The sequence below is a fragment of the Pristiophorus japonicus genome, chromosome 7, assembly GCF_044704955.1.
Source record: "Pristiophorus japonicus isolate sPriJap1 chromosome 7, sPriJap1.hap1, whole genome shotgun sequence".
Taxonomy (NCBI): domain Eukaryota; kingdom Metazoa; phylum Chordata; class Chondrichthyes; family Pristiophoridae; genus Pristiophorus; species Pristiophorus japonicus.
Window position 1 is genome coordinate 110,063,981 of NC_091983.1, and position 288,358 is coordinate 110,352,338.

Below are 288,358 nucleotides of genomic sequence, written 5' to 3' on the forward strand. Positions count from 1 at the left end.
TGGCAGACAGTGTGCATACCGCTCAGTGGTATGTCAATGATGAATATTCCGCCGAGCGGTATGTCAGCGGGTTGAGGGTGTTTTTTTTATAAACAAAATCGCATTTTTGGGCGGTACACTGGCGATACACATGCGGTACAGGGAGGTATGTCGTCCAATTTCGGCCCCAGTGTACCTTGTATTTTTATTGAGTGCATAAGAAAAAGTTGATGGATCCAATGCATTTAAAAGCACATTGGTAGTTTTTAGTATACTGTCAATCAGCATGATGTGCTTTGGATGGTGTGGAATAATAGAATGTTTTTAAAAATTGAAAATTTAGAGAAAACACAGTAAATACCTAATGAAATTCTACTGATGAGGTCTGATGGAGCAAATGTTTAATAAGTAAATGATTTGTCCCCCAGAGCTGTCTTGTCGATCACAATTAAATTCTTCACAGTAATAGATCTTTGCAAGCCTTGCATTGGACCTTGGGGATGAATGTTTTCTTGAGTTTTAGTGATTTGCACAAAAAAAACATTTTTATTGTTTTTCTCTCAATTTACTCTTTTTCTCTCAATTTACTCTTTTTTGCCACCAATCGCTTCACCACCCAACCCACCACTTCTCAACACCATCTAATTCTCTCCTGGTTTTTGAGTTAAAAAGCAAAACCTGAAATGTTCTGGAAAAAGACCTGGGTTTAAAATCGGCTTTAATGATCTTGTGCAAATAGTATTGGTTCTACTTAATGGAGCGTTGTCATCATAACAAAGGGCTAGTTTACATTTATATCCAATGTGCAGTAATATTGTCAGTGATATGATGATATTGTGTCTATAATTCTTCTCTTCTATTTTAGTGAAGGTTTAAAATAAATACGAGTCATTTTGCAGGGTAAAGGTCCCAGTGAGTATCCTCATTATGCACGAGCAAAGATTTCAGAAGTGACCGTATAGTAATATAGCCCCATCTCCAACTTGCATTGCCAACTAGCAAAACACCAAGCCTCACAAAACTAACCCTAATGTGTTAGCCAAGAGAAGAATTTTTGATTAAGTTGATAAGTGTTTGTTGGGAGCACATGTTGTAGTGCCAGAGCCCATCGCTTTCTGTATTGACGTTGTCTCAGGCTGCCGCTTGTGTCCTACTGCTTGTTCAACATCAAATCAGCAAGATTTTCAGCAAGGCCTTGCTGTTCAACTACATTAAAAAAAAGTCTGCCCCCTAGTGCTAGATTCTGTCCCCCTCCTTTTGTCTATTCGGAAGGATAGACAGAAAGGAAAAGGAGATGAGATAGCTCTGTTAATAAAGGATGAGATCAATGTGGTAGTGAGAAATGATATTGGCTCAGAAGATCAAGATATAGAATCAGTTTGAGTGGAGATCAGGAATAATAATGGGAAAAAGTCACTGGTGGGTGTAGTCTATAGGCCCCCTAACAGTAGCTAAACTGTTGGACAGAGTATAAATCAAGAAATAATGACTTGTATAAAAGGAACGACAATAATCATGGGCGACTTTAATCTTCATTTTGATTGGACAAATCAAACTGGCCAAGGTAGCCTTGAGCAAGAGTTCATACAGTGTATCCGGGATAGTTTCCTTGAACAGTACATTGCGGAACCAACCAGGGAGCAAGCTATCTTAGATCTGGTACCGTGTAATGAGACAGGATTAATAAATGAGCTCCTAGTAAAGGATCCTCTAGGAAAGAGTGATCATAGCATGGTTGAATTTCAAATTCAGTTGGAGGGTGAGAAATTTGGATCTCAAATCAATGTCTTAAGCTTAAACAAAGGAGACTACAAAGGTATATTGGCAAAGTTGGATAAAGTGGACTGGAAAAATAGATTAAAGTGTGGGACGGTTGATGAGCAGTAGCGGACATTCAAGGAGATATTTCAAAACTCTCAACAAAAATATCTTCCAATGAGAAGGAACGGCTTTAAGAGAATGGATAACCATCTGTGGCTAACTAAGGAAATAAAGGACGGTATCAAATTGAAAACAATGGCATACAAAGTGGCCAAGATTAGTGGGAGGCCAGAGGATTGGGAAATGTTTAAAAACCAGCAAAGAATGATTAAAAAAAAATAAAGAGAGGGAAGATAGATTATGAAAGTAAACTAGCAAAAAATATAAAAACAGATAGTAAGAGTTCCAAAAAGGAAACGGTAAATGTTGGTTCCTTAGAGGATGAAACTGGGGAATTAATAATGGGGAACAGGCAGAGACTTTGAACAAATATCTTGTATCGGTCTTCACGGTAGAAGACACTAAAAACATCCCAATAATGAATAAGCAAGGGACTATAGGGAGGGAGGAACTTACAACTATCATTATCACTAAAGAAGTAGTACTCAGTAAAATATTGGAACTAAAGGTGGACAAGTCCCCTGGACCTGATGGCGTGCATCCTTGGGTCTTAAAAGAAGTGGCTGCAGAGATAGTGGATGTCTTGGTTGTAATCTGCCAAAATTCCCTGGATTCTGGGGAGGTCCCAGCGGATTGGAAAACTGCAAACGTAACGCCTCTATTTAAAAAAAGGAGGCAGACAAAAAGCAGGAAACTATAGACCAATTAGCCTAACATCTGTTGCAAGGAAAATGCTGGAGTCCATTATTAAGGAAGCAGTAGCAGGACATTTGGAAAAACATAATTCAGTCAAGCAGAGTCAGCATGGTTTTATGAAAGGGAATTCATGTTTGACAAATTTGCTGAAGTTCTTTGAGTTTGTAACGAGCAGGGTGAATAAGGGGGAACAAGTGGATGTGGTGTATTTGAATTTCCAGAAGACATTCGATAAGGTACCACATAAATGTTTACTGCACAAGATAAAAGTTCACGGGGTTGGGGGTAATATATTAGCATGGATAGAGGATTGGCTAACTAACAGAAAACAGAGTCGGGATAAACGGGTCATTTTCCGGTTGGCAAACAGTAACTAGTGGGATCGGTGCTGGGGCCTCAACTATTTACAATCTATATTAATGACTTGGATGAAGGGACCACGTGTAATATAGCCAAGTTTTCTGATGATGCAAAGGTGGGTGGGAAAGCAGGTTGTGAGGAGGACTCAAAAAATCTGCAAAGGGATATAGACAGGTTAAGTGAGTGGGCAAAAATTTGGCAGATGGAGTCTAATGTGGGAAAGTGAGAGGTTATCTGCTTTGGCAGAAAAAATAAAAAAGCAAATTATTATTTAAATGGTGAAAAATTACAAAATGCTACAGTACAGACGGACCTGGGGTTCCTTGTGCATGAAACACACAAAGTTAGTATGCAGGTATAGCAAATAATCACAAAGGCAAATGGAATGTTGGCCTTTATTGCAAGGGGGATGGAATATAAAAGCAGAGAAGTCCTGCTACAACTGTACAGGGTATTGGTGAGGCCTCCTTATTTAAGAAAGGATATAGTTGCATTGGAGGCAGTTCAGAGAAGGTTCACTAGGTTGATTCCAGAGATGAGGGGGTTGAGTTATGAAGATAGGCGGAGTAGGTTAGGCCTATACTCATTGGAGTTCAGAAGAATAAGAGGTGATCTTATTGAAACATATAAGATAATGAGGGGGCTCGACAAGGTGGATGCAGAGAGGATATTTCCACTCATAGGGGAATCTAGAACTCGGGGGCGTAGTTTCAGAATAAGGGGTCACCCATTCAAAACTGAGATGTGGAGGAATTTCTTCTCTCAGAGGGTTGTAAATCCATGGAATTCTCTGTCCCAGAGAGCTGTGGAAGCTGGATCATTGAATATATTTAAGGCAGAGATAGACAGATTTTTGAGCGAATAGGGGAATAAAGGGTTATGGGGAGTGGGCAGGGAAATGGAGCTGATTCCAGGATCAGATCAGCTATGATCTTATTAAATGGCAGAGCAGGCTTGAAGAGCCAAATGGTCTACTCCTGCTCCTATTTCTTATGTTCTTATGTTCCCTGGCAGATTGCTCAGGCTGAGCCAGTGTGTTCACATCTTCAGTGTTCTGTTTGACCTTGACTTGTGTTTCAAACCCCATATCCAATCCAACACTATCACTGCCTATTTGCACCTCAGCAGTATTTGCTGATTCCACTCTTGCCTCTCTCTCTCGACTGCTGAAAACTTTATTCAAGACTTGCTCATTTCCAAGCTTGATTACTCCAATGCTCTCTTATCAACCACCCAAATTTCAACCTATGTAAACTGAAACACGATCAAAACTCTGCACCTATCCTGCATCAAATATCCTGCTCCCTTACCACCCTTGATGTTATCAACATTAATTAGATCCTCAATACATTGAATTCAAAATATTTGCCCTGCCCTGCCTTACCCCTTCCTCCTTCTGCCATCTCCTCCAGCCCTATATGTACTTTCTGCTCTTCAAACTGGCCTCCTTTTCACTCACCATTAGGTGACAGCCTCCAGCTTTCAAAGCTACACATTTTCAGCACTCTCAACAAACCCCTCTGCCTTGTTACCTCTCACTCTTTGCAAAGTTCCTCATAATCGACTTCTATGACTACATCTTCAGTCACCTTACCTTGCCTTTCTCCCATCACCGCTCAGTGTCCAGTTGTCAAACTTCTATTACATCTAATTTAGGCAGGGAGTTCCAAAGCTTGGGCCCTGGGTAACAGAAGGCACGGCCACCAACCGTTGAGCGATTATAATCAGGGATGCTCAAGAGGGCAGAATTAGAGGAGCGCAGACATCTCGGGGGTTTATGGGGATGAAAGAGATTACAGAGATAGGGATGGGCGAGACTGAAAATAAGGATAAGAATTTTGAAATCGAACCATTGCTCAACTGGAAGCCAATATATGTCAGCGAGCATAGGGGTGATGGGTGAGCGGGACTTGGTGTGAGTTAGGACATGGGCAGCTGAGTTTTGCTTCACCTCTAGTTTTCGTAGGTAGAATGTGGGAGGCTAGCCACCCACTGCGTTGAAATAGTCAAGTCTAGAGGTAACGACAGCATGTGTTGGGGTAAAAAGACTTTTCTTCTAGCTGGATTCCCTGAAAGAAGGAATCGACACCAGTCTTATAATGACCACGGAATCAATCAGATGAAACCTTGGATTCACTTCTCCAATATTTATTCAAGAATATGCAGGGGAAGCGTTCCAGTCCTAGCCGCCTCAGACGGAACCTTCAACATATGATGGTTTCACACAGTTATACAGTTTCCGAGGTGTGGTGGCCTCGTGCTCACTATTCCACAGCCACCAGTTGGCTTACAACTGATCAGCGGAGCTCACATTGATTCGTTAACGCTTATCAGACTGACTGCTGAATGGTCTTGCAGTATCTTTATCTCTCCATTGCAAGTGGAGCCGATCTCAGTCTATTGGAATGTGTTGTTCTGCAGTGTTAACGTTGCCCTGGTTTCATAGCTAGTTCTGCATTTTTTAAAGATAAGCACACAAGCAAAGCTACTCCCTTTAACCTGACTCCCTTTAAGCTGATTGCATGCTATTTGGGTCTTAAGTGTACTTTTTACTTAAGTAGTGTGCTTCTTACTCAAGTGTACTTTTTACCCCCTTACAATCCCCCCTTATGGCCCTTGGCTATATGCCCAGGATAGGCCATTTCCCAATTAATTCCTCATGGGTGAGCCTCTAGGGTTGTCCTTTCACGTGGATAGCGCTATTTCCCGAATTGCATGATCCACCTGTTGGCTTTCCCATCAAGGTTATACATCATAATTCTAAAAGGACAAAGGGTGTTAAAAAAACAAGCCTGAAGGCTTTGTGTCTTAATGCAAGGAGTATCCGTAATAAGGTGGATGAATTAACTGTGCAAATAGATGTTAACAAATATGATGTGATTGGGATTACAGAGACGTGGCTCCAGGATGATCAGGGCTGGGAACTCAACATACAAGGGTATTCAACATTCAGGAAGGATAGAATAAAAGGAGAAGGAGGTGGGGTACCATTGCTGGTTAAAGAGGAGATTAATGCAATAGTTAGGAAGGACATTAGCTTGGATGATGTGGAATCTATATGGGTAGAGCTGCAGAACACCAAAGGGCAAAAAACGTTAGTGGGAGTTGTGTACAGACCTCTAAACAGTAGTATTGATATTGGGGAAGGCATCAAACAGGAAATTAGGGGTGCATGCGATAAAGGTGCAGAAGTTATCATGGGCGACTTTAATATGCATATAGATTGGGCTCACCAAACTGGAAACAATACGGTGGAGGAGGATTTCCTGGAGTGCATAAGGGATGGTTTTCTAGACCAATATGTCGAGGAACCAACTAGAGGGGAGGCCATCTTAGACTGGGTGTTGTGTAATGGGAGAGGATTAATTAGCAATCTCGTTGTGCGAGGCCCCTGGGGAAGAGTGACCATAATATGGTGGAATTCTACATTAGGATGGAGAATGAAACAGTTAATTCAGAGACCATGGTCCAGAACTTAAAGAAGGGTAACTTTGAAGGTATGAGGCGTGAATTGGCTAGGATAGATTGGCGAATGATACTTAAGGGGTTGACAGTGGATGGGCAATGGCAGACATTTAGAGACCGCATGGGTGAACTACAACAATTGTACATCCCTGTCTGGCGTAAAAATAAAAAAGGGAAGGTGGCTCAACCGTGGCTATCAAGGGAAATCAGGGATAGTATTAAAGCCAAGGAAGTGGCATACAAATTGGCCAGAAATAGCAGCGAAGCCGGGAACTGGGAGAAATTTAGAACTCAGCAGAGGAGGACAAAGGGTTTGATTAGGGCAGGGAAAATAGAGTATGAGAGGAAGCTTGCAGGGAACATTCAAATGGACTGCAAAAGCTTCTATAGATATGTAAAGAGAAAAAGGTTAGTAAAGACAAACATAGGTCCCCTGCATTCAGAATCAGGGGAAGTTGTAACTGGGAAAAAAGAAATGGCAGACCAATTGAATAAGTACTTTGGTTCGGTATTCACTAAGGAGGACACAAACAACCTTCCGGATATAAAAGGGATCAGAGGGTCTAGTAAGAAGGAGGAACTGAGGGAAATCCTTATTAGTCGGGAAATTGATGGGATTGAAGGCCGATAAATCCCCAGTGCCTGATGGTCTGCATCCCAGAGTACTTAAGGAGGTGGCCTTGGAAATAGCGGAAGCATTGACAGTAAATTTCCAACATTCCATAGATTCTGGATCAGTTCCTATGCCTATCCAATAATCCCTGTAAGGTTCGGGTTAGGACGTCGACCCAATCATCTATCGTTTGCAGGGCTATGATGTTTACCGTCGCAACTCCCACTGCATATCCCACGCTTACCATTTCTAGTATCTATCTTTTTACCCGGTCCCGTTTTTTACCCGACCCTCTTTCCACGTTAAACTTCATGGTTTTTGATTCAGGGCCTTGAAGTGCTCGCAGGTCAGGTTTTTATACGGGCTTATAGTTTTTGGTCCGCAGAAGCTGGGGAGGGCTATGTCCGTCAAGTTTAGGAATACTGTAATTATTCGCTGACGTACATCGAAGTGTATCTTATCCTTGGTTTGCCTTATTACCAATCCCCTTTTTGCTCCAGCATTCATAGTTGGACACGTTGGTGGCGCTGGGGGTGTGGTGGTTGGTGCCCTGGTTGTGCTCACTGTTCTTAAAGTGGTTGGTGGGACAGTGGTGGTGGGTCTATTTTCCCACTCATCTGCACCCCTCTTTCCTTGGTGCAGGCTTTTTGTCCCCCCTTTAGTACAAAACACACCGCGGTCTTATTCACCCTAAGTATTATTCCCTCATTACTGGTTTATCCCCAATGTCGGTTCGACCCCTCGCTACTTTGTCTTATGCTCGTTAGTCCCACGCTGTAATTTACGTCCACTGTTGCTCTGACCGTCACAGTCAGCATTCCTAATTCTTTATCAAAACTAATGTCGCCCGAGTCCCTGTAATACAGGCTTTGCTGTCCCTCAGCTGGTTGTCCTTGGTATGAAGATGAGTTACCCCATGTTGTTCCCCCGAGTACCAGAATACTCCAAAAAATTATATTTCCCTGTTGTCACCGGTTAGTTAGAGACTTGGGACTCAATTTTCCCTCGTGATTTGTGCCCTTTTTTTGGAGCAGGCTGCGTTTTTTGGCCTAAGGTAAAAATCCACAGTTTCCCCAATCAATTTGCACCAGCGTAACTCAGTTAGTTACGATTTTTTTAGGTAAGTTTTTTTTTCAGTCAAAGGGGGCGTAACCTACGCCAATTCTGGCCATTTAGGCAACTTTGGCCAGCTGAGAGTTACTCCAGTTCTGTTTAGGCCAGTGTATGTGGCCTCTCCACAAAACCCTTGCCGAGAGTTAAAGAAATCGGTGCAGGTAAGTAAATCGGCCTGGGCTAGGGGCTAGGGGCGGGGAGCGTACCGGGAGTGCATTCGGGGCCAGGGTCGGCAGGAGCAGCAGATCGGTAAGCGGACCTTCATTATGAAAAAAGAATCAGAACTAAACTCGTTTTCATGGGAGAAAAGAAAGAGGCAAGGTATAATCCATGTTCATAAAAATGCAGAGAAGACAAATTACACAGATGGCAGTGGGCCGGTGCAGGGGCCTTTCGACCTGGGATAGGAACGGGCTGTTAGCGGGGCCTTTCGGCCCGGGATTGCAGCGGGCCGGTGGTGGGCTGGAGATGGGGCCTTTCGGCCCGGGATTGCAGCGGGCCGTTGATGGGGGTGCCGGCCTGTCGGCCTGGGATAGGAGCCGGCCGGAGGTGGGGGGCTGGGTCTTTCGGTCCAGAATTTCAGTGGGCTGGTGCGGGGGGGGGGCGAGGCCTTTCAGCCCAGGATTGCAGTGGAACTCAACCCTTCAGAGCGTCCCTCGTTACTCTGACAATCTCAGTTTATCGGCGCAGAACTTAAGCTCCACCCATAAAGCTTAAGGACAATCTGCGCCGCTCCAAAATGAAAGTGTTATGCCGGCAAAACTTGGAACTTTTTTTTTGGCGCAGTTGGGCCACTAAAAAATCAGATGTACCTCTTCAACTGCACCAAAAAAAGTCCATGTAGAATTTTGGGCCCTTGGTCTTTTCAACTGGGTCCAGTGTTTCCATTTACCAATATCCCTTATGACTACGCAGGCACACGTGTCACTTACCATTATTACCTGATGGGGTCCGGTACATTTTGGTGAGAACCTGGGTTTCTCTGAGTTAATCCTCACCATTACCTGACTGCCTACTTCAGGTATTTGGACCTTCTGTTCTTTAGTGTCATTCTCTAAGTCTTTGATTACTTGTTGATCTGTAGCCTGTGCTTTTAAGTCATGTAATTACACAGAGTTCCGTCACAAACCTCCGTATCCTGTCTTTATACGGTTCTATGTCCTCGCTTCCTGTAACCAAGACTCATGGCCCTTCCGGTCATTAATTCAAAGGGTGTCAGTCCTGTCATCCGACTAGGGGTTGCCCTTAGTTTTTCATCAGTATTTCGGGATAACATATCTATCCACTCCCTTCCAGTCTCCTCAATTGCTTTGGCTATTGCCGCTTTTAAGGTCCTATTCATTCGTTCCAATAATCTGTAAGATTCCGGATGTTATGGGATATAGAATTTTTGCCTGATCCCTAGTAAAGCTCAGGCCTGTTTCATCACCTTCCCTGTGAAGTGTGTACCCTGATCTGAGTCCAGCTGTCGTGGAATTCCCCGTCGGGGTATTATTTCCTCTGCTAGGATCCTGGCCACGGTTTCTGATGAGCAATTTTTAGTGGCGAAAGCTTCTACCCACTTCGTAAATTGATCTATTAGAACTAAACAGTATGTCTTCCCTTTGTTGCTGGGTAGCGATCCAGCAACACCTATCTGTAAGTTTTTCCGGAGTCTCTTTGGTCGGGGTTGATGTCCCATCCTAACCTTTACTTTCAACCCGGATTGTATTTCGCACACGTCACGCACTTTCTATAGTGGTTCTCTATATCTCTACCCATTCCCTTCCACCACCAGCATCTGGCTTATCATGTTCGTTCTACCTGTATGGACAAACCTGTGGTATAAATTCTCTGGATACATTCTGGGGCCACCACATTCCCATCTTTCCTCCATATCCCATCGGTCCCTTGTTGAGCTCCCCTCTTTTTCCACCCCTCCTTTTCCTATGGAGTGGCTTCCCCCTGTACCTTAAGCATGTTTACTTCCTCAGGCCCGATTGTACATGCTTCAACCTGGACTTCCCCGGCCAGATTACCTGAAGGAGCTTTACTATCCAAAATTTTTAAATATTAAAGATAGAAAACATAGATCAAACATTCGAGGTCCCAGTCATTGCACATTTTTTTTTTAAATTCTTTATAACCGTTACAATTTATTTTCCTTCTGGCACATGGGAAAACATTCACTTCCAATTAAAAAAACCTAAATTAATAATGTCCAATATTTTTTAAATTCCATGCAGCAATGTTGAAGTTGTTTGGTGAACTAACTATCAGTGGAAATGGTTTGCAGGTTTGTAAGAAGGCATTACATCATTACGTGACTTTGCGTAATTCTTTTTTTAAAAAACCTTTCCCGATACAAGAGACAAGTGCTCGCAATTCATCTTGATCATCAGAGGATATGGCATTTTAGATTGCCTCTAAACTTTCTCGCATTATTTCCAAACTGTCCAGTATCATCTATTTTAAGAGGGCTTCCAAACCCAAAATTTAAATCTCTTTTAATGAAGTGGAAACTTTCCCGTAATTTTAAATAAAATTTTCCAAACAACCAAACGGCAACTTTTATTTTTCCTAGCAAGAATCATTATCAACATAGTGTCTTTTATTATTTTTTCCAATGTGGTGAAAGTTTCATATCTGGAACTAGGGACATTCACACTTTGAAATAACCAGAATTTCACCGTTGCCACAATGAAAGTCCGGTTTTCAATGGCTGATTACCCTCAATAATTTCAATTAAATTGAGACCAATATCTTTTTTTCATAGCCAATATGTTATTAACTCCCTGCCCACCTTTTCCCTCAACGACTATCTGTCCCACCTGTCACAGAAACTGTGGTTCTCGTATTGGACTGTACAGCCACCTAAGAACTCATGCTAAGAGTGGAAGCAAGTCTTCCTCGATCCCGAGGGACTGCCTATGAATGAATAAATGAACTAACTAAACACAATACAGAGCAGACAAAATAAAATAGCACATAGTAAGTTGCATCAGTTTCTATATTCTTTCTTCAGATGCCTTTCCAATGAACTGTAAAAATACTGTGTTAGTTTTTGTGTTTTACGCAGAAGGCAAAAGAGGGGAAAGTTTCCCTTAACTTATAGCTCCGAGAAATTTAGGTAGGCTTTTTTAAAAAAGGGACACTAAAGAAAACGGTGCTTTTTAAATGTTTAAATTGATAACCAAATTGAAAAGACAGTGCTTTGTTACGATTCAAATTGATCTAAAACAAGACCACACATTTTTAATTTAAACTACATAAGACAATTTTTTGTAATCCAATTAAAACGTTCAATCATTTTTTTTAGCAACTGTAACATCAAGGCTGAAATTTTATCTTTTGTTAAACAATCCGTCTTTTGTGCATTTCATGACTCCGTGAATCAAAATAAATCCTTACTAACTTAAAATCTAATTCAGTTTTAGGTACACAATGAACATTTTAACACTCAATTTATTCATACTTTCCCAGATTCAATACATCGTTACAAAGAGTTGAAAAAGCTTTCAGTTCCATGTCCGAAAAGTGGGGGATCTAAAGCAAACATACAGACAACCATTTCTCTTTTAAAAGACAGACTTTCAGACAAATGAAAAATTCATTAACTCCCACCTCAAATATTCCACAGTCAAGAAAACTTCCACAAAAACACTTTCATACAAACTGAAACTTTTAAACAACATACCTTCACTTAATAAATGTTATGTCTTTTTACCTCGGCAGCTTATGGGTCATCACTTTCTATGCCTAAAGCCGAGACCCCTCTGTCCCCATTAGTTTCACATTCTTTTCTGCTAGTATATATACCAGAGACCCCTCTGGTCCCCATTACCATCCCACTGGCCATTTTTTAAAGATCGCTGGGGTCAGCACCCACTGCCCCAGTAGGTTGTATTCCTTCTTGTTTGTGTCACGCACGATCAGTACAGGTTCCTCCTTAGTATTACTGTGCCACCCGTCATGCTTCAGGACATACACCTACCCTCCCTCAGTTTCCGTCCTTCTATGATTCGCTACACCTTAGTTCTTTATACAGATTACCTCCTTCCCTGTCAATGTTACAGCTCTAACTTGTAGGTGGTAAAAAAAGGTTACTCACCCCAATAGCTGCCACATCGTCTGGGTCGGAGTATACGTACCCTGCTCACAGCGCCAAATGTTGAGGTAAAAAGAAGACTTCACTTCTTCAAGGTGGATTCCTTGAAATAAGGAATCAACACCAGCCCTTATAACGACCACGGAATCAATCAGATGAAACCTTGGATTCACTTCTCCGATCTTTATTCAAGCATATGCCGGGGAAGCGTTCCAGTCCTAGCCGCCTAAGACTGAACCTTCAACAAACGATGGTTTCACATACAGTTATATAGTTTCCAAGGCGTGGTGGCCCCATGTACACTATTCTACAGCCACCAATTGGCTTACAACTGATCAGCGGAGCTACATTGATTCGTTAACCCTTATCAGACTGGCTGCTGAGTGGTCTTGCAGCATCTTTATCTCTCCATTGCATGTGGAGCCGATTTCAGTGTATTGGAATGTGTTGCTCTACAATGTTAGCTTTGCCCTGGTTTTTCATAGCTAGTTCTGCATTTTTTAAAGATAATCACATAAGCAAAGCTACTCCCTTTAACCTGATTCCCTTTAACTGATTCCATGCCATTTGGGTCCTGTGGACATTTTACTTAAGTAGTATACTTCTTATTCAAGTGTACTTTTTACCCCCTGATAGCATGGATGAGGGCTTCAGCAGTGGATGAGTTGAGGCAAGGGCGGAGACGGGCAATGTTACAGATGTGGAAATAGGCGATCTTAGTTATGCTGCAGAAATGTGGTCGAAAGCTCATTTCAGGGTCAGATATGATACCAAGATTGTGAACAGTCTGATTGAGCCTCAGACAGAAGTTGGGGAGAGGGATACAAATTGTTATTGCTGTAGAAGCCTAAACCTATGTCGTAATTAAAAACAGTTGAACAGGTAAGTAAATGTGCATTGCTATGTGACTCCAACTCTTGCTAACTTTTTTCCTGCTCTGATCTTTCAGAAAGCTCCAATTTGGCTCGTGAGGATAACAACAAATCGTTGAGCTATTCTACTCTGAACTAACTGCTGGAGCTCAGTAGCTAAAACTGCCTTTCTTCAGATGCAGAAGAAATGGTAAAAAAAAATCAATTTGCACCAAGAAACCGTTTTAGAAGAGATTCAAGAAGAAATAATTACTTCTGTACAAGTATATAAAACTGTGTGGCACAGTGCGCATCTCATTAACATACATGACTTTATTTGATGGGGTAAGAAATAATTTTTATTGCACACTGGGGCAATAATTCATATCAATGAATAAAAACATTTTGGGTTAGTTGATAGTTGACGATTGCATGCAGTGTCCTCTAGCTCATTATAAGGTTGTGCTAATATTAGTGAAATTATTCACTGTCATAGATACCTCCCTTGTATAAGTAAACCAGATAACCTGGTTATGTAGACACTGTATTAGTTAATTTTACAGGGGTGTCTTTGTGTTCTGTTTAGTTTTAGTGTGTGAACATCCCTTCAAGCCCACCCCCACCCCCTTCCAGGGATATTCCCCCATTTCCTGTAATGGGTCTACTTAGAGTTTCATAACATCGTGGGCTTCGAACCTTCATAACAATATGAAATTTTGCTTGATTTTCTGTTGGAAATATGGAGAGCTTTGCAGAAACTTTCCTCAGGAAACTAATGTGCTGGGTTGCCTTCCTTCAATATCATCATCATAGGCGGTCCCTCGTATCGAGGATGACTTGCTTCCATGCCAAAAAGGAATGAGTTCGCAGATGTTTCAATGAAGGACCTAGGTCCCGAACTACATGCTGAAGAGTGGAAGATGCCTGTGCGTTGATTTTTTTAACGTGTGGTGGTCGTTGCACACCAGCCACCACACGGGCTTGACAGAGCCAGGTCTTGGTCCAGTGGCAAGAATTAACCAAGACGACTGGAGACCAGCTCTGCTGCACCGAACTAGTGCACACACATATCACTGTGTGGGCTGACCCATGCTGTTTGTGCCACAAATCCTTGTGCAATGCCAATTTTTACCGCTGCATAAATTAAAGGCTGAATATCCGGCCTACCAATGGTAGCGAAGCAAAAACAGTAATTTTGGTGAAAAAATATTGTTTACGCTGAAAACTGAATTTCTAGCCCATTGGTTGCTTTCAAGTATTTTTTATTTTCAGTGTTCTCTGTTTTGGGGTTTTTCCATGCCTCACACGGCTGTAAATTCTATGAGTTAGCTTGCTCAGTGTAGGGCCTCGTTTGGTAGGGGCGCAGGTCAGTCACACATGGAAGTCACCAGGCTGCTTCATGGACCTCCCAATTTTACGGTTATTAATTTTAATGGGCAATAAATCAGCAGGATTTTGAATCAGTCATACTGACTTTGGATCCTGACCGGACCTTCCTATTGAGTGAGGCACCACGATAGCACGATAGCCTCATTAAAGTTTATCCACGTTCTAGCTGAGGGTAAATAGGCCTATGGAAACTGACCTTAGGGATGAATAGGAGCAAGCTGTGGTCAATCTCCAACCACTTTTTTCTTCTCCCTATAGCGCTGAATTTTCAGTTTAGTGCTCCCATTCAGAGTGTCACGCAATGGGAGCACATCTTGGGATATCGGGCACCCTGATCAGCCGTCTTCATTCTGGGCTCTATGTGTCTCCATTGTTGAGTTTGGAAACATAGCGATAGATGGTTATTGATGCAAATCTGCTTCTGACACAACACATTGGGGTCCAAGGTACAGAGCTGCCCTTCAGGGATTTGACTGGGACTTGGTCATGTCAGAGCCCTGACCCTTTATCTGCCTGTTATAATTTCTGTCAGAAGTGAGGGAAGCTGCATAATATGACTGTTCACGTATGGCAGCACACAACGATGCCACACAAATAGGGGAAATCCATCATACAATGCATCTCCCATTATTCATGTACTAATGCTGCTGGTCACAAGGGAGCCTATCCCTGGCATCTAGTACTGCTAATGGCCTGGGGGAAATCTACATTTTAAAAAGTTGGATTTAAAACCTTTAAATCACACAATGATCCATTTATTGGCATTCAACATCTTGGGCTATGTCTAAAAGATGTGTTCAATGTTGGGCTGGCCTCAGTGCCGCTTACGCTTCATTCAGCAAGGTGTGATTTCCCTACCCCGATCCCCACCTCCCCCATCAGGCGTACGCCTCAAATGGTACCTGCACTGCCCAAAATATTTAAAAGGCCAAGCTCCAGAAACTAGGCGGATATTTGGAGCACAAACATGGTTGGAAGGAAGCCTTGCCCTGCCCCACTTCTGCTCTCAGAATACAACCACCACAAGAAATTTGACGCCTTTATATTTATCCCAGATTTTCAGTGTGAGCTCTGTGACTGTATGGAAAAAATGTATTAAATGCATATAAACTTCTGATCAGTTTGTGATAGCTGGATAAGAACAGTGATCATATATTTATGCATAAGTTTTGGTTCAAGATTTTTATTTTGTTTTCTCATTTACTGCAATATGATGTTTCATTAGCCCTTTGAACTTTATGGACACGTTATCATGTCCAGGTGCTGGAGATAACTCGTCCAACATTAATGCTTCTGTATTTAACAAGGGCAAATTGCATGAGTCACTGATGTATTGGCATCTGTAACATGATTGCGTCGGTCCGTAGAATTCTAGACTTAATTTGGCTAAAAAACATTTTTTTAGAGCAAAGAGCAATTTTTTCAGGGTCAGTACAAAACATGGAGGAAAGTTGAATAATATATTTTATGAAAGGAAACACAAAAGAAAGGAATTTAATATCTCTAAAGTTAACAATGTTTAAAATAATTCAAGTACAATTGTTAAAATGTAAGAAATAATTAATGTGATAAGGTTGCATCATCTGGTTTAAAAATCATCTTTTTGAATAATGTTAAAATCTTTTTATTATTTGTACATTTTAATTTTCTATTATAATATTTTAAACCTTAGAAAAAGGCTGAATCGTTAAGAAGTGGCTTTGGTTTTAAGACTGGGAATATGGACAACAATATATTATGAGTGGATTGTAAATTGTTTGTATATAATTGGCATTCAGCAGTCATCATCAAGGGCAGTTGTGAATCTACTTTATTCCTATTCTTGGCTTATTTTTAACATGATGTATTATTTTTTTCTCTATATGATATTTGTGAATGCTAGATATCAGCCTTTGTGACATGTGTGAATATAAATTGTTGATTATATGAGTGACATAAATAAATAAACACAAACTACATGCAGTTAATGCAGCAAATGTGATGACTGGCATTTCAGTGTTAATGTTCATGATCTTTTATGTGTGTGATTTGAGTTACACGGCTATGTAGTATATAGACTTGCACACATTTCTGTACTATTACAGACTTTTACTTCTATAATTATTGTATTGTGGTGGCAAATGTTTAAATGACAAGGGTAAGGCAATAAATTTCAATTTACCCAGCACTAAACTCAATAGGAGCAGGATTGGAATGGCAAGCCTCAAGTCAGGTGCAGTGAGCCAAGGGTGGTTTGGAAAACATGAAACAGATAAGAGGGAAATTCAGATGTAGGGATTATGTAGAAGAGGAGAATAAACTTACTTGATTATAAAACCAAGGCAATGATACTGAATTTGTACAAGACATCAGTTAGGTTACTGTTTGGGTATTACAGTTCTGGGCATCCATTTTGGGGAGGATATCTGAGCCACGGAAAGGGTATCATGAAGATTCGCTGGAACAATTCCAGAAAGAGTGGGTCTATTTGCTACACCAGATTTCTGATTGGTCTCCTTGGAAGACAAGACCAGATTTCTGATTGGTCCCGTAAGAGGGCAAGGCACACCCAACAGTTTGTCTGGAATGTGTAATTTGATCCTGTCTGCTGTAGGTAACACTGCAATGTGTAATTTGATCCAGTCTTGCCAGACTACTGAATGGGGAACATAAGAACATAAGAAATAGAAGCAGGAGTAGGCCATACAGTCCCTCAAGCCTGCTCCGCCATTTAATATCATGTCAGATCTGATCATGGACTCAGTTCCACTTCCCTGCCCACTCCCAATAACCCTTTATTCCCTTATCGCTCAAAAATGTATCTACGCTTAAATATATTCAATGACCCAGCCTCCACAGCTCTCTGGGGCAGAGAATTCCACGGATTTACAACCCTCTGAGAAGAAATTCCTCCTCATCTCAACTTTAACTGGGTGGCCCTTTATTCTGAGACTTTGCCCCCTAGTTCTAGTTTAATTTATGAATGGAAGTATCCTCTCTGCATCCACCTTGTCAAGCCCCCTCATTATCTTATATGTTTCGATAAGATCACCTCTCATCCTTCTGAAAGCCAATGAGTACAGGTCCAACCTACTCAACATATCTTCATAAGTCAATCCCCTCATCTCCGGAATCAACCTAGTGAACCTTCTCTGAATTGCCTCCAATGCAAGTATATCCTTCCTTAAATACGGTGACCAAAACTGTCCACAGTTACTCTAGGTGTGGCCTCACCAATACCCTATACAGTTGTAACAGGACTTATCTGCTTTTATGCTCCATTCGCCTTGCAATAAAGGCCAACATTCCATTTGACTTCCTGATTACTTGCTGTACCTGCATACCAATGTTTTGTGTTTCATGCACAAGGACCCCCAGGTCCCTCTGTACTGCAGCACTTTGCAATTTTTCTCCATTTAAATAATAATTTGTTTTCTATTACTTCTGCCAAAGTGGATAACCTCACATTTTCCAACATTATATTCCATCTGCCAAGTAAGTTTTTTACCATTTACTTAGCATGTCTAGATCCCTTTGCAGATTTTTTGTGTCCTCACAATTTGCTTTCCCACCCATCTTTGTATCATCAGCAAACTTGGCTACATTACACTCTGTCCCTTCATCCAAGTCATTAATATAGATTGTAAATAGTTCAGGACCCAGCACCGATCCCTGCGGCACCCCACTAATTACTGTTTGCCAACTGGAAAATGATCCATTTATCCCGACTCTCTGTTTTCTTTTAGTTAGCCAATTCTCTATCCATGCAATATAGTACCCCAACCCCGTGAACTTTTATCTTGTGAGTAACCTTTTATGTGGAACCTCATCGAATGCCTTCTGGAAATCCAAATACACCACATCCACTGGTTTCCCCCCCTTATCCACCATGCTGGTTACATCCTCAAAGAACTCCAGCAAATTTATCAATCATGAATTCCCTTTCATAAAACCATGCTGATCCTGTTTGACTGAATTATGCTTTTCCAAATGTCTTGCTGCTGCTTCCTTAATAATTGACTCCAGCATTTTACCAACAACAGATGTTAGGCTGATTGGTTTATAGTTTCCTGCTTTCTGTCTGCCTCCTTTTTTAAATAGGGGCATTACATTTGTGGTTTTCCAATCCGCTGGGGCCTCCCCAGAATCCAGGGAATTTTGGTAGATTACGACCAATGCATTCACTATCTCTGCAGCCACTTCTTTTAAGACCCTAGGATGCAAACCATCAGGTCCAGGGGACTTGTCCACCTTTGGTCCAGGGGACTTGTCCACCTTTAGTCCCATTATTTTACCAAGTACTTCTTTAGTGATCATGATTGTTTTTTGTTCCTCTGTCCGCATAGTCCCTTGATTATCCACTATTGGGATGTTTTTAGTGTCTTCTACCATGAAGACTGATGCAAAATATTTGTTCAATGTCTCTGCCATTTCCCTGTTCCCCATTATTAATTCCCCAGTTTCATCCTCTAAGGGACCAACATTTACTTTAGCCATTCATTTCCTTTTTATATACCTGTAGAATCTCTTACTATCTGTTTTCATATTTTGTGCTAGTTTACTTTCATAATCTATCTTATCCCTCTTTATTTTTTTAGTCCTTCTTTGCTGGCTTTTAAAAGTTTCCCAATTCTCTGGCCTCCCACTAGTCTTGGCCACTTGGTATACCCTTATTTTCAATTTGAAACCATCCTTTATTTCCTTAGTTAGCCACGGATGGTTATCCCTTCTCTTACAGTCTTTCTTTCTCATTGGGATATATTTTTGTTGAGAGTTGTGAAATATCTCCTTAAAAGTTTGCCACTGATCATCAACCGTCCCACACTTTAATCTATTTTCCCAAACCACTTTAGCCAACTCTGCCTTCATACCTTTGTAGTCTCATTTATTTAAGCTTAGGTCACTGGTTTGAGATCCAAATTTCTCGCCCTCCAACTGAACTTGAAATTCAACCATGCTATGATCACTCATTCCTAGAGGATCCTTTATTCAGAGATTTTTTATTAATCCTGTCTCATTACGCAGTACCAGATCTAAGATGGCCTGCTCCCTGGTTAGTTCCGCAACGTACTGCTCAAGGAAACAATCCCGGATACATCCTGTGAACTCTTCCTCAATGCTACCCTGGCCAATTTGCTTAGTCCAATCAATATGAAGGTTAAAATCGCCCATGATTATTACCGTTCCTTTATTACAAAACTCCATTATTTCTTGATTTATACTCTGTCCAACAGTGTAGCTACTGCTGGGGGCCCATAGACTACGCCCACCAGTGACTTTTTCCCCTTATTATTCCTTATCTCCACCCAAACTGATTGAACATCTTGATCTTCTGAGCCAATATCATTTCTCACTAACGCACTGATCTCATCCTTTATTAACAGTGCTACCCCAACTCCTTTTCCTTTCTGTCTGTCCTTCTGAATTGTCAAATACCCCTGAATATTTAGTTCCCAGCCTTGGTCGCCTTGCAACCACGTCTCTGTAATGGCTATCAGATCATACCCATTTGTATCTATTTGTGCCGTCAACTCATCTACTTTGTTGCAAATGCTGTGTGCATTCAGATTTTAAAATTGCTTTTAAATTTGTATTTTGCATTTATTCCTACTTTGACCCCACTTTCGTTTACACTTTTATGTTTATGCACTCTGTCCCTTCCTGTCATGCTCTGGTTATCATTTCCCCCAGTGCTATCCAGCTCTATTGCCACCTTCTTATTCTTTGACTTTTTAAATTTCCGTTCACTTGAACCCCCTTAAAGCCCTCTCTACAGCCCTAGTTATTTGATTCGCCAGGACCCTAGTCCCAGCACGGTCTAAGTGGAGTCTGTCCAAACGGAACAGCTCCCTCTTCCCCCAGTACTGGTGCCAGTGTCCCACGAACCTAAACCCATTTCTCCCACACCAGTCTTTGAGACATGTGTTTAACTCTCTGATCTTATTTACCCTATGTAAATTTGCTCATTACTCAGGTAGTAATCCAGAGATCATTACCTTTGTGGTTCTGCTTTTTAATTTGGCCCATAGCGGTTCAAACTCCCTCAGCAGAACCTCTTTGTTTTTCCTACCTATGTCGTTAGTACCCACATGGACCATGACAACTGGATCTTGCCCCTCCCACTTCAAGTTCATCTCCAGCTCTGAGGAGATGTCCTTAACCCTGGCACCAGGCAGGTAACAACAGCCTCCGTGACTCATGCTCTCGGCTGCAGAGAACAGTATCTATCCCCCTAATGATACTGTCCCCTACCACTACAACATTTCTTTTTGCTCCCCCCACTTGAATGGCCCCCTGTACCACGGTGCTTTGGTCAGTTTGCTCATCCTTCCTGCAGTCCCTGCTCTTGTCAACACAGGGAGTAAGAGCCTCAAACCTGTTGGACAAGAGCAAGGGCTGAGGCTCCTCCATCACTACCTCCTGAGTCCCCATACCTGCCTCACTCATAGTCACACCCTCCTGTCCCTGACCACGGACCAAATGAGTTAATTACTCTAATTGATGTGACTAGCTCCTGGATCATGGCGTCCAGGTAACACTCCCCCTCCCTGATGTATCGCAGTGTCTGCAGCTCGGACTCCAGCTCATTAACATGGAGCCGAAGTTCCTTGAGCTGCAGATGTGGTCACGGTGGACCTCAATGGGATCAACCAGTGTAAGGGGGCGGGGGGGGTTATTGGGGTGTGTTGTGGTCTCAATGAGGGGGTTCCCTTCTGACCAACTTGAGCGGTTTCGAATCGCTCCCCCTTCCTTGGGTTCTAGACTCTGGATTTATTCGGGGGGGGTGACAAAAGTGCAGAGGACACTGGTTTGATGCAAAGAACTTTGGTTTTATTACAGTCAAAGTAATACAGGCTTATTACTCTGTAAGTTTGGCTGTGTATTTATTTACTAATCACTCTAATAAAGAAGACAAGGAAAGGTACAAGGTCAAACTTATAATCACTCTAATAAAGTACCATACACTACACATTCAAAGGGGGTTGCAGTAAAATTATACCTCCCACCTTCCAATACCTAATTCTAGTTAGGTTAGACTCCAGGGCAGGGACCTATATTTACCAATCCTTTTGATAGTTAATGGTAGATGGTGATGTTCTTCCTTCCTTCAGGACTTCAAGACTTCGAGGCTGGAGAAGTTAGTTTTACAACTGTCACGTTGGTTTCTCACCTTGTCTTGATGAGGTAGTAGTGACCACCTCTCTCCCCCACTAACCTCTGCTGAAAACAGGGGTAGTTATATGATTTCAGTTTGCCGCCCAATCTGTTCACAATCCTTTGTATAATTTTGGCGGGCTTGATTCTTCTTTGTAATATTTTGTCGGGCTCGTTAAAGTTGATATATCTTGGGTGGGTTGATCTTCGAAAAACTGTTTCCTGATGGAAATATTAGTTTGGTAATTGCAATGTCCTTTTGTGCTTAGTCTTTCGCATACAGGCTGGATTGGGCCTCTTTGTGATGTATATGCTGAAAATGGTTTGTCCAGACCCATGTTGATGGGGAGCTATCGCTGGGTGATACTGTGATGGTAATGTCTCTTGTGAAGGAAGATTTCCAAATACTCATTCTTCCAGACAGGTTACCTCAGTCCTCACAACCAGACAGTCCCAATAATCAAGTGGGCTTCTTTTGTTCCCTAGATCCGCCCACAGGCTTGAATTTGTCTTGTAAAAGTTCATAACTCTATTAAAGTTTGTAGTTTCTTCCATAAGCACTTTAGAGTTCCAAACTTTTCAGTAGATAGTCCCAAATTAAATTTCCTTTCGAATGAGCCCAAGCACAGGGGGGGGTTCTGATGAATTTTGCTCTCTGCACCAGCTTCCACATGTTGCAGCAGTGACACATTGCCTGCCCTACCATCTCTAATGTATTTAGTTAATTAAGTTTTCAGGTTTTGTTTTGACTCCCAGCTCTTAATTCAAACCAGTGCCCCAGAAAAGAGAGAAAAACTCATGAACCAATCATTTCCCTTCTTTTCTGTGATGTCACACTTTGATTTTCGTTCTTTTTATTTCTTGTCTTCAGGTGAGTTGGTGTTTGGGCTGCTTTAACATCTGCCTGAGCTGCTCCCCTCGCACTGCTTGGTGGTGTGCCGCTTGGGTCGGGTCTCGCGCTGCTTTAAGGTCTGCCGCTGAGCAGCTCCTCTCGCGCTGCTTGGTGGGAGTCAAGTTAGCTTTAATAAATATAATAATATTCTGCAATTGTAATTATAGTTGTCCTTGGCTGGTAAAATAAAAAACTGTGGGGTGGAAATACGGACGTGCCTCAGTTAGGTGTCCCGAGCGGAGAGGTAAATTTTGCGCCGGCAAATGGTTTGCATTTGTCGCCACAAAGTTCATCAGCTGGGCCTGGAGTTTCGAATGGGGAGCTAAGGGAGGCGTTGCACACCTCTTTTAGGGCGCTAAGCCGGCTGAGCAAGGGAATATCCCGAGCTAAAGAGTCAGCCTCAGAGCACCATAACAGAGGCCTCGTTGGGGAAACAAAACCCTGAAAAAACCCCACCAAAAACATTCCCAATACATAGCTCATGCCATCACACCATAAATCACTAAAAACCAATCACACTTACCTTAGGTTGGCATTACTTACCTGACTGCGGCTGCTTTCACAGGTGTTCCCAGCAGGAGACTCTATGCAGCGCTACAGGTCGGGCGCGATCCAAATAACGATCCGGTGTCGCAACCAGGGCCGTTGCCCACCGGCTCGCCTCTCCCGCGTCGTACTGTTACACCCCCTGTCGATACCGACACCAAATGTCCCGGCGCTGACAGCTCGGGCGCAACTACTTTCCGCTGCTAAGAGGGGCGGCAGAAGACTGAACTTCCATCCCTTTCTACTCTAATTAGTGGACTTGTTAATTCTTTGGGGTTTTATGTTTTCCTTCTGCAAGTGATAATTCTTTAATTCTGAATGAAGGGACCGTGTGTGCGACGTGCGGGTATTTTGTTCGTAAGTGCTGTTCCGAAGATTTCCCTGGAGTCTGAAGCTCTGGATTGTTACAGATTAGACGGCAGTTTAAAGCTGGAGCCTTGCGTGGGAGCCGAATGTGGTATGGTCGGAACACTGAGCGGATGTGTTACTGAACACACGGTTGGAAATTGCGGCACCCAGGAACTGCACGTGAGCTCTGCGTCAGGTGGAGAGGGAGCAGGGCTGAGGCCCCAACACCACACCCCCCCCCCCCCGGGCTCAAACCCACTCCCCTCCCCCAGGCCCCCTAACCCCTCCTAAGGCCCCAAACTCCCCCCCGGGGCCCTTAACCGCCTCCCCACCCCTTCGGCCCTAACCCCCCCAGGGCCTCAACCCCCATCTCCTCCCAGGCCCCAACACCCCCCCCGGGCCCCAACACCCCCGGACCTCCAACACCCCGCACCCCCCGAGGTCCAACCCAGGTTTGGTTGAACTTACATTGATAAAGCTCCTTTCACATCCTCAGGATGTCGCATTGTGTTTCAGAGTCAATGAATTGCAAAATTACAGTCACGTTATGTGGGAAAATCTAGCAGTCAATTGGCATCTAGCAAGACCATGCGAAAAGTAAATGAGATAAATGGTCATTTAATCTGTTTAAGCAGAGTTAATTTGAGAAATAAATGTTGGCCAGGAATGCTCTTTGAATAGTGCCATGGGACCTTTGGTGTCGCTGATGGGACTTCAGGTCAACATCTCCAACAAAGCAGCTCTATCTCAGTACTGCACTGAAACCCTGGGGCTCGAGTCCATGACCTGCCAACTCAGAGGTCAGAGTGGCAGAGTGCCACCACTCTTACCTCTGCTACCTCCAGCCAAGCTAACACCTGGAATGATTGTGGAAGGAGCCAAAAGGCCTTTCCTTGTTCTTTGTTTTCTTAAATCCTTGGGGGAGAAATTGGCCTCTTTTGCGTCTCCAGTTAGCAGCTCCGGGGGAAATAACAGGGCACAAATGGGTTTGTGACCAGGTGCGGCGAATTGAGCGATGCCCGTGAAATTCCCTGCCGCTTTTGCGCTGGTGCTAAGACTTAGCGCCTCGATCCTTAGGTGATCGTGACATCATCCAGTGTGCAACACCCTGTTAGCGCCCTGGCTCAGAAATTCCCTCTCACCACCTGCCTGAGCACCTGCCGTTAACAACGGCAGGTAGAGGAGGCTGTATGCAGTTGGATGGCTGCTGGAGGAGCGATATTTAAAGGCGTTAACATCCAGTTTATTTTTAGTCCGTAAAGAATTTTACTTCATCAGTTTGACATAGGCAAGCAGGCATTTTGAACAATGTCACATTTTTCACTTTAAAATTATTCACTTTCATTTAGGTCAGATTTCAAAGTGCAACATTTCCAGGAGCTGAAATTGCCCCTCCCGATAAGGCCTCTGACCGTCAGAAAGTGGCGGCCAAGGGGCGGCACGAAATGGCTGCCCACACTCCATGGAGAGGCTGCCATTTTAGAAATTGCCCTTCCTTAGGCACGCGCTGACCCCTTACCATCTGGCGGGGACCCCCTCACGAAATTGCCTCACCGGAGCGACACTGTTGCAGCCCAGTGTCCCCAACAGCTCTTGCTGTCAGTGCACTCTGTGTGCAATGGTGGCATGGCCACCCTTAAAGGGAAGGGTGCACTGCCGCGGCCGCCATGTTATTTTTTTTGGCGGCCGATTGCCCCCAGGTTTGGCGGGGCCGCCAACAGGTTGCCACTGGCCCAGCCGAAACCCTCCCTGGTGGCCCAGTGGACCTAACTAAAATGAATGCAGAATTTTCAGCGGCTCTCGCCTTTTAACTGAAGGGGAGAGACCTTATGACACGCCAGCTTGATTATGTCATCAAGAAAAAAAGAATGTCTCAAAGCACTTTTCAGCCAATGAAGTACTTTTGGAGTGTAGTCACTGTTGCAATTAATAAAGGACTTACTGAAGGACATTAAGGAAGCAGTTTGTTTTTACGACAATCAATCAGCTTTGATGGTTATTCTTCCTGGTGCAGTCGCCACTGCTTATCGCGGGTGAAACCAGGAACCAGGTGTAACCAGGAAATGAACAATCTATTCTCTGCTAAAGCCATATATGATAAGTATCTGTAAATATGTTTTGAATGGCTTCCCATCTGTTTCAAGACATGAGGATGTAAAAAAATTTTGCAAAAACCTAAGCTGTCCGGTAGGTCAATGGAGACATGCTCTATTCATTCATATTCATATTCATATATATATAAAATATAAACAAAACAGGAAAAAAGAGCACAGGAAAGAATAAAGTAAAGGAGGACATTTATGACAAGGGAATAGAATTGTAGAACAGGGACCTAAAAAGATAGTTAAACATAAAGTGTGGGGAAATCCTTTTAAAAATGAGTTAAACTGTCTGTACAGCAATGCGCACAATGTCTGTAATGAAACAGGGGAGCTGGAGGCAATCATGCGTTGAGTGGACCCAAATATATTAGGGATTACTGAGACATGGCCACAGAAAAATCAGAACTGGGAATTAAACATTGCAAGGTATAACATATTTAGAAAAGATAGAAAGGGAAAAAGGGGATGTGGAGTAACTACTTATTTGGAATAACATAATGGCAGTAGAAAAATGTAATGCAGCTATCAGCAAGATAAAAATAGAATCCATACAGATAGAAATAAAAGATAATAAAGGATCAATCACACTAATCGGTGTAGTCTACAGACCACCTAATAGTGGAAGGGAGGCGGAGGAAGAAAAATGCAGACAAATTAGGGAAATGAGTAAAAAACATAGAATAATAATTATTGGGGATTTCAACTACCCAATATTAATTGGACAGAAGAGGAAGGTAAAGGCAATAAGGGAATGGAGTTCCTACAATGTGTACAGGACTCCTTTCTAAGCCAATATGTAAAAAGACCAACAAGGGAGGATTTGCTATAGAAACATAGAAAATAGGTGCAGGAGTAGGCCATTCGGCCCTTCGAGCCTGCACCACCATTCAATATGATCATGGCCAATCATGCAAATTCAGTACCCCATTCCTGCTTTCTCTCCATACCCCTTGATCCCTTTAGCCATAAGGGACACATCTTTTGAATATATCTAACGAACTGGCCTCAACAACTTTCTTTGGTAGAGAATTCCACAGGTTCACAATTCTCTGAGTGAAGAAGTTTCTCCTCATCTCGGTCCTAAATACCTTATCCTTAGGCTGTGACCTCTGGTTCTGGATTTCCCCAACATCAGGAACATTGTAGGGGGTGGTGTGTGGGGTCAGTTTGCCTTCCCTGACCCAGAGCGGTTGCGAGTCACTCCCACTCCCTGGTTCTCAAGCCTGGATTTATTAATCAGGGTGTGATAAAGTACAGCAGACAACTGTTTTGTACAAAGAAATGTATGGTTTTTATTCAAGAAGAATGAATACACCTTTTATTAAAACTGAGAAAACTTATCACTTGAGATGAGAGAAAACTTATCACTTTAAAGAGGAGAAAACTTATTACTCTAATGGGGAATGTTATCCAAACTGTTTATGGCGGACGCCCCGGTGTTAAACCCCGTAAAAATGTCATTTAAAGTGCCACGCCTCTGCCTGCCCGGTTCGGCCCTATCCCACTGTTTATACAAGTCTGTCACTTTGACATCCCCGAAGTCCAGTTCATAGAACTTCCAGAACATCTCCCGCAGCAAAGCCTGGTATAACAGCTCGGTTTCCCGGGGACTTTATAGGCTGCCTGTACGTCTTTTAATTTATTCTCCAGTTCCCAAATTTTCTGGGTGTACCGAGAGTTCTGTTCCCGGAGGGACCCCTCACTACCCTTGGCCTCAGTGACCTGACACTGAAGATAGTCCCGGCTATTTCGGAAGGTCTCCTCCAAATGCCGGTCCCTTTGCTGCTCCCCAGCTAATTCGGCCAGCAGGTTGTCCCCAACCACAGCCCGGATAGCAGAGAGCTCCTCTGATTTCTGAAGACTCTGTTCCAAGTCCTTCACCCGCTGGTCGAGCTTTCGGACTTGGCGGGTGAAGCAGATAAGCCAGATGGCCTTTTCCACCCTGTGGTTGTGGTCCTTCCCTGCTGTCCACTGAGCAGCAGCATCCACTGGGCGCTCTGCCCGAGTGAGGGCTTGTACCCAAGGTTTGGTGAGGTTCACCTTGCCAAAAATGTATGAGGAAATTCCTCCATTTTAGTTTCCTCTCTTATCACCTCATCTGTTATATTAACATCTCCTGTTTGCTTATGTCCCTTCGTGGTCGCCATGTTCTGTAAGGGGTTTTCACAGGGTTGTTGTGCCTTGGGTGTCTCTCTCTGGGCTTCTGCCTTCACAGCTTATGCCTGGCCTGTGAGGTGCCCTGAGTGCTGCAAGAGCACCTCTGGAGAGACTGTGTCCACAGCTTATGAAGGGGGTTTTGAGACTCGTGCGTCCCCACAGCTTATGCCTAGCCTGTGAGGCACCTGTGAGTGTCAAACACTCCTAACCCCTTCTTCCCTAGCCTGTGACACACAGTTGAGCGTTTTCGAGGCGCTCCTAGCTTCCCTTACACGGTTCTGACATAAGACTCACGATCAGGAGATGTAATACAATAGAACTGAGACAAGGTGATTCCAAGAGGAACTTTAGGCTTCCAATTTATTTGACAAGGTGTAACTCAACAAACAGCAATACACCAACAAAACAATCCCCCTAAATCCCACTAAAACGGACCCAACGGAAATCTCTACACCAGTTTAGCAGTACAATGCCCAACCTCCCACCTTTCCTGGCCTAACTGAGTTGGGAGTTCTGGGGACCAGAGGTTATACTCACTACTGTGCCTTCCGCAGTCTGGTGGTTTGTTTCTTCTATTTTCGGTGTCTTCGAACACTGGTTTTCCTTCAGTGTTGAGAGGCTTGCTGGTTGTGGTTGTTGGATGACGAGGGCAGGGAAAATCATCACTTCTTTTTCACTACGTCAGAAACCCCTTTTTTATAGCTAGATTATCCAGTCCGCCTCTCCTGCTGAAGTCGATTCTTCTCATTGGTGGACTTTTTGATTTTGAAAAATGCAGCAGTTTTAGATTGGGTTTTTTTTTCCACTGATGTTAACCTACTCAAGGTTTGAGTGGGTGTTGATTGCATTGGCCTCCTGTAGCCATTGTGCTAGTCTGGCCTGAGCCAAATATTTCTATGCCTGATGAAAAAGGTGTTAGAATATGTATGTGTCATTGTTTAAATGCTAATGTTTTGAAGGGGCAAGTTTCGAGGGTATACAGTTCCCAGACAATTTGATTAGTTCCAATATCCAAACTGGCCCTTTTGATATTGACCCCACCCCTTTTCTTGCAGACCCAACATACACCTTTAAAAAATCCCAAATGCGATTAAAGTTCGTAGTTTCTTCCATGTGCACTTTAGGATTTCAAACTTTCTGGTAGATAGTTCCAAATTAAATTCCCTTTCCTATGAGTCCAAACACTGGGGGGGGGGGGGGTCTCCATTCATTTGTGTCCCAAAGTTTTCCTTCCATCGGTTTCAATTCACAGCACAGACTGATCCCACAGCCCTTTTCCTTCTGGGTAAAATGAGGGGGTTTTCGTCCTCCCCTACATAGTATGCCATCGATAAAAAATAATCACAAGCTAGCAGATAACTAAAACATGGGAAGCTGTTCTGATCCCGGCTGGGACCTCTATATTCCTGAAAATATTCCACCAGGGTGGAACTGTGATCTCCGAAATCATGCCCCCTATCTCAACTGTTTTTTGTTCTAGAGCGTAGAAATGTTTGGATGGAGGGGGATTACTACGGCTTTTAGTAGAGCGGTAAAATGTTTGGATGGAGGGGGAATTTCGTAGCTGAAACGTGCAACATAATCCTGCAGGTTTGTGATGTTTTCACTTACAGTGAGGTGAACAGTGGAGGGTTCAGGAATGGAGACAATCTGTTCCTGGGCCACTTGAACTTCTACCTCGGGTTTAAAACAGAAACTGCTGTCACTCACCGGACACCAGGTGTGCTGTCCATGCTGGTAGTGGGGCGCACTTGCGGTGACACAATATGTCCCACCCCCTATATATGCTACCTGTGGAGGAACATGGTCTTGTGCCATCACTTCCATGGTGCAATTGATAGGATCCGCACTTGCAGAAGCAAACCCACATTCTGATTGAGCCAAACCATTCAAGTGCTGGGGACACAGTATTACGTGTGCACCCCGGCTCTGGCATCCGGAGAGGTCATAGCGTGCTCCCATTTTATGACATAAGGTGGGACTGCTGTGAAATGAACGTGTGCAGCCCCTTGAATGACCCCAATGTTCTCCACCCTGCATACTGGTGTGGGTCGGGCTGTCCCACCCATGACCGGCATCCTTAGTACTATCCCCATGATGGTGTGATTAGAACGCCTGCAATCCACTGAAACAAGGTCGGCTTCAGAGGCTAAACGAAATTGGCATGGGCTCAAAGAATTGCTATACGGGTGCAGCGCGGCGAGATGCTTGTTGCTTATCCATGAAGGGACACGACCTTGCCTCCAGGTTGCTGCAGCCCTCGCCCTGCAACCATGTTTCATACAACACACACACATCATTCCATGCAGCCCGCCCCAAGGCGTTCCTGTGCTCCCGTATCAAGTCATTAACAGTTTTAGCATGCCTCTCCAGCTCCGCCATGACCTCCTTTTCTTGAACGGTTATTGCCTGATCCTCATGAAGCTCTGAACCCACCACTGTGTTCTCTTCCCCTAGAATCTTATGCAGTTGGTTCTTTAACCCAGTGATCTGCATCTGGAGTGGTACATCATCCATGCTATTAACAATACCTGTTCCTGTACTGAACCCTGTGGCTACATTGTTCCAGGTCCCTCTTTACATCCCGGACCCCACACTATTCCCAAAATTCAGATCATAAAGCTGTTCTATATCTACATTTCCATAGTCCAGTTCATAAAATTCCTGAAACATCACTTTTAACAGAGCTTCATAAAGCTTCTCCGTCTTTTTCGGGCACCATACACTTCAGTCAGGTTCAGGATCACGGATGCCACGGAGTAGTGCACGTTCTGCAACAAAACTTTGTCAGTAGGGATTAACACCAACCCATTCCCTGGACCCCTGGTGGTGGTGGGACACCTATCTACAGTCATCTGTACCATTGGGGCTCTGGGCGGAGGCTTCCTGGTGTATGAGATGAGCTCTGTGGCGTTGATGGTATGCGGGGCATTTAGGATCACACAGACGCTGGGCTTCAAATCCACACAGACAAGACAGACAAGACAGACAAGACATGACATGGATCCCTTGTTTCTCCTTCCACCATCTTTCTCAACACAATCTCGTAGCTTTGGCTCGATTCGTTCCTATTAAAACAAAAAATGAAAGAAAAATCTTTTGCTCTGTTGAGGTTGCCCCCTCACAGGTCCTTCTCCAGTTATTCACATTTTTTCATCTTTATTTCAATTTAGCTAAGTCAAATATCCAGCCTTTGTGATCTAAATTACTGGAGTTTGTAAAGTCCTGTCCCTGCAGTACAGATTCACATGAGGCACATACTGAAGTCAAGGTCACTCAGGACCTGCACCTTTATTACACAGCTCTAGAATGTCACACTTGCCTGAAACCTGTCCTTATATACCTGTCTGGGACAGGTATCCAGTGTCTCCTGCAAGTGCACCCCTGGTGGTAAGGTAAGCTTGTGGTTACAGGTCATCTCTGGTTACAGTCATGTATAACATGGTAAGATACAGTTATGTACAGTAGTGTGAGATACATGACAGAGTTCGCACAGCATTGCCCCATCCAGTTCAGCTACACCTTGAGGTAATTCCCCATAAATCAATTACACCTCTCCAGTAATTGCCTGCTTGAAAGAAAAGAACATCCATTGTGGCTTTTCTGTCCGCCTAATGGGTTAATTCATCCAGCTATTTTCCCTTATTGTTACTGAGGGAAAACATCCACTCAAAATATAACTTAAAATATAATTTCAAAATTTTACAAATGCTCGGAATAATTATTTCACTCTTGACAAGGTGTTACTTTCTGCTTGTACTGAGTGTTACCTTTTTTTAAAAGTTCAACAAACACGCACATTAATGAATGTACCACGCATACCAACAGCTTACACATTACAATGGTTCTTTCTTTCATGCATAATAGCAGCACACAGCCTTTTCTCCACTGGTCACATTATTGAATTGGTCAGAAAACTTTTATTTTAAAAATACCAAATATATGTGATTTCCTCATGTCCGGAACCAGAGGTTTTTCACACAATTCAAACCAACCAAAATTCCACCATGGCCATAATGAAAGTTTGATTTTCCCAGGTTAATTAACCTCAATTCCAAATTAATTCAAACCAATTTCAAACTAACCAGTGCTAGTTGAAAAAAAACTATACAGACACACACACACTTAAAGACAAGTTACAAACCATCCACATGCTTTTAATTTTACCATTCACACTGAAACATCAGAGATTTTTAGTCCAGCATTTCTCCATTGTGCCCATAATCTGCTGTAATGCGGCCCCTAAAATTTGTACTGAGTCGTCGGCTGCCTTCCTGTGGCTCTGTTTTGCCTCAGCACCCTCGTATCCTGGCTTCCCGCCTTTCGGGAGCCTATATTTCCGGCTCCAGTGTCCCAAATTCCCATAGTTATAACGCTCTTGGATTGACCCGCATTACTTCCCTCTTGTCTCCCTGTGCCCATAGTGTTCCCAGTGTATAGGGTATATAAATCTGCTTTGTCTACATTGCCAAAATCTAACGTAAAATATCTTGAACCTTTCTCTGAGTAGGGCCTGGTATAGCTGCTCCATTCCCTTCGGGCACCATGCAGGTAAGTGTACTTCTGTAAGGTTTAAGATGACTGAAGCTACTGCATAGTGTACCCGCCGGTGTTCTTCGATGTCACCTCTGTGACCCGTACTAGCCCCCATTAAGACGAGCAGGAGCAAGGCCCCTCTCATCATTCGGTTCCTTTCCTGTAGGGACACAAAATAGATAGCCTTGCCCTTGAGAAAAACAGTTCTCTGGCTTGGCAAAGGTGATCCAGTTCTACAATCCAACTTGAACTTTAAAATTTTATCATTTCTAAAATCTAAACTTAACTCCCAAAAATATTTAAAACACCTTTAAAATCGTACAGTAACGCTATGTACATTCGCCACCCATCTCCGGGTGGCCAGGCTAAATCCTGTTCTGCTCCTTCCTTTTGCGGCCTCTGGGCAGCTTGTATGGCTGGATGTAAGGTGGTCTGTACCACAGGACCCAGAGAACTGGGGGTTTCCCTGAGTCCCAGATGATCAGGGGAATGGCCCCTCCGAGACTACAGCACACTACCCCCTTCTGTGTAGCTGCTGGGTCCATGTCGTTCCCTGTGGGTTCCGCGCAGCCTGGGGCTGCAGGGTGGGGATTCTCAGTTGGTAGCTGGTCCACCACTACCTCTCCCGTGAGTCCCTCACCGCCGAAGGCTGCTGGCTGGGTGTCCCTGTCCGTAGAATGATCCCTGATCTTGGGTATTCTTTTATGGATGGCAAACCTCCCGGGGCTGAACCATTGAAACTGGGGTGCTGGTGGCCACGGTGTCTTAGGCCGTGGTGTGCAGGGAGTCCTTCATAAGGCTCTGGCTACTGGGGGTGCGTCCGAGTCCCAAATGATTGGGGGGATAGCTCCTCCAGTAATTCAGCTCACAGCCGCCTCTATCGGTACAATCTGTGAGTCTGCAACGTCCCCTGTGGGCTTTCCACAGTCGGAGGCTGCTGGCTGATGATCCCTGTCCCTAGAACGGTAGCAGGCTGGAGAACAACCCATCCTGTTCTTTCCCTGTGAAACCCACTAGACTGTATGGGACCCCGTTAGATAGAGGTGAGGCGGCTGGGTTATCTGCGTATACAATGGTGCTTGATGCTCCAGTATCGAGCAGATAGGTCCCTGTCACCTTCTCCACCTCCATCTTAATGCACGATCCCTTATGTGCATTGTATTCTAGGGGACACAGGTTTGTACACAGGCGGCGCCGGTTCTAGTCATGGGTTGGGATTTGGCGGGGTGAATGGAGTTTCCCTCCCGATGGCCGTAGCTACCTTCCCTGGGTCACCCAATACGGACCGGAGCGTGGCCAAGAACTCCTCAAAGGAAGAGGGAGAGTTCTGCGCTCTGGATCCAGGTCCGGCCTTTTAGGCAGGTGCTGGGGTTTCCTTAGCTACGTTATCCCTCCAAGGGTTCTTACAATCCTTTCCCCACTGCCCACGCCTAATCACTGACTCCTCGGTGGCGTTGGGATCCCTAGGATCGAACCATAGCTCGGCTTTGGCCTTCACCTGTGGCAAACTGTTTGCCATCAGGCTCCGGAACCAGTGGGCCCTCTCATCCCGGGTCAAGTGATCCCGGTTGAGGTTCCCACTGCAGGCACTCTCGTAGATGGGCCACAGCCTGTCTGTGAAAGCTTGTGGGGTTTCCCCTGCCTGTTGCATCGTCTTCTCCACGCGGGAGAAGGGACTCCCATCATTGAGGCCCATAGCCTCCAGGATTTCTTCCTGGATGGCGGCAGATGTACTTTGCCCCGTCATGGTGTTTGTGGAGAGAGACTGGTACAATATGCTGTCTGGGGAGAATAGGAGCATTTTTGCCATTTCGGAGTCATCGCACCCATTGATGCCTGCCGCTTGGTCTACTTCCAGAAAGTGAACCGAAGGGTCCCCTTTATGGGTGAGCTTGTCCAGGTGAGGCTACCATGGTTCTAAGCTGCTGGGTGCTGTGGGGGACCACGAAGTTACTTTCGAGCGGACCTGCTGCCTCACCGAGAGTAGGCGCACCGTACTTCTGCTGCCATACTGGGCACATCGACCCCGGTCCCGGCCCTTGTTGTACTGGTGTCACTCCCACCTTTACCTGCTGCCAAGCCGAGTCACAACCCAATGCCACAGGTGGTGGTGCACCGTCCCCGTCTGCCCCGCAAACTGTTCGCACCGCCTGCTGCCAAACTGGGCTAAGCCCCGGCACCACAGGTACTGGTCGAACAGTTCCCCCTGCTCTTCAGGTCTGCCCGAGCCATATTCAGGTTTATTAGGCAGAACATGCCTTTGGCCTTGGAAAGAGCAAGGTTCAGACTCTCAATTTGCTTTTGGCAGGGACTGTGGTCTCCAATCTCAAACTCTCTGCTGCTTGCTACCTTATAAGCGGCCTGTACATCCCTTAACTTCTCCTCCTGCTCTTTAATTATCCTGGTGAGGCGGGTGTTTTCCTCCCGTAACACCAGTTCTTGACCCTTCGCTTCGGTGACCTGGCACTGAAGGTAATCCTGGCGGTTTCTATGTGTTTCCACTGATCGTAGTTTACCTTGCTTTTGCTTGCCTAACTCCTCAATAATCTCTCCCCCATGTTATGCTTTCAGATAATCAGCAAGCAGATGAGCAGCCTGTGCCTGAGCCCCCCAATAAGAGTGAGGAAGAAGAGTAGGACCAAAGCACCTCGTCACTGCATCTCTCAGCCACAGGCACCAGCTCAGAGACTGGCACTACGCGATCATTAGAGGCAAGCTTAGTATAGGGGTCTGCACTGGGTGATGCACCGGTGATGAGTAGGAAAAAGGGAAAGGATACCTTGGGAGCCAGCTGCCCGGAGCGAGAGTACGTGCGCGAGCACAGGACTCAGATAAGGACCTTGGTGGGGACACATTCACAACAAGAGAGACAGCATGCTCTCCGAGATGATAGGTGCAATGGCAAGCGTGCCGAGAGAGTCTCTCGGCAATGGTAAGGAGCATGGAGGAGTCCACTTCCAACATTGCACAGAGCCCTGCACACACCATGGAGCCTACCAATTCCAGTCTGCAGAAGATGGGGGACTCCCAGAGAGACCGTGGGGACCCAGACCTCATGACGCATGTCATGGGCAATGTCGCAACTTCCATTGCAGCACAGGCAGAAGCCACGCAATGTCTCAGTGCTATAATGCAGACAATGGTTGTTGGAATGGAAGCTTAGGCTGCTCTCATGCAGTCTCAGCTTGATACCACATGAGCTCTGATTGCTGCCTTTGTCGTTGGGTCCACCACAGTCCACCGGGGATCTCATGGTGTTGCAGCAGGCCAACAATCTGTGCTGCAGCAGATTGGTGGAGAAGCTGAGGTGCTGCCCTGGGGGAGTGGCAGTGGGTCAGTGTAACATGTATGTACATTCTGTTTGTGGCCACCAGATGGCGTCATTATTGGAAGCCATTGAGCAGCACGCACATGGTCAGCCATTTTGAGAGTCAGGCACTTTGGGCCTAAATAAAGCAGAGCCAAGGTTGTACTTTGCTTTGGTTAAACAGAACTCAGTTTGAACCTTTATTGCATACGTAACATTTGGCGACGTGAATAAAGAACCTTTGTTTGCAAAATGAGCACGATTGGATTTTTAGAGTGATTTGTGGAGGGAGAAGATTGGGCAGACTTTGTGAGCCATTTGAACCAGTACTTCATGACCAACAAAATGAAGGGGGTCGATGAATCAGATTGGCGTCGGGCCGTGTTCCTCACTGTGTGTGGTTCAAAGATCTACGGGCTGATAAAGAATCTACTCATGCCTAGTGATCCAACAGAGAAAACGTACATTGGTACGGGAGCACCTCAAGCCAGATGACGGCCTCTTCATCTCGAGGTACAGGTTTTATACACACCTTCGATCGGAGGGCCAGAGCGCGGCGGAATTCGTTGCCAACCTGAGACGTCTAGCGGGACCGTGCAAGTTCAGGACAGTGTTGGCAGACATGCTGCGGGACTTCTTTGTTATCGGTATCAACCACGAGGTGATCCTGCGCAAACTTCTGGTGGTGGAGGAGTTGGATTTAAAAAGGGCCATCCAGATCACTCAATCATGTATGACAACGGACAGGAGCCTAAAGTAAATAGCGGTGAAGAATCAAAACTTGGGAAGTACTGCAAATGCGATTGATTCGATGTTCGGCAGAGTGGCACATGTCAAGGCCTATCCGGCTGCGTTCGTGAAACCTGTGGATGTCCAAAGTCCGCCAGCAGGAATGTATCCGACTTCACTCAGAGAGTTGTTAACCTGTGAAATTCTCTACCGCAGAGAGTTGTTGATGCCAGTTCATTGGATATATTCAAGAGGGAGTTAGATATGGTCCTTACGGCTAAAGAGATCAAGGGGTATGGAGAGAAAGCCATGATCTTATTGAATGGTGGTGCAGGCTCGAAGGGGCCAAATGGCCTACTCCTGCACCTATTTTCTATGTTTCTCCGTGTTGGCATTGTGGGGGAAATCATCGGCACCAGCAGTACTGATTTAAGCAATATAGTTGCAAAGGCTGTCTGAGAGTGGGGCATCTTCAGCGCAAGTGTCCACAGATGAGCAAGCGAGCTGCGACACACCATGTGGAGGATGAGAGTTAGACTAGCGCGGATCCGGATACACAATTCGAGATGCCAGAGGAGGAAGTGTATGGGCTGTACTCCTACATAACCAAGAGTAAACCAATTTTGATTAACGTGAAGTTTAACGGGATACCAGTATCGATGGAACTGGACACGGGGGCGAGTCAATCGATCATGAATGAGAGGGCATTTAATAAGCTGTGGGATACTAAGACTGTGAGGCTCAGGCTGAGCCCTGTTAATGTCAAGCTGCGCATGTACACCAAATAACTGATAAAGGTTATTGGCAGTGCACAAATTAAAGTGTCATATAATGGTGTAGTTCACGACTTCGCGCTGTGGATTGTTCCAGGCATAGGTCCTAATGCGTTTGGATAGAGTGGGACTCAGACTGAAACTCACGAAGTGCGTCTTCATGGCACCAGAGGTCGAATTCCTCGGGAGGAAAATCGCCACTGATGGCATCAGACCTAGTGACATGAAAACCAAGGCCATCAAGAATGCACCCGAGCCGCAGAACATGACGGAGCTGCGTTCGATCCTGGGTCTACTCAACTACTTTGGTAATTTCCTAATTAAATTGAGCACCTTACTGAACCACTGCACATGCTATTGAGAAAAGGCGACAACTGGGTGTGGGGCGCATCGCAAGACAGAGCTTGCGAGAAAGCCACCAATCTGCTTTACTCGAATAAGCTGCTGGTACATTATGACCCATGTAAACATTTGGATTTGACCTGTGACGCATCATCATATGGAATTGGTTGCATACGCCAAAAAGCCAAAGAGTCGGGGAAACTTCAACCTGTCGTGTATGCATCCAAAAGTTTGTCTAAAGCAGAAAGAGCCTACAGCATGGTAGGAAAAGAAGCTTTAGCGTGTGTGTACGGTGTTAAAAAGATGCATCAATACCTGTTTGGCTTGAGGTTCAAATTAGAGACTGATTACAAGCCACTCATTTCATTGTTTTCTGAGAGCAAAGGTATCAATACCAATGCTTCATCCCACATCCAAAGGTGGGCGCTGACATTATCTGCCTATGATTATGTCATTTGCCACAGACCTGGCACAGAGAATTGTGCCGATGCTTTGAGCCGGTTGCCGTTGCCCACACCGGAGATGGAAACGCCACACCTGGCGGATCTAATGTTATTCATGGATGCTTTTGAAAGTGAAGGAACCCCTGTCACGGCTGAACTGTCCATTCAAGCAGAATTGCATATTGTGGGGCAATCACGTTATAATGCCCAAGAAAGGGAGAGAGAAGTTCGTGCGTGAGTTATACATCCAGGTATAGTGATGATGAAGGCCATCGCCAGGTCCCATGTATGGTGGCCTGGAATTGATTCTGAGCTGGAAGCATGCGTGCATCAGTGCAACACCTGAATGCAGCTCAGCAAAGAACCAGCGGAATCGCCGCTGAGTCTGTGGTCATGGCCATCCAAACCTTGGTCCAGGATCCATGTAGATTTTGCAGGTCTCTTCTTGGGCAAGATGTTTTTAGCGGTGGTGGACGCATATTCGAAGTGCATAGAATGCATAATCATGTCATCCAGCACGTCCACGGCAACCATAGAGAATCTCAATGTCATGTTCGCGACACATGGTCTGCCTGACATAGTGGTGAGCGACAATGGGTTGTGCTTCACCAGTCAGGAGTTTCAGGAATTTGTGAAACTTAATGGCATAAAACATGTAAGGTCAGCACCGTTCAAGCCTGCGTCCAACGGGCAAGCTGAACGTGCAGTACAAATTATCAAGCAAAGTATGAGGAGAGTAACCCAAGGGTCACTGCAGACCCGCTTGTCCTGCATACTGCTAAGTTACAGGACAAGACCCCACACACTCACAGGGGTCTCGCCTGCTGAACTCATGATTAAAAGAGATCTTAAGACCAAGCTATCATTGGTACACCCGGATTTAAATAATCATGTTCAATACAGAAGACAAAGTCAACAAGGGTACCATGATCGCGCAACTGTGTCACACAAGGTTTCTGTTAATGATCCTGTATATGTGTTGAACTATGGTCAGGGTCCCAACTGGATTGCTGGTACAGTCATGGCCAAGGAGGGCAATAGAGTATTCATTATTAAGCTCAAGAATGGGCAAACTTGCAGGAAACACATGGATCGGACAAAGCTGAGGCACACAGACGAGCTAGAACAGTCGGACGAAGAAACCATCGACGACCAACCAACCTACCAGCAGTCTTCAGAGGACTCAAAGGTCATCAGTGAACCCGGAATTTCCATCACGGACCCGTTCAATAAAAATGGACTTGCAATTCCTGACGTGGCCACTGCCACCCCCACAAGTCAGTCATCCAGCCACAATAAAGCTCGCACACTCACCCAAGGCTGGAATTGAACTGAGACGGTCAACCCAGGAGCATAAAGCACCGGACCGTCTCAACCTGTGAAAGACTGATAAGATCTCAGAGGGGGGTACTGTCACATAGTGCAGCTCAGGTACAAAAGGCCAGCCATTTTGAGAGTCAGGCACTTTGGGCCTAAATAAAGCAGAGCCAAGATTGTACCTTGCTTGGTTAAACAATACGCAGTTCAAATCTTTATTGTATACATAACACAGCATTTCTGATCTCACCACTGTCACTCCGCCAGTGCACTTATCATCCAGCCAGCCCAGACTGCCGCTGCCGAGCCTGAGCTGGTGCAGTGTACAGCCGGGCCTTCCAGGCCCAGAGCTGGTTGAAGGCATCCTGCAAAGCTATCTGTAGTCTCTGGCTCTGACACTCAGCAGCCTTCCATCAGCCCTGCTGCAGCCACTGGGAAGACACTGTGTAAAAGCAGTAGAATAGGAAAAGGAAGTATTAAGATGGGATGAAAAGTTTTGCACAAAGGCGAATAGTAAATTTAATAGTTGGATATATATGTGGTTAATTTTTACGGATAACATTTGTATTGGAATATTGCATATTTGGTGCTGTCTCTCCTTTCAGTTTTAGGGTGTGGTATGGAATGACAAATTGATGCAATGATGGGACAGCAGAGCAACTGGGAAAGGGCTTGGAATTCATTGAAACTGAAGTCTGATGAGGCAGTTATAGACTGCCTGCCAGAAGCCGATTGGATGCCTGCCTCCTATGTTGCTGCTGTTCCTGCTCATCTTCCTCCTCCTCGTCCTCCTCGTCCTCCTCGTCCTCGTCCTCGTCCTACTCCTCCTCCTCCTCGTCCTCATCTTCATCCTCCTCCTCCTCCTGAGGTGGTGGAGCTATGCCTGGTGGCAATGACTGCGCCTTCATGATGGCCAAATTGTGCAGCATGCAGCAGACGACGACGAATAGAGACACCCGCTCAGCCGAGGACTGGAAGACTCCGAACGAGTGATCAAGGCAATGGAACCATTGCTTGAGCACTCCCAAGGTCTGCTCAATTATGTTCCTGGTGGTGGCATAGCTCTCATTGTACGAGTGCTGGACAGGGGTGTTGGGGTTGCGGAGGGGAGTCATGAGCCAGGTGGTGAGCAGATAGCCCTTATCTCCGAGCAGCAGCCGTGAGCTTGATGTGGTGTCTAAAAGAGAGCTGGCGCACCGGTCTGGTGCAGGATGAAGGCATCGTGACTGCTGCCAGGATAGCGGGCATTGATGGAGAGGATTCGGCGTATGTGGTCGCAAAACAACAGCACATTCAGTGAGTGGTAGCCTTTGTGGTTACGGAGTACCTCAGGATTGTTATCCGGTACCCGCAAAGCGACGTGGGTGCAGCCGATGGCGCCCTACACCATGTGGAAGGTCGCTGTCCTGTCAAATCCACATGCACGCTCGTGCTGCTTCTCTCTGGTCATGGGGAAGGAAATGTGTTCCCTTCTCCTTCTGTACAGAGCATCTGTGACCTGGCGGATGGAGCGATGGACAGCAAAATGGGAGATGTTGGAGAATTCTCCTGTTGCACACTGGAAAGATCCACTGGTGTAGAAATTGAGCACAATGGTGACCTTGACTGCCACTGAGAGAGCCGTCCTCACCCTGGTCTGAGGCTTGAAGTCTGGTTGCAGGAGGTAGTAGAGCTTTGTTACCATATCCTTGCTGAAGCGCAGCCTTTGAACACACTGTTGCTCAGTGAAATTGATGTAGGAGAAATTCTGCCGGAATAGTCTGGGAGGGTAAGGCCTCCTGTTGAGAGCCCTGTTGGCCCTTCTACCTCTGGCCATGTTTTGCAAACTTTCTCTGCACCTCATTTGCCTCCAACAGTGACGCTGGAAGGCGAGGTCCAGTGCCAGCATAGCCCCCATGAAATGATTTAAATGTTGCACTTTCAAATCTGTTCTTAATGAAACTCACAAATCTTTATGAGCCGGAAAACCCCTTCAACTGCAAATCGCTCAAATCGGTCAAAACGTCTGTCTGCCTATGTGAAACTAACAGGGAACCACTATAATACATAATATATAAAAACAGAAAATACTGGAAATAATCAGCAGGCCAGGCAGCATCTGTGGAGAAAAAAACAGAGTTAAAGTTTCAGGTTGCTGACTCTTCGTCAGAACTGGAAAAAGTTAAAGATGTAACAGATTTTTAAGCAAGTGTAGGGGCAGGGAAAGGGGGGAGGGGACAAAAGAAGAAAAGGGAAGGTCTGTGAAAGGGCAGAAGGCCATAATTGCCCTGGAAAAGTGGCGGTGAACCATCTTCTTGAACTTTCTGGTGAAAGTGCAGCAGTTCAGTCGGGAGTTCCAGGATTTTGACCCAGTGTCGATGAAAGAATGGCAATATATCCAAGTCAGGATGTTATGTGACTTGGAGAGGAACTTGGAGGTGGTGTCGTTCCTACATGCCTGTTGTTCTTGCCCTTCTAGGTGGTAGAGGTCGCAGGTTTGGGAGGTACTGTCAAAGAATCCTTGGCGAGTTGCTGCAGTACATCTAGATGGTGACATTGCAGCCAGGGTGTGCACCAGTGCTGAATGGAGTGAATGTTTAAGGTGGTGGATGGGGTGCCAATCAAGTGGCCTGCTTTGTCCTGGATAGTGTCGAGCTTCTTGAGTGTTGTTGGAGTTGTACTCATCCAGGCAAGTGGGCAGTGTTCTATCACGCTCTTGACTTGTGCCTTGTAGATGGTGGACAGGTTTTGGGGAGACAGGTGATGAGTCACTCACTGGACCAGTCTCTGACCTGCTCTTGTTACCACATTATTTATGTGACTGGTCCAGTTAAGTTTCTGGTCAATGGTGACTCCCAGCTCATTGATGGTGGGGGATTCGGCGATGATAATGCTGTTGAATGTCAAGGGGCAGTGGTTAGACTCTCTCTTGTTGAAGATGGTCATTGCCTGACACTTGTGTGGCGCGAATATATCTGAGCACCAACACATGTATTCCCACACCATGAGATTTAGGTAATAAACAATAGGAGGATGCACCAAAATAGACAGAGCATGGGTGAAGCGGAGCAGTTGGTGATCACAGTGAATGAGCGGGGGATCAGACCAGCTCACACGTTTTCTCAGCTGCTGAGTTCTTGGAATCTGACCTCAGGGGTTCTGAATTTAAAAGAAGAATGCTACCAGAGCAACACCGTTTTCTGCAGCTATTAGATGGTGTGTTAAACACTCTGCAAAATCTGAGGGTAATTGCGGAGGAGTACACTATCAACATCTTTGCAGACATGACTGATAACATCTCATCACTGCATTCTACATAGGGCACATAATGGGCAGAACTTTCAACATCAGCGGGCGTGAAACTGGTGGTAGCGGATTGGCTGCCCGTTGTACATCCTGTCCAATTTTCCTTTCCATTGAAGTTGGAACTCCTGCCCAGTATTTCCCGGGATGTCTGCACCTGAGTCCCCTGTGCTCAAGGTCCTAAGTGTAAGTGGTTTTGCCCGTGGCGGTTTCGAATCATCCCTCTTACAATAGTTCTAGACTCCGGAATTATAGTCGTGAACAGTAATATACTGTCATAGACAGATCTTTTTGGTTTCAACCATCACAATGCTTTATTCAAGTGAAAACACATCTGCTCCCAGTAAAAAAGCACACCCTGGTGGTGTAATACAAACACAGTACAACACACAGTCTAGCCTGTCTAAACAGGCCCCTAACACTCACGTATAATACACCCCTGCTCGGATTCAAAATTGCACCACTGAATTTGTCCAACAGAAATGTGCATACGATTATGATCCTTGCAGAAACCTCCCCACTAAAACCTCTAAAGCTTGGTTGGGATGCACGACACCCTTTCACACCATGCGGTGGTCTTAAAGATACGTGGGCTGGGATAAATGCTCGCCAATTACCCCTCTGGCTTACTCGCTCCTTCTCCCGATGAGGCGTATCTTCTGGGTCTTCAAGTCCAGTCATAAGGTCAGCTTCCCAGTCGAAGTAGCGAGGCTCTCTGATGTTTCTTCTCTCCATCCCAGACGGAGTGCTCGGTCCTTGTGCGTTGGGCAACCAGCAGGAGTTCGAGGAGTGGCCCATAAAAGGGCGCGACCATCGGGGAGCGGCCACAGGAGCAGCCAGCGGGAGTTCGAGGAGTGGCCCATAAAAGGGCGCGACCATCGGGGAGCGGCCACAGGAGCAGCCAGCGGGAGTTTGAGGAGCCAGCTGGTGCAGGGGCAGAAGGTAAACAAAGAAGTAAAAAGAAATTGAAGTGTGACTTCACAGCCAAGCGGGTAAATGATTGGCTGGTAGATTGGTGAGTAATTGATCTTTTTCTTCTTTTTTTATCAGTAGGAACGCTTTGGCATTGTTGCCAAATTAAGTTAATCTAACGGTTAAGTCGTGGCAGGAGAGCCCAGACCCGTGTCATTCTCCTCCTGTGCTTTGTGGAAAATCAGGGACGCTTCCAGTGTCCCTGACTACTATGTGTGCAGGAAGTGTGTTCAGCTGCAGCTCCTGACAGACCACATTGCTACACTGGAGCTGCGCATGGATTCACTCTGGAGCATCTGCGATGCTAAGGATGTCGTGAATAGCACATTTATTGAGTTGGTCACACTACAGGCAAAGGTTACACAGCCAGATAGGGAATGGGTGACCATCAGGAAGAGCAAGGGAAGGAAGGTAGTGCAGCGGTCCCCTGCGGTCACCTCCTTCCATAGAAATAGAGAAACATAGAAAACAGGTGCAGGAGCAGGCCATTCAGCCCTTCGAGCCTGCACCGCCATTCAATAAGACCATGGCTGATCATTCCCTCAGTACCCCTTTCCTGCTTTCTCTCCATACCCCTTGATCCCTTTAGCCGTAAGGGCCATATCTAACTCCCTCTTGAATATATCCAATGAACTGGCATCAACAACGCTCTGTGGTAGAGAATTCCACAGATTAAAAACTCTCTGAGTGAAGATGTTTCTCCTCATCTCAGTCCTAAATGGCTTACCCCTTATCCTTAAACGGTGTCCCCTGGTTCTAGACTTCCCCAACATCGGGAATGTTCTTCCTGCATCTAACCTGTCCAGTCCCGTCAGAATCTTACATGTTTCTCTCATCCTTTTAACTCCTCCAGTGTATAAAGGCCCAGTTGATTGAGTCTCTCCTCATATGTCGGTCCAGCCATCTCGGGAATCAGTCTGGTGAACCTTCGCTGCACTCCCTCAAGAGCAAGAACGTCCTTCCTCAGATTAGGAGACCAAAACTGAACACAATATTCCAGGTGAGACCTCACCAAGGCCCTGTACAACTGCAGTGAGACCTCCCTGCTCCTATACTCAAATCCCCTAGCTATGAAGGCCAACATACCATTTGCCTTCTTCACCGCCTGCTGTACCTGCATGCCAACTTTCAATGACTGATGAACCATGACACCCAGGTCTCGTTGCACCTCCCCTTTTCCTAATCTGCCGCCATTCAGATAATATTCTGCCTTTGTGTTTTTGCCCCCAAAGTGGATAACCTCACATCTATCCACGTTATACTGCATCTGCCATGCATTTGCCCACTCACCTAACCTGTCCAAGTCAACCTGCAGCCTCTTAGCATCCTCTTCACAGCTCACACTGCCACCCAGTTTAGTGTCATCTGCAAACTTGCAGATATTACACTCAATTCCTTCATCTAAATCATTAATGTATACTGTAAAGAGCTGGGGTCCCAGCACTGAGTCCTGTGGCACTCCACTAGTCACTGTCTGCCATTCTGAAAAGGAGCCGTTTATCCCGCCTCTCTGCTTCCTGTCTGCCAACCAGTTCTCTATCCACTTCAGTACAATACCCCCAATACCATGTGATTTGATGTTGCACACCAATCTCTTGTGTGGGGGACCTTGTCAAAAGCCTTTTGAAAGTTCAAATGCACCACATCCACTGGTTCTCCCTTGTCCACTCTACTAGTTACATCCTCAAAAAATTCCAGAAGATTTGTCAAGCATGATTTCTCTTTCATAAACCCATGCTGACTTGGACCAATCCTGTCACTGCTTTCCAAGTGCACTGCTATTTCATTCTTACTAATTGATTCCAACATTTTCCCCACTACTGATGTCAGGCTAACAGGTCTATAATTAGCCGTTTTCTCCCTCCCTCCCTTTTTAAAAAATGGTGTTAATTTAGCTACCCTCCAGTCCATAGGAACTGACCCAGAGTCAATAGACTGTTGGAAAATGCTCACCAATGCATCCACTATTCCTAGGGCCACTTCCTTAAGTACACTGTGATGCAGACTATCAGGCCCCAGGGATTTATCGGCCTTCAATCCCATCAATTTCCCTAACACAATTTCCCGCCTGATAAGAATATAGAAACATAGAAACAAAGAAAATAGGTGCAGGAGTAGGCCATTCGGCCCTTCAAGCCTGCACCGCCATTCAATGAGTTCATGGCTGAACATGCAACTTCAGTACCCCACTCCTGCTTTCTCACCATACCCCTTGATCCCCCTAGGAGTAAGGACTACATCTAACTCCTTTTTGAATATATTTAGTGAATTGGCCTCAACAACTTTCTGTGGTAGAGAATTCCACAGGTTCACCACTCTCTGGGTGAAGAAGTTTCTCCTCATCTCGGTCCTAAATGGCTTACCCCTTATCCTTACACTGTGACCCCTGGTTCTGGACTTCCCCAACTTTGGGAACATTCTTCCTGCAGCTAACCTGTCTTACCCCGTCAGAATTTTAAACGTTTCTATGAGATCCCCTCTCATTCTTCTGAACTCCAGTGTATACAAGCCCAGTTGATCCAGTCTTTCTTGATATGTCAGTCCGGCCATCCCGGGAATCAGTCTGGTGAATCTTCGCTGCACTCCCTCAATATTAAGAATGTCCTTCCTCAAGTTAGGAGACCAAAACTGTACACAATACTCCAGGTGTGGCCTCACCAAGGCCCTGTTGAACTGTAGTAACACCTCCCTGCCCCTGTACTCAAATCCCCTCGCGATGAAGGCCAACATGCCATTTGCTTTCTTAACCGCCTGCTGTACCTGCATGCCAACCTTCAATGACTGATGTACCATGACACCCAGGTCTCTTTGCACCTCCCCTTTTCCTAATCTGTCACCATTCAGATAATAGTCTGTCTCTCTGTTTTTACCACCAAAGTGGATAACCTCACATTTATCCACATTGTACTTCATCTGCCACGCATTTGCCCACTCACCTAACCTATCCAAGTCACTCTGCAGCCTCATAGCATCCTCCTCGCAGCTCACACTGCCACCCAACTTAGTGTCATCCGCAAATTTGGAGATACTACATTTAATCCCCTCGTCCAAATCATTAATGTACAATGTAAACAGCTGGGGCCCCAGCACAGAACCTTGCGGTACCCCACTAGTCACTGCCTGCCATTCTGAAATGAACTCCTACTTTTTGCTTCCTGTCTGCCAACCAGTTCTCAATCCATGTCAGCACACTACCCCCAATCCCATGTGCTTTAACTTTGCACATTAACCTCTTGTGTGGGACCTTGTCGAAAGCCTTCTGAAATTCCAAATACACCATATCAACTGGATTTCCCTTGTCCACTCTACTGGAAACATCCTCAAAAAATTCCAGAAGATTTGTCAAGCATGATTTCCCTTTCACAAATCCATGCTGACTTGGACCTATCATGTCACCTCTTTCCAAATGCGCTGCTATAACATCCTTAATAACTGATTTCATCATTTTACCCACTACCGATGTCAGGCTGACCGGTCTATAATTCCCTGTTTTCTCTCTCCATCCTTTTATAAAAAGTGGGGTCACATTGGCTACCCTCCACTCCATAGGAACTAATCCAGAGTCTATAGAATGTTGGAAAATGACTGTCAATGCATCTGCTATTTCCAAGGCCACCTCCTTAAGTACTCTGGGATGCAGTCCATCAGGCCCTGGGGATTTATCGGCCTTCAATCCCATCAATTTCCCCAACACAATTTCCCGACTAATAAGGATTTCCCTCAGTTCCTTCTTCTTACTAGACCCTCTGACCCCTTTTATATCCGGAAGGTTGTTTGTGTTCTCCTTAGTGAATACCGAACCAAAGTACTTGTTCAATTGGTCTGCCATTTCTTTGTTCCCCGTTATGACTTCCCCTGATTCTGACTGCAGGGGACCTACGTTTGTCTTTATGAACATTTTTCTCTTTACATATCTATAGAAGCTTTTGCAGGCCGTCTTAATGTTCCCTGCAAGCTTCCTCTTGTACTCTATTTTCCCTGCCCTAATCAAACCCTTTGTCCTCCTCTGCTGAGTTCTAAATTTCTCCCAGTCCCCGGCTTCGCTGCTATTTCTGGCCAATTTGTATGCCACTTCCTTGGCTTTAATACTATTCCTGATTTCCCTTGATAGCCACGGTTGAGCCACCTTCCCTTTTTTATTTTTACGACAGACAGGGATGTACAATTGTTGTAATTCATCCATGCAGTCTCTAAATGTCTGCCATTGCCCATCCACTGTCAACCCCTTAAATATAATTCGGCAATCTATCCTAGCCAATTCATGCCTCATACCTTCAAAGTTACCCTTCTTTAAGTTCTGGACCATGGTCTCTGAATTAACTCCATCCTAACGTAGAATTCCACCATATTATGGTCACTCTTCCCCAAGGGGCCTCGCACAACGAGATTGCTAATTAATCCTCTCTCATTACACAACACCCAGTCTAAGATAGCCTCTCCCCTAGTTGGTTCCTCGACATATTGGTCTGGAAAACCATCCCTTATGCATTCCAGGAAATCCTCCTCCACTGTATTGCTTCCAGTTTGGTTAGCCCAATCTATGTGCATATTAAAGTCACCCATTATAACTGCTACACCTTTATTGCATGCACCCCTAATTTCCTGTTTGATGCCCTCCCCAACATCCCTATTACTGTGGTAATCAGCAGGAGGTTTCCTTGCCATGAGACTTCATGTGTCCAGAATCAATGTTGAGGATTCCCGACTGTTTATCACTGTGCCACCAACCCTGGTGGGTCTGTCCTGCCGGTGGGACAGAACATACCCAGGGATGGTGATGGAGGAGTCTGGTACATTGGCTGAAAGGTATGATTATGTGAGTATGACTATGTCAGGCTGCTGCTTGACTAGTCTGTGAGACAGCTCTCCCAATTTTGGCACATGTCCCCAGATGTTGGTGAGGAGGACTTTGCAGGGTTGACTGGGCGGGTGTGCCGTTGTCATGTTCGAAACTGGTGCCGAGGTTGATGCCGGTTAGTCCGTCCATTTTAAAATTTTTCTTATTGTTCCTCGTAGCAGTTTGTTATAACTGAGTTGGTTGCTAGGCTATTTCAGAGGGCAGTTAAAAGTGAACCACTTCGCTGTGGGTCTGGAGTCACATTTCGGCCAGACCAGGTAAGGATGATAGATTTTCTTCCATAACGGACAAACTGAGAGTTTCATGGACATCATTACTGATACTAGCTTTTGATTCCAGGTTTATTTAATTAACTGAATTTTAAATTCCCCAGCTGCCATGGTGGGATTTTAACACGTCTCGGGATTACTAATCCAGTAACGTTACCACTATGCTAACATTCCATCGAGGAAGGAGTGGGAGGCTTAAATGTTTTGAGCCAAGGTGACCTTCCCTGTCACAGTGCATGATCTGGTGTTTGGCTTCAATTCTCATTCCAACAGGTGGCACAGGTAAGGGATTGTCTCCTTGTGGAAAAGCAGTCACCGTATACACTGCTGCTCTGCCAGGTTCAGGTATGATCTGTTTCTGAAAGCCCACGTGCTGTAATGCCTCCTTTGCCCTGGTCTTGTTGCCTGTAGAGGTCTTTGCTCCCTTTCTTCTGCTGCTCTTCCTCCTGATTTGGGAGCCTCAAGGATAAATCCAGCTGCTAATTGTTCACTAATTGAAAGGAAGCAAATTTTGTGTTCAACTGCCTTGCTGAGAAATATTATTTTGCCTCTTTTGCGTCTTAAAACAGCACCTTTGTTTAACGTGAGTGTATGTGAAGGAATGGGAATTAGACGACATTTGAGAATACCTTCCTTTCAATCCGCCCTCACAGGCCTTCATGAAGGTTTAATGTTTTGCCATCAGCTACTAGATGCCCACACCGCCCCTCCACACACACCTCCTCCACTGCACCTCGGTTCACGGTGTCTGTTTCAGGGAATTGATTGATTTGCTCAGCAGCTCGTCCCGTGGGCGGCGCCTCCACCTGCTTGAAGCCACTCTCAGCGGCTCTGCAGCAGATGAGGAAGTGCTTGACCATATTTAACTGGGCTCGAATCTTTCATCAGTTTTCAAGCGATCTTCCCACGGGACAAAAGCTGATGACAGTCATTTAAACGGAATCAGTCTTTTTTTCGGATTACAGGTAGGAAAAAGTTCCCGGTTAAAAATGACAATTTCTCGAGGAAAATTCTTCCAAAGGGAGAACATAAATTACTGCTCACGCATATTTCCAGTCTGCGATATGCGGAAAATTTCCTTTGCATGTTATGTTTAATGAGATCGTAACTTGTTGTTTATGAACGAGTTTACCATTCCTTTAGTACGAAGCCCCTTCGAAACGTTCCGGCTCTTTGTACCAGGATACAAGGGAGGATTTTCAGGAATCATACCCCCTTTATTGTCAAATTCTTCAATTATTAAGTTGAAATTCTATTGCCACTCTCTTGTCGCTGCAAAAGCGAGTTACAGGTGTGTATCGATATAAAAGTAGCAGCGTATCTTTGGAGCCAGGTCCTGATGTGAATCTGGAAAGCACGAAAGCAAAGTGTTGGGTGTTGACACGATTGGAGTACAACTCCAGTCTGGCGTTGTTCGGTTTAAAGCTGCTGAAGTGGTCTGTTAAATGTCCTGGGCACTTTGAAAGCTTAGTATTGGGCCTCTTTAATGTTAGGGGAAAGTGGACATCACGCCATTACTCTGTCCCAATACTTAAAATATACTTTTCTATATCTGTGCCCAGACTGAGTCAACACCGGAGGTTCTAAACAGATGCATTCTGTCAACTATGGCTCAATGGTAGCACTCTGGCCTCTGAGTCAGAAGGTTGTGGGTTCAAGTCCCACAAAAAGAATCTAGGCTGATACCTCAATGGAGTGCTGAGGGAGTGCGGTAATGTCGGATGAGGCATTAAACCGCGGCCCTATCTGCCCTCTCAGGTGGACTCAAAATATCACATGGTGCTATTTCAAAGAATAGTTGGAGTCTTATCCTGTGGCCAATATTTATCCCTCAAATCAACCTCACAAAAAACAGATTACAGGTCATTATCACATTACTGTTGTGGGAGCTTGCTGTGTGCAATATGGCTGCCGCACGTCCTACATTCCAACAGTGACTACACTTCAGAAGTGCTTCATTGGCTGTAAAGCACTTTGGAATGTTGTGAAAGGCAATATATAAATGCAAGTCTTTTTTTTACTTATTCACCTCGCACAGATTCTCAGCCCCAATATGTTTGTTTGATTACACTCCTGTGAAGCACCTTGGGACATTTTACTACATTTAAGGTGCTATATAAATGTGCATTGTTGATAGAAATTGTTTCTTTAAACATTTTTTTAAAATGGTTCAACCATGGCTAACAAGAACAGCTAAATATATTATTAGATCAAAGGAAGAGGCTTATAATGTTGCCAAAAAGAGCAGTAAACCTGAGGCTTGGAGGATTTTAGAATTCAGCAAAGGGGGACCAAGAAATTGATAAAGAAAGTGAAAATAGAATATGAGAGTAAACTAGCAAGAGACAGAAAAACAGACTGCAAAAGCTTCTACAACTATGTAAAAAGGTAAAGATTAGCAAAAGTAAATGTGGGTCCCCTACAGGCAGAGACAGGAGAAATTATAATGGTGAATAAGGAAATGGCAGAAAAATTAAACAAATGCTTTGTGTCTATCTTCACGGAAAAAGACACAAAGAGCTTCCTGGAAATAGCAGAGTACCACGGGTCTAGCGAGAATGAGGAACAGAAAGAAATTAGTATTAATAAAAAAAAGTACTGGCGAAATTAATTGGACTGAAAGCCGATAAATCCCCTGGACCTGATGACCTACATCCAAGGGTTTTGAATGAGGTAGGAATAGAGATAGTGGATGCATTGGTTGTCATCTTCCAAAATTCCATAGATTCTAGAACAGTTCCCGCAGATTGGAAGGTAGCTAATGTAACCCCGCTATTTAAGAAAGGAGGGAGAGAGAAAATGGTGAACTGCAGACAAGTTAGCCTGACATCAGTCGTAGGGAAAATGCTTGAATCTATTATTCAGGATGTGGAACAGGGCACTTAGAAAATAATAATAGGATAGGGCAGAGTTAATATGGATTTATGAAAGGAAAATCATGTTTGACAAATCTGTTAGAGTCTTTTGCAGTTGTAACTAGCAGAATAGATAAGGGGAGAACCAGTGGATTTTGTGTATTTGGATTTTCAGAAGGCATTCGATAAGGTGCTACACAAGAGGTTATTGAACAAAATTAGGGCTCATGGGATTGAGGGTAATATATGGATTAAGGATTGGCTAATGGACAGAAAACAGAGAATAGGAATAAACGGGTCATTTTCAGGTTGGCAGGCTGTAAATAATGGAGTGCTGCAAGGGTCGATGCTGAGGCCCCAGCCACTCACAATCTATATCAATGATTTGGATGAGGGGATCAAATGTAATATATTCAAATTTGCTGATGATACAAAAAGCCATGTGGGAATGTAAGTTCTCAGGAGGATACAAAGAGACTTCAAGAGGATATAGACAGGCTAAGTGAGTGGGCAATGACATGACAAATGGAATATAATGTGGAGAAATTTTAAGTTATCCACTTTGGTAGGAAAAATAGAAAAGCAGAGTATTTTTTAAATGGTAAGAGAAATTGGGAAATATTGGTTTTCAGAGGGACCTGGTTGTCCTTGTACACGAAACACTGAAAGTTAACATGCAGGTACCACAAGCAATTAGGAAACCAAATGGTATGTTGGCCTTTCTTACAAGAGAATTTGAGTATAAAAGTAAAGACATCTTACTGCAATTATATAGGGCCCTGGTGAGATCATACCTGGAGTATTGTGTACAGTTTTGGTCTTACCTAAGGAAGGATATACTTGCCAAAGAGGGTGTGCAACGAAGATTCACCAGTCTGATTCCTGAGATGGGGTGATTGTCCTATGAGAAGAGATTGAATAGACTAAGTCCATATTCCTTAGAGTTTAGAAGAATGAGAGGTGATCTCATTGCAACATACAAAATTGACAGAGTAGATGCAAGGAGGATGTTTCCCCTGGCTGGGGAGTCTAGAACCAGGGGTCACAGTCTCCGAATAAGGAGTCGACCATTTAGGAATGAAATTAGAAGAAATTTCTTCACTCAGAGGGTGGTGAGTCTTTGGAATTCTCTACCCCAGAGGGCTGTGGCGGCTCAGTAGTTGAATATATTTAAGACAGAGATTGATAGATTTTTGGATATTAAGAGATATATGGGGATAATGCAGGAAGGTGGAGTTGAGGTAGAAGATCCGGCATAATCTTAATGAATAATAGAGCAGGCTCGAGGGGCCGAATGGCCTACTGCTGCTCTTATTTCTTCTGTTCTTTAATCTGTTCTTGTTGTTTGAAAATTCTTCCTGTTGTTTCAAGCATACTGATAAAGATTGGGTCATGATTTTAATCCAGATAACTTAGGTTAGCAAAACATTTGTGAATTATTTTGTTCCTGGTGGTCATGGTTACCTCTGAATTTTAGGTTCCAGATACCGTGCCAGGTAGGAACTTCGCAGCTGTTTTCATAAATCAGGATTAAAGGAAAAGGGAGCGTCCTACATGATGACCATGAAAAACTGATAGTCCCCCAGTCTGAAGTCTGCTGTGCATCTATTGAAATATTCATATATGATAGATGTACCAGAACCACCCCCCACTCGCCCTCGCCCTGCAACTTGCCTACCAGCAAGAAAATCTGGGAATTGGTTCCTGGATGATAAGATTTTTAATAATTTGTTGATCTAATGGTTTAATTTACATTACAGTCAGTAATCATATCTAGAGTTTCAGCCTGGGTAACTTCCATGCTAAAAATAAGGTATGAATGGAATAGTTTATGATTAACTGATGTCCCAAACAATTTGCCCCCTTACTCTTTTGAAGATGCTGGAGCCGAAATTCAGGTTCCTGGGAGAGACTGTTACCGCAGGTTTTCGATGGCCAATCAGCAAAATCGATTGGCTGACCCGTTGTGGTCCATTGACCCCCCCCGATGCATATTCAGCACTGGGTATTTTCAGCGGTGAGCACTTCTGCCGAAATCGGCTGACTGAAGCCACGCTAAGGGGCTCACAGCCGTGGTGACGTCATCAAGGTGCGCACCACTGCTACGCGGCCACGCCACCCATATTCACGTATAAAAAGGGAGGGTTTTTTTGAACAGTGCCCCCACCAGCTTTTTGGGTCAGTACACTTTGCCGTTATACTTGACACCACTGGAGGAGGACAACGGAGGATTCCTCGATCGGTGGTATTTTTGCTGCTAATTTTTGCTCTTGTTTTTTTTTATTTGTTTAACCTGCTGAGTGCTCTTTATAATTTTGGGGAGAATTTTCAGGACTTTGAGCTCTGACTCATTAGTGGAGGCCTGTATGCCTCATTCTGTGTTCCAGAGGCCTGTTTGTCAGGGTGCAGTGTTGAAACACAATGGGATCAGTGTTGGCAGGGGTACACCTTGTACACCTTGTAAGATGCAGGGCGGCACGCAGGAGAAGGTTTTGCCATCAGCACTGTGCAGAGACGCAATGGGCAAGGGAAGCAGCAGCCATGTCTGCCCAAAATCCAGAAGGGCCTGCAGATGTGCGCAGCCGTGCACGTAGAGAGGGTGTTCAGGAGGGAGATGGCATCAAGAGGAGGGTCAGGTACGCTGACCCCCCACCCCCACCACATACTGGGCCAGGAGCCTTGCCAGCAACAGCCTGCAGAGGTGCACAACTATGAGATGGACCAGGGAGATGGCCATCATCCAGCTGCCATGGGAGGTGGCCAACACAGAGCTGGGAGAAGGAGGCCCTACCTTCAAAGATGTCAGTTCTCCTTCCTGGAGCTCAGTGATGAGCAATGCCTGAGAAGGCTGAGAGTCAGAAAGGAAGTACTGAGGGAGCTCTGCAATGTATTGCGGCAAGATCTGGAACCTCACACAAGGTACACGACCGCCCTGACCGTTGAGACCAAGGTCACTATAGCTTTGAACTTCTATGCTATGGGGTCTTTCCAGTCGGCCATTGCAGATATTGCTAACATTTCTCAGTTCTCTGCACATCGCTCCATCTGGCAGGGTACCAATGCACTGTACAGGAGAAGAGTGGACTACATCTCATTCGAGGGACATGCAGGTAGAGCTGCAGGCCGAATTTGCCCGCATTGCAGGGTTCCCGAGAATGTAGGGTGCGATAGACTGCAAACACGTTGGGCTGAGGGCACGACAACATCACCCCGAGATCTTTGTCAACCGCAAGGGGTTCCACTCCCTCAATGTGTAGCTTGTGTGTGACCACCAGTGTTGGATCCTGGCAGTTGATGCGAGGTACCCAGGCAGCAGCCATGATTCATTCATTTTGCGCCAGACCAGTGTGCCCGCCCTGTTCACAGGCCCAAATCAGGATTGTGGTTGGCTGCTTGGCAACAAGGGATATCTCCTGTCCACCTGGCTACTCACTCCACTTCAGAACCCCAGGACAGCGGTTGAGCATGCATACAATGACACTCATTGTGCCACCAGGTGCATCATCGAGCACTGCATTGGGATCCTCAAGCAGAGCTTCCGTTGCCTGGACCGGTCTGGTGGCGCCTTGCAGTACTCTCCTGAACGGGTCCCCATATTCATGGTGGTCTGCTGCATGCTGCACAACCTGGCCATCATGAAGGGACAGCTGCTGGAGATTGAGCCAGCAGTACCACCCGATGATGATGAGGAGGTGCAGGAGGAGGAGGATCCTTGTCGCCACCCAGCCAGGAGGCGGCGTCCCCATCGCAACCCTGAAAGGGAGGTGCAGCTATGTCTGATAGCTGCTCGATTCAGATAATCTCATCCACATATGACCCTTCAGCTCCCACTTTCCATGGCCATCCCAATGAGTGCCTTCACACCAAATTGCCCACTCCCATTTTTTACCCCTGTGCATGTGCTTATATCACCTCTTACGTGTGCCAATCCTATGTGTCTACGCCTAAGTGTCTCTCTTGTGGCTGCATCATGGGTCTGGGAAGGAGGCAGTGGTTGTTGTGTGGGAACTACAAATGTCCTGTCGGATGCCCTTGAACACCTTTTGGGCCCGGAAGGGCCAGATGCAGACTGGGCAGCACCCTCCTGGGAGGATTCAGTTGGGTGTGGCTCGGGTGAAGTCATGCGTGGAGGCACTGTTGGAATGCCTGGTCTAGAGCCAGGAATGTTGTGATCCTGAGAGAGCACATCATAAAGATCCTGGTCCGAGGAGCCTGATTCATGCACCAGGCGACAATTTACCACCACCACCAAGCTCAAGTCAGTGCTGTGGCGTGACACCAGTAGGTCCCCCATGGACCGTGGTGTATCCAGCCATGAAAGCAACACTAAGGTGTCGTGTGGCATCGAGCTGAGACTGTATGAGAGCAGCCAGAGTCTTAAAGCCAGCAGACATGGCAGCAGTTTGATGCTCCTTGGCAGCAGTTTGACGCTCCTTGGCTTGTTGCCCAGAGTGCATAAGAGCATTCTGACTCCAGGGCCGCGGCCATCCTCTCCCATCCTCTCCCATCCAGCACCGATGTGCTTGTTCCCTCGCGTCTGCGCTGAAATGGCAGCTGCCACATCATCTGCAGGTTGCAGCATCCGTACGGTCACTCTGGGAGTCCATCATCGCCTACACACTGGCAATAATGAGCTCCATGACGTGCGCAAAGCTGTCGACTGTGCGGGAGGTGGATTCCTGACCACTTCTGACAGCCTCACTGGTACCCTTGTCAGTGCCCCCAACATCTGGGAATGCATGGCCTCCACCCATCATTCGTATGTCACTACATCGATGGCATCATCTGAGTCCCCGTCAGCACAACTCCGGTGCGGACTCGCTGCCCGGAGAGATGGCACATGAGTTTGCCTAGCCCCCTCACCATGGTGCAGCCCATTAGGCCCCAGTGCAGACCCCTGTACCATCTCATCTATATCATAGCATAGATATCTGAGCTGGCGCATGTGGGTGGAAGCAGTGACGCGTTGGTGCCATTAGTGTCCTCCTCGTCCTCTTTCTCCTCAGTGGCATCCCCAAACGATAGAGTGCTGTGGATGCTCACAGCAGGGTTTGAACCCTCAATGTCCTCACAGACCTGAGATTTCAGGGCTTATGTCGAGAAAGGTGTTATGCAGGCCTCCAGATGTTGTGCGACATCTCTCATCACTGACGATTGTGTTAGGTGTGCTGCCATTCGGTCTGTCATCTGCAAACATAAATGGGAGAAGGGCTGTTGTGAGGGGGAGGTGGGGAATGAAGGCTTGGAGGATGCAACTAGCAGGGGGAGGTGGGGAATGAAGGCTTGGAGGATGCAACTAGCAGACTTCCATGAAGGAAAGGAACAGTAGGCGGTAGCACATTCAAGGAGAGAGCACATTAAAGGAGGGTATTGTGTTCATACTCTATTTGTTTGTTGCACAAACTCTCACTGGACGGGCATTAGGACCCTTCGGGAGTTATTCACAGTTGCTGTAAACATTCTGGTTCATGCTGGTTTTGGAACATCATTTTAAGAGTTGCTATAAAGGATACAGTTAGTTACAGTTCTCGTTTCAGTTAGTTTGTTTATTTACGTACACAACAGAGGGCCTTCACTTAACCCACATCGGCATCAGCACTACCCTGGCCCACAGGGAATGTACCATATCCGCCAATCAGTGCCTCAGCCCTCTCCTTCAGAGGTGTGAGGACCTGCGTGTCTGTCTCGCCACCCCGGTCCTCCTTTGCTCAGCTCTATGTGTGCCAGTTTGGCCTGCAAAAGAAAGCATGGTTGGTGAGTACCACTGTGATGACGCATCAGAAATGAGTGCACAAGTGTTTATCCATGACATGCAGCTGTAAGTGTGAGATGAAAGGGAGCCTCTATTGTGAGAAAACACACATATGTATAGAGGTGTGAATAATGAAATGCTGCTTGAGTGACGAAATAGTGAGTATGGGAAATAAAAGAATGTTGAAGGAGAGGCTTGCAGATGCAAGGTCAGCAGTTGCTGGAAGAGGTACTCACTTTCATAAGACGGATTGTGTCATGGAATCGCTTCCTGCACTGCATGGGAATCCTCTGATATATGGAGGTGCCTGAGACCTCCTTTTATCTCCCTCCATGCATTAGTCACAACCTGCCGAGTTGGTCTCCCCACGTCGGGATACAGCAGTCTCCAGCTCTGCGTCTGTGAAGCGGCTTACCCTCCTTGCTCCCCACACACCAGCCATCCTGAAAGTTAACTCCTTCCCCTCTCAGGGCCTAGCTGCAAACACTGACCATTTAGAAGGCCAGGGAGCAGCTGGCTCATAAGATCCACATCACCAGCATGCTGAATTTCTCCGTGTTCAGCCGGCTTCAATTAGCATATCCACACCGCTGCAAAGTGCACTTTGGAGGACTCGTTAGTGCAGCAACCCATTCTTTAACCTTTTGTGCTGAAAATCGATCGGGGCACCACCAAAAAAAATTTTGCGATGTTGCCCCCAAAATGTCATGAGGGGCGCCAGCTAACTTGCGCTACTGAATTTCGGCCCCGCTGACTTGTTCCACCATCACAGGTAACTCCCGATACTTTGCAAAAATACCATTCTTCTTCTGTGAGTGTCAATACGGGTACATGTTGACAGGCGCTAAGCATCATAACCAAGCCCAGTTTTGTCCTTGTGCAAGGTGCATGTGTGCAGTGTAACAACCAGGAGTTCTGGATGCTTTCCCCCCCGGTATAGCCCAAGGATACTATGACTGAGCCCTACCATCACCTTGATAAAATCCAAGGATTAAATCTGAGGCCATCCTGATATGTATGACATAGTATCTCACTAGATGGTACATTAACCTACGAAGCCATTAAGGACTTTATTTCTATGGATAATTTATAAAATATTGTTTGATTTTAAGAGTTTTATAACTTCAGTTAGTCATATATGTATTTTAATATCTTGCTTTGGAGGTAAAGTGGGATAAAGTCATAGGTCCTAAAGTTCCTTGTGATATAGTCCTGGTGGTTACATTTGGTTCGTGATTAGAGGGCAAGAAGATGTAATGGATCTCGGCAGGGGATGTGAAAGAGGGAGTGGGAAGGAGTAGAGAGGAGGGGAAGGGAAAGGTGGGGAGAGACAAGAAGGACAAGGGGGTGGGAGGAGAACACGAGGAGGAGGTGGGAAGGGGGAAAAGATGGGGATGTGGAAAGGGGAGAGGTAGCGTGGTGGGTTGAGAGGGGAAAGGCAGGGAGGGGAGTAGAGACAAAAGATGGAATAGGGAGAGAGAGATATGAGGATGGGGTAGCAAAAGCAGGAAGAGGGCTGGACCAAAATAGTTTTGTTGAGTGAGTTGGCTTTGCTGAGCAAAAGCTTCTTTCCTATCTAGGGGAACAGAGAGGGGCAGGAGGAAGAGGGTGGGGGATAGGATGCAGTGGGAGAAGATGGTAGGAGGGGGATGAGTATAGGGGTAGCAAGAGAAGGTAAACAACTTGCGTCCCTCCTGGCACTGCTTGTCTTGGTGTGATGGGGGGAGGGGCAGGGGCTTGACGTGGCTTTTCCTTCTTTGCCAGGCTTGTTTTTCTTGGAGTTGGTGGTGGGGGCGGTGGGGGGAGGAATTGCATTGAATATCATACAGACCTCCATTTTCTTCTCAGTAGTGGAAGGAGGGGTTAGAATTGATCTCCTCACAAGGTTTGGTTTCCGGTTTGAGCGGCGGTGGCATTGCATTCCCTATAATGCTCTATATTTTTTTCCCTGAGTCAGGGTCGGTGGGGATAGCATTTCTTATAAGGGAAGCCACAATTTAAGTTTCACTGTTGGGATTGTCTTGATATGAACATGACCGGATGTTCAACTCGGTTGAGATTGTATCGTTCATCGGCTGAGTCTTCTACTACTTAAACCCCACGGGGAACACTACCACTGCTTCCTGGGGCCTATAAAAAGTTTCATAATTTTAAAAAAATTATTAAATCTCCTGTTAGTCTGTTCTTCTCTCATGGAAACAGTCCCGGTAGCACACCTCTCTCCTCATAACGATAGTTTGCCACCCCTGGCATCAGCCTAGTGAATCTATCCTCTCTATAGCTTTAATTTTCTTTCTATTATGGGAGGGGGGGAGCACTATACTTCACTCAGTATTCTAACTGTAACCTAAACATTTATACATATTTGTACAGCTTTATCATTAACTTCTTTACTCTTGTATGCCCAAATTTATGAAACCCAAAATGCAGTCGGCCTTTTTAAATCACTTTGTCTACCTACACTCGCACTTTCAGAGAATGATATATTTGAACTGAACAAAATTCTGTTCATCCACACCCTTTTATTGTCTTTCCATTAAGTGTAAATTCCTCCATTAAGTGTATACCTCTCACTACTAGCTTTATTTCTCCAAAAATGTATTACCTCACATTTCTCCACATTAAATTATATCTGCTACCTGTCTGCCCATTCTGCTAACTTGTCTGTCTTCCTGAAGTCCTCCTCACTGTTTACCAAACCTCCTATTTTTGTGTCATAAGAACCTAAGAACCTAAGAACATAAGAATTAGGAACAGGAGTAGGCCATCTAGCCCCTCGAGCCTGCTCCGCCATTCAACAAGATCATGGCTGATTTGACCGTGGACTCAGCTCCACTTACCCGTCCACTCCCCATAACCCTTAATTCCCTTATTAGTTAAAAATCTATCTGTGTGATTTGAATACATTCAATGAGCTAGCCTCAACTGCTTCCTTGGGCAGAGAATTCCACAGATTCACAGCCCTCTGGGAGAAGAAATTCCTTCTCAACTCGGTTTTAAATTGGCTCCCCCGTATTTAGAAGCTGTGCCCCCTAGTTCTAGTCTCCCCGACCAATGGAAACAACCTCTCTGCCTCTATCTTGTCTATCTCTTTCATTATTGTAAATGTTTCTATAAGATCACCCTCATCCTTCTGAACTCCAACGAGTAAAGACCCAGTCTACTCAATCTATCATCATAAGGTAACCCCCTCATCTCCGGAATCAGCCTAGTGAATCGTCTCTGTACCCCCTCCAAAGCTAATATATCCTTCCTTAAGTAAGGTGACCAAAACTGCACGCAGTACTCCAGGTGCGGCCTTACCAATACCCTGTACAGTTGCAGCAGGACCTCCCTGCTTTTGCACTCCATCCCTCTCGCAATGAAGGCCAACATTCCATTCGCCTTCCTGATTACCTGCTGCACCTGCAAACTAACTTTTTGGGATTCATGCACAAGGGGCACCGGAGGGACTGGAGTGCATCATCACGCCCGGCAACCAAATTTTAATTTGATTTTACGTTTTAAAGTTAATTTGTTTTAATTGCCGGTGCTTTTAGTGTCCCCTTCCCTTTTATAGGGGGCACTGGGGAAAAATTGTGATTTTAGTGCCCAAAAAACAAAAAAAAAAAAGAAAAAACACAAAAAAAAACACAAAAAAGGGGGAAAAAAAAAATGGGCCTTGTAAATGTCTGGAGTGTCACCCAGGTCGGGTGGCACCGTTTAATGTTTTATGTTTTCACAGATAAACTCAAAAGAGTTTCATGCACAAGGACCCCCAGGTCCCTCTGCACCGCAACATGTTGTAATTTCTCCCCATTCAAATAATATTCCCTTTTACTGTTTTTTTTTTTTTGCCATATGCTTCCTATGCCCAAGTAAAAGTCATCTATATTTACAGAGACTGAAAGTGGACCCAGCACTGTCTCCCATGGTATACTATGTCCAACCCTTCTCCAATCCGAGCAACAGTGATTTACCAAAACTCTTTCTTCCCTGTTCATCAGTCAAGTTTCTATCCATGCTGCTGCAGCTCTACTTGTACAATACATATGATTTTTTTCCCCCCAACAATTCTCTTGTATGAATGTCTTTGGAAAATCCATATTTACTGCATTCCTTTTATCTATCGAATTTGTCACTTTCAAAAGACCCTATTAAATAACTCTGGAGTAGTAGGAAGATTTGGCTGCAGAGTGAAAGCAACAGTTTTGCTTGAGGTGGTCAATAAGAACATAAGAAATAGGAGCAGGAGTAAGCCATTTAGCCGCTTGAGCCTGCTCTGCCATTCAATAAGATCATGGCTGATCTGATCATGGACTCAGCTGCACTTTCCCGCCCACTCCCCATAACCTTTTACACCTTTATCGCTCAAACACCTGTATCTCCACTTTAAATATATTCAATGACCCAGCCTCCCAGCTCTTTGGGGAAGAAAATTCCACAGATTTACAACCCTCTGAGAGAAGAAATTCCTCCTCATCTCAGTTTTAAATGGGCGGCCCCTTATTCTAAGACTATGTCCCCTAGTTTAATTTCCCCTATGAGTGGAAATATCCTCTCTGCATCCACCTTGTCGAGCCCCCTCATTGTCTTATAAGTTTCAATAAGATCACCTCTCATTCTTCTGAACTCCAATGAGTGTAGGCCCAACCTACTCAACCTATCTTCATAAATCAACCCCCTCATCTCCGGAATCAACCTAGTGAATCTCCTCTGAACAGCCTTCAATGCCAGTATATCCTTTCTTAAATATGGAGACCACAACTGTACGCAGTACTCCAGGTGTGGCCTCACAAATACCCCGCACAGTTGTAGCAGGACTTCTCTGCTTTTATACTCTATCCCCCTTGCAATAAAGGCCAACATTCCATTTGCCTTCCTGATTACTTGTTGTACCTGCATACTAACTTTTTTTGTGCTTCATGCACAAGGACCTCCAGGTCTCTCTGTACTGAAGCCAGATCTAGCAGTGAATGACTAAACCAGTCATGTGCCAGAGGGGCTCATGTCTGTAGCCCTCAGATTTGAGGATACAGAGTCAGAAACAAAACGGGTGGAAAGATTGGCGGAAGAGCACAAAAGACTAGAAGATGAAGCAATCACAACCCAGGGAGCTAATGAATAGGTTTATAGGAGATGCAGTGTTATAGAGATTGGATGGCCATAGAAGTAAAAGTTAGGAGTTAGAGAGTGTGTGAGGGTGCTTGAGGAAAGCATTTTCCAATGATATAAATTAATCGAAGCGGAGGCAGACTGGGAGGTGTGGATTTTGAGGACGATGATGATCAGAGATGATTTTGTCAATGAATAAAACCGCAGAGGTGCTGAGTGTTCACATGGTGGTGAGATCCATTGGTTGGCTGAGTTGTGAGCAGCAATGTTGATGTGTAGGGTGAGGTCGAGTGAGGCAAAAAGAGCAAAGAATTCAGAGAAGAGGTAGGTCATGGTTGAAATCACGAAAATAAGGATTTGCTTGGTACAAAACTTAAGTGAGTCCTATCGGGAAGAGATCTCAGTGAGGAAATCACTGCAGGGCTTTGGAGCAGCTGACCATGTGGGTATGAAAAGAAAGCAGTGAAGCTATGGCAACACGTGGCAATAATTTTATAATTGGATAAGAGTTTCAGAAAATAAGAAACGCCCTGAACACTTTTCATTCAGTAGTTTTGAAATTGTTCTTTCTGTCTCTAAATTGAACAGGTTTTTATCATTAATGTATCTGAGCATTGCATTAATTAAGAATTAGGTAAGGAACAAGAAAAACTGATAGAACAAGAAAAACTGGCATAAGAAGGGAGAAGGAAGTTGCTGTGGATAAATGTATGAAGTCATGTGTGCATCAGTGCAACACTTGCATGCAGTTAAGCAATGCATCAGTGGAATCTCCACTAAGTCTGTGGTCATGGCCATCCAAACTATGGTCAAGGATCCAGTTCAACTATGCGGGTCCTTTCCTGGGCAAAATGTTTTTGCTGGTGGTTGGTGCATATTCCAAGTGGATAGAATGTGTAATCATGTCATCCAGCGCATCCACAGCCACCATTGAGAGCCTTCGTGCCATGTTAGCCCCTTATGGTCTGCCTGACATCGTTGTGAGCGACAAAGGATCGTGCTTCACGAGTTTGGAGTTTCAAGAGTTTGAGACTCACTGGTATCAAGCACGTAAGGTCAGCACCATTCAAACCCACGTCCAATGGTCAAATGGAGCGGGCCATCCAAACCATCAAACAGAGCCTGAAACGCGTAACTCATGGTTCTTTGCAGACTCGCTTATCATGCATGCTGCTTAGTTACAGGATGAGACCCCACACGCTTACCAGGGACCCCCCCCTGCTGAACTGTTGATGAAGAGAGGTCTCAAGACCAGGCTCTCGCTTGTCCACCCTGATCTTAACGATCATGTCGAAAACAGACGTCAACATCAGTAGTGGTATCACGATTGCACTGCCATGTCACACATCTCTATTAATGATCCTGTGTACATATATTAATGTGTTAAATTATGGTCAAGGCCCCACTGGTCACTGGCACTGTTACAGCCAAGGAGGGTAACAGGGTGTTTATTGTCAGGCTCACTAATGGGCAAACATGCAGGAGGCACATTGATCAGACAAAATTGCGGCACACAGATGAACCGGAACAGCTTGAAGAAGACACCATCAATGACCAACCGATTCATATTCAGCCATCAGAAGACCCTGCTGTTGTCAATGAATCTGGACCTTCAATCCCCAACAATCCACTTCCATTAGATCGGCTATCCAGCCTCAAGTAATGAATGAGTCGGAGAGCTCACCCAGATCTGGAATTGAACTGAGATGATCAACTAGGGAGCGGAAAGCCCCGGACCATCACAATATATAAATAGGACGGATACCAAGATCTTTGGGGGGGGGGGGGGGGGAAATGATGTAATGTCCGTATGCCTGAGTTTACCTGCTCCAGGGGGCGCGACCGTCGGAGGTGATTGTGCCACAGACACACGTGCAGCCCTTGTATATAAAGAAAGGCTCCATGATTAATCCTCACTTTGAGAGCAAATAAAGCAGCCAGGTCGCACCTGATTGAGTTCACGATAAGCCTATTGAGTTATTGCATATACAACAGTATATTTTAACCTATGTGCATAACAATGTGCTTTTATTCCATAAATGTCCAGCTGGTCTGCAACCAGTGGCACAGAATAATGCAAGCGAATGCCTTACAGTCTAACAGCTCCCTTAATGGCTTCATATTAAGAAAATTCTCTGAGCCCGTTTAATTGAAAGAGATGTATGAATGGAAAGTTGATTGCTGCACCGATTATGGTAGTAGATTCTTCCTTTCTGCTCCCAAGATCCTGCATGTTTAACATGGAGATACGGGGGCTGAAATTCAGGCACGCCAGAAAGCTGGGGCACTCACGATTTTTTACCGCCGGGTACGATGAGGCGGCCTTGCGATCGATTTTCTCTACTTTCAATTTTTTTTCGTGTTGGACCGGAAGTCAGTCATAATGGGGGCGGAAGTGCGGTGGTAAGTCCTGGTGAGGGGCGGAAGTTGGGGTGGGACCGAGTCTCCTCCACTGTCACTCAGTGGCGGAGCGGTGGTGATATCACTGCGCATGCGTGTCACCATGTCTCTCCCCTCATTTAAAGGGGAGAGAATCGGTGATTTTTTTTAGGTTTGGCCACTAGGCCACCAGGGAGGATTTCAGCCGGGCCAGCGGCCTGGCACTCAAGAGGGGGTGCCAGGTTGCCTGTTGTAGGGTCAGCCGAACCCGGGGCAATAATTGGCCGGCGGATCAGGAAGACGGCCGGCAAAAATGTTCAAATGGCGATCACAGCAGTGCGTTATCCCCTTGAAGGGCGGCCGCGCTGCCATGGCTCACAGACACGGAACAAGCTGCACCGACAGGTAAAGCTGTCAGGGGCATCGCGCGGCGGGGCAATGATTTTTTCACACAAGTTTGAGCCTGGAGGTGCGGGAGATCAGTGGAGTGCACTTTGATGATATGCTTGTGGCAGTTGGTAGCAGTGGGGCGGAAGTGAGGACTGGCCAAAAAATCCCCGAGCTCAATTTGGGTCGTGGCGGCCAATTGACTGCAACACGACGGCCACTCGATTCTGCCGCGTGGCCGCTGCAAAATGGTGGTAACGGGCCTCATTCGGACCCTTATTTTCGGCCTCAAGGGATTCACATAATCCTTTCTGCTAGAGTTCTGCGTTGTGATGTTTGAATCCCCAGGTGCTGCAGCAGGGCAGGGTTCACATGTTGGACCATTGCCAAACAGGTGGCTGGCCTTGGGACCTATCACCACATGCTCCTCCACACTCAGTAAATCCCTGATTGCTTCTGCGTGGGAGAAATTCAACATTGTTGTGCTCATTTTACAGTGGACATCATCATCATCGGCGGTCCCTCGAACGAGGATGACTTGCTTCCACGAGTTCACAGGGTGTTTCGATGAAGGACCCGATGTTCCAGTCCTGAACTCCAATTGAGGGGGTGGAAGATGCCTGTGTGTGGATTTTTTTAACGTGTGGTGACCGTTGCACACCAGCCACCACACGGGCTTGACAGAGCTAGGCCTTTATCCAGTGCCAAGGATTAACCAAGACGACTGGAGACGTGCTCTGCTGCATGGCCCTAGCGCGCACACATATCGCAGTGTGGCTGGCCCGTGCTGCCCCTGGGCCCTCGGCTCTTCTGTTGCACCTCCGCCATAAATATTCACCGCATCTCACCACAAACACTCACCGCTCATCCGCCCCGAGCTTCCCACTCCTCTGTACCTGGGCCCTGCCGATGTTCCTGCCCATGCTCCAAAATGACGACCAGGGTTTTGATGATGTCATCTCAAAATCGTCGCACACTTGGAGCAGCTCGTGCTGAAGGTTGAAGTGGTATGCCGCTCCAGCTCTTTTATAGTTCGAGGTGTTCTCTCGCAGGTCGGGGGCCACCTAAAACTGGCATTAGGCCCATGAATATGTTAATCAGAGGCCTAACGCCAGTCACAGGAAAGCAGGTAAGTGATTGATTGGTTAGTATTTCTTTTTTTTCTAAAATTGGGCATTGGTTTAAATTAAGAGCCGGGATGAAAAACTAAACATTCAAAACTTGAAAACTTAATTAATTAAATAAAATACATTAGAGATGGCAGGTAGATGATGTGTTGCAGCTGCAGTATGTGGGAGCAGGTGGACACCAGTGTAATCCACGGCAACCACATCTGCAGCACGTGTTTGCAGCTTGAGGAACTTTGGCTCCGGGTTGATGAGCTGGAGTCCGAGCTGCAGATATTCCGATACATCAGGGAGGGGGAGAGTTACCTAGATGCTGTGTTCCAGCAGAGAGTCGCACCCCTTAGGTTAAATAATTCAAATTTGGTCTGTGGTCAGGGACAGGAGGGTGTGACTATGAGTGAGGAAGGTATGGGGACTCAGGAGGTAGTGATGGAGGAGCCTCAGCCCTTGCTCTTGTCCAACAGTTTCGAGATTCTTACTCCTTGTGTGGACGAGCGCAGGGACTGCAGGAAGGATAAGCAAACAGACAACAGCACCGTGGTACAGGGGGCCATTTAAGTGGGGGGAGTAAAAAGAAATGTGACAATGGTAGGAGACAGTATCATTAGGGGGGTAGATACTGTTCTCTGCAGCCGAGAGTGTGAGTCCCGAAGGCTGTGTTGCCTGTCCAGTGTCAGGGTTAAGGACATCTCCTCAGGGCTGGAGAGGAACTTGGAGTGGGAGGGGCAAGATCCAGTTGTCGTGGTCCACATGGGTATCAACAACATAGGTAGGACAAAGAGAGAGATTCTGCTGAGGGAGTATGAGCAGCTCGGGGACAAATTAAAAAGCAGAACCACAAAGGTAATAATCTCTGGATGACGGCCTGAGCCATGAGCAAATTTGCAATAAGATCAGTGAGAAGAAACCAGCAAAGGACGACTAAAAAAATAATAGGGAGAAGATAGTTTATGAGAATAAATTAGCAAGAAATATAAAACAGACAGTAAAAGCATCTACTGGTATATAAAAAGGAAGAGAATAGTTAAAGTAAACATTGGTCTCCCAGAGAATGAGACTGGAGAATTAATAATGGGAAACAGGGAAATGACAGAGACTTTGAACAAATATTTTGTAGCGATCTTCACGGTAGAAGTCACTAAAACATCCCAATAATTGATCCTCAAGGGGATATTGGGAGGGGGGAACTTAAAACAATCACTATCACTAGGGCAAACTAATGGGACTAAAGGGGGACAAGTCCCCTGGACCTGATGGCTTGCATCCTATGGTCTTAAAAGAAGTGGCTGCAGAGATAGTGGATGCATTGGTTGTAATCTACCAAAATTCCCTGGATTCTGGAGAGCTCCCAGCGGCTTGGAAAAACACAAATGTAATACCCCTATTTAAGAAAGGAGGGAGACGAAAAACAGGAAACTATAGACCAGTTAGCCTAATATCTGTCGTTGGGAAAATACTGGAGTCCATTATTAAAAAAGTAGTAGCAGGGCATTTAGAAAATCAAGCAGCATCAGCATGGCTTTATGAAAGGGAAATCATGTTTGACAAATTTGCTGGCTTTCTTTGAGGATGTAACTAGCAGGGTGGTTAAAGTGTAGATAAATGGGAACCAGTAGATGTCTTGTATTTCCAGAAGGCATTCGATAAGGTGCCACATAAAAGGTTACTGCACAAGATAAGAGCTCAAGGGTTTGGGGGTAATATATTAGCATGGATAGAGGATTGGCTAACGAACAGAAAACAGAGAGTCGCGATAAATGAGTCATTTTCAGGTTGGCAAACTCTGACTAGTGGGCTGCCACAGGGATCAGTGCTGGGGTCTCAACTATTTACGGTCTATATTAGTGACTTTGATGAAGAGACCAGTGCAATGTAGACAGATTTGCTGATGATACAAAGATGGGTGGGAAAGCATGTTGTGAGGAGGATGCAAATAATATGCAAAGGGATATAGATAGGCTAAGTGAGTGGGCAAAAATTTGGCAGATGGAGTATAATGGGAAAATGTGAGGTTATCCACTTTGGTAGGAAAAATAAAAAAGCAAACTATTATTTCAATGGGCAGAGATAACACAATGCTGCAGTACAGAGGGACCTGGGGGTCCTTGAACATGAAACACAAAAAATTAGTATTCAGGTACAGCAAGTAATTAGGAAGGGAAATGGAATGTTGGCCTTTATTGCAAGGGGGATAGAGTATAAAAGTAGGGCAGTCCTGCTACAACTGTACAGAGTGTTGGTGAGACCACACCGGAGTACTGCATACAGTTTTGGTCTCCTTATTTAGGGAAGGATATACTTGCATTGGAGGCAGTTCAGAGAAGGTTCATGGGGTTGATTCCTGAGATGAAGGGTTTGTCTTATGACGAAAGGTTGAGAAGTTTGGGCTGTACTCGGTGGTGATTAGAAGAATGAGAGGTGATCTTATTGAAATGTATAAGATTATGAGGGGGCTTGACAGGGTAGATGCAGAGAGGATTTTTCCATTCATGGGGGAATCTGGAACTAGGTGGCATCGTTTCAGAATAAGGGATCGCCCATTTAAAACAGAAATGAGGAGGAATTTCTTCTCTCAGAGGGTCGTCAATCTTTGGAATTCTCTTCCCCAGAGTGCTATGGAGGCTGGGTTATTGAATACATTTAAGGTGATGATTGACATATTTTTGAACGACAAGGGTTATGGGGAGCAGGCAGGGAAGTGGAGTTGAGGCTAAGATCAGATCAGCCATGATCTTATTGAATGGTGGAGCAGGCTTGAGAGACCAAATGGCCTAATCCTGCTCCTATTTCTTATGTTCTTATTTGACTCCTTGCAGAAATTAGTCAGTGCTGAACGGAGCAGGTGCGGGACATACTCTTGGCGTGTATTCCTGTGTTTGCTGCGGCCTAACCAGCAGCCGCCAGCAAATGGAGACGTTAGTTTTTAAAAGCAACTTTAATATGGAGCCAGCAGGAGCAGAAATTTACCTTTTCTAAAGTTTTGAGTTTGTTTGAATACCTAAAACTCTGTTTTCTGATCTTAAAGGAAAATGTTCCTCTGAAAGTTTCATTCAAGTGGCAGAGTATCAGTCTCGATTGTCTTTAAAACCCTTACCAAAGCCACACAGAAATAGTTTCCTTTAAGCATTGGTGTCAAAAGATCACTCATCAAATAATTCTCTTACAGCATTTAGGAAGTAGTGATTTAAAAATCTTTATTTGAAGAAAATCAAGTGATTTATTTTTCGGTGAGTTTGTAATGAATAGAAAATCAGGACAGTCACAGGTTTAATTATCAACTTGTACTGAGTTATCCGTTTTCTAATGGAGGAGCAGTAGTATCATTATAATATATTATAATACAATATAGCTTGACACCATCCAGGATAAAGCAGCCTGCTTGATTGGCATCCCATCCACCACCTTCAACATTCACTCCCTCAATCACCGATGTACCGTGGCTGCAGTGTATACCATCTACAAGATGCACTGCAGCAACTCGCCATGGCTTCTTCGGCAGCACCTCCCAAACCCATGAGCTCTACCACCTAGAAAAACACGGGCAGCAGGCTTGTGGGAACACCACCACCTCCCCTCCAAGCCACACATCCATCCTGACTTGGAAGTATATCGCTGTTGTTTCATTATCACTGGGTCAAAAACCTGGAACTCTCTCCCTAACAGCACTGTGGGAGTATCTTCACCATATGGACTGCATCGGTTCAAGAAGGTGGCTCACAACAATCTTAGGTGCAATTAGGAATGGGTAAAAAATGCTGGCCTTGCCAGCGATGTGCAGATCCCATGACCAAATTTTAAAAAAATAATCGAAAGGCTCTCTGATTTGGGAGGGGAAACTTGAGCAGGTTTCCTGCTTCTGATCACTATTCTTTGGAAGCAGAGTGTAGCTAAATGATGGGAGATACTGCCCTGTGATCCCACCCATATAATGGTCGAATCGATTGCCAACATTCACTGTTAAACCTGAGTGAAACACAGAAAGAAGTAAATGTTAAATTTCCAGGATGAAAATCATGGCGAAGTTAAATGTTCAAAAAAAAATTAGTAAACAGAGTAGAGGAGTGAGACTAATTTGATAACTTTTTGAATCAGGCATGATGGGCCAAATGACAATCTCCTGTGCTATAAAATTCTATGAAAAACTTTTGCAATTCTTTACTTTATAGAGGTAATTTTGCCAGCCCTCGCTTCATGCAGAAATTGCTTTCACAAGGCGTGCGATGGGAGAATAGGGCCGATAATGTTGTAGCCCATCTCCAACTCATGCTGCCAGTGTGCATGGCTCCTACTGACAGTGTGAGATTTCAAATTACTCCATCTATTTTTTTATTGTTACTAATTGATGTCCCCTTCTGCTCATTTTTAAGAATATATCCATTTGTTAATCTACTGTCCTGTCCAAATATTTACAATCTATATTAACGACTTGGAAGAAGGGACTGAGTGTAACGTAACCAAGTTTGCTGACGATACAAAGATGGGAGGAAAAGCAATGTGGTGAGGACACAAAAAATCTGTAAAAGGATATAGACAGCCTAAGTGAGTGGGCAAAAATTTGGCAGATGGAGTATAATGTTGGAAAGTGTGAAGTCATGCACTTTGGCAGAAAAAAATCAAAGAGCAAGTTATTATTTAAATGGAGAAAGATTGCAAAGTGCCGCAGTACAGCGGGACCTGGGGATACATGTGCATGAAACATAAAAGTATAGTATGCAGGCACAGCAAGTGATCAGGAAGGCCAATGGTATCTTGGCCTTTGTTGCAAAGGGGATGGAGTATAAAAGCAGGGAAGTCTTGCTACAGCTATATAAGGTATTGGTGAGGCCACACCTGGAATACTGCGTGCAGTTTTGGTTTCCATATATAAGAAAGGATATACTTGCTTTGGAGGCAGTTCAGAGAAGGTTCACTAGTGTTAAGTATGGAAGAACTCCACAAGACTGCGTACTGTGAGCTAAATCTGATGTGACCTTAGTCTCTTTAATACAATTCCAGAGTGCCAAAGCAGCATGGCAGACAACCTTTTATACTGCCTTGCACGAGGTGTGCAGGTGACCCTTGGGCCTCCATCAGTTGCGCCCTCTGGTGGCAAGTCTTACATAGTTACAATGTTTACATACATAACATCACTCCCCCCCCCCCCCCCCCCAAAGTCTTTGATACAAATTATTTACAAGTTGAGACGATCCAGGGCCTTATGCTCCCTGGTTGATTGTCTGACTTTAAACTCTGGCATGGGTGGGTTGGTCGGACCATTGCTGCACTGTGGCGCGGCTGGTCTGACAGGACTGTTGGGAATGGTGGGTTCATCCTCTTGCTTGACAGCGAGGTCGATTGCTGGTTGGATGTGTGTTGGTGGATCGATGATGGTGATGTCCTCTTCAGGTTGTTCCTGGTTGTCGGTAAACCGCAGTTTTGTCTGATCCAAATGCTTTCTGCATGTTTGTCCATTCAGTAGTTTGACTATAAACACTCTATGCCCCTCCTTGGCCAAGACAGTGCCAGTAACCCATTCAGGACTATAACCTTAATTAAGAACAAACACAGGGTCGTTAACATCAATGTCACTCGATACAGCCGTGCGATCGTGGTACATGTTTTGCCGGTGACACCGGGTTTCCACATGATCATTTAGATCCGGGTGGACTAGGGAGAGCCTGGTTTTGAGTGCTCTCTTCATTAACAGCTCTACAGGGGGAGCCCCAGTAAGCGAGTGGGGTCGCATCCGGTAGCTGAGTAGAACCCGAGATAAGCGGGTCTGCAAAGAGCCTTCCGTCATGCGTTTCAAGCTCTGCTTGATAGTTTGGACTGCCCATTCCGCTTGACCATTGGATGCGGGCTTAAACAGGGCAGACCTGACATGCATGATGCCATTGTGGGTCATAAACTCGTTGAATTCTGTGCTGGTGAAACACGATCCATTGTCACTGACCAGGACGTCGGGCAAGCCATGGGTGGCGAACATAGCCCGGAGGTTTTCAATGGTGGCAGTGTGTGTGCTGGATGACATGGTTACGTATTCAATCCATTTAGACTAAGCGTCCACTACAATGAAAAACATCTTTCCGAGAAAGGGGCCAGTAAAATCTATGTGGAGCCTGGACCACAGTTTGGAGGGCCATGACCACAGACTCAATGGAGCCTCCCTTGGTGCATTGCTCAATTGTGAGCACATGTTGCACTGGTGTACGCATGATTCTAAGTCCGTGTCAATGTCGGGCCACCAAACATGCGACCTGCTAGAGTCTTCATCATGATTATGCCTGGGTGGGTATCGCGTATAAACATTTCCCTGTCTTTTTGGCAAAACCACGCGATTACCCCACAAGAGACAATCCGAATGGATGGACAGTTCACCTTTGCGTCGGTGAAACGGCTTAATTTCATCTTGCATTTCCCCGGGAACAGCCGACCAGCTCCCATTGAGAACGCAACTTGTTACAAGTGTTAGCGTAGGATCCTGGCTGGTCCAGGTCCTGATCTGGTGAGCAGTGACAGGTGACCCCTCGTTCTCAAAAGCATCCATGACCAGAAGCAAGTCTGCGGGCTGCGCCATTTCCACCCCGGTACTGGGCAATGGTAGCCGAATTAGGGCATCAGCACAGTTCTCCGTGCCTGGTCTGTGGCGGATAACATAGTCATAGGTGGACAATGTTAGTGCCCATCTTTGGATGCAGGACAAAGCATTGGTGTTTATCCCTTTGCTTTCTGAGCAGTTTGTGGTCGGTTTCAAGCTCAAACCGAAGTCCAAATAGGTATTGGTGCATTTTCTTAACCCCATATACACATGCTAACACCTTTCTCGACCATACTGTAGGCTCTTTCAGCCATAGACAGACTTCTAGACACGTATGCAACTGGTTGAAGTTTGACCGATACATTGGTTTGCTGTAACACATAGCCGACCCCGTACGAAGATGTATCACAAGCTAGCACTAATTGTTTATACGGGTCATACAGTACAAGTAACTTATTGGAACAGGTAAGTTTCTGGCCTTCTCAAAGGCTGGCTCTTGAGATTTACCCCAAACCCAGTCATCACCCTCACGGAGCAACATGTGCAACGGTTCCAGCAAAGTGCTTAACCCGGGTAGAAAGTTTCCAAAATAGTTGAGGAGTCCCAGGAACAAACGTAGCTCCGTCACATTCTGTGGTCTAGGAGCATTCTTGATGGCCTCTGTCTTTAAGTCCATGGGTCTGATGCCGTCAGCCGCAATCTTTCTCCCCAAAAATTCAACCTCTGGCGCCAGGAAAACACACTTGGAGCGTTTCAGCCCGAGTCCCACTCTGTCTAGTCGACTTAGAACTTCTTCCAGGTTGTGCAAGTGTTTGATGGTGTCACGACCGGTAATCAGGATATTGTTTTGAAACACAATTGTGTGTGTGTAGAAGCGATACCCAGCCAATAAGATGCTCTCCTTCGGCTTGAGGTGGTTCCAAACCAGCATACACAACTCTGTATATGTTTTCTCCGCTGGTTTCTCCGGTGTTAGCAGATTCTTGATCAGGTTGTATATTGTGGATCCACACACGGTGAGGAGAATTGCCCTGCGCTCGATCACTTTATCGTCCCCATTCAGCTCGTTGGCCATGAAGTACTGGTCGAGACACTCAATGAAGGCTTCCCAATTGTCACCCTCTATAAATCTCCCTAAAATACCAACAGCAGCTATGACCGCTTGAAAGTTCATAACAATTGGCAACGAATATCAGATTAAGTATGGAAGAACTCCACAAGACTGAGCACTGTGAGCTAAAACTGATGTGACCTTAGTCTCTTTAATACAACTCCAGAGTGCCTAAGCAGCATGACAGACAATCTTTTATACTCCCTTGCACTTTTGGGCTTCCAAAAGTTGCGCCCTCTGGTGGCAAGTTTTACACAGTTACAATGTTTACATACATAACTACTAGGTTGATTCCAGGGATGAGGGGGTTGACTTATGCGGAAAGGTTGAGTAGGTTGGGCCTCTACTCATTGGAATTCAGAAGAATGAGAGGTGATCTTATCGAAACATATAAGATTATGAGGGGGCTTGACAAGGTGGATGCAGAGAGGATGTTTCCACTGATGGGAGAGACTAGAACTAAGGGCATGATCTTAGAATAAGGGGCTGCCCATTTAAAACAGAGATGAGAAGAAATTTATTCTCTCAGAGGGTTGTAAATCTGTGGAATTTGCTGCTTCAGAGAGCTGTGGAAGCTGGGACATTGAGTAAATTTAAGACAGAAATAGACAGTTTCTTAAACGATGAGGGGGATAAGGGGTTATGAGGAGTGGGCGGGGAAGTGGAACTGAGTCCATGATCAGATCAGCCATGATCTTATTGAATAGCGGAGCAGGCTCGAGGGGTCATATGGCCTACTCCTGATCCTATTTCTTATGTTCTTATGTTCTTATGTCCACTAAATTCTCTTTCCAACTTACCTCAGCTAGATCAATCCTCAACTTTTTAAAATCTTCCCTATTCCAAACTGGTGCCTTTATTTCTGTGATAACCTTTTCCCTTTCTATTTTGACTTGAAACCTCCTCGTATTAGGGCCACTATTCCCGAGATGCTTATCCACATGTAACTCATCAATCTGATATGTGCATTACTCATAATTAGATCCATGCAATGGCTCTCCCTTTCTTGACATACAAACATACTGCTTGATGATGTCGTCCTACACACAGTTCAGGAATTCCATTCCTTTCTCTCTGTTTGTTTGTTTCCTCCTTGTTCCAATCAATGTGTGGCTTATTAAAATGTCTCAGAACAATAATTGTAATTCCTACTCATCTCCCTGTTCTGTCTACAGATTTCTATTCCCATATTCCACCCACATTTAGTGGATCTATAGTACAACACCACCAATGTAACAATCCCTTTTTTATAATCTCGAACCATATAAATGCAAGTTCTTTTTCTTTATATTGATTCTCTGAATCACTCTTTGTATGTACATCAGTCCTTTCTACAGCAAGTATTCCCTTCTTCAGCAATATCACCACTTTTTTTTTTAGCCTATTCTGTCCAATATGTTTATTTTCCTCTTCTGCCCAATGTGCAGCCTTGTCTCTGTTAGTGCTGTTCAATCTATATCTTCATGTGCCATAATTGATTCTAATTCCCCAGTTTATTTCCCATACTCTGAGCATTGTAATTCGCTTCTTTTGTTGTTTGTATTTAATAATACCCTTTTTCTCTTGATTTGTTTTGTCCAAGCTAACACTTCATCCCTTTCTTATTTTTTCGGCATGCTAGGCCTTTTGCGACTTTTTGTAGATTTACTTCATCTATTTCTAGCTTTTTCCGATTATCCATTTTGCTGCCCCATTTCTTCCTTCCTTCCTTCCTTGTTTAAATGACTCTTCACTCTCTGTTTATATCCATTTTTCCAGTTCAGTAGCTCCCTTCTTGTTCAAATGTAACCCATGAGCTCCCATCCTCCCAAGAACTGGTGCCAGTGTCTCATAAATTGTAAACCCTCTTTCTGACACTGCCCCTTTAGCCCACATGTTGAGCTCCCTAACCTTCATATCCTGATCTATTCTAGCATGTGGCTGGGGGAGTAATCCGGAGATTACCAGTCTTGAAGTCCTACCTTAAGCCTGTTTCCTAAATTCCCTCTGCAGGATTTCAGACCTCTTCTATCCTATATTTTTGGCTCTCAGATGGACCATGATGACCAGCTGCTCTCCCTTTTCTTCCATAATCTTTTCTAGTTATTGTGAAATGTCCCTTACTCTCGAATTTGGTTGGCCAAAATGTGTCCAGGACTCTTGGGCTGCTTTGCAAAAGAAAGTGCCCACTTCTCTCTTAATTATCAAGTATACCCTGCTGCTTGTGGATAAGGGTTAGGTCTGACCAGATGACAATATCATACTCTTCAAATTGTTTCAAAGGTGAGAGTTATATTGTGCTACTGGTCTGAGCAGGTAATTCCAGGATATACATCCAACAGGATCCTCGTTCCATTGCCTGGCTGTGAATCACATTATACAATGGAGCATTGATTATTTTCAGTGAATACATTTGGAATAGACTACATTGGTAAGTTAAAATGAATGTCTCACTCCAAATGTAGACCAGAATGTAAAAGGGAATTCAGGGTTCATGGCAAAGTAATCATTCATACTATTAAAATAGATTTCCAGTAATAGACATTAATTTCAGTTCCATTTCCTGGTTGATTGTGATTTGACAACAAACTATGTATGCAGAACAGAATGGTTCGGTGTAATCGCAACTACATTCCTCACATTAGTTCTATAACACGGTGGGCGTGAAATTCAGCTCCTTGGCGCCGGCTGTTAAGGCCGGTTTTGGTGAAAAATGGCAGACGCCTCACTTCCGCCCACTTCTGGCAGGTCCCGCAGCAGCCACCATGTTGGGCAGGTCGGCAGTGCTGCCTTTGCCTGCGCACGCTGGAGAAATGGTAATGAGCAGTTAGTAATGTCACTGAGTGTGCAACTCTGATTTGACACACAACCTGCCATTTTGGATGTCGCTGCTCCATTCAATGCCCTCGCCAAATCACGACCGGCTGAACATGCAACAACTTGCAGATGAATGCTTTTTCATTTCTACTGGCTCTGTATAGGTTTGTGCAACTGTTTGGAGCTTTGTATTGTTAATTAAAGTTGGTGAGGTGACGGGGAACATCCAGGGGTATTCAACATTTAGGAAAGATAGACAGAAAGGAAAAGGAGGCGGGGTGGCGTTGCTGGTTAAAGAGGAAATTAATGCAATAGTAAGGAAGGACATTAGTTTGGATGATGTGGAATCTGTATGGGTGGAGCTACGGAATATCAAAGGGCAGAAAACGCTAGTGGGAGTTGTGTACAGACCACCAAACAGTAGTAGTAAGGTTGGGGACAGTATCAAACAAGAAATTAGGGATGCATGCAATAAAGGTACAGCAGTTATCATGGGTGACTTTAATCTACATATTAATTGGGCTAACCAAACTGGTAGTGTTAGATCTCTTAATTTCCAATGAAGAACTCCGGTTGTAGTTTTAATGTAACTTTATTCTGGCAGCAGCAACAAGCTCTTGGCTTTAAGCCAGGCCTTTGTCCTTCTGAGACCACATGGCCAAAATGGCTGGACTTATACCTGGTTCAATTTACAGAAAAGAACTCGCCTTCTTTGACCTTATTGGCTCAATTGATAGTCTGTTAATCTTTTAATTGGCTCGTTACCCAAGGTCCTAAAATGTCAAGTTGATTGATGACTTAATGCAACATGCTGAGTTGCACGTAGCAGCTTTGACTTGGGGTCTGTGAATTTTCAAAACTGCAGCCGGGCTGCAGAGCTTGAATTCTCTATCAATCCCCCCTTTGATTCTTTCACAAACTGAAACATAAAACATCAGGTATCAGTGGTTAAACATTCTACAAAATAATTTCATACATGTTAATAGAGTTTCCTTCTAAAATTCATTGATGTGTTTCGCCACATGTCCGGACTAGTAGCCTCCACACAAATTTACACCAACCCGAATTCCATCGTGGCCACAATGGAAGTCTGGTTTTAGTAGGTTAATTAACCTTATTCCAATTTAATCCAAATCAATATCTTAATTCAACCAGTAAACAACCTTCCCTTAAGCATAACATACCCCTGTGCCACGTACAGACGGTCTGCTGGGACCTGCAAGGTGTCTCACCTTAGGGACAGCAGCTGCAGCCGCCTGGTCGCAACAACATTTAATCAACATAAACAAACAATATAAAAGTAAAATAATTACAACGAATAGAATTAAACCTTCCACCAATGAAGTTCGTATTGAACCTAGCCATTCAGTGGCTCCGCTCCACAAAGTGAATGATGGGGGTTGCTTAAGTTTTTCTACCTCCTTTTGGATATGCTCCGCTAAGTGGGTAATTTCTTCGGAGCTATCTGGGATATATGTGCAACACTCAGTTCCGAGTAGGGCGCAAGTACCTCCCTTTTCAGCCAGGATGTAGTCAAGGGCCAGTCTATTCTGTAGAGCTACTGTGCGGATTGCTACCATTTCTGCAATAATTTTAACTAGGGCCTCTGAGGTATCATTGGCTACCCGTTCCACAATGGATGCCATGTTAATGGATTTCCTTGCCAGTCTGGTGGTCCCATACCTGGGGATCAGAATGGCAAAGAACCTCTCTGTTTCTGTGATAGCTCTCTTAGGATGGTGTAAATGTTCCGAAAATGGCTTTATATGATACATATAAGGCACAATGTAGGCTAAATAGCAGGATCCCGTCCAATTCTGGGGCAACCAAGGGGTAGGCCTTGTGGCCACACACCCAATAGGTGCCATTATAGGCAATGAATGTTAGCTGTTTCTTTATCAGCAACACTCCCGGCCTGTCCAGGCTTTTCCATCTGTTTTATTCAGAATCCCCGTTACGTTAAAAACTCCCACATCGGCCCAGTTTGGATGGTTCCGTGGCTTGATTACATTATAATTCCGGGAGCAATTACTATATCCCATATTTTGGCCTCCTTTGATGTTTCTAATCAGACAGACCGATTCCCCCAGTCTTCCTATTCCCGTTGTATTAGTGATAACAAAAAATGGGGGCCGTTTGGAATTATTGTAGCATGGTTGGTATCCCCCTTCAAAGGTAGTCAGATTGTAACCTGTTGACTTCCATTTACGTGCTCAGTTTTCCATATCCTGAAACGCATTGCCTGTTTTGTTTTGATTAATTATCCACTCAGCCATTTCCGAGATATTCAAGGGAACTGGCCTCAAGGGAATCCCTTCCTTTGAGTAAATAAGAATATGCGCACATACCCAACAACTAGAAATGTTTGGCATAAATGTATGATAAAATATAAAAAGGTATTTACATGTAATTCCCTTGGTACTCTACTATTTCCCTTTGGTGCAGAGGGTCGGCTAGTAAGCAGTAGGCAAATGCCTAGTATACCTACAATCAGTAATACAGTAAATTTATACATTTTGGCAAAAAGTAATTGTCCTTATTAGATTTCAGCTTCAGTTACGGGTGTTCATTTAACGTGTGAAGCGTGGATCCAGGCTTTCTTTCCTTGGACTTTAACAGCTGCCTGGGTGGTCAATGACACTTGATAAGGTCCCTCCCGCTTGGCACCCAAAGGTTCTTTATGCAACTTTTTCACATACACCCAGACTCCCGGGATGATGTCGTGTCCTCCTTCGGGTGGATTACCCCAAGCTGCCGATACCTGTCGGGAAACAGAAATAATCGCATTGGTTAGGTTCTGACAGTATGATAACAAAGTGTCACTCATCATTAAGTGAACATCAGCTTTCCTTAAATCGATAGTTCCTGGCAGCGACATGGGTCTTCCTGTTATAATTTCAAATGGGCTTAGACCTGTAGTTCTGTTCGGGGTTGCCCTAATGCTGGGGCCATGGTATTCCTTCTTGGTGATATTTGGCAAGCCGCTGTTTCAGAGTTCGATTCATTCGCTCTACTTGTCCTGATGATTGTGGATGATAAGGACAGTGTAAATCCCACGTAATGTTCAGTAACCTACAGACTTCTTGGCAGACAGCACCTGTGAAGTGTGTTCCCTGATCTGAGTCAATGCTACTCAGGACTCCCCATTGGGGAATGTAATCCCTACACAATACCTTTACAGTGTGATTGGCTGTGGCTCTTTTAGTTGGGACAGCTTCTACCCATCTAGAGAATCTGTCGACCATGACAAGAATGTTAGTGTATCCTTGGCATGAAGGAAGAGATATATAATCAACCTGCAGATGCTGGAATGGTCCGACAGGGGCAGGGGGCCTCAGTTGGGGCATTACCGTGATGGGTCCAGAATTATTTTTCTGGCAGACCACACAGCGGTCTGTTACCAGCTGGGCATGTTTTTTAAATCCCCGATCCCACCAGCTTTTCTGGAACCGTGCCGTCATCTGTTGTGAGGCCAGGTGGCCCCAGAGTGGATCTGTTGGGCTAAAAAAGGCGCGACTGGCTTGTCGGTAACTCTTTGTCTCCAGACACCATCTTCACATAGCTTAATTCCTGCCTCAATCCATGTCCATTTTTCCTCTTGGGAGCACTCACCTTGCATTGTTTGAAGGTCTCATGTCAGAGTCCTGAGTGCTTTCAATCTGCACATCTGTGTTGGTTCTTTTGGGGGAACGCCATGTGAAGCGGCATCTTTAGCTGCCTGGTCGGCTAGGGCATTTCCCTGTGCTTCTGTGGTATTTTCCTTGGTATGGGCCTTACACTTCAGGATGGACACTTCCTGAGGTAATTGTATGGCCTCCAGTAAGTCTCGGACTTCTTTTCCATTTTGGATAGGTGTACCAGTGCAGCAGTGAGGAATCCTCTTTTCTGCCTTAACAGACCAAAGTCGTGAGCGACTCCGAAAGCATAACGCGAATCTGTGTAGACATTAGCTGTCTGTCCTTCTGCTGTTCGACATGCTTCTGACAGGGCCTGAAACTCGGGCTGTTGTGCTGACTTTCCTGAGGGTAAACATCCTTTTGCCACTACCTCATATAAGGTTGTAACTGCCCATCCTGCTTTTCTGGTACCATTGTCAACAAAGGAGGAACCATCTGTAAACAGGATGAGGTCTGGGTTGTGCAGAGGCTCCTCTGCTGTTAAGGCTGCTTCTTCTGTTTCTTTTAAAATCTCCACGCAGTCATGCTCTTCACATTCTCCCCCCTCTTGCTCCCTCGATTCTGACATCGGGAGCATAGTTGCGGGATTAACCGGGCTGGCCCGGACAATATGGAGATTAGGAGCTTCCAAAACTGCTGTCCAGTGGGTCCATCTAGCTGCCGTCACCTGAGACATTCTATTCATAGACAAGCAAAGCATGTACGGTGTGGGGACACTTGATAATCAGCTTTTGGTCGAGGACTAGACCCGCAGTGGTCATTACCGCTCGACATGTAGCTTCCATGGCCCTTAGGCAACTTCCCCATCCGAGGGCTATCGCATCCAGTTTTGCCGAATAATAGCCAATAAGTCTTTGCCGATCCCCCTGTTCTTGTGTCAGTATAGTGTCATATATCCTTCTTTCTCATGGACAAACAGGGTAAATGGCTTACCACTGTCGGGGATTCCCAGAGCCGGTGCCGAACACAAAGCCTTTTTCAAACTCGGGAAGGCCTCTTGCTGTTCCTTAGTGAGGGTGATGGCTTCTTTAGAGGCACGTTTCCCCTTTAAAATATCATTCAATGGCTGAGCAAGCTGTGTGAAGGAGTCAATCCAATTTCTGTTAAAGTTACACAATTCCAAAAAATACCTTAGTTCCTGAATAGTAGTGGGTTTTTTAGCAGCCCGAATGGCTGCAGTTCTATCCTGGGTAAGTTCTCTCTTTCCTTGTGAAATTTTTTGTCCCAGGTATACAACCTCTTCTTGGGATATTTGTGCTTTGTCGGTGCTGGCTTTATGTCCTTTCAGCCAAAGGTGCTCCAGCAAAGCTCGTAAATCTTGTTCATGTTGTTCTTCCGTGTTTGAAGCTAGCAGGATATCGTCTACATATTGGATGACTGTGGATGACAGGGGAGGTAATTCTCGCAAATGGCTTTGTAAAGCCATGTGGAATACCGTAGGGCTGTTGTGGAAACCCTGCGGTAACCGGGTCCAAGTATACTGTTGTCCTTGGACCATGAAAGCAAACCACTGTTGAACCCGCACCGACCAAAATCCGTTGGCCATATCTATAACCGAGAAATATTTATGTTCCGGTTTGAGGGCATTAAAAATGGTGGAGGGATCTGCGACCAAAGGAGCTTTTTGATCAATACACTGGTTAGCTTTCCTATAATCGACAGTCAAATGCCAAGTCTCATTAGATTTCTGTATCGGCCACACGGGGCTATTGGAGGAGCTATGCGTTTTAATAAGCACCCCTTGTTTCTCCAATTGCTGAATAACCGGTAAGATTACTGCGATGGCAGTTGGACTGATGGGATACTGCATGGAGGCTCGGTCCCGGTAAATGACGCAGGCTCCATCTGGAGTAGGCCACAATCGTTCTTATCTTTAGTCCATATCGGGTGTTCCTTCAATTCTTCTTTCTTCAAAGTTCTAATTGACCATGTCACCCGACCATCCTCGAAATGCAACGATGAATCTACTTGGATTACAACGTCCATTCCCAAAAGGGGTTGATCTACTGGGCCTATCCAGACCGGCGTGGTTAGTTCATGTGGACCCAGCCCTATAAGTACCGGTGTTGTCCTTTTAATTTCCATTTTATGGCCCCCAACTCCATAGGCTGTACGTGCCCTACCATCCAACGGCAAAAAGTCTCCATATTGTAGGGGTAAGCATGTTAATTCTGCCCCTGTGTCTAAAAGACAGTCCACATCCTTATCGCCCACCCTCACAGTTATATATATCCTATCTCCCCTCTGTTGTATTAGTGCGAGGAGGGGGGTCAGGGTGGGCTCTAATCGTTTTTTGCTATCCCAAGTAACTCCTTCTGTTGTTGTATTGTCAGTCGCTTAAATGCTTCTATGAGGTCGTTATCTTGTGACAAGCCTGGTTTGTTGGCTGAATTGTATCCCTGGCTGCGTCCACTTCCCCGGCCATGACCTTGCTGTTTTGCCCTGCACGTCTTGGTCCAGTGACCTTCTTTCCCACAATAATGACATTTTCCGGGTAATTTTCCTGATAACTGTTTATCGGAATCCTGGGATTTGCATCCCATAGCCTGTACTGCTCGGACTTTAGCTCCCATATCCCGATCTAATTGGTTACATCGATCCACCAATGTTGCAAAGGTAGTTCCTCTACCTTCCCAGTCCGGTAACACTACCTTAAGCATTTTGGACAGTTTTGGCTTTAGACCTGCCACGAAAGCTGCTTTCAGGGGTCCAAATACTTGTTCATCCATTTCCTCATCTGTATTATTCATACCCGAATGTTCTAGCCACGTGCATCTAAACCGCTCGTCATACTCCAGGACCTCCTCTGTTCCTTTCTGTTGGCAGGCTGCAATTTTTCCCCAGTCTGTCTTAGCTGGTCTGAAGGCTTGCAGCCAGTGTTTAATCGCCTCCCATCCTGCGTTTAATTCTTGCTCATCCTGCCCCAAAGCTTCTTCTACCTTGTCATGCAATTTTCTTCCCTGTGTTTTTGGCACCATTATGGTCAAAATTTGCACTCCGTCCCAGGGATGAAGTTGATGCATATTTCTTAAGCGGTCCAATTGGTCCTACGTTTTCACTCCCCCTTTCTTTGGATTGGGCAACTCCTTGGACCATTTATCAATTTTCTCTGGGTCTGCTGGATCATGAAATAAGTATTCTGCATACACCCTTTTCCTCGTTTTTTTGGTTCCACCCTCATCCGCAGTCTCTTCTGATTTGACTACAACTCGTCTTTTTTTAAATGGGGCAAAGCGCACCCCTAATTCTTCATCCTCCGACCCTGTATTGTCGGAGGATTCAGAATCCATATCTATTCCTCGGTTGTGTCTTCGGGTTTGCGCTTTTAATTTATCCAAACATGGGTACCCTGGGAATTGACCGATACATTTTCCTTTTCCTATTACTGTCTCTTGACCTAATGATTTTTTCCATTCTTTAATTTCACCTTTACGATCTTTAACTTCCGCTTCCGACTTTTCAAGTTCAAATCTTTTCTGTCGCAGCTGTGCACAAACAGCTTGCAATTGGTCCTTTGTACTGGTCGGTTCTCGATCATGTTGGGAACGCATTATAATTTCATTCCGCTTTAAGATCTGTCCCATAATGGCTAGGGACCATCTAGTTCGCTCTTTATTTTTCATACGGGTCGTTTTTCCCCAGACCCTTTTAATCTCGTCCAAGGACCATTGTCCTTTGGAGGTTCCGTACTTTTGTTCGATCTTAATACAGGTTTTAGATAAGTTGAATTGTTGCTCTATGTATTCTTTCAACTGTTCGAGGATTTCATCTATCGAAACCTCAGGTGGTGCCCGCCCGCCTTTAACAGTTGTAGGCAATTCTTTGTTCTTATCTCCTGCTGCCATAATACTGATTTCTTTACTGGGGTCTCGAGTCGTAGGTTTTCCAGCCGATCAGCAGGTCGCTGATTAATTAACTAACACACCGCCGAAGTTAGACGTCTATGGGACCTCGAGCCGACTACCAACCGGAGGGTTCGCAAACCGGAGGCTTTCGGAATCGCGTAGAAGGAGAGGCGAATTTAGACTTTTGACCGAGGACTTTTATAAAAAGGAGTCCTTACCTCAGTATGTCGGTCCGATGTCCAAAATTCAGTTTCTTTCCTCAGCGATCCTGTTCGTGACGCCAAAATTGTTAGATTTCTTAATTTCCAATGAAATACAAACTCTGGTTGTAGTTTTAATGTCACTTTATTCTGACAGCAGCAACAAGCTCTTGGCTTTAAACCAGGCCTTTGTCCTTCTGAGACCACATGGCCAAAATGGCTGGACTTATACCTGGTTCAATTTACAGAAAATAACTCTCCTTCTTTGACCTTATTGGCTCAATTGATAGTCTGTTAACCTTTTAATTGGCTCATTAACCAAGGTCCTAAAATGTCAAGTTGATTGATGACTTAATGCAACATGCTGAGTTGCACGTAGCAGCTTTGACTTGGGGTCTGTGAATTTTCAAAACTGCAGCCGGGCTGCAGAGCTTGAATTCTCTATCAGGTAGCAATGCAGTGGAGGAGGATTTCCTGGAGTGTATTAGGGATGACTTTCAAGACCAATATGTTGAGGAACCAACTGGAGAGCTGGCCATTCTAGACTGGGTGATGTGTAATGAGAAAGGACTAATTAGCAATCTTGTTGTGCGAGACCCCTTGGGGAAGAGTGACCTTAACATGGTAGAATTCTTTATTAGAATGGAGAGTGACACAGTTAATTCAGAAACTAGGGTCCTGAACTTAAGGAAAGGTAACTTCGATGGTTTGAGGCATGAATTGGCTAGAATAGACTGGCAAATGATACTTAAGGGGTTGATGATGGATAGGCTATGGCAAACATTTAAAGATCACATGGATGAACTTCAGCAATTGTACATCCCTGTCTGGAATAAAAATAAAACGAGGAAGGTGGCTCAACCGTGGCTAACAAGGGAAATTAAGGATAGTGTTAATTCCAAGGAAGAGGCATATAAATTGGCCAGAAAAAGCAGCAGACCTGAGGACTGGGAGAAATTTAGAATGCAACAGAGGAGGACAAAGGGTTTAATTAAGAGGGGGAAAATAGAGTACGAGAAGAAGCTTGCCGGGAACATCAAAACTGACTGCAAAAGCTTCGATAGATATGTGAAGAGAAAAAGATTAGTGAAAACAAACGTAGGTCCCTTGCAGTCGGTTTCAGGTGACTTTATAATGGGGAACAAAGAAATGGCAGACCAGTTGACAAATACTTTGGTTCTGTCTTCACGAAGGAAGACACAAATAATCTTCCGGATGTACCAGGGGACCGAGGATCTAGTGAGAAGGAGGACTTATTAGGCAGGAAATTGTGTTCGGGGAATTGATGGGATTGAAGGCCGATAAATCCCCGGGACCTGATAGTCTGCATCCCAGAGTACTTAAGGAAGTGGCCCTAGAAATAGTGGATGCATTGGTGATCATTTTCCAACAGTCTATCAACTCTGGATCAGTTCCTGTGGACCGGAGGGTAGCTAATCTAACACCACATTTTAAAAAGGGAGGGAGAGAGAAAGCGGGTAATTATAAACCGGTTAGCCTGACATCAGTGGTGGGGAAATTGTTGGAATCAATTATTAAGGATGAAATAGCAGCGCATTTGGAAAGCAGTGACAGAATTGGGCCAAGTCAGCATGGATTTATGAAAGGGAAATCATGCTTGACAAATCTTCTGGAATTTTTTGAGGATGTAACTAGTAGAGTGGACAAGGAAGAACCTGTGGATGTCGTATATTTGGACTTTCAAAAAGCTTTTGACAAGGTCCCACACAAGAGATTGGTAAGCAAAATCAAAGCACATGGCATTGGGGGTAATATACTGACGTGGATAGAGAACTGGTTGGCAGACAGGAAGCAGAGAGTCTGGATAAACGGGCCCTTTTCAGAATGGCAGGCAGTGACTAATGGAGTGCTGCAAGGCTCAATGCTGGGACCCCAGCTCTTTACAATATACATCAATGATTTTAGATGAAGGAATTGAGTGTAATATCCCCAAGTTTGCAGATGACACTAAGCTGGGTGGCGGTGTGAGCTGTGAGGGGGACGCTATGAGGCTGCAAGATGACTTGGACAGGTTAGGTGAATGGGCAAATGCATGGCAGATGCAGTATAATGTGGATAAATGTGAGGTTATCCACTTGGGGAGCAAAAACGCCAAGACAGAATATTATTTGAATGGCAGCAGATTAGGAAAAGGGGAGGTGCAATGAGACCTGGGTGTCGTGGTTCATCAGTCATTGAAAGTTGGCATGCTGGTGCAGCGGGCGGTGAAGAAGGCAAATGGTATGTTGGCCTTCATAGCTAGGGGATTTGAGTATAGGTGCAGGGAGGTCTTACTGCACTTGTCCAGGGCCTTGGTGAGGCCTCACCTGGAATATAGTGTTCAGTTTTGGTCTCCTAATCTGAGGAAGGACATTCTTGCTATTGAGGGAGTGCAGCGAAGGTACACCAGACTGATTCCCGGGATGACTGGACTGACATATGAGGAGAGACTGGATCAACTGGGCCTTTATACATTGGAGTATAGAAGGATGAGAGGGGATCTCATAGAAACATACAAGATTCTGACGGGACGGGATAGGTTAGATGCGCGTAGAATGTTCCCGATGTTGAGGAAGTCCAGAACCAGGGGACATAGTCTTAGGGTAAGGTGTAAGCCATTTAGGACTGAGATGAGGAGAATCTTCTTCACTCAGAGTTGTTAACCTGTGGAATTCCCTACCGCAGAGAGTTGTTGATGCCAGTTCATTGGATGTATTCAAGGGGGAGTTAGATATGGCCCTTACAGCTAAAGGGATCAAGGGGTATGGAGAGAAAGCAGGAAAGGGGTACTGAGGTGATCATCAGCGATGATCTTATTGAATGGTGGTGCAGGCTTGAAGGGCCGAATGGCCTACTCCTGCACCTATTTTCTATGTTTCTATGCAAGCGGAGAATGCCTTCTTATTCAAAGGCTTCTGCTCACACCACTTGTTCCAATCCATCTCGTCTATGACAGGGAGATAGAGCAGAGGCAGCGATGAAGAGGACAAGCTGCTCGCAAAGGGAGGAGGAGGAGGAGGGCTCTGAGCAGGAGGCCCCTATCCTCCCAGGATCTCCTATGAGAGCACTGCGAATGATACCATAGTGATTAACTTACGGGACTAGTAATCCAGAGGCCTGGACTAATAATCCGGAGATTAAATCCCACTCGGCAGCTGTGGAATTTAAATTCAGTAAAAAAAAATGTTAATAAAATCTGTATTGTCGTAAAAATCCACCTGGTTCACTAATGTCCTTTCGGGAAAGAAATTTGGTGCCCTTACCTGGTCTGGCCTATGCGTGACTCCAGACCCACAGCAATGTGGTTGACTCTTACTGCCCTCTGAAATGGCCTAGCAAGACAATCAGCCACTCAACCGCTGCAGAAAACAATAATAAGAATAAAACCAGACGGATCACCTGGCATCGACCTTGGCACTGGCTTCAGACACAACAATAGCACACCCAGCCTAGTCGATCCTGCAAAGTCTTTCTCAGTAACATCTGGGGATTGTGCCAAAATTGGGAGAGCTGTCCCACAGACTAGTCAAGATATAGTCATACTCACAGAATCATACCTTTCAGCCAATGTCTCGGACTGCTCCATCACCATTCCTGGGTATGTCCTGCCCCATCGGCAGGATAGGCTCACCCGAGGTAGCGGCACAGTGGTATACAGATGGGAGGGAGTCCCCAACATTGACTCTGGACCCCACGAAGGTCTTCAGGTCTACTGACCAAGCTGGCCGAGTCCTGAAGGACATATCTGCTAGACTGGGACAGTAGCAGGTGGTGAGAGAACCAACATGAGGGAAAAATCTCCGACCTCGTCCTCACCAATCTACCTGTCACAGTTGCACCTGTCCTTGACAGCATTGATAGCAGTGAGCACTGCACAGTCATTGTGGAGACTAAGTCCTGTTTTCACACTGAAGGCACCATCATATGGGGCCCAAGTTTCCACATGCGCCTAGAACGGCGCAGTCCCGACCTGGACGCCCGTTTTTCGTGCCACAAAGTGCGCCTAAAAAAATCCTCCGTATTCTCCACCTACCTGCAGGTCCTCTGGCCCTCGGCGCAGCCAGCACGAGCTGTGGGGGGGCGGAGCCAGGTCCCTGCGCTGAAAACCGTGCCGGGACCTCTGCACATGCGCGCTACAGTGGGCACGCAAGTGCAGTAGCTCCAGGCGCCCGAAACTGTGTGGGAGGGGCCCGAAGCACGCAGCCCCTAGCCCTGGCCGAATGGCCTCACTGGGGCTGCGTGAATAAGGCTCCTCCCACGGCCACCTCCTGCTCCCCGCTGCAGAAAACAATAATAAGAATAAAACCAGACGGATCACCTGGCATCGACCTTGGCACTGGTATAAGTATAAATAAGGATTTATTATAGAATTTAATGACTTCCCTTCACCCCCACCTCATTCTGGACGCCTAATTTGTAACCTGCGCCTGATTTTTTAATGTGTAGAACAGGTTTTTTCAGTTCTACAAAAATCTTCACTTGCTCCATTCTACTTTAGTTTGGAGTACATTTTCACTGTGGAAACTTTCAAATCAGGCGTCAGTGGCCGGACACGCCTCCTTTTGAAGAAAAAATTCTGTTCCAAAGTAGAACTGTTCTACCTGACTAGAACTGCAGAAAAAAAAATGTGGAGAATTGCGATTTCTAAGATAGTCCGTTCTCCACCAGTTGCTCCTAAAAAATCAGGCGCAAATCATGTGGAAGCTTGGGCCCATGGTGTGGCACTACCACCGTGCTAAATGGTGATAGATTCAGAACAGATCTAGCAGCTCAAAACTGGGCATCCATAAAGCACTGTGGGCCATCAGCAGCAGCAGAATTGTATTCGACCACAATCTGTAACTTCATGGCCCAACATATCACTCACTCTATCATTACCATCAAGCCAGGGGACCAACCCTAGTTCAATGAGAGTGCAGAAGAGCATACCAGGAGCAGCACCAGACGTACCTAAAAATGACGTACCAACCTGGGGAATCTGCAACACAGGACAACATGCATACTAAGCAGTGGAAGCAGCATGATATAAACAGAGCTAACCGGTCCCACAAACAATGGATCAGATTAAAGCTCTGTAGTCTTGCCACATCCAGTCGTGAATGGTGGTAGACCATTGAACAACTAACGGGAGGAGGCTCCATGACTATTCCCATCCTCAATGATGGTGGAGCCCAGCAGGCATGTGCAAAAGACAAGGCTGACGCGTTTGCAACCACCTTCAACCAGAAGTGGTAGGGAATGATCCAGATCGACTTTCTCCTGATGTCCCCACTATCACAGAAGCCAGTCTTCAGCCAATTCAATTCACTCCACATGATATCAAGAAGTGGCTGTGCGCACTGGATACAGCAAAGGCTATGGGCCCTGACAACATCCCGCTGTCATGCTGAAGACTTGTGCTCCAGAACTAGCCACGCCTATAGCCAAGCTGTTTCAGTACAGCTGCAACACTGGTATCTACCCAACAATGTGAAAAACTGCCCAGATATGTCCTGTCCACAAAAAGCAGAACAAATCCAATCTGGTCAATTACCACCCCATCAGTCTACTCTCAATCATCAGCAAAGCGATGGAAGATGTCGTCGACAGTGCTATCAAGCGGCACTTAATTACCAATAATCTCACCGATGCTCAGTTTGGGTTCCGCCAGAACCACTCTATCCAGACCTCATTACAGCCTTGGTCCAAACATGGACAAAAGAGCTGAATTCCAGAGGTGAAGTGAGAATGACTGCCTTTGACAGCAAGGCAGCATTTGAACGAGTGTGGCATCAAGGAGCTCTAGTAAAACTGAAGTCAATGTGAATAGGGCGAAAACTCAGGACATGGCTGCATGAGTTCCTCAGCACATCGCTGCAGGAGTTCCTCAGGAGAGTGTCCTCGGACCAACCATCTTCAGCTGCTTCATCAATGACCTTCCCTCCAGCATAAGGTCAGAAGTGGGGATGTTTGCTGATGACTGCACAGTGTTCAGTTGCATTCACAACTCCTCAGATAATGAAGCAGTCCATGCCCGCAGGCAGCAAGACCTGGACGACATTCAGGCTTGGGCAGATAAGTGACAAGTAACATTCATGCCATACATGCCAGGCAATGACCATCTCCAACAAGCAAGAGTCTAACCACCTCCCCTTGATATTCAACAGCATTACCATCGCCAAATCCCCCATCATCAACACCCTGGGTATCACCATTAACCAGAAACTTAACTGGACCAGCCACATAAATACCGTGGTAACAAGAGCAGGTCAGAGGTTGGCTATTCTGTGGTGAGTGTCTCACCTCCTGACTCCCCAAAGCCTTTCCACCATCTACAAGGCACAAGTCAGGAGTGTGATGGAATACTCTCCACTTGTCTGGATGAGTTCAGCTCCAACAACACTCTAGAAACTCAACACCATCCAGGACAAAGCAGCCTGCTTTATTGGCACCCATCCACCACCTTAAACATTCACTCCCTCCACCACTGGTGCATCGTGGCTGCAGTGTGTACCATCTACAAGATGCACTGCAGCAACTCACCAAGGCTTCTTTGCCAGCACCTCCCAAACCCACGACTTCTACCACCCAGACAGACAAGGGAGCAGGCGCATGGGAGAACCTGCAAGTTCCCTTCCAAGTTACACACATCCTGACATGAAAATATATCGGCATTGCTTCATTGTTGCTGGGTCAAATTCCTGGAACTCCCTTCCTAACAGCACAAATCACCAAAAGGACTGCAGCGGTTTAAGAAGGCGGCTCACCATCACCTTCTCGAGGGCAATTAGGGATGGACAATAAATGCTGGCCTTGCCAGCGATGCCCACAACCCAGAGTGATTTAAAAATAAAATTCTTCTACCTGCATTTAAGTCAAGAGTAGTGTGTTGGGAGGCTCCACTTCACCAAGGAGGTGATCATAGATCTTTTCCACTTCCTGGAACCTGACCTGCAGCCTTAGTGCAGGGCGATGATGGCACTGCAGTTGCCCTTAAGGTTACCGTAGCCTTCAATATTTTCACTGCCTGACCATATCCTTCCAGTCTGGAGCAGGAGACATAGCTAACTTCTCCCAGTTTGCCATCCATCACAGCATCTGGGAGGTCACAGAGGTTCAATACTCCAGGACAAGGGACTTCATTGTCTTCTCTCAGAACAGAGAGAAGCAGGAGGAGTGGGCATGTGGTTTTGCCAGGATATCGGGCATCCCCTGGTGTAGGATGCCATCGACTGGACACATGTGAATTTGAGGGCACCCCATATCAAACCTGAGATGTACCACAACCACAAGGACTACCATTCACTTAATGTGCAGTTGATGTGCAATCATGCCCAGCACATCATAATGATGAATGCCTGCTATCCTGGCAGCAGACATGATGCATTTATTCTGCGCCAGTCCACTGTGCCAGCAATCTTCCAGCCACCACGTCGAACCGGTGGGTGGCTGCTCGGTAACGAGGGCTATCCACTCTGCACCTCGCTGATGACTTCCTTCTGCAACCCCACCCCCCCCACTCGTCACCAGCAGTCACATAATGACAGCCATGCTGCCACGAGGAACCACATTGAGCAGATTGTTAGGATGCTAAGGCAACAGTAACTCTGCCATGACCACTTGGGAAGAGTCCTCCAGTACACACCAGAGCAGGTGTCCCATTCCTGATGGGCCTGCTGCATCCTCCATAACTTGGCCACCACGAGGCCACAATCCTGTCGCCACTGGTTCCAGGACCACCTCAAGAGGAGGAGGAAGAAGAAGGGAAGAGGCAGACAGCAAATCCCCATTCCGGTCGAGCTGTTCATGAGCGCCTCATGAAACCCCAGATCCCTGTTGCTCACCACTTCCCCACCTCCCTCAGTCACAGAACATCATAGTGTCCTCCTGGGCACCATGCTAAAATGAACCACCACAAGACAAACATTCCAAACATCATTTATAAATTTATCAGTTTCAATATTACACAGCAACATCAACTAATCACTCTTCTGCATTCCCTTAGTGTCCGTCTTTCCTGTTCTTTTTCCTACTCTAGTGCTCGTATGCAGTGCTACCCCAGTGGCTACATACAGAGGCTGCACTCCAGGACATAGTCGACGTAGTTACTGAAGAGTACGAAAGCATGGGCCTTATGCTAAACATCCGTAAGACAAAGGTCCTCGACCAGCCTATCCTCACCGCACAGCACTGCCCCCCAGTCATCAAGATCCACGACTTGGCCCTGGAAACCGTGGACTACTTCCCATATCTCGGGAGCCTCCTATCAACAAGAGCAGGTATCAACGATGAGATCCAACACCGCCTCCAGTGTGCCAGTGCAGCCTTCGGTTGCCTGAGGAAAAGTGTGTTTGAAGACCAGACCCTCCAAACTGTCACCAAGCTCATGGTCTACAGGGCTGTAGTAATACCTGCCCTCCTGTATGGCTCAGAGACATGGACCAAGTACAGTAGACACCTCAAGTTGCTGGAGAAATATCACCAACGATGTCTCCGCAAGATCCTACAAATCCCCTGGGAGGACAGACGCACCAACATCAGCATCCTCATTCAGGCTAACATCCCCAGCATTGAAGCACTGACCACACTCGAGCAGCTCTGCTGGGCAGGCCACATAGTCTGCATGCCAGACACGAGACTCCCAAAGCAAGTGCTCTACTCGGAGCTCCTTCATGGCAAACGAGCCAAAGGTGGGCAGCGGAAACGTTACAAGGACACCCTCAAAGCCTCCCTGATAAAGTGCAACATCCCCACTGACACCTGGGAGTCCCTGGCCCAAGACCGCCCTAAGTGGAGGAAGTGCATCCGAGAGGGCGCTGAGCACCTCGAGTCTCAACGCCGAGTGCGTGTAGAAATCAAGCTCAGGCAGCGGAAAGAGCGTGCGGCAAACCAGTCCCACCCACCCCTTCCCTCAACGGCTATCTGTCCCACCTGTATCAGAGTCTGTGGCTCTCGTATTGGACTGTTCAACCACCAAAGAACTCTCTTCAGGAGCGGAAGCAAGTCTCCCTCGATTCCGAGGGACTGCCTATGATGAACCCAGTGGCTGCAGCATGTCTGGTGAAAGGCTGCTGACTTTCAGTGGGGGAACCTACAGATGGCTTTGCAGGACTATCTCGAGCTGCTCTGGGCCTAGAAGGCTCGGCTGTAGATTGCACCACCTCGGCCTGGGCGACAGTAGTCTGGGCTGACTGGATGACAGACAGCAGCAAGGGCACTGGCAGAGTGGCAGGGATGGGAGGATGAATTCTGTCATCCAGGACAAAGTTTCAGCATTCCTAGCCATCTGTTGGAGGACAGATTGCTGGACTGCTGTGAGTCTCTGCAAGCTGCTTTCCACATTCGTAAATGCAGCCACGAGGGCAGCAGTCTGATCTGGCTTGGCAGCAGGCTGAGATTGCAGGAGAGCAGTCTGAGCATCTACTGCAGTATTGACAGGTTGTCGCTTCTGCCTGTGCTGCAATGGAAGCTGTGAGATCACACATCACACCCAGCATCATGGCTGGGTCCACAGGTTCTCTAATGAAGTTGCCCATCATTTCCATGATGGAAATCATAGGCTCCAAGCTCCTGTGCAATGTTGGAGCTGGACTCCTCCAAGCTCCTTGACAGCAATAAGAGGCTCTCTTGCCATAGCACCAAGCATTTCGGCGTACATATCAATCACCCTTCCTCCGAAGGCCGCCCCATCAAGGTCATAATCTGAGTCCTGTGCAGCAGAACTCATGTGCGAACCCGCCCTCCGAGGTGCTGGCACCCAAGCGACCCTTTTCCCCCTGGCCTTACCACGTGCAGATCCCGCCTCTATACTACCCTCTAATGTCCGTGCAGTGCCATTTTCTGAGCTGATGTCTGGGACTGTCCGATCGAGTGAAGGTGCCTCTTCTCCCGTACTCTCTTCCTCCATATCTTCAGGGACAGGCTGGGCTGTTGGGGGTTCTTGGGAATCTGAAAGGAGAAATGCACAAGGGTCGGTTTGTGGTGAGGGGAGGGGGAAAGCAAGATGTGCATGCTTACACCATTAGCAGCTTGTAAGTGAGATGAGATTGTGGGATGAGGGGGAGGAGGAATGTGAGAAGAAGCATTATGTATGAGCACACCGTCATCAACAATGCTTTCAACTTTGCTGTTCGCCATGGCCTCAGTAACAGCTTCTGCAATTATCTCCAGTATTGTGTCCTCCAGCTCCATGAGGCTGCGAAGTCGGTCTTCCCCTCCGCCCATCTACTGCTGCTGCCAGTGGTTATTGTTATGTATGCAAACCTCACCAATGTGTAAGACTTGCCACCAGGATGCACACCTGTGGGAAACCTAAGGGTCATCTGTGCACTCTGGACAAGCAGGTATAAAAGGCAAGCCACCATGCTGCTTCATCACTTTGGAATTACATTAAAGAGACCCAGGTCACAATGGTTTGAGCTTACAACACAGTCTTGTGGAGTTATTCTGAACATAATAGTTATGAGCCACCTTTGCCTGCAAGAGAGAGAGAAGTGTATCAATGAGTGTGGTGCATTGTGTTTAGGTGATGTGCCTGCTATTGTTGAATAGCTGGCAATGTGAGCAAGGTTTGAGATGTGGGTGTGAGTCTTGCTGCAGTGGTAAGTGTGTGAGAGTGAAGTGAAGCTGAGATTGTGAGGTATGAGTGGTGATTGCCGGAGATTGTTGGTAGGTGAGTGATGGGGATGCGATGCATTAAGCAGTGTGTGAGGCTAATGGAGTTGTTGGTAAGATATGGCATTTGAAGATGCATTCACTCACCTTGATCACTCGTGTGAGGTCATTCAACTTCTTGTGGCACTGGATCCAGATCCTGGGGACAACACTCGTGAAACTGACAACTTGAGCTATTTCCTACCACAGCCTTCTGGTATGCTGCCTGGAATGTCTCCTGCTCCCTGTAGGTAGAGGACCTGACACCTTCTGTGAAGCTCCAGGTTCAAGGTCTTCAGTGCCACATCAGAAAACCTCCTCGCCCGCCGTCTTGCCTGTTAGGCCAGGACTTCATCCAGACTGACAATGAGGTGCTTCTACAAAAAACACCTCCCTTTAAGTATTCCAAGCACCTGGGCCAAATGTTATAGGCCAGTAGACTGCACCCGATGTTGGCATCCCTGTTCAGCACTAAGCCAACAAGCAGGGCATGTAGGGCTGAGATCAGTGCTGCAATCATTATGGTGAGCAGTCAGCACGAGGTTTGTGTGTTGCCTGCACCACTTTCAATGGGCTCTCCACGCTATGCACACCCGTTTTTAGGCTTTATCCAATTTCACCCCCACTGTAACCAACCTGACTTGCACTCATGGGATTCTGTTTTGGAGTTTACCCCATACACCTTTGATATTCCTTTAGCCATTGCCTACCTCTCCTCATTGTCAGTCAAGGCCTTCTCAGTCTCTTACATCTATTTATAATCCACTCTTCAATTAAAGTTTTACTGGAGTCTCACTTCTGTAAAAGGATGGTTCAGAAGATGTTTCTGGTGACTGCCCTTTAAATAAAACAAAACGCTTCCTGGCTGTTGCGCAGTGGAACAATCTGTTGTCATCATTGCTTTGGAGACGGGTTTAGGAGGCTGTGCAGACATCCTTCCAACTTGCAGGTCTTCATTTTTGTTTTTAAGAAATCAGTCGTCAGGCTGTCTATCGTCAGGATAGGTTTCCGTGTATTTTTGATTTAAGGCTCAGGAACTTTCCTGGCTTTCTGAATTTCCTGAGTGCACTTCTGGCTCTAACACATTTTTGCTTCTGGGAACCAGTCACACACATTTATCATTGCCTTCTTCTATAATATGTTGTATCGAGCCACTCTTCCAAGTCAGGTAATGTAATGCAATGTCATCACGCATCTTGCTGTAACCCTGGACTTGCCACACATTCATGCATTTTGGCTTAGCCATTAGCTTGACTGCATTGAGAAGAAATGCACCAAGCTGTTCTCGTTTCCAAATACTGATTTTGTGCCCAAACAAACAGAAGAGCACTGGAACAAATTTGTGGATCAAGTATCATCATCATCGTAGGCAGCCCCTCAGGAAGGTGGAAGATACCTGTGCGTGAATTCTTTTAACATGGGGAGGCCGATAAAGGGGATCCAAGATGACTGGAGACCAGGCTCTGCCGTATGTGCCAATACATACACACAAACATACTCCTACTATCCTCCTTCCTTCTTCCTTCCCACAGGACCTCAGTCAGAGGAGCAGTTTGGAACACGAGGCTGGAGCTATCGGCAAATCAAAAAAAGACCCAAATAACGCAACAGCAGAATGACCAACGCGGAGGTTGGGACTGGCGAGAAGCAAGTATCAATGTGCTCATTGAATGAATAGATCCTTAGAAGTCGTAATCACCCTTTGTCATTTGTGCAGTGGAGCCATTTTGGCACCTAGAGCAGCTTGGGGCACTTTTGATGGTAAGGAATCGTATTTATCAGCTGAAGGTGAAGATTTGTGCGTGACATACTGGTATTGTTTCTTGATGTATGTACTCACTCGCAGGAGAGTGGCTGCAGCCTCAGTTATGGCCTGTGATCAGATGCTGCAGCGTTCAGAGAAGGTTTACTCAGCACCGTATCTGCCAATCATTGTAGGCTGGCACACTTCTGTATAATACGCAGCTACCTGAAGCTCGGCAAGGAGGAATACATGATGAGGCTTGGGCTAAGCAAAGAGCCGTGCTGTTTTCTGTGGGATGACTTACAACCGAGTTAACCAGAACATTAGCACTGTCAGTGGAAGTCAAGGTAACCACTGCACAGCATTCCTATGCTACTAGGGACCTTCCATGTACCTGCCAGAGTCTTGACAGGAATCATCTGTCATGCAAGAAACCACAACATTTGTGATGCGTCTGAAGCTCTCTACTGGAAGAAATATCAGGGTCTAGAAATTTGGATCATTTGTGCCTTCCATTAGCATCTCCAGGGGGCACTAATGTGGGGCAAATGACATTTCGCCTGGGCGCGTCGGCTATATGATTCCCACTAAATTCCATGGGAGTTTAGCGGCGGTGATAACCCGTAGTGCCCAGCTCCGCTGCGATGGCTATGCCAATGTCGTTACCATGCGCAGCGCCCCGTTATCTCCCCAGAGGAAAAATTGAGGCTGTGCTGGGTGATACAAACGACAGCTTCAGGGGACGTGAACCAGACTGCAGACTGCCCGCGGGGCGCTAGTTAAAGGGGAGGTGGCAGCCGTATTAAAAAAAAAAATCAGGCGTTTTTCTTCGGCGCCCCATTGGCGCCAAGATCGCGAGGTCCGTGCCGCGATCGTTCAGTCCGGCACTCTGCTTGAGTGCTGTTGTCACAGTATCCCTGCTCCCCAGTGGTTCATGGAGGCCTGTTTCATCCCTGCATAGTTTGCAGCTTGAGCCCTCCTCTTTTTAATGAAGGGAAGAGCCCCTTACACAGGAGCACTACATGGCCCAGTGAGTACTGCTGCTTCCCGCTCCCGACCCGTCTGCCGCACTGCTGCCCCAGAAAGGGAGAAAAGCATGTTATTTTGCGCTCCACTTCCTTTCGGGGGTGGTAACCCGAATTTTTCAAGCGGGGTGGAACTTCCATGCCTGATGCAAAATGTCTCACCTCCTGGATGTTGCTGTTCCCAAATGGGGCACAATGGAATTTCACCCCCCCAGTTCTTTGATTTCAGCATGAAGCCTAAACAGCTGGAAAGAAAGAAGATTCACTTTTGCTTGCTGTCCCACTTACACAGAATGCAGGACATTATCAACAACACCTGTGTGGCCACTTGTGTACTTCCTCATAATCCAAGTTCAAGTATGGATGTTAAAAGCTTTAACTCTCTCAATGGATATATGCATTGCAGAGGCTACACCATTTACCATTGCATTTCTGCACTTCTTTGCTGGTCATCCTCAAGTCAATGTACTTCTTCATAGCTTTCCATGCCTTTTCGAGTTTCTGCAATACTGTTGATGCTGAGGGCATTGGGTTGATGTCTGGTGCTAGGAGACGTCAACCCAATGTTTCTTATACATGCTGTTGAAAAGGATGGGGATAATCATATTCAGAATGGTGCATCCACCCATTACCTGTGCATTTGGATTTCCTCATTGCGTAGCTACAGTAATGGTAACTAATGAGCTCAGTAACTGCTTGAGAAGCAGTTGATTGCCCAACAGAAACGGGACAATGTTATAAAATTTGTGTATCTAACCAGAGGAAACCCTGTTGCGCCCAGCATTTTTGATTGGCATGTGATAGTCACAAACCGGAATGACTGAACTTAATAATTACTTCTAAAGGAAATAATGTGGTAGTGTATATTTAAATAGGTATTAATGTTATCCCTTTTTGCCCATAATATTACTCCTTTGAGATTAATAGCTCTGCTTAGAAGAGTAGCATGGATAGTTTCAAAATTATAATCACCACTTCTGTCAATTAAACCTTGGTATGGCAGCTTACTTGTTTTACCGGTTCATATATGTCAGCTGACATTCCTATGGTATCGAAACAACAGATCTGGCACATACCATCAAAAGCATTACTTTTCTCTAACTTCCTTGTAATCAGAGGAGAGATTTTCTGCTGTGACTCACCTGCTGCACACCAGGAATGTGCACTCTCAGCCAACAATTTTCTGTCTGTCTTTTAATGGGTCTAAGTTCACTGGCTGGGAATAAGCAATTTCCCAATGTGTGTCAGAAGTGTTGAAGCAGAACAACTTCCTCATGATTTCCTCATAGTAAGTTAATTTCACAATGGTAGCTTCTATAAAAGGCCTGCATTTATATAATTGCTCAAATATATATTTGTTGTAAAGTATTTTCTTTCATACGAAGTACATAATTCTGTTCATAATTTAAAAATACAACTTCTTGCTTCTTACTTATGTTGATAAGGATTTGAAGATGACTGAATATTGATTGGTTTTGTAGTAGATACTGGTTCCTTGTTGATAAATTTGAAGGAAAAGGAAGAGAAATTTGATTGGTTAGCTTTGTGGGCTTTGTGGGTTCCTGGTAGAGGTAGTTTAGCTTTTCTTACCAGTGAGATATTTGATTAATGATTATTCAAGTCAATCATTAAAGTATGACAGATGACTCATGATTCGATGGAAGAATATGCTGTACATATTTAAGATTGATGCACACTACACGCAAGACTTTGTATTCTATATTGATAGATTGAAGTTCATAGCTCAGAATGACTAGTTCCTTTTAAATGTTTAATTCATCAGATTATTGAGAGTATTTGAAAAATAATCCTTCAGTTTATAGCATGCCATGCTGTGATTTGCATTCTTGAAGGTCAGTCGTTGTACTGTGGTGAGACTTGGAGACTAGGAAGGCCCATCTTGTTGAACCTGTGGTTCTAGCGAATCTGTAACAGGTGCACATGATAAGTGTGTATATGCACTTTGCCATCCTGTGGTTGCATGACTATACATGACCCATTTTTGCAGTGTGCCACATTTAATTCCTTACATCTTCTCAAACATAACTGTACAAGTAAAATAGACACATTCAATTTTAAAAACTAAGAACATGCTACTCTCCACCCTAATTAACGCTGGCATGCCTCTCATCTGATGATCTCCATTATCATTTCTTTGGCCTGCTAAGACCCTCTGCCTTTCTGTACTCAGTGCCTTCTGTTGTATGTTGTTATCTTGTAAAGTACCATGTTTATCAGAATGTTTGAAAGTGAAATGCATCAATAAAAGTCAATTATCTATCTTTTTTAGCTGCATGTTTCTGTTTATTCTATTTTGGTCTGCTGTGCTTATTCTCAACCATCATAATTACTTTGTGTCTCAAATCCGTAAATTTACTGGATACATTTGGTAAAGTACTCAAGCATGACACTTTCACTTGTTTGTTATCGATAGTTACCTAAATAATCACAGGACAATAGTATAGTGTATGAATGAGGAAGACCATCAAGCCTATGTTCACTCATCTATCTCCAAAAACTTAGAGCGAAGGATTCACCTCCATGATTCCACCTGAAATTGGCAGAGAATGATGGAAAATTCAAGCAATGGGGCCTAATGCAGCCTCACTGCCTGCCCCTGCCATTGGCTACTCTTTTCCTACCCATTGCATAAAAATGGTGGCAGGCCAGCAGGGCTTGGCTTCCTAGTAGATTTCCCTCCTGTCTGCCGTGCTTCTTCTGTTCCCAGGATGGCAATGGTAGTCCCCATTAAATGGCAGTAACGACCCTGAGGTTCCTCCATGGAGGGAGAGGGTTCTGCTTTTACCTCCAATCTGGTCCCCAATTATTTAATTGCATCCATCAGTCTTTGGGGCCCTTCTGCCCCTTTAATATCATTCCTGTCTTTCATGCTGCTGCAGCACCTCCAGCATTTCCCACAGGGACAATGGCAAGTCCCTCTTGGCAGGAATACTAAACATGGGAAATTACCTCCCTACCCAGGTAAATGGGTCAGAGGTGAGTGGAGACTTGGGGCAGCTGCAAGTCCAGTCCCATCACTGCTATTCCTTCCTTTAAAAGAAAACCCATCCCAGTCACATCATAATATTCAAGTTTCTTAACTGATTTCTTTTTGTCTCATTTACCCTATCTAGAAGTCTGTTCAAAGTTCAAAGTCACTGAAGAAAACATTCTTGACATCAGTCCTAAATCAACCTTTGTTCAGTCATCATTGTTTGCCATGTTCATGTATTTCCTCATTGTTAACCAACTTTGGTTGGCTGGTAAATCTAGTGTAATATCTACCCAGCCACCCGTTTCAGATGCTTTGTTAAGAAGCCACCACAGATTACTTCCATGACTTGATTCCAAGTAGGAAGTTTCCCGCTTAAATAAGCACAAAGGGCAACTTCATCATTATCTGTGCTATGTTATTCCCTGAATGAATCGTAACCAAGGATAGATACAGCTTAATTCACTACGTGGACCCATCGCAATGTGACCAAACTGAGAGCTGCTGGCAAATTACCAAGATCCTATAAGCTTGTGCCTTCCAACATATGGTTAACTGCAGGAAAAGCTCAATGTGCCAATGTACCTGTAAGAATATTGATATGTTTTTGTCATGTATTCAACTGTTATTGTAACCCATGTATAAGCTGACCTTAGTTGTACACCTTGAGAACACTGACTACAGGGGGCGAACTTGTGGGAGACATTCCTAACCTGAACTTTCCGGTATAAAAGGGAAAGCTTCACCCACCGTTGAGCTCTTGACGTCTTGGTAATAAAGGTTACTGGTCACATAGTGATCTTCTCTCAAGTATGGCCCTCGTGTGCATTTATACTGTATAGTAAGGACATATTATTGGTGACAAGAAACTGGGATTAAAACCACGCGAGCATGGCCACGAGCAGCACAGAAGAGAGGTACTGTGTTGGTGATGATTGGGACGACTTTATTGAGAGACTACAGCAAAGCTTTGTCACGAAGGAATGGTTGGGACAGGATTCAGCCGACAAACACAGGGCTCATCTCCTGACGGTTTGTGGATCCAGAACGTACTCCCTGATGAAGGACCTTCTAGCACCAGAGATGCCGGCGGACAAGACGTTCGAAGAGCTCAGTAAGTTGATCGAGGAACGAGAAGGGCAAAACATTCCAGACTTCGTGGCAGATCTCCGGCGACTGGTGAGCCTATGTAAGTTCCCAGATACATGCAGGGCGGAGATGCTGCGAGACTTTTTTATTGAGGGCATCGGGCACGCTGGGGTTTTCAGGAAACTGATTGAAACCAAAGACTTGACCTTGGAAGCGGTGGCTCTGATAGCCCAGACAATTATCTCGGGGGACGAAGAGACCAGAATGATTTATGGCAAAAATGTTGGCTCAAGTGCGGCAAACGACCAGGGAGTCAACATTGTTAACGTGGCACACAGTTCCCTAGGCAGACAAGGGCAATCGGATATGCCCCAGCATGCAGTCGAACCCAAAGGAGGAATTCAACAGAGACAATGGCTAGCTGAACAGCGATTCATGCCATTGCAATGGACAATGCGGCCAGTAATGGGGCCATCAACACCTGTTAATGGTGCGCTTAAGGACAGTTACAGAGACGGTCAGAGACGATCGACTGGTAATGGACCTTTTGTTTCCAACAATGGGGCCTCTAGCTCATGCTGGAGGTGTGGAGGCAAACACCCAGCCAGAGCTTGCAGGTATCAGCAATATACTTGCAGAAACTGCAACGTCAGCGGTCACTTGGCACGTATGTGCAGGAAGCCTGCAGCCAGGTTGATGTACGAGGAGGACAGGCCTGATGTAAGCCCTACGAGGCCAAATGGAAACTGGGGGAAATCGCTGGAAGCTGAAGTTCAGCGAGTTCATGTGAAGCACATATACAGTTCATATACCAGGACGCCACCGATAATGATGAAAGTGCTCCTCAATGGCATCCCAGTATTAATGGAGCTGGACACGGGGGCCAGCCAGTCCCTGATGAGTATCAAACAGTTCGAAAGGTTGTGGGTGTCCAAGGCCAGGAGGCTAAAATTATTGCCGATTGACGCACTGCTATGGACATATACAAAGGAGATCATTCCGGTGCTCGGCAGCTCCACGGTAGTCGTGACCCACAAAGATTCGGAGAACAGGTTGCCACTCTGGATTGTCCCAGGGGACAGTCCCGCACTACTGGGGAGGAGTTGGCTTGCTGTCATGAACTGGAAATGGGGCGATGTCAATGCAATTTCTTCTGTGGAGCGAGTATCATGCTCACAGGTCCTGGAAAAATTTAACTCATTATTTCAACCCGGCATCGGCACTTTCATGGGGACCAAGGTAGTGATTCACATAATTCCGGATGCCAGGCCAGTACACCACAAGGCCAGAGCGGTGCCGTACGTGATGCGGGAAAAGATAGAATGCGAATTGGACCGCCTGCTGAGGGAAGGCATCATCTCGCCAGTCAAATTCAGTGACTGGGCGAGCCCGATTGTGCCGGTGCTCAAGGCGGATGGGTCGGTCAGGATATGTGGCGATTACAAGGCCACCATCAATCGGGTGTCACTCCAAGACCAGTACCCGCTACCGAGAGCGGAGGACCTCTTTGCGACGCAATCCGGTGGCAAACCTTTTTCAAAATTGGACCTGACCTCAGCTTACATGACCCAGGAGCTGGCAAGTGAGTCGAAGAAGCTGACCACCATCATGATACACAAGGGGTTGTTTGAGTATAACAGATGTCCGTTCGGGATTCGCTCGGCCGCTGCGATCTTTCAGCGAAATATGGAAAGCCTCTGCAAGTCAATTCCAAGGACGGTGGTTTTTCAAGACGACATCCTCATCATGGGTCGTGATACTGAAGAACACCTCCACAACCTGGAGGAGGTGCTACACAGACTGGACCGGGTAGGGCTGCGACTGAAAAAGGCGAAGTGTGGCTTCCTAGCTCCAGAGGTAGAATTCCTGGGGATGAGGGTAGCAGCAGACGGGATCAGACCTACTGCGTCTAAAATGGAAGCGATCCAGAGAGCACACAGACCCCGTAACACGATGGAGCTGTGTTCGTTCCTGGGGCTCCTGAACTATTTTGGCAACTTTCTTCCCAAATTGGGCACGCTCTTAGAGCCACTACACGTGCTCCGACGCAAAGGTCGCGATTGGGTCTGGGGGGACAGCCAGGAAAGGACTTTTGATAGAGCACGTAATTTGTTATGCTCCAACAAACTGTTAACGTTATATGACCCATGTAAGAAACTAGTTTTAACGTGTGATGCATCGTCATGTGGGGTCGGTTGTGTTTCAGCATGTGAATGTCAATGATCAGTTACAGCCGGGAGCTTATGCCTCCAGAAGTCTGTTTCGGGCAGAAAGGGGCTACGGGATGGTAGAAAAGGAAGCGCTTGCATGTGTATATGCAGTAAAAAAAAATGCACCAGTACCTGTTTGGCAGGAAATTTGAGCTGGAGACAGATCACAAACCCCTAACATCCCTTTTGGCCGACAACAAGGCCATAAATGCGAATCAACCATGTCAGAACGGCACCGTTCAAGCCGGCCTCAAAAGGCCAGGCAGAACGAGCAGTGCAGATAATCAAGCAGGTGATGCTCAGAATCCAAGGGGGTTCCCTACAAAGCCGCTTATCACGCCTCCTGTTGGCCAATAGATCCCGACCACATTTGCTCACAAGGGTTCCATCCGCAGAGCTGCTAATGAAAAGGATGCTCAAAATCAGGTTATCCCTTATACACCCTACTATGAAATAAATTGTTGAGAGCAGGCATCAGTCACAATGTGACTACCATGACAGGAATGCGAGGGCATGATATATTGATGTCCATGACCTTGTTTTTGTATCTTAATTATGCTGCAGGGCCCAAATGGCTTGCAGGCACTGTGATTGCCAAAGAGGGGAATAGGGTTTTGGTAGTTAAACTTACCAATGGACAAATCTGCCACAAACATGTGGATCAAACTAAAAGGAGGTTCAGCAACCCCATCGAAGAAGCAGAGGAAGAACACGACGTAGAGTTTACTCCACCACAGGTGACTGAACACCGGAACCAAGTGGAGGAGAGCCCAGTCACTGTGGGTAGTCCGGACAGGCCTGAGACACCGCAAACAGCAGACACTCAGGCCAGCGCCCAACAACTGGACCCCCAACTCAGGCGCTCTACAAGGGAGCGTAAACCAGCAGAGAGACTTAACCTGTGATCCCAATAAGACTTTGGGGGGGAGGTGATGTCATTTAATCAACTGTCATTGTAACCCATGTATAAGCTGACCTAAGTTGTACACCTTGAGAACACTGACCACAGGGGGCGAACTTGTGGGAGACACTTCTAACCTGGACTTTCCGGCATAAAAGGGGAAGCTCCACCCACCGTCTAGCTCTTGAGGTCTTGGTAATAAAGGTAACTGATCACAGAGTGATCTTCTCTCAAGTATGGGCCTCATGTGCATTTATACTGTATAGTAAGGACATATTAGTTTTTACATTACTTTTGTTTCTAATAAAGACAAGAGTAATGTAGACAGAATTGATTTAAATCTTATTCTCGAAAAGCTTATGGTGCTGTGAGTGCATACATTAATGGTTGGTTTACAACAAAGCTATGGCTTGCGAGAAGCAATGAAAGGAAGTGTGAAAAGGCATGGGGGCTCTCATCTCTGTTTGGCAATCGGTTCGAGCAACTGGGTGGACATAAAGCACTGGATAGGTTGCCTCCAACAGGAAGAGAGCCATAAAAGAACATGGTATAAGAGTTTTTACTTCGATAGATAGAAAGAAAGAAAGACCATTGCCTTTGAGAAGCCACCTTCACGGGACCTCATTAAATCCATGTAGAGTAATTTTTGGTCATGGGACAAATGTGCGCTATTCTGTATGTTGCTAAGGGTGTTTAAGATGGAAGTTTTGTCAATAAATGAAGTGAATCATCAAACATATTAATATCTCTAGCTATACAAATCTGTTTAATGGGTAAAGGATTTATTCAACAGTGCCATCCTGCAAGTACTATATGTCAAATTGTACAGTGACTTCACATGATTTATCTATTTGTTTCTCTGAATAATAAAAAGAACGACAAGTATGTCAGCATTCTTTGAAGCTGCAAACAGTTAATTGAAAATTTTAACCAACAGAAACAGCCTGAAGCTAGATCTGAAGGCAGCACACAATGCCATTGATACCGCTTTCATTATATTATAGTTTGGGATGTTGACGTCTGTAGACTGGTTCAGGGTACTTTTTGTTTGCTTTTTTTATGCCCACCATGGTCACTCCCAAATATCTGTTTTTTCCTAGCTGATTAGAATTGTGGGACTGGAACTGCCTGATTCTGTAGCACCTGGAGAGGTAAGGCAAGTAGCTTTGGTAAAATGGATAATAATCTTGGAGTAGCTGCATTTGCCAATAGCTTCAGACTGTACCTTCCTGCTACACCACTTCCAGCTAATTAATATAGTTTTGGGATGGGCAGTATTGGTATCACTGGGATTACTTGGATGCAGAGCATGTTTTTTTCTAGCCGTCTATTGGAGGACAGATTGCTGGACTGCTGTGACACACTGCGATGTCATACCTGACACAAAGGAAGATGGTTGTGGCGGTTGTAAGCAAACCACCTCTGACCTCGGGCATCATTTCATGAGTTCCTTAGAGGAGCATCCTATGTGCAACTATTTTCAGCTGTTTCATCAATGATCCTCTCTCTATCATAAGGTCAAAAATGGGGCTGTTCAGCTCCATTAGCAATTCAACAACAACAACAACTCTTATTTATATAGTGCCTTTAACTTAGTAAAATGTCCTAAGGCGCTTCAAAGACAATTTGATACATTTGACACCGAGCCACTTAAGAGGAAATTACGGCAGATGACCAAAAGCTTGGTCAAAGAGGTAGTTTTAAAGAGCGTCTTAAAGGAGGAAAGAGAGGTAGCGATAATTCTTTAGATAATGAATCATTCCATGCTTGCCCGCAGCCTGCCTGCATCAAGACCTGGACGACATTCAGCCTTGGGCTGATGTGCGAATGTTACTTGCGACCTAACAGAAGTGACCACCTCCAACAAGAGAGATCGTAACCAACTCCCCTTCACATTCCTGGTCTGCCTCATGCTCCACAACTTCGCCATTGTGAGGGCGCAGCTCTTGCCACTAGACATACGACGACCAGCTGAGGAGGAGAAGGAAGTGGAAGAAAATGAAGTGGAAGAGAGAAACCAACTTAGACAACACCTTTCTGCCTGGGCTGTCCTTGATCGACTCATTTGACTGTGGTATCAGTGACGGCAACCCCAATTCCCCATTCAACAATTGTCCCACACCTTATCTTCCCTATATTACCAGCGTCCTCTTGGTCACAATGCTGAAATAAAAACCTCTACGAAAGAAACTTCCATCCAACCTTATATATCAATCCATCCAACATTACACAACAAAGCCAACTAATCACCCTTTGCAATTTCTTGGTGCCTGTCATCAGTATGCCTTTGCCTGTCCTTGAGCTCCCATGAAGTGCTAACCCCATTGGGTGCAACATTGCTGGTGGAAGACTGCTGACTTTCAGTGGGGGAGTCTGCAAATAGCCTTGCAGGACAACCTCAAGCAGCTCTGGGCCTAGTAGGCCCAGCTTCGGACTGTACCATCTGGGCATGGGCGGCAGCAGTCTGGGCTGGTTGGCTGACAGGAAACAGCAAGGGCACTGACAGCATTCTTCCTCCCACCACTGTCACTCTGTCATCCTGAGAGAGGAGAGCAGGTTGGTGCTCCACAGAGCCACTGCCAGTCCTCTGCTTCAGCATTCCTAGCCATCTATTGGCAGACAGATTGATGAACTGCTGTGACACCCTGAAAACCCCTTTTCACACTGGTAAATGCAGCCACGATGGCAGCAGTCTGAGTCTGCATGACAGAAGTCTGAGCTTCCACTGCAACACTCAGACGTTGGGAGGCTTCCGATGGTGCTACAATGGAAGCTGAGACATCGGCCATCAGACCCTGTATCATGGCTGGGTCCACAAGTGCACAAATGGAGTTGGCCATCACTTCCATGCCGGAAAAGATGGGTGCCAAGCTCTGCACAAAGCCCTGTGCAGGTTTGGTGCCAGACTTCTCCATGCTCCTTCCATTGTATTCAGGCTTTCTGGCAGGCCTGTCAAAGCAACAAGCATTTTGTTGTGCATACCCATCAGCCTTCTTTTGAAGGCCAACCCTTTGAAGTCCTTATCTGAGGCCTCTGCAGCAGAACTCGTGTGCGAACTCACCCTCCGGGGAGTTGGCACCTGTGCTACCCTTTCCTACTGCACTGGCTGCACCCCACTCGTGCCTAGTGACTCACACGTGCAGATCCCGCCTCTAAGCTATCCTCTAAAATCTGCGCACTGCCAGTATCTGAGCTGGTAGCTGTGAGGGTCAGATCAACTGTCGGTCTTTCTTCTTCATCATCACTCTCCTCTTCCTCCTCTTGCACCACTGGCTGGGCAGGTTGGATTTGTTGAGTCTCTGAAATGAAAACGCACAAGGGTAGGGTTGTGGTGAGGGGAGGATGGGAAAGCAAGAGGTACATGCTTACACCGTGTGCAGCTTGTAAATCAGAAGTGACTGTGGGATGAAGGGGAAGTGGAATGTGAGAAGGAGGATTACATATGAGGATACCCGCATCTTGTACACTTTGAGCCCTCCTGCTGGTCACGGGCTCAGTGATTGCCCTCCCAAGAATGGCCAGCACCGTATTTTCCATGGGGGATAACATGATTATGCAGGTAACCCCTGCTGGCTATGGTTGTAGGCCACCTTGGCTTGCAAGAGAAAGGGAAGTGTGTCAGTGAGTGTGGTGCAATATGTTTGGGTGATGATTTAATAGCTGACAGTGCGTGCAAGCTGTGAGATGTGGGTGTGAGAGGTATGAGTCGTGTTTGATTGAGATTATTGGTAGGTGAGTGATATGGGTGTAGTGTATTATTGAGCATTGTGTGAGGCTTGTGGTGCAGATGGTGGGATATGGCATTTGATTATCATAAGGTAGATATAGATGGCAGAAGCTATTTGATCAGCCATCCAGAATAAAATAAATTTAACATTCGTATCATGTTATCAAATTCTCTCCTGAATAAATGTTTTTGCCTCCTCTAGCCTATTTAGAAGACATAAGAACATAAGAAATAGGAGCAGGTTCTCACTTGTATTCTCAACTTGACATCTGCTTCATCTTACTCCCTATCTGTTTAATCATCCAAGGAGCTCTGGCTTTGGTTGCTCTACCTTTCCTCCTCGTGGGAATGTACCTTAACTCTACCCGAACCATCTCCTCTTTAATGCCGGCCCATTGTTCGATTAAAGTTTTGTCTGCCAATCTATGATTCCAATTTACCTGAGCCAGATCCATTCTCAACCCACCGAAATTGACCTTCCTCCAATTAAGTATTTTTACTCTCAATTTGCTCCCTGTCCTTTTCAATAGCTAATCTAAACCTTATGACACTGTGATCACTGATCACTGTTCCCTAAAAGTTCCCGTTCTGACACTTGCTCCATTTGACCTGCCACATTCCCCAGAACCAGATCCAGCAATGCCTCCTTCTTCATTGGACTGGAAACATACTGATCAAGAAAGTTCTCCTGAACACACTTCAGTTGAAGTCCCCCATTATCACTACTCTATAGTTCTTGCACCTCTCTGTAATTTCCCTGCAAATTTTTTCCTCGATACTCTTCGCACTAGTTGGTGGCCAATAGGATACATTTAGGAGTGTAATGGAACCTCTATAATTTCTCAAATATTATGATTCTGATATTAAGAAGGATTAAAATTTCTCCTGTACTTCTGGGGACTACAAAGTAATGGGAGTAATATCCTCTCTTTTTCTGACTTGAGTGAACTTCAGATTGTCAGACCTCTGCATGTCAAACACCTGGTTGTAAAAAAAATACTTAATATAATTCTAGGTTTGATCTCAAGAAGTATAGAATATAAAAGCTAAGAGGTAATGAGCAGCGACAGCTATGAAGCCAGGTCGCTGATTGCAGTGTGGGCAGGCACAGCAGGAGGGACGAAGAAGCGGCAAGAGTCCGTAGAGGGAAGTGACCAGGGCCCAGGAGAGGCGTGACTCTGGTGCCCAGAAGAGGCGAGGGCCCAGGGGCAGCACGGGCCAGCCCACACTGTGATATGTGTGCGTGCTCGGTCTGTGCAGCAGAGCTGGTCTCCAGTTGGTCTTGGGTAATCCTTGCCACTGGACTAAGACCTAGCTCTGTCAAGGATGGCTGATGTGCAACGGTCACCACACGTTAAAAAAAAAAATCCAAGCACAGGCATCTTCCACCCTTCACGATGTAGTTCGGGATCTGGAATATTAGGTCCTTCATTGAAACACCTATGAACTCATCCCTTTTTGGCATGGAAGCAAGTCATCCTCGCTTCAAGGGACTGCCTATGATGATGATGATGATGGTATTTGAAGATAAATTTACTGACCTTGACCACTCGTGTGAGATCACTGACCACGGGGTGGTCCATTTCTCAAACCCCGGGAAGGTTCCGTTCCCTGATCGGGGATAGGTGTCTTTAGATGGGGGTGTCTGACGGGGGTGGGGTAGTCTGATCCTAGGGAAGAAAGAAAGCTTGAGAGGCCAGGAGGAATCAGTCCTGCTCCTCCTTGCCCACAAGCAGTGCTGTAAGGGCACTTACCTTTTCCCAAAAGATGTCCTCGCCTCCCTTGAGCTGCCAAATTTCCCGAGGCCTGGGAAACCCGGCCAGTCAGAGTTAAACCTGTAAGACAAGTTATATGTGAGGCTCCCAGCTCAATAATAATTAAATGGCCAACCCGCCTCCTGGGAGTAGGTTGGCTGCCTGTCCCATGTCCATTGAACCTGGAAGTCGGCGGATTGGGGTAGAGTTTGAGATTTTAAAACATTTTACATCCCATCTGACCCCAACCCGCCCAATTTTGGGGGTTAAAATTCCCCCCAATGTATATGTATAAAGCTGATTTGCCTGGACAGAGATCACAGTCTTTCAGCTCCACAGCACTTTCAGCAGACACTGGGTTCAATCCTATCTATAATATAATAGTGCCATAAGTGCGCTGAGCTGAGCATATTTCAAAATTTAAAAAAAATATACAGAAATAAAATATAAACAGAGGTGCCCCCGGCTGAGCTACTCATGAAAAGGACACTCGCTGGTTCACCCCAACCTGCATGATCAGGTAGAGAGCAGGCGGCAGCAACAAAATGTAAATGATGGTCCCGCCACTGTGTCATGGGAAATTGATCTGAATGACCCTGTGTATGTGCTAACTATGGACATGGTCCCAAGTGGATCGCGGGCATGGTGATAGCTAAAGAAGGGAGTAGGGTGTTTGTAGTCAAACTAGACAATGGACAAATTTGCAGAAAGCACCTGGACCAAATGAGGTTGCGGTTCACAGACTGCTGTGAACAACCCACAGCAAACACCACCTTTTTCGAGCCCACAACACACAGCCAAAGGATCAACGACACCACGCTGGACCAGGAAATCGAACCCATCACGCCCAACAGCCCAGCAAGGCCAGGCTCACCTAACAGCCCTGCAGGGCCAACAACACGCCAGCCCAGTGAGGGCACAACCAACACACCAGAACAGACATTTGTACCGAGGCGGTCCACCAGGGAAAGAAAGGCTCCTGACCGCCTCACCTTGTAAATAGTTTTCACTTTGACTTTTGGCGGGAGTGATGTTGTGTATCTGTAAAGCATGCACTCCCATGTTTTGCCAGCAGGGAGCTCAGCCCTGAAGTCCCAAGGGATCTCCGCATCCCTTGGGAGCAATGTATATAAGGCCTGTTCCTCGGTCTTCTTAATAAAGACTGAGGTCACTGTAACTTTAACCTCACTGTATGCAGTCTCATCTGTGTTCGGAACACAATACCCCCCACCCCCCGATGTTTCTACCCCCCCTCGATGTTTCTCCCCCCCGCCTCAATGTTTCTCCGTTCCCTCCCTCCCCCCTCCCCTCGATGTTTCTCTATTCCCCCTTCCCCCGATGTTTCTCCGTTCCCCCCTCCCCTCGATGTTTCTCCGTTCCCCCCTCCCCTCGATGTTTCTCCGTTCCCCCCCTCCCCTCGATGTTTCTCCGTTCCCCCCTCCCCTCGATGTTTCTCCTTTCCCCCCTCCCCTTGATGTTTCTCCGTTCCCCCCTCCCCTCGATGTTTCTCCGTTCCCCCCTCCCCTCGATGTTTCTCCGTTCCCCCCTCCCCTCGATGTTTCTCCGTTCCCCCCTCCCCTCGATGTTTCTCCGTTTCCCCCCTCCCCTCGATGTTTCTCCGTTACCCCCTCCCCTTGATGTTTCTCCGTTACCCCCTCCCCTCGATGTTTCTCCGTTACCCCCTCCCCTCGATGTTTCTCCGTTACCCCCTCCCCTCGATGTTTCTCCGTTACCCCCTCCCCTCGATGTTTCTCCGTTACCCCCTCCCCTCGATGTTTCTCCGTTACCCCCTCCCCTCGATGTTTCTCCGTTACCCCCTCCCCTCGATGTTTCTCCGTTACCCCCTCCCCTCGATGTTTCTCCGTTACCCCCTCCCCTCGATGTTTCTCCGTTACCCCCTTCCCTCGATGTTTCTCTGTTCCCCCTCCCCTCGATATTTCTCTGTTCCCCCTCCCCCGATATTTCTCTGTTTTCCCCCTCCCCCGATATTTCTCTGTTCCCCCTCCCCCGATATTTCTCCGTTCCCCTCCCCCGATATTTCTGTTCCCCCCCTCCCCCGATATTTCTCCGTTCTCCCTCCCCCGATATTTCTCCGTTCCCCCTCCCCCGATATTTCTCTGTTCCCCCTCCCCCGATATTTCTCTGTTCCCCCTCCCCCGATATTTCTCTGCTCCCCCCTCCCCCGATATTTCTCTGCTCCCCCCTCCCCCGATATTTCTCAGTTCCCCCTCCCCCGATATTTCTTTGTTCCCTCTCCCCCGATATTTCTCCGTTCCCCCTCCCCCGATATTTCTCCGTTCCCCCTCCCCCGATATTTCTCCGTTCCCTCTCCCCCGATATTTCTCCGTTCCCCCTCCCCCGATATTTCTCTGTTCCCCCTCCCCCGATATTTCTCTGTTCCCCCTCCCCCGATATTTCTCTGTTCCCCCTCCCCCGATATTTCTCCGTTACCCCCTCCCCCGATATTTCTCCGTTCCCCCTCCCCCGATATTTCTCTGTTCCCTCTCCCCCGATATTTCTCCGTTCCCCCTCCCCCGATATTTCTCTGTTCCCCCTCCCCCGATATTTCTCTGTTCCCCCTCCCCCGATATTTCTCTGTTCCCTCTCCCCCGATATTTCTCCGTTCCCCCTCCCCCGATATTTCTCTGTTCCCCCTCCCCCGCTATTTCTCTGTTCCCTCTCCCCCGATATTTCTCCGTTCCCCCTCCCCCGATATTTCTCTGTTCCCTCTCCCCCGATATTTCTCCGTTCCCCCTCCCCCGATATTTCTCCGTTCCCCCTGCCCCGATATTTCTCTGTTCCCTCTCCCCCGATATTTCTCTGTTCCCCCTCCCCCGCTATTTCTCTGTTCCCTCTCCCCCAATATTTCTCTGTTTCCCCTCCCCCGATATTTCTCCGTTCCCCCTCCCCCGATATTTCTCTGTTCCCCCTGCCCCGATATTTCTCTGTTCCCTCTCCCCCGATATTTCTCCGTTCCCCCTCCCCCGATATTTCTCCGTACCCCCTCCCCCGATATTTCTCCGTTCCCCCTGCCCCGATATTTCTCCGTTCCCCCTGCCCCGATATTTCTCTGTTCCCCCTCCCCCGATATTTCTCCGTTCCCCCTCCCCCGATATTTCTCCGTTCCCCCTCCCCGATATTTCTCCGTTCCCCCTGCCCCGATATTTCTCTGTTCCCTCTCCCCCGATATTTCTCTGTTCCCTCTCCCCCGATATTTCTCTGTTCCCCCTCCCCCGATATTTCTCCGTTCCCTCTCCCCCGATATTTCTCCGTTCCCCCTCCCCCGATATTTCTCCGTTCCCCCTCCCCCGATATTTCTCCGTTCCCTCTCCCCCGATATTTCTCTGTTCCCCCTCCCCCGATATTTCTCTGTTCCCCCTCCCCCGATATTTCTCGGTTCCCCCTCCCCCGATGTTTCTCCGTTCCCTCTCCCCCGATGTTTCTCCGTTCCCTCTCCCCCGATATTTCTCTGTTCCCTCTCCCCCGATATCTCTCCGTTCCCCCTCCCCCGATATTTCTCCGTTCCCCCTCCCCCGATATTTCTCCGTTCCCCCTGCCCCGATATTTCTCTGTTCCCCCTCCCCCGATATTTCTCCGTTCCCCCTCCCCCGATATTTCTCCGTTCCCCCTCCCCCGATATTTCTCCGTTCCCCCTCCCCCGATATTTCTCCGTTCCCTCTCCCCCGATATTTCTCCGTTCCCCCTCCCCCGATATTTCTCTGTTCCCCCTCCCCCGATATTTCTCTGTTCCCCCCTCCCCCGATATTTCTCTGTTCCCTCTCCCCCGATATTTCTCCGTTCCCCCTCCCCCGATATTTCTCCGTTCCCCCTCCCCCGATATTTCTCCGTTCCCTCTCCCCCGATATTTCTCCGTTCCCGCTCCCCCGATATTTCTCTGTTCCCCCTCCCCCGATATTTCTCCGTTCCCCCTCCCCCGATATTTCTCTGTTCCCTCTCCCCCGATATTTCTCTGTTCCCTCTCCCCCGATATTTCTCTGTTCCCTCTCCCCCGATATTTCTCTGTTCCCTCTCCCCCGATATTTCTCCGTTCCCTCTCCCCTGATATTTCTCGGTTCCCCCTCCCCCGATATTTCTCTGTTCCCTCTCCCCCGATATTTCTCCGTTCCCTCTCCCCTGATATTTCTCGGTTCCCCCTCCCCCGATGTTTCTCGTTCCCTCTCCCCCGATATTTCTCCGTTCCCTCTTCCCCGATATTTCTCTGTTCCCCCTCCCCCGATATTTCTCTGTTCCCCCTCCCCCGATATTTCTCCGTTCCCCCTCCCCCGATATTTCTCCGTTCCCTCTTCCCCGATATTTCTCTGTTCCCCCTCCCCCGATATTTCTCTGTTCCCCCTCCCCCGATATTTCTCTGTTCCCTCTCCCCCGATATTTCTCAGTTCCCTCTCCCCCGATATTTCTCTGTTCCCTCTCCCCCGATATTTCTCCGTTCCCTCTCCCCTGATATTTCTCGGTTCCCCCTCCCCCGATGTTTCTCGTTCCCTCTCCCCCGATATTTCTCCGTTCCCTCTTCCCCGATATTTCTCTGTTCCCCCTCCCCCGATATTTCTCTGTTCCCCCTCCCCCGATATTTCTCCGTTCCCTCTCCCCCGATATTTCTCTGTTCCCTCTCCCCCGATATTTCTCGGTTCCCCCTCCCCCGATATTTCTCTGTTCCCTCTCCCCCGATATTTCTCCGTTCCCCCTCCCCCGATATTTCTCCGTTCCCCCTGCCCCGATATTTCTCTGTTCCCTCTCCCCCGATATTTCTCCGTTCCCTCTTCCCCGATATTTCTCTGTTCCCCCTCCCCCGATATTTCTCTGTTCCCCCTCCCCCGATATTTCTCCGTTCCCCCTCCCCCGATATTTCTCCGTTCCCTCTCCCCCGATATTTCTCCGTTCCCTCTTCCCCGATATTTCTCTGTTCCCCCTCCCCCGATATTTCTCTGTTCCCCCTCCCCCGATATTTCTCTGTTCCCCCTCCCCCGATATTTCTCAGTTCCCTCTCCCCCGATATTTCTCTGTTCCCTCTCCCCCGATATTTCTCCGTTCCCTCTCCCCTGATATTTCTCGGTTCCCCCTCCCCCGATGTTTCTCGTTCCCTCTCCCCCGATATTTCTCCGTTCCCTCTCCCCCGATATTTCTCCGTTCCCTCTTCCCCGATATTTCTCTGTTCCCCCTCCCCCGATATTTCTCTGTTCCCTCTCCCCCGATATTTCTCCGTTCCCTCTCCCCCGATATTTCTCTGTTCCCTCTCCCCCGATATTTCTCTGTTCCCCCTCCCCCGATATTTCTCTGTTCCCCCTCCCCCGATATTTCTCCGTTCCCCCTCCCCCGATATTTCTCCGTTCCCTCTCCCCCGATATTTCTCCGTTCCCTCTTCCCCGATATTTCTCTGTTCCCCCTCCCCCGATATTTCTCTGTTCCCCCTCCCCCGATATTTCTCTGTTCCCCCTCCCCCGATATTTCTCAGTTCCCTCTCCCCCGATATTTCTCCGTTCCCTCTCCCCCGATATTTCTCCGTTCCCTCTCCCCCGATATTTCTCTGTTCCCTCTCCCCCGATATTTCTCGGTTCCCTCTCCCCCGATGTTTCTCCGTTCCCTCTCCCCCGCTATTTCTCCGTTCCCCCTCCCCCGATATTTCTCCGTTCCCTCTCCCCCGATATTTCTCTGTTTCCCCCTCCCCCGATATTTCTCTGTTCCCCCTCCCCCGATATTTCTCCGTTCCCTCTCCCCCGATATTTCTCCGTTCCCTCTCCCCCGATATTTCTCTGTTTCCCCCTCCCCCGATATTTCTCTGTTTCCCCCTCCCCCGATATTTCTCTGTTCCCCCTCCCCCGATATTTCTCCGTTCCCCCTCCCGCTGATATTTCTCTGTTCCCTCTCCCCCGATGTTTCTCCGTTCCCTCTCCCCCGCTATTTCTCCGTTCCCCCTCCCCCGATATTTCTCCGTTTCCCCCTCCCCCGATATTTCTCTGTTCCCCCTCCCCCGATATTTCTCTGTTCCCCCTCCCCCGATATTTCTCTGTTCCCCCTCCCCCGATATTTCTCCGTTTCCCCCTCCCCCGATATTTCTCTGTTCCCCCTCCCCCGATATTTCTCCGTTCCCCCTCCCGCTGATATTTCTCTGTTCCCTCTCCCCCGATATTTCTCTGTTCCCCCTCCCCCGATATTTCTCTGTTCCCCCTCCCCCGATATTTCTCTGTTCCCCCTCCCCTATGTTTCTCCGTTCCCCCTCCCCCGATATTTCTCTGTTTCCCCGCGATGTTTCTCTCCACCACCCTCAATGTTTCTCCGTGCCCCCCCTCCGATGTTTCTTCGTTCCCCACCCCCCCACCGATGTTTCTTTCCGCCCCCCCGATGTTTCTCTCCCCCTCCCCCGGTTGGCTGCGGCCAGGAAACGGAGTCCAAATATGTTAATCCGGTGCTGCTGTTAAATTTGGCAGGACCTGATGGAAACCTGTTTTTCCGGGTTTCCTGACCATGCCCACCACTGAGCTAATATCGGGGCCAACGTTTCAGGTCGATGACCTTTGATCAGAACTGGAAGAAGTTAGAGATTTAACAGTAAATAAGTAAATATAGAGGCAGGGAAAAGGGAGAGGGGGAGGAAGGAATAAAGCAGTGGGAGGGGGGATGCTGCCTGACCTGCGAAGTGTTTCCAGCATTTTCTGCTTTTATTTCTGATTCCACAATATTTTGTTCTTGTCGAAGTGTGTGGGTGTTGTAGCGCGCCCAGGCTGAACAACATCAATACTATTTTGCGAGATTCTACTCAGTGTGGAGACTCACTAGATGGCAGTGCAGTTGCTTACTTCCTTACTTCCTCAGTCCTTAATTCAGCCCACACTCCCTTTTCCATGGCTCTGCTCCCAGATTGCAACCTCACGAGAAGGAAGTCTTATGTCTTTGTGCTTGGTTTTGGAAGAGGACATTCGTTCATTTTTAAGACTCTGGGGCCAAAATTGAAGAACTTCCCGCCCACTGCTGCTGACTGCTGCTGACATTCCTCTGGTCGAACCGCCCAGTGCCACTTTCGTCGTGGCCTGGAGCGGGCGGGAGGGGAGAGCCGTCGGGAAGCACCCGCCGACATCAGTGGACGTCGATGCGTGTAAGTACACTCCCGCCCACCGAGATGCCATATTCGTGCGGGCGTCGGCTGGAGTCAGCGGCAGGACAGCGGTGGACCACTGGGTGCAGGCAGCTCTGTCCTCAACGATAAATGTGAAGGTGCTGTCAAAAAGGTTCGTGAGGTTTAATTAAATTATTCCTTTACAGGTACTTACCTGATTGGGGTCCCCCGAAGGTCGTCAGGTGTTTTTTTTTGTTTTTGGTGCTTTTTATTATTAGTTCTTTGACCCTCCGTGGGTCCAACTCCATCCTCGGCAGCACTTGGGTGGCAAGCACCTCTGCCGCCGAGAATGAAAGCTCCGCCTGCTGCCACCCAGATTGGCAGCATCTGTCGCAGATTTGTCGCCCGCCCACCTTTGAGAGACCTAGGTGATGAAAACCCCGCCCAAAGAACCGTCAGGGACCTCGGCGGCCATCAGCGGTCCTTTGGGCGGAACTTGGGTGGGTGGGCGGGGGCCATCACCAGGTTTGGGCCCTATGTTACATAGAAACATAGAAACATAGAAAATAGGTGCAGGAGTAGGCCATTCGGCCCTTCCAGCCTGCACCGCCATTCAATGAGTTCATGGCTGAACATTCAACTTCAGTACCCCATTCCTGCTTTCTCGCCATACCCCTTGATCCCCCTAGTAGTAAGGACCTCATCTAACTCCTTTTTGAATATATTTAGTGAATTGGCCTCAACAACTTTCTGTGGTAGAGAATTCCACAGGTTCACCACTCTCTGGGTGAAGAAGTTCCTCCGCATCTCGGTCCTAAATGGCTTACCCCTTATCCTTAGACTGTGACCCCTGGTTCTGGACTTCCCCAACATTGGGAACATTCTTCCTGCATCTAACCTGTCTAACCCCGTCAGAATTTTATATGTTTCTATGAGGTCCCCTCTCATTCTTCTGAACTCCAGTGAATACAAGCCCAGTTGATCCAGTCTTTCTTGATAGGTCAGTCCCGCCATCCCGGGAATCAGTCTGGTGAACCTTCGCTGCACTCCCTCAATAGCAAGAATGTCCTTCCTCAGGTTAGGAGACCAAAACTGTACACAATACTCCAGGTGTGGCCACACCAATGCCCTGTACAACTGTAGCAACACCTCCCTGCCCCTGTACTCAAATCCCCTTGCTATGAAGGCCAACATGCCATTTGCTTTCTTAACCGCCTGCTGCACCTGCATGCCAACCTTCAATGACTGATGTACCATGACACCCAGGTCTCTTTGCACCTCCCCTTTTCCTAATCTGTCACCATTCAGATAATAGTCTGTCTCTCTGTTTTTACCACCAAAGTGGATAACCTCACATTTATCCACATTATACTTCATCTGCCATGCATTTGCCCACTCACCTAACCTATCCAAGTCGCTCTGCAGCCTCACAGCATCCTCCTCGCAGCTCACACTGCCACCCAACTTAGTGTCATCCGCAAATTTGGAAATACTACATTTAATCCCCTCATCTAAATCATTAATGTACAGTGTAAACAGCTGGGGCCCCAGCACAGAACCTTGCGGTACCCCACTAGTCACTGCCTGCCATTCTGAAAAGTACCCATTTACTCCTACTCTTTGCTTCCTGTCTGACAACCAGTTCTCAATCCATGTCAGTACACTACCCCCAATCCCATGTGCTCTAACTTTGCACATCAATCTCTTGTGTGGGACCTTGTCGAACGCCTTCTGAAAGTCCAAATATACCACATCAACTGGTTCTCCCTTATCCACTCTACTGGAAACATCCTCAAAAAATTCCAGAAGATTTGTCAAGCATGATTTCCCTTTCACAAATCCATGCTGACTTGGACCTATCATGTCACCTCTTTCCAAATGCACTGCTATGACATCCTTAATAATTGATTCCATCATTTTACCCACTACCGATGTCAGGCTGACCGGTCTATAATTCCCTGTTTTCTCTCTCCCTCCTTTTTTAAAAAGTGGGGTTACATTGGCTACCCTCCACTCCATAGGAACTGATCTAGAGTCAATGGAATGTTGGAAAATGACTGTCAACGCATCCACTATTTCCAAGGCCACCTCCTTAAGTACTCTGGGATGCAGTCCATCAGGCCCTGGGGATTTATCGGCCTTCAATCCCATCAATTTCCCCAACACAATTTCCCGGCTAATAAGGATTTCCCTCAGTTCCTCCTCCTTACTAGACCCCCCGACCCCTTTTATAACCGGAAGGTTGTTCGTGTCCTCCTTCGTGAATACCGAACCAAAGTACTTGTTCAATTGGTCCGCCATTTCTTTGTTCCCCGTTATGACTTCCCCTGATTCTGACTGCAGGGGACCTACGTTTGTCTTTACTAACCTTTTTCTCTTTACATATCTATAGAAACTTTTGCAATCCGTCTTAATGTTCCCTGCAAGCTTCTTCTCATACTCCATTTTCCCTGCCCTAATCAAACCCTTTGTCCTCCTCTGCTGAGTTCTAAATTTCTCCCAGTCCCCAGGTTCGCTGCTATTTCTGGCCAATTTGTATGCCACTTCCTTGGCTTTAATACTATCCCTGATTTCCCTTGATAGCCACGGTTGAGCCACCTTCCCTTTTTTATTTCTATGTTACCAGCATCAAGCAGCATTAGAAGGATCAGTCACCTTGTGCTGTTTTTAAGAAATTATTTTTCATTTACAAATGTTTTAATAATACAGATGGGGAAAGAAATCAAAAGGTTCATGGAGGAGGGTGATCAAAAACTTGACAAAGGAACATGCAGTGTTGGGAACATCTGGGGCAATTTTGCGATTTGGAGAGGGGAGGAGTAATGTGGGGGACATAACTCCATCAGAAATGTTGGTGTGACTTGCACCCCATCACTTCCCCCCCTCATTTCCCTCCCATCATGATCACGTGTGAAACTCCTGCCAAATTCAGGAGTTCTTGGACTCTGCACATCACTACAGCTTCACTGCATGCTTTTGGTGATTTTGAGCCCTTTCTTCACCATAAATGTATTTATAAAATAGACTATGACTTTCCACTATGATCGCTATCGCCCAAAAATGGGCACTATTTCCAGCCTTAGTGCTTTTTTTATTTTTCATGATCGCTGGAATATCGCCCATTTTAAAAAGCACTAGTTTCACCTTTCTATTTTGGGTGATGGCCTTAGCGATGTGAAATGGGCCTTAGCAATGTATTCAGGCATGCAAGGCTGGCATCCATAACAACGGGCGTTCTGCGCATGCGCGTTTTTTTTTTAGCAAAGTAGTTTCCCGCGATTCGGGAGTTCAGGGGTCATCTGTGCATGCTCAGAAGAGTGAAAGAGAGAGAGAAAAAGAAGGAGAGAGAAAGCAAGCAGTCTGTTGACTTTAAAGATGTCTAGTCATACGAGTATGCAGCAGGAGGAGCTGTCAGCGAGAAGGAGGGTGAAAGCCTTCTCGGATGAGGCAAATGAGGCCCTCGTAAATGAGGTGGAAAATAGGTGGGGCCAATTAAACCGGGGTGGATGAAGAAAACCTCATCCCCCATCTCCGGACCTATCACAAAATATGGGGCGATATCGCTGCCGTTGTTTCTTCTGTGGCCCACAATAGGCGTGAGGCAGACCAGTGCCGCAAGAGGTGGAACAGCCTGGTTGCTTCAGCAAGAGTAAGTATTAAGTTATTACATTTTAAATTGTAATGATGCACTGAATTAATTAGAATGTAAATCTGCTGGATTGTAATTAAGCTGGGTAATCTTGGATAGCTTCTCTGCTAAGATTTGGACTGGGATCGGAACTGCCACCCTTTAAGTCTAATTTTGCTGAGATGCCCCTTACATTTAATGAACAGTATTAATTATTATTATTTAAAGGAATGACTGGAAACAGACAGACCGCAAACATTCGGCATTTCTACCATGTTAGTTTAGGAGAATTTTTGTGTACTGTGAGAATGTCTTTAACTTGGGCACCGTCTCCTTTTTGGTTATGTTGGTGGATGGGGCACTACTGAGCACTGAGGGGGACGCTCAGCTTTACCCAGACTGTGTGAGTCTCTCCGGCTGCTGTCACTCACAGCCTGGACTGGGGGAGAGCTGCCCTGGCTCACTGTCTGCCCTGGGACACTTTGGGACATTAGCTCCGGCCACATGGAGATCTCCGAGCACAGCCCATGGACACGGTGCCCCCTCCCATTACACTCCTGTCATTGCTGAGCTTACCAGTGGTCCTGATTTCCCCCCGGGGGATCTCCATCGATTCCAATAAACCGCCTCCCTCCCCTCAGGCACCGAATGGCACGGCCCATGGATGGGGCCCTTCCTGGAGATTGTAAGCGAGATGTTTGGTGTTGAGCATTAGTTCCTAAATACGATCTTATTAAATATTTTCTCTAAACGTAGATGTTATAACCATGCATCTATTGTGGATACAAACTGTATTAGCATATAACATTAAAGTTATGGATGAATTGAATGTGGGGTGACTAATTGTGGATTACAATATCTGTTGTGTTTCCGTAATAGTACCCAGTCAATTAGTTCATGCCATGCTCTTGTCACGTTTGCAGAGGAAGATATCTAAGAATCGATCTGAACAGAGGTGGACCGGAGGAGGGCCTACTGACCTTCACTCTATGAATGATCTGGAGGAGCGTGCCGCAGCCTTAGTGGTCAGGCATAATCATTCTGCCACCCGTGGTGGTGCAGATCCCGTTGTTGCGCCACGTGAGTAATGTGTAAAGCAGTGGTAAATCAGTGGTAATTTAAAGTAATTTAATGGGCTTTCATTATAATATATGAATGATGTAATGTTATGCATGCAGCTTCTGTACTCTCAGGTTAATCATACATAACGTCTTCACATTTATTGCAGTAGTGTTGCTCCTCGTACATATGCCAGCGCAGCACAAGCATTCTCATGTCTACCCTTCTCTTTGAATAACCTCAATTATGTTTTTTCAGACCCCTGAGGCGCAAAGGGAGGCCCCTGCACCAACCCCTTTACTGCTGCAGATGGTCATCACCATGGGTGAGGAACAAGAATCTGAGGAGGAGGAAGATGACCCAGAGTTTTCATCTGTGGTAACTGCGGCCGCGTCATCGTCAACGGATGAAGTAGTGGGGCCAAACGGCTTGCAGCACTCCAAGGCATCCAGTGCCCACGCCGACCCTGCGGAGATTGGGTCAGTGAGGTAGGCACACCCTGCAATGGACAGATCCAAATGAGGACATGGTCTCGCTGTCAAGCGCGAGCATCAACATAAGTCGAGAGCTCCTCCAAGCACTTGGTGTTGACCGGCAACATTGCCACACTGTCTGCACGAATAACAGAGGGCTTGGAGCAGATAGTTGCGGCAATGGGGCGAATGACCAATTCTGTCGACGCCTTGCGACTTGCGATAGTTTCGGGAGATGGCACTGCACCCCAAGGTGCCGTACCACCAAGCACCACAACAGATGCGAGACAAGAGGAAGAACTTCCTTCTGACTCGGAAGACGTTTCTCCTCCAGTCACTGAGGTCATTCTGCTGACGTCACACACCTCCCACCCCTCCACCACAGCGGCAGGTCTTGAGGTGCTCTGCTGCAAGATGTCTTGGTCCCATTACTCGGGGAGTTAGTGGGAAACGGGGGGTTATTACAAGGGGGGGGTCAAGGTGCAGGAGAGAAGCATGGCCGCAGGTGTGGGGGGGAGGGGTGGCGGGGATGGGGGGTGGTGCTGTATATTGTTGTGTTCTTAAAACAAAAAAATTGTTGCATGTTCATTGTTGGGAATGATGGGATGGTGTTGTTATATTGTTGTGTTACACATGTTGTTGACTGTTGGTGTTGGTTGTTATATATGTTTGTTAAAAAAATTTAACTACATCTTCAATTATTAAACATTTTTATTTAACTTTACAATTGTTGTGAAGTGTCTTCTAATAACGCAAGGTAAAACATCAATACAGTGGTTGGAAACAATGGCCATGGCCAGACCAGGCCAGGCCAGGATGAAATGTAATGCAACTGTAACTGTCACCAACGTAACTTCACACAAAGCGTTCATTTATGAGCTACTGATGCAAGTGTTTTGCAGCTGCATAACTATCACGGGACTTTTCCAGTGTTGTGTGGGGGCAGGGGGGCATGGGTTCATCGCCAGGCTGATTGTCCATCCCGAGGTCCTCGTCCATCTTCTTGTCGTCCTCCTCTTCCACCTCCCCGCTCTCTTGAGGTGAACCAGCGGTCCCATTTGGTAATTGTTGTCCTCTCCTGATAACTAGGTTATGCAACATGCAGCACACCACAATGAACTCGGCAACCTGCTCAGAGTGGTATTATAGTTTGCCTCCTGAGTGGTCCAGGCATCTGAAGCGCTGCTGAAGCAATCCAATTATCTTTTCAACGATATTGCACGTAGCGATATGGCTTTCGTTGTAGCGCTTCTTGGCTTCTGTCTGGAGCTTATGCAGGGTGATCATGAGTCAGCTGTCAAGGCCATATTCTTTATCCCCCAGCATCCAACCGTGACCTTGTGGCTGACTCTTAAACAGGTCAGACACAGTGCTCTCATGCAAGATGTGCGCATCATGGATGCTCCCTGGAAAATTTGCATTTATGCCATGATTATTTGCTTGTGGTCGACAATGAGCTGCACATTTAGAGAGTGGAATCCCTTTCGGTTCTGAAAGACCTCTGCATGCTGTAAAGGTGCTCGCAGGGCAACGTGCATACAGTCTATTGTTCCCTGCACTTTGGGGAAGTTTGCTATTCTCGAGAAACCCAAAGCCGTCTCAGTCTGTGCCTCCTTGGTCATAGGGTAGTTCATAAAGTCCATCCTGCGTGTGTAAAGGGCTTCAGTCACCGATCGAATGCATTAATGTGTGGCGTGCTGAGAGATACCGCAAATGTCGCCAGCTGAGGCCTGAAAGGAGCCCGATGCGTAGAAGGAAAGTGCCACAGTAACCTTAACCTCAAAGGGGAGTGCGGTCCTAATGGTGCTGTTCGGCTGCAGATCTCCCTTAATTTGCTGGCATATCTCACTAATGACCTCCTTTCGGAAGCGCAGCTTTCTAACGCACGTGTTATCGGACATGTCCAGGTATGATCGCTTATCCCTGCAAATGCGTTGGGTGTAACATCTCCTACTCTGCAGCAGTCTGCCACCTCTTTGATTGGGAACATAATGCTCTTCAATGAGCCTTCTCCCATCTCTATTCTGCAGCATGTGAGTAGTCATCAATACTGGTTGAGAAATTACAGGCCCCATCACTATAGATCACTAAAAATGCCCTTAATTTGTCCTCAACAAATACAAATGTGATTAGATGATTGGCAAGAGTCAAAAAGACCCTTAAAATCACTCACAAATTGATTCTCCTGACAAGCAATTGAAGCAGCCTTTTATTAAAGATCCTCCGAGTTACAAAATGGTGTCCGTAATGCCGAGTTAAGGTCAGCTGATTGCAGCTTTTCTTCAGCGTCTTTTTGGGTCAGCGATAAGTTGGGCGAATTATGGGCAAAATGCCGAATGTAGCGCTCGGTGATAATCTGGGCCATAATCGGGCGCTAATTTCCATTATAAACACTATTCTCGGCCTTGCACGAGGATGATGTCATTTTTTTTAAAAAATAGGCTGGGCGATGCAGCTCATTCCTCGATGCCGAAAGTTGCACCGGCGATAAATGGGCTATAATTGGGCACTAGTTTCCACTTTTCAGCAAATATGGGCGATAGACTGCATCTTAGCGCTTATGAGCGCTAAATGGGCGATGATGTGCTGAAAGTCTAGCCCATAATATATATCTGCTGTTTTCTAATCATTTTTTATTGCTTTTACCAGTTATTTCAATGTTTCTATGATTTTCGACATTTGCCATGATGGCTCGACATGGGATTATATCACACTGCCTGTTGCTGTTGTTTTTTTGTCCACGTGCAGAAGTTGAAGTTGGTCGACCATACAGTTCAAATCCTCCTCTTCCAGTAAGTAGCTACCTTCTGTAAACTGCTTGTAACAGAAAGCAAAACAACTGTAATTCTAGCTTCACACCAATGAGCTTATATTTTTAACTTCGCTGTTAGGCAGAGATGAATGAATTTCCTCCAACCAAAACAAATCAGTGCAATATGTGACACATACTTCTTAAACATAGAAACATAGAAAGGAGGTGCAAGAGTAGGCCATTCGGCCCTTCGAGCCTGCACCACCATTCAATATAATTATGGTTAATCATGCAACTTCAGTACCCCACTCCTGCCTTCTCTCCATACTCTCTGATCCCTTTAGCCATAAGGGCCACATCTAACTCCCTTTTGAATATAGCCAATGAACTGGACTCAACAACTTTCTGTGGTAGAGAATTCCATAGGTTCACAATTCTCTGGGTGAAAAAGTTGTTCCTCATATCGGTCCGAGATGGCTTACCCCTGATCCTGAGACTGTGACCCCTGGTTCTGGACTTCCCCAACTTGTGGAACATTCTTCCTGCATCTAACTTGTCCAATCCTGTCAGAATTTTATATGCTTCTATGAGATCCCCTCTCAGTCTTCTAAATTCCAGTGAATATAAGCCTAGTCGATCCAGTGTTTCTTCATATTATCAGTCCTGCCATCCCGGGAATCAGTCTGGTGAACTTTTGCTGCACTCCCTCAATAGCAAGAATGTCCTTCCTCAGGTTAGGAGATTAAACTGTACACAATACTCAAGGTGTGATCTCACCAAGGCCCTGTACAACTGCAGTAAGACCTCCCTGCTCCTGTACTCAAATCCTCTCGCTATGAAGGCCAACATGCCATTTGCTTTCTTTACTGCCTACTGTAGCAGCATGCCAAACTTCATTTAATGATAAACATGGAAACATGGAAACATAGAAAATAGGTGCAGGAGTATGCTAGCTGGCCCTTCGAGCCTGCACCACCATTCAATATGATCATAGCCGATCATGCAACTTCAGCACCCCATTCCTGCTTTCTCTCCATATCCCTTGATCCCTTTTGCCGTAAAGGCCACATCTAACTCCCTTTTGAATATGTCGAACGAACTGGCCTCAACAACTTTCTGTGGTAGAGAATTCCACAGGTTTACAATTCTCTGAGTGAAGAAGTTTCTCCTCATCTCGGTCCTAAATGGCTTACCCCTTATCCTTAGACTGTGACCCCTGATTCTGGACTTCCCCAACATCGGGAACATTCTACCCGCATCTAACCTGTCCAACCCCGTCAGAATTTAATATCTTTCTATGAGATCGCCTCTCATTCTTCTAAATTCCAGTAAATATGAGCCTAGTAGATCCAGTCTTTCTACATACGTCAGTCCTGCCATTCTGGGAATCAGTCTGGTGAACCTTTGCTGCACTCCCTCAATAGCAAGAATGTCCTTCCTCAGATAAGGAGACCAAAACTGTACACAATATTCAATGTGTGGCCTCACCAAGGCCCAGTACAACTGCAGTAAGACCTCCCTGCTCCTATACTCAAATCCTCTCGCTATGAAGGCCAACATGCCATTTGCCTTCTTCACCACCTGCTGTACCTGCATGCCAACTTTCAACGACTAATATACCATGACACCCAGGTCTCTTTGCACCTCCCATTTTCCTAATCTGTCACCGTTCAGATAATATTCTGCCTTCCTGTTTTTGCCATCAAAGTGGGTAACCTCACATTTATCTACATTATACTGCATCTGCCATGCATTTGCCCACTCATCCAACTGTCCAAGTCACCCTGCAGCCTCTTAGCATCCTCACAGCTCACACTGCCACCCAGCTTAGTGTCATCTGAAAACTTGGAGATATTACACTCAATTCCTTCATCTAAATCATTAATGTATATTGTAAATAGCTGCGGTCCCAGCACTGAACCTTGCTAGTCACTGCCTGCCATTCTGAAAAGGACCCATTTATTCCTACTCTTTGCTTCCTGTCTGCCAACCAGTTCTCTATCCACATCAATACATTACCCCCAATACCATATGCTTTAATTTTGCACACTAATCTCTTGGCTGGGATCTTGTCAAAAGCCTTTTGAAAGTCCAAATACACCACATCCACTGGTTCTCCCTTATCCACTCTACTAGTTACATCCTCAAAAAATTCGAGAAGATTTGTCAAGCATGATTTCCCTTTCATAAATTCATGCTTACTTGGACCGATCCTGTCACTGCTTTCCAAATGTGCTGCTATTACATCTTTAATAATTGATTCCAACATTTTCCCGACAACCGATATCAGGCTAACCGATCTGTAATTCCCTTATTTCCTCCCTCCTTTTTTAAAAAGTGGTGTTACTTTAGCTACTCTCCAATCCATAGGAACTGATCCCGAGTCTATAGAATGTTGGAAAATTACCACCAATGCATCCGCTGTTTCTAGGGCCACTTCCTTATGTACTCTGGGATGCAGACTATCAGATGTACCATGACACCTAGGTCTCGTTGCACCTCCCCTTTTACTAATCTGTCACCATTCAGATAATCTGCCTTCCTGTTTTTGCCACCAAAGTGCGTAACCTCACATTTATCCACATTATACTGCATCTGCCATGCATTTGCCCACCCACCTAACCTGTCCAAGTCACCCTTTAGCCTCTTAGCATCCTCCTCACAGCTCACACTGCCACCCAGCTTAGTGTTATCTGCAAACTTGGAGATATTACATTCAATTCCTTCGTTTAAATCATTAATATATATTGTAAATAGCTGGGGTCCCAGCACTGAACCTTGCGGTACCCCACGAGTCACTGTCTGCCATTCTGAAAAGGACTCATTTATTCCCACTCTTTGCTTCCAATCTGCCAACCAGTTCTCTATCCACGTCAATACATTACCCCCAATACCATGTGCCTTAATTTTGCACACTAATTTCTTGTATGGAACCTTGTCAAAAGCCTTTTGAAAGTCCAAATACACCACATCCACTGGTTCTCCCTTATCCACTCTACTAGTTACATCCTCAAAAAATTCTAGAAGATTTGTCAAGCATGATTTCCCTTTCATAAATCCATGCTGATTTGGACCGATCCTGTCACTGCTTTCCAAATGCGCTGCTATTACATCTTTAATAATTGATTCCAGCATTTTCCCCACTACCGATGTCAGGCTAACTGGTCTATAATTCCCTGTTTTCTCTCCCTCCTTTTTTAAAAAGTGGTGTTACATTAGCTATCCTCAAATTCATAGGAACTGATCCAGAGTCCATGGAATGTTGGAAAATGACCACCAATGCATCTACTATTTCTACGGCCGCTTCCTTAAGTAGTCTGGGATGCAGACTATCAGGCCCTGGGGATTTATCGGTCTTCAATCCCATCAATTTCCCTAACACCATTTCCTGACAATAAGGATTTCCCTCATTTCTTTCAGTTCCTCTTTCTCGCTAGACCCTCGGTCCCCTAGTATCTTCGGGAGGTTATTCGTGTCTTCCTTAGTGAAGACAGAACCAAAGTATTTGTTCAATTGGTCTGCCATTTCCTTGTTCCCCATTTTGAATTCGCCTGATTCTGACTGCAAGGGATCTACATTAGTCTTCACTAATCTTTTTCTCTTCACATATCTATAAGCAGCTTTTGCAGTCAGTTTTTATGTTCCCTGCAGGCTTACTGTCATACTCTATTTCTCCCCTCCTAATTAAACCCTTAGTCATCCTCTGCTGAATTCTAAATTTCTCCCAGTCCTCAGGTTTTCTGCTTTTTCTGGCCAATTTATATGTCTCTTCCTTGGATTTAACACTATCCCTAATTTCCCTTGTTAGCCACGGTTGAGCCACCTTCCCCATTTTATTTTTACGCCAGACAGGGATGTACGATTGTTGTAGTTCATCCATGTGATCTTTAAATGTCTGCCACTGCCTATCTACCATCAACCCTTTAAGTATCATTCGCCAGTCTATTCTAGCCAATTTACGTCTCATACCATCGAAGTTACCTTTCTTTAAATTCAGGACCCTAGTCTTTGAATTAGCTGTGTCACTCTCCATCTCAATGAAGAATTCTACCATATTATGGTCACTCTTCTCCAAGGGGCCTCACACGACAAGATTGCTAATTAGTCCTCTCTTATTACACATCACCCAGTCTAGGATGGCCAGCTCCATAGTTGGTTCCTCGACATATTGGTCTAGAAAACCATCCCTTATACACTCCAGGAAATCCTCCTCCACAGTATTGCTACCAGTTTGGTTCGCCCAATCTATATGTAGATTAAAGTCACCCATGATAACTGCTGTACCCTTATGGCACGCAGTCCTAATTTTCTGTTTGATGCCCAACCTCACTACTATTGTTTGGTGGTCTGTACAAAGCTAAAGGAAATATTCGATGAAATTTGGTTCTTACGGAACCAAAATCCCAAGTTTAGGAAAAGAACAGTGAGAGCAGAGATTTTTAATCTGTGCAATTGTGAGAGATGTTTCAAATCATGTTTCTCTAAACTCTCTATGGTGTTAGAAATCCACAGCCCTTCTGGACCACTCCTGCCATAGCTTCAGCAAGGACCAAAGTTTCGGCTGGGACCCGTTTATAGGTCCTGGCCTTGTGTGAGAGTCTCTGGATGGCCAGGTAGGAGTGGAGCCTTTGTCTGCCACAAACAAGGCCATCAAGGGAGGAGGGGTCAGGACTGGGGCAGCGACTCCCCACACCAGGAGTTGCTGCATCTCTAGTGTTAGAAGGACCGAGTGTTTCATTAGCGGTGGTATGTCTGTTCATGAAAAGGCCAGAATTGGGCCCATATGGGAATCTAGGGCAGGATTGTGGCTTGAACCTCCAGAGAAAGAGGTAATTAAAATATGTATATATCTATATATAGTTCCCTTGCAAAGGGGGTTACTGGAGCCAATCTTTGCACCTTCCATTGGCACAGAAACCTAACACCCACATTCCTGTCATCTCTCAGAAACTCAAATTGCATTGGCCCTCCTGGTGGGGACTCCATCTGAGCCCCTGGTGGATGTAGGTCAGGGAACCTCATTGACGACTCGCCCACACCCCACCAACACAATGCGATTTTTGACCCTTTTAAGCTGCGGACGTGAAAGTGTGATAACAAAGAATGAGCTGTGAATATTCTGCTGCTGAACATTTGCAAAATTAATGCACTGAACCTGAACAAAACCCAATCCCTGTACTAGCGACACAGGCCATGAAATGATTCTGTTGGATACCAGCGGACGATTGCTTTGCCGTTTTTAATTCCTTGCACCCCAGTTGGAGGTGCCAATCAGTTTTCAAGAAAAATAAGTTAATGCTGAAATAATAGTTAAAAGAACTCCAGGAACATGTATTAACTGTTTGTATCTGTTATTCCATAATGTAATTTGAAGGCCCCAGGGGTGAAATTAGATTGTGCAATATTTGTGCGGCATGAATGGGTTCTGGTTATTTATTTAAATGGATCAATGACTGTTCAAATAGCAAACAGATGAATTTCACGTTGATGTGAGAATTATTTTACAAATAGTGCAGAGCAATTTCATCTGCATAATTTTTAGTCATGAAGGTGACCTAAATCTTCATGGAAAGATGGATTGTAAAGGGAATGAACTTCCAAAGCAGAGTTTTGCGCATCAGTGGATTTCACAGGATTTTCTGTCCGTTAACATTGGATGGAATGTGTTCTCGGTGGACTCTGCTGCACACCAGAGTGTGTCTGGTGCAAGTTCATAACATGTTCACTTGCGTGTCAGCAGACTATTAGACCATGGGTGGCTACACAACTGAGCCCAATCCTGTCCTTAGCTGGCATGGTGTCTACACAGTGATCAAGAGTACGAAGCCATGGTGTTTCCTAGTCCCGAGGCATTGATATTAATCTTTCTGCCCCACCTGCTGCCTCCATTGAAATCCCAGAACTCAGCAGAGACCAGGGATTGAAGCTAGGGTTTTCTAGGCTTGCAAAACTTCTATATGGAGGAAAATATACCACACTTAACCTTCCTAATTTAGACCTTAGACATTTTAAAAATCCACTCCATAGCTTTTTATTTTAAAATACCAGTTATGTCAGTAACTGATTGAATACAATAAAGCAAGGCTGTACATAAATTATTTCTTTCTGGGTAGCTGTGTGTAGATACATCCAGCTTGTCATGTTGCTTTATGAATATCTAAGCACTCGAGTTTTCAATAAGCATCTTGCTTTGAATGTCTCTAGTTTATTTGAATTTAAATGCATCCCAATCCCTTCAGCTACCAGAAAAGGCATGCCGATGTTTTCTACAGTGAAAATTGTCAGAGAGAAAACAAATCATTGCAGTGCAGAGGAATAACTGATACACTGCTAAGTCTTTTTCACAAATAGTGGACAACCATATGGATGACCTGCTGGGCAACACGAGAGTAAAGTTTTGCAGATGTCCATTACCTTATCAAATGTTCACCCTATTGTGGACAAGTGAGGCAGTGGGTTTTGGATGTGGAAGAGGAAGATGGAAAAATAGAAAAAAAAGTAAACATTATTGATGTCTTCACAAAAATGCTTGGCTCCAGCCAATTGTGCAAGTCTTATTGTTAACATCTTATTTCATCTGAAGTTTTGAAGTCAAATTTGTGTTCAGTTTATTTTATCATACTTGCCATTATATAATAGTATAAATATTCTGAAATTATGTGTGAACTAATGTGGAGTATATCTTTATTGCTGCTAAAGAAAGTGAATTCTGTGAACTTGCAAGATTATGTTGTACTTAATGCTGTATAATCCAATAACCTCAATATATTATCATTTAGGCAGAAGATAATTCCACAACAGAAGACAGTAATATTCAAATCCGTCTCAACAGACTGAAAAGAAATGGTAAGAAATTAATACTTCCACTCAAGGAATTCCTGCAGGGTTCCTTATTGCTGGAAATAAGATACCCAATCTTTTAAGGCCCGCGAGGGCTTCGAGTTCCCTTGCCACAGTAGCAGGTCACTGCTCTTATTTCTACCACCTCATCAGGGTAGGTGCCTATATTGTATCTCCACAGGTGCAGGACATCCACTACAGTCATTTGGGATGGGGTCAACAGCTAGGCAAAGCAGTAGGTGGAAATCCTGTTCCACTGCACTTCTGTTGTCTTGCAAGAGTCTACGGAATTTCAGAATTTTAATTTTCAAAACACTGTACAATTGTTATAGAAACATAGAAACATAGAAAATAGGTGCAGGAGTAGGCCATTCGGCCTTTCTAGCCTGCACCGCCATTCAATGAGTTCATGGCTGAACATGCAACTTCAGTACCCCATTCCTGCTTTCTCACCATACCCCTTGATTCCCCTAGTAGTAAGGACTTCATCTAACTCCTTTTTGAATATATTTAGTGAATTGGCCTCAACAACTTTCTGTGGTAGAGAATTCCACAGGTTCACCACTCTCTGGGTGAAGAAATTCCTCCTCATCTCGGTCCTAAATGGCTTCCCCCTTATCCTTAGACTGTGTCCCCTGGTTCTGGACTTCCCCAACATTGGGAACATTCTTCCTGCATCTAACCTGTCTAACCCCGTCAGAATTCCTTGGATTTAACACAATTCCTAATTTCCCTTGTTAGCCACGGTTGGGTCACCTTCCCCGTTTTATTTTTACACCAGACAGGGATGTACAATTGTTGAAGTTCATACATGTGATCTTTAAATGTCTGCCATTGCCTATCCATCATCAACCCTGTAAGTATCATTTGCCAGTCTATCCTAGCCAATTCACGTCTCATACCATCGAAGTTACCTTTCTTTAAGTTCAGGACCCTAGTCTCTGAATTAACTGTCACTCTCCATCTTAATGAAGAATTCCACCATATTATGGTCACTCTTCCCCAAGGGGCCTTGCACAACAAGGTTGCTAATTAATCCTCTCTCATTTCAACAACACCCAGTCTAGGATGGCCAGCTATCTAGTTAGTTCCTCGACATATTGGTCTCGAAAACCATCCCTTATACACCCCAGGAAATCCTCCTCCCCCGTGCTGCTACCAGTTTGGTTAGCCCAATCTCTATGTAGATTATCATCATCATCATCATCATCATAGGCAGTCCCTCAAATCGAGGATGACTTGCTTCCACGTCAAAAAGTTCATAGGTGTTTCAATGAAGGACCTAAAATTCCAGGTCCGAACTAAATCTTGAAGTGTGGAAGATTCCTGTGCTTGGATTTTTTTAATGCCAGTAACTTATTAAATGCAATAAAACAGAGCTTTAAATACACGGGCCAGAATCTTCCCAGTCCTGCGAGTGCGGGTTTGGAGGCGGGTCCACTGTCAAAATGGCCGTGATTGACAGCGGGTCGAGATCCCTCTCTGAACCCACTTCCATGTGAGTTTCTCAGCTGTCAGATCTGCGTTTGGATCGCAGACCCGACAGCAAGCGGCGGGATAGGTAAGTACTTAAATGCTGGTTAAGAGGCTTAAAAGTAGGCACTTACAATTTTACCAACCTTTTGACAGGGGGTTTGTCGTCCCTCAGATTTCAGGCCAGGTAAGTGGAGTCGGGTACTCAGTGACTCTATTGCTTTGGCTAGTTGACAGCTGCAGAAGAGGTATAAAATCTACCATTTCACAGCTGTTTATTTTCCAATGCCAGAAGTTGAAGCCTTCAAGATTTGGAAGAGACTTTTGGGCTGTATGCAGTTTGGAAATGTTTGCAATGAACTCTCTATTCACTGTCACCTCCTTTGAGCAACCTCTTTCACCATTGACAGATCGCTTCTGTCATCTCAACCTCACCTGCCACCTAAGCCAGCAGCATCGGTGCCTTTGAAAAAAATCTCACCTTGATCCTTAGAATCCCACAATCAGCCCCAACCTCAGCATCGCTAAACACACTAGCATCACCATCAACAACACCAACCTTCTCCGTAATCACCTGATGCTGCACAGTGAACAGGGCATCAGCACCCGACCACATTGCTGCCCGAGAGGTCTGTGATGGCTTCACCATGGTCACAATTACTTCACTTCACGCTATACACCCTTTCCTAAGAAAATCATAGTGAATGAGGAAGTAGTTGGGATACTGGAGGGGTTAAAATTAGATAAAGAGGAGGTACTAGAAAGGCTGGCTGTACTTAAAGTGGATAAGTCACCAGGACTGGATGGGATGCATCCTAGAATTCTGAGGGAAGTAAAGGTGGAAATACAGAGGTTCTAGTGGCCATAATCTTCCAATCCTCCATAGATATGGGGGTATAGCCAGTGGACTGGATAATTGCAAATGTTACACCCTTGTTCAAAAAAGGTGTAAGGATAAATCTAGCAACTGCAGACCAATCAGTTTAACCTCGGTAATGAGGAAGCTTTTAGAAATGATAATTAGGGACAAAATTAACAGTCAATTGGACAAGTGTGGATTAATTAAGGAAAGCCAGCACAGATTTGTTAAAGGCAAATTGTATTTAACTAACTTGTTTGAGTCTTTTGATGAGGTAACAGAGAGGGTTGATGAAGGCAATGTGGTTGTTGTGGTATACATTGACTTCCAAAAGGCATTTGATAAAAGTGCCACATAATAGACATGCCAGAAAAGTTGAAGCCCATGGAATGAAAGGGACATTGGCAGCATGGATACAGAATTGGCTATGTGATAGGAAACAGAGAGTAGTGGTGAATGGTTTTTCAGACTGGAGGAAGGTGATGTTCCCTAGGGGTCGGTACTGGGACCACTGCTTTTGTTGAACTATATTAATAGCTTAGACTTGGGTGTACAGGGCACAATTTCAACATTTGCAGGTGACACAAATCTTGGAAGTATAGTGAACAGTGAGGAGGATAGGGATAGACTTCAAGAGACCATAGACAGGCTGGTGGAACAGGCTGACACATGGCAGATGAAATTTAATGTGGAAAAGTGCGAAATGATGCATTTTGGTAGGAAGAATGAGGAGAGGCAATATAAGCTAAAGGATACAATTCTAAAGGGGGTGCATGAACAGAGAGACCTGGGAGTATATGCGCACAAATCGTTGAAGCTGGCAGGGCAGGTTAAGTAAGTGGTTAAAAAAGCATACGGGATCCTGAACTTCATTAAAAGAGGCATAGAGAGTAAAAGCAAGTAATTTTTGATGAATCTGTATAAAACACTAGTTAGGCCTCAAGTGAAGTATTGTGTCCAATTCTGGACATTGTACTTTAGGAAGGATATGAATGCCTTCGAGAGGGTGCACAAAAGGTTTACCAGAATGGTTCCAGTGATGAGGGACTTCAGTTACGTGGGCTGGAGGAGCTGGGGTTGTTCTCCTTAGAGCAGAGTATGTTGGGAGGAGATTTGATAGAGATTTTCAAAATCACGAGGGGTCGTGACAGAGTAGATAGAGAGAAATTGCTCCCATTGGTGAAAGGGTCAAGAACCAGAGGACACAGATTTAAGGTGATTGGCTGAAGAACCAAAGGCAACATGAGGAAAAACTTTTTTATGCAGTGAGTGGTTCAGATCTGGACTGCACTGCCTGAAAGGGTGGAGGAGGCAGATTCAATCATGGCTTTCAAAAGAGAATTGGATAAGTACCTGAAGGAAAAAGATTTGCAGGGGCTACGGGGAAAGGGCAGGGAGTGGGACTAGCTGAAGTGCTGTTACAGAGACTCGGCATTGGCTCGATGTGCTGAATGGCCTCTTTCTGTCGCAGAGCTGCAGTTACGTTAACAAGCTGTCTAAGGAGCCAATTACTTTGAAGAATTCTCACAGACAGCAAACCAAGAAATGAAAAGCAGCTTTAATCCGCATTTAAAAATATTGAGAGTGAAATAAAGATTGAGTCTTTCACATGGTGATAAGGTAGACGCTGAAATATCATCAACAAACTTAACATTTTTAAAAAGGTTTTTAAAAATTGTAATTTTTATCCTTATGGAAAAATTTGACACTTGACAAATATAAAAATGAGTTTTTCAAGGCCAGAACAATTGTTTAGCAGTCATTATGCTGTTAAATTCCCAGTTATATCTATTCCAATAAAGTTTAACATTTATTGGGGTGTTTAACAACGACATCAGCACAGATGGCTCAAGTTTTCAGCAGTTCAACAACAACAACTTGTACTTATGTAGCACCTTTAACATAGTAAAACATCCCAAACTGCTTTGCAAGAGTATTATAAGACAAAAAATTTGACCCTGAGCCACGTATAGAAAAATTATGGTGGGTGACCTAAAGCTTGTCAAAGAAGTAGGTTTTAAGGAGCGTCTTAAAGGAGGAAAGAGAGGTAGAGAGGCGGAGAGGTTTAGGCCGGGAATTTTAGAGCTTGGGGCCTAGGCAACAGAAGGCATGGCCACCAATGGTTGAGCGATTATAATCAGGGATGCTCAAGAGGGCAGAATTAGAGGAGCGCAGATATTTCAAAGGATTGTGGGGCTGAAGGAGATTACAGAGATAGGGAGGGGCGAGATCATGGAAGGATTTGAAAACAAGGATGAGAATTTTGAAATTGAGACGTTGCTTAACCAGGAGCCAATGTAAGCCAGCGAGCACATGGGTGATGGGTGAATGGGACTTGGTGTGAGTTGGACATGGGTAGCTGAATTTTGGATGACCTCAACTTTAGTATGGTAGAATGTGGGTGGCCGGCCAGGGGCGTATTGGAATAGTCAAGTCTAGGGGTAACAAAGGCATGGATGAGGATTTCAGCAGTGGATGAGCTGAGGCATGGGTGGAGATTGGTGATGATAGGGAGGTGGAAATAGGTGGTCTTAGTAATGCTGCGGATGTGTGGTCAGGCATTCATTTCAAGGTCAAATATGATACCAAGGTTGTAAACAGTGTGGTTCAACCTCAGACAGATGTTAGGGAGAGTAGCTAGGGAACAGAGTTTGTGGCAGTGACCGAAAACAAGGGCTTCGGTCTTCCCAATATTTAATTGGAGAAAATTTCTGCTCATCATCGTACAAGCTGGCTGTCAATTTAGAGACTGTGAAGGAGTCGAGAGAAGAGGTGGTGATGTAGAGCTGGATGTTATCAGAGTACATGTTGCAACTGATGCTGTGTTTTCAGAAAATGTCACCAAGTGGCAGCATATAGATGAGAAATAGGAGGGGCCAAGTATAGATCCTTGGGGGACACCAGAGTTAATGATGCGGGAGTGGGAAGAGAAGCCATTGCAGGTGATTCTCTGGCTACGATTAAATAGATAAGAATGGAACCAGGCGAGTGCAGTCGCACCCAGCTGGACGACGGTGGAGAGGCATTGGTGAACGATAGTGGTCAACCGTGGCAAAGACTGCAGACAAGTCAAGATGGAGGAGGAGGGATAGTTTACCTTTGTCACATTCACAAAGGATGTAATTTATGACTTTGAGAGCCGTTTCAGCACCGTGGCAGGAGTGGAAACCTAATTGGAGGGATTCAAACATGGAGTTGCGGGAAAAATGGGGACGGATTTGGGAGGCGACAACACGTTCAAGGACTTTGGAGAGGAAAGGGTGGTTGGAGATGGTGGTTTGCAAGGACGGAGGGGTCAAGGGTTGTTTATTTGAGGAGAGGGGTGATGACAGCAGATTTGAGGGAGAGGGGGACAGTACCTGAGGAGAGAGAACAGTTAACAATTTCAGCTAACGTGGGAGCCAGAAAAAAAAGTTGGGTGGTCAGTAGTTTGGTGGGAATAGGATCAAGGGAGCAAAAAGTGGGTCTCATGGACAAGATGAGTGCGGAGAGGTCATGAGGGCAGATCAGAGAAAAACTGGCGAAAGATGTAAGTTCAGGGCTAGGGCAGGGGGGAACCTTAGAGAAAGTTTGGCTTGGTGGGCTAGGGGAAGAAAGGGAAGTGGCAGAGGCAGCTGAACAGATGGTCTCAATCTTAAAAACGAAGAAGTCCGTGAGGGTGGAGGAGAGAAGGGAGAAGTGTTTAAGAAGACGGGGGATGTGGGTGGAGAGCAATACGAGGAAGTGGTCAGAGTTGAAATGATGGGAGTAACGAGGCCACGAGAGATGGCAAGGTCAAGGGGGTGGTTTTAATATGGGTTGATGAGTTTACATGAAGGGAGAGATTAAGGGAGGATAGGAGGCCAGTGAACTCGGAGGAGAGAGAATATAATGAATTGACATTGAGGTTGAAATCACTGAGGATGAGAAGTCGTTCGGTGCAGAGGCAGCGAGAGGAAAGCAGTGAAGATAGCTCGGTGAAAACATTTTAAGGTACTTGGGTGGGCAGTAGAGAATGAGAATTTTAAATGAGAGATGAGAGAGGTGGAATAAGGTGAAATGCTCAAAGGGGAGAAAGTGCCGGAGGAGTAGGGGACAGACCAAGGGGTGATTTGGTGATGAGAGCCACACCGCCATCACGGTGGTCTGAGCAGGCCAAGTGGTGGTAGGTATAGCCAGGCAGGGAGGCTTCATTTAAGGGTAAGATGTCATCACCCCTCAACCAAGATTCCGTCAGGGCCATGATGTCGATGCAATCATGCATGATTAGCTCAAGGATGGCAAGGGTCTTGTTTGGAAGTGAACAGACATTCTGGAGGGAGATGCAGAGAAGGTCGGTGATTGCTGACCCACGGCCAGCATCCACAGAGTCAGCGCTGGGGGCGGAGGGACGTTGAGTTGACGGCGAAAGCTGACCGTTCACCGCCATTACCCACCGCAAAATCCGGGCCGATTTCTTCTGATTTGCATTCAATGACAACAACAACTTGCAATTATATAGCACCTTTAATGCAATAAAACGTTCCAAGCTGCATCACAGGAGCTTTAGCAAACATAAAGAGATATTAGGACATTTCATTTCTCATTGTTCTGCCAACTTACATAGTTTATCAAAACACAAACTCTTATTTCTGAACAACCTCCTCTGAATCTACTGCTTCTCCTAGATTGGGATCACTTGTAAATTTGACCACTTTCCCAAAAAACCAAACCCTGGAACACTCCACTGAGTTCCTCCCTATCGCCTCATCCTAATATAATTCCTTTAACGATCTCCTAGTAAAAGATCCCCTCGGAATGAGTGATCACAGTATGGTTGAATTTGTAGTACAGATTGAGGGTGAGGAAGTAGTGTCTCAAACGAGCGTACTATGCTTAAACAAAGGGGACTACAGTAGGATGAGGGTATAGTTGGCTAGAGTAGACTGGAAACACAGACTAAACGGTGGCACAATTGAGGAACAGTGGAGGACTTTTAAGGAGCTCCTTCATAGTGCTCAACAAAAATATATTCCAGTGAAAAAGAAGGCGGTAAGAGAAGGGATAACGAGCCATGGATAACCAAGGAAATAAAGGAGAGTATCAAATTAAAGACCAATGTGTATAAGGTGGCCAAGGTTAGTGGGAAACTAGAAGATTGGGAGAATTTTAAACGACAGCAAAGAATGACTAAGAAAGCAATAAAGAAAGGAAAGATAGATTACGAAAGTAAACTTGCGCAAAACATAAAAACAGATAATAAAAGCTTTTACAGATATATAAAATGGAAAAGAGTGACTAAAGTAAATGTTGGTCCCTTAGCAGATGAGAAGGGGGATTTAATAATGGGAAATGTGGAAATGGCTGAGACCTTAAACAATTATTTTGCTTCGGTCTTCACAGTGGAAGACACAAAAACCATGCCAAAAATTGCTGGTCACAGGAATGTGGGAAGGGAGGACCTTGAGATAATCACTATCACTAGGGGGGTAGTGCTGGACAGGCTAATGGGACTCAAGGTAGACAACTCCCCTGGTCCTGATGAAATACATCCCAGGGAATTAAAAGAGATGACGGAAGTTATAGCAGATGCATTCGTTATAATCTACCAAAATTCTCTGGACTCTGGGGCGGTACCAGCAGATTGGAAAGCAGCTAATGTAATGCCTCTGTTTAAAAAAGGGGGCAGACAAAAGGCAGATAACTATAGGCCGGTTATTTTAACATCTGTAGTGGGGAAAATGCTTGAAACTATCATTAAGGAAGAAATAGCGGGACATCTAGATAGGAATAGTGCAATCAAGCAGACGCAGCATGGATTCATGAAGGGGAAATCATGTTTAACTAATTTACTGGAATTCTTTGAGGATATAACGAGCATGGTGGATAGAGGTGCACCGATGGATGTGGTGTATTTAGATTTTCAAAAGGCATTCGATAAGGTGCCACACAAGGTTAAAAGGTTACTGCAGAAGATAAAGGTACGCGGAGTCAGAGGAAATGTATTAGCATGGATCGAGAATTGGCTGGCTAACAGAAAGCAGAGAGTCGGGATAAATGGAACCTTTTTGGGTTGGAAATTCGTGGTTAGTGGTGTGCCACAGGGATCGGTGCTGGCACCACAACTGTTTACAATATACATAGATGACCTGGAAGAGGGGACAGAGTGTAGTGTAACAAAATTTGCAGATGAAACAAAGATTAGTGGGAAAGCGGGTTGTGTAGAGGACACAAAGAGGCTGCAAAGAGATTTAGATAGGTTTAGCGAATGGGCTAAGGTTTGGCAGATGGAATACAATGTCGGAAAGTGTGAGGTCATCCACCTTGGGAAAAAAAAACAGTAAAAGGGAATATTACTTGAATGGGGAGAAATTACAACATGCTGCGGTGCAGAGGGACCTGGGGGTCCTTGTGCATGAATCCCAAAAAGTTAGTTTGCAGGTGCAGCAGGTAATCAGGAAGGTGAATGGAATGTTGGCCTTCATTGCGAGAGGGATGGAGTACAAAAGCAGGGAGGTCCTGCTGCAACTGTATAGGGTATTGGTGAGGCCGCACCTGGAGTACTGCGTGCATTTTTGATCACCTTACTTAAGGAAGGATATACTAGCTTTGGAGGGGGTACAGAGACGATTCACTAGGCTGATTCTGGAGATGAGGGGGTTACCTTATGATGATAGATTGAGTAGACTGGGTCTTTACTCGTTGAAGTTCAGAAGGATGAGGGGGGATCTTATAGAAACATTTAAAATAATGGAAGGGATAGACAAGATAGAGGCAGAGAAGTTGTTTCTACTAGCCGGGGAAACTAGAACTAGGAGCCTCAAAATACGGGAGAGCCAATTTAAAACCGAGTTGAGAAGGAATTTCTTCTCCCAGAGGGTTGTGAATCTGTGGAATTCTCTGCCCAAGGAAGCAGTTGAGGCTAGCTCATTGAATGTATTCAAATCACAGATAGATAGATTTTTAACCAATAAGGGAATTAAGGGTTACGGGGAGCGGGTGGGTAAGTGGAGCTGAGTCCACGGCCAGATCAACCATGATCTTTTGAATGGCGGAGCAGGCTCGAGGGGCTAGATGGCCTACTCCTGTTCCTAATTCTTATGTTCTTATGTTCACTTGCTATTTTCTTCCCTTCAGCAATTTCTTTACCCTGGATCATCAATGGTTCACACTTAACGAATAGGCCCCGATATTTACGGGGAGGTGGAGAGGGAGCAGAGGAAGGTGTTTGTGGGTTGAGGAAAACCCGGACATGATGGAAATGTAACAGCAGGACCTCATTAGTATTGTTTTACTCTGTTTCCTGTCCAGCAGCTGCCCAGATTGAGAGGCTGACCGGCTGCCGGGCAGGAAAGCCAGCGATAGGAGGCAACAGCTGAGGGCTGCTGGGTATGGTCTCTGGAAATTGCAGAAGATCAAGGCATGGTGGGGGGATTGGTGTACGGCAGTGAGGAGCAGGGGAGAGATCGCGGGGAAGGCAGGCTGATCGCAGGTTATGGCTGAAGATTGCGGAAGAAGGTTTGCTTGACGGGTCTTGGGGAAGCACTCCTGCTCCTCCTGGTCCAAAAGCACTCACCTACTGGATACGTTACCGCCGCCTCCCGCAGCTGATGGGTTTCCCGAGCCCTGGGAAACTCGGCCCGCAGCCGCTAAAGTCAAATGGCTCCCGAAATCTGAGGAATAGAGCGTCATTAACATGTTCTAAACACTGACCCGCCTCTCCAGAGCGGGTTACTCGGACGACCCCATACCCACTGCGGTTAAACCAGATGTAGGTGTGTTCCTGGTGGGTTTGGGTCAGTTTTCACATATTTACTGATTTAATCATTCCTCGCCTACCCTCTGCTGGCCGGCGTGGGGTTGGAGAGGGGAAACTCCCCTCCTGCATAGTCTTTAATGTGGAACTTTGTCAAATGTCTTTTGGAAGTCCAGCTGCATCATGCTGCAGAGGTTCCACAGTCCACTTGCGATGTCAATTCCTGAAAGAAATTGGGGTGATTGATTAGGTAGGATCTTCTTCATCTGAATCTGTGTTGATTGCTCTTTACTAGGTTATTATTGTATAGATATTCTTCATGTTAACTCCAGATAATCGATTCTATTAGTTTAAATGGAATGACATTAAAAGGAGTGGATCTGTAGTTGCCTGTATTTGTTTTGTCCCCTTTTTAAAAATGAGCACCAGAATAGACTATTTCCAATCTTCTTGGATGTAACTGGGATTTGTTTCCACAGGCATTCCAGTTTAAATGAAAAAAAAAAATTCATTTCCACTGATGTTTTGTTTTTGGTGATGGCAAATTATTATCAGAGACCCGCAAAAGATTTGCGGTCAAATTAGTACTTTTATTGCAACAGTACTTGTTTAGACTGTTATCAAATTCTTCATCTCTAGAATCAACGCTGATGTCCTCCCTCCTTCTCTCACTCACCCTTTCCCTCTCTCCCCCTCCTTCTCTCTCTCTCTCTCTCTCAATCTCACTCACCCTCTCACCCTTCATTTCCCGCTCCCTCCCACCTTCACCCTCTCTCTCCCACCGTCTCTGTCCCTTTCTCTCCATTTTCCTCTATTTCTTCACCTCCCTCCCCTTCCCTCCCTCCTCTCCCCCCCCTCCACCCCTCTCTCCCCTCCACCCCTCTCTCCCCTCCACCCCTCCACCCCTCTCTCCCCTCCACCCCTCTCTCCCTCCATCCCTCTCTCCCCCTCCATCCCTCTCTCCCCCTCGCTCCCTCCCTCTTTCTATCCCTCTCTCTCGCTCCCTCCCTCTCTCCCCATCACTCACTATCTCCCCATCTCCCTCTCCCTCTCCCTCTCTCCCCCTCCCTCTCTCTCTCTCCCTCTCTCCTTCTCTTTCTCCCACTCACCCACCCTCTCTCCCCCTCACCCCTCTCTCTCTGTCTCTGTCTCCCACTCTCCCTCCCTCCCTCTCTCCCCATCCATCTCTCTCACTCTCGCCCCCTCCCCCTCTCTCCCCCTTCCTCTTTCTCTCTGTCTCCCAGTCGCTCGCTCTTTCTCTCCCTCCCTCTCTCTTTCTTTCTCTCTTCTGCCGTTCCCGCCATGAACTCCTTTCAGCTCCACAGCAACGCCCGGGGAGACCCCATGCCCGCGCCCATTGATCCCGCCACATCCACAGTCACCTTCATTGTTCCCCGCCCTGATTGGTTGCGAGGCTGGGCAGGCCATGATTTTCCATTGGTTGATACAACTGTCATTCAGTCCAGACTATGTGCTCCCCAGCTCCCGGCCCCGCCCCTGGACAGACAAAAACTGACTATTATAGATTTGACTGTTTTGCTATTGAATGTTACTGTTATTTTTGCCTTGAGGTAAACATTTTTTTGTTTGTTAAATGCTACAGTCAATCAACAACCTGAATATGTGATAGATGTTGAAGTAAGCACAAATGGAAGCAACCTCGATATCCTTCTGAATCCTTTGCTGAAAAACTTATCATATCCCATTGAGTTGCCTATTGATTCAGTAAATGGCACTTTCAATATTACTGATATCACCCTTACAACAGGTGAGTGTGGACAGAATACATCCAAAGATTTATGCAAAATCTGGCATTGCCAAGATAACACGTTTTATATCATCTCAAAATTGGCCTGTGGACAACTGTGATATGGTAAAAGTTAACTAATATATTTAAGATTGTTCTTTTTCAACTGACAGTTATATTTTACCTGAAATGATGCTTCAGCTGAAAGTCTCTTATATGTATGGTTCATAAAAGTCAAATGAGGCCCTTTGTACATGACAGTCGTAGATCCCCAAATGAAGCTAACTGCTTTGGCTCACCAAGTTCTTCTGCTGCCTTACTTGTTCTAGCCCCCACCAGGTGTGATCTTATTGGGGGATTCTGCAGGTTATTTTGGCCAAAGGGTGAAAACAGGTTCTAAATGGAAGCTGTGCTAATAAGACATGCCTGTTTGAAAGTCTGGATTTAGCACACAATTTTGGTCCTAATTGCTGATTACCATAATTTGAACTTGCTTGGAGATGCTAAAACAGACATCTTCCGGTTTAGCACTCAAGTGCTGATTAGATGCAATTTGTTTGGAGCAGTACCTGTGGGCTCCTCACACCCACTTCTACTGAAGGTGCGGAGTGCTCTGGCTGGCACACAGCGCATGTTACAGGATGGTTTGGGGACCGAGGGAGAGGGTGCACAGGTTCTCGGATGTGGTACACCAGGTCCTGGTGCAGGAGGTCCAGAGAAAGAGGGATGTAGTCTAACTGCAGAGGGGAAGAATGCCACCTTGTCCTCCTCGGCCTCTTGTCACTCTCTCCTGCAGCAGCCTCATGTCCTCCTCCCATTCCTCGTTCTAGCAAGATGCCGAGGACCATGCACTCCCATTTCCCTGGTTACTCCTATAAGGTGTCCAATTCGGTGAAGTAGCACAATACTTAGACTTTTTAGGTGAAGTCCTCAGAGAATCTCTGGAATAAATGTTGTTCAAGTGTTAGTGAAGTCTTGACGAAGTGTCCCAGAAAGTCACTGTGTTTCAGAGGTCCTCTTCGTAGCACCAGCAGCAAATGAACATGAAAAGGTAAGTATCCCTTTATGTAGTGCTTGAAATCGACATCACCACTGTGTTAACTCCCAAATAGCTGGTCGCTGTTAGGAGAGAGCGTTAGGACAAGTGCTCACCACCAGAATGTCTTGCAGCCTCAGCAGACATTTTGGCCCCAAGTTTCCACATGAATTGCTCCTGATTTTTAGGCGCAACTGGTGTAGAACGGAGTATCTTAGAAATCGGAATTCTCCACATTTAGTTTTCTGCAGTTCTAGTCAGGTAGAACAGTTTCACTTTGGAACAGAATTTTTTTTTCAAAAGGGTGCGTGTCTGGCCACTGACACCTGATTTGAAAGTTTCCACAGTGAAAACGTACTCCAAACTAACTTAGAATGGAGCAAGTGAAGATTTTTGTACGCTTGAAAAAACCTTGTCTACACTTTAAAAAATCAGGCGCAGGTTACAAATTAGGAACGAGGAGGGAGGGAAGTCATTAAATTCTACAATCAATCCTTAGTTATACTTATACAAATATTATACAAATAAATCCAACCTGAGTAAAAATTTATAAGCAAAGAAAAGATTAAACCATGTTCCTACCTGTGTGAAAGTGCTTCAGGCAGGCCTTTCAGGCAGCGGTGTGGCGTCAGTTTCTCTCGACGGCAGCGGCAGGCAGCAAGCAGCCTTCGAGCTGAGCTGCGGTGCTTGAGGCAGGCCTTCATTCCCCGCGAAGATGCAGCACCCGGACGGACGTGAGGCCAATCGACTATGGGATTGCAGCGGCGTCAGTGGCTGGTCAGGAGCAGCAGCAGCCTTCGAGCTGTGAGGGGGACTGACTGAGGCCATTTGGACAGAGAGAGGCAGCCACATCGACATCTTTATATTTAAATTTGCAGAATGGGTGCACCACATATTATGCAATGGTTTGCTTCCTCATGCAAGAAATTCTTTGCTCTTGGTGGAAGTTGATCCATTGCAAAGTTGAATTGGTACTTTTATTTCTCCAAACACAGTCCTTAATTTGCAGGCACCAGTTCTGCAAGTTTAGCAGTGAAAAGCTGAACTCACTGATTTCAGCAGGTGATTTATTCAGCAGTGCTGCTAAAAGCATTCCCTCACACACAGAAATATCAAGAAAATTAAAATACAAGCCTTTGCAGGGGTCCAAGAAACAAATCTTCACTTTTTCTGCAGCACTTTTTAAAATGGCTGAGTGCCAATGTTTATTTCAGACTGCGCGTGCGCGAACGCTCCAACGCGCACACGCAGGGTTGCCGGCACCAAGAAGCCTCATTTAAATTGTACCCGCCCCCTCCTACTTACAAAATCGACGCGAGTGGTAGGCTCCGCCCCCTGTGCGCCACGCCAAGCAGACATTGAGCTCCAAGGAGCTCGAGAATACCGCATTTTTTTTCAGGCACCGTTTTCGGCGCGAAAAACGGGCGTCCAGCTCTGAGGTGCGCCTTTTTCGCCGCGTGTGGAAACTTGGGGCCTTCAAGTGGCAATCAGCTCCATAATGTGCCTCTGGGCAGCCGTACCTAACGGAAACTTCAGCTCCTTTACCAAGATGGTGTCTTGTGCTAAATGTAGGCTTAACCGGCGTTTCAGATTCAGACCCCACATTGGCCACCAAAGGATGATTAGCACTTGAACGCGCTGCCGAAAATCTCCCCCTCTAGGTTCAATCTCAGTCTGTGCTGAGTTAGTTAATCACAGAAGGTATAAGTGTAGAAGTGCTGCAGTCAACCTCAATAGCCCTGGGGAGAAATCAGCCAAGACACGTGCTTCCGATCTCTAACCATTTTGTGAGGACAGAATCAGGCTTGCTGTGATGCCCCACGTCAACTTGCCAGCCAGCAATTACTGTGTGGTTTTACAGATGAAGAAGAGCTTCATCGATGAAGTACCAGGCTGCCAGTGCTTATGGTACATTCCCGCAGTGAGAGTCCGTTGTCTTTAGGGGAGAAGGGAATGTAAGGGACAAAACTGGTAAAGAAATTACATATGTTCAATCCAGCTGACCAAAGTTGGATCTGAAATTGTACATCAAACATAATAACCACACTTTATGAAACTTCCTTTTTGATAAAATAAACATGTTATAGTGACAGGCATATTATGAAGTGGGCACTTTAATTAACTGTCTTACTCATACACAAAGGAGGTCTTTTTGACTTTTAGCAATAGTGTAAAGCAGCCAATAAGAAGAAAGCTGCCCACCAGGTCCTCGTGGGCTCTGTGGCGTGGATTTCCCCTCTGTTGCAGTCCAAAGCAAATACAAATCTCCAGCACTCTTTATAATCTCTTGAAACTTATACAAAAACTATTCTCAGAATTAAAAATAACTAATTTCTATTGTTATATTTTTAAACTAATTGCCTGAAGATATATCACAACATAGTTTAGATACATTGTATGTATTGCATACAGTGAAGATTTTCCAAGATTTCTGAGATGTTTTTATCTTCCTTGTGATAACTTCAGAGCATTTTGCCATGTTCAGTTTGACTTTTATTATTTGTGGTAAAATAATAAAGGCCAGATTTGGCCCTGAACCCTATCTGGCTGTATATCTGATGTCCAGTTCCTTTATGGTTCTGAGATGAGTAAAGTGAGTAATGTGAATGTATGCAGTATAACAAATCTAGAGAATACAAGCAGAATTAACATGATTCAAGCAAGACCCAAGATTATAATAGAACAGAACTGGACACTGTGTTGAGTTAACAATTGTTCTAGTACCACTGGCACATGGGTTCAAATCCAACCCAGAATAGATCCAAAAAAAACTCCCAATTTGGCACAAATTGCCACTAAATTTACAATCTCACTCAGAGCAACAGTAACAACAGTAGCTGTGGTAAATGGCAAGATTCGCATGGTGCAGTAGGGATTGTTTTAAAGCTGACTGGAAAATGGGGAGCATCATAAATTATATATGCTGACCTCTGAGCCTAATTCTCTGATCTGCATTCCCATTGGGCGATGCTCTGTTGTGGGAGTTAAGTATTGTGCATTAATATTGTACATTATTTATAATACATATAGAAATCATATACATGGATTCCTATAATATAAAGCTGCATAATAGGTAAAGGTTAGGAATTAATCAACATCTTTTTGCTAGTTTGGTTCACTACAATGAGGGCAGTACTGAAATAACTAGGGCTAACAAGGACAGGGAATACACATTAAATGGTAGGATACTGAGAAGTGTAGAGGAACAAAGGGACCTGGGAGTGCATGTCCACAGATCACTGAAAGTAGCAGGCCAGGTAGATAAGGTGGTTAAGAAGGCATACGGAATGCTTGCCTTTATTAGCTGAGGCATAGAATACAAGGGCAGGGGGATTATGCTTGAACTGTATAAAATGTTGCTTCTGGTAACCACATTACAGGAAGGATGTGATTGCACTGGAGAGAGTACAGAGGAGATTTACGAAGATGTTGCCAGGAGTGGAAAATCTAAGCTATCAGGACAGATAAGATTGGCTGGGTTTGTTTTCATTGGAACAGAGGAGGCTGAAGGGAGACCTACCTCATTGAGGTGTATAAAATTATGAGGAGCCTAGATGTAGTGGATAGAAAGGGGCTATTTCCTTTAGCAGAGGGGTCAACAACCAGGGGGCATAAATTTAAAGTAATAGAAGGTTTAGAGGGGATTTGAGCGGAAATTTCTTCATGGAGGAGTCTGGAACTCACTGCCTGAAAGGGTGGTAGAGGCAGAAACCATCACCATATTTAAAAAGTACTTGGATGTGCACTTGAAGTGCCATAACCTGCAGGGTTATGGACCTAGAGCAAAAAATTGGGATTAGGCTCGATAGCCTCTTGTTGGCGCATGAACACGACGGGCCGAAATGGCCTCCTTCCGTGCTGTAAACTTCTAGGATTCTATGAACTCATTTCAAGATTAAATTGGAATTTGGCTTTGACAAATTACATCACTTATCAGGTAATTACTGATTTTTTTCCCCCTTTGTTACAGTACAAGTTATACTTATGGCTTCAGCAAGGCTATTGTATTTTGTTAGTAAATATTTTTCCATTTTCAAAATATTTTTATGGCTAGTGTATTGTCCCTGCCCCTTACTACAAACTCACACGAGGCATATGTATATCAGATACGGTCACTCTGTGACCTTCACCTTTATTCCCAGGACCAAGGAGTGCTGACCCTGGGTGGGACCTCCCCTTTTATACCTGGAAACCCAGGTGAGGAGTGTTTCCTGCAAATTCACCCTCTGTAGTCAGGGTGTGCATTTCTAGGGTACAGGTACAGTGTACATGAGTTACAGTTGCATGACTATGTCATTGCAAGATGGTTAAATACATGACATCACCTCCCCCCTTAAGTCTTTTTGTTTCAGAGGTTAAGTCTGTCAGGCGGTCGACGCTCTCTCATGGAGCACCGCAGTTGTGGCTCTGGTGGCTGAGCCTCGGCACGCATCTCTGTCACCTGAGGTGATTCCGGCCTGTCCGGGCTGGCCGCAGGGACTGTGCATGCTGAGGGCTGTCTTTGTTGCTTGTCCACTGGCAGTGGTGTGGGTGCCATCTCATGCCCTTCTTCAGGTTCCTCCGTGTCTATGCTGAACCTTTTCTTTACTTGGTCCAAGTGTTTGCGGCATATCTGCCCATTGTTTAATCGGACCGCCATGACTCTATTTCCTTCTTTGCCAATTACAGTGCCCTCAAACCACTTGGGTCCCAAAGCATGGTTAAGAACAAATACCAGGTCATCTATTTCTATACACCTCCCCCTTGAGTTTCAATCATGGAGCTCGGTTTGGGACTGGCACTTGCCCTCAACAATGTCTGCCAGGGCTCGGTGAATGAGGGACAGCTGCGTCTTGAGCGTGCGTTTCATGAGGAGTTCCGCTGGCGGGACTCCCGTGAGTGAGTGCGGGCAGGACCTGTAAGCCAGCAGGAAGCACAATAGGCGGTACTGAAGGGAGGGTCCTTGGATGCGTAGCATGCCCTGTTTAACGACTTGGGATGCCCATTCCGCCTGGCCATTGGAAGCCGGCTTGAACAGCGCTGTCCGGACGTGCTTGATACCATTGCCCGACATAAACTCCTGGAATTCATGGCTGGTGAAACACGGGCCATTGTCGCTGACCAGGATGTCCGGCAAGCCATGGGTCGCGAAAACCGTATGCAGACTCTCCACAGTGATGAATGTCGTGCACGAGTTCAATATGATGCACTCGATCCACTTTGAGTATGCATCGACAACGATCAGGAACATTTTCCCCATAAACGGCCCTGCATAGTCTACGTGAATACGTGACCATGGTCTGGTGGGCCAGGGCCACGGGCTGAGTGGGGCCTCCATGGGGGCATTGCCCAGCTGGGCACACGTCGTGCACCTGCAAACCCAGTGTTCCAGGTCTGAGTCAATCCCCGACCACTACATGTGTAACCGGGCAATGGCCTTCATTAACACGATGCCAGGGTGCTCGCTGTGGAGTTCCTTGATGAATGCTTCCCTTCCTTTCTGGGGCATGACTACCCGGCTGCCCCACAGCAGGCAGTTGGCTTGGATGGAGAGCTCATCCATCCTTCTCTGAAACGGTCTGATTTCCTCGGGGCATGCCCTATCTGCGGGCGCCCAATCCCCAGTCAGGACACATCTTTTATATCATGGATAGGAGGGGGTCCCTGTTGGTCCAGAGTTTGATCTGGTGGGCTGTGATGGAGGAGCCCGCAGTGTCAAAAGCCTCAACGGCCATGACCATCTTGGCGCTCTGCTCCGATGCCCCCTTGATTGTGGCCAGTGCTGAGCGCGTCAGCGCAATTTTCGGTGCCTGGCCGGTGCTGTATGGTGTAGTCATATGCAACCAGCATGAGGGCCCAGCACTGTATGCGAGCTGATGCATTGGCGTTGACAGCCTTGCTGTTGGACAGCAAGGATGTTTACAGCTTGTGGTCCAACTCTAGCTCGAACTGTCTACCAAAAAGGTACTGGTGCATCTTTTCACACAGTAAACACACGCGAGTGCTTCCTTCTCGACCATGCCGTATCCATGCTCTGCCTGGGAGAGCGACCTGGAGGCATAAGCCACCGGTTGGAGTTGGCTGTCATCGGTACCCTGCTGTAACGCACACCAAACCCCATAGGATGACACATCGCATGTTAAGACCAGTTTTTTACAGGGGTCATTCAAAGTCAACAGTTTGTTGGAACACAGCAGGTTCCTCACCTTATTGAAAGCCCGTTCTTGACAGTCCCTCCAAAATCATTCACAACCTTTATGCAGGAGCATGTGTAACGGCTCCAACAATGTGCTTAAGTTCGGCAGAAAGTTCCCAAAATAGTTCAAAAGTCCCAGGAATGATCGCAACTCCGACATGTTGCCAGGCCTGGGCGCCCCGCGGATCGCCTCCGTTTTTGATTCAGTGGGCCGGATCCCGTCTGCAGCAACCCTCCTGCCCAAAAATTCGACTTCTGGGGCCAAAAACACACACTTGGCCTTTTTCAGCCGCAAGCCTACCAGATCCAATCGGCATAGCACCTCCTCCAGGTTGTGGAGGTGTTCTTCGGTGTCTCGACCCGTTATGAGAATGTCGTCTTGGAATACGATCATTCCAGGAATGGATTTTAGCAAGCTTTCCATGTTTCTCTGAAAGATGGCTGCTGCCGAACGAATGCCAAACGGACACCTGTTGTAGACAAATAATCCCTTGTGCATCGTGATGGTGGTCAGAAGCTTGGATTCTTCAGCCAGTTCCTGAGTCATGTAGGCCGAAGTGAGGTCCAACTTTGTGAACAGCTTTCCACCTGCCAGCGTGGCAAAAAGGTCCTCCGCTCTCGGAAGCGGGTATTGGTCTTGTGGTGATACTCGGTTGATGGTGGCTTTGTAGTCGCCACAAATCCTAACCGAGCCATCTGCTTTGAGGACGGGAACGATGGGACTTGCCCAGTCGCTGAATTCAACGGCTGAAATTATGCCCTCTCTGAGCAGCCTGTCCAGTTCACATTCAATTTTTTCATGCATCACATACGGCACCGCTCTGGCTTTGTGGTGCACTGGTCTGGTGTCCGGAGTGATGCGTATCACTACTTTAGTGCCCTTGAACATTCCGACACCAGGTTGAAACAGTGACCCGAATTTTTGCAGGACCTGTGAGCATGAACTTCGCTCCACGGATGAAATGGCGTGCACATCCCCCTATTTCCAATTCATCTCAGTTAGCCAACTCCTCCCCAAAAGCGTGGGGCCATTTCTCGGAACAATCAGAGTGGCAGCCGGTTCTATAATCCATTATGTGTTACCACCAAGTTTGCACTGCCCAGCACTGGAATGATCTCTTTGGTGTACGTCCGTAGCTGCGTCTCAATGCGTTCCAGTTTGGGCCTGCTAGCTCTGTGTGGCCATAGTCTCTCAAATTGTTGGGCACTCATGAGTGACTGGCTAGCTCCCGTATCCAGCTCCATGTGCACCGGGATGCCATTCAGTAAGACTTTCATCATCATGGGTGGCGTTTTAGTGTATGAGCCGTGGACATCAGCCACATGAACTCTCTGAACTTCAGCATCTATGGCTTTACCCTAGGCCTCATTCTGCATTGCAGACCCCTTGCCTGATTCCTCTGTCTCGCAGATTAGCCTCGCTGCTGCCTTTTTGCACATCCTGGCCAAATGTCCACTGACATTACAAATCTTACAGGTATATTGCTGGAACCTGCAGCTTTTCGCAGTGTGTCTGCCCCCGCACCTCCAGCATGAGCTGAGATTGAGATTGCTGTTAATAAAAGGACTATTACCAGGCATTCCTCTCTGCCCATTTGGCTGTTTCTCAGCACTCTGATGGTGGGTGTTAATGGTCCCATCGCGGATTGCATTGTTCCTCGAGATGGCGTGAATTGCCAATCACCTTTCCATTGTCCTTGTTGCGGGCCCACCTTAGAGCCTGTTGCTGCCTGGGCGGTAGCGAAATGCCCTTGCCTGCCTGCGGGGTCCCAAGCCACGTTCACAATGTTAACTCTCTGGTCCGTCGCCACATTTGGACCAGGGCTGCGCACGTAAATTAGCTTGGTCTCCTCTTCCCCTGTCATAAAGGTCTGAGCTATCAATGCCGCCCCTTCTAAAGTCAAGTCCTTAGTCTTTATGAGCTTCCTGAAAATGCCGGCATAATTAATGCCCTCGATGAAAAAGTCCCTTAACATCTCCCCCCTGCAGGCATCGGAGAACTTGGAGACTGGTCAAGCACCGCAGTTCCGCCACGAAGTCCGAGACGTTTTGTCCCTCCTGACGCCGGTGAGAGTAGAACCGGTGCCGGGCCATGTGTATGCTACTCGCCGGCTTGAGATGCTCACTGATCAGCTGGCTGAGCTCTTCAAAGGACTTGTCCACCGGCTTTTGGGGTGCGAGCAGGTCTTTCATCAGCGCATACGTCTGTGGTCAGTAGATGTGCCCTCCGCTTGTCAGCCGCTGTCGCTTCCAGCCAGTCCTTTGTGACAAAGCTCTGCTGGAGTCTTTCCATGAAGTCGTCCCAGTCCTCACCCACACAATAACGTTCCTCTGTGCCATCCTCGTGGTTCGGTGATTCCTGTTTCTCATCGCCAAATATAGTGTCCCTGCAAATGACTACAAACTCACACGAGGCATATATATATGTCAGACACGGTCACTCTGTGACTTTCACCTTTATTCGCAGGACCAAGGAGTGCTGATCCTGGGTGGGACCTCCCCTTTTATACCTGGAAACCCAGGTGAGGAGTGCCTCCTGCAAGTTCGCCCCCTGTGGTCAGGGTGTGCATTTCTAGGGTACAGGTACAGTGTACATGAGTTATAGTTACATGATTATGTCATTGCAAGATGGTTAAATACATGACAGCTAGATAGAATGAGGCTTAGCTCACAAAATGGCACAAGACCATTTATTGGACATTGATTTGTTAGCTTTGTTAAATATGTCCCGGATCCATTATTAAGTGATAGGGAAAATACATCTCTGCTGTGTACTTGGTAACCACAGGTTACTGGCAATGTTTTAAATACTTTTGCTTTTTTTCACTACAGTCTGTGAATCTGTGAACAATGAAATTCGATGTACATGTGAACGTCAATTTACTTGGAACTTAACGTTTTGTACAAAGTACCAATCTTGCAGTGCGAATATTATAAAAGACCAGACCTGTGACTGCATCAAGGATTATCCAACAGAAGGGACATTCTGTGAGCTCAAACCTATAACAACAACGCCAACACAAAGTACTGCACCAACAAGAACAACAACAAATGCACAAACAACACCCACAACTGTGTCAAAGACTACGTCAACAACAGCCACAACGCTGCCAACTACGTTAGGTATATTGAACAATGTTTATCCATTTCACGAATAAGAAAGTACATTTGGAGGTCTAAAGTGAATGTCATCGAGCTCACATTACTTTAAAGAACTAACAGTAATATTACTGATCTCTGTAACAAGTATAAATTGGTAGTGTAATTGCAGAAACAAGTATTGGAAACTAAAGGACATTATGACAATCAGTACTGAGGTAGAGACCATTTCTAGAATCATTAATCTGAGTTGGTGGCACTGACAGCTTTGTGACCATAATCCGCCACTTACTGACTACTTATGTAGGGAATTACTGAGGGGATTCTCCCACTTGTCCGCCTTAACTTCAGCGGAAAAGCTGTGGAAACCTTGGAAAATTGGAGTACACACCATGAAGAGTTTTTTCTGGACTTTTCATTGGTCCTCTGCTGAAAGTTAGTGACAGAGCCAGAGAACCCTCTGGGTCTCAGTTACACTGTTATTGGGTGAAGTAAAGCCTTTATAAGAACATAGGAAATAGGAGCAGGAGTAGGCCATACGGCCCCTCGGGCCTGCTCCGCCTTTCAATAAGATCATAGCTGATCTGATCATGGACTCAGCTCCACTTCCCTGCCCGCTCTCCATAACCCCTTATCCCCTTATCGTTTAAGAAACTGTCTATTTCTGTCTTAAATTTATTCAATATCCCAGCTCCCACAGCTCTCTGAGGCAGCAAATTCCACAGATTTACAACCCTCTGGTGGAAGAAATTTCTCCTCATCTCAGTTTGAAATGGGCGGCTGCTTATTCAATGATCATGACCTCTAGTTCTAGTCTCCCCCATCAGTGGAAACATCCTCTCTACATTCACCTTGTCTAGCCCCCTCATAATCTTATACGTTTCGATAAGATCACCTCTCATTCTTCTGAATTCCAATGAGTAGAGGCCCAACCTACTCAATCTTTCCTCATAAGTCAACCCCCTCATCCCCGGAATCAACCTAGTGAACCTTCTCTGAATTGCCTCCAAAGCAAGTATATCCTTTCGTAAATATGGAAACCAAAACTGCACGCAGTATTCCAGGTGTGGCCTCACCAATACCCTATATAACTGTAGCAAGACTTCCCTGCTTGTATACTCCATCCCCTTTGCAATAAAGGCCAAGATTCCATTGACCTTCCTGATCACTTGCTGTACCTGCATACCATCCTTTTGTGTTTCATGCACAAATACCTCCAGGTCCTGCTGTACTGCAGCACTTTGCAATCTTTCTCCATTTAAATAATAACTTGCTCTTTGATTTTTTTTCTGCCAAAGTGCAAGACCTCACACTTTCCAACATTATACTCCATCTGCCAAATTTTTGCCCATTCACTTAGCCTGTCTATGTCCTTTTGCAGATTTTTTGTGTCCTCCTCACACATTGCTTTTCCTCCCATCATTGTATCATCAGCAAACTTGGCTACATTACACTCAGTACCTTCTTAAAAGTCATTAATATAGATTGTAAATAGTTGGGTTACCAGCACTGATCCCTGCGGCACCCCACTAGTTACTGGTTGCCAACCAGAGAAAGAACCATTTATCCCGACTCTCTGTTTTCTGTTAGTTAGACCCCCTAAGCCGTTTGTAGCATCTCTTGGTAGAAAATTACTTGTGTTAGTTTGTCCACCAGACCTCTCAACTGAGGAAGTTCTCTGGTGTGGAGAAGCCAAATAAGGCAAAGGAGGTGGTGTGGCCAGGGCAGAGACTTCCAGTCCAGGTGTTCCTGTGTTCTGGCCTGGGAAAGGCCACTGAAGTCTTGCCAAATTTTGTGCAGTTTTTTCATTAACATATGGGTGCTGCGCTCCTAGTACACTTTGCATGGCTCACTGGTAGAGCAGAGGATGGAGGTAGGACTCTGTGTGATGCGCCTTAAAAGTGCAAGTAGAGCACGATAAAGGTGTATTTGCACATTGTGCGAGGCAGGAAATCAATGGTTTGGAGAGCAGCTTTATACTGAAGCTGAGTACAAAGTCTGACAATTCCAAGGTTAGAGGTGTGACTTCTCCATTTAACGACACAGCCTTGAAAGTCATGTTCATGGAGGTGCAGGCAAGGAGGCGTGCCATCTTTGGTTATAAGGGGCACCTTCCTGACAAAGAAAATGCAGTAAGTACTGCTTGGGAAGAGGTGGCAGAAACGGCTATTGTTAACTATTTCAATATCATGGAAAGTTGTGCAACTGAAAAGAGCCATCCGATGCACAGAGGAAAAAAATAATTTGAGATTTTTGGAGGAAGGATGAAACATTTTTGTATTTATTTCAAATATTGTGAATTTAGTGAAAGCGATAATTGCAAGATTGCATTTATGCTTCATCTGACCATTTTCCCCACTGATCTTGTTATTAGATATACACGGCACATAGATTTTCCTCTTGATTTACGTCACTGCAGGATAAATTGAATGGAATAGTGAGTCACTTTTTCAAGGAAGTGACGAGGAAGTAGAATATGTTCTTCCATATATGGGTGGCCATTTGTAATCGCATGCAAATAATACTTGCACCATAGCAACAGCAATGTTAGGGGTGCCTGATATTCAGTGTTACCATGTATGATGGTTAGGGGGATTTAAAAGTTAAAGGGCCAAAATGACCAGTGTAATCAATCATCCTCCCAGGCAGAGTCTCCGGCAGAGGCCGGGAAGCTTGCCCCAAAATATACAAAGTGATGTAAACCTGGAATATTGGTGGCGTCGGGGGCTTATCTTTACAGTCAATGGAACTTGTACCGTGAAAAGATTCTGCAATAGTGGAAAACACTCACCACAATGTGCTGGTCATCAACGGCAGATTATTTCTCAGCAAGCAATGCAGTAATGAGGGCCAGCATCATTCGTAATGTTGGGAGAAAGTTATCACTCATTGTAGACGTGGAACATACTGAGCTGGCACTTCAATTGACTGCTACACTGCAGTGGCTGGTACTAAAACTGGCCAAAGATAGACTAAAACACCAGGTAACATTGACACAGCAAGTGTTAGAAACTAGCCTGAATCTTTTAATTTCACGTATTGATCATTCTATTTTTGCTAATCTGTGAAAATTTCAGTTTTCTGTAACATTGTTCTGAAAAATTCCACCCATAATTCTTTGTAGGATGCTGGATTATAGAATAACTGCAATTTATTAGTAATGTAAAGTACCTGAGTCGCAAACAATTACACATTCCTTATATTTGAAACAATAAAAGATTAATAATGGTTTCCTTTTTTAACAGTAAAGCAAACCTTTGCAATCAAACTTCAAAACATTATCTATACAGATGAACTACGTAATTCTTCCTCAACCTTGTATAAAAAGTTCAAAAGAGATTTTAAGACGCAGGTAAGTAATTGAATGAATAACATTACAAACTCAAAAATGTATTGTTTCAACTTTGTGCTACTGCTGGGAGCCTTGACATTCAGGATTATATGACAAATTCTGGTTGAAGCCAGGCTGATGCGTTAAAGTAAAAACTTTAATAAGGATATTAAAAAACTTGAAAGGCAATGAAATGGGAAAATGTGATGCTGTCACTGTGCAATTTGTAATTTGTTTGATTTTTTAAAAAATGGTCTAGTTTCAGTTACTGGGTGAAAACCTTTTCAAAAAGCATTTTGAGGCTATCAGTTGGTTCACTGACAGCCAACTGTTTATATATTATTTTCATATTATAAAAGTTTCCATATGGTTTTCCCATTTTAAATGTTGACATGAAAAATGGTACAGGAAGTAATATTTGTGACACTAAGCAGAATTCAAGGGATTTAAAAAAATAATATATAAATATAACACTATTATTTTTTAGACATAGAAATGAACCTGACTTGCTACTGTGGTATATTTGCCATGGACTTCCAACAACTTCAGGTATAAGCATAGATACTGCCCTGGCCTTGAAGGATTTATCTACCCATCACATGTTTTCTGATTTGCTCCTGTCATGAATGTGGTGGGTAATTGAAGCATATGAGAGAACCTGCTGCAATTCAAAGCTAATTCTTTTTATAACTGGTAGCAGATCCTTCCTGCATTGGTTCCTTCTGTGGTTGTATTCGTTGTTATTCAATTCATGTTTTTATTGGCATTAAACTATCGTCTAGATATAGGTTGGGGGAGCTTGTCAAGCTTATGACTGGTAGAAATGTGCTGCTGCAGACACCTTTATAATGCTAAATCCTATTGCGAAGCTACCTAGAGGCATGACAGAATGCTGATGCCCAAAAAAGGAGTGTTTGACATACATAGCAAACTTAATGAGCAATAATTTGGTGTCAAACTAACGATGAGGCTAATGACGCTCAGTGTTATTTATGCGTAAACGCTACAGCGACTTCAGGCGAGGGGCAGATGCACGGTTAAACGCAAATATCCACAATTTGCTGTCAGAGATGCACTGCTCCACTGTTAGCTTAGTGAAAACAACATCTCGTTTTCTGCCTCACCATTGACATTCATTGAATGGCATGAGGTTTCAAACTAAATACTAACTAAGTTCACCATAGAAAGTTAAATCTTGTTAATTTTAGTCTAAGTACCCTTTTAACAATGTGATGAGTGTTAATTACTGCCAATCAACCTCTCTGGAACTGAAAATTAACTATTACAAATGTGGAGTCTCATTCCTTCAGATTTTAATTGTTGGAGATTTAAAATATGTAAAATGTAAAATTTTACATTTTGTTTTACTTTTCCTTTGTGTCTTTTCTCTCGCTCTCCAATCCAGTCTTTCTTTCCCTCTCTTTATTTCTCTTTCTGTACTTGATTTGACATTGAATTCACCCACTATAACTTGCACTTCCTTCTCAGTCCTTACGCTGTTAATTTCACAATCTTTCAGTCTGAATTAAAAAACTTAAACATGCGAGGGCAAGTCTAACTAATGGCAGGTGGCCTGCTACTGCAAATTATGGGCCACTATGTTATAGAATATTGATATGAATGTATTTCATTTTTATACATATATTCCTGTAGAATTAAAAATGTTTATCACCCTTTGCTGTTTTCACACTTATTTTTAAAATGCCATGTTTCTAATCTATTTCTAATAATTTCTCTAGTTTGAAACAGCCTACAAAGGCGTGCGAAGCGATGCTATAGTAAACATTCTAGGATTCACGTAAGTGAAACATTTCGAGGAGACTTTTTCAGTCGCATTTTATTCTGAAGGTCCAATGAAAACAAACATAGAACCTGATGTATAAGTAGGAGCTGGAACGTGGAATCCAACACATGAAGCAATAGAACATTTACAGATTACATTTTATTTTCAACATATGGGTGCAGGTTTCCATCTTTATTGCCATTGCCTGAATCATGAAAATCTACACTACAATACATTTTTTTTAAGGTGGCTCTCTTTGTAAAGGGACTGCTGGGGTAGAAAATGGAGAGTAGTGGGGAACAGATGTTTTTTGGACTAGAGGACAGTATATAAATGGTGTTCCCCAGGGGTTGGTACTAGGATCACTGCTTTTCCTGATATATATATTAATGACTTGGACGTGGGTGTACAGGGTATAATTTCAAAATTTGCAGATGACACAAATCTTGGAAGTATAGTGAACAGTCCAGAGGAGAGTGATAGAATTCAGGAAGACATAGACAGGCTGGTGAAATGGGCAGACACGTGGTAGATGAAATTTAATATAGAAAAGTATAAAGTGTTACATTTTGATAGAAAGAATGAAGGAGTGGATATATAAAGTAAAGGGTACAATCCTGAAGTGGGTGTGTAATGTCTGTAAGCTGGTAATGTTTGTAGCTCCACACTGTGGATGTGGACGTATTGTGTACTGCAACTGCAGAGTTAATAATTAAACAAAACCAGGCAAATTCTGGAGGCTTCTGAGAGAGCTGCTTGCCATGTAGGAAGCTGTGTGTGCTGTGTTCTGTGAATATATCACATTTGGCGACGAGGATGGGATTTTTCAGATGATTTACAGCTTACATTTTGTTGGGGAAGGATTCAGCCAGCCGACAGAGAGACTTTGGAAGTTTCTGTCTTTGGAAAAAAGCTACAAAATCTGAGGTAAAATACAGCACATGGTGTGAACAGCTAGAGATTAAAATGACAGGTGTAATCGGACATTTAGGGGAATATATACACGGCCGAGAATGTTTTAAAGTGTATGTGGATCGGCTAGAAATGTATTTCACTGCAAATAACATAATCGAAGTTCCAGACAATGCAGTCAGAACCGGGCTGTGTTGGAACGTAAGAAAGCGATCTTCTTATCGGAGGCAGGTCCGGCATTGTACAAAACCCTTGTAAATCTGCTTGTGCCTGACGAGCCAAAGGACACAACGCCTAAAGAGATTTTAACAAAGCTGGAGCAGCACTATAACCCCAAACCGTTAGAAATTGCTGAAAGCTATCGTTTTGGGATTCAGAATCAAAAGACTGATGGAAGTATCAGTGATTACATTGTAGCATTAAAAGCTACTGATACACTGTAATTTTGGAAACTTTCAAAACCGAGCATTACGGGATCGTTTTGTTTGTGGGGTGAAAAATGATGCGATCAGAATGAAGTCATTGACGACGGATGACTTGACTTTTGAGATTGCTTGTCAGACAGCGAGGTCGATGGGCATGGCCGAACAATATTCCCGAGAATTAAATAATGATGACGGTCGTCAGTCAACCGAGGTAAATCACCTGCAGATTCAAAGTAAAAGATGGTGGGGGCCCAAAGTCTCAGAAACTGGAAATCATGCTATAGGTGCCTGGGACAACACATTGCTCAAAGTTGTCCATACGTGAAGGCAGAGTGTTTCTTCTGCAGGAAGACTGGGCATCTTGCGAAGGCATGCCGACTGAAGGGTAAACCAGCTTTCAAAGCTATCTGTAGAAATCCCAAGAGACTACATAGCATGGAAAAACAACAACAGGACGAGGAGATGTTAGAGTTACACATCATCAGGAGCACAAGGTTAATAGACAGCGATTCGGATCGCATCAAAATCCACATAAATGTTGCGGGATTCAAGACACCAATGGAAATTGACACGGGTGCATCCGTGAGTGTAGTACCGGAGTCGCTGTACCTCAACAAATTGCGTGATTTCCAACTGGAGAAATTGTACATTCCTGTCTGTCGTAAAAATAAAAAAGGGAAGGTGGCTCAACCGTGGCTATCAAGGGAAATCAGGGATAGCATTAAAGCCAAGGAAGTGGCATACAAATTGGCCAGAAATAGCAGAGAACCCGGGGACTGGGAGAAATTTAGAACTCAGCAGAGGAGGACAAAGGGTTTGATTAGGGCAGGGAAAATGGAGTACGAGAAGAAGCTTGCAGGGAACATTAAGACGGATTGCAAAAGTTTCTATAGATATGTAAAGAGAAAAAGGTTAGTAAAGACAAACGTAGGTCCCCTGCAGTCAGAATCAGGGGAAGTCATAACGGGGAACAAAGAAATGGCGGACCAATTGAACAAGTACTTTGGTTCGGTATTCACTGAGGAGGACACAAACAACCTTCCGGATATAAAAGGGGTCGGAGGGTCTAGTAAGGAGGAGGAACTGAGGGAAATCCTTATTAGTCGGGAAATTGTGTTGGGGAAATTGATGGGATTGAAGGCCGATAAATCCCCAGGGCCTGATGGACTGCATCCCAGAGTACTTAAGGAGGTGGCCTTGGAAATAGTGGATGCATTGACAGTCATTTTCCAACATTCCATAGACTCTGGATCAGTTCCTATGGAGTGGAGGGTAGCCAATGTAACCCCACTTTTTAAAAAAGGAGGGAGAGAGAAAACAGGGAATTACAGACCGGTCAGCCTGACATCGGTAGTGGGTAAAATGATGGAATCAATTATTAAGGATGTCATCGCAGTGCATTTGGAAAGAGGTAATATGATAGGTCCAAGTCAGCATGGATTTGTGAAAGGGAAATCATGCTTGACAAATCTTCTGGAATTTTTTGAGGATGTTTCCAGTAGAGTGGACAAGGGAGAACCAGTTGATGTGGTATATTTGGACTTTCAGAAGGCTTTCGACAAGGTCCCACACAAGAGATTAATGTGCAAAGTTAAAGCACATGGGATTGGGGGTAGTGTGCTGACATGGATTGAGAACTGGTTGTCAGACAGGAAGCAAAGAGTAGGAGTAAATGGGGACTTTTCAGAATGGCAGGCAGTGACTAGTGGGGTACCGCAAGGTTCTGTGCTGGGGCCCCAGCTGTTTACACTGTACATTAATGATTTAGACGAAGGGATTAAATGTAGTATCTCCAAATTTGCGGATGACACTAAGTTGGGTGGCAGTGTGAGCTGCGAGGAGGATTCTATGAGGCTGCAGAGCGACGTGGATAGGTTAGGTGAGTGGGCAAATGTATGGCAGATGAAGTATAATGTGGATAAATGTGAGGTTATCCACTTTGGTGGTAAAAACAGAGAGACAGACTATTATCTGAATGGTGACAGATTAGGAAAAGGGCAGGTGCAAAGAGACCTGGATGTCATGGTACATCAGTCATTGAAGGTTGGCATGCAGGTACAGCAGGCGGTTAAGAAAGCAAATGGCATGTTGGCCTTCATAGCAAGGGGATTTGAGTACAAGGGCAGGGAGGTGTTGCTACAATTGTACAGGGCCTTGGTGAGGCCACACCTGGAGTATTGTGTACAGTTTTGGTCTCCTAACCTGAGGAAGGACATTCTTGCTATTGAGGGAGTGCAGCGAAGGTTCACCAGACTGATTCCCGGGATGGCGGGACTGACCTATCAAGAAAGACTGGATCAACTGGGCTTGTATTCACTGGAGTTCAGAAGAATGAGAGGGGACCTCATAGAAACGTTTAAAATTCTGACGGGGTTAGACAGGTTAGATGCAGGAAGAATGTTCCCAATGTTGGGGAAGTCCAGAACCAGGGGACACAGTCTAAGGATAAGGGGGAAGCCATTTAGGACCGAGATGAGGAGGAATTTCTTCACCCAGAGAGTGGTGAACCTGTGGAATTCTCTACCACAGAAAGTTGTTGAGGCCAATTCACTAAATATGTTCAAAAAGTAGTTAGATGAAGTCCTTACTACTAGGGGAATCAAGGGGTATGGTGAGAAAGCAGGAATGGGGTACTGAAGTTGCATGTTCAGCCATGAACTCATTGAATGGCGGTGCAGGCTAGAAGGGCCGAATGGCCTACTCCTGCACCTATTTTCTATGTTTCTATGTTTCTATGTTTCTAAGATAGAGCTGCGAGGCTACTCGGGAGAGAAAATTCCTGTGGTAGGTCGTATCACTGTACTGGTGAAATATAACGATCAATTTCAGAACTTGCCTCTAATAGTAGTGAAATGAGACAAGTCTGCCTTACTAGGAAGAAATTGGTTGAGCTCACTGAAGCTGGATTGGAGTAAGATTTTCTCTGTGGAAGCGAGATTTTCATCAACGGATGAGGTTATCAAGAAGTATCCGAAGGTGTTCTGCAAAATGGGCAGTCTGATCCAAGGCTTCAAGGCGAGTGTCAGGATACAGAAGAATGCTAGATTGGTTTACTACAAGCCACGTTCCGTACCATATGCACTCAAGGAGAAAGTTGAGCAAGAACTCAAAAGACTAGAGACTGAGAACATTAGTTGTAAGATAGATCGATGTAATTGGGCTACACCCATTGTTGTTGTACCTAAATCTGATGGTCAGGTAAGATTGAGTGGTGATTATAAAGTAACCATAAACCAGGTTCTAGAGGGTAATGTCCCTAATACATTGCCGAATATAGAAGATTTGTTCACAACACTGACAGGTGGTCAGATCTTCTCAAAACTGGATCTTACGAATGCCTACTTACAGCTTGAACGAGATGAGGAGTCCAAGTCCTGTTTGACTATAAATACTCATCTAGGCCTATATCAATTTAATAGGCTACTGTTTGGAGTGTCTTCCACCCCTGCCATATTCCAAGGGGTGATGAACCAGATTTTGCAAGGTATTGAAGAGGTAGTATGTTATTTGGATGACATACTAATTTCAGCACCAAATAGGCAAATTCATAATAACATATTGAATGAAGTCCTCAAATGGCTAGAGAAGCACAGAGTACGAGTGTCTGCTCGTAAGTGTGAGTTATTTAAAAACTCAGTGGAGTACTTAGGGTACAGAGTAGACAAAGATGGTTTGCATCCAACCATGGAAAAATTGGATGCAATTAGAAATGCACCCACTCCCAGGATGTCACTGAACTTCGTTCATTCTTGGGTCTTTTGAACTATTATGGGAAGTTCCTACCAAATTTGGCTACAGTATTACATCCACTGAATGAACTTTTGAAAAAACAGGTCCATTGGAAGTGGTCAAAAGAATACGATACAGCATTCAAGGAGTGTAAAAACAAATTGGTAGAGAGCACCATGTTAGTTCACTATGACATATCTAAGGAGATTAAGCTAGCATGTGATGCTTCTCCATATGGAGTTGGGGCAGTGATCTCTCATGTATCAAGTAGTGGGGAGGAGAGACCAATTGCTTTTGCTTCACACACTCTCAGTGCCAGTGAGAGTAATTATGTGCAAATTGAAAGGGAAGCTTTGGCATTAATTTTTGGGGTCAAGAAGTTTCACAAATACTTGTATGGTCGTAAGTGTACCATCGTTACGGACCATAAGCCCCTAACAGCAATCCTCCATCCAAAGTCCCCAGTTCCAACATTAGCTGCAGCCCGAATGCAGAGATGGACTTTGATTTTGTCAGCATATATATATGATATTGAATACAGACGATCAGCTGATCACAGTAATGCTGATGCAATGTCTAGATTGCCTTCCCCATCACAAGTTACACCCGATAGGGAAGAAGTGTTTTATTTTTCATACATTGATGAACTGCCAGTCACAGCTGAAGAGATTGGTAGAGCAACCAAACGTGACCAAGTGATGTCAAAGGTGTATGAGTATATTGCAAATGGATGGCCAAACCAGGTAACAGATAAAGATACACGTCCATTCTTCATTCACAGGAATGAATTATCAGTCAATAAAGATTGTATCGTGGGGTGCAAGAGTGGTTATACCAAATAAATTCAGGTCCAAATTATTAGGAGACCTCCATGACCAGCACCTGGGAATGTGCTTGGCCAAGAGTTTTGCACGCAGTTATTTATGGTGGCCAGGTCTTGATAGAGCTGCCTGCCATGTAGGAAGCTGTGTGTGCTGTGCTCTGTGAATATATCACAGGGTGCAAGAACAGAGAGACCTAGGGGTATGTGTGCATGAATTGTTGAAGGTGACAAGGCAGGTTGTGAAACCAGTTATGGCTTATGGTATCCTGGGCTTCATAAATAGAGGCATAGGGGGCCAAAGTTTCCCCTTTTAGCCCATGGAGCAGGCCACAGGGAGAGGCCCATGGAGAGGCCCATGGAGCAGGCCACAGGGAGAGGGCCATGGAGCATGCCACAGGGAGAGGCCCATGGAGAGGCCCATGGAGCATGCCACAGGGAGAGGACAGGGAGAGGGAAAGAGAAGCACATCCAGCTGCGCAGGGAGAAGCACATCAAGATGCTGCCAGGGGGCTGTCAGCAGGAGGCCTTACTCACCCAGGGTATTCCGGCTGCAGTTCTCCTACATCAATTTCACTGAGGAGCAGTGTGTGCAAAGGCTGTGCCATCTGTTGCAACGAGACCCAGGGTTAGGACGGCTCTCTCAGTGCCAGTCAAGTTCAAAATCACTTTCAATTTCTATGCCAATGGATCTTTCCAGGGAGCAACAGGAGATATCTCCAACATCTCCTAGTTTGCTGTCCATTGCTCTATCCGTGAGGTCACAGATGCTCTGTTCAGAAGGAGGATGGAATATATATCCTTCCCCATGAGCAGAGCGAAGCAGCATAAGCATGCATGTGACTTTGCCGGGATAGCGGGCTTCCCCATGGTGCAGAGTGCCAGTGACTGTACCCATGTCGCTTTGAGGGCACTGCGTCACAATCCTGAGATCTTCCGTAATCGCAAAGGCTACCACTCACTGAATGTACAGTTGCTTTGTGACCACACATGCAGAATAATGACAGTCAATGCCTGCTGTCCTGGCAGCAGCCACTATACCTTCATCCTGCGCCAGACTGGTTTGCTAGCTCTGTTCCATCCCCAAATGAATCTGCAAAGGGATATAGACAGGCTAAGTGAGTGGGCAACAATTTGGCAGATGGAGTATAATGTGGGAAAATGGGAGATTATCCACTTTTACAGGAAAAATAAAAAAGCAAATTATTATTTAAATGGAGAAAGATTACAAACTGCTCCAGTACAGAGGGACCTGGGGGTCCTTGTGCATGAAACACAAAAAGTTAGTATGTAGATACAGCAATTAATTAGGAAGGCAAATGGAATTTTGGTCTTTATTGCACAGGGGATAGAGTATAAAAACAGAGATGTCCTGCTGCAATTGTACAGGGTATTGGTGAGGCCACACCTGGAGTACTGTGTGCAGTTTTGGTCTCCTTATTTAAGGAGGGATGTAATTGCGTTGGAAGCAGTTTAGAGAATGTTCAGTAGGTTGATTCCTAAGATGAAGGAGTTGACTTATGAAGAAAGGTTGAGGTTGGGCCTTAAACATTGGAGTTTAGAAGAATGAGAGGTGATCTTATTGAAACATATAAGATACTGCCAGGGGGAGGGGGGGCTCAGCAAGGTAGATGCAGAGAGGATGTGGGGGAATCTAGAACTCGGGGGCATAGTTTCAGAATGAGGGGTCGCCCATTTAGAGCTGAGATGAGGATAAATTTCCTCAGAGGATCGTAAATCTGTGGAGTCTGGATCATTGAATATATTTAAGGCGGAGATAGACAGAATTTTGAGCGATAAGTGAGTGAAGGGTTATGGGAAGTGGGCAGGGAGGTGGAGCTGAACCCAAGATCAGATGAGCCATGATCTTATTAAATGGCGGAGCAAGCTCAAGGGGCCAAATGGCCTACTCCTGCTCCTATTTCTTATGTTCTTATGTTCTTATCTCGCAGGGTGCTAAATCGTTAATCTTTTAAAACTTTGCGCCCCAAATGCGGCGGTACCAAATTTTGGCCCCATAAAGTACAAAAGTGTGGAAATTATGAGCAACCTGTACAAAACACTGGTTCAGCCCTAACTGGAATATTGTGTCCAATTCTGGTCGCAACACTTTAGGAAGGATGTGAAAACCTTAAGAGAGGGTGCAGAAAAGATTTACGAGAATGATTCCAGGAATGAGGTACTTCAGTTACGTTAATAGATCGGAGAAGCTGGGGTTCTCCTGATTGAAGCAGAGTGGGTTGGGAGGAGATTTGATAGAGGTGTCATGAGGGGTCTAGACAGAGTAGATAGAGAGAAACTTTTACCGTTGGCAGAAGGGTCGAGAACCAAAGGACACAGATTTAAAGTGATTGGCAAAAGAAGCAAAGGCGATGTAAGAAAAAACTGTTCAACCCAGCAAGTGGTTAAGATCTGGAATGCACTTCCTGAAAGGGTGGTGGAGGCAGAATCAATCTTGTTGAACCCCCTCATTATCTTATACGTTTCAATAAGATCAACTCTCATTCTTCTGAACTCCAATATGTATAGGCCCAACCTCCTCAACCTATCCTTATAAATCAACCCCCACATTTCCAAAATCAACCTAGTGAACCTTCTCTGAACAGCCTTCGATACAAGTATATCCTTCCTTAACTGTATGCCATACTCCAGGTGTGGCCTCACCAATACCTTGTACAGTTGTAGCAGGACTTCTCTGCTTTTATACTCCATCCCTCTTACAATAAAAGCCAACTTCCATGTGCCTTCCTGATTACTTGCTGTACCTGCATACTAACTTTTTGTGTTTCATGCACAAGGATCCCCAGGTCCCTCTGTACTGAATCACTTTCCAATATTTCTCCATTTAAATTATAATTTGCTTTTCTATTTTTTCTGCCAAAGTGGATAACCTCACATTTTCCCACAGTATACTCCACCTGCCAAATTGTTGCCCACTCACTTAGCCTGTCTATATCCCTTTGCAGATTTTTTGTGTCCTCCTCACAATTTGCTTTCCCACCCATCTTTGTATCATCAGCAAGACTGGTTACATTACACTCAGTCCCTTCATCCAAGTCATTAATATAGATTGTAAATAATTGAGGACCCGGCACAGATCCCTGCAGCATCCCATTAGTCACTGTTTGCCAACCCGAGAATTTATCCCGACTCTCTGTTTTCTGTTAGTTAACCAATCCTCTATCCATGCTAATATATTACCCCCAATCCTGTGAGCTTTTATCTTGTGCATTAACCTTTTATGTGGCACCTTACCGCCCAGGTGCTTCCAACCAGAAGCGAGAGCCCCTTAGGGCTCGCCTCCCCGCCTCACCGGGTAAGTGAAAAAATGATAATTACACATTACATTAGCTGTATAGAACTACATGATGCGTGAACAAGCCAGTTCATCATCTTGCCCACGTATAACCGACAGCAGCATGACGAGGACCTGCAATTTTACTAAGGGGCAGCAGGGGATTCAAGCAGCCAAACAGTAGCAGCATAAAGAGAATGCAGAGAACAACCCATTACTGGCTGCAAGAGACACTTACACCATCCAGAGGGTTCTCTTGACTATCAGGCCTGTTTACTGCACGAAAAGTCCTATCTATATCTTCCCCCTTCTCTTACAATCTTTTTTTTTGAATAATTTTGGTAAAAAATCTGTTCTTCACATGTAAGCAGTTTTTCCTAATCCGTAATGTCACTGAAATCAGTTGTAGTCCCTAAAGCTGTGATAATATTGAATAAGAAGGCAGGGAAGAGGCTGCCATTTTCAAGCAGATCTCAATTTAGGCAGCCAGGGCTCCCAGCGAAAATAAGCAGGAGCCTCATTATCCAATGCACGTCAGGGTCCTATGGCATCATTAAGGCACCAATACCATTCTGGTGCATTGAAGCTCAGTGCCCATGGAATGTTGGACCCATCCACTTCAGAGAGTAGGAAAAGGCTGGAATCAGCGTCCCTTAAAGGGATCGCTGGAAGAAGCTCTGGGAATAATTTTAAAAATCATTGTCATTTTTTTGGGCAGAAGGATGAGCATAATTGATCTCCCAGCGTCATTATCATAGGCAGTCGCTCGAAATCGAGGAAGACTTGTTTCCACAGTAAAAGTGAGTTCTTAGGTGACTGAACAGTCCAATATGGGAATTGCAGTCTCTGTCACAGGTGGGACAGACAGTCGTTGAAGGAAAGGGTGGGTGGGGATTCTGCTTTGCCGCATGCTTGCTTTCTGCATGTTCTCGGCGATGAGACTCAAGGTGCTAGGCACTCTCCCAGATGCTCTTCCTCCACTTAGGGCGGTCTTTGGCCAGGGACTCCCAGGTATCGCTAGGGATGTTGCATTTTATCAAGGAGGCTTTGAGGGTGACCTTGAAATGTTTCCTCTGCCCACCTGGGGCTCGCTTGCCATGTAGGAGTTCCGAGTGGAGCGCTTGCTTTGGAGTCTTGTGTCGGGCATGCGAATAATGTGGCCCACCCAATTGAGCTGGTTGAGTGTGGTCAGTGTTTCGATGCCGGGGATGTTAGCCTAATCGAGGACACTAACGTTGGTGCGTCTGTCCTCCCAGAGGATTTGCAGGATCTTGCGGAGACTTGTTGGTGGCATTTCTCCAGCGATTTGAGGTGTCTACTGCATATGGTCCATGTCTCTGAGACATACAGGAGGGTATCACTACAGCCCTGTAGACCATAAGCTTGGTGCCAGATTTGAGGGCCTGATCTTCGAACACTCTGTTCCTTAGGTGGCCGAAGGCTGCGCTGGCACACTGGAGGCGGTGTTGAACCTCGTCATCGATATCTGCCCTTGCTGATAATAGGCTTCCGAGGTATGGAAAGTGGTCCATGTTGTCCGGGGCAGCGCCATGGATCTTGATGACTGGGGGGCAGTGCTGTGTGGCGGTTCCAGTGGGAACCCGTTCAACCTTTGTCGCCTCCAGGCCAGAACCCAGACCGTCCCATCCTCTGTTATCAAGCTACAGTACACAGACGCGCTTGTGCCTGGGCACATTTAGAGGCTGAAGTCCAAGTCATAGTCAACATCTTCACCGAGGCATATGAATGCATGAGCCTTACACTAAACATCTGATCTCCCAGCATCTTATTGCTAGTCCTCCACCCCGTTAGAATGCTTTGCATTTCCCCTACCCCGATCGGTCCAGCATTACCCTTTTGATCCTAAGCTGTAGGACGGTGCTCTGTGAATGGCCTGCCGAATTTCTTGCCCCGTCCCACCACAAAACAGCGATTTGCCCATCAGCGCTCGCAACAGGCTGGCAGGTCACCAGCTGAATGCAAGTGAAGCCTGGCCAAAATTATTTGTACCTTTTTGTTGTGTATAGAAGAACTCCATGAGGCTGAGCTAAACTTAGTGTGACCTTAGTCTTCTTTATTACAGCTCCAGAGTGCCTAAACAACATGGCAGCCAGCCTTTTATACTGGCCCTGCACGTGTTTGCAGGTGCCCATTAGGACTCCAACAGTCGTGCCCTCTGGTGACAAGTATTACAGAGTTACATCCATAATATCACTCCCCCCAAATTCTTTGGTACAAGTTATTTACAAGTTGAGGTGATCCGGAGCCCTTCGCTCCCTGGTTGATCACCTAAGTTCAAACCCCGGCGTGTGTGAGTTGGCCGGACCATTGCTGCACTGCACTGCGGCTGGTCTGACCGTACTGTCAGGAATGCTGGGTTCATTCTCGTGATTGACAGCGAGGTCGATTGCTGGTTGGGTGTGTGTTGGGGGATCGTCGATGGTGATGTCCTCTTCAAGTCCTTCCTGGTTGTCAGTAAATCGCAATTTGGTCTGATCTAAATGCTTTCTGCACATTTGGCCATTTAACAGTTTGATTATAAACTCCCTTCCTTGGTCAAAACAGTGTCAGCAACCCACTTGGGACCATGACTATAATTCAAGACAAACATAGGATCGTTAACATCAATGTCACGTGAAACAGCCGGGTGATCGTGGTACATGTTCTGCCGGTATCGCCAGGTTTCCACGTGATCATTAAGATCCGGGTGGATTAGGGGGATCCTGGTTTTGAGGTCTCTCTTCATATATAATTCTGCCAGGGGAACCGGTAACTGAGCAGAATGCGAGACAAGCGGGTCTGCAGGGAGCCGTCCATCACAAGTTTCATGCTCTGTTTGATTGTTTGGTTTGCCCGCTCCGCTTGACCGTTAGACGCGGGCTTAAACGGAGAAGACCTGACATGCTTGATGCCATTGTGGGTCAGAAACTCGTTGAATTCTGAGCTGGTGAAACACGGTCCATTGTCGCTGACAAGGACGTCGGGCAAGCCATGGGTAACGAACATGACCCGGAAGCTTTCAATGGTGGCTCTGGACGTGCTGGATGACATGATTACGCATTTAATCCATTTGGAGTAAGCATCCACAACTACTAAAAACATCTTTCCGAGAAAGGGGCCGGCAAAATCTACGTGGATCCTGGACCACAGACTCAGTGGAGCCTCCCTTGGTGCATTGCTCAGTTGTGATGCACGCATGACTCCAAGTTCGAGTCAATGCCGGGCCACCAAACTTGTGACCTGGCAATTGCCTTCATCGTGACAATGCCTGGGTGGGTACTGTGTAGGTCGCATATAAACGTTTCCCTGCCTTTTTTTTGGCAAAACCACACGATTACCCAACAATAGACAATCTGACTGGATGGACATTTCATCTTTGCATCGGTGAAACGGCTTAATTTCATTTTGCATTTCTCTGGGAACAGCCGACTAGACCCCATTTAGGACGCAACTCTTTACTAATGATAGCACAGGATCTGGGCTGGTCCAGGTCCTGATCTGGCGAGCTGTGATGGGTGACCCTTCGCTCTCAAAAGCATCCATGACCAGTAGCAAGTCTGCGGGCTGCGCCATTTCAACCCCAGTAGTGGGTAATGGTAGCCGGCTGAGAGCATCGGCAGTTTTCTGGTCTGTGGCGGATAACATTGTTATAAGCGGATAATGTTAGTGCTCATCTTTGGATGTGGGATGAAGCATTGGTATTTATAACTTTGCTCTCTGAAAACAGTGAAATGAGCAGTTTGTGGTCAGTTTCAAGCTCAAACCGAAGTCCAAATAGGTATTGGTGCATTTTCTTAACCCCATATACACATGCTAACGCCTCTTTCTTGACCATACTATAGGCTCTCTCAGCGTTAGGCAGACTTCTAGACGTGTATGCAACTGGTTGGAGGTTGCCCGATACATTGACTTGCTGTAACACACAGCTGACCCCGTACGATGAGGCGTCACAAGCTAGCACTAAACGTTTACATGGGTCATAGCGTACAAGTAACTTATTTGAACATAGCAGGTTCCTGGCCTTCTCAAAGGCTGTGTCTTGAGATTTGTCCCAAACCCAGTCATCACCCTTACGTAGCAACATGTGCAAAGGCTCTCACAATGTGCTCAACCCAGGTAGAAAGTTATCAAAATAGTTGAATCGCCCCAGGAACGAACGCAGCTCCGTCACATTCTGTGGTCTGGGTGCATTCTTGATGGTCTCTGTCTTTGAGTCCGTGGGCCTGATGCCGTCTGCTGCAATCTTTCTCCCCCAAAATTCGGCTTCTGGCGTCGGGAAAACACACTTGGAGCATTTCAGCCTGAGTCCCACTCTGTCTAGGCGACTTAGAACCTCTTCCAGGTTGTGTAGGTGTTCGATGGTGTCACAACCAGTGATCAGAGTGTTGTCTTGAAACACAACAGTGCGCGGAACAGATTTCAGCAAACTCTCCATATTTCTCTGGAAAATGGCTGCAGCCGAGTGAATTCTGAAAGGGCACCTCGGGTATATGAACAGCCCTTTGTGTGTGTTGATGCACGTCAGTCTTTTCGAAGATTCAGCCAGCTCCTGTGTCATGTAGGTTGAGGTTAGGTCCAACTTGGTGAACGCCTCCCCCCCCCACTAATGTAGCGAACAGGTCATCCGCCTTGGGCAGCAGGTACTGGTCCTGTAGTGAGACTCGATTAATTGTTACCTTATAGTCTCCGCAGATTCTGACCGTGCCATCGCTTTTCAACACTGGAACAATTGGACTGGCCCACTCGTTGAACTCGACTGGCGATATGATTCCTTCGTGTTGACGTCTATCCAATTCAATCTTGACTTTCTCCCTCATCATGTACGGAACCGCCTGAGTCTTGTGATGGACGGGCCGTGCATTGGGGCCTAGATGGATCTATATCTTGGCGCCTGTGAAGTTGCCGATGCCTGGTTCGAATGGCGAGGGAAACTTGCTCAGCACTTGAGCACACGAGGTGCCATCCACTGAAGATAGTGCTTTGATGTCGTTCCAATTCCATCTAATCTTTTCTAGCCAGCTTCTGCTGAACAACATTGGGCCATTGCTTGGAACAATCCACAATGATAGGTTATGCACGGTTCCATCATACGATATCTTCACTGCCGCACTTCCAATGAGAGGTATGAACTCTTTGGTGTAGGTTCGCAGCTTTGCATTAATCGGGCTCAGTTTGCGCCTTTGTGCCTTATTGCCCCACATTTTCTTGAAAGCATTCTGGCTCATTATTGTTTGACTCGCATCCGTGTCCAACTCCATGGATACTGGAACTCCATTTAATTTGACATTCAGCATTATAGGAGGGCTCTTGGTGGTAAAGGTATGTACCCCATACATTTCCTTGGTTTGAGTTGCCTTTGCTGCGTGAACTGCGCCGGATCGACCATCCTCTGCCCCTTATTTGTTAAGGGCCCAACGCCTGCTTCAGGCCTGGTTACAGGACACCTCTTGTTTGTCCTTGCGTAATATGGCAGTGGGTGCACTTTTGGCCGGAAGTGTGCGCGTGCTTCCACCCCGCCATTTTGGGGTCTTAGTAGGCTGAAGGCGGACCAATTTCTAGGTCCAGATTTTTCTTTAAAACTCAATTCAATTTTTGACACTGTCTCACTGTGACATGAACTCACATTGTCTTGCTTATTAGTCCATTCTCTGTATTTCTAGTCCAGTAACACAAACACTGAACTACATTCTAAAAGGGCAAACAGCGTGATTGTATTGTAAACAGGTCTGAAATTTTGCTGGAGTCATTGCCATCCGTCCTTGTATTAAGATAAAGCTTCTACACATTTTATGAAAGCACTTGAGGCCAGTTTAACAGGCTGGCCAGAAGATCACATGTTGCTATAATTTAAGAGGAATTAAGGATTCCTTGCCGAATATTTCAGCCCTCAAATGCATGTTACATACCAATGGGACCAGTCCTGATAAACTGAAAACCCAAGCATCTTTTTCAAAATAATGAAAAATCATAGTCAGGACTCAAGTAAGCTACATTATATTCGAAAGAATAATATTTTGTTGCAAATATATCTCCAATGTCACTAAGCTAGATTGTCTCGGGAATATTATGGTGTGTTGCATCCTGCACAACTTGCAAAACTGACGGCCTGGATTTTCGGTTGTCTAACGCCTCAGTTAGCGGCCAGAGGGATCATTAATGGGAGCATAAAAGGTTCCCGACCGGGAGCGCAATGTTTAGCGCCCAGACTGAAAATTCATTAGAGGCTCATTGGGACACAAACCAGTAGTGCCTGGCTGCTGACGATCACTCCGATCATGACGTATTCCTGGTGCAACACCTAGGCTTGCGCCCTGGTTGGAAAATTCCTCATTGAGCGGCTGCCAAGAACAACATCTGGAAAAACAGTCAGTTCTGGCTTGCGTAGTCGTTAACTGGTGGCTACTTAAATGGCTTCCCTCGGAGGTCACAGTCAGTGCAACGTTTACACACAGCACATAGAAACATAGAAAATAGGTGCAGGAGTAGGCCATTCGGCCCTTCTAGCCTGCACCGCCATTCAATTAGTTCATGGCTGAACATGCAACTTCAGTACCCCATTCCCGCTTTCTCGCCATACCCCTTGATCCCCCTAGTAGTAAGGACTACATCTAACTCCTTTTTGAATATATTTAGTGAATTGGCCTCAACAACTTTCTGTGGTAGAGAATTCCACAGGTTCACCACTCTCTGGGTGAAGAAGTTTCTCCTCATCTCGGTCCTAAATGGCATACCCCTTATCCTTAGACCGTGGTTCTGGACTTCCCCAACATTGGGAACATTCTTCAATCACCTAACCTGTCTAAACTCGTCAGAATTTTAATCGTTCCTATGAGATCCCCTCTCATTCTTCTGAACTCCAGTGAATACAAGCCCAGTTGATCCAGTCTTTCTTGATATGTCAGTCCCGCCATCCCGGGAATCAGTCTGGTGAACCTTCGCTGCACTCCCTCAATAGCAAGAATGTATTTCCTCAAGTTAGGAGACCAAAATTGTACACAATACTCCAGGTGTGGCCTCACCAAGGCCCTGTACAACTGTAGTAACACCTCCCTGCCCCTGTACTCAAATCACCTCACTATGAAGGCTAACATGCCATTTGCTTTCTCAACCGCCTGCTGTACCTGCATGTCAACCTTCAACGACTGATGTACCATGACACCTAGATCTTTTTGCACCTCCCCTTTTCTTAATCTGTCACCATTCAGATAATAGTCTGTCTCTCTGTTTTTACAACCAAAGTGGATAACCTCACATTTATCCACATTATACTTCATCTGCCTTGCATTTGCCCACTCACGGTGCACGAGCCTTCGAGTTTGCAGCGTCAGACAGAAATAAGAGTTCAGCTTGAGGAAAAGTGATTTTGAAAACTTTAATGGGTGCATTACTATGCGATGTCTTTTAAGACTCGGCTTTTCCCAGGATCTGAATCGGTGTTCGGCACATGCGCAATGATTCGGTTAAAGTTCGTGCCGACATTTTCGGTAGTGCCCTCCCAGCTCTGCTGTGCAACGGCTGATTTAGCGCTCCTGTCAGCTCTTCAACCGATTCTAACTAATTTCTGGGCAGAGGGCACAAACCTTTTCAAGGCACTAAAATTACTGCACCGCCTGGGCTACCTCCCCAACTGAGGCATGACTGAATTTCTTCCCCGACTTGTCATAGATGACTTGGAGGAGTAAGAGAAAGGTGGGCCAGAGCAGGCGAGGGATCAGGCTGAAGATCAGTAACAATGGTACAAGAGGAGGCAGAGAGTATCCAGTGACTGTTGACAACAACTAATGTGCAAATTTAATAAGGGAAACCATTTTGTAAACTCCAACTGTGTCCAGCACAGTTACACTGGGGTCATGAAAGATGCTATATAAATGCAATTTCTTTCTTTTCTTTCTTTCCAAGACAATTAATATAGTGGCAGTTGATTCTTAAACACCAGTACTGCCTATTCTAATGCACCTTTTAGGTGCCACCCAAGTGGCAGGAGTATATGCGGTGGCTGTCTACTATATATCATATGCCCTCTACTTCGAGCTGCTAAATTCTAATCTACTGCAGACATTGGCCATGAAAATCTGCAGGGCAGCACACTTTGCCATGACAAGATGCAGCCGTCTTGGATCTTGGTCATTGACTACCTTGTCATGTACGTATGCTGGGATTTACAAGCCACAAGGTGGCGCCACTGTCAGAGGTCATTGGGCTGTGCACATGTGTGTGTGGCCCAGGTCTAAAAGGCCAGCCGTCTTGCAATGTAATCACTTTGGGCCCGAATAAAGTACAGCCAGGTTTATACCTGTTCGGAGTTTACAGTATTCAGTCTATTGAGTTATTATATACACAACATTTGGCGACGAGGTATCAAGAACCTTCGCATGCAAAAATGAGCATAATTGGAATTCTGAAGCAATTCATGGAGGGAGAAGATTGGGCAGACTTTGTAGCCCGCTTGAACCAGTACTTCGTGGTCAACAAAATGGAGAAAGAGGCAGACACAGTTCGACGCCGGGCGGTCCTCCTCATAGTTTGCGGTCTGAAAATCTATAGACTCATAAAGAATCTCCTCTCGCCCTTAAGTCCAACAGGGAAGGAATATGAAACATTGTGTGCTCTGGTACGTGACCATCTCAAACCAGACAAAGGCATCATCATCTCAAGATATCAATTCTATACGCACGTTTGTTCTGAGGGCCAGGATGTATCGGAATTCGTTGCCGACCTAAGACATCAAGCTGGACCGTGTAAGTTTGAAACTGCGTTGGCAGACATGCTGCGGGACTTCTTTGTAATCGGCATCAATCCTGCGTAAGCTACTGGTGGCGGAGACGTTGGATTTGAGCAAGATCATCACGATTGCCCAATCATGTATGACAACGGACAAAAGCTTAAAGCAGATACCATTGAAAAATCGGAACTCGGCAAGTACTGTAAACAAGATAGTATTGTCGTTTGGCAGAGCTGCATATGGCAGCGCCTACCCAACTGCGTACACGAAACCTGTGGCTGCTCAAAGTCCGCCAACGGGAATGAATCCGATATCACTGTGTTGGCGTTGTGGGGGAAATCATCGGCATCATTCGTGTCAGTTTAAACAGTATATTTGTAAAGGCTATTCAAGAGTGGGGCATCTCCAGCGCATGTGTCCACAATTGAGCAAACGTGCTGTGACACACCACGTGGAGGATGATGACCATTCTAACACGGATCCGGAAATGCAATCCGAGATACCAGAGGAGGAAGTGGATGGACTGTATTTGTTCCTAACAAAGTGCCAACTGATAATGATTAATGTAAAACTTAATGGTGTGCAGGTATCGATGGAATTGGACACTGGTGCGAGTCAATCAATAATGAGCTAGAGAACATTCATCAGGCTGTGGGATACTAAGGCTGTGAGGCCTAAGCTGAGTCCAGTCAATGCCAAGTTGCGTACGTACACTAAAGAACTCATAACGGTGATTGGCAGTGCAGTAGTCAAGGTGTCGTTTGATGGTGCGGTTCATGATTTACCATTATGGATTGTTCCAGGCAATGGTCCAATGCTGTTCAGCAGGAACGGGTTAGAAAAATCAAATGGAACTGGAATGAGATCAAAGCATTGTCATCGTTGGAGGATACTCCATGTGCTCAAGTGCTGAGCAATTTCCCCTCGCTGTTTGAACCAGGCATCGGCAATTTCACGGGAGCCAAGGTGCAGATCCACGTGGACTTGGATGCAAGACCCGTCCATCATAAAGCTCGGGCAGTTCCGTACATGATGAGGGAGAAGGTCGAAATCGAACTGGACAGACTCCAGCGAGAAGGGATTATATCACTTGCTCTTATTTCTTATGTTTTATGATCCCCTCCCTCTCCACCCCCAAGATTTGTGGGGTTGGGGGAATTTTCATGATTTGCATGCCCATGGTGGGAGGGTAATGCATCTGGACTGCACCCGCTGAAGGGTTCAGAAAGACTGCCAGAAATGCTCAGGTTAGGGGGTTTTGGGTCCCCTGCCCCCTCCTAGAAGTAAGTTTAAGGTTCGAATCCATACTGCCACTGTCTCTTTTATTCCATGGGCTTCAACTTTGCTGGCAAGCCTATTATGTGGCATTTTGTCGAATGGCTCTTGGAAATCCATGTACACTACCTCAACTGTATTGCCCTCATCAACCCTCTCTGATACCTCAGCAAAACACTCAATCAAGTTGGTTAAACATGATTTGTCTTTAACAAATCCGTGCTGGCTTTCCTCAATTAATCCTCCCCTATCCAAGTGACTGTTAATTTTGTCCCTGATTACCGTTTCTAAAGCTAACTGGCCTGCAATTGCTGGGTTTATCGTTACACCCGTTTTTGAACAATGGTGTAATGTTTGCAATTTTCCAGTGCTCTGACACCACCCTCGTATCTATGGAAGATTGGAATATTATGGCCAGTATCTCCACGATTTCCGCCCTCAATTCCCTTCGCATCCTAGTATGCATCCCATCTGTTCCTCGTGATTTATTTACTTTAAGTGCAGTCAGTCTTTCTAATACATCATTATCAATTTCTATCCTATCAAGTGTCTCCACTACCTCGTCCTTCACTATGTCTATGGCAGTATTTTCTTCCTTGGTGAAGACAGATGCAAAGTACTCATTTAGTACCTCAGCTATACTCTCTGCCTCCATACATAGGTCTCCTTTTTGATCCCTAATAGGTCCACTCCTCTTACTTCAGTTTTTACGATTATTTGCTTATAGAAGACTTTTGAATTAACTTTTATGTTGACTGCCATTAGAAACATAGAAAATAGGTGCAAGAGTAGGCCATTCGGTTCGAGCCTGCACCGCCATTCAATAAGATCATGGCTGATCATCACCTCAGTACCCCTTTCCGGCTTTCACTCCATACCCCTTGATCCCTTTAGCTGTAAGGACCATATCTAACTCCCTTTTGAATATATGCAACAAACTGGTATCAATAACTCTCTGGTAGAGAATTCCATAGGTTAACAACTCTCTGAGTGAAGAAGTTTCTCCTCATCTCGGTCCTAAATGGCTTACCCCTTATCCTAAGACTGTGTCCCCAACATCGGGAGCATTCTTCCTGCATCTAACCTGTCCAGTCCCGTCAGAATCTCATATGTTTCTATGAGATCCCCTCTTATCCTTCTAAACTCCAGTGAATAAAGGCCCAGTCGATCCAGTCTCTCCTCATATGTCAGTCCAGCCATCCCGGGAATCAGTCTGGTGAACCTTCGCTGCACTCCCTCAATAGCAAGAACGTCTTTCCTCAGATTCGGAGACAAAAACTGAACACAATGTTCCAAGCGAGTCCTCACCAAGGCCCTGTACAACTGCAGTAAAACCTCCCTGCTCCTATACTCAAATCCCCTCACTATGAAGGCCAACATACCATTTGCTTTCTTCACTGCCTGCTGTGCCTGCATGCCAACTTTCAATGACTAATGTACCATGACACCCAGGTCTTGTTGCACTTCCCCTTTTCCTAATCTGCCACCATTCAGATAATAGTCTGTCTCTCTGTTTTTACCACCAAAGTGGATAACCTCACATTTATACACATTATACTGCATCTGCCCTGAATTTGCCCACTCACCTAACCTGTCCAAGTCACCCTGCAGCCTCTTAGCATTCTCCTCACAGCTCACACCACCACCCAGCTTAGTGTCATCTGCAAACTTGCAGATATTACACTCAATTCCTTCATCTAAATCATTGATGTATATTGTAAAGAGCTGGGGTTCCAGCATTGAGCCCAGCAACACACCACTAGTTACTGCCTGCCATTCTGAAAAGGACCCGTTTATCCTGACTCTCTGCTTCCTGTCTGCCAACCAGTTCTCTATCCACGTCAGTATATTACCCCCAATACCATGTGCTTTAATTTTGCTCATCAATCTCTTGTGTGGGACCTTGTCAAAAGCCTTTTGAAAGACCAAATACACGACATCCACTGGTTCTCCCCTGTCCAATCTACTAGTTACAGCCTCAAAAAATTCCAGAAGATTTGTCAAGCATGATTTCCCTTTCATAAATCCATGCTGACTTCGACCGATCCTGTCACTGCATTCCAAATGCGCTGCTATTTCATCTTTAATAATTGATTCCAACATTTTCCCCACTACTGGTGTCAGGCTAACCGGTCTATAATTTCCCATTTTCTCTCTCCCTCGTTTTTAAAAAGTGGTGTTACATTAGCTACCTTCCAGTCCATAGGAACTGATCCAGAGTCGATAGACTGCTGGAAAATGAACACCAATGCATCCACTATTTCTAGGGCCACTTCCTTAAGTACTCTGGGATGCAGACTATCAGGCCCTGGGGATTTATCGGCCTTCAATCCCATCAATTTACCTAACACAATTTCCTGACTAAGAAGGATTTCCTTCAGTTCCTCCTTCTCACTAGACCCTCGGTCCCCTAGTATTTCCGGAAGGTTATTTGTGTCTTCCTTAGTGAAGATAGAATCAAAGTATTTGTTCAATTGGTTTGTCATTTCTTTGTTCCCCATTATAAATTCACCTGAATCTGACTGCAAGGGACCTACGTTTGTCCTCACTAATCTTTTTCTCTTCACATATCTATAGGAGCTTTTGCAGTCAGTTTTTATGTTCCCAGCAAGCTTCCTCTCATACTCTGTTGTCCCCCTCCTACTCTGTTGTCCCCCTCCTAATTAAATCCTTTGTCCTCCTCTGCTGTATTACAAATTTCTCCCAGTCCTCAGGTTTGCTGCTTTTTCTGGCCAATTTATATGCCTCTTCCTTGGATTTAAAACTATCCTTAATTTCCCTTGTTAACCACGGTTGAGTCACCTTTCCCGTTTTATTTTTACTCCAGACCAGGATGTACAATTGTTGAAGTTCATCAATGTGATCTTTAAATGTTTGCCATTGCCTATCCACTGTCAAGCCTTCAAGGTTCGTTCACCAGCCTATTCTATTCTAGTCTCATACCCTCTCTTTGCCCCTCTTATTATCTTTCTCACTTCTCTGACCTTTCTATATATAACCTGATTCTCAGATGTATCTGCAACCTGATATTTGTCATACGCGCTCTTTTTCTGTTTCATCTTACTCTCTATCTGTTTTGTCATCCAGGGTGCTCTGACGTTAGTTGCCCTACCTTTCCCCCTAAGGGGAATGTACCTCAACTGTATCCAAACTATTTCCTCTTTAAAGGCAACCCATTGTTTCTCTACAGATTTACCTGCCAATCTTTGATTCCAGTTTACCCGAGCCATATCTGTTCTCATCTCACTGAAATTGGCCTTCCCCCAGCTAAATATTTTGGGGACGAATTTGCCCCTTTGCGCAATGCCCATTAGTGTCTGCACCCGGCGCTAACGGAGCAGTATTGAGGTAGCGCACGTGCGCAGTGGCCACAATGACCTGCGTGGAAATGCCCACCTCTTCGCCGATGGCACAACAGCTTAGCAGCCCGCTCCTCTGCACACAGCAATGATGATGTCATCACCGTGTGCAGCGCCTCGTGACCATTCCGGAAATTAAATTGTCCCGTGAGCCTCTACCTAATGCTTGCCAATGCCAACAATAGCTTTTGCTGTTGATTTCAAGTCGGGAAGCTGCAGCGCTAGTGATATTTAAATGTGTGCTGTAGGATTTATTTTGTCGGACAAATTATTTTTCAGCTTGTACATGTCTTGTACATGCTGTTTGTAGCCATCAGATGGCGTCATTGTTGGAGGCCACTGAGCAGCATGCACATGGTGCTGCTCTGGTATAAAAGGCCAGCCATTCTGTGAGTCAGACACTTTGGCCCCAAGTTTCCACATGATTTGCTCCTGATTTTCAGGAGCAACTGGTGGAGAACGGAGTATCTTAGAAATCGGAATTCTCCACATTTAAGTTTTCTGCAGTTCTAGTCAGGTAGAACAGTTTCACTTTTGAACAGAATTTTTTTTTCAAAAGGGGGCGTGTCCGATCACTAACACCTGATTTGAAAGTTTCCACAGTGAAAACGTACTCCAAACTAACTTAGAATGGAGCAAGTGAAGATTTTTGTAGGCTTGAAAAAACCTTGTCTACACATTAAAAAATCAGGCGCAGGTTACAAATTAGGCGTCGGGAACGAGGTGAGGGGGTGGGGGGGGGGAAGGGAAGTCATTACATTCTACAATAAATCCTTAGTTATACTTATACAAATATTATACAAATAAATCCAACCTGAATAAAAATTTATAAGCAAAGAAAAGATTAAATAAACCATGTTCCTACCTGTGTGAAAGTGTTTCAGGAGGCAGTTTCCCGACGGCAGGCAGGGGGGAGGCAGTGAGAAGGCTGCAGGAAGCCTCAGAAGTTGAGGCAGCCGTTCCCGACAGCAGGGGGGAGGAGGCAGTGAGGGCCCGACCGACGGCAGCGGAGGGGAAGCAGGGAGAAGGCTGCAGGAAGCCTCAGAAGTTCAGGCAGCCGTTCCTGACGGCAGGGGGGGGGGAGGCAGTGAGAAGGCTGCAGGAAGCCTCAGAAGTTCAGGCAGCCGTTCCCGACGGGCCCGACCGACGGCAGGGGGGGAAAGCTGCAAGAAGCCTCAGTGCTGATCATGGAAGGGCAATGTGGTTTTATTAAAAAATTAAAAAAATTGAACAGCTACAAAGAACTACAAAAATGGCCGAGTGCCAATGTTTCCTTCACACTGCGCGTGCGCGAACGCTCCAACGCGCACGCGCAGGGTTGCCGGCAAGAAAAAAACTCATTTAGATGGTACCCACCCCCTCCTACTTACAAAATCGGCGCGAGTGGTAGGCTCCACCCCCTGGGCACCGCGCTAAGCAGACATCGAGCTGCAAAGCGCTCGAGAATAGCCCTTTTTTTTTTTCAGGCGCCGTTTTCGGCGAGAAAAACGGGCGCCCAGCTCGGAGAGGCGCCTGTTTTGCCGCGTGTGGAAACTTGGGGCCTTTGGGACTAAATAAAGCAGAGCCAAGGTTGTACCTTGTTTAGTTAAACAATGCTCAATTTGAAGATCACATGGATGAACTTCAACAAATGTAGATCCCTGTCTGGAGTTAAAATAAAAGAGGGAAGGTGGCTCAACCATGGCTAACAAGGGAAATTAAGGATAGTGTTAAATCCAAGGAAGAGGCATATAAATTGGCCAGAAAAAGCAGCAAACCTGAGGACTGGGAGAATTTTGTAATACAGCAGAAGAGGACAAAGGGTTTAATTAGGAGGAGCAAAATAGAGTATGGGAGGAAGCTTGCCGGGAACATAAAAACTGACTGCAAAAGCTTCTATAGATATGTGAAGAGAAAAAGATTAGTGAAAACAAACGTAGGTCCCTTGCAGTCAGATTCAGGTGAATTTATAATGGGGAACAAAGAAATGGCGGATCAGTTAGACAAATACTTTGGTTCTGTTTTCACGGAGGAAGACACAAATAACCTTCCAGAAATACTAGGGGACCAAGGGCCGAGTGAGAAAGAGGAACTGAAGGATGTCCTTATAAAGCGGGAAATTGTGTTAAGGAAATTGATGGGATTCAAAGCCGATAAATCCCCAGTGCCTGATAGTCTGCATCCCAGAATACTTATGGAAGTGGCCATAGAAATAGTGGATGCATTGGTGACATATTCCAGCAGTCTATCGACTCTGAATCAGTTCCTATGGACTGGAGGGTAGCTAATGTAACACCACTGTTTAAAAAAGGAGGGAGAGAGAAAACGGGTAATTATAGACCAATTAGCATGACATCAGTAGTGGGGAAAATGTTGGAATCAATTATTAAAGATGAAATAGCAGCACATTTGGAAAGCAGTGACAAGATCAGTCCAAGTCAGAATGGATTTATGAAAGGAAACTCATGCTTAACAAATCTTCTGGAATTTTTTGAGGATGTAACTAGTAGAGTGGACAAGGGAGAACCAGTGGATGTGGTGTATTTGGACTTTCAAAAAGCTTTTGACAAGGTCCATCACGGGAGATTGGTGTGCAAAATTGAAGCACATAGTATTGGAGGTAATGTTCTGACGTGGATAGAGAACTGGTTGGCAGACAGGAAGCAGAGAGTCGGGATAAACGGGTTCTTTTCAGAATGGCATGCAGTGACTAGTGGAGTGCCGCAGGGCTCAGTGCTGGGACCCCAGCTCTTTACAATATACATTAATGATTTAGATGAAGGAATTGAGTGTAATATCTGCAAGTTTGCAGATGACACTAAGCTGGGTAGTGGTGTGAGTTGTGAGGAGGATGCTAAAAGGCTGCAGGGTGACTTGGACAGATGCAGTATAATGTGGATAAATGTGAGGTTATCCACTTTGATGGCAAAAACACAAAGACAGAATATTATCTGAATGTCGGCACATTAGGAAAAGGGGAGGTGCAACGAGACCTCGGTGTAACGGTTCATCAGTCATTGAAAGTTGGCAAGCAGGTACAGCAGGCGGTGAAGAAGGCAAATGGTATGTTGGCCTTCATAGCTAGGGGATTTGAGTATAGGAGCAGGGAGGTCTTACTCCAGTTGTACAGGGCCTTGGTGAGGCCTCATCTGGAATATTGTGTTCAGTTTTGGTCTCCTAATCTGAGGAAGGACGTTTTTGCTATTGAGGGAGTGCAGTGAAGGTTCACCAGACTGATTCCCAGGATGGCGGGACTGACATTTGAGGAGAGACTGGATCAACTGGGCCTTTATGCACTGGAGTTTAGAAGGATGAGAGGGGATCTCATAGAAACATAAGATTCTGATGGGACTGGACAGGTTAGATGCAGGAAGAATGTTCCCGATGTTGGGGAAGTCCAGAACCAGGGAACACAGTCTTAGGATAAGGGGTAGGCCATTTAGGACTGAAATGAGGAGAAACTTCTTCACTCAGAGAGCTTTTAACCTGTGGAATTCCCTACCGCAGAGAGTTGTTGATGCCAATTCATTGGATATATTTAAGAGGGAGTTAGATATGGCCCTTACGGCTAAAGGGATCAAGAGGTGTGGAGAGAAAGCAGGAAAGGGGTACTGAGGGGAATGATCAGCTATGATCTTATTGCATGGTGGTGCAGGCTCGAAGGGCCGAATGGCCTACTCCTGCACCTATTTTCGATGTTTAATGAACCTTTATTGCATACATAACATTTGGCGATGAGAATACAAGAACTTTTATTTGCAAAATGAGCACAATTCGATTTTTAGAGCGATTTGTGGAGGGAGAAGATTGGGAAGACTTTGTGAGCCATTTGAACCAGTACTTTGTGGCCAACAAAATGAAGGGGGTCGACGATGCAGATCGACGGCGGGCAGTGTTCCTCACAGTGTGCGGTTCAAAGATCTACGGTCTGATAAAGAATCTACTCATGCCTCGTGATCCAACAGAGAAAACGTACGAAGAGTTGTGTACATTGGTACAGGAGCGCCTCAAGCCAGATGACGGTATCATCATCTCGAGATACAAGTTTTATAAACATATTTGATCAGAGGGCCAGAGTGCGGCGGAATTCGTTGCCGACCTGAGACGTCTGGCAGAATCGTGCAAGTTCGGGACGGGATTGGCAGACATGCTGCGGGACTTCTTCATTATCATTGTCAACCACGAGGTGATCCTGTGCAAACTTGTGGCAGTGGAGGAGTTGGATTTAAATAGGGCCATCCAGATCGCCCAATCATGTACGACGACGGACAGGAGTTTAAAGCAAATGTCGGTGAAGAACCGAACCTCAGCAAGTACTATAAATGCGATTGATTCGGCGTTCGGCAGAGAGGCACATGGCAGGGCCTATCATGCTGCGTTCGCGAAAACTGTGGCTGCCCAAAGTCCGCCAGCGGGAACGTATCCGACTTCTCCGTGTTGGAGTTGTGGGGGAAATCATTGGCACCAGCAGTGCCGATTTAAGTAAAATAGTTGCAAAGGCTGTCTGAGATTGGGGCATCTTCGGCGAAACTGTCCGCAGATGAGCAAGCGAGCTGCGACACACCATGTGGAGGATGAGAGTCAGACTAGCGCGGATCCAGATACGCAATCCGAGATGCCAGAGGAGGAAGTGTATGGACTGAACTCCTTCATAACCAAGAGTAAACCAATTTTGATTAATCTGAAGTTTAACGGGATACTGGTATCGATGGAACTCGACACAAGGGCGAGTCAATTGATCAAGAAAGAGAGGACATTTAATAAGCTGTGGGATACTAAGACTGTGAGGCTCAGGCTGAGCCCTGTTAATGTCAAACTGCGCAGGTACACCAAAGAACTGATAAAGGTGATTGGCAGTGCACAAATTAATGTGTCATATAACAGTGCAGTTCACGAGTTACCGCTGTGGATTGTTCCAGGCAATGGCCCAACGCTGCTCGGCAGGAGCTGGTTGGAGAAAATCAGATATGACTGGAACGACATAAAGGCGTTGTCGTCGGGGGAAGAAACATGTGCCCAAGTATTAAGCAAGTTCCCCTCGCTGTTCGAACCGGGTATCGGCAACTTCACTGGAGCTAAGGTGCCGATCCACGTGGACTCAGGTGCGAGACCCATCCATCATAAAGCTCAGGCAGTGCCGCAATGATGAGCGAGAAGGTCGAAATTGAACTGGACAGTCTCCAGCATGAAGGGATCATATCACCGGTCGAATTTAATGAATGGGCCAGCCCCATTGCTCCTGTGCTGAAAAGTGATGGCACAGTCAGAATCTGTGGAGACTACAAGGCTACAATCAAGAGCGTTTTGAAACAAGATCAATACCCGTTACCAAAGGCTGATAACTTATTTGCGATGCTAGTCGGAGGAAAGTCGTTTACAAAACTGGACTTGACGTCGGCCTATATGACGCAGGAGTTGGTCAAGACGTCGAAGAGACTTACGTGCATTAACACGCACAAAGGACTCTTTATTTACCACAGGTGCCCGTTTGGAATTCACTCGGCTGCAGCAATATTCCAGAGGAATATGGAAAGTCTATTGAAGTCCGTTCCCAGAACCGTCGTGTTCCAAGGTGACATCCTGATCACCGGTCGTGACTCCAAGGAACATCATGACAACCTGGAAGAGGTTCTACTGTGTTTGGACAGAGTGGGACTCAGACTGAAATGCTCGAAGTGCATCTTCATGGCACCGGAGGTCGAATTCCTCGGGAGGAAAATCGCCGCTGATGGCATCAAACCTACTGATGTGAAAACCAAAGCCATCAAGAATGCACCCAAGCCGCAGAATGTGACGGAGCTGCGTTCATTCCTGGGTCGACTCAACTACTTTGGTAACTTTCTACCTAAATTGAGCACCTTACTCGAACCACTATTGAGAAAAGGCGACAACTGGGTGTGGGGTGCATTGCAAGACAGAGCTTTCGAGAAAGCCACCAATCTGCTTTGCTCGAAAAAGCTGCTGGTACATTATGACCTATGTAAACGTTTGGTTTTGGCCTGTGACGCATCGTCATATGGAATTGGTTGCATGTTACAACAAGCCAATGAGTCAGGGAAACTTCAACCCGTCGCGTATGCATCTACAAGTTTGTCTAAAGCAGAAAGAGCCTACAGTATCGTAGAAAAAGAAGCTTTTGCGTGTGTGTACGGTGTTAAAAAGATGCATCAATACCTGCTCGGTCTGAGGTTCGAATTAGAGACCGATCACAAGCCGCTCATTTTGTTGTTTTCTGAGAGCAAAGGTATCAATACCAACGCTTCATCCCACATCCAAAGGTGGGCACTGACATTATCTGCCTATGATTATGTCATTCACCACAGACCTGGCACAGAGAATTGTGCCGATGCTTTGAGCCAGTTGCCGTTGCCTATACCGGAGGTGGGAACATCACAACCGGCACATTTAATGTTAATCGTGGATGGTTTTAAAAGTGAAGGTACCCCTATCATGGCTCAACAAGTTAAGATCTGGACAAGTCAGGACACAATATTATCGGTGGTAAGGGGTTGCATCCTCAAAGGGGATTGGTCTGCCATACCCAAGCAAATGTGCGAGGAGGCCAAACCGTACATTCGCTGTAAGGACGGACTGTCTATTCAAGCAGATTGCATATTGTGGGAGAGACAAGTTTGTGCATGAGTTACACAGCACACGTCCTGGTATAGTGATGATGAAGGCCATCGCCAGCTCCCAAATGTTGTGTATGGAGAAAGAGTCAGACTGAACACTGTGAGTTCAAAGTAAAGTGTGACCTTAGTCTTTTATTGCAGGTCTCCAGAATGCCTCTCCAACCTGTGAAGCCTTCTTAAATACCTGTGCTTCCAAGGGATTATGGGATCCCTTGGGACTCCAGGGTATGAGCCCTCTGGTGGCTGTACAGAGTATATACTAGTTGACATATATAACAACACTCGCCCCCCCCCAAAGTCAGTAGTGTAACTATTTACAATGTGAGTCGATCTGGGGCCTTCTTGCCCTGGTTGATCATCTCGGTGTGAAAGCTGGTGTTGTTGAACCATTTGTTGGGCCTTCGTTGGGCTGCTGTGCAGCTGGTCTTGCTGGGCTGCCTGGTATGTTGGGCCCTGCAGGGCTGCTGTGGATGATGGGTTCTGCTTCGTGGTCAACCGTGGTGTCGGTTGACATTGGTGTGTGTGTTGGGGGATCAAAAAAGGTAGGATCCAAGGTGGGTTGCTCAGGATAGTCCGTAAATCTGAGTTTGATTTGGTCCAAGTGTTTCCGGTAAATGAGTCCATTTTAAAGTTTGACCCGAAACACCCTGCTCCCCTCTTTTGCCACGACAGTGCTGAGAAGCCACTTGGGACCTTGTCCATAATTTAATACAAATAAAGGATCATTGGCTTTAATCTCGCGTGACACATTTGCGCTATCATGGAATGCACTTTGTTGAAGCCGCCTGCTCTCTACCTGTTCATTTAGATCAGGGTGAACTAATGAGAGCCTTGTCTTAAGTGCTCTTTTCATCAGCAGTTCAGCAGGTGGTATCCCCGTGAGTGAGTGTGGTCTCGTGCGGTAGCGAAGCAGGACTCGGTATAGGCGAGTCTGCAGTGAGCCTTCAGTTACCCTCTTCAAGCCTTGCTTGATGGTTTGCACTGCTCTCTTTGCCTGACCATTGGACACTGGTTTAAACGGGGCAGATGTGACATGTTTGACCCCGTAACGGGTCATGAATTCTTTGAACTCAGCACTGGTAAAACATGGCCCGTTGTCATTCACCAGGACATCGGGTAAGCTGTGTGTGGCAAACATGGCCCGCAGGCTTTCAGTGGTGGCAGCGAACGTCCTAGCTGACATTATCTCACATTCAATTCACTTGGAATACGCGTCTACAACCACAAGGAACATTTTACCCAAGAACGGACTGGCATAGTCAACATATACCCGAGACCACGGTTTGGAGGGCCAAGACTGTTGTGTATTTCTAAAACATGCACTCCCATGTTCCGCCAAAAGGGAGCACATCCCCAGAAGTCCCAAGGGATCCCAGCATCCCTTGGGAGCACTGTATATAAGCTGGCCTCTAAGGCCTGTTACTCACTCTGGAGTGTCTTAAAAAGATTGAGGTCACTGTTACTTTAACCTCCCTGTGTGCAGTCTCATCTGTGTTAGGAAAACAACAACTGGCGACGAATACACGAATCCAACGCAAAGATGCAGCAAACTGTGGGCATTCTGGAGAAGTTCTCGGAGGGTGAGGACTGGGAAGCCTATGTCGAATGGATAGAACAGTACTTTGTAGCCAACGAGCTGGACGGAGCAGGAAGCGCTGCAAAAAGGAGAGTGGTCCTCCTCACGGTCTGCGGGGCACCGACCTACAGCCCCACGAAGAATCTTCTGGCTCCGGTGAAACCCACAGATAAGTCGTATGAGGAGCTGTGTACACTGGTTCGGGAGCATCTTAACCCGAGGGAGAGCGTGCTGATGGCGAGGTATTGGTTCTATAAGTATCAGAGATCTGAAGGTCAGGAAGTGGCGAGCTACGTCGCCGAGCTAAGGCGACTTGCAGGACATTGTGAGTTTGATGGCTACCTAGAGCAAATGCTCAGAGACTTTTTTGTACTGGGCATTGGCCACGAGACTATCCTACGAAAACTTTTGACTGCAGAGACACCGGCCCTCAGTAAGGCCATTGTGATAGCACAGGCGTTTATGCCAACCAGTGATAACACCAACAAAGCTCTCAGCCCACAAGTGCTAGCAATGTTCAAAATTAACTGGAACTGTGTTTGCGAGCAGAAATGTACAGGGCAGAAACCACGAGTCTGCAACTGCCAACAGGCCTCAGGTAACCTAGATGACTCAGAATCCGCAACAAAGGATGAATGCAAGGCAATTCACACCTTGTTGGCATTGTGGAGGCTTCCATTCAGCTTATTCATGCCGCTTCAAAGGGTATGTTTGCAAGAGCTGTGGAACAATGGGGCACTTCCAACGAGCTTGCAGATGAGCTGCAAGCTCTGCAAACCAGCTAACCACCATGTGGCAGAGGAAGATCGATCCATGGTGGATCAAAGCAATTTCGAGCCTCAGAGAGAGGAGGCAAATGCTGAAGTACACGGCCTACATGATGCAGGAGCTGGAGGAGTCTTCAAAGGGTCTCACCTGCATCAACACGTTCAAGGGACTGTTCATCGACAACAGATGCCCGTTTGGAATTCGGTTGGCTGCAGCGATCTTCCAGAGAAACATGGAGTGCCGACTCAAGTCGGTACCACCCACGGTGGTATTTCAGGATGACATATTGGTCACAGGTCGGAACACTGTCGAGCACCTACAAAACCTGGAAGAGGTCCTCCAGCGACTGGATCGCGTAGGGCTGCAGCTGAAAAGGTTGAAATGCGTCTTCATGGCAACAGAAGTTGAGTTTTTGGGGAGAAAGATCGCGGCGGACGGCATTCGGCCCACAGACTCCAAACTCAGAGGCTATCAGTAATGCGCCCAGGTCACGGAGCTGCGGTCGTTCATGGGACTCCTCAACTATTTTAGTAACTTCCTACCGGGGTTAAGCACTCTCTTAGAGCCCCTACATGTGTTATTGTGTAAAGGTGAGAACTGGGTATGGGGAAAAAAACCAAGTAATTGCTTTTGAGAAAGCCAGAAACATTTTATGCTCCAACAAGCTGCTTGTATTGTATAACCCATGTAAAAGATTGTGCTAGCATGTGATGCATCGTCGTACGGAGTCGAGTGTGTATTGCAACAAGCTAATGTTGCGGGGAAGTTGCAACCTGTTGCCTGTGCCTCCAGGAGCTGTTCTAAGGCTGAGAGGGCTTTCAGCGTGTGTGTTCGGGGTACAGAAAATGCATCAATACCTGTTTGGCCTCAAATTTGAGCTGGAAACCGATCACAAGGCCCTCATATCCCTGAAAACAAGGGGATAAAAACTAATGTCTCAGCCCGCATACAAAGGTGGGCACTCGCGCTATCAGCGTATAACAATACCATCCGCCACAGACCAGGCACCGAGAACTGTGCAGATGCTCTCAGTCAGCTACCATTGCCCACCACGGGGGTGGAAATGGTGCAGCCCGCAGACTTGTTGATGGTCATGGAAGCATTTGAAAATGATAAATCACCTGTCACGGCCCGCCAGATTAGGACTTGTTCAAGCCAAGATCCTCTGCTGTCCCTAGTAAAAAAACTGTTTATGCATGGGAGCTGGGCCAGCATCCCCTTTGAAATGCAAGAGCTAATCAAGCCATTGCAGTGAGGAAAGGACGAGCTGTCCATTCAGGCAGACTGCCTGTTGTGGGGTAACCGCGTAGTGCGACCTAAAAAGGACAGGGAGACGTTCATCTCGGATCTCCATAGCACACACCCGGGTATAGTAATGATGAAAGGGATAGCCAGATCCCACGTGTGGTGGCCCGGTATCGACTCTGACTTAGAGTCCTGTGTACGGCAATGCAGCGTGTGTGCTCAGTTGAGCAACGCGCCCAGAGACAACCACTAAGTTTGTGGTCCTGGCCCTCCAGACCCTGGTCGAGGATCCATGTCGACTCTGCGGGCCCGTTTCTCGGTAAAATGTTCCTGGTGGTGGTGGATGCTTTTTCAAAATGGATTGAATGTGAAATAATGTCGGGAAGCACCGCCACTGCCACCATTGAAAGCCTGAGGGCCATGTTTGCCACCCACGGCCTGCCTGACATACTGGTTAGTGACAACGGGCCATGTTTCACCAGTGCTGAATTTAAAGAATTCATGACCCGCAATGGGATCAAACATGTCACCTCAGCCCCATTTAAACCAGCCTCCAATGGGCAGGCAGAGCGGGCAGTACAAACAGAGCCTTAAATGAGTCACAGAGGGCTCACTCCAAACCCGCCTGTCCTGGGTACTGCTCAGCTACCGCACGAGACCCCACTCGCTCACGGGATGCCCCCGGCTGAGCTACTCATGAAAAGGACACTTAAAACCAGACTGTTGCTGGTTCACCCCAACCTGCATGATCAGGTAGAGAGCAGGCAGCAGCAACAAAATGTAAATGATGGTCGCGCCACTGTGTCATGGGAAATTGATCTGAATGACTCTGTGTGTGTACTAAACTATGGACATGGTCCCAACTGGATCGCGGGCACGGTGATAGCTAAAGAAGGGAGTCGGGTGTTTGTAGTCAAACTAGACAATGGACAAATTTGCAGAAAGCACCTGGACCAAACGAGGCTGCGGTTCACAGACTGCCCTGAACAATCCACAGCAGACACCACCCTTTTTGAGCCCACAACACACACCCAAAGGATCAACGACACTACGCCGGACCAGGAAATCAAACCCATCACATCCAAGAGCCCAGCAAGGCCAGGCTCGCCCAGCAGCCCTGCAGGGCCAATAACACGCCAGCCCAGCGAGGGAACAGCCAACACACCAGAACAAACATTTGTACGGAGGCGGTCCACCAGGGAAAGAAAGGCTCCCGACCACCTCACCCTGTAAATCGTTTCCACTTTGACTTTGGGGGGGGGGGGGGAGTGATGTTGTGTATCTGTAAAGCATGCACTCCCATGTTCCGCCACCAGGGAACGCATCCCCTGAAGTCCCAAGGGATCCCAGCATCCCTTGGGAGCACTGTATATAAGCCGGCCCCTAAGGCCTGTTACTCTGGAGTGTCTTAATAAACACTGAGGTCACTGTTACTTTAACCTCCCTGTGTGCAGTCTCATCTGTGTTAGGAACACAACAAAGACCATAAAATTAACGGTGCCTCCCTGGGTACATTGCTTAACTGCGAGCATGTATTACATCTGTGAACGCAGGACTCTACGTCCGCATCGATACCAGGCCACCACACGTGAGATCTGGCTATCGCTTTCATCATTACGATGCCTGGGTGGATACCGTGGAGGTCATTGATGAAGGTGTCTGCCCTTCTTGGGGACCACTACTCAATTGCCCTACAGAAGGCAGTCTGCCTGTATAGACATTTCATCTTTGCGCCACTGGAATGCCTTTATCTCTTACTGCATTTCCATTGGGACACTGGACCAACTCCCATGAAGCACACAGCTTTTGCTCACTCTCAAATGCTTCCATAACCATGGCTAGATCTGCGGGCTGCGCCATTTCCACCCCCGTGGTGGGCAATGGCAGCCTACTGAGAGCATCGGTGCAGTTTTCTGTGCCTGGCCTATGGCGGATGGCATAGTTGTATGCGGACAACGTGCACGCTCATCTCTGGATGCGGGCCGATGCGTTGGTATTTATCCCTTTACTCTCAGAAAACAGGGATGTAAGTGACTTATGGTCAGTTCCCAATTCGAATTTTAGCCCAAACTGGTATGATGCATTTTCTTTACCCCATAGACACACACTAACGCTTCTTTTTCAATCATGCTGTAGGCTCTCTCGATTTTAGACAGACTCCTGGATGCATAAGTAACTGGTTGCAGTTTCCCAAAATCATTCGCTTGTTGCAATACACACCCGACACCATATGACGACGCATCATATGCTAGTACCACACGCTTACATGGATCATAAACACAAGCAATTTGTTTGAGCATAACAATTTTTTCGCTTTTTACAAAGGCATTTTCTTGGCTTTTACCCCAAATCCATTCACCCGCTTTTCGTAGTAAAACATGCAGTGGTTCTAGCAGGGTGCTGAGACTCGGTAAGAAGTTACCAAAGTAGTTCAGGAATCCCAGAAACGACCGCAGCTCTGTCACGTTCTGTGGCCTCGGTGCATTCTTGATTGCCTCGTTCTTCGCTTTGGTGGGCCTGATGCCGTCCGCCGCAATCCTCCTTCGCAGGAACTCCATTTCAGGCGCCAGGAAAACACATTTCGAGCATTTTAACCTGAGCCCCACGTGGTTGAGTCGACTAAGAACCTCCTCCAGGTTCTGCAGGTGCTCGACTGTGTTCCGACCTGTGACCAAGATGTCGTCCTGGAAGACCACGGTGTGCGGGACCAACTTCAGTCGGCATTCCATGTTTCTCTGGAATATTGCCGCCGCTGATCGGATTCCAAACGGGCATCTGTTATAAACAAAAAGACCTTTGTGCATGTTGATGCAGGTGAGGGCCTTCGATGATTCCGCCAGTTCCCGCATCATGTAGGCTGAAGTCAGATCCAGCTTCGTGAATGTCTTTTCTCCCACCAGTGTTGCAAATAGGTCATCGGCTTTTGGTAGTGGATATTGGTCCTGCAGGGAGAAATGATTGATCGTTACTTTGTAATCGCCACAGATTCTGATGGTGCCGTCTCCCTTGAGGACTGGGACAATAGGACTGGCCCACTTGCTGAACTCGATTGGTGAAATGATGCGGTCTCGTTGCAGCCGGTCTAGCTTGATCTCTACCCTTTCTCTCATCATGTACGGTACTGCTCTCGCCTTGTGATGGATGGGTCGCGCCCCCGGAATTAGGTGGATCTGCACTTTTGCTCCTTGGAATTTCCCGATGCCTGGTTTGAACAGCGAAGGAAATTTGTTTAAGACCTGGGCACACGAAGTGACGTCAGTGGGCAATAGCGCTCAGATGTTGTCCCAATTCCAGCGTATCTTTCCCAGCCAGCTCCTGCTGAGCAGCGTGGGACCATCGCCCGGTACGACCCAGAGTGGTAGCTTGTGCACTGCTCCATCATAGGAGACCTTTACGGTAGCACTGCCGATTACATGAATCAGTTCTTTCATGTAAGTTCTTAGTCTCGTGTGAACTGGAGTTAAGACTGGCCTTGAGGCCTTGTTGCACCACACCCTTTCAAAAGTCTTTTTGTCCATGATGGACTGGCTTGCGCCTGTGTCCCACTCTATTGACCGGGTGTCCATTTAGTTCAACATTCAGCATTATCGGGGGACAATTCGTGGTGAATGTGTGCACCCAATGTACCTCTGTCTCCTCTATCTGAGGCTCTGGTTCGTAATGATCCTCCGTGGATCTGTCCTCCTCTGCAATGTGGTGGTTTGCAGGTTTAACAGGCTTAGCAGCTCATTTGCACACTCGTTGGAGGAGTCCCATTTTTCCACAGCACTTGCAAATGTATCCTTTGAATCGGCATAAATGGAAATGATGATCACTCACACAGCGCCAACAAGGTGTTAATGGCCTTGCATTCATCACCCTTGATGGTGGGCTCTGAGACATCTGCGGACGTATAGCTGCAGGCATGTGTGACCTGCCCTGTACGTTAAGATTCGAAAACAACATCACTTTGTTCACAGTACTTGTAGCAGCACTTGTGTGCTGAGAGATTTGCTTCGTATTGTCACTGGTGGCAATGAACGCCTGGGCTATCACTATGGCCTTACTCAAGGTTGGGGTCTCTACAGTCAAAAGCTTGCGAAGTATGGTTTCGTGGCCAATGCCAAGTATGAAAAAGTCTCTGAGCATGTGCTCCAAAGTCCTTCAAATTCGCAATGTCCTGCAAGGCGTCTCAGCTCGGCGACATAACTCGACACTTCCTGGCCTTCAGACCTTTTGTAGGTGTAGAACCGGTACCTCACTATCGGAACGCTTTCCTTCCAGTTCAACTGCTCTCGGACCACTGTGCACAAATCGTCGTATGATTTCTCCGTGGGTTTCGCTGGAGTGAGCAGATTATTCTTGAGGCCATACGTTGGTGCCCCACAGATGGTGAGGAGGATCGCCCTTCATTTGGCAGCGCTCTCTTCCTTAACTAGCTCGTTGGCCACGAAGTATTGGTCGAGTCACTCCACAAAAGTTTCCCAATCATCTCCCTCCGAAAATTTCTCCAGGATGCCCACTGATCTCTGCATCTTTGGGTTTGCTCTCTGTATCTCGTCGCCAGTTGTTGTGTATTGCGAAAGAGTCAGACTGAAAACTAGGAGCTGAAAGTAAAGTGTGACCGTAGTCTTTTATTGCTTGTCTCCAGAGTGCCTCTCCAAGCTGTGAAGCCGCCTTAAATACCTGTGTTCCCAAGAGATTATGGGATCCCTTGGGACTCTGGGGAATGAGCACTCTGGTGGTTGTGCAGAGTAAATACAAGTCCATATATATAACACCAGGACTTGATCCTGAGCTGGAAGCATGCGTACATCAATGCAACACCTGCATGCAGCTCAGCAAAGCACCAGCGGAATCACTGCTGAGTCTGTGGTCATGGCCATCCAAACCTTGGTCCAGGATCCATGTAGATTTTGCAGGTCCCTTCCTGGGCAAGGTGTTTTTAGTGGTGGTGGATGCTTATTCGAAGTGAACAGAATGTGTAATCATGTCATCCAGTACATCCACGGCAACCATAGAGAATCTCAATGTCATGTTCGCGACACATGGTCTGCCTAACATAGTGGTGAGCAACAATGGGTCGTGCTTCACCAGTCAGGAGTTTCAAGAGTTTGTAAAACTTAACGGCATAAAACATGTAAGGTCAGCACCATTCAAGCCTGCATCCAATGGGCAAGCTGAACCTGCAGTCCAAATTATCAAGCAAAGCATGAGGAGAGTAACTCAAGGGTCACTGCAGATCCGCTTGTCTTGCATACTGCTGAGTTAAAGGACAAGACCCCACATACTCACAGGGGTCTCGCCTGCTGAACTCATAATGAAAAGAGTTCTGAAGACCAAGCTATCTCTGGTACACCCGGATTTAAATAATCATGTTGAATACAGAAGACAGAGTCATTTAGGGTATTATGATCACGCAACTGTGTCACGCGAGATTTCTGTCAATGATCCTGTATATGTGTTGAACTATGGTCAGGGTCTCAAATGGATCACTAGCATGGTCATGGCCAAGGAGGGCAACAGAGTATTTGTTATTAAACTCAAGAATGGGCAAACTTGCAGGAAACACTTGGATTAAACAAAGCTGAGGCACACAGATGAGCCAGAACAATCGGACGAAGAAACCGTCGACGACCAACCAACCTACCAGCAGCCTTCAGTGGATTCGAGGGTCATCAGTGAACCTGGAATTTCCATCACGGACTTGTTCAATAAAAATGGACTTGCAATTCCTGACATGGCCACTGCCACCCCCAACAAGTCAGCCATTCAGCCACCAGCCACAACAGACTCTGCACATTCACCCAAGGCCAGAATCGAACTGAGACGGTCAACCCAGGAGCGTAAAGCACCAGACCATCTCAACCTGTGAAAGACTTTGATAAGTTCTCAGAGGAGAGTATTGTCATGTATGTACATTCTGTTTGTAGCCACCAGATGGTGTCATTGTTGGAGGCCACTGAGCAGCACGCACATGGTGCTGCTCTGGTATAAAATGCCAGCCATTTTGTGAGTCAGACACTTTGGGCCGTAATAAAGCAAAGCTTAGTTAAACAGGACTCAGTTTGAACCTTTATTGCATACATTACAATATCTATTTTGTTTTTTCGATGTGCCACCACCATTGATTGCTGGGCTTCAGTTTACTTTGCCTCCAATCGCTCCCCCTGGTTTAGTCAGGTCCATTTCGACACAACAAGATTCTTTGGCAATCATGGGCTCAGTGTTGGCAATGGATCCCCTCCTCCGACTTCACCATCGGAGGATGGTTCACAGAAGACAAGAGCAACAGACAGGGGGATGCAGACGGAACAGTAGGAGCAACATGAAGACGTCCATGAGGATGTGGGCAGAGGAAGACACATAAACAGAAATGGCAACAGAAGGCCGTACGCACCAGGGATTTCCTACGTTCACCTCACTGAGAGCAGTGTGTGCGAAGGCTGCATTTAGGAAATGCGTGGTAACAGAGCTGTGCCATTTGCTGCAGCCAGACCTCGGGCTTCAGGCCAGGGTGACGTCAGCTCTCTCAGTGGCAGTGAAGGTCACCATTGCCCTCAATTTCTATGCCAGTGGATTTTTCCAGGGAGCCACAGCAGACAAATTGAACATCTCCCAGATGCTGCCCATTGCTCCATTCATGATGTCACAGATGCTCTGTACAGAAGGAGGATGAAACATAGAAACATAGAAACATAGAAAATAGGTGCAGGAGTAAGCCATTCAGCCCTTCTAGCCTGCACCGCCATTCAATGAGTTCATGGCTGAACATGCAACTTCAGTACCCCCTTCCTGCTTTCTCGCCATACCCCTTGATCCCCCGAGTAGTAAGGACTTCATCGAACTCCTTTTTGAATATGTTTAGTGAATTGGCCTCAACAACTTTCTGTGGTAGAGAATTCCACAGGTTCACCACTCTCTGGGTGAAGAAGTTTCTCCTCATCTCGATCCTAAATGGCTTACCCCTTATCCTTAGACTGTGACCCCTGGTTCTGGACTTCCCCAACATTGGGAACATTCTTCCTGCATCTAACCTGTCTAAACCCATCAGAATTTTAAACGTTTCTATGAGGTCCCCTCTCATTCTTCTGAACTCCAGTCTGTAGTCCAGGATGGACTACGTCTCATTTCCCATGACCAGACAGACACAGCTGCAGCGGTCAACTGGCTTTGTCAGGATAGCGGGCTTCCCCATGGTGCAGGGTGCCATAGGCTGCACACACGTCGCCTTGAGGGCTCCGCTCTCCAATCCTGAGATCTTTGAAAACCAAAATGGATACCACTCACTCAATGTCCAGTTGGTGTGTGACCACACGTGCACAATAATGGCTGTTAATGCTCTCTATCCTGACAGCAGCCACGATGCCTTCATCCTGTGCCAGAGCGGTGTGTCAGCTCTGTTCCAGCCACCTAATGCAGCTCTTGGCTGGTCCTCGGGACAAAGGCTACTCGCTATGCACCTGGCTCATGACTCCCCCCGCAACCCCACCACTCCTGCCCAGCACTCTTACAATGACAGTTATACTGCCACCAGGAGCATCATTGAGCAGACCATCGGAGAGCTGAAGCAACGGTCCCGCTGCCTTGACCACTCGGGAGGAGGCCTGCAGTACTCCCCTGAGCGGATGTCCCTATTCATCGTCGTCTGCTGCATGCTTCACAACTTGGCAATCATGAGGGAACAACCATTGCTCGAAGACATAGCCATTGCACCTCAGGAGGAAGAGCAGCAGCAGGACCAGGAGCAGGAGGCGCTGTAGGAGGAGAACAAGAAGTTGCAGGAGGATGCACAGCCGGCAGGCAGGATGGACCGACAACATCCCAATCCTCCAAGGGTGATCCGAGACAGTCTCCTAAGATCTCAGTTACAATAAGACCTTCACCACTTACCACTTCCTTTGTGCCTCCCCATAAACACATCAATGAGCCCTTCCTTCAATATCACATGCCCAACACTGAAGTGAGTGACAAGACCAAACAGTAAAGATGAAAATTAACATTTGTGAAAAAATTGCAACATCAGCATAACATACATCATTCATCCTTGTGCATCTCCTTATATTCCCTTTTGGGTAAACCTACTCTACTACTACGCCGCCATGTGTCCCCTGTGGCTGTGGCACGGCTGGTGGGAGGCTGCTGTGTGTCATGGCCAGAGACTACAGATGGCCTTGTAGGATGCCCTCGACCAGCTCTGGGCCTGGAAGGCCCGGCTGCAGAGTGAGGGACCTCAGGCTGGGCTGTGGCAGTCTGGGCTGGCTGGGTGACAGCCGTAGACAGTTGCAATGACGGAGTGGCAGTGGTGGGATCAGAAATGCTGAGAGAGGACAGCAGGACCCTGCTCCACTGAGCCAGTGCCACTCCTCCGGGGCAGCACCTCAGCCTCCACACCAATATGATTGAGCACAGATTGCTGGGCTACTGCGACACTGTGAGATCCCTGGTAGACTGTGATTGACCCAGCTGAGACTGCATGACATCACCGAGATGTTGCTTGGCATCATGCTGAGACTGCATGAGAGCAGTCTGAGCATCCGGCGAGCAACGATTGACTATTGCAGCACCAAGATGATGCGTTGCTTCCACCTGTGCCCCAATAAAAGCTGCCACATCGTCCATGAGATGCCTCAAGATCTGGATCCACACGGTCTATCTGGGAGTCCACTATCGTCAGCACACTGGCAATGATCGGCTCCATGGTGTCGCAGAGCTGTCTACAATGCGGCAGGCAGACTCCTCCACGCCCCTTATCACTTGCGACAGGCTCTCGGGCACCCTTGCCATTGCCCCTATTGTGTCAGAGTGCAGGGCCATCACCCTTGATTCAAACGCCTCCCCAACAAGGTCTTCATCTGAGTCCTGTGGAGCAGAACTCACGCGTGTACTCGCTCTCCAGGGAGCTGGCTCCAGAGCTTGCCTTCCCCCTTGACCCTGCTGCAGCCTGCTAGGCCCTGGTACATCACCCAGTGCAGACCCTTCTCTTTAGCTCAACTGCAATGACCGCGTACTCCCAGTATCTGAGCTGGCGCGTGCAAGTGTGAGAAGTAGTGACTCAGTGTTTGCATCGTCCTCCTACCCCTCCTGCCCTCACTCCTCCTCCCTCATTTCTTCTCCCTGTAGACCGGGTTGGGGGGTTGGGCTCAGGCACAGGCTGGGCCGCGGCTGGGGCATTGTCCAAAAACACAAATGGCATAAGAGTCGCTTTAAGATGAGAGAAGGGGGGTAGGCATGCAGGAAGAAAGGTGGTCAGAATGTGGAACAGCTAAATGATGAGGCCTTCTGTTTAAATGGAAGGTGGAATGAGAGGAAGGCTTTCACTTACCAATGTTGGCCTCAGTGGGCTCGCTGGTCCCCACTACCACGGGGATAGCAACCTGCGGGCCCATAAGGCGAAGTATTCGTTCCTCCAGGCCTGTGAGCTGCTCAGTTCAGGCTCCTCCCCATGTTTGTTGCTACTGCAGCCTGTTATGTGCCATCTTGGCCGGTAAAAGAAAGGAAGCTTGGTGAGTAACAGTGCAGTTATGAAAGTGGAATAAATGCTTGGGCAGTTTTAAGCTGCTGTGATTCTAAACAAAGCATCAAATGAGTCAATAACTGTGAGTGGGCACATCCTGAGTTAAATGCTGCTTTGCTGAGTCTGCACAGAGGCTGCCCTGTAAGAGTTGTGGGAACAGACAGAGGCTCACAGGTTCCTAGGTAAGATTTGGAGGAACATGTACTCACTTTGACCAGACGAGTGAGATCACAGAAATTCTTGTGACACTGTGTGGGTGTGCCGCCAACAACGAAGGTTCCCGACACCTCGGCAGCCACCTCTGCCTAGAGAGCTGTGAGAAGCTGTGGAGTGGCGCTCCCAGCTGGAGGGAAGGGGATGTTCCTCCTGTCCTCCACCGACACCACCAGTGACTCCAATTCGGCATCTGAGAAACGGCTGGCGTCTTGTGCTGCCTCTCCCAGCTGCCATGACGGCCCTCACTGTGAAGAAGAGAATCAGCAGAACAAGCAGCAAGGCAACTTCTTTAAGAAGCCCAATGACCAGGTAGCTTGTTATGAGTGAATGGATCTCACCTGAAATTGGCTGCACATTTCCACCACTGCCCCTCCAGCGTCCTGCAGCGCCCCTCCAATGCCCCTCCAGCGTCTCTGCAGGGCCCCTGCAAAGCCCTTCCAGCGCCCCTCCAATGCCCCTCCAGCGTCCCTGCAGGGCCTCTGCAAGACCCCTCCAGCACTCCTGCAGGTCCCCTCCAGCGCCCCTGCAGCGCCTCTCCAACTCCACGCAGAGGCCATTTAGCGCTCCAACAACACAGCTGTCCAATTTGGGAAATAAAGTGCTGAATTTACAAACTTTCTCCCACCCATCTCGGCTGGCACTAAGTTTTCACTTTATTTAAATGATGCACCACAAACCCAGTGCAGGGCAATTTCGGCCCCTTTTACTCTAGATTGCTACCTGTCCTTTTCCATAGCTAATCTGAACCTTATGATACAATGATCACTGTCCTTAAATGTTCACTGACTGACACTTGCTCCACTCGACCTACCTCATTCCCCAGAACCAGATCCAGCAATGCCTCCTCCCTCGTCGGGCCGTAAACATACTGATCAAGATATTCTCCTGAACACACTTCAGAAATTCTTCCCCTTCTCTGCCCTTTACATTATTACAATCCCAGTCTATATCTGTGTCATCCCCGTCGTTACTGTCAAAGAATTCTGGAAGTGGTGAATGAGCCATTGGAGTTACCCTGAGGAGCCACTGAAACTTCGGTGGAAAGTTCAGCCTGGTGAGAATCAAATTTTACATTTTGAAGCTTATTGAAGAGAAAGCAGCTTCTATTTTAACCCTAGTTACTCCAAACTGTACACGATACAGGTAGAAATTCCAATTCAGCTGCATCTTCAATAGGTTCTTAGTTTGAATTACTTTCAGAAAATGGCTGCAATAACCTCCTTTTTTTGTCTTTATTAATTTAGCAATGGGAGTATTAATGTGGTCTATGATGTATTCTCTAACCAAGCTTTAACTAGTGCAGAAATCGAAGCCAGCAAAACTACTCTGAAAGACAATCTTGATAGATACACACCTGAGTTCATTGCCAGTAAGTAGTCTTTTGAATAATAAACTAATTTTGATAGAGAGTTTGAAGTTATAAATGTGTAGTTTATGGTAGAGCTAGAATATTTATTGCCTAACTAAATAGGGTGCTTAGTTTATTTGCATTGTTGGATGTTAAAGCACTTTAAGCAATTATTAATGGTAATTACATTAATTGCATAGTCTGAGCCACTAGTGGAAGGACATGTGCTCATCTCACACTTGAACATCTAAGCAATCAGGACTCCTATTAGTCTCTCGGAATTCTGGGTGCAGCAATGGTTGAGAAATATAAACTTTAGTACAAAGAAGAAATTAAACCAGACTTTCAGGTTTTGGACACTTTGGAACAAGCACTCTTGGATGATCTGGGTCTCAAAATTGTTGCTTAGTCAATAATTGGTATCACTTTCCATACCTGGACCTGTACCTGTGTTCAACTTCAGTGTCAGGAGGGTCCAGTGGCTAAAATATGCATGACTGCTATTGTGTCCTTGCCCAAACGCAGCGCAGTTGGAGTTGTTGATGCTCTGGTTCTGAATGTTTTTGTTGTGAGGACCGATTTTCCCCTTAGGTTCTCAGTTAGGTGGAAGTCAGGTGCAGTGTATCTGATGTGTGCTATAACTGCTGAGCAAGGGGTCTGCTTAAATTTGCCTGGCCCCGTACCTGTCTGGCACAAGTCCGCCTCTGCTGTCTACCCAATTTCCTCTTTTCTGAGACTCCCTTTAATTGGATTCAGTCCCTTCCCCTAATAATTGGCTCAATTGGTGCTTTTAGTCCTCCAGCATAACATACGTTTTGCCACTCTATGGCTGCATCAGAATTTTTGAACTGGGATTAGTAGTTTCCATGGTAGCCTTAATGCCTAGATTGCTACATATTGCATGACAAGATGTGAAAGTTATCGCCAATTCGAATATAGGCTTTATGATTACCCTTCTAAAAATCGAACTATGGTATTAGATGCAAGATTTTGAAATATAGAAAGCAGAATCATTCAACTTGAATTGTCACTTGGCAGTGAAGTGCAGCATTCAGCAGAATACAACTTGTAATGACAGGTGGCAAGAGCCATATTGTAGGTTTGCAAAAGGCCATTACAGTAGAACCTTTTCTCTCATTTATCTCCTTGATTATATAAATAGCTATAATGATGTGCATGATAGCTAGAAAGAGAAATCCTGATTTTAACTGAGGTTTGCCAACTTTGGTTGGACATATTCCTGAAGATTTCATCACGTGACCTCCTGCCTCCATCTAGTGCAGTCTTGCAGTACCATTAGGAAGAGCATATGCCACGCATGCTCCACCCATTGATGCTTGCCCTAGAGTGACCTAACCAGCAGTCCTTAAAAGGATCCCTGCAGGCTGCTCCAAAAATCTAAGAGAAAGATTTTGAACAAATTTTGTATGGTCATTAGGGGCATCCGAGAGGGCGCTGAGCACCTCGAGTCTCATCGCCGAGAGCATGCAGAAATCAAGCGCAGGCAGCAGAAAGAGCATGCAGCAAACTAGTTCCCACCCACCCTTTTCCTCAACAACTATCTGTCTCATCTGTGACAGGGACTGTGGTTCTCGTATTGGACTGTTAAGCCACCTAAGGACTCATTTTTAGAATGGAAGCAAGACTTCATCGATTCCGAGGGACTGCCTATGATGATGATAATGCTCCTTGTGGCCCCACAAACATTGATCCCTCCCCCAAATGACTGACCCTCCAGGGCCTATAATGGAATTGTTCCCCCACCAGCCCACCCCCACACCCGCCCCATCCCTTTTTCTTACCTGCAGCAGCTTGGCTCCACAGAGGAGCCGCCGGATTTCCTGCCCCCGATCGGTGTAGCTACTTTAAGTGTGCGAGCAGCTCAGCGATTATATTTAAATGACAGCCGACCATAAAAATGGTCCCCGACTGCTTCAGTCAGGTGAAAGGCTGACTCCTTCCACCCGCCTCTGGTCTGATGGAATTGATCTCTTCAAAATTGTTCCCATTTTATTTTTCCTTCCATTCATTTCATTTTTTTTAATAAACTGACACATTCCAGTTCCTAATGAATCAATTGATGTTTGTATTATGCTCATGGATGGAGATGTAGTTAGCAGACGATAGTTAATCTCTATTACACTTTTAAACATTTATTTCATGCTGTGGCATATATTCACATGGCAATAATCAAGTATGCTCAAAACAAGTGAGAATGGAACAAAATATAATTTTATAGGAACAGTAAGGACCAGATTGCACAGCTTTTGGAAAGATGTATGAATATTGCTTTCTTTAACAGGTTCTGAAATACCATGCTATGATTCAGTTTATGGTACAACAAATTTTAATACCATCGCAGAAATCCCCTGCGATGGGAACGAAGGGGTCATGAAGAGAAAATGTGAAAAGAATGGAAAGTATGATGAAATATTAAATTTCTGTATATCAGCTGCAATCAACAATATTCTTCAGGTACGAATTGTAAGAATAGAAACTACAGTAAGCATTGTCCTTGTTCAAATGTACAACGTGTTCGCACCAAATTCTTCACTGCATTATTTTAGCACAACTGTTAGCTGGTTGAAAACAATGGTGCTAATGATCCCAATTTATACATGTTTGTTGGAACGGAAAATACCAAAATGACAGAGTTCACAAAGACACTGAAGTTAAACTGAGTTATACTGAACATCCAGGCTTGGTTACGGAAGTGTAACATTCATGCCAGCTAATTGTTAGGCAATGACCATTGTCAAAAACAATGGCCCATCCACATCCCCCTGACCTTCAAGAGCACCACAATTGCTGTACCATTAAAATCCTCTGGATTACCATTGATCTGAAGTTTAACTGAACCAGCCATATCAACATTGTGGCGACATGATCAGGGCAGTGACCGGCTACTATGTGATGACTGGCTCACCTCCTGAGCCCTCAAGCCTCTCAAAGCATCTGCAAGGCACAGGTCAGGAATTTGATGGAATACTCACCACTTTGTAGCCATAACAGCACTCAAGAAGCTCAAAACTATCTAGCACAAAAGCAGTTTGCTTGATCGGCATACCAGCCACTGACTTCAGTATCCAACCCCCTTCACCACTGGTGCACTGTGGCTGCAGTCTGTACAGCAGGCTATCATTACAAATTCCTATCCAAGTCAAGCATCATCCTGATTTGGGCCAGGATTCCCAATGTTATATATGTAAACTTGTATTTACTCTGTATAGCCACCAGAGGGCTCATCTCCTGGAGTCCCAAGGGATCCCATAATCTCTTGGGAGCACAGGTATTTAAGGAGGTTTGACAGGTTGGAGAGGCACTCTGGAGACCTGCAATAAAAGAATAAGGTCACACTTTACTTTGAGCTCACAGTGTTCAGTCTGACTCTTTCTCCATGCATTACAACTGGCAACGAGATACAGATAGAAAACCCAAAGATGCAGAGAACAGTGGGCATCCTGGAGAAATTCTCGGAGGGAGATGATCGGGAACCTTTTGTGGAGCGACTCGGCCAATACTTCGTGGCCAACGAGCTAGATGGGGAAGAGAGCACTGCCAAACGAAGGGCGATCCTCCTCACCGTCTGTGGGACACCAACGTATGGCCTCATGAAGAATCTGCTCATTCCAGCGAAACCCACAGAGAAATCATACGACGATTTGTGCACACTGGTCCGAGAGCATTTGAACCCGAAGGAAAGCGTTCTGATGGCAAGGTACCGGTTCTACACCTACAAAGGGTCTGAAGGCCAGGAAGTGGTGAGTTATGTCGCCGAGCTAAGACGCCTTGCAGGACATTGCAACATTGAAGGACATTTGGAGCACATACTCAGAGATTTTTCATACTTGGCATTGGCCACGAAACGATACTTCGCAAACTTTTGACTGTAGAGACCCCAATCTTGAGTAAGGCCATAGCGATAGCCCAGGGGTTCATTGCCACCAGTGACAATACAAAGCAAATCTCTCAGCACACAAGTGCTGCTACAAGTACTGTGAACAAAATGATGTTGTTTTCGAATCGTAACGTACAGGGCAAGTCACACATGCCTGCAGCTACACGTCAACAGATGTCTGAGTCCACCATCAATGGTGATGAATGCAAGGCCATTAACACCTTGTTGACGCTGCAGGGGTGATCATCATTTCCATTCATGCTGATTCAAACAGTACATTTGCAAGGGCTGTGGAACAATGGGACACCTCCAACTAGTGTGCAGGCGAGCTGCAAATCTGTTAAACCTGCAAACCACCATGTTGCAGAGGAGGACAGATCCATGGAGGATCACGACAAACCAGAGCCTCAGATCGAGGAGGCAGAGGTACATAGGGTGCACACATTCATCACGAATTGTCCCCCGATAATGCTGAATGGTGAACTAAATGGACTCCCGGTGTCAATGGAGCTGGACACGGGCACGAGCCAGTCCATCATGGGCAAAAAGACTTTCGAAAGGTTGTGGTGCAACAAGGCCTCAAGGCCAGTCTCAACTCCAGTTCGAACAAAACTAAGAACTTGCACGAAAGCACTGATTCCTGTAATCGGCAGTGCTACCGTAAAGGTCTCCTCCTTGAGCAGTGCACAAGCTACCACTCTGGGTGGTACTGGGCGATGGTCCCACACTGCTCGGCAGGAGCTGGTTGGGAAAGATACACTGCAACCGGGACGTTGTCCGAGCGCTATCGCCCGCTGACGACACTTTGTGTGCCCAGGTCTTAAACAAATTTCTTCGCTGTTCGAACCAGGCATCGGGAAATTCCAAAGAGCAAAAGTGCAGATTCATCTAATTTCGTAGGCGAGACTCATCCATCACAAGGCGAGAGCAGTACCATACATGATGAGAGAAAAGGTAGAATCGAGCTAGACCGGCATCATTTCCCTGATCAAGTTCAATGAGTGGGCCAGTTCTATTGTCCCAGTCCTCAAGGGAGACGGCACCGTCAGAATCTGTGGCGATTACAAAGTAACTAACAATCATTTCTTCCTGCAGGACCAATACCCACTACCAAAGACTGATGACCTCTTTGCAACGCTGGCGGGAGGAATGGCGTTCACAAAGCTGGATCTGACTTCAGCCTACATGACGCAGGGACTGGAGGAATCATCGAAGGCCCTCACCTGCATCAACACGCACAAAGGTCTCTTTGTTTAATAACAGATACCCATTTGGAATCTGATCGGCGGCGGCGATATTCCAGAGAAACATGGAAAGCTTACTGATGTCGGTCCCGCACACCGTGGTCTTCCAGGATGACATCTAGGTCACAGGTCGGAACACCGTTGAGCATCTGCAGAACCTGAAGGAGGTTATTATGTCGACTCAACCAAGTGAGGCTCAGGTTAAAACGCTCGTTTTCCTGGCGCCTGAAGTGGAGTTCCTGGGAAGGAGGATTGTGGCGGATGGCATCAGGCCCACCAACAAGAAGACGGAGGCAATCGAGAATGCACCAAGGCCACAGAATATGACAGAGCTGCGATCGTTTCTGGGACTCTTGAACTACTTTGGTAACTTCTTACCAGGTCTCAGCACACTATTAGAACCACTGCATGTCTTACAACGAAAAAGAGACGAATGGGTTTGGGGCAAAAGCCAAGAAAATGCCTTTGTAAAAGCGAGAAAATTCAAACGCTCAAACAAATTGCTTGTGTTGTATGATCCATGTAAGTGTTTGGTACTAGCATGTGATGCGTCGTCATATGGCGTCGGGTGTGTATTGCAACAAGGTAATGATTTTGGGAAACTGCAACCGGTTGCTTATGCATCCAGGAGTCTGTCTAAGGCTGAGAGAGTCTACAACATGATTGAGAAAGAAGCGTTAGCGTGTGTCTATGTGGTAAAGAAAATGCATCAATATCTGTTTGGGCGAAAATTCGAATTGGAAACTGACCAGAAGCAACTTATATCCCTGTTCTTCGAGATTAAAGGGATAAATACCAACACATCTGCCCGCATCCAGAGATGGGCACTCACGTTGTCCGCATACAACTACGCCATCCGCCACAGGCCAGGCACAGAAAACTGCGCCAATTATCTCAGTCGGCTGCCATTGCCCACCACGGGGTTGGAAATGGCGCAGCCCGCAGATCTAGCCATGGTTATGGAAGCACTTGAGAGTGAGCAATCACCTGTCACTGCCCGGCAGATCAAAACCTGGACAAGCCAGGACCCTTTATTATCCCTAGTCAAAAGCTGTGTACTTCACGGGAACTGGTCCAGTGTCCCAGTGGAAATACAGGAAGAGATAAAGCCGTTCCAGCTGCGCAAAGATGAAATGTCTATATCGGCAGACTGCCTTCTGTGGGGCAATCGAGTAGTGGTCCCCAAGAAGGGCAGAGACGCCTTCATCAATGACCACAGTACCCACCAAGGCAGCGTAATGATGAAAGCGATAGCCAGAACCCACGTGTGGTGGCCCGGTATCGATGCAGAATTAGAGTCCTGCGTTCACAGATATAATACATGCTCGCAGTTAAGTAATGCACCTAAGGAGGCGTCGCTAAATTTATGGTCTTGGCCTTCCAAAACATGGTCTAGGCTACACGTCGACTATGCAGGCCCATTCTTGGGTAAAATATTCCTTGTGGTTGTAGACGCGTACTCCAAGTGGATTGAATGTGACATAATGTCGGCTAGCACGTCCGCTGCTTCCACTGAAAGCCTGCGGGCCATGTTTGCCACTCACAGCCTACCCGATATCCTGGTGAGCGACAACGGGCCATGTTTTACCAGTGCTGAGTTCAAAGAATTCATAACCCGTTACGGGATCAAACATGTCACATCTGCCCCGCTAAAAACCAGCGTCCAATGGTCGGGCAGTGCAAACTATCAAGCAGGGCTTGACTCGGGTAACTGAAGGCTCACTGCAGACTCGCCTATCCAGAGTCCTGCTGAGCTACCGCACGAGACCCCACTCACTCACTGGGATTCCACCTGCGGAACTGCTCATGAAAAGAGCACTTAAGACAAGGCTCTCGTTAGTTCACCGTGATCTACATGAACAGGTAGAGAGCAGGCGGCTTCAACAAAGTGCATACCATGATAGCGCAAATGTGTCACACGAGATTGAAATCAATGATCCTGTATTTGTATTAAATTATGGACAAGGTCCCAAGTGGCTTCCTGGCACTGTCGTGGCCAAAGAGGGGTGCAGGGTGTTTCGGGTCAAACTTTGAAATGGATTCATTCACCAGAACTACTTGGACCAACTAAAACTCAAATTCATGGACTATCCTGAGCAACCCACCTTGGACCCTACCTTTTTTGATCCCCCAACATAAACACCAGTGACAACCGGCACCATGGTTGACCACGAAACAGAACCCATCATCCACAGCAGCCCTGCAGGGCCCAACATACCAGGCAGCCCAGCAAGGCCAGCTGCACAGCAGCCCAGCTAGGGCCTAACAAATGATTCAACAACACCAGCTTTCACACCGAGACGATCAACCAGGTCAAGAAGGGCCCCAGATCGACTCACATTGTAAATAGTTACACCATTGACTTTTCCGGGGGGAGCGGGGGAGTATTGTTATATATGTAAATTTGTATTTACTCTGTACAGCCACAAGAGGGCTCATCCCCTGGAGTCCCAAGGATTCCATTATCCCTTAGGAGAACAGGTATTTAAGGAGGCTTCACAGATTGAAGAGCCATTCTGGAGACCTGCAATAAAAGATTAAGGTCACACTTCACTTTGAGCTCACATTGTTCAGTCTGACTCTTTCTCCATACATTACACCCAACCCTCCTGCTTTGGGTGGGAGTCCACTAGAATGGGCGATTGGTCTCCTGGGCACTGCTGCTGGTGACTCAGGAGAAACAGACCTTGTATTCATGGTTCACACATGTGCAGTACCAAGGCTGTCGTGGCTTGTAACCAAACTGCAATGTCTGAGCCCTGCTGGTCCCCCGCACACCGCCCCCCTCCCCACCCCCATTATTTGGAAACATGGCTTTATTGCTGGTTGTGAGTATGACGTTATCGGGGCCAACAAAAATAGCCTGGAAACTCTGAGTGAGCAAATGGGGGAGGGAGGGAGAGAGAGAGAGAAGAACACAAACTGAGTAGGGAGAGAGAGAGAGAGAGGAACAGAAACTGGGGCAGAGAGAGAGGATCAGACACATGGGTGTGAGAGAGAGAGCAACACAAATTTAGGAGGGAGGCTGAGAGAGCAACATAAACTGGGAGCAAGGGAGAGAAAAGCACAAACTGGGGAGGGAGGAAGAGAGAGAGAAATATAAACTTTGGAGGGAGAGCAACACAAACTGGTGAAACACAGCATCCTATGGAATTGGTGGGCCGATCTCGGATTGGATAAGGAATTGGCAGAAGATTGTTATTAATGGTAGTAGTTCCACGTGAAGACTGGTTACAAGTGGAGTCCTGCAGGGATCGGTGTTACGGCTCAATGCTCTGCACATTCTATATTAATAATCTGGATGAAGGCTTGGGGAGAACTTGTTGAACTTTTGACTCAGACAAATTTTAGGCCCTTGGATGTTAAAAAAATAATGACTGCAATCAGATCCAGATGCAATGGGGGAATGGGCCTGTGTTTGGCAGAAGTCATTGAACACCAGTAAATGTAATGTTATGCATGTGGGCAGGGCAAATACCAAACATATGTATACTGTTATGTATGTAAACCTGCAAATACCATGTCTAACCACCAGAGGGCTTATTCGCTGGAGTCCCAAGGGATCCCACAATCCCTTGGGAGCACCTGTATATAAGACCTCACAGGTTGGAGGGGCACTCTGAGATCTGTAATAAAAGACTACGGTCACACTCTACTTTGAGCTTGCAGTATCTAGTCTGACTCTTTATTCAAGACATAACAACTGGCGACGAGATACAAATGACGAACCCCAACGCAGCAATGCAGAGAACCGTGGGCATCCTGGAGAAATTTTCGGAGGGAGATGATTGGGAAACCTTCGTGGAGGGACTCGACCAATACTTTGTGGCTAATGAGCTGGAAGGAGAAGCGAACGCTGCCAAATGAAGGGCGACCCTCCTCACCGTTTGTGGAGCACCAACGTATGGCCTCATGAAAAATCTGCTCGCTCCAGCGAAACCCACAGACAAGCCATACGATGAGTTGGGCACACTGGTCCGGGAGCATCTAAACCCGAAGGAAAGCGTTCTGATGGCGAGTTATCGGTTCTACACGTACAAGAGGTCTGAAGGCCAGGAAATGGCGAGCTACGTCGCCGAGCTAAGGCGCCTTGCAGGACATTGCAAATTTGAACGACACTTGGTGCACATGCTCAGGGACTTCTTTGTACTTGGCATTGTCCATGAAGTAATACTTCACAAACTTTTGACTGTAGAGACCTCAACCTTGAGTAAAGCCATAGCGATAGCCCCGGTGTTTATCGCCACCAGTGATAATACCAAACAAATTTCTCAGCACACAAGTGCTGCTGCAAGTACTGTGAACAAAGTAACGCAGTTTTCGAATCGAAATATACAGGGCAGGACATATACGCCTGCAGCTGCACGTCTGCAGATGACTGAGTCCAACATTAAGGGTGGTGAATACAAGGCCATTAACACCTTGTTGGCGCTGCGCGAGTGATCATCGTTTCCATTCATGCCACTTCAAAGGATACGTTTGCAAGGGCTGTGGAACAATGAGACACCTCCAACGTATGTGCAGACGAGCTGAAAACCCTGCTAATCCTGCAAACCACCATGTTGCAGAGGAGGACAGATCCACGGTAGATCACAATGAACCAGAGCCTCAGACCAAGAAGGCAGAGGTAGATGGGGTGCACACATTTAGCACAGAGTGTCCCCCGATAATACTGAAGGTTGAATTAAATGGACTCCTGGTGTCCATGGAGCTAGACATGGGCGCAAGCCAGTTCATAATGAGCAAAAAGACTTTTGATAAATTGTGGTGCAGCAAGGCCTCAAGGCCAGTCCTGACTCCCATTCCTAAACAAGTCCTAAACAAGTTCCCCTCGCTGTTCGAACCAGGCATCGGGAAGTTCCAAGGAGCAAAAGTGCAGATCCATTTGATTCTGGGGGCACGACCCATCCATCACAAGGTGAGAGCGGTACCTTACATGATGAGAGAGAGGGTGGAGATCGAATTGGACAGGCTGCAATGAGAAGGCAGCATTTCGCCGATCGAATTGCTCCAGTCCTCAAGGCAGATGGCACCGTCAGAATCTGTGGTGATTATAAAGTAACTATCAATCATTTCTCACTGCAGGATCAATACCCACTACCAAAGGCAGACAACCTATTTGCGATGCTGGCGGGAGGAAAAATGTTCATGAAGCTGGACTTGACTTCGGCCTACATGACGCAGGAGCTGGAGGAATCATCGAAAGGCCTCAACACGCCAAAAGTTCTCTTCATTTACAACAGATGCCCATTTGGGATTCGATCGCCTGCAGCGATATTCCAGAGGAACATGGAAAGCTTACTGAAATCAGTCTCGTGCACCATGGTCTTCCAGGACGATGTCTTGGTTATAGGTCGGGACACCGTCGAGCACCTGCTGAACCTGGAGGAGGTTCTTAGTCGGCTTAATCATGTGGGGCTCAGGCTAAAACACTCGAAGTGCATTTTCCTGGTGCCTGAAGTGGAGTTCCTGGGGAGAAGAATCGTGGCAGGCGGCATCAGGCCCACCGATTCGAAGATGGACGCAATCAAGAATGCACCAAGATCACAGAACGAGATGGAGCTGCGGTCGTTTCTAGGACTCCTGAACAATTTTGTTAACTATTTACCGGGTCTTAGCACATTGTTAGAACCCTTATACTCTTTACTGCATAAAGGGGATGAATGGGCATGGGGTAAAAGCCAAGAAAATGCCTTTGAGAAGGCTAGGAATCTGTTATGTTCAAACAAATTGCTTGTGTTGTACGATCCATGTAAACATTTGGTACTCGCATGTGATGCATCGTCGTACGGGGTCGGGTGTGTATTGCAACAAGCTAATGAATTTTGGAAATTGCAACTGGTTGCTTATGCATCCAGAAGTCTGCCTAAGGCCAAGAGGGCCGACAGTATGATTGAAAAAGAAGCCTTAGCATGTGTTTACGTGGTAAAGAAAATGCATCAGTATCTGTTCGGGCTCTAATTTGAATTGGAAACCGATTCATAAGCCGCTTTTTTCCCCCTTTTCTGAAAGCAAGGGGATAAATACGAATGCATCGGCCTGCATCCAGAGATGGGCGCTCAGGTTGTCCGCATACAACTACGCCATCCGCCACAGGCCAGGCACAGAAAACTGTGCCAATGCTCTCAGTATTGCCCACCACAGGGGTGGAGATGGCACACCCCATAGATTTAGTCATGGAAATGGAAGCATTCGAGAGTCAGCAATCACCTGTTACCACCCGACAGATTAGAACCTGGATGAGCCAGGACCCCTTACTATCCTTAGTAAAAAACTAAGCTCCACGGGAGTTGGTCTAGTGTCCCGTTACAGATGCAGGAGGAAATAAAGCCATACCAGTGGCACAAAGATGAAATGTCTCTACAGGCAGACTGCCTCCTATGGGGTAATTGGGTAGTGGTGCCAAAAAAGGACAGGGTCACTTTCATCAGTGATCTCCACAGCATCCACCCAGGTAATGATGAAAGCGATCGTCAGATCCCACGTATGGTGGCCCGGTATGGATGCAGACTTAGAGTCCTGCATGCACAAATGTAATACATGTTCACAGTTAAGCAATGTACCCAGGGAGGCGCCACTAAGTTTATGGTCCTGACCCTCCAAACCGTGGTCCAGGGTCCATAGAAACATAGAAAATAGGTGCAGGAGTAGGCTATTCGGCCCTTCGAGCCTGCACCACCATTCAATAAGATCATGGCTGATCATTCACCTCAGTACCCCTTTCCTGCTTTCTCTCCATTCACTTGATCCCTTTAGACGTAAGGGCCATATCTAACTCCCTCTTGAGTATATCCAATGAACTGGCATCAACAACTCTCTGCGGTAGAGAAATCCACAGGTTAACAACTCTCAGTGAAGAAGTTTCTCCTCATCTCAGTCCTAAATGGCCTACCCCGTATTCTAAGACTGTGTCCCCTGGTTCTGGACTTCCCCAACATCGGGAACATTCTTCCCGCATCTAACCTGTCCCGTCCCGTCAGAATCTTATATGTTTCTATGAGATCCCCTCTCATCCTTCTAAACTCCAGTGTATAAAGTCCCAGTTGATCCAGTCTCTCCTCATATGTCAGTCCAGCCATCCCTGGAATCAGTCTGGTGAACCTTCGCTGCACTCCCTCAATAGCAAGAACATCCTTCCTCAGATTAGGAGACGAAAACTGAACACAATATTCCAGGTGAGGCCTCACCAAGGCCCTGTACAATTGCAGTAAGACCTCCCTGCTCCTATACTCAAATCCCCTAGCTATGAAGGCCAACATGCCATTTGCCTTCTTCACCGCCTGCTGTACCTGCATGCCAACTTTCAATGACTGATGAACCATGACACCCAGGTCCCATTGCACCTCCCCTTTTCCTAATCTGCCATTCAGATAATATTCTGCCTTTGTGTTTTTGCCACCAAAGTGGATAACCTCACATTTACACATTATAATGCATCTGCCATGCATTTGCCCACTCACCTAACCTGTCCAAATCACCCTGCAGCCTCTTAGCATCCTTCTCACAGCTCACACTGCCACCCAGTTTAGTGTCATCTGCAAACTTGGAGATATTACACTCAATTCCTTCATCCAAATCATTATTGTATCTTGTAAAGAGCTGGGGTCCCTGCACTGAGCCCTGCAGCACTCCACTAGTCACTGCCTCCCATTCCGAAAAGGACCTGTTTATCCCAACTCTCTGCTTCCTATCTGCCAACCAATTCTCTATCCACGTCAATACATTACCCCCAATACCATGCGCTTTAATTATGCACACCAATCTCTTATGTGGGACCTTGTCAAAGGCCTTTTGAAAGTCCAAATACACCACATCCACTGGTTCTCCCTTGTCCACTCTACTAGTTACATCCTCAAAAAATTCCAGAAGATTTAACAAGCATGATTTCCCTTTCATAAATCCATGCTGACTTGGACCGATCCTGTCACTGCTTTCCAAATGTGCTGCTATTGCATCCTTAATAATTGATTCCAACATTTTCCCCACTACTGATGTCAGGCTAACCGGTCTATAATTACCCATCTTCTCCCTCCCTCCTTTTTTAAAAAGTGGTGTTACATTAGCTACCCTCCAGTCCATAGGAACTGATCCAGAGTCGATAGACTGTTGGAAAATGATCACCCATGCATCCACTATTTCTAGGGCCACTTCCTTAAGTACTCTAGCATACAGGCAATCAGGCCCTGGGGATTTATCGGCCTTCAATCCCATCAATTTCTCCAACACAATTTCCCGCCTAATAAGGATATCCTTCAGTTCCTCCTTCTCACTAGACCCTCGGTCCCCTTGTACATCCGGAAGGTTATTTGTGTCTTCCTTCGTAAAGACAGAACCAAAGTATTTGTTCAATTGGTCTGCCATTTCTTTGCTCCCCATGTCGACTATGCAGGCCCATTCTTGGGAAGAATGTTCTTAGTGGTTGTAGATGCGTACTACAAATGGATTGAATGTGTGATAATGTCGGCAAGCACATTTGCTGTCACCATTGAAAGCCTACGGGCCATGTTTGCCACGCACAGCCTGCCTGATGTCCTTGTAAGTGACAATGGGCCGTGCTTCACCAGTGCCGAGTTCAAGGAGTTCATGACCTCGCAATGGGATCAAACATGTCACATCTGCCCCATTTAAACCAGCGTCCAATGGTCAGGCAGAACAAGCAGTTCAAACAAGAGCAGAGCTTGAAAAGGGTAACTGAAGGCTCACTTATCCCGAGTCCTGCTCAGTTACCGCACAAGACCCCACTCGCTCACTGGGGTCCCTCCCGCTGAACTGCTCATGAAAAGGGCACTTAAGACAAGGCTCTCATTAGTCCACCCTGATCTACACGAACAGGAAGAGAGCAGGCGGCTTCAACAGAATACATATCTTGATCGCGTAAATGTGTCACGCGAAATTGAGATAAATGATCCTGTATTTGTGTTGAAATATGGACAAGGTCCCAAGTGGCTTCCTGGCACTGTTCTGACCAAAGAAGAGAGTAGGGTGTTTGTGGTCAAACTCTCAAATGGACCCACTTGGACCAAATCAAACTCAGATTTACGGACTATCCAGAACAAGCCACAAGAGACTCCACCTTTTTCGACCCTCCAACACATACACAAGTGGCAACCGATCCAGCGGTTGACCATGAAGCAGAACCCATCACCTGCAGCAGCCCAGCAGGACTCATCACCCCCAGCAGCCCAGCAAGGTCAGCTGCACAGCAGACCAGCGAGGGCCCAACAAACAACTCACCAAAACCAGCATTTGCACCGAGACGGAAGGAAGGAAGGCCCCAGATCGACTCACATTGTAAATAGTTACACTATTGACTTTGGGTGGGGCAGGGGGGAGTGTTGTTATGTATGTAAACCTGTAAATACCATGTCTAACCACCAGGGGGCTTATCCCCTGGAGTCCCCTGGGATCCCACAATCCCTTGGGAGCACCTGTATATAAGGAGGCCTCACAGGCTGGAGAGGCACTCCGAGATCTGTAATAGATGACTACGGTCACACCTTACTTTGAGCTTGCAGTATCTAGTCTGACTCTTTATTCAAGACATAACGTATATTATGCAACAAATGCTGACTGGGAAAAAAAACCTAGATGTTATAAGCACATGCATCGCTACAAGCTCACAAATGATGCAGCTAGACTATAACCAAAGCAAATAGAGTGTTAGGATGCATTTCTAGTATGATCTAATATAAAAATAAAAATTAGTGTACTGTCTTTGTATAAGACTTTGGTCAGGCCTTATCCAGAATATTGTGGGCAGTTTTGGTCCGTCCCATGACGGGTGATATAAAGGCACGAGTCGAGGTTCAAAGTAGTGCCATTAGATTGATACTTAGAATCATAGGATACAACACAGAAGGAAGCCATTCAGCCCATCGTGACTGTAATGGCTCTGTGAAAGAGCTATCCAATCAGTCCCACTCCCCTGCCCTTCCCTCATAGCCCTACAAATATTTCCCCTCCAAGTATTGGCTTCAAAACCCTTAGTTAACTTAGAGGCTTAGAGAGCTGAGTCTTTTTACTGTAGAAAAGCGTATATTCTGGGGAGATTTGATTGAGATGTTTAAAATAATGAAGGAACTAGACTGTGACCATGTGGATAGATTATTTGAATTAGATAGGTTAGGGAGAACCCGAGGACATGTGTATAAGTTACGTAAACAAAGAATTAGATTAGCTGTCCGGAGTTTTTCTTTTCGCAGAGGGGCATCAATTTTTGCAGCAAGTTGCCAGCTTGTAGAGTGAGTGCGGATTCGCTGAAAGCATTCAAAAGGGATGGATTCTTAGCTGTGGCTGATATCACAGCATACAAAAGGAAGATGAAACATTAAATGACGTGTCTCACAGTCACTAATTTTGATTGCCTTTGTGGGCCAAAGAGGAATTTCCCAGACATTCCCAACCGGAAATGGCGCAGGGTTTTAAAAAATCTGTTTCTTTGCCTCCCCTTGGAGATTATGCAGCTGTTGGTGGAGACCTATTTTCTATGTTTCTATGGAGATCAAGGGGTATGGCGAGAAAGCAGGAATGGGGTACTGAAGTTGCATGTTCAGCCATGAACTCATTGAATGGCGGTGCAGGCTTGTAAGGGGGAGATGAGAAGGCTTCCTCTCCCACGAGCGGGCCCACTGATATAGAGGGTCGACGCTTGCCCCAGCCCACGTAGCAATTCTCGAAGTTAGCAGACAGAGACGGATGGCAAAGTACAACGATCTTTATTACAAACGTCCGGGAACAACCCGCATCACAGCCGCCTGTGAGTGGGGATGCTCCCCGAACAGCACAATCATACAACTTTTATACATTTCAAAAACCCCTCTGTTCCCAGACAAGACCTCCCTAGATCTCTAATTGGACTACCTTATCAGCGCTACTTCCCTAATTGGACTACCTTATCAGTACTACTCCGGATTGACAGGTCATGAGCTCTGATTGACAGGCCATGATCTCGTGACCATCTTAGACCGTTCCCAGAATGGTATCATTACGTTGGGATTTGTTATACATTTCCTTTGGTGCCATGAAGTCTCTCTCTGGTCTCTTCTCACCGCCTTATCAGCGGTCTGTTTAGGTTCTCTCCTATTGACATTCCATGTTGGAATACTATCTGGTATCCCAACCCATAACAGTACCTTCTGGAGCCTTGGAGCTGGAATGTACAAGGCGTGAGAAGAGATACAAGGCGTGAGAAGAAAAGCCTTTACCTCCTTATGGGCCATTGCAGGAACCAGCACTTTAACCCTTGTCCCGCTGCTACCCCTAATGCCAAATTTCTCTTACAAGGCTCGAAGGGCCGAATGGCCTACTTCTGCACCTATTTTTTATGTTTCTATGTTTCTATCTCTTTCGAGGTTTGGATGATTGTCATATGCTTCCTATTTTACAATATGTAGACTGAGGGGACGGTCTTCTGCATCTGATGCATTGGGGATCATGCTGGTCAGTTACACCATGAGTGCATGGAACACGCACGATTTACTAGCTTATCTTTTCCATCAATTTCACATGTTCTTGTAATCATTTCTAATTTCAATTTCAGGAGACAAACTCCACCGATTTGGCAAAGAATTTTTCCAGTCTTCTTGCGCAGTTAACCAACGCCACAGCCGCAGCTGAGGAGGACATAACCTCTCCTGGAAATGTCCAAGCTGTGGTTACCATTCTGACAACATTTTCAAATGTAAATGTCACTGTTGACGAAACAGATTTGGGGGTAAGAACAAGCATCTGCCAGGAACAGTCTCGAGCCGACTACAGCGTTTTTCTGCACTCTGTCTCTTTTGTGTGAAAGTGAAGTTTAGAGTCATAGGGCCCAAGTTTCGAGCCACGCCTAGAACGGCGCAGTCCCGACCTGGACGCCCGTTTTTCACGCCACAAAGTGCGCCTAAAAAAAACCTCCAGATTCTCCACCTCCCTGCAGGTCCTCTGGCCCTCGGCGCAATGCAGCAGGAGCTGTAGAGGGCGGAGCCAGGTCCCTGCACTGAAAACAGTGCCGGGACCTCTGCACATGCGCACTACAGTGGGCACGCATGTGCAGTAGCTCCAGGCGCCCAAAACTGTGTGGGAGGGGCCGAAGCACACAGCCCCTAGCCCTGGCCGAATGGCCTCACTGGGGCTGCGTGAATAAGGCTCCTCCCACGGCCAGCACCTGCTTCCTCCCGACCCGACTCGACTCCCGCTTCCCACCTCCGGACCGGACCCGACACCGACCTGACTCCCGCTTCGCCGCCCCCGGACCGGACCCGACACCGACCTGACTCCCGCTTCCCCCCCCGCCCCGGACCGGACCCAACACCGACCCCGACCCGACTCCCGCTCCACCTACCTGTAAATCTGGTGCTGGGGACAGGCCCTGCCCGAAGTCTAGGGCCCGGTCCGTTCAGCCTCCCTCCCCCTTCTCCTTTCCCCCCCACAATCTCCTTCCCCCCCCCCAATCTCCTTCCCCCCATCTCCTCTTCCCCCCCAGATCCTTCCCCCCCAATCTCCTTCCCCCCCAATCTCCTTCCAACCCCCCATCTCCTTCCAACCCCCCATCTCCTTCCCCCATCTCCTTTTCCCCCCCATCTCCTTTCTCCCCCTTCTCCCCTTTATCCCCTTCTCCCCCCTCCCCCCTTCTCCCCCATCCCTCCCCCTTCCCTCCCTCTGCTCCCCCCTTTCTCCCCTCCTCCCCCTCCCCTCACTGTCAGAAACACAGACACTGACAGACAGAGAGTGAGAGACACACACAGACAGACAGAGAGATAGAGACACTGACAGAGACACACTGGGGGGGGCATCCCAGCACGCTGTTGGAGGGCTCCCGGTGCTGCAGTCGGTAAGTAGAAAATGGTTTATTTATTGATTTTAAAAAAAAATTATTTCTTATTAATTTTTTTTGATTGATTTATTGGTTGATTTATTGATGTATTTATCATTTATTATTGATGATGGCTCTTTATTTGTAAAACTGAAGTGTTTAATGTTTGTAAACTTCCCTTTAAACCCGCCCCCACCCCCCCCCCCCCATTCCCTACGCCTGATTTGTAACCTATGCCTGATTTTCTAAAGTGTAGACAAGGTTTTTTCGAGTGTACAAAAATCTTCACTTACTCCATTCTAAGTTAGTTTGGAGTAAGTTTTCACTGACGAAACTTTGAAAACAGGCGTAAGTGGCCGGACACGCCCCCTTTTGAAAACAAAATTCTGTTCCAAAGTGAAACTGTTCTAACTGACTAGAACTGGAGCAAACTAAATGACGAGAATTTCGATTTCTAAGATACTCCGTTCTACACCAGTTGCTCCTAAAAATCAGGAGCAAATCATGTGGAAACTTGGGCCCATATTTTCTTTTCTGTAACAACACTGGGGATTGGGTGATGAAGTTTGGACCTTAATCTACTTTATAGCATCCATTTGTCCACAGCACAAAGTATCCATAAATTAAGACTAACATCTCTTAGCGCTTCCACAGCATGACTAGTATAGAAAATAAAAGTTTCACAGTGGGGCAGTAGGAGTATTCTTTCGCGGTTTGGATGATTGTCGTATGCTTCCTTTTTTACAATATGTGGGGCTAGACATTGCATTAGTCTCCAGATCGCCCAAAAGTAGGCATTATTTCCAGCGTTTACGTTTAGTGTTTTTTGTGATTGCGGGAATATCGCCCATTTTTAAACCCGCTAGTTTCCACTTTTTAATTTGGGTGTTAGCCGTAGCGATGTGAAATGGGTGTTAGAAGTTTATTAAATTGTGCAAGGCCGGCTCTATAGCAACAGTCTTTTCCCGTGTTTCAGGAGGTTAGGGATCATCTGCACATGTGCAGGAGAGTGAAAAAGGCGAGAGAGAGAGAGAGAGAGGGAGGAGAAAGCTAGTAGTGTGGTTTGTGGAGTATTGGATTTTTGGAGAGACTGGAGTTATTGTTGAGCTATTTCTAAATTACTTGAAAATATTTTGAGATCTAAATGGATGCAATTGAATCTATTGAAAGAAGGATGAGCGAGGAGGAGGAAAAAGGAGTGGCTCAAGGGGGAGAAATGGGAGGACATAGGCGCGCAAAGCGCTTTAGCGAGGAGGCCAATGTTGCCTTAGTGGCAGAGGTCGAGAATAGGTGAGCACAATTGACCCAGGGTGGGCGTGGGTATGGGAATGCCCACCCACCCCCGCAGGTTTATCAAAGGATATGGACAGAGATAGCAGAGGTGATATCTACCTCTTGAGCCATTCCTTCTTCTTCCTCCTCGCTCATCCTTCTTTCAATAGATTCAATTGCATCCATTTAGATCTCAAAATATTTTCAAATAATTCAGAAATAGCTCAACAATAACTCCAATCTCGGAGTCACAATGCGGATTTCATCCCCTACTGGGCACAATGGACATGATTTTTGCAGCACGACAGCTGCAGGAAAAATGCAGGGACAGCACCAGCCCTTATACATGACCAAAACTAACACTGGCGATAAATGGGTGTTAATTTCCATTTTTAGGGAAAATGGGCGATAAATGGGTGTTAGACTTCATCTCAGCGGTTAAATGGGCGGTAAGTGGCCAATAGTGAGACGAAACTGATAGAAAGTCTAGCCTATAGTCTGAGGGGACAATCTTATACATCTGATGCACAAATGGCAGAAACTGTGAAGGTGTAATTTTCTAGTGCAGAAAAGTTGTGTGATCTAATTATTAGCTGTGAGACTCGAGCTGAATGTGAGAGTTTTACGGCTTGCTAATGAACTCTTCCTGAAGAGTCTTGCTTCTTTATTATTCCAAATAAACTTGCTTGAAGATTCGCTATAATACGCTTGGAACTTGCCTAAGTTGCTGAAAAGGAATCTTGAATGTCCAAATTTGGTTCATCCTGGTCCTTGGGATCCAGTGCAATAAGAAACACTTCAACCTCAACAACATTGAATCAAATACAAGTTGGAAGCACTTTTCCAAAAACACGCTTGTGACAGATTCACTGTTGTACTTCATCTCACTATACTGCATTGAACCAGGGAAAATACTTTGGCTGAGAAAGCTGTGGTCTTAAACACTTTTCCGCTCTTTCGCCAGCTGCTGTCTGGTCCCGCGGCGGCCGCTGTTTTGGTCCCTACCTTTGTGCTGCTGGTCATTGGCACCGACACCTCTAACAAAATGACGGCTTTGTGACGTAAATCGGAGTGCAACGCCAACTTTATGTCACAAGCCCGAACTTTAACCTAAGGCTGAATTCAGTGCTGGGTCCTAAGCACACCTGGGAAACCTGGCGTGCAAGCAGGCTGACAGTGGCAAAGTCTGCTCCTCTTAAAGGGACACACACATCATCCAGGTAAGTTTGGATTGAAGATTTTGGACATTTTTTTTTATTTTATAGAAATGGTGGCCTGCTGCAATAGATGTGAAAAGTTTTTTTAAGTGTGTATGGAGTGCTGCTGGATGCTTGCAAGGGCTCAGATGGTAAAAAAAGACCATTGAGAAGACAGAACATGCTGCAGGTCACGTAACATTCGTGGAGAGAAAAACAGAGGGCTGGATTTTAGGCTTTTCTGTTTGGTGCTATTTCACAAGGGGGGAGGCCAATTTTAGTGAGATGACATCATCAGCGCTACTCTGATGAGTGACTGCGATGGACAGTCCGTCCACCCCCACTTCCACCCCTCTGATGACCGATCTTCTGCTCTCCGCCCCACTTCCGTCCCCACTATGACCAACTTCCTGTCCGCTCAAAAATAAAGACAAAGAGTTGAATTTTGTGCAAGAGGCCACCACATACACTGGGGCATTGAAAACACATCAAACACACGTCCCATTTCCGTCGGGGGTGAATTTTGGCCCCCTGATCTTTAGCTGATGCCAAGGTGATTTGTTCACCTTCACGATTGCAGTCTTTGGCTTTGGTTTGGGTAGTTGCATCAGCCCTCAACAGCTGTCTATCCTAACCAATTTGAATGACATCTGTTGGGTTCAGTTGTGAGGAATCAAATGTATAAATAACTCATTGAAGCTCAATTTCCAACTAAAACATAAAGGGGCCGAAATTCAGTCTCTCAAGAAGGCCCAGCGGCCATGTGACAGTGTCGAATGGCTGCTGATTGTTCATCAAATGGCCGCCGCTTGCAAAATTCTCCTATAGGGTTTTTCCGGCGCTGACCATATTCGCTCCACTTCCCCCACTTCTGCCCCACTGCTGCCAAAACCTCCTAACTGCGTCATCAGAGCACACACCACCGATGTCCTGCCCTGGAAGCAAAATTCAGCTGAGAAAATCTTCTGGCCGCTGGCCGGTGCAGCCGACAGCTTTTTCTGTCGGTGCACTGTGTTTGAAATGGCGATGCGGTCACCATTAAAGGGGAGGGCGCACTGCCACGGCTGCCATCTTATTTTTTTTTGTCGGCCAGGCAGCCATTCTTGGGTGCCACGCCACTGGCCTGGCCGAAACCCTCCATGGTGACCCAATGGACCTAACGTAAAAAATGCAGAGCTCACAGTGGCTTTCTCCTTTAACTGAAGGGGAGAGACATTGTGACACGCCAGTGTGATGACATCACCAGCCCGGCGCTGATGACTGACAGCAGCAGAGACTCTGTCCCGCCCCCACCTCCGCCCCTCTTATGACGGACACTCTGCTCCCGCCCCCACTTCTGCCCCCATTATGACAACTTCCGCCCCACTCGAAAAAACGACAAAGAGCTGAATTTCGCAGGATGGGCCACCGCATCCGCGGCCAAAACACCACAAAAACGGTAGGTGCGACACATTTCCGGCGGGGGTGAATTTCGGCCCCAAAGAACGATAACTTGCTAAACGTTCATGAGGGCGGCTATGAAATCATAGTGTAAATTCACTGATCTCACACTATCAGTAGGGAGCCATGCTTAAAGGGACCGCAGTTCAGATATATGCCTACAATTACTGCATTTCAACACTCTAACCCACATTGCTTTCAAGTAAAGCTCCCACTGGGAGCAGGAGAGTGGTGAATTTACTCTCGTACTCCAATGTGAAATTATGTTCTTGGATACAGGAGAAAAATGGAAGGGAAAGAGCATTAGCTTTTATGGGCACATGAAGGACATTCTTGCTATTGAGGGAGTGCAGCGAAGGTTCACCAGACTGATTCCCGGGATGGCAGGACTGACCTATCAAGAAAGACTGGATCAACTGGGCTTGTATTCACTGGAATTTAGAAGAATAAGAGGGAATCTCATAGAAACATATAAAATTTTGACGGGATTGGACAGGTTAGATGCATGAAGAATGTTGGGGAAGTCTAGAACCAGGGGTCACAGTCTAAGGATAAGGGGTAAGCCATTTAGTATCGAGATGAGGGGAAACTTCTTCACTCAGAGAATTGTGAACCTGTGGAATTCTCTACCACAGAAAGTTGTTGAGGCCAGTTCGTTAGATATATTCAAAAGGGAGTTAGATGTGGCCCTTATGGCTAAAGGGATCAAGGGGTATGGAAAGAAAGCAGGAAGGGGGTACTGAAATTGCATGATCAGCCATGAACTCATTGAATGGTGGTGCAGGGTCGAAGGGCCGAATGGCCTACTCCTGCACCTATTTTCTATGTTTCTATGTTTCTATGATAGCCTGACATTTCAGATTTTCTATCACACTATCCCATTATTCTGCATTTGTCTGGAAAATGTGTTTTTGATATCTGAAACAAGGTGTAAATTAAACAGGGAAATTGGGTAATACTGCTGTATTCTTTCCATCTCTGCCCACCTTCTCTCCACCTCATAGAAATAGTCTCATTTCTGTTTTGTTTAGTTAATTCTCAGGTCGGACAATGGACAAAATTAAGGAATGCTTGACATTTTCCATTTTAGTGTGATAATGCACAAAGGTCACTAAATTATAATTACAATTCAAGGGGTAATGGTCCCAAAATTCCACAGGGATAATTCTGCTGGTTTTGTCCCACTGGGCCAGACCTTGCAGCTGCTGATAATCTGCAGCTCACTTAAATATCCATTGGTGGGTCTGGAGTGCAAGTCCCATGTAAAACAGAAATACTGTGCTGGGGATGCTTGGAAATGAGTTTTGGTCCCCTCACATGGCTGGAAAAGGTTCAGAAGAGAACTATGAGAATGATCTCTGGTTTAGAGAACCTTAATTACTCAGATATGCTTAAGATCTGGGTCTATTTACTTTAGAGCTGTATAAACTTAGAGGGGACATGATAGAGGTATATAAAATAATGAAGAGGGCTGTGATAGAGATATATAAAATAATGAAGAGCTGGATTGTGTGTCCATTGATAGATTATTACAGTTTGACAGATTGGGGAGGACTTGGGGGCTTGTATTTAAACTATGCAGAATTAGGAATAGGCTAGATGTCAGGTGGTTCTTTACCCAGAGAGTACTGAACATCTGGAATGCATTGCCAGCTTGTGCAGTGGGTGCTAACTCTGCAAGCCTTCAAAAGGGAGCTGCTGGGGCTGGAGCAGAGATCGCATTGTAAAACAGGTAAGTGGATTTACAGTTAATGTACATTTGGTCAATGTGACCTCCTGGACTGGTTTTAATCACTTGAGGGGGTCAGAGAGGAATTTTTCAGATTTTGATTTTACTTTATTGGGCCTGGGCTTTTCTGGTTTTATGTTTTTTCCCAGTTGATTACATGGCTGCGCAGGGGGTTGGGGGGTAATAAGGTCTAGACAATTTTCTCCAGACATCATGAGTGTGGGACAGACTTAATGGACCAGTTGGTCTTTTCCTGCCTGTCATTTTTGTATGTTTAAGCCCAAATTTTTGGGCCTTTTTCTGATTCCAAAAATATCTGATTTTCTGTGAACTACATTTGAACATTTTGATTAATAAAGCTTTATTTTGTGTTTCTCAGAATTTCTTGGAAACTGTAAGCGCTGTGATCGCTACTACATCAATAGAAACATGGAAAATTCTCACGACCACAACAACTGACGTTAACCCTAGTTCTCAATTATTACAATCAGTGGAAAGGTTTACGACTCGTCTCAATCTAACACGCAACAGTTTAGAAATCAAAACAGACAATCTTCAGCTCAGTGCTGCTAAAATTGTTCCTCAAGGAAATGTCTCTGATATTGATGTAACCTTTGAAAATTTTACCATTATGGAATATTCCAATTTAAGTGCTAAAATATTCATTGCCCGTAAAGAATTGGAAAACGCACAAAATGGCGCAGTTATCAATATTGCATATCCAACATGGATTGATATTTTACCCAATAATACAAACTTTGGTAACAACTTTTTAATTAATGGTCTTGTTGTGACCATAACATTAAGTGCTATGAAAGCTGTTAACATTGAAATGACCTTCACACCAAGAAATGCCTCACTTGATTTCAACACTGCCAAGTGTGCGTTTTGGGATTTTAGTGGCAGAGGTGAATGGAATAGCACTGGCTGTACATCTGAAAGTAATGAAGGAAACAGTATCAAATGTAACTGTGAGCACTTGACATCCTTTTCTATTTTAATGTCCCCTGTTACTCGCGATGACAAAGCTTTGGATAAAATAACCAAAATTGGAGTTGCCATTTCAATAGGAAGTTTACTAATCACCATTATTATAGAAGCCATAGTATGGAAGTATGTGACCAAAAATAAAACCTCATATATTCGCCATGTTGGAATTCTGAACATTGCTGTAAATCTGCTGGTAGCTGATATATGGTTCATTGTGGCTTCAGAGGTCAACCCACAAACAGGCATTTGTACAGCTGCTACGTTCTTCATTCACTTTTTCTATCTGGCCTTATTTTTTTGGATGTTAACCCTGGGCTTACTACTTGCATATCGTGTGCTTTTCATTTTCCATGATTTCAGTAAGTCAGCTATGATGGGAATTTCACTTAGTATTGGTTACCTGGCTCCACTAATAATCTCAGTCATCACAATCGGAGTTACCTATCCAAGAAACAGTTACACAAGAGAAGAAGCCTGCTGGCTCAGCTGGAAGGAAGAGTACCCTCTACTTGCATTTATTATACCTGCATTGACTATCATCGCAATCAACACCATTATTCTGATAGTAGTCATATATAAGATGCTGCGACCAACAATTGGGGATAGACCCAGAGGCTATAATCAGGAGAAAGACACACTCAAACAAATTGTAAGAAGTATTGCTGTGCTAACTCCAATTCTCGGTCTCACCTGGGCATTTGGAATACCGACCTTTCAAGAGAATTCCAATATTACTTTCCATTATATATTTACAATTCTCAATGCTTTTCAGGTATGTATTATCTATGATTTATAATGTTTGACTTATAACTGCTTAGTTAACTCATTTATGCTGTAGAATTCATATAAATCAATTCTCATCAACTCAGCATGTTTAATTGGAAGCGGGATTTGGGAAGCCAAAAACTGCCCAGCATCACATTTAGCATTGTGGGGCAGAAAGAAAGGGAGCTCTCCAGACCTGTCAGCAATCTAAGAATTAAGCTCTGAGAACAATTATCACTGGATATCATTGGTTGAAAAAAGCTTCTGCTTTTGAAGCCTATTTTAACCCGAGTAAACTATTTGGCAAATGGTAATTTTGTATTAGTTAATGGCATGTTAAAAAGTGTTTGTAATTAGTTAAAGATCTATTTGTTAACTGCTTAAGAATATCTTCCTTTTCTTTAGGGATTCTTTATTTTGATTTTTGGAACATGCATGGATAAGAAGGTGAGCTACATATGTCATTTCCACCAGTTTTCCAGCTTCGTCTATTTTCACTTCACCTAATAAAATGTTTTCTTCTGCTACCTGTATTAACTTAGGTACGAGAAGCCTTAATGAAGAAGTTTTCATTGGCAGGGCTCTCTTCCCGAACAAAGGTAAGGTTATGAAAAATTAACAGCAAATCATTAGCATCTGAAAGAGAAACAATATATGAATGTTTTAATATATTAATATGCTGAAATAGCCATAGTGTTCCCCAGGAACCCGAGAACCTACAATGGGTTGATGCTGCAAAGTGCTAAGCTATGGAAGTTATATTATTGGCTCTAACACATAGAAACATAGAAACATAGAAAATAGGTGCAGGAGTAGGCCATTCGGCCCTTCTAGCCTGCACCGCCATTCAATGAGTTCATGGCTGAACATTCAACTTCAGTACCCCATTCCTGCTTTCTCGCCATACCCCTTGATCCCCCTAGTAGTAAGGACCTCATCTAACTCCTTTTTGAATATATTTAGTGAATTGGCCTCAACAACTTTCTGTGGTAGAGAATTCCACAGGTTCACCACTCTCTGGGTGAAGAAGTTCCTCCGCATCTTGGTCCTAAATGGCTTACCCCTTATCCTTAGACTGTGACCTCTGGTTCTGGACTTCCCCAACATTGGGAACATTCTTCCTGCATCTAACCTGTTTAACCCCGTCAGAATTTTAAATGTTTCTATGAGGTCCCCTCTCATTCTTTTGAACTCCAGTGAATACAAGCCCAGTTGATCCAGTCTTTCTTGATAGGTCAGTCCCGCCATCCCGGGAATCAGTCCGGTGAACCTTCGCTGCACTCCCTCAATAGCAAGAATGTCCTTCCTCATGTTAGGAGACCAAAACTGTACACAATACTCCAGGTGTGGCCTCACCAATGCCCTGTACAACTGTAGCAACACCTCCCTGCCCCTGTACTCAAATCCCCTTGCTATGAAGGCCAACATGCCATTTGCTTTCTTAACAGCCTGCTGCACCTGCATGCCAACCTTCAATGACTGATGTACCATGACACCCAGGTCTCTTTGCACCTCCCCTTTTCCTAATCTGTCACCATTCAGATAATAGTCTGTCTCTCTGTTTTTACCACCAAAGTGGATAACCTCACATTTATCCACATTATACTTCATCTGCCATGCATTTGCCCACTCACCTAACCTATCCAAGTCGCTCTGCAGCCTCACAGCATCCTCCTCGCAGCTCACACTGCCACCCAACTTAGTGTCATCCGCAAATTTGGAGATACTACATTTAATCCCCTCATCTAAATCATTAATGTACAGTCTAAACAGCTGGGGCCCCAGCACAGAACCTTGCGGTACCCCACTAGTCACTGCCTGCCATTCTGAAAAGTACCCATTTACTCCTACTCTTTGCTTCCTGTCTGACAACCAGTTCTCAATCCATGTCAGTACACTACCCCCAATCCCAAACTTTGCACATCAATCTCTTGTGTGGGACCTTGTCGAACGCCTTCTGAAAGTCCAAATATACCACATCAACTGGTTCTCCCTTATCCACTCTACTGGAAACATCCTCAAAAAATTCCAGAAGATTTGTCAAGCATGATTTCCCTTTCACAAATCCATGCTGACTTGGACCTATCATGTCACCTCTTTCCAAATGCACTGCTATGACATCCTTAATAATTGATTCCATCATTTTACCCACTACCGATGTCAGTCTGACCGGTCTATAATTCCCTGTTTTCTCTCTCCCTCCTTTTTTAAAAAGTGGGGTTATATTGGCTACCCTCCACTCCATAGGAACTGATCCAGAGTCAATGGAATGTTGGAAAATGACTGTCAACGCATCCACTATTTCCAAGGCCACCTCCTTAAGTACTCTGGGATGCAGTCCATCAGGCCCTGGGGATTTATCGGCCTTCAATCCCATCAATTTCCCCAACACAATTTCCCGGCTAATAAGGATTTCCCTAAGTTCCTCCTCCTTACTAGACCCCCCGACCCCTTTTATAACCGGAAGGTTGTTCGTGTCCTCCTTCGTGAATACCGAACCAAAGTACTTGTTCAATTGGTCCGCCATTTCTTTGTTCCCCGTTATGACTTCCCCTGATTCTGACTGCAGGGGACCTACGTTTGTCTTTACTAACCTTTTTCTCTTTACATATCTATAGAAACTTTTGCAATCCGTCTTAATGTTCCCTGCAAGCTTCTTCTCATACTCCATTTTCCCTGCCCTAATCAAACCCTTTGTCCTCCTCTGCTGAGTTCTAAATTTCTCCCAGTCCCCAGGTTCGCTGCTATTTCTGGCCAATTTGTATGCCACTTCCTTGGCTTTAATACTATCCCTGATTTCCCTTGATAGCCATGGTTGAGCCACCTTCCTTTTTTTATTTTTATGCCAGACAGGAATGTACAATTGTTGTAGTTCATCCATGCGGTCTCTAAATGTCTGCCATTGCCCATCCACAGTCAACCCCTTAAGTATCATTCGCCAATCCATCCCAGCCAATTCACGCCTCATACCTTCAAAGTTAGCCTTCTTTAAGTTCTGGACCATGGTCTCTGAATTAACTGTTTCATTCTCCATCCCAATGCAGAATTCCACCATATTATGGGTCACTCTTCCCAAGGGGCCTCGCACAACGAGATTGCTAATTAATCCTCTCTCATTACATAACACCCAGTCTAAGATGGCCTCCCCCCTAGTTGGTTCCTCGACATATTGGTCTAAAAAACCATCCCTTATGCACTCCAGAAAATCCTCCTCCACCGTATTGCTTCCAGTTTGGTTAGCCCAATCTATGTGCATATTAAAGTCACCCATTATAACTGCTGCACATGATTCTTTATACAATGAATTGCCAATCTCGGGTGCCATGTCCAAGTAATATATAGTGAAAATGAAACACTTGCCATCGGGGAAAACGGAAAATTCAAGCTGCTCCCATGCCCTCTCAGATGGCTGGATAAAAGTGTGTTCTCAGTAAGGAGCAAATCTGAGAAATTCTGGGCTGTTGCTGGTAATTTCCTGAGATGTGCTCCCAGTGAGCACTGATCCTTTTCGAATCACTCCTTGGGGAACTGAGAAATGGGAACAGTAGAAAACAAAAAGTCCAAGGTAAATAAGCAAAGGCAGCTTCATCCATTAACATTTGTGCTTTTATTTTTTTCAGACTGTACAGAGTACTTCTACTGCAAAGCCTTTCTCAAAACCTAAATATGGTTTTGCTGCTAAAAAGAGTAAGTACGACCATGAAACTGAACATAAATGGATCCAGTCCCATGATAAAAGTTACTCCAAAAAATTAATTTATATGAATAACTGTAACTTAACGGTTATTACTGAAGTTAAAGTATTTGTGTTTTACTGTATATTAATTATATGATCTAATTGGCATTGTTGGGCCTGGATTTTAACTGCCAGCAGATTTCTGGCAGGAAACTGCACTTGCGAGTTAATTTCCTGCTCCCCTGCGCCAGAATAACGCTCGGCCAATTTTAATGGCCAGGCCTCATCTAAGTTCCAAGCAGGAAGTCAGTCGGAAGCGGCTTTAAATCATACAACTCTATGCCTTTCAACAGCAAGTAGGTGTCAGGATTGGCTGTCGGGACCATTTTCTGAGGGCAGGGGATGGTCTTGAGATCGTGAGGTGGGGGAGGTGAGGGTCGCAAGTCTGCAGCACACCTACTCCTCCTCACATCACAAAGGAAAGCTTTTAGATTTACCTGTCAGGATCTCTCTGTCTTCAAACCTACTTCTGCCTATTGGGAAAGCCATTCCTGCTTAAATTGCAGTTAAAATTGCCATCAGGTCCTATTGACATGGCGGATGCCAATTTTCATAGATTTATGAGGCTCCTGCCTGCTTTAGGCAAGTACCTCAACTGTTTGCAAAATCCTGCAGGTTGAAATCAGAAATGGACAGGATATGAGCGGGTAAGTAACCTGCTCATTTCTAACTGCCCACCCACCCAGTATCTGCTGGGACACATTGGGATAAAGCAACCTACAGACAGTGTACCTTGTATTTTTATTGAGTGCATAAGAAAATGTTGATGGATCCAATGTATTTAAAAGCACATTGGTAGTTTTTAGTATACTATCAATCAGCATGATGTGTATTGGATGTGTGGCATAATAAATGTTTTTAAAGATTGAAAATTTAGTGAAAACATGGTAAATACATAATTAAATTCTACTGATGGGGTCTGATGGAGCAAACATTTGATAAGGTAAATGATGTCAGCCGATGCTGTCTCTTTCTATCACAGTTAAACAGTAAAATAGATCTTTGCAAACCTTGCCTTGGATCTTGGGGACGATTGTTTACTTGAGTTTTAGCAATTTGCACAAAAAACATTTTTTATTGGTTTTCTCTCAATTTACCCTTTTTTGCCACAAATTTGCTTGCCACCGCCTCCCCCCCCACCCTTATTTTCTCCTGGTTTTTGAGTTAAAAAGCAAAACCTGAAATTACCTGGAAAAAAAAAAACCTGGGTTTAAAATTGGCTTTAATGAGCTTGTGCAAATAGTATTGGTTCTATTTAATGGAGCATTGTTATCATGTTTTGAACGATAAGGGAGTGAAGGGTTATGGGGAGCGGGCAGGAAAGTGGAGCTGAGCCCAAGATCAGATCAGCCATGATCTTATTTCATGGCGGAGCAGGCTGGAGGGGCCTACTGGCCTACTCCTGCTCCTATTTCTTATGTTCTTATAACAAAGGGCTAGTTTACAACATTTATATCCAATGTGCAATAATATTGTCAGTGATATGATGATACGGTGTTGGTGATCACAGTTTCCTCGGCCCTAAAATGACACCATCTAATGTACAATCACTTAGCAGTTTTGTCTATAATTCTTCGCTTATATTTTATTGAAGGGTCTAATCCGTTTAAATTAAATATTGGTCATTTTGCAGGGTAAAGCTCCCATTGGAGATCCTCATTATACATGAGCAAAAGTTTCAGAAGTGACCCTATAGTAATATAGCCCTAACTCCAACTTGCATTGCCAACTAGCAAAACAAGCTGGAAGCAAAGCCTCACAAAACTAACCCTAATGGGTTAGCCGAGAGAAGAATTTCTGATTAAGTTGATAAAATGTTTGTTGGTATCGCATGCTATAGTGCCAGAGCCCATCACTTTCTGTATTGCCATTGTCTCAGGCTGCTGCTTGTGTCCTACTGCTTGTTCAACATCAAATCAGCAAGATTTTCAGCAAGACCTTGCTGTTCAACTGCACCCTTAGAAAGTCTTCCCTCTAGTGCTAGACTCTGTCCCCCTCCCTGGCACCTTGCTCAGGCTGAGCCAGTGTGTTCACATCCTCAGTGTTCTGTTTGACCCTGACTTGTGTTTCAAACCGCATATCCAATCCAACACTATGACTGCCTATTTGCACCTCAGCAGTATTTGCTGATTCCACTCTTGCCTCTCTCTCATGACTGCTGAAAACTTTATTCAAGACTTGCTCATTTCCAAGCTTGATTACTCCAATGCTCTCTTGCCAACCATCCAAATTTCAACCTATGTAAACTGAAACACGATCAAAACTCTGCACCTATCCTGCATCAAATATCCTGCGCCCTTACCACCCTTGCCCGTCAACATCAATTAGCTCCTCAATACATTAAATTCAAAATGTTTGCCCTGCACTGCCTTACCTCTTCTTCTGCCACCTCCTCCAGCCTTATATGTGCTTTCTGCTCTTCAAACTGGTCTCCTTTTCACTCACCATTAGGTGACAGTATCCAGCTTTCATAGCTATACATTTTCAGCACTCTCAACAAATCCCTCTGCCTTGTTACCTCTCACTCTTTTTGCAAAGTTCCTCATAACCTACTTCTATGACCACATCTTCAGTCACCTTACCTTGCCTTTCTCGCATCACCACTCAGTGTCCGGTTGTCAAATTTCTATTACATCTAAAGGCACTTTAACAATACAACAACAACCTGTATTCATATAGTGCCTTTAACATAGTGAAATGTACCAAGGTGCTTCACAGGAGTATTATGAGATAAAAAATTTGACAACGAGCGTTTGGAAGGAGGAAAAAGAGGTGGAGAGATTAGAGCTTGGGACCTAGGTAAACAGGGATGCTCAAGAGGACAGAATTAGAGGAGCGCAGACATCATGGGGGTTTGTGGGGTTGAAAGAGATTACAGAGATAGGGATGGGCGAGACCATGGAGGAATTTGAAAATAAGGATAAGAATTTTGAAATCGAACCATTGCTTAACCGGATGCCAATGTAGGTCAGCGAGCATAGGGGTGATGGGTGAGCGGGAATTGGTGTGAGTTAGGACACGTGCAGCTCAGTTTTGGATCACCTCTAGTTTTTGTAGGTAGAATGTGGGAGGCCAGCCAGGGGTGCGTTGGAATAGTCAAGTCTAGAGATAGCAATGGCACATGGATAAGGGCTTCAGCAGCGGATGAGCTGAGGCAAGGGCGATGTTAGAGGTGGAAATAGGCGGTCTTAATTATGCTGCGTATATGTGGTCAAAAGCTCATTTCAGGGACAAATATGACACCAAGGTTGCAAACAGTCTGGTTGAGCCTCAGACAAAAGTTGGGGAGAGGGATACAAATTGTTGTTGCTGTAGATGCTTAACCCTATGTCATAATTAAAAACAGCTGAACAGGTAAGTAAATGTACATTGCTATGTGACTCCAACTCTTGCTAACTTTTTTCCTGCTCTGATCTTTCAGAAAACTACGATCTGACTCGTCAGTTATACTCAAACGATAACAACAACTTGCTGAGCTATTCTACTCTGAGCTAATTGCTGGAGCTCAGTAAATAAAACTGACCCTCTTCAGATGCAGAAGAAATGGTGAAAAAAATCAATTTGCACCATGAGAAACCATTTTAGAAGTGATTCAAGAAGAAATAATTACTTTTGTAAAAGTATATAAAACTGTGTGGGACATTGCGCATCTCATTAACATACATTACTTTATTTGATGGGGTAAAAAATCATTTTCATTGCACACTGGGGCAATAATTCATATCAATGAATAAAAATATTTTGGGTTCGTTGATAGTTGACGATTGCCTGCAGCGTTATATAGCTTATTATAAGGTTGTGAAATTATTCAATGTCATAGATTGTATAAGTAAACCAGATAACCTGGTTATGTCATACTCTGTTAGTTAATTTTACAGGGGTGTCTTTGTGTTCCGTTTAGTTTTAGTGTGTGAACAGCCCTTCAAGCCCACCCCCGCCCCCCTCCAGGTGTATTGCCCCATTTCCTGTTATGGGTCTCCTTACAGAGTTTTGTAACTTCGTGGGCTTCGAACCTTCACAGCATTATAAGATCAGGCTGGTATACTGAAATTTTGCTTGATTTTCTGTTGGAAATATGGAGAGCTTTGCAGAAACTTTCCTCAGGAAACTAATATGCTGGGTTGCCATCCTTCAATAACTCAGCTGGTAAACACACTGGTCAGTGTCGAACTGAGCCATGCGGGCAGCTTTGTTAGTCTCAGTAGGGTTGGTAATAGGAGTGGTCTTGGTATCCCTGTAGGCGGGGGAAAAATTAATTGCCAGCATTCCCACTTTTGATTGCCATTCACTGACACCTGCTGGAAAGTATGCTTTTGTGGATGTCGGGTAAGGACAGGACCGGGCTTCACTGTGGTACCACTCCCCATGATTGAATAGCGTGTTGTCACTCACTATCTAGATTCACACACAAAGAATGGCCATTTGCCTACTTGTGTCCTTGGGACTATACTGCAAATTGAGATATCTTCTGCAGACAGAGAGAAAATAGGAAAACGAGAAAAATTGTCTGCTCATCCTCAATAGAGTGAATTTTACATGGTCTGTGCAGGAATAGAGTCAATGGATAAATAGTCTCTTTCCCATGTTTTTTTATTGCTCTTATTACAGCTGGATTACTTGCTTCCAGGCTCCTACCAATATTACTTTTTAAACTAGCCACTGTGAATCTCCCTCTTATGTCTTAAGGTTAGATTTTTTTTTTATATTCACATTGCTGATCCAGAGCTTCTTACACCAGGAGCACATATTGAGAACACCAATAGGGAGATTAGTGGGCCCCACAGGATTTTCCAGCACTGCCCTCCTGGCTTAGAATGCATCACACTGGGAGCAAAATTCATTAAATCTACCTGTAGAGTTTTACTTGAATTGTGAATCATGTTCAGGAAGCAATCAGGAGGACTTTTCTGGTTCCCTTTGATGAGAAAGTGTAAAAATGTTGTAAACTTTAATACAAATTTAATACAAATTATTCCTGCTCCAGTACACACATTGTTGCTTCAAAGCATTTGTTATTTTCAGTGCTCTCTGTTAGGGGTTTTTCCATGCCTCACACTGACGTAAATTCTATGAGTTAGCGTGCTCAGTGTAGGGCCTCATTCGGTAGGAGGGCAGGTTAGTCACGTGTGGAAGTCAGCAGGCTGCTTCATGGGCCTCTCAATTTTACGGTTATTAATTTTGACCGGACCTTCCTCATTAAAGTTTATCCACGCTCTAGCTGAGGATAAATAGGCCTATAGAAACTGACCTTAGGAGATGAATAAAAGCAAGCTGTGGTCAATCTCCATCCAGTTTTTTCCTCTCCCTATAGGAGACCATCTAGCGTTGAATGTTCAGTTTAGTGCTCCCATTTCAGAGTGTCACGCAATGGGAGCACATCGTGGGATATCGAGCACCCCGATCAGCCGTTTTCATTCTGGGCTCTATCCGCATTGTTGAGTTTGGAAACATAGCGATAGATGGTTATTGATGCAAATCTGCTTCTGACACAACACATTGGGGTCCAAGGTACAGAGCTGCCCTTCAGGGATTTGAATGGGACCTGGTCATGTATTTAATGAGGCTAGATAGATAAGAACAGTGATAATATATTTATGCATATGTTTTGGTTCAAGATTTTTATTTACTGCAATATGATGTTTCATTAGCTCTTTGAGCATTGAGGACAAGTTATCTCATCCAGGTGCTAGAAATAATTCATCCAACAGTAATGCTTCTGTATTCCACATGAACAAATTGCATGAGTGGCTGATGCATTGTCATCTGTAAAATGATTGTGTCGGTCCGAAGAATTCTAGACCTTAATTGGCTAAAAAACAATTTTTTAGAGATATTTTCAGCTAACAAAGAGCAATTTTTTCAGAGCCAGTACAAAATGGTCAGTGAACCCCAAGACATAGAGGAAAGTTGAATATCATATTTTATGAAAGGAAACACAAAAGAAAGGAATTTAACCTTTGTCCACAGTTAATGTAACTAAAGTTAACAACAATTGTTAAAATGTAAGAAATAATTAATGTGATAAGGTTGCAGCATCTGGTTTAAAAATCATCTTTTTCAATAATGTTAAAATCTTTATTATTTGTACATGTTAATTTTCTATAATAATATTTTAAACCTGAGAAAAAGGCTGAATCGTTAAGAAGTGGCTTTGGTTTTAAGATTGGAATACATACAACAATATATTATGAGTGGATTGTAAATTGTTTGTATATAATTGGCATTCAGCAGTCATCATCAAGGGCAGTTGTGAATCTACTTTGTTCCTATTATTGGCTTATTTTTAACATGATGTATTATTTTTTCTCTATATGATATTTGTGAATGCTAGATACAAGCCTTTGTGACGTGTGAATATATATTGTTGATTATATGAGTGACATAAATAAATAAACACAAACTACATGCGGTTAATGCAGCAAATGTGATGACTGGCATTTCAGTGTTAATGTTCATGATCTTTTGTGTGTGTTATTTGAGTTACACGGCTATGTAGTATATAGACTTACACACGTTTCTGTATTATTACACACTTTTACTTCTATAATTATTGTATTGTAGTGGCAAGTTTTTAAATGACAACAGTCAGGCAATAAATTTCAATTTACCCAGCACTAAACTCAATAGGAGCAGGATTGGAATGGCAAGCCTCAAGTCAGGTGCAGTGAACCAAGGGTGGTTTGGAAAACATGAAACAGAAGAGAGGGAAATTCAGATGTAGAGATTATGTAGAAGAAGAGAATAAACTTACTTGATTATGAAAACAAGGCAGTGATACTGAATTTGTACAAGACATCAGTTAGGTTACTGTTTGGGTATTACAGTTCCAGGAATCCATTGTAGAGTGGATATCTGAGCCATGGAAAGGGCATCATGAAAATTCGCTGGAACGATACCAGAAAGGGTGGGTCTATTTGCTACGCCTGATTTCTGATTGGTCTCTGGAAGACAAGACCAGATTTCCGATTGGTTCCCTTGCGGGCAAGGCACTCCCAACACTTTGTCTGGAATGTGTAATTTGATCCTGCCTGCTGTAGACAACCCTGCAATGTGTAATTTTATCCAGTCTTCCCAGACAACTGATTGTGGATGTCAAGTTAGCTTTAATAAATATAATATTCTGCAACTGTAATTATAGTTGTCCTTGGCAGGTAAAATAAAAAATTGTGGGATGGATAGTCGGACGTGTCTCAGTTAGGTGTCCCAGGCAGAGAGGTAAATTTTGCGCCGGCAAATGGTTTGTGTCTGCCGCCGCAAAGTTCATCAGCTGGGCCTGGAGTTTCGAGCGGGGAGCTAAGGGAGGCGTTGCACACCTCTTTTAGGGTGCTAAGCCGGCTGAGCAAGGGAATATCCCGAGCTAAAGAGCCAACCTTGGAGCACCATAACAGAGGCCTCGGGGGAGAAAAAACCCTGAAAAAACCCAACCAAAAACATTCCCAATACACATAGCTCATGCCATCACACCATAAATCGCAAAAAAAACAATCACACTTACCTCAGGTTGGGATTACTTACCTGACTGTGGCTGCAACAGCTTGGAATGATTGCTTTCACAGGTGTTCCCAGCAGGACACTCTATGCAAAGCTACGGGTCGGGCGCGATCCAAAAATCAATCCGGTGTCGCAACCAGGGACGTTGCCCACTGGCTCGCCTCTCCCGCGTGGTACTGTTACACCCCCTGTCGATACCGACACCAAATGTCCCGGCACTGACAGCCCAGGCGCAACGGAACCAACCCGGGGCAGACTAAACTAATTCTGATCCTGTGTAATGAGACAGGATTAATAAACAATCTCCTAGTAAAGAGCATAAGAACATAAGAATTAGGAACAGGAGTAGGCCATCTAGCCCCTCGAGCCTGCTCCGCCATTCAACAAGATCATGGCTGATCTGGCCGTGGACTCAGCTCCACTTACCCGCCCGCTCCCCGTAACCCTTAATTCCCTTATTGGTTCAAAATCTATCTATCTGTGACTTGAATACATTCAATGAGCTAGCCTCAACTGCTTCCTTGGGCAGAGAATTCCACAGATTCACAACCCTCTGGGAGAAGAAATTCCTTCTCAACTCGGTTTTAAATTGGCTCCCCCGTATTTTGAGGCTGTGCCCCTAGTTCTAGTCTCCCCTACCAGTGGAAACAACCTCTCTGCCTCTATCTTGTCTATCCCTTTCATTATTTTAAATGTTTCTATAAGATCAGCCCTCATCCTGCTGAACTCCAACGAGTAAAGACCCAGTCTACTCAATCTATCATCATAAGGTAACCCCCTCATCTCCGGAATCAGCCGAGTGAATCGACTCTGTACCCCCTCCAAAGCTATTATATCCTTCCTTAAGTAAGGTGACCAAAACTGCACGCAGTACTCCAGGTGCGACCTCACCAATACCCTATACAGTTGCAGAAGGACCTCCCTGCTTTTGTACTCCATCCCTCTCGCAATGAAGGCCAACATTCCATTCGCCTTCCTGATTACCTGCTGCACTTGCAAACTAACTTTTTGGGATTCATGCACAAGGACCCCCAGGTCCCTCTGCACCGCAGCATGTTGTAATTTCTCCCCATTCAAATAATATTCCCTTTTACTGTTTTTTTTCCCCAAGGTGGATGACCTCACACTTTCCGACATTGTATTCCATCTGCCAAACCTTAGCCCATTCGCTTAACCTATCTAAATCTCTTTGCAGCCTTTCTGTGTCCTCTACACAACCTGCTTTCCCACTAATATTTGTGTCATCTGCAAATTTTGTTACACTACACTCTGTCCCCTCTTCCCGGTCACCTATGTATATTGTAAACAGTTGTGGTCCCAGCACCGATCCCTGTGGCACACCACTAACCACCGATTTCCAACCCGAAAAGAACCCATTTATCCCGACTCTGTGCTTTCTGTTCGCCAGCCAATTCTCTATCCATGCTAATACATTTCCTCTGACTCCACGTACCCTTATCCCTTTGGAATGAGTGATCATAGCATGATTGAATTTCAAATTCAGATGGAGGGTGAGAAATTTGGATCTCTAACCAGTGTATGAAGCTTAAATAAAGGAGACTGAAGGTATGAGGGCAGAGTTGGCTGAAGTGAACTGGGAAAGCAAATTGAAGTGTGGGACAGTTGATGAACAGTGGTTTACATTTAAAGAGATATTTCACAACTCTCAAGAAAAATATATTCCAGTGAAGAGGAAAAGGTGCAAGAGAAAAGAAAGCCATCCGTGGCTAACTAAAGAAATAAAGGACGGTATCCGATTAAAAACAAGGGCATACAGAGTGGCCAAAACTAGTGGGAGGACAGAAGATTGGGAAGCTTTTAAAAGCCAGCAAAGAATGACTAAAAAAATGATTAAGAAAGGGAAGATAGACTATGAAAGTAAATTAGCACAACATATAAAAACAGATAGTAAGAGTTTATATAAGAGTATATAAAAAGAAAAAGTGTGGCTAAAGTAAATGTTGGTCCCTTAGAGGACGAGACCGGGGAATTAGTAATGAGGAACATGGAGATGGCAGAAACTCTAAACAAGTATTTTCTATCAGTCTTTACGGTAGTGGACACTAACAATATTCCAACAGTGGATAGTCAAGGGGCTATAGGGGGGAGGAACTTAACACAATCACAATCACTAAGGAGGCAGTGCTCAGTAAGATAATGCGACTAAAGGCAGATAAATCCCCTAGACCTGATGGCTTGCATCCTAGGGTCTTAAGAGAAGTAGCGGCAGGGAATGTGGATGCATTGGTTGTAATTTACCAAAGTTCCCTGGATTCTGGGGAGGTCCCAGCAGATTGGAAAACTGCAAATGTAATGCTCCTATTCAAAAAAGGAGGCAGACAAAAAGCAGGAAACTATAGACCAGTTAGCCTAACATCTGTGGTTGGGAAAATGTTGGAGTCCATTATTAAAGAAGCAGTAACAAGACATTTGGAAAAGCAAAATTTGGTCAGTCAAAGTCAGCATGGATTTATGAAGGGGAAGTCGTGTTTGACAAATTTGCTGGAATTCTTTGAGGATGCAACGAACAGGGTGGATAAAGGGGAACCAGTGGATGTGTATTTGGACTTCCAGAAGGCATTTGACATGGTGCCACACAAAAGGTTACTGCACAAGATTGGGGTAATATATTAGCAAGGATAGAAGATTGGCTGACAAACTGAAAACAGAGAGTCGGGATAAATGGTTCATTCTCTAGTTGGCAATGGATCCCAACTATTTACAATCTATATTAATGACTTGGAAGAGGGGACTGAGTGTAACATAGCCAAGTTTGCTGACGATACAAAGATGGGAGGAAGGGTAATGTGTGAGGATGACATAAAGAGACTGCAGGAGGACATAGACAGGCTAAGTGAGTGGGCAAGAATTTAGCAGATGGAGTATAATGTTGGAAAATGTGAGGTCATGCACTTTGGCTGAAAAAATCAAAGAACAAGTTATTATTTAAATGGAGAAAGATTGCAAATTGCTGCAGTACAGCAGGACCTGGGGGTACTTGTACATGAAACACAAAAGGATAGTATACAGGTACAGCAAGTGATCAGGACGGCCAATGGAAGTAGGTTGGGCCTCTACTCATTGAGAATTCAGAAGAATGAGAGGTGATCTTATAGAAACGTATAAGATTATGAGGAGGCTTGACAAGGTGGACGCAGAGAAGATGTTTCCACTGGTGGGGGAGACTAGAACTAGAGGGCATGATCTTTGGATAAGGGGCTGCCCATTTAGAACTGAGATGAGGAGAAATTTCTTCTCTCAGAGGGTTGTGTATCTTTGGAATTCGCTGCCTCAGAGAGCTGTGGAAGCTGGGACATTAAATAAATTTAAGAGAGAAATAGATTGTATCTTAAATGATAAGAGGATTAGGGGTTATGGGGAGCGGGCAGGGAAGTGGAGCTGAGTCCATGATCAGATCAGCCATGATCTTATTGAATGATGGAGCAGGCTCGAGGGGCCGTATGGCCTTCTCCTGCTTTATTTCTTATGTTCTTATGTTCTTAACTGCTTTCCGCTACAATTGCCTCCCCTCCGGGGCGCTAAGAGGGGCGGCAGAAGACTGAATTGCCACCCCTTTATATTTTAATTCGTGGACTTGTTAATTCTTTGGAGTTTTATGTTTTCCTTCTGCAAGTGATAATTTTTTAATTCTGAATGAAGGAATAGTGTGTGCGACGTGCGGGTGTTTTGCTCATAACTGCTGCTCCTAAGATTTCCCTGGAGCCTGAAGCTCTGGATTGTTACAGATTAGACGGCAGGTTAAAGCTGGAACCTTGCATGGGAGCCGAATGTGGTACGGCTGGTTGTGCTAGTGAACACACGGTTGGAAATTGTGGCGCCCAGGAACTGCTCGAGAGCTTTGCATCGGGCGGAGAGGGAGCAGGGCCCCGAGCCCCAACACCACCCCCCCACCCCGGGCCCCAACAGCCCCAGGGCAACAACACCCCCCCCCCTCGGCCCCAACAGCCCCCATGCCCCAGCCCCATTCCCCCCCCCCCCCACTGGGTCCCAAAGCCCCCCACCCAGCCCCAACACCCCGGGGCCATAACACCCCCAACCCCCACAGCTGAAGTTTCACCAGTTTGTGCTGCACGTGTTTGAGGAGAAGATCAGGTTATGAAGGAGGGTCAGCTCGTTGGGGGGACCCGGAGGCAGCTGGTTCCCCAGCCACAGACGGCAGCCTCGGGAAATTAAAACAATCATTGACACCCAAACCTAGTGAGAATCAGGTGGTGGCCCAGGCCCCGGTGTTTAAAGCCCCACTCACCCGGTCGAACTTGCCCAGCTTGCAGCCTCAGAGAGTGTGTGAGGATCCGGGGCATGATGGTGTCGGGGCCCGGGGTGTAATCGTGTCAGGGTCCGGGTTCTTGCTCACTCTGCCGCTTCTCGTGCTCTCTGGTCCGGCCTCGGTCACGACCTCCTGCTTCACTGTAATCTCTTATTCTGCGATTCTTTGTTTTACAATTACTTTGCTGCAGAGTTTATGATTTACCTTTCCTGCTCATAGCTTTTACATTAAGGCTAAATTAGAATCTGGAAATTACTCTGTGTAATATTGTGTGAACAGTTTGTGCATTTGTATTAAATACTTTTGTAGTTCTCGGAGATGTTAACCAGGAGTTAAAATGGTGGAGAGAAATTTTGTCTGAGTGAGATAACTGTTCATACAATAATATTGTACAGCATCAATTCCAGTCTTATACATTTTAGGAGTTATTCCTGCCCCACTAAGGTTAGGGAAAAGGTTTTATGCAACTTACATCGATGAGTCGGGAGGTCGGCGAGTCGGTAGGCCCTGTGAGGTCGATGAGTCGGGAGGTCGGCGAGTCGGTAGGCCCTGTGAGGTCAGTGAATAGGTAGGCCCTGTGAGGTCAGAGAGTCGGGAGTTCGGAGACCGGGAGTTCGGAGGCCTCGGAGGTCGGTGAGGTGAGTTGGTAAGTGGCTCTCTTTTCTCTATTTCTTTTAGGTTGGGAGTTCGGAGGCCGAGAGGTCGGGAGGCCACAGAGGTCGGTGAGTTTGGGAGGCCACAGAGGTCGATGAGTTGGTAAGTAACTCTCTTTTCTCTATTTCTTTTCAAGTAGATTTTAAACTAGATAAGGCTAACGAGAGGGATGGCAGTACAGCTCAGTCCTGTGGAGTGCACATCCTGCGCCATGTGGGACGTCCTGGACGCTTCGCGCTGCCTAGACAACCATGTGTGCAGGAGATGTTTTCAGCTTCATCTGCTCGAGCTCCGTGTTTCAGAGTTGGAGCAGTGGGTGGAGTCAATACAGTGCATCAGCAAGGCTGAGAACTACGTGGATAGCACATTTCAGGAGGTGTTCATCCCCTGCAGCTTAAAGGTGAGCAGGTAGAGGGGAAGTGGGTGACCACCAGACATAGTAAGTGTGCTAGGCAGGTAGCGCAGGAGCCCTCAAGTGAGTTCATCTCACTTTCAAACCAATATTCACTTCTCAATATCGGTAAGGACGATGGTGCATCTGGGGAGTGCAGCCAGAGCCAATTTCAAGGCAGCACGGGTGGCTCAGCTGCACAGGAGGGAGGGACAAAGAACAAAAGAGCCCTAGTGATAGGGAATTCTATGGTTAGGGGAACAGACAGGCGTTTCTGCGGCCATGAACGTGACTCCCAAATGGTTTTGTGCCTCCCTGGTGCCAGGGTCAAGAATATCACAGAGCGGTCGCAGGGCATCCTGGGGGGGGGGGGGGGGGGCGGAGGGGAAGGGTAAACAGCTAGAGGTCATGGTTTATATCAGGACCAATGACATAGGTAAAATAATGGATGAGGTCCTACAGGAAGAATTCAGGGAGCTGGGAAGAAAATTAAACGGTAGGACCTCAAAGGTAATAATCTCCGGGTTACTACCAGTGCCACGTGCTAATGAGTACAAGAATAAAAGGATAGAGAGGATGAACACGTGGCTGGAAAGTTGGTGTAGGAGGGAGGGCTGTAAATTCTTTGAGGCATTGGGATCGCTTCTGGGGGAGATAGGACCTGAACAAACCGGACGGATTGCACCTCAACAGGACCAATATCCTCACGGGGAGTTATGCTAGTGTTGTTGGGGAGAGTTTAAACTAGCTTAGCAGGGGGATGGGAACCTGAATGAATTCAAAAGGGAAGGAAGTAAAGCAGAAATTGGATAGCAAGAATCGAGAAAGCGAACCTGTAAGACAGAGGAAACAGGGCTGAGTATGTAGTAAGCAAGGAGGTCTTCCTGTGCTGAATGGTATATAGTTTAATGCAAGGAGTATAGCGAATGAAGTGGATGAGCTAAGAGCACCTGTAAACACTTGGGAGTATGACATTATAGCTATATGGAGAAAGAGTCAGACTGAGCTCAAAGTAATGTGTGACAGTCTTTTATTGCAGGTCTCCAGAGTGCCTTTCCAACCTGTGAAGCCTCTTTAAATACCTGTGCTCCCAAGGGATTATGGGGTCCCTTGGGACTCCTGGGAAGAGCCATTTGGTGGCTGTACAGAATAAATACAAGTCCACATATATAACAACACTCCCCCCCCCCAAAGTCAATAGTGTAACTATTTACAATGTGAGTTGATCTGGGGCCCTTCTTGCTCTGGTTGATCGTCTCGATGTGAAAGCTGGTATTTTTGAATCATTTGTTGGGCCCTTGCTGGCCCTTGCTGTGCAGCTGGCCTTGCTGGGCTGCTTGATGTGTTGGGCCCTGCTGTGCAGCTGGCCTTGCTGGGCTGCTTGGTGTGTTGGGCCCTGCTGGGCTGCTGTGGATGATGGGTTCTGCTTCGTGGTCAACCTTGGTGCCGGTTGCCACTGGTGTGTATGTTGGGGGATCAAAAAAGGTAGGGTCCAAGGTGGGTTGCTCAGGATAGTCCATGAATCTGAGTTTGATTTGGTCCAAGTGTTTCCAGTGAATGAGTCCATTTGAAAGTTTGACCTGAAACACCTTGCTCCCATCTTTGGCCACAACAGTGCCAGGAAGCCACTTGGGACCTTGTCCATAATTTAATACAAATACAGGATCATTGATTTCAATCTCATGTGACACATTTGCGCTATCATGGTATGCACTTTATTGAAGCCGCCTGCGCTCTACCTGTTCATGGAAGTCAGGGTGAACTAACGAGAGCCTTGTCTTAAGTGCTCTTTTCATGAGCAGTTCAGCAGGTGAAATCCCAGTGAGTGAGTGGGGTCTCGTGCGGTAGCTAAGCAGGACCTGGGATAGGCGAGTCTGCAGTGAGCCTTCAGTTACCCTCTTCAAGCCCTGCTTGATAATTTGCACTGCTCTCTCTGCCTGACCATTGGACGCTGGTTTAAACGGGGCAGATGTGACATGTTTGATCCCGTTATGGGTCGTGAATTCTTTGAACTGAGCACTGGTAAAACACGCCTGTTATCGCTCACCAGGACATCGGGTAAGCCGTGTGTGGCAAACATGGCCCACGGGCTTTCAGTGGTGGCAGCATACGTGCTAGCCGACATTATCTCACATTCAATCCACTTAGAGTATGCGTCTACAGCCACAAGGAACATTTTACTCAAGAACGGGCCTGCATAGTCGACGTGTACCCTAGACCATGGTTTGGAGGGGCAAGACCATAAACTTAGCGGCACCTCCCTGGGTACATTGATTAACTGTGAGCATGTATTACATCTGTGAACGCAGGATTCTAAGTCCGCATTGATACCGGGCCACCACACGTGAGATTTGGCTATCGCTTTCATCATTACAATGCCTGGGTGGGTACTGTGGAGGTCATTGAGAACCACTACTCGATTGCCCCACAGAAGGCAGTCTGCCTGAATAGACATTTCATCTTTGCGCCGCTGGAACGGCGTTAACTCTTCTTGCATTCCCACTGGGACATTGGACCAGCTCCCATGAAGCACACAGCTTTTGACTAGAGATAATAAGGGGTCCTGGCTTGTCCAAGTTTTGATCTGCTGGGCAGTGACGGGTGATTGATCACTCTCAAATGCTTCCATAACCATGGCTAGATCTGCGGGCTGCGCAATTTCCACCCCCGTGGTGGGCAATGGCAGCCTACTGGAGATCATTGGCGCAGTTTTCTGTGCCTGGCCCGTGGCGGATGGCGTAGTTGTATGTGGACAACGTGAGCGCCCATCTCTCGATGTGGGCCGATGCATTGGTATTTATCCCTTTACTCTCTGAAAACAGGGATATAAATGGGTTATGGTCAGTTTCCAATTCAAATTTTAGCCCAAACAGGTATTGGTGCATTTTCTTTACCCCATAGACACACGCTAATGCTTATTTTTCAATCATGCTGTAGGCTCTCTCAGTCTTAGACAGACTCCTGGATGCATAAGCAACTGGTTGCAGTTTCCCGAAATCATTAGCTTGTTGCAATACACACCCGACTCCATATGACGATGCATCACATGCTAGTACCAAACGCTTACATGGATCATACAACACAAGCAATTTGTTTGAGCATAACAATTTTCTCACTTTTTACAAAGGCATTTTCTTGGCTTTTGCCCCAAACCCATTTGCCCCCTTTTCGTAGTAAGACATGTAGTGGTTCTAGCAGTGTGCTGAGACTTGGTAAGATGTTACCAAAGTAGTTCAAGAGTACCAGAAACGACCGCAGCTCCGTCATGTTCTGTGGCCTCGGTGCGTTTTCGATTGCCTCCGTCTTCACATTGGTGGGTCTGATGCCATCCGCCGCAATCATCCTTCCCAAGAACTCCCCTTCAGGCACCAGGAAAATGCATTTCGAGCGTTTTAACTTGAGCCCCACGCGGTTGAGTCGACTAAGAACCTCCTCCAGGTTCTGCAGATGCTCGACTGTGTTCCAACCTGTGACCAATATGTCGTCCTGGAAGACCACGGTGTGCGGGTTCGACTTCAATAAATTTTCTATGTTTCTCTGGAATATCGCCGCCGCTGATCGGATTCCAAACGGGCATCTGTTATAAACAAAAAGACCCTTGTGCGTGTTGATGCAGGTGAGGGCCTTCAATGATTCCTCCAGTTTTTGCATCATGTAGGCTGAAGTCAGATCCAGCTTCATGAACATCTTTCCTCTCGCCAGCATTGCAAAGAGGTCGTCGGCCTTTGGTAGTGGGTATTGGTCCTCCAGGCAGAAACGATTGATCGTTACTTTGTAATCACCACAGATTCTGACGGTGCTGTTTCCCTTGAGGACTGGGACAATAGGACTGGCCCACTCGCTGAATTCGATCGGTGAAATGATTCCCTCTCTTTGCAGCCGGTCTAGCTCGATCTCTACCCTTTCTCTCATCATGTATGGTACTGCTCTCGCCTTGTGATGGATGGGTCGAGCCCCCGGAATTAGGTGGATCTGCACTTTTGCTCCTTGGAATTTCCCGATGCCTGGTTCGAACAGTGAAGGAAATTTGTTTAAGACCTGGGCACACAAAGTGTCGTCAGCGGGTGATAGTGCTCGGAAGTCATCCCAGTTCCAACGTATCTTTCCCAGCCAGCTCCTGCCGAGCAGCGTAGGACCATCACCCGGTACCACCCAGAGTGGTAGCTTGTGCACCGCTCCATCATAGGTAGCACTGCCCATTACAGGAATAAGTTCTTTAGTGTAAGCTCTTAGTTTCGTGCGAACTTGAGTTAAGACTGGCCTTGAGGCCTTGTTGCACCACAAACTATCGAAAGTATTTTTGCCCATGATGGACTGGCTCGCGCACATGTCCAGCTCCATTAACACTGAGAGTCCATTTAGTTCAACATTCAGCTTTATCGAGGGACAATTCGTGGTGAATGTGTCTCTGCCTCCTCTATCTGAGACTCTGGTTCGTCATGATACTCCGTGGATCTGTCCTCCTCTGCAACATGATGGTTTGCAGGTTTAACAGTCTTTGCAGCTCACCTGCACACTCGTTGGAGGTGTCCCATTGTTCCACAGCCCTTGCAAACGTACTCTTTGAATCAGCATGAATGGAAACGATGATCATCCCCGCAGCGCCAACAAGGTGTTAATGGCCTTGCATTCATCACGCATGATGGTGGACTCTGAGTCATCTGTGGATGTGCAGCTGCAGGTATGTGTGACCTGCCCTGTACATTATGATTCGAAAACAACATCACTTCATTCAGAATACTTGTAGCAGCACTTGTGTGCTGAGAGATTTGCTTCGTATTGTCACTGGTGGCAATGAACGCTTGCACTATCGCTATGGTCTTACTCAAGGTAGGGGTCTCTACATCAAAAGTTTGCGAAGTATAGTTTCGTGGCCAAAGCCAAGTACAAAAAAGACTGTGAGTATGTGCTCCAGATGTCCTTCAAATTCACAATGTCCTGCAAGGCGTCTTAGCTCGGAGACATAACTCGCCACTTCCTGGCCTTCTGACGTTTTGTAGGTCTAGAACCAGTACCTCGCCATCAGAACGCTTTCCTTCGGGTTCAAATGCTCTCGGACCAGTGTGCACAAATTGTCGTACGATTTCTGTGTGGGTTTCACTGGAGTGAGCAGATTTTTCATGGGGCCATAAGTTGGTGCCCCACAGACGATGAGGAGGATCGCCCTTTGTTTGCCAGCGCTCTCTTTCCCATCTAGCTCGTTGGCCACGAAGTATTGGTCGAGTCGCTCCACAAAAGTTTCCTAATCATCTCCCACCGAAAATTTCTCCAGGATGCCCACTGTGCTATGCATCTTTGGCTTCACTATCTGTATCTCGTTGCCAGTTGTAGTGTATGGAGAAAGAGTCAGACTGTGAGCTCAAAGTAAAGTGTGACCTTAGTCTTTTATTGCAGGTTTCCAGAGTGCCTCTCCAACCTGTGAAGCCTCCTTAAAGACCTGTGCTCCCAAGGGATTATGGGATCCCTTGGGACTCCAGGGGATGAGCCCTCTGGTGGCTGCACAGAGTAAATACTAGTCTACATATATAACATGTACAATGTAATATATATGGACTTTAGCAAAGCTTTTGATAAGGTCCCACATGGTAGACTGGTCATGAAGGTTAAAGCTCATGAGATACAGGGCAAAGTGCCAAGTTGGATCCAAAATTGGCTTGGAGTTAGGAAGCAAAGGGTGATGATTGATGGATGTTTTTGTGACTGGAAGGATGTTTCCAGTGGGGTTCTGCAGGGCTCAGTAAGGGACCCTTGCTTTTTGTGGTATATATCAATGATTTAAATTTGAATATAGGGAGTATGATTAAGAAATTTGCAGATGACACTAAAATTGGCTGTGTGTTTGATAATGAAGAAAAAAGTCATGGGCTGCAGGAGGATATCAATCTACTGGTCAGGTGGGCAGAGCAGTGGCAAATGCAATTTGATTCAGAGAAGTGTGAAGTGATGCACTTTGGGAGGGCTAATAAGGAAAGGATATACACATTAAACGGTCGGCCACCTAATAGTGTAGATGAACAAAGAGACCCTGGAGAGCTTGTCCACAGATCCCTGAAAATAGCAGGCCAGTTGGACAAGGTGGTTAAGAAGGAATGCTTGCCTTTATTGGCCGAGGCATAGAATATAAGAGCAGGGAGGTTATGCTTAAATTGTATAATACTTGGTTAGGCCACAGCTGGAGTATTCCGTGCAGTTCTGGTCGGCGTATTATCGGAAGGACGTGATTGCACTAGAGAGGGTGCAGAGGATATTTACTAGGATGCTTCCTGGAATGGAGAATCTTGGTTATGAGGACAGATTGGATAGGCTGGGTTTGTTCTCATTGGAAAAGGGGAGGTTGAGAGGAGACGTCATTGAGGTGTACAAAATATTGAGGTGACTGGATAGTGGATAGCAAGGGTCTATTTCCATTGGTGGAGGGGTCTATTATGAGGGGGCATAGTTTTAAGGTGGTTGGTGGAAGGTTTAGTGCAGATTTGAGGGGGGGCTTCTTTATGCAAAGGGTTGTGGGGATCAGGTTGTGCCTGGAAGAGTGGTGGATGCAGAAACCCTCACCACTTTTAAGAGATGGTTTGATGGACACTTAAAGTGTAGTAACCTGCAGGGTTACTGACCTAGAGCTGGTAATTGGGATTAGACTGGATGACCTTTTATTGGACGGCGCAGATATAATGGTAAGTACTGCAGAATAGAATACGGCCAGGGTGATCTTCTGGTCTAGTTTCGATCGCCTGGATGGATCAGAGAGGAATTTTCCCAGATTTTTTCTCCCTAAATTGGCGGGTTTTTTCTGGTTTTTGCCTCTCCCAGGAGATCACATGGCTCCGGTTGGGGTGGAGTGTAAGGGGTGTCGCATTGTGTGAGGCAGACTGGTTGGGCTGGGTGCTCTTTGCCTTTCTGTCATTGTTCATAGGTTTATACGTAACTTTTAGGGCTGGCGACCAAGGGCCGTGCGATTCTTTGTTGGCCGAAAACGCCTCGTTTTGCACTGTAAATTTCTATGTTCTATGTTCTAAAGCTCCTTTCACATCCTCAGGATGTCCCAGTGTGTTTCAGAGTCAATGAATTGCAAAATTACAGTCACATTATGTGGGCAAACACAGCAGTCAATTGGCATCTAGCAAGATCATGCAAAAAGTAAATGAGATAAATGGTCATTTAATCTGTTTAAGCAGAGTTAATTTGAGAAATAAATGTTGGCCAGGAATGCTCTTTGAATAGTGCCATGGGATCTTTGGTGTCGCTGATGGGACTTCAGGTCAACATCTCCAACAAAGCAGCTCTTTCTCAGTACTGCACTGAAACCCTGCGGCTTGAGTCCATGACCTGCCAACTCAGAGGTCAGAGTGGCAGAGTGCCACCACTCTTACCTCTGCTACCTCCAGCCAAGCTAACACCTGGAATGATTGTGGAAGGAGCCAAAAGGCCTTTCCTTGTTCTTTGTTTTCTTAAATCCATGGGGGAGAAATTGGCATCCTTTGCACTCCCGTTAGCGCCTCCGGGGGGAGATAAGGGGCACAAATGTGTTTGTGACCAGGTGCGGCAAATTGAGCGATTCCTGTGAAATTCCCTGCTGCTTTTGCGCTGGCGCCAAGACTTAGCGCCTCAGTCCCTAGCGCCACGATGATCGTGACATCATCCAGTGCGTAGTGCTCGAATCAGAAATTCCTTCTTGCAACGGCAGGTAGAGGAGGCGGTATGCAGTCGGATGGCTGCTGGAGGAGCAGTATTTAAATGCATCAACATTCGGTAAAGAATGTTGCCTTGTCCGTTTGACATAGGCAAACAGGCGTTTTGAGCGATTTCAGCGTTTTTCACTTTAAGGAGTCTTCTGCCTCAGAAAACATATTCACTTTCATTTAGGTCAGATTTCAAAGTGCAATATTTATATACTTTAATGGGGCTGTACTGAAACTGGACCTTGCCCTCTAGCGTCAATGTCGGGGCCAGAGAGTAAGATTGAAAAATGTGGCCAGAGGGAGGAGGGCCAACAGGGCTCTCAACTGGAGGCTCCCAGAGTATTTGCAGCAGCTCTCCTACATACATTTCACTGATGTCTTACAAGGCTCTACTTCACCAAGGATGTGGTTACAGAGCTCTGTTACCTCCTGCAACCAGACCTCCAGCCTCAGACCAGGGTGAGGAAAACTCTCTCAATGGACCTCAATTTCTATGCCAGCAAATCCTTGCAGTGTGCAACAGGAGACATATCTGACATATTGCAGTTCGCTGTCCATTGCTGCATCCGCAAGGTAACAGATGCTCTTTACAGAAGGAGAAGGGACTATGGGCTAGACTTTCCACTAGATGGCCAAGGCCCCAAAAAATGGGTCTTGTTCCAGCAACATGGGACGTCTCAGCCTTGCTGATCGCTGGTACAAGGCCCATTTTTCTTTGCGATTTTCCACTCGGCCTTCGGCCGGCGGTGTCGAATGGGCGATCTCATTTTCGGCGAAGTCGCGTTCGCCCACCGAAAGAGGAAGTCAAAAAGCTTCCCTAGCAATGGCCTTGAGCACATGTGTGAGGTTTTTTTTCAGCCGACTGGTTTTACTGCGTTTCAGGAGGTCAGGGTTCATCACACATGCTCAGAAGGTACAGGGTGAGATTAGAGAGAGAGAGAGAGAGAGAGGAGAGAAGCTGGAAGGTTTGAGAGGTTTGAGTGGACATAATTTGGAGTGATTCTTATTGAAAACATAATTTGGAGTGATTCTTAGTGGAAACATAAAGTTAAATCTAATTAAAAATGAGTATGGCGACTGAAAATGAGAGGAAAAGGGCCAAACCCTTCAGTGATGAGGCAAACAAGACCCTGATCAATGAGGTGCAGGCAAGTGGGCTGAATTGACACGGGGTGTGCATGGCAAACCGCCACCCCGTGTCTACCGTAAAATCTGGGCACAGATTGCAGCCGTGGTGTCTTCTGCATCCTTTGAGGTGAGGGCCGGGAGGGCGGGTGGGGGGGAGACCAGTGCAGGAAACGCTGGAATAGCTTGGTGGCTGCAGCAAGAGTAAGTTGCATTTTATATTTTACTGATTATATTTTATATTTTACTGATGCATGCAAATTTTTATTAGAGCAATTAATCTCCTGCATTGAATCTAATTCTTGACTGTATTAGTTAAACCATGTTAACAGTAAGTTGCATTTTCTATTTCAAATTTTACATGTAATATGTTACTGATGCATGCATGCATGCATGCAAATTCTTAATATTACAATGAATCCACTTCATTGAATTTCAGTTTGTCATTCGTAAATGTGTTACGTGAACCATGTAATGTTTTAAACTGTTGTGACCTCAAGATACGACCGAGTTCATTAGCATATGCTCTTCGGCATGCGATGCTGGGTGGACATGGCAAGGTGTCATGTCAAAGTGCAACCCCAAGCACACAAGCGAGTACGGAGGATACGGTTCCTCCTGACACAGAAGGTAAACATTGTCATGCTTCATCTTCCACTCCCACACCACCACCATGGCAGGAAGTCTTGTCGTTGCCCGCTGCACGCCGGTCTGCGGGGACCAAAACAGGCGGGAGGTGCTAAAACACGGGGTGGGAGAGGACCTGGAGGGAAACATGGTCGCAGGTAGGGAAGGGGTTGTTTTCTAATTGTTTTCTATATCAATATTACATTTTTTAAACTTCAATTGCTCATTGTTGTTTGGGGGCGGGTTGGGGGGGGGGGGCGGGGGTGGCGGGCAGGGGGGAAAGAGGGCATTGAAACAAAAATTTGTTGTGTTAAATACATTTTTTTAATTGAATTTAACAATTGTTGTGCATTCTCTTATAGTTACGTTAAGCATAACATTTAACAAGTGTTCTGCATTTGTTTTGCATTCTATTATTATAACAAAAGTTTAATTAAGTTCAGCATTAATGCAAACGTCAGGCCTGTGCAGGCAAGGCAAAAACGTAACTCAATGCAAATGCAACTTTTGGAGAACCTTAACTGTAAATGTAAATGTGACTATCCACAATGGAAGTTCATGAAAAGCATCATAATTGAGCTGCTGACACAACAGCTTAGCAGCCGTGTAACTGCCACTGGGTACTGGTCTTCGGGGGCGGCGGGGGGGTGGGTGGGAGGGGTGTGACCATGGCCAGGTCGCCAGGCTGATTGGCCTGCCCTAGGTCCTCACCAGCCTCCTCTTCGGCCTCTTCCTCGCCAGCTGACTCTTCCGTCTTCCCTCCTTCTGGAGGTGGACCTGCAGCCCCATCTGGCATTATTTGTCCTCTCCTTATAGCTAGGTTGCAGCATACAACACACCACAATAAACTCAGCGACCTGGTCAGGGTGGTACTGTAGGCTGCCACCAGAATGGTCAGGCACTCCAATTGTCTTTTCGACGATGTTGCGTGTCGCTATGTGGCTTTCATTGCAACGTTTCTCTGCTTCAGTGATGGGATTACGCAGTGGGATCATCAGCCAACTGGCAAGGCCATATCCCTTATTCCCCAGCATCCAACCATGACTTCTGGCTGATTGACAAACAGGTGAGGGATAGCACTCTCACGTAGAATGTGCGCATCATGGATGCTGCCAGGAAATGTAACATTTACTGTCATAATTATTTGCTTGTGGTCGACAACAAGGTGCACATTTAGGGAGTGGAATCCTTTCTGTTACGAAACATCTCCACGTTCTTTAAGGGGGCCTTCAGGGCAACATGCTTGCAGTCTATTGCTCCCTGTACCTTGGGGAAGTCTGCTATTCGAGAAACCCAAAGCCCTCCCGGTCTGTGCCTCACTGGTCATAGGGAAGTTTATACAGTCCATCCTGCGAGCGTAAAGGGCTTCAGTCACCTGCCGAATGCAGCAGTGTGTGGCGTGCTGAGAGATATGACAGATGTTGCCAGCTGAAGCCTGAAAAGATCCAGATGTGTAGAAGGCTAGGGCTGCAGTAACCTTTACCTCAACAGAGAGTGTGGTTCTGATGGTGCTGGAAGGCTGAAGAACCCCCTTGATGAGTTGGCAAATCTCATCGATGACCTCCTTCCGGAAGCGCAGCCTCCTTAGACATGTGTTTTCAGACAAGTTGAGGTAAGATTGTGTTTCTTTGTATCTTCGTTGGCTGCACACTCGCCTCCTCTTTCTCTGTCTATGCATTTCTCTGCCACCTCTTCGATTGATCCTTTCAGAAACCAGCTTGTGAGCAGTTACGAGTAATGGCGCCAAAAGCATAGGCTCCTTTACTATCAATAATTATTTTCAATTGCTATAAATGAACTTTTCACTAAAGAATGTGAATCTATTAAACTACTCTCTCTATACAAGCCCCAGTCTAACACTAGGCCCCCTTCAATATAAATAATTATTTTCAATAGGTATAAATGAACTTTTCACGAAAAAATGCCTAATCCACTAGGCTACTATTAGTAAAATTAAATATAATTAAAAATCTGAGTAGATCTATCGATACACGACCCATAAATCACTCACAACAATCTAAGCACGATTTTTGGGCTGCCTCCCCCCTTCCTCCGATCTTCAAAATGGTGCCCGTAGTACCCATTCCCTTCTGTAGGGCCCGGGAAAAGCAACTATTTCTCAGCGATGTATTCAGCCTTCCATCAGCCCGGTCTTGTGCCGGCGATGTGCTGAAAGTTGGGATGGGCCTTGTGTGGGCGATCAGCTTGGAGAAGTGAGCCGAAACTTGGGGGCCTATTTTTCCGGCATGACCAGAATGAAGCAGGATGAGCGTGCATAGAAACATAGAAAATAGGTGAAGGTGTAGGCCATTCGGCCCTTCAAGCCTGCACCACCATTCAATAAGATCATGGCTGATCATTCATCTCAGTACCCCTTTCCTGCTTTCTCTCCATACCCCTTGATCCCTTTAGCCGTAAGGGCCATATCTAACTCCCTGTGGATATATCCAATGAACTGGCCTCAACAACTCTCTGCAGTAGGGAATTCCACAGGTTAACAACTCTCTGAGTGAAGAAGTTTCTCCTCATCTCAGTCCTAAATGGCTTACCCCTTATCCTTAGACTGTGTCCCCTGGCTCTGGACTTCCCCAACATCGGGAACATTCTTCCTGCATCTAACCTATCCAGTCCCGTCAGAATTTTATTTGTTTCTATGAGATCCCCTCTTATCCTTCTAAACTCCAGTGAATAAAGGCCCAGTCGATCCAGTCTCTCCTCATATGTCAGTCCAGCCATCCCGGGAATCAGTCTGATGAACCTTCGCTGCATTCCCTCAATAGCAAGAACGTCCTTACTCAGATTAGGAGATGAAAACTGAACACAATATTCCAGGTGAGGCCTCACCAAGGCCCTGAATAACTGCAGTAAGACCTCCCTGCTCCTATACTCAACTCCCCAAGCTATGAAGGCCAACATACCATTTGCCTTCTTCACTGCCTGATGTACATGCATGCCAACTATCAATTTCTGATGTACCATGACACCCAGGTCTCGTTGCACCTCCCCTTTTCCTAATCTGCCGCCATTCAGATAATATTCTGCCTTCATGTTTTTGCCCCCAAAGTGGATAACCTCACAATTCTCCACATTATACTGCATCTGTTATGCATTTGCCCACTCGCCTCACCTGTCCATCTCACCCTGCAGCCTCTTAGTATCCTCCTCACAGCTCACACCGCCACCCAGTTTAGTGTCATCTGCAAACTTGGAGATATTACACTCAATTTCTTCATCCAAATCCTTAATGTATATTGTAAATAGCTAGGGTACCAGCACTGAGCCCTGCGGCACCCCACTAGTCACTACCTGCCATTCTGAAAAGGATCTGTTTATCCTGACACTCTGCTTCTTGTCTGACAACCAGTTCTCTGTCCACATCAGTACATTACCCCCAATATCATGTGCTTTAATTTTGCACTCCAATCTCTTGTGTGGGACCTTGTCAAAAGCCTTTTGAAAGTCCAAATACACCACATCCAATGGTTCTCCCTTGTCCACTCTACTAGTTACATCCTCAAAAAATTCCAGAAGATTTGTTAAGCATGATTTTCCTTTCATAAATCCATGTTGACTTGGACCGATCCTGTCACTGCTTTCCAAATGCGCTGTTATTTCATCTTTAATAAATGATTTCAACATTTTTACCTGTTTTCTAACTCCCTCTGTACACAACTCCCACTAGCGTTTTCTGCCCTTTGGTATTCCGCAGCTCCATCCATACAGATTCCACATCATCCAAGCTAATGTCCTTCCTTACTATTGCGTTAATTTCCTCTTGTCCAGCAATGCGACACCACCTCCTTTTCCTTTCTGTCTATCCTTCCTGAATGTTGAATACCCTTGGATGTTGTGTTCCCAGCCTTGGTCACCCTGGAGCCATGTCTCCGTAATGCCAATTATATCATCTTCATTAATTGCTGCCTTGAGATTAATTCGTCCACTTTATTACGAATACTCCTCGCATTGAGGCACAGAGCCTTCAGGCTTGTCTTTTTAACACACTTTGCCCTTTTAGAATGTGGCTTTGCCAGGATAGCGGGCTTCCTCATGGTGCAGGTCCACATTGAATGCGCCCACATCGCTTTGTCAGCACTGCATAACAATCCTGAGGCATTCTGTAACCACAAAGGCTACCACTCATTTAATGTGCAGTTAGTGTGTGACCACACATAGTGAATCCTCACTGTCAATGCCGCTATCCTGGCAGCAGCCACGATGCCTTCATCCTGCGCCAGACCGGTGTCCCAGCTCTGTTCCAGTCACCACATCAAGCTCGTGACTGGCTGCTCAGAGACAAGGGCTATCCTCTCTCCACCTGGCTCATGACTCCTTCACAACCCCAACACTCGTGCCTAGCACTCATACAATGACAACCATGCTCCCACCAGGAACATCATTAAGCAGACCATCGGAGTGCTCAAGCAACAGTTCCATTGCCTTGACCGCTCGGGAGGTGCCAACCAGTACTCGGTTGAGCGACTGTCCCTTTTTGTTATCATCATCTACTGCATGCTGCACATCTTGGCCATCATGAGGGCACAGCCATTGCCACCAGACATAGCTGCACCACCTCAGGAGGAGGTAGAGGGAGACGAGGAGGAGGAACAGCAGTGATGAAGGAGGCAGCCACTCAACCAAACTTCTGAAAGGATCATCCGTGACCGCCTCATCAGACTTCAGTTCCAATTAATTCGAGGCCACTTCGCGATTGCTCAGCACATCCCCATCATTCCATATACACCCCAAAGCTGAAATGAGACACACCACCAACTCTACAACATTCCAATCATAAATTTATCTGAATTCAGTAACCACATTTATAAAAACAAAAATATCAACTAATCACCCTTGTACAAACTCTTACTTCCACTCTTTACAGTGCCTTTTCCTACTCTACTGTTCCTACATAGTGTTTCCCCAGTGGCTGCAGCACGGCTGGTGGAAGGCTGCTAAGTGTCAGGGCCAGAGACTACAGATGGCCTTGTAGGACGCCCTCGACCAGCTCTGGGCCTTGAAGGCCCGGCTGTAGTCTGCACCACCTCAGGCTGGGCGGCAGCAGTCTAGGATGTCTGGATAACAGGCAGCAACAAGTGATATGGCGGAGTGGCAGTGCTGGGATCAGGACTTCTCTCCTCCTGAGAGAGGACAGCAGGTTCCTGCTCCACTGACCCACTGCCACTCTCCCGGGGCAGCAACTCAGCATCCCCACTAATCTGCTGGAGCATAGATTGTGGCCTGCTGCGACACCGTGAGATCCTCACTGGACTGTGGTGGACCCAGCAACAATGGCAGCAGTCAGATCTTGCATGGCATCCAACTGAGACTGCATGAGAGTAGTCGGAGACTCGATGCCACAAACCGTGGTCTGCATTACAGCACTGTGACATTGCGTCGCTACCGCCTGTGCTGCAATGGGAGCTGCCACATCGCCCATGACATGCATCATGGGGTCTGGATCCGCACGGTCTCTCTGAGAGTCCACCATGCTCTCAAAAGTGGAAATGATGGGCTCCATGATGTGCACAGAGCTCTGTGCAATGTTGGAGGTGGACTCCTCCACACTCATTACCCTTGCCATTGCATCTATCATCTTGGAGTGCATGCCCATGACCCTTTTGTGAACGCCTCCCCATTAAGGTCCTCATCTGAGTCCTGTGCAGCAGAACTCACACGTGAACTCACCTACCGGGGGGCTAGTTCCTAAGCTACCCTGTCCCACTGGCCTTGCTGTAGTCCGTTCATCCCCGCTACATCATGCAGTGCAGACTCCTCTACTAAATTTGCCTCTAAAGATTGCGTAGTGCCAGTATCTGAGGTGGTGCCTGAGGGTGAGAGATGCAATGATGCGATGCTTTGCTCCTCCTCTTCTCCTGTCTCACTTTCACTGGGAGGCTCATGGACAGGCTGGTCATCTGGTTGCTGATTATCTGAGAGCATAAAGGCACAAGCCTTGCATTAAGGTGAGGGCAGGAGGACAGGAATGGAGCAAGGAATGCAGACATTATCAGGAGCTGGAAAGTGAGAAATTATTGTGGTGTGAGGGAGAAATGGAATGAGAGAAGAAGCGGGGATGAAGGTAGCGTTGTGTCCCCAATGGGGCTGACATCGCCCACCCTCTGCTGCCCAATGAGTCGCAGCACTCGTTTCTCAAGGTCTGTAAGCTGCTGAAACTGCGCATCACCCTCGCCTGTTCTCTGCTGTTCCCTCCTATTGTGGGCCATCCTTTCCTGCAAGAGAAATGAACGTGTGAGTCAGAGTCCAGCTATGTGTTTGGGAGATGCGTGTGCCATAGTTGAATAGCTGTAATTGTAGGCAAGGCATAAGATGTGGATGTGAGTTTGAGTAGGTGCAGATGCTTGGTGGGTGAGTGGTGGAGGTGGGGTGGTTTATGTAATGTGTACAGACTGAGGTTCAGATGCTGGTATGTCGGACCTTTTGCAGCATGTACTCACCTTGATCACCTGACTGAGATCGTTATATTTTTTCCGGCATTGTGTCAGGCTGTGTACGACCACACTACTGGCTGAGATCTCCTGGGCCACTTCCCTCCACATTGCCCTGAAGACCTGGGGCAATGGCCTCCTTCCAGTTGTTGAGAACAGCACTGCCCTCCTTCGCTCCACTCCTAGATTGGCGAATGATACTTAAGGGGTTGACTGTGGATGGGCAATGGCAGACATTTAGAGACCGCATGGATGAATTACAACAATTGTACATTCCTGTCTGGCGTAAAAATAAAAAAGGGAAGGTGGCTCAACCGTGGCTATCTAGGGAAATCAGGGATAGTATTAAAGCCAAGGAAGTGGCATACAAATTGGCCAGAAATAGCAGCGAACCCGGGGACTGGGAGAAATTTAGAACTCAGCAGAGGATGACAAAGGGTTTGATTAGGGCAGGGAAAATAGAGTACGAGAAGAAGCTTGCAGGGAACATTAAGGCGGATTGCAAAAGTTTCTATAGGTATGTAAAGAGAAAAAGGTTAGTAAAGACAAACGTAGGTCCCCTGCAGTCAGAATCAGGGGAAGTCATAACGGGGAACAAAGAATTGAACAAGTACTTTGGTTCGGTATTCACTAAGGAGGACACAAACAACCTTTCGGATATAAAAGGGGTCAGAGGGTCTAGTAAGGAGGAGGAACTGAGGGAAATCTTTATTAGTCGGGAAATTGTGTTGGGGAAATTGATGGGATTGAAGGCCGATAAATCCCCAGGGCCTGATGGACTGCATCCCAGAGTACTTAAGGAGGTGGCCTTGGAAATAGCAGATGCATTGACAGTCATTTTCCAACATTCCATTGACTCTGGATCATTGGCTACCCTCCACACTATCGAGTGGAGGGTAGCCAATGTAACCCCACTTTTTAAAAAAGGAGGGAGAGAGAAAACGGAATTATAGACCGGTCAGCCTGACCTCAGTAGTGGGTAAAATGATGGAATCAATTATTAAGGATGTCATAGCAGCGCATTTGGAAAATGGTGACATGATAGGTCCAAGTCAGCATGGATTGTGAAAGGAAAATCATGCTTGACAAATCTTCTGGAATTTTTTGAGGATGTTTCCAGTAAAGTGGACAAAGGAGAACCAGTTGATGTGGTATATTTGGACTTTCAGAAGGCTTTCGACAAGGTCCCACACAAGAGATTAATGTGCAAAGTTAAAGCACATGGGATTGGGGGTAGTGTGCTGACGTGGATTGAGAACTGGTTGTCAGACAGGAAGCAAAGAGTAGGAGTAAATGGGTACTTTTCAGAATGGCAGGCAGTGACTAGTGGGGTACTGCAAGGTTCTGTGCTGGGGCCCCAGCTGTTTGCATTGTACATTAATGATTTAGACGAGGGGATTAAATGTAGTATCTCCAAATTTGCGGATGACACTAAGTTGGGTGGCAATGTGAGCTGCGAGGAGGATGCTATGAGGCTGCAGAGTGACTTGGATAGGTTAGGTAAATGGGCAAATGCATGGCAGATGAAGTATAATGTGGATAAATGTGAGGTTATCCACTTTGGTGGTAAAAACAGAGAGACAGACTATTATCTGAATGGTGACAGAATAGGAAAAGGGAAGGTGCAACGAGACCTGGGTGTCATGGGACATCAGTCATTGAAGGTTGGCATGCAGGTACAGCAGGCGGCTAATAAAGCAAATGGCATGTTGGCCTTCATAGCGAGGGGATTTGAGTACAGGGGCAGGGAGGTGTTGCTACAGTTGTACAGGGCCTTGGTGAGGCCACACCTGGAGTATTGTGTACAGTTTTGGTCTCCTAACTTGAGGAAGGACATTCTTGCTATTGAGGGAGTGCAGCGAAGATTCACCAGACTGATTCCCGGAATGGTGGGACTGACCTATCAAGAAAGACTGGATCAACTGGGCTTGTATTCACTGGAGTTCAGAAGAATGAGAGGGGACCTCATAGAAACGTTTAAAATTCTGATGGGTTTAGACAGGTTAGATGCAGGAAGAATGTTCCCAATGTTGGGGAAGTCCAGAACCAGGGGTCACAGTCTAAGGATAAGGGGTAAGCCATTTAGGACCGAGATGAGGAGAAACTTCTTCACCCAGAGAGTGGTGAACCTGTGGAATTCTCTACCACAGAAAGTATTTGAGGCCAATTCACTAAATATATTCAAAAGGGAGTTTGATGAAGTCCTTACTACTCGGGGGATCAAGGGTTATGGCGAGAAAGCAGGAATGGGGTACTGAAGTTTCATGTTCAGCCATGAACTCATTGAATGGCGGTGCAGGCTAGAAGGGCTGAATGGCCTGCTCCTGCACCTATTTTCTATGTTTCTATGTTTCTACCTCCAATGCCACATTCGTGAATGACTGAGCTCTTTCCCTGGGAGTGGGATCAGCTATTACGATCAGGGGATTGAGTTGGTTGCAGGTCGCCTTCACCGACAGCATTGCTGATAATGAGGATCTACACAATGATGCTACCTTGCCCATTTAAGAGCTGGAAGAAGCCAGTGTGAAGGATCATTGCTCATTGCATTGTACCTGATACTCATCACTTTGCTGGTAAAGCCCCTGTCGCGCGGCCTTCTGCGAGAGGTGGGCACCGGAGGGACTGGAGTGCATCGTCACCCCCAGCAACCAAATTTTAATTTGATTTTATATGTTTTAAAGTTTAATTTGTTTTATTGCTGGTTTTAGTGCCCCCTCCCCCTTAATAGGGGCACTTGTAAATATTCATGTTTTAGATCCCAAAGAAAAAACATTTAAAAAAAAATACAAAAAACCCACAAAAAACCCCACAAAAAAACACACAAAAAATGGCCTTGAAAAATGTTGGAGTGTCCCCCAGATCGGGGGCACTTGATTTAACTGTTTTATTTTTGTTTCCAACAAAAAGAGTGGTAAAGTCCGTGTTGCAGCCGACTGAGGTCATTAGTGCCTGATTTAGTGCTCCAGTTCTTTCCTGGTGTGCTAACAGACAATTTACTAAAAGCCTGGCGCTAATTTTTCAAGATTTCAAAAGTTAGCATCCCATTTCTAGCCCTTAAGTTTTAATTCTGAACATCTATTCCTCAAATACTCTAACTCATATTTGTCTTTAATCACAAGCTTAATGTTGAAGTATATGTAACTTGTTAATAGAGTCCCATGAGTTACAAAAGAGGGTCAATCTCTAATAATTAGAAAATTATATTCAAAGCACTACTTTTTAGTTTTGAAAGCAATAATTGATAGAGTTTGGTAAATAATCATCTGTTTGGGAGTATATAGGTATTCAAGCTTTAAACAGACAGAATTCATTAATGAAGACCAGTGACAGGGTCCAGCTTTAGTCATTTCACAAGAGAAACATAAGAAACATAGAAACATAGAAAATAGGTGAAGGAGTAGGCCATTCGGCCCTTCGAGCCTGCACCACCATTCAATAAGATCATGGCTGATCTTTCACCTCAGTGCCCCTTTCCTGCTTTCTCTCCATAACCCTTGATCCCTTTAGCCGTAAGGGCCATATCTAACTCCCTCTTGAATATATCCAATGAACTGGCATCAACAGCTCTCTGCAGTAGAGAATTCCACAGGTTAACAACTCTCTGAGTGAAGAAGTTTCGCCTCATCTCAGTCCGAAATGGCTTACCCCTTATCCTTAGACTGTGTCCCCTGGTTCTGGACTTCCCCAACATCGGAAACATTCTTCCCGCATCTAACCTGTCCAGTCCTGTCAGAATCTTATATGTTTCTATGAGATCCCCTCTTATCCTTCTAGACTCCAGTGAATAAAGGCCCAGTCGATCCAGTCTCTCCTCATATGTCAGTCCTATCATCCCAGTATTCAGTCTAGTGAACTTTTGCTGCACTCCCTCAATAGCAAGAACGTCCTTCCTCAGATTAGAAGACCAAAACTGAACACAATATTCCAGGTGAGGCCTCACCAAAGCCTGTACAACTGCAGTAAGACCTCCCTGCTCCTATACTCAAATCCCCGAGCTATGAAGGCCAACATACCACTTGCCTTCTTCACCGCCTACTGTAACTGCATGACAACTTTTAATGACTGATTTACCATGACACCCAGGTCTCGTTACACCTCCCCTTTTCCTAATCTGCCGCCATTCAGATAATATTCTGCCTTCGTGTTTTTGCCCCCAAAGTGGATAACCTCACATTTATCCACATTATACTGCATCTGCCATGCATTTTCCCACTCACCAACCTGTCCAACTCACACTGCAGCCTCTTAGCGTCCCCCTCACAGCTCACACTGCCACCCAGTTTAGTGTCATCTGCAAACTTGGAGATATTACACTCAATTCCTTCATTTAAATCATTGATGTATATTGTAAGTAGCTGGGGTCCCAGCACTGAACCCTGCGGCACCTCACTAGTCACTGCCTGGCATTCTGAAAAGGATCCATTTATCCCAACTCTCTGCTTCCTGTCTGCCAATCAGTTCTCTATCCCCAATACTATGTGTTTTAATTTTGCTCATCAATCTCTTGTGTGGGACGTTGGAATAATAGTAAAGCAACCTGGCTCTGTGCTTAAAATTCACACCTCTGTCATGAAGGGTTTAAATCCCAGAATATATGTTTGGTCTGCTCCTATTTAAATTCCTTAGTAAGAAGATATCTTGCATTGTATCCTAGATTGGAGAAAATCTAATCTTTTTTCATTTCTGCTCATAACACGCAATTCCAACATTTGTATTGACCAGCATCAGAAGAGTGGTGCATTTTACAGGGCATCTACAAAAACATTTGAAAATCAAATTTAATATAATTCTGCATAAAGAAGCACTCCCTCAAATCCCCTCTAAATCTTCCACCAACCACCTTAAAACTATGCCCCCTCATTATAGACCCCTCCACCAATGGAAATAGGCCTTTACTATCCACTATGTCCAGGCCCCTCAATATTTTGTACACAATGAGGTCTCCTCTCAATCTCCTCTGTTCCAATGGAAACAAACCCAGCCTATACAATCTGTCCTCATAATTAAGATTCTCCATTCCAGGCAGCATCCTAGTAAATCTCCTCTGCACCCTCTCTAGTGCAATCACGTCCTTCCTATAATACGGCGACCAGAACTGCCCGCAGTACTCCAGCTGTGGCCTAACCAAAGTATTATACAATTTAAGCATAACCTCCCTGCTCTTGTATGCTACCTCAACTCCGCTTTACTGCCATATCCCCATAGCCCTTGATTCCTTTAATATCCACAAATCTATCGATCTCTGTCTTGAATATACTCAATGACTGAACTTCCACAGCCCTCTGGGATGGAGAATTCTGAAGATTCACCACCCTCTGAGTGAAGAAATTTCTCTTCATCTCAGTTCTAAATGGCCGACCTCTTATTCTAAGATTATAACCCCTGGTTCTAGACTTCCCAGCCAGTGGAAAAACTCGCCCTAAATCTATCCTGTCAAGCCCTGTAAGAATTTTGTATTTTTCAATGCGATCACTTCTCATTCTAACGTTGGAGAATATAGGCCTAGTCTACTCAATCTCTCCTCATAGGACAATCCCCCCATCCCAGGAATCAGTCTGCAGCAAGTATATTCTTCCTTAGTTAAGGAGACCAAAATTGTACACAATACTCCAGGTGTGGTCTCACCAGGGCCTTATAGCATTGCAGTACACTCAAATCCTGTGGTAATAAAGGCCAACATACCACATTTGCTTTCTTAATTGCTTGCTGTACCTGCATGTTAACTTTCAATGATTCGTGTACAAGGACACCCAGGACCCTTTGAACACCAACACTTCTCAATTTCTCACCTTTTAAAAAAATACTCTGCTCTTCTATTTTTCCTACCAAAGTGGATAACTTCACATTTTTCCACATTATATTCAATTTGCCATTTTCTTGCCCACTTACTTAGCCTGTTTATATCCCTTTGAAGTCTCTTTGCATCCTCCTCACAACTTACATTCCCACTTAGCTTTGTATTATCAGCAAACTTGGATATATTACATTTGGTCTCCTCATCCAAATCATTGATATATATTGTGAATAGCTGGGGTTCAAGTACCGATCCTTGTGGTATTCCACTGTTACAGTCTACCAACCCGAAAATTACCCATTTGTTCCTACTCTCTGTTTTCTGACCATTAACCAATCCTCAACCCATTCTGGTATATTACCCCCAATCCCATGAGCCCTAATTTTGTTTAATAACCCCTTGTGTGGCACCTTATCGAAAGTCTTCTGAAAATCCAAATGCACAACACTCACTGGTGACCCCTTATTAATTCTGCTAGTTACAACCTCAAAAGACTCTAACATATTTGTCAACCATGATTTCACTTTCATCATCATCATCATAGGCAGTCCCTCGGAATCGAGGAAGACTTCCCTCCACTCTTAAAATGAGTTATTAGATGGCTGAACAATCCAATACGAGAACCACAGACTCTGTCACAGGTGGGACAGATAGTCGTTGAGGGAAGGGGTGAGTGGGACTGGTTTGCCGCATGCTCTTTCCGCTGCCTGCGCTTGATTTCTGCATGCTCTCGGCGATGAGACTTGAAGTGCTCAAAGCCCTCCTGGATACACTTCCTCCTCTTATGGCGGTCTTTGGCCAGGGACTCCCAGGTATCAGTGGAGATGTTGCACTTTATCAGGGAGGTTTTCAGGGTGTCCTTGTAATGTTTCCTCTGCCCACCTTTGGCTCATTTGCCATGAAGGAGGTCCAAGTGAGCACTTACTTTGGGAGTCTCGTGTCAGGCATGCGAACAATGTGGCCTGCCCAGCGCAGCTGATCAAGTGTGGTCAGTGCTTCAATACTGGGGATGTTGGCTTGGTTGAGGATGCTAATGTTGGTGCGTCAGTCCTTCCAGGGGATTGTAGGATCTTGCGGAGACATCGTTAGTGGTACTTCTCTAGCGACTTGAGGTGTCTACTGTACATGGTCCATGTCTCTGAGCCATACAGGAGGGCAGGTATTACTACAACCTTGTAGACCATGAGCTTGGTGGCAGTTTTGAGGGCCTGGTGTTCAAACACTCTTTTCCTCAGGCGGCCGAAGGCTACACTGGCGCACTGGAGGCAGTGTTGAATCTCGTCGCCAATGTCTGCTCTTGTTGATAAGAGGCTCCCAGGGTATGGGAAATGGTCCACGTTGTCCAGGGCCGCGCCCTGGATCTTGATGACTGGGGGGCAGTGCTGTGCGGCGAGGACAGGCTGGTGGAGAACATTTGTCTTACGGATGTTTAGTGTAAGGCCCATGCTTTCGTATGCCTCAGTAAATATGTCAACTATGTCCTGGAGTTCAGCCTCTGTATGTGCGTAGATGCAGGCATCGTCCGCTTACTGTAGCTCGATGACAGAGGTTGGGGTGTCTTGGACCTGGCCTGGAGATGGCGAAGGGTGAACAGGTTCCCACTGGTTCTGTAGTTTGGTTCTGTAGTTTAGAGCTTGTTGACTGTGAGGTGGAGCATGGCAGCGAGGAGGATTGAGAAGAGGGTTGGGGCGATGACGCAGCTCTGTTTGACCCCGGTCCGGACGTGGATTGGGTCTGTAATGGATTCGTTGGTAAGGATATCGTCGTGGAGCAGGTGGAGAATGGTCACCAACTTTTGGTGGCACCCGAAACAGAGGAGAATGCTCAATAGATTCTCGCGGTTGACAATGTCAAAGGCCTTTGTAAGCTCCAAGAAGGCCATGTATAAGGGCTGGCGCTGCTCCCTGCATTTTTCTTGCAGTTGTCGCGCTGCAAAAATCATGTCCATTGTGCCCCGTAGTGGACGAAATCTGCACTGCGACTCCGGGAGGAGCTCCTCGGCTACAGGGAGAAGACAGTTGAGGAGGACTCTAGCGACGACTTTCCCAGTGGCTGATAACAAGGAGATTCCTCTGTAGCTGCCGCAGTCGGACTTGTCCCTTTTTCAAAGATGGTCACGATCACTGCCTAGTTGCGATTTTCCAGCATGCTCTCTTCCCTCTAAATGAGAGAGATGAGGTCATGTATTCGCACCAACCGTGCCTCTTGGCCATACTTCAGTGCCTCAGATCATAAACGTGTGTTGACTCTGCCCAATCCTATTATTATTTTCTAAGTGCCGTGTTACTGCATCCTTATTAATAGATTCTAGCATTTTCCCTGCTACTGATGTCAGGCTAACTTTAGTTCCCTGTTTTCTCTCTCCCTCCTTTCTTACATAATGGGGTTACATTTGCTACCTTCCAATCCATGGGAACCATTCTAGAATCTATGGAATTTTGGAAGATGACAACCAATATAACCACTATTTTTATAGCCACTGCTTTCAAAACCCTAGGATGTAGGCCATCAAGTCCGGGGCATTTATCGGCTTTCAGTCCCATTAATTTTTCCAGTACCATTCTTTTTACTAATACTAATTTCTTTCAGTTCCTCATTCTCGCTAGACATTTGGTTCTCCACTATTTCTGGCAGATTTTGCGTCTTCTTCCGTTAAAATGAACTCAAAGTATTTGTTTAACTTCTATGGGCTAGACTTTTCACGATGAGCGATATTTCCATCCTTAGTGTTTTTTTTATTTTTCAGGATCGCTGGAATATCACCCATTTTAAAAACCATTAGTTTCGCCTTTTTAATTTGGGCCATAGCGATGTGAAATGGGCGATAGCGATGTATTCAGTAGTGCAAAGGTGGCATCCATAGCAATAGCCGTTCTGCGCATGTGCGTTTTTTTTCAGGCAAATAACTTTCCCCACGATTTGGGAGGTCAGGGATCATTTGCACATGCTCAGAAGGCAAAGGGAGGGAGAGAGAGGAGGAAGGTTTGTGAGGAGGCATTTTTTGAAGTAGTTGAGAAGCATATAAGGTGGAGATGGACCACAAGGAGTCGGGAGAGAGTGTGGAGGAGGTTGCAAGGAGACTCTGCAAGGTTCCATTGACTCTGGATCAGTTCCTATCGAGTGGAGGGTAGTCAATGTAACCCCACTTTTTAAAAAAGGAGGGAGAGAGAAAACAGGGAATTATAGACCGGTCAGACTGACCTCAGTAGTGGGTAAAATGATGGAATCAATTATTAAGGATGTCATAGCAGCGCATTTGGAAAGAGGTGACATGATAGGTCCAAGTCAGCATGGATTTGTGAAAGGGAAATCATGCTTGACAAATCTTCTGGAATTTTTTGAGGATGTTTCCAGTAAAGTGGACAAGGGAGAACCAGTTGATGTGGTATATTTGGACTTTCAGAAGGCTTTCGACAAGGTCCCACACAAGAGATTAATGTGCAAAGTTAAAGCACATGGGATTGGGGGTAGTGTGCTGACATGGATTGAGAACTGGTTGTCAGACAGGAAGCAAAGAGTCGGAATAAATGGGTACTTTTCAGAATGGCAGGCAGTGACTAGTGGGGTCCCGCAAGGTTCTGTGCTGGGGCCCCTGCTGTTTACATTGTACATTAATGATTTAGACGAGGGGATTAAATGTAGTATCTCCAAATTTGCGGATGACACTAAGTTGGGTGGCAGTGTGAGCTGCGAGGAGGATGCTATGAGGCTGCAGAGTGACTTGGATAGGTTAGGTGAGTGGGCAAATGCATGGCAGATGAAGTATAATGTGGATAAATGTGAGGTTATCCACTTTGGTGGTAAAAACAGAGAGACAGACTATTATCTGAGTGGTAACAGATTAGGAAAAGGGGAGGTGCAACGAGACCTGGGTGTCATGGTACATCAGTCATTGAAGATTGGCATGCAGGTACAGCAGGCGGTTAAGAAAGCAAATGGCATGTTGGCCTTCATAGCGAGGGGATTTGAGTACAGGGGCAGGGAGGTGTTGCTACAGTTGTACAGGGCCTTGGTGAGGCCACACCTGGAGTATTGTGTACAGTTTTGGTCTCCTAACTTGAGGAAGAACATTCTTGCTATTGAGGGAGTGCAGCGAAGATTCACCAAACTGATTCCCGGGATGGTGGGACTGACCTATCAAGAAAGACTGGATCAACTGGGCTTGTATTCACTGGAGTTCAGAAGAATGAGAGGGGACCTCATAGAAATGTTTAAAATTCTGACGGGTTTAGACAGGTTAGATGCAGGACGAATGTTCCCGATGTTGGGGAAGTCCAGAACCAGGGGTCACAGTCTAAGGATAAGGGGTAAGCCATTTAGGACCGAGATGAGGAGAAACTTCTTCACCCAGAGAGTGGTAAACCTGTGGAATTCTCTACCACAGAAAGTAGTTGAGGCCAATTCACTAAATATATTCAAAAAGGAGTTTGATGAAGTCCTTACTACTAGGGGGATCAAGGGGTATGGCGAGAAAGCAGGAAGCGGGTACTGAAGTTTCATGTTCAGCCATGAACTCATTGAATGGCAGTGCAGGCTAGAAGGGCTGAATGGCCTACTCCTGCACCTATTTTCTATGTTTCTATGTTTCTATGAGAAGGAAGGCGAAAGCCTTTTCTGAAGAGGCAAACAAGGCCTTAGTACACGAGGTGGAAACTCGGTGGGGCCAATTAACCTGAGGTTTAACCAAAGAATATGTTAGATATGCAGACTCTAGATATACTCTGTGTCATCGACTAGGACCCGTCCGGTTTCTCTGGAACTTGCATCCTCGCATACCTGTACTGCTACCTCAGTACTGACCATGACTGAACCATGAATGCAATCTACCCAATCCTGGTGCACGACCGTAAAACATAATGAATGTAAGTCACTGAACCAAGGAGTCACGATACATACTGTAAAAAAAAATTGTTTTTTTCTTCCTTTCTTTGTACTTGCACTGTGTCTGATCCCGTATGTTAATGTAACGGGCCTGCTGCTTGATCTCGCTGTGGAGGGGTGGGGCGGGGGCGGAGAAATGGATATATGTAGCCATGGACACACACATGGTTCACACCTGGAACCTACTGGAACCTTCACTGCATCATCGAACCATCCAAACTAGTAACCACTACCCAACTTTGTGGCAAAAGGACTTGGGGGTTAACAGGGAGAGAGCCAAGCCAAAGCACAGCCAAGGTGCAAGGGCTATTGGCACTTAAGTCTGGGGAGAGCTAAGCCAGAGCACATAGTGCAAAGGTAATTGGCACAAAGGACTTGGAGGAGAGTAATGTTATATATGCAGACTATAGTTATACTCTCTGTGTAATCACTGTATAGTTGCATAAGATGGAGACTTGTTTACCTGATGTACTATCAATAAGGTTTACACTGTGTATATACATGCTGGCACCACTAGAGGGTGCAACTGGTGGAGACCGGGGTTTCCTGCCCTGGTGGCAGAAGCTGTATAAAAGGGGAGCCTCCCTTGCGGCTGCCTCACTCTGGAGTTACGAATAAAGGACCAAGGTCACCACAGTTTGAGTACAACACATTTCCTCGTGGAGTCATTCATAGGTACATTACAGACATAATAGAATATGGGTAGATATCACCGCTGTAGCGTCATCTGTGGCCCATGATATAGGAGAGCAGACCAGTGCTGCCAGCGCTGGAACAGTCTTGTTTCATTGGCAAGAGTAAGTATTAAATTATTAATCTATAATTGTAATGATGCACTAACTCATTAATTAGAATGTAAATCTGTCAGATTGTAATTAAACTGGGTAATCTTGGGTAACTTCCCTCTTAAGATCAGGACTGGGGTCGGAACCTGCACCCTTTTTCTCTAACGTTGCTGAGATGCCTTAAACTTAATCGACAGTATTAATTATTATTTAAACGCTTTAATCGAAAATTGGGGCCAAAGGAATGACTGGAAACAGACAGGCCGCAAACATTCGACATTTCTACCACTTTAGTTTAGAAGGAGAATTATTAAATTATATCGCTGCTCGTTTTTTGTGAGCAATTCTTTAACTTTGGCACCTTCTCCTTTTTGGTTAGGTTGGTGGATGGGGCACGACTGAGCACTGAGGGGGGCGCTCAGCTTTGCTCAGACTGTGAATCTCTCCAGCTGCTGTCTGTCAAACAGTGGCCCAGCCTAGGCTGGGGGAGAGCTGTCCTGGCTCACTGTCTGCCCTGCGACACTTTGGGACAATAGCGTCGGCTACACGGAGGACTCCGAGCACAGCCCAGGGACACGGTGCCCCCTCCCATTACACTCATGTCATTGCCGAGCTCACCAGCTCAACAGCGGTCCTGATTCCCCCCCCATCTTGGGGGACCTCCATCGATTCCAATAAACCGCCTCCCTCCCCTCAGGCGCTGAATGGTACAGCCCATGGATGGGGCCTTTCCTGGAGACTGTACGCGAGAGGATTGGTATCAAGCATTAGTTTCTAAACACGATCTTTTTCAATATTTTCTCTGAACGTAGATGTTATAACCATGCATCCATTGGATACAAACTGTATTAGAATATAAGTTTAACGTTAACGATGAATAGCATGTGGGGTGACTAAATGTGGATTACAATATCTGTTGTGTTTCCGTAATAGTACCTAGTCAATTAGCTTATACCATGCTCTTGTCACGTTTACAGAAGAAGATATCTAAAAATCAGGCGGAGTGGAGGTGAACCAGAGGAGGGCCTGCTGACCTGCACCCTCTGTAAGGGATGGTTTTCAGGGGGTCAGCTTTCCCTTCTGACCTTATATGAGCGGTTCCGAATCGCTCCCACACCCTTGGTTCTAGACACTGGAATTATGAAGGGACTGTGACAGACTTGGACAGACAATCGGTTTCAAGGTAGGAAGCAGGTATGGCTTTATTGTGTTTAAAAAGAAGTAAAAGGCACACCTTTAATAACACACACAGACCAATACACACTGAGGGGTACAACACATTGAATAAAATGTCAAATTACAGCCTGTGGGGAAAAGAATACAGCTTAAACTCTAAATGGGGTAAAGAAGAGAATGCAAATACATTTACACAAGTTATCCCATCCTCCCCCCTCCCAATTCCCCTAACTAACTAAGTTATAGCTCTGAGGGTTCAGGGATTATGCTCACCAATCCTTTTAGACAGTTGCCGGTGAATCACGGTTTCGGGGTTCGCTGCACTTGGCCTTCTAGACGAGCCGCACCCCCGGACGGAGGAGAGGACTTCGGACTGCGTAGTCTTCGGTTGGGGTGCGTCAGTTGATGCGCTAAGTTGCGTTTTGGATGTATGGGGTAAGTACCCACTTTCTTTGGTTAGGAATAGTTTTAGTTAGTCCCTTTTAGTAATTTCTCCCCCGTTGGGTCGTTAAGAAGTAGATTGTAGAGTGGTTGTCAATTTGGTTGCTGACAACCTTCCCTTTCATGCGCCTCGTGCTCGGTCGGTCCTTGACGATTTCTTGTAGTTTCCTTCACCACTCCATTTCTTCACTCCCCAGCTCCAGCTGCTTGTTTCTGCCTGTGTTCCTTTCGAGTCTGTGTTCTGCTAGCTTTTGTGTTCTGCTAGTCTTTGCGAGTTACAGTCTGTGTTCTGCTAGTCTGTGCTCTGCTAGTCTGTGCTCTGCTAGAGTCTGTGCGAGTTACAGTCTGTGTTCTGCTAGCTGTGTTCTGCTAGTTTTGAGTTCTGCTAGCTTCTCCATGTAAAACTGGGGGATAGATATATCCCCAAAAAAAGGCTCCGTTATCTCCCGTCAAATCTCTTGGGCTCTGTTTAAACTGTTCTGTCCATTGATTTTCAAATGTCTCCTTTGTCAGCAGTAACTCGATTAGGGTGTGAGAATGTGCTATCACTGGTTTTGCATTGGGATTGTCCAGTTTTTCTGACCATGATTTCCATTGTGCTTGATTGGGTAATTCGATTATCTCTTAGGGGATGAATAGTTCCCCCAGACAGCCTGGGATCCTGAATACATGAATTTGCTTCAGACGTTGGCTCCACCTCCTGTATTTGTTAACTCTTTTTCGCAGCCAAAATGTTGTAGAATCTTAAAATTTATATGCTCCTTCCCATAGATGTATAGGGGATCTCAAGCTTCTGTAATTTAGGTCCATTTTGAATTCCCTTTCTTATGAGTCCAAACACTGGGGGCGGGGTCTCCATGAATGCATCCCCTTTTATCCCCCGCAGGCTTCGTCTGCCCCTTTAAACTCATTTTAAAAGCCCAGAAAGGGATTCTTCTCCTCTGTCGGGGAAAGGTACCTGGAATCTTTGCGAGATATTGGTAAATTCTACATTCCCCCCTGTGATACCATATCACTTATGGTATCATTCTTCAAGGTGAGCAAAGTTCCTGACTCCCAAGAGATAACCTTCCCTGTAAATTAGCTAAGCTAATACCCAAAATGCATTACACTTATGCAACATCACTATAGATGCACACTTTTCCCTTTACAGGTACAAACTTTTTACATTTATACCCTCGCAGCATGAAGGGGGTTCAATCACTACAATTACATTTCAGCACAGTTACATTTCATTTCAGTTACATTATATTCACCAGCATATAGGCAACGTACAACCACATTACAGAAGGAAAAAAACAGAGATTAAAATGAAACAACATCAATTGGTCTCCTGAGGTTTGTCCATCACCCGGTAATGTCTGGATCCTGCCCTTGAGAACTGCTCTCAGGCTGGCTGACACACAAGACAAACTCAAAACAATCACTGAAACATTACTGCAACATTAACCTCAAATCTAAACTGAACCTTAAAATGTAAAATGGTGCAGTCAGCTGCCTTAAACTAAAATTAGAGCTATGTACAACCGCCACACGTCTCCGGGTGGCCTGGTTAGTCCCTGTCAGGCCCATGCCTTGTGCAGCCTGATAGCCGCCTGGATGCTCGGGTTTCCCCGCAGCCGGTGAGCTGGAGACCCTTGTCTCTGGGACAGCTCGTTGCTACTGCTCCTGTGAGACCCTCACCGCTGGAGGCAGCTGGCTGGTGGTCCCTATTCTGAGCGGCCTCTGTACTTCTGACCTTCAGCCTTTCCTGTCGGGCTGCCCTTCTCCTAGGGTAGAATCGCTGAGGCTCAGATGCCGGTGACCACTGTATCTTTGGCCGTGGTGTACAGAGGGTCCTTCTCAGGGCTTGGGTTACTGGGGGTGTGTCCGAATCCCAAACGATGGGTGGGATAGCCCCTCCAGTACTGCAATTCACCGCCCCTATAGACACGGTTTCTGAGCCTGCCACATTCCCTGTGGGCCCTCTGCCGTCGGGGGGCGGCCAACGGAGGGTCCCTGTCCTGAGGACGGTTCACCCCTCCCGGCTGCCCTCTGTGCTTGGCTGACCCTGGGTTGTACAGCTTGCACTGGTTGATGTGGAACCACTTAGTACGGCGGGGCAGCTTTATGGCATAGACCATCGGGCTTGCCTTGTCCACAATGTTGTATGGCCCCATATATAATGCTTCAAAAACCCCGACCCGAGCATAGTTCCTCACCATGACCTGGTCCCCTATCTCCCATTCGTGGTGTTTGCTGGGTTTGAGCAGCAATTGGTTCCCCTGATGCTGTCTGCCCATGTTACTAGCAGCCTGCCAGTGAATCTGTTTGAAATGTTCAAACAGGTTCCTGACAAACCGGTCCTGGTTCACCTCTCTGAGCTGACCTTCTGTGAGCACCGGGGCTAGGACATGGGTGGGCGTCCGCATGATCCGGCCAGTCATGAGCTCGTATGGGGAATACCCCGTGCTCTTTGACTGGCTGGCTCGGATCCCCATTAGGACCAACGGTAAGACCTCCACCCACTTTTGGGGTGAGTCTCCCGTTTCCTTCCACAGCCTTTCTTTAATGGTGTGGTTTAAACGCTCCACAATACCAGATGATTGTGGGTTGTGGGCAACGTGCCGTTTCCCCTCAATGCCGAGCACGTTAAGGGTTGCCTGCATTACCTGCCCGGTGAAATGGCTGCCCTGGTCCGACTCCACATACTGTGGGAGTCCCCACCGGGAGAACACTTCCCTCACTAGAATCTTAGCTGTCCCTAGTGCGGTGGCTGTTCGGCAGGGGAAGGCTTTAACCCATTTTGAGAACACGTCCACCAGGACTAGGCAGTATTTGTAGCCTTCCTGGGCGGTGGGTAGGGGCCCGATGTAGTAAATTTGGATTGACTGCCATGGTCCCTCTACCCTCCTGACGTGTCCTAGGGAGACCTTCCTTTTCTGGGGGTCAGGGTTGTTCGCAGCACACACCAGGCAGTTCGCACAGAACTCGTGGACGTCCTCCCTGAGTCCCGGCCACCATCCTGCCTGTTCCACCCGTTGCCAGGTGGTCTCAGGCCCGGGGTGTCCTGTTCCTGGACCCTCATGGGCCAGTTTTAGGAATTCGCTCTGGTGCTGCTGTGGCACGACCCATTGTCCCTCTTTAAACAGCATGCCTTCCTTAACGGTAATGGCTGCTGTGCCGTACGGACCTTCGACTCTCTCTCCTCTAGCTAGCGCGTTCAGGACAGCTTTCAGGACCAGGTCCTGTGCCTGAACTGTTTTTAAGTCCGGGGCCAAGGCTATCCCTGTACTCTCTACTGCCCTGTTCTTATTCTTGACCGCTGTTATGCGGCCAGTGTCATAGGGGTCCCAGAACTTTCCCGTGCGGGCACCTTCTTTGGCCAGTTTGTCAGCCTATTGGTTTCCCTCTGCACGGGGTTCGGTTTTTGAATGGGCCTTCACCTTATGTATGTAGACCTTTCCTTCTTCCCCCACCGCTGTCATGATTTTCTCCAGCAGGGGCTTGATTGCCAGGGGTCTCCTGTCAGCGGACGTGTATCCGCGATGGGACCAGTTAGCCAGGTACTCCGTACACGAATTGCAGGTGAACATACTGTCTGAGCAAATCGTGTACGGGATAGGGAATTCCTCAGGGTGGGTCACCACGTACATTACAGCGGACAGTTCAGCATGCTGGGCGCTCATGGTGCTGGGGAGCTTGATTGCCAGGGCAATACCTGCCCTTGGGTCATAGACTCCGCACCCAGTGAGTCGTTCGCCAGCAGATACCGTGCTGGACCCATCCACGTAGATGTCCCGGCCTGTAGGGTGTAATCCCGTCCGAAGGCCAATGTTCACCTCCCATACCCCTTCTATGGAGCATCTGTGGGCTTTCCTTGGGTAGATTAGGTTGGCTGCGAGCCTTGGCTCGCGGGGGCCTTCTACTCTGAGGTCCATCTGGGAGAGGAGCAGGGTCCAGCGAGCAATGCGGGCACTGCTCACTGTCCCGTCCTTAATCCTCCCATCTTGGAGCATCTGAGTAGCTGTGTGGTGGGTTAGGAGTGTTAGAGGAGACTCTCCCGTGAAAATCAAGGATCTTTTCACTGCCCAATGTGTGGTTAGGAGGTGTCTCTCACAGTTGGAGTACCCCTTCTCCACATCTGTGAGGATCCTGGAGGAGTAAACCACCGGCCTCAACTGGCCGTGCCGCTCTTGAAGCAGCACTGAGCTCAAACTGTCCCCGCTGGCTGCCACCTCCAGGAAAAACTCCTTTCCTACATCTATCGCTCCCAAGGCTAGTGCGGTTTGCAAGTCCTTCTTGAGCTGATTAAATGCTGCCTCGCAACCCTCATCCCAATTCCACTCTACACCCTTGTGTAGGAGCCTGAGCAGAGGGGCTACAGTGGCTGCATAATCCTCAATGAAGTCTCTGCAGTACCCGCTGAGCCCTAGAAAGGATCTTACCCCTGTCACTGTGTTGGGGGCTGGTAACTCCTGTACTGCCTCCTTTCTAGCCTTGTCTATGGCCCTTTCCCCAGTGTGCACAGTCAGCCCCAGGAATTTGACTTCCTTCTGGCCGATCTGTGCCTTCTTGGGGTTTACTTTAAACCCTTCTTCTTTTAGCAGCTTCAGCAGCTCGACCAGCAGTGGGCCATGCTCCTCCTCATGATCGGTGAACAGGAGCAGGTCATCCACATACTACACCAACTGCTGGGGTCTGCTAAAGCCCTTTAAACAGTTCGCCATACATTGGTGAAAAATGCTGGGACTATTGTGGACCTTGGGGAAGACAGTTCCACGTGTATTGTTGGCCCTTAAAGGTAAAGGTGAACTTGTACTGGTCCTCCCGTTTTAAAGGAATGGACCAGAACCCATTTGAAATGTCCAGCACCATGAAAGTGGTCGCGGATGCTGGAATACTCTCTATGAGATCTGCTACGGCTGCTACAGTGGGTGCACAGGCAGGGATATTCTTATTTAGTACTCGACAGTCCAAGGTGGCCCTCCATGAGTTGTCCGGTTTCTTAACCGGCCACAGTGGAGAGTTCACATGGGTTGCTATCGGTCTTAACACCCCTTGCTCTACCAGTGATCCCAGCGCCGTTGTCAGGTCTGCCTCTGCCTCCCTGGGGAAGTTATATTGCTTTTGTGGTCAGGTCATGGGGTCCCCTACTATACTAACTTCCACCCCTGTTACCCTACCACAGTCATGTTTGTGGGTGGCAAATGCTGCAAGGTCTGCCCGTACATATGCCTGGTACTCCACTGGGGTGTTACTGACCAGTAATTCCAAGTCATAACCCCCCTTTGGCTTCACGGTACACAATGTTCCCTTGGCCCCTTTTGCTGGGATCATCGCCACCTCACCTTCCCTGTCAGTCACTGGCTCCCCATAGACAGTGGTTCCTGAGATCCACTAGGATCTGGTGGCTAATGATAAAATCAGCCCCCAGGATCCCTTTTCCCTTCTGCTCCCATTTCATCAGGACACACTTCCATTTGGTTTTGAGTGTCCCTAACTGAATGGTGAGCGGGATGGAAAACTAACCAGTTTGCTCATTACCTGTGAACCCCACAAGACTGTACGGGACCCCGTTCGATAGAGGTGAGGTAGCTGGGTTATCTGCATATACAAGGGTGCTGGAAGCACCAGTATCTAACAGGTAGGTCCCTTTCACTTTCTCCACCTCCATCGTAACGCACGGTCTCTTCCAGGCATCGTACTCTAGGGAACACAGGTACACAGGCTGCGCTGGCTCTAGTCATGCATCTGGGTGGGTTGGAGCAGAGGGTTTTACCGTATCGGCTACTGCACTGGTTGCGATAGCTACTGCTCCCTGTCCGTTTATGAGCGTCTGTAGGGTGGCTACGAGTGTCTCATATGAGTCGGGTGTTCTTGCCCCGGCCTTACGGGCTGGGGCTGAAGTGGACTTTCCCTTAGTCTCTTTCCATGAGTTCCTACAGTCCTTCTTCCAGTGCTCACTTTTCCCACACCCAAAACACTCGCCCCCTTTGTGGGGAGGGTTCCCACCTTCCTGATGCCACTCTCCCTTGCTTTGGCTGGGTTTAATATCATGGACCCTCCCTTTAGAGGAGGGTTCCTCTGTCCCTCTACTGTTCCGGTAAGCCAGTGTCAACTGTCTGACCACTGTCTCCTCGGTGATTCTGGGATCTCTTGGATTGAACCAGACCTTGGCTTTTGCCTTTACTCCAGGTAAGCTGTTTGCCACCAGACTGCGGAGCCAGTGAGCCAGCTCATTAGGGTTCAGGTGGGCCCGGTCAAGAACCCCACTACAGGCCCTTTCGTAGACCGGCCACAACCCGTCGGCGAAAGCCTGTGGAGTCTCCCCATAGAGCTGCACTGTTTTCTCCACTCGGGAGAAAGGACTCCCGTCGTTCATACCCATGGCCTCTAGAACATCCTCCTTAACCGTAGCATATGTGTTTCGCCCCTTTCTGCTGTCTGCAGAGAGGGAATGGCACAGCTTGCTGCCTATCGAGAAGAGCAACAGCTTAGCCTGCTCTGAATCATCGCACCCATTAATATCCCCTGTGTGTTCCACTTCCAGGAAGTGTACCGAGGGATCCTCTGTTGGGTGAGCTTACTTCGGTGGCCTATCATAGCCCTCAGTTTTTCGGTATTGTGGGGGACTACGAAGTTGCTTTCTAGGGGTCCTGCTGTCCCATTGGTGCCAGGCGGGCCAAACTTCTGCTGCCGGACCGGGTGCATTGGCCCTGGTTCCGGCCCTTCTTGTATTGGCTCGCCCTCTTCCCCCTGTTGCCAAGCCGAGTTAAAACTCGGGGCTGCCGGTGTTGGTAGTTCGCAATCCTTGCCTTCCCCGCACTCTGGCTGACACCCCTGCTGCCCCGGGCCATTCCTGGGCGCTGCAGGCGGTGACTGAGGGGTTTCTCCTTGCCCAACGAGGTGTTCCTGAGCTAAACCCGGGTTTATCAGGCACACCATGCCTTTAGCCCGGGATAGAGCAAGGTTCAGGCTTTGGATCTGCTGCTGGCAGGGGCCGTGGTCTTCTGCCTCAAATTCCCTGGTACTGGCTACCTTATAGGCTACCTGAATGTCTCTCACCCTCTCCCCATATTCTTTAACTTGTTTGGCGAGGCAGGAATTCTCTTCCCGCAACACCCGTTCGCTATTCTTGGCTTCAATAATCTGACACTGTAAAAGGTCCAGTTGGGTTTTGTACCTTTCTTTAGTGAGCTCTCAACTTTCGTTTAACTGTCCCACCTCTGTCCACAGCCTTTCCCCGACTGTGGCCCTTGCGCTGGACCTCTCTTCTGCCTGCCTCAATACTCCCTTTAATTTCTCATTCTCCTCATCTAGAAGCCGGATCTGTCGCTGAAGGCAAATTAGCCAAATGGCTTTCTCTATCGACCTTTTATGGTCCTTGCTCTCGGTCCATTGAGCTGCAGCATCTTCTGGACGCTCAGCATACAATAAATCGAGTACCCACTCCTTAGCCACATTTACCCTCTTAAACACATACGAGGAAATCCCCTCTTCCATTTTGCTTCATTTCCTGAAACCAGTCTCTCTTTTATCACGTCCCTTGTACCAGTGTCCCATCTGGGTCGCCATGGTGTAAGGGGTGGTTTTCAGGGGGTCAGCTTTCCCTTCTGACCTTATATGAGCGGTTCCGAATCGCTTCCACACCCTTGGTTCTAGACACTGGAATTATGAAGGGATTTTGACAGACTTGGACAGACAATCGGTTTCAAGGTAGGAAGCAGGTATGGCTTTATTGTGTTTAAAAAGAAGCAAAAGGCACACCTTTAATAACACACACAGACCAATACACACTGAAGGGTACAACACATTGAATAAAATGTAAAATTACAGCCTGTGGGGAAAAGAATACAGTTTAAACTCTAAATGGGGTAAAGAAGAGAATGCAGATACATTTACACAAGTTATCCCATCCTCCCCCCTCCCAATTCCCCTAACTAACTAAGTTATAGCTCTGAGGGTTCAGGGGCTATGCTCACCAATCCCTTTAGACAGTTGCCGGTAAATCACGGTTTCGGGGTTCGCTGCACTTGGCCTTCTAGACGAGCCGCACCCCGGACGGAGGAGAGGACTTCGGACTGCGTAGTCTTCGGTTGGGGTGTGTCAGTTGATGCGCTAAGTTGCGTTTTGGATGTATGGGGTAAGTACCCACTTTCTTTGGTTAGGAATAGTTTTAGTTAGTCCCTTTTAGTAATTTCTCCCCCGTTGGGTCGTTAAGAAGTAGATTGTAGAGTGGTTGTCAATTTGGTTGCTGACAACCTTCCATTTCATGCGCCTCGTGCTCGGTCGGTACTTGACGATTTCTTGTAGTTTCCTTCACTACTCCATTTCTTCACTCCCCAGCTCCAGCTGCTTGTTTCTGTCTGTGTTCCTTTCGAGTCTGTGTTCTGCTAGCTTTTGTGTTCTGCTAGTCTTTGCGAGTTACAGTCTGTGTTCTGCTAGTCTGTGCTCTGCTAGTTTTGAGTTCTGCTAGCTTCTCCGTGTAAAACTGGGGGATAGATATATCCCTAAAAAAAGGCTCCGTTATCTCCCGTCAAATCTCTTGGGCTCTGTTTAAACTGTTTTATCCATTGATTTTCAAATGTCTCCTTTGTCAGCAGTAACTCGATTAGGGTGTGAGAATGTGCTATCACTGGTTTTGCATTGTTTTGGGATTGTCCAGTTTTTCTGACCATGATTTCCATTGTGCTTGATTGGGTAATTCGATTATCTCTTAGGGGATGAATAGTTCCCCCAGACAGCCTGGGATCTTTAATACATGAATTTGCTTCAGACGTTGGCTCCACCTCCTGTATTTGGTAACTCTTTTTCACAGCCAAAATGTTGTAGAATCTTAAAATCGATATGCTCCTTCCCATAGATGTTTAGGGGATCTCAAGCTTCTGTAATTTAGGTCCATTTTGAATTCCCTTTCTTATGAGTCCAAACACTGGGGCGGGGGGGGGTCTCCATGAATGCATCCCCTTTTATCCCCCGCAGGCTTCGTCTGCCTCTTTAAACTCATTTTAAAAGCCCAGAAAGGGATTTTTCTCCTCTGTCGGGGAAAGGTACCTGGAATCTTTGCGAGATATTGGTAAATTCTACATCTCTGACTGATCTGGAGGAGCATGCCGCCGCCTTAGTGGTCAGGCATAATCCTTCTGCCACCCGTGGTGGTGCAGGCCCTGTTGTTGCGCCACGTGAGTAATGTGTAAACCAGTAGTAAACCAGTGGTAATTTCATGTAATTTAATGCCATTTGATTATAATATATGAATGATGTAATGTTATGCAAGCAGCTCTGTATTCTTCTGTACTCTCATGTTAATTATATGTAACATCTCTCGTTCACATTTATTGCAGTAGTGTTCCTCCACGTACATATGCCTGTGCAGCGCAAGCATTCTCATGTCTCCCCTTCTCTTCTAATAACCTAAATTATGTTTTCCAGCTCCCGAGGTGCAACGGGAGGCCCCTGGAGCATCACCAGTACTGTTGCAGGTCGTGCTGACCACGGGGGAAGAAGAAGAAGATACGACCGAGGAGGAGGATGATGAACCGGAAATATCATCTGTGGTACTTGCAGCCACGTCATCCTCAACGGATGAAGTAGCGGGGCTAAGCGGCTTGCAGCAGGGCATTCCGAGTCGCTCAGTGCCCACGCCGACCCCATGGAAGTTGACTCGGCGAGGTAGACACTCCCCCCTTTTACTAATCTGTCACCATTCAGATAATAATCTGCCTTCCTGTTTTTGCCACCAAAGTGGATAACCTCACATTTATCCACATTATACTGCATCTGCCATGCATTTGCCCACTCACCTAACCTGTCCAAGGTCACCCTGCAGCCTCTTAGCATCCTCCTCACAGCTCACACTGCCTCCCAGCTTAGTGTCATCTGCAAACTTGGAGATATTGCACTCAATTCCTTCATCCAAATCTTTAATGTATATTGCAAACTTGGAGATACAGGCCCCATCACTATAAATCACTATAAATGCCAGAATCTGTCTTCTTAAATTGTCCTCAACAAATACAAATGTAATTAGATAATTGGCAAGATTCAAAAACGCCCTGAAAATCACTCACAAATTACTTCTCCTCCCAACCACTTCAAGCAGCCTTTTATTAAAGATCCTCCGAGTTGCAAAATGACATCCATAGAGCCAAGTTAAGGTCAGGTAAGTGCAGCTTTTCTTGAGCGTCTTTTTGGGTGAATGATCATTTGGGCGAATTATGGGCGAAATTCCAAAAGTAACGCTCGGCGATAATCTGGTCGATAATTGGGCGCTATTTTCCATTATAAACAGTATTCTGGCTCTTGCACGAGGATGACATCATATTTTTAAAAAATAGGCCGGGGGATGAAGCTCATTCCTGTATGCCAAAAGTTGTGCTGGCAATAAATGGGCTATAATCGGGCACTAGTTTCCATTTTTGATCAAATATGGGCAATAGCCTGAATCTCAGCGCTTATAAGTGCGCTAAAAGGGTGCTAAATAGAAACTTAGAAAATAGGTGCAGGGGCAGGCCATCCGGCCCTTCGATAAGATCATGGCTGATCATTCCCTCAATACCCCTTTCCTGCTTTCGCTCTATACCCCTTGATCCCCTTAACCATAAGGGCCATATCTAACTCCCTCTTGAATATATCCAATGAACTGGCATCAACAACTCTCTGCGGCAGGGAATTCCACAGGTTGAGTGAAGAAATTTCTCCTCATCTCCTTCCTAAATGGCCTACCCCTTATCCTAAGACTATGCCCCCTGGTTCTGGACTTCCTCAACATCGGGAACACTCTTCCCGCATCTAATCTGTCCACTCCCATCAGAATCTTATACGTTTCTATGAGATCCCCTCTCATCCTCCGAAATTCCAGTGAATAAAGGCCAGTTGATCCAGTCTCTCCTCATATGACAGTCCAGCCATCCCTGGAATTAGTCTGGTGAACCTTCGTTGCACTCTCTCAATAGCAAGAACCTCCTTCCTCAGATTAGGAGACCAAAACAGAACACAATATTCCAGGTGAGGCCTCACTAAGGCCCTGTACAACTGCAGTAAGGCCTCCCTGCTCCTATACACAAATCCCCTAGCTATGAAGGCCAACATACCATTTGCCTTCTTCACTGCCTGTTGTACCTGCATGCCAACCTTCAATGACTGATGAACCATGACACCCAGGTCTCGTTGCACCTCCTCTTTTCCTAATCTGTCGCCATTCAGATAATATTCTGCCTTTGTGTTTTTGCCAGCAAAATGGATAACCTCACATTTATCCACATTATACTGCATCTGCCATGCATTTGCCCACTCACCTAATCTGTCCAAGTCACCCTGCAGCCTCTTAGCGTCCCCCTCACAGCTCACACAGCCACCCAGTTTAGTGTCATCTGCAAACTTGGAGATATTGCACTCAATTCCTTCATCCAAATCGTTAATGTATATTGTAAAGAGCTGGGGTCCCAGCACTGAGCCCTGCGACACTCCACTAGTCACTGCCTGCTATTCTGAAAAGGACCCGTTTATCCCGACTCTCTGTTTCCTGTCTGCCAACCAGTTCTCTATCCACTTCAGTACAATACCATGCGCTTTGACTTTGCACACCAATCTCTTGTGCGGGACCTTGTCAAAAGCCTTTTGAAAGTCCAAGTACACCACATCCACTGGTTCTCCCTGGTCCACTCTGTTTGTAACATCCAAATGGGCGATGATGTGCCAAAAGTCTAGCCCATGTCATTTCCTTATTCCTCATTATAGTTTCTCCTGTCTCAGCCTGTAAGGGACCCACATTTTCCTTACTACATACCTATAGAAGATTTTACAATCTGTTTTTATGCCTCTTGCTAGTTTACTCTCATAAACTATTTTCCCTTTCTTTATCAATTTCTCGGTCCTCCTTTTCTGAATTTTAAAATCCTCCAAATCCTCAGGCTTACTTTTCTTTATGGCAACATTATAAACCTCTTCCTTTGATCAAGTACTATTTTTAACTTCTCTTGTTAGCCACGGTTAGACCATTGTTCCTGTGGGGCTTTTGTGCCTTAAAGGAATGTATATTTGTTTTAAATCATGTATTACTTCTTTAAATGCTATCTATTGCTTGTCTACCATCATACCTTTTAATGTAGTTTCCCAATCTATGTTAGCCAACTCGCCCCTTATGCCCACGTAGTTTGCTTTGTTTAGATTTAAGACCCTAGTTTCGGATTCAATAAATCATTTTCAAACTCAATATAAAACTCTATCATATTATGGTCACTCTTCCCCAAAGGCCCCTTTACTACAAGCTTATTAATTAACCTTTTTTCATTGCACAATACTAGATCTAAAATAGCCTGCTCCCGAGTTGGTTCTTCAACATACTGATCTAGAAAACTATCTTGTATACATTCCATGAATTTGTCCTCCACACTATTACTGCAAATTTGATTTGCCCAGTTTATATGGAGATTAAAGTCCCCCGTGATTACTGTATTACCCTTATTACATGCGTTTCTAATTTCCTGATTTATACTCTGCCCTGCATTACAACAGTGTCAGCTGTGGCTCAGTGGGTAGCACTCTTGCATCTGAGTCAGAAGGTTGTGCATTTAATTACCATGCCAGGGACTTGAGCACAAAACAAATCTAGGCTGACACATCAATGCAGTGCTGAAGGCGCAATGCACTGTCAGAGGTGGTGTCTTTTAGATGAGACGTTAAACCGAGGCGCCATCTGCTCTCTCAAGTGGACATAAAAGATCCCATGGCAGTATTTCGAATAAGAGCAGGGGAGATAGTCCCAGTGTCCTGACCAATAATTATCCCTCACAAAAAAACAGATTATTTGGTCATTATCACATTGTTGTTTGTGGGAGCTTGCTTGTGCGCAAATTGGCTGCTGAGTTTCCTACATTACCAGCAGTGACCACACTCCAAATGTACTTCATTGGCTGTAAAGGGCTTTGAGATGTCTGGTGGTCATGAAAGGCGCTATATAAATGCAAGTCTTTCTTTCTTTCTTCTTACTGTTTTGAGGCTTATAAACAACTCCCAAGAATGTTTCCTGTCCTTTGCTGTTTCTTAGCTCCACCCAAGCTGATTCTACATCCTAACTTTCAGATCTAAGATCCTTTCTCTCTAATATCTTTATCCCATCCTTTATTATCAGGGCTACCCCTTCTCCTATTCCATTTTTCCTATCTCCCTTGTCCCTTCAGTCCCAGCTTCTACCCCAACAGCACCAAAATGGCCTGAGCGAAGGTTGTGAATAACATCCTCTGTGATTCGGAGCATAATGCTTTACTGCTCCTCATCCTCCATGACCTTTCTGCAATGTTTGATATTAAATGATCACGCTATTTTCCTCCACAATTCAGCTCTGTTGGAATGCTAACCATCCAGTTTTCCTTTCTGGCCCCCATGTTAATTGACATTGTTAACGGTTCTCTCTCCTCTGGTACTGTCCCCCTCCCCTTTAAATCTGCTCTCATCACCCCGCTCCTCAAAAAAACCTGTCAAAAACCCCTCCGTCCTTGAAAAGTACCACCCCATCTCCAACCTTCCTTTCCTTTCCAATGTCCTGGAATGTGCTTAATGATTTAGATGAGGGGACCAAATCTAATATATCCAGATTTGCCCAATGATACAAAGCTCGGTGGGAATGTAAGTTGTGAGGAGGATTCAAAGAGACTTCAAGGGGATGTAGACAGGTTCAATGAGTGGGCAAGAAAATGGCAAATGGAATATAATGTGGAGAAATGTGAGCATTCTCTTAGTTGTCGTGACTTAAAGGGATCTCCAGTTAGTAATGGGAGGATCAGGGACTATTCCAGATGAGGTCCGGTCATTTCCTAATGAGTGGATTGAGTCTAAAGGGGGACCTTATGGGATAAGGCAGGAAACAATGACAGGAGGATGGAGAGAGACACGGCAGTTCTTAGTGGAGAGTGTCCAGTTGAAAAAGATTGAAGTGTTTGGGTTAAAAAAGTGATAAAAAGAAAAAAGCATTAGTGTTGCAGTGTCTAATGCTGGGGATTCAAAAGTTAAGAGAAGAGGCTGAGGCTAGAAATAGGGAAGTCTCAGAACTCAGCTAACAGCAGTGAGTAAAGAAGTAGAGAATTGGTGATTTCATGCATTCGGGACAGCCAGAACTGTTCTGATGCTGGATCAGCATCTTGCTGATCAACAGAACCGTAATTAGGATCTAGAGACAGGAATATCTAAGCTGCAGCAGATGGTGGTATTAGGTTGCCCAGCGGAGACAGCAATTAATAAAGCCGGGTGGTATTTGGAGGATTCCCCATGTCTGAGAGTTGAAAAGGGGATTAAGGGACAGGGAGAATGCCCATCGTTCCCATCCGCAACTCCTTTGCCTTCTCTGACTTCGGAGCTTCGAACCCGTGTGGTTTGCGTGGCAACGTTAGGTACGGAGGCGGAGCAGTTAGATGCGTCTTCGGTTCCTCAGACACTTCACACTCCATA

The 288,358-nt window shown here is 46.0% G+C and overlaps 2 protein-coding genes across 2 annotated transcripts in view; both read left to right on the forward strand.

Annotated features, from left to right (window-relative positions):
* Positions 1-23,213, forward strand: part of LOC139266607 (adhesion G-protein coupled receptor F2-like) — a 109,873-nt gene extending 86,660 nt beyond the window's left edge. The window contains exon 13 of the mRNA XM_070884202.1: positions 22,989-23,213. Coding sequence (XP_070740303.1) covers positions 22,989-23,213 — 225 coding nt within the window. The remainder of the gene's footprint in view (positions 1-22,988) is intronic.
* Positions 23,214-49,319: 26,106 nt separating this feature from the next.
* On the forward strand, positions 49,320-236,098 carry LOC139266828 (adhesion G protein-coupled receptor F4-like). The gene is made up of 16 exons (XM_070884435.1): positions 49,320-49,406; positions 105,875-105,925; positions 125,134-125,276; positions 132,016-132,082; positions 143,726-143,890; positions 153,913-154,203; positions 157,425-157,531; positions 159,250-159,308; positions 202,987-203,111; positions 205,393-205,565; positions 219,772-219,945; positions 227,045-228,427; positions 228,826-228,867; positions 228,963-229,019; positions 232,041-232,107; positions 235,578-236,098. Exons 3-16 carry the CDS (start codon positions 125,169-125,171, stop codon positions 235,649-235,651), a joined length of 2,892 nt encoding a protein of 963 aa, XP_070740536.1. The 5' UTR covers positions 49,320-49,406; positions 105,875-105,925; positions 125,134-125,168; the 3' UTR covers positions 235,652-236,098.
* Positions 236,099-288,358: the final 52,260 nt, after the last annotated feature.

Bases quoted from the DNA above. Each gene is read 5' to 3' on its own strand.
- LOC139266828 (XM_070884435.1), top strand. From the start codon at position 125,169: ATGATGGCTCGACATGGGATTATATCACACTGCCTGTTGCTGTTGTTT. The intron at 159,309-202,986 runs GTAAGTGAAACA...TTATTAATTTAG, and splicing joins GTAAACATTCTAGGATTCAC to CAATGGGAGTATTAATGTGG. The intron at 232,108-235,577 runs GTAAGTACGACC...CTGATCTTTCAG, and splicing joins TGGTTTTGCTGCTAAAAAGA to AAAACTACGATCTGACTCGT.